The sequence below is a fragment of the Erinaceus europaeus genome, chromosome 1 (assembly GCF_950295315.1).
Source record: "Erinaceus europaeus chromosome 1, mEriEur2.1, whole genome shotgun sequence".
Classification (NCBI taxonomy): domain Eukaryota; kingdom Metazoa; phylum Chordata; class Mammalia; order Eulipotyphla; family Erinaceidae; genus Erinaceus; species Erinaceus europaeus.
The window spans coordinates 153,826,075-154,114,432 of record NC_080162.1 but is presented as its reverse complement, the minus strand read 5'-3'; the positions used below and the strand labels follow the sequence as shown (position 1 = coordinate 154,114,432).

Genomic DNA, 288,358 nt, shown 5'->3' with positions numbered 1-288,358 from the left:
ATATAAATCACTATTTAATTAATATGAGGGGGCAAAATTGATTGTATGTCTAACAAAGGGACTTTTCAAAGCTAACCCAATTACCAAATAATGTGATGATAACAGTAACTATCCATTTGTCGGGCTAGTTTCACGGGCAGTAGAGAGAGACGACTCATGGCTGAATGGTTTGCAGTTCAGTCTTTATTCATGTGGAATGCAGTGCAATCTAAGCTATCTCTAATCACAGTCTTGTCCTTATATATCCTGAGGCAGAAGAGTCTGTTCCGAAGAGGATGTACATACAATGGGGGTGGGGAGAAGGAAAAAGCGTGCAAAACAGTGAGGATTAAACCAATGCCCTGGAGACAAGGCGGTGCTTAGTTAACAGTGGTTATGTAAATAGAATACAGTGTTAAGCAGGGGGGATTAAACCAATGAAACAGAAGGGGTCTTAGAAGCAGAATTTAGAAGCATACCAACAATCCATTGTCTTCTCGACCCCTAAGACAGCAGGAACCTCACATTTCCACTATAGAGCCTAAACTTGCCCCAGTCCTGGGACCCTAGGGTAGGGCCCACTTTCCCGTATGCTTCTCCCAATTCTTATCAAGTAATATTGCATCTGCTGATTGCAACCTAACCAACACAATGAGTGCCACCCCAGCATGCTTCACTTCAGAGTGTTTCCAGAGACTTCAGGTGTGGAATGACAACCCTTCAGCTTCATCACTTGGGTGAGACCTTTCCTTTCATAATAGTCTCTAATTCTGTCCCAGGTGGTTCACTTCCTAACAAAGTCCCAAAACCTAGATATAGACCAGGTTCCAGGAGATAGAGCATATGTTCACAGGTATCTATAAACTAGGGCAAATATATACCTGAAAGCAGTAGTACACTAGAGTTTGCAGTGAGAACCCCCCTACACTTCATCTCCACTATTCCAACCTTTGGGTCCATGATTCTTCAACAATTTGTTTGGCTTTGTATGTTAACTCTCTTTTCAGTCACCAGGTTCCAGATGCCATCAACATGCTTGCCAGGCTTCCGTGGACTGAAGACCCCACCAATGCGTCCTGGAACTCTGCTTCCTACTCACCCTACTAGGGAAAGAGAGAGGCAGGCTGGGAGTATGGACTGACCAGTCAACGCCCATGTTCAGCGGGGAAGCAATTACAGAAGCCAGACCTTCGACCTTCTGCAACCCACAATGACCCTGGGTCCATGCTCCCAGAGGGATAGAGAATGGGAAAACTATTGGGGAGGGGATGGGATATGGAGATTGGGTGGCGGAAATTGTGTGGAGTTGTACTCCCCCATCCTATGATTTTGTTAATGTCTCCTTTCTTAAAAATAAATTAATTTAAAAAAAAAAAGAAAAAAAAAGTTGAATATGTGGAGCTGGGTGGTGGTGCACATGGTTAAGCAGACATTATAATGTGCAAACACCCAGGTTCAAGCGCCTGGTCTCCACCTGCAGGGATACAGCTTCATGAGTGGTGAAGTGTTGTTTTCTCCGGGCTGGCTTCACGGGCAGGTAACAGAAGACCAGGGACTCATGGTTGAGCTGTAGGCAGTATCTCTTTATTCACACAGGACACAGCACAATCTATACCAAGCTAAGCTAAAACTAAACTAAAGTACCCTAAAACTCACAATACTGTCTTTATATATACTTGCCAAGTAGAGTGGAAACAGGATGTGACATAGAGAGGGTGGAGAGAAAAGTGACTGGTGAAAATCAGAGTGTGACAAGGAGAGGGGGTGGGGCAAAAACATATCATGAACCAGTGGGGATTGAACCAATGCCCTGCAGTGTTTATGTAAATAGAATACAGTGGTTATGTAAATAGAATACAGTGGTTATGTAAATAGAATACAGTGTTAAGCAGGGGGTATTAAACCAATGAAACAGAAGGGGTCTCATGCATACCAACGGTGAAGCAGGACTGCAGGTATCTCTCTGTCTCTCTCCCTCTCTATCTCCCCTTTCCACTCAATTTCTGGCTGTCTCTATCCCATAAATAAATAATAATAAAAAATTTTTTTTTAATGTTGAATATGCATTTTTTCAGATGATATTAAAGAAAAGTAATTGAAGAGCAGCTCAGGAACCTCTCACAAAGTTAGTAATATGGAATATTTTGAAGTAAATTTTGAATTATTATCCAAGAAAGTCAACACACTTAATTCATGATGCAAATATTCATAAATGTTACATTGTTGGGAAAGATATTTCTTACTTAAGTGGTTGATTAGTTTCCTTACCAAGAAAATACTGTTCAATTTTATTTTTAAAATATATATTTTATTTTGATAATAAAGATATACAGAGAGATAGAAACCAGAGTACTACTTGGCTCTGGCTCATTGTCGTGCTGGGCATTGAACCTGGGACCTCAGACAGAACGTCAGTCATGAAACTCCTTTGCAAACCCATTTCTCTGCCTTTCTTGCCCTAATATTTTTTTGCCCTTCATGCTGACATTCAAATGTAGATGGAGAATGTTTCACTTGCAGTTTTCAGTATACCAGTTTATAATATAATCTAGCTGTATGGAATGAAGTTAACTGATGTATTTAGTTAATAGAGCAAATGAAGCCAACACCAAACATATGCAAGTCTCTTTGTTTCTATATAGACCACTTAACTTTGCATACTTTCATGCCTATAGTATGTGAATTTAATCAACTATGTACAACTAGTTATAAAAGAATGCATCAAAAGTTACCAAGAAATTAGGTGAAGGAGGTGATAGCAGCAGCATGAAAGAAATATTTGAAGCAGCTGTCTTCCTTTGTAACAGGTTAGCTTTATCATTCTCAATCTAAGGTAGCAGACACTAGCCAACAGCATATTGATGGGCTATGTATTATCCATGATAGTGCCAGATATACAATATCAAATTATACCTATAATCCAGATATACACACCTACTGATAGCAACTTCTAGCAAAAAAGGAAATATCCAACTTATTTGCATGTGATATTGTACAAAGCTTTAAAACACCAGTTATCTTCCAGTAATTAAATGGAAGGCACACACACACAAACAGTTTGCACAGCAGAGCATCACAAACACAATCTATCATTTTATTTGCCTCCAGGGTTATTGCTTGGGGTTTGCACTACAAATCCACTGCTCCCAGAGGCCATTTTCCATTTTTTTGTTGTTGGATAGGGCAGAAATTGACAAAGAAGGGGAAGACAGAGAGGGGGAGGGGAAGACAGAGAGTGGGAGAGAAAGACACCTACAGACCTGCTTCACTGCTTGTGAAGTGTCCCCCTGGCAGGCGGTGAGCTGGAGGCTTGACTGCTAACATGCAGGAGGGCTAGGAGTATTGTCTGGCAAGATGGTATTAGAGTGCAGAATGCTGCATAAGAGCAAAAGGAAGCTCCTAAATATGGGAAAAGTATATAGATACCATTAACTGTAAACCCCATTGATTTGACTTCCCATGTCTATTCCTATTTAGTACAGGAGCCTGTGTAACCTCTGCATCCCTCTTAGTCTGAGCTTGAATTTCATGGTCATGGCTAAAAACATTTTAGGACTAAGAACATGGTTGCACTCATTTTAGACCCGTTTTTTTCAAGTGGCAGAGTGTGTTGACCCAGCCTCCCTCTGGAGAGTGGGGCAATTTCTACCACTGTTGTTCTACACTGAGGGCAACGTCCTGTAGAGATCCACAAAAGGTTTTATGATGTTGTTCCTGATGGAGATGACTAGTGATGGTGGAGAGAGGGATCTGTTAGAAGTCTAGGCCCATCATATCTATATAGGAATCCCAGGGTTCCCTGATTGGGACCCCAGATGGTGGGTTGGCCTAGTAGTGACCAAAAAGACCATTATTAAAGTGTGTTGGTTTGTACTCCTTATGTTATCTGACATAGTTGGACTTAAGAAATTTCTAGTGGTCTGAAAGGCGGCACAGTGGATGAAAGCATTGGATTCTCAAGTGTGAGGTCCTGAGTTCAACCCCTGGCAGCACATGTACCATAGTGATGTCTGGTTCTTTCTCTTTCCTGTCTTTCTCATGAAAGAAATAAATAAATTCTTAAAAAAAAAAAAAGAGAGAAACTTCTGATGTTCTCTTTTCTTCTAGGTCTTGCACCAAGTCTCACAAGTTTTAATGAGAACTTCAGTATGACCCCAGAGGGCTTGTTATATTCTAGGAAGAGTCATTTATTCATTTTATTGTCCTAATTCAAGCTTCTTATCTTTAAAGTGATTGTATTTATGAGAAAATATTTAAAAAGATAAAGAAATATACTTTTAGCATACTGACTAGATGTGAGAGTAATGGTCATAAGTCTTTCTTTTAAAAAATCTTTTATTATTTATTTTAATAAGAGATACAGAGGGAGGAAGATGGAGAAGGGGGGTGGATCAAGACCAGAGTACTGCTCTGCTCTGCTTTGGCTTATGGTGGTGCTGGGGATTGAACCTGGGGTTACAGAATCTCAGACGTGAACATCTTATTTTTTTAATTTTAATTTTTTGAAGTTCTTTTTTATTATCTTTATTGATTTCTTGGATAGAGACAGCCAGAAATTGAGAGGGAAGGGGATGATAGAAAGAGAGAGAGAGGAAGAGGCACCTGCAGCCCTGCTTCACTACTCGCAAAGCTTTCCCCCTGTAGGTGGGGACTGGGGACTTGAACCCAGGTCCTTGCACATGTAACATGTGTGCTCAACAAGGTGCACCACCACCCAGCCCCATCGTCTTTTTGCATAACCATTATACTGTCTCCCCAGCCCTGGTTCTAATTCTTATTACTTTGAAGGAATTAAGATAAAATTTTCAGAACTTCCCAATGAGTCAGAATATTCAATGGCTCTCTTAAAGGGTGATACAGCCGGTAATAATATTCTTAATAGGCTAGGGATAGGATAGGCATGTCTAGGAGTATGGATCGACCAGGCAACTGCCCATGTATCAGTCAGAAGCAGTTGCAGAAGTGCGAAACTTTCCTAGAGCCCTTTCCTTTGGAGCAATATCCGATATATATCCTGCTCAAAGGCCCAGGTTAATGTGCATGTGATACCATAAGACTTTGCTAAAGAAGCTAAAAACAGCCTCATCTAGGGAGAAGGCTCAGAATGGGGAGAGGTAAGTAGCAAACTGATGAAGAATAATTAGGATTAAAAACTGTGAACCTAAATGCCAGTTAATTTCATATAAGTTAAGCATGATAATGTGTGTATTCCACCCGGTGAGACTCGACCCCCTTTTTTTATTTATTTTATTTTTAAAATATTTATTTTTTATTCCATTTTGCTGCCCTTGTTTTATTGTTGTAATTATTATTGTTGTTGTTATTCATGTTGTTGGATAGGACAGAGAGAAATGGAGAGAGGAGGGAAAGACAGAGAGGAGGAGAGAAAGGTAGACATCTGCAGACCTGCTTCACTGCTTGTGAATCGACTCCCCTGTAGGTGGGGAGCCGGGGGCTTGAACTGGGATCCTTATGCTGGTCCTTGTGCTTTGCGCCATGTTGTGCTACCGCCTGACTCCCCTAGAACCTTTAATGATTGATTGATTGATAAGAGAGATAGGAGAAGGAAAGAAAACCAGACTAGTGGTGGAGGAAGAATACAGGAAGAGTCAAAGTGGAACCAAGGAGGAGAGCTGCAGATCACATATAGGCTAGAATGGGCTAGAGAAAGGACAGACACATATCAGATCCTAAGCTGAGCTGTGTGAATTACAATTACCCCTTCTGTACGCCCCCCCCCCCCCACTACCACCTCCCTCACTCCAGAGGGTTAAGGGAACAAATAACAAAGGGGCGGGGCGGGCTCTTCTCAAGATTCCAAGATCAGTAGGGAGTCATCGGAAGGTTTTTTTTTTTCTTTTCTATTTCTCTCCTCAAGAGGGCTGGAACTCTCTCTTATTGGTCAGCTTCCTTGACCAATCTTTCTCTTCTGCCTCTTCTGGGGTGGTGAGAGTATACCACCCTAACTTTCTTATTTTTATTCCCCTCTAGCTCTTTATTTTATGTTCTTTTTAAAATTGTTTTATTTTTTTTGGGGGGGAATTGGATACCCAGTTTGGAATAATTTAAAGCACAGATTGGTCTTTAGGTATTTTTCCCCCTTCTTTTTTTCTGTTTTGTTTGTTTTGATTTTTTTTTTTGTCAGTTTGTTTTGTCATTTCATTTTTTGTGTGTTTTGATTTTTTTTTGATAGTTTGTTTTGTCACTGCTGTTAGTTTATTTCCCCTTCTTTTTACTTTGACCAAAATTAGCTTTTGTTGGTGGTATATAGCATTTACTGGTGATTGGTTGTACTTTCTATTGTGGTAGTAGTGGTTTATTTATTTGTTTGCTTTTTGTTTGTTTAGTTTTTTCTTCTTTTCTCTTTCTTTCTCTCTGATTTGAAAAATCTTAGCTTTTGCTCCTGTATTTGCTGTATTCACTTGTACTTATTTGTGATCTATCTTGTGAAAGAAGTCTGATGTAGAAAGATTTCCCTTTCATTACCTCTCTTCTTTTATTTTCTCTCCCCATAATTTCTTAAATTTATACTTGATAGGTGATTTTCTATAAATTATTTTTTTAATATTTTTCTTTATTTATTATTGGACAGAGACAGAGAGAAACTGAGAGGGGTGGGGGTGATAGAGAGGGAGAGAGACAGAGAGACACCTACTGCCTTGCCTTACCATTCATGAAGCTTTCCCTCTGCAGGTGGGGACCAGGGGATTGAACTTGGGTCCTTGCATGCTGTAATGTGTGCACTTAACCAGGTGTGCCACTGCCTGGCCCCTTGATAGTTGATTTTTGTATTGTTCTTGCTTTGTATTTTTTTTTTTTTTTGCTATTGTTGTGTTTTTGCTTTTGTTTTGTTTTTGATGGGGAGAGTTTTTGTAGCTAACAGGTTTTGGTTGAACTGCATTAATCATCTATTTTGTTGTTGTATTTGCTGAGGTTTGTGACCTCAGTTGTAAGAGGCTTTTAGTTTAGTGGGGCTTTTCCTCACTCAACACAACAACTGAACATAAATAGCCAAAGCACAAAAATACAAAGCACACCAATAAAAGAAATATGGTCAAATGGAAAGCAACTAAATCAGCTACAGCAATGAAACAGGATAGAAACCCAGAAGAATTCCAAGTAAATCAGAAGCAACTATAAAGAAGGAAAATATCCAAATAGTAATTGACCTATTAATTGTGGTGACACACTATGCCTGTGACCATACACAGAAGCCCCAACACAGTGCTGACGTCAGCCTTGGCGACAGTATGCAATGGTCTGCGCAGGTGCATGGGGGACTGTAGGTGGATCTAGACTGTGTTGGTGTGCAAAGCATTATGGGTAGGCTGGATAGACTTAAAAGGACAGCCAGCCAGAACTCTTGTGCTCTTTGGCTCTTCTTCTCCTGGTCAGATGCATCTTGGCAGAGGTGCTCCAAGCATCCATCTGCCATGTCTACTTCTCCTGAAAACTGAACATGTGTGACTTTGCTAGCGGGTAAACTTTTAGACCCCTCTATAGCCATGAGCAACCTTTTAGAGCTTATAATTATTTATCTTATGGGACTAAACTTTTGATAACCATATTCAGACTTTATAGACCTAGCATATGCTTAACCCTTGATGATAAGTGCTTATTTGCCTTTTACCTATTTCAACCTAATAAACCGTGTATTGTATAAACCAGTTTCCAGCTCCCCACTGTGAATCCTTTTAAGTGCCTAAGTAGCAGCCACCAGCACCTAACTCCTTTATGTTTTAAGTTAAATTTACAACAATTAATCACAGAAATGAGGACAACTATTGAGGAAAAGGCTATCAAAAATAGGGAAACAACAGATGAGATCCTCAAGGAAAATACTAGTTACCTCAAGGTAATTAGAGAACTGAAAGCTGAAATAGCTCAGCTAAAAGGAAAACTAACAGAACAAGCTAAAAAAAGTAGCTGAAATGAAGAAGGAAGCTGAGGGAAGAGAAAGCAGATTAACAGAAGCAAAAAACAGAATTAGCCAGACAGAGGGTGAGTTAAAGAAAACTAAGAAAGAGGTAAAAGAGCTAAAAAAGAGATTGAAAGACACTGAAAACAACAACAAATACATATGGATGATCTGAAAAGAAGTAACATTTGCATCATTGGCCTACCAAAGGAAGAGAGTAGGGGGAAGAAAACATCCTAGAGGAAATAATAGAGGAAAACATCCCAGCCGTAAGCAACAAAAAGGACATTAAGATTCAAGATGCCCAGAGTCCCAAACAGAATCAACCTAGTCCTGAAGATACCAAGACACATCATAAGTAGAATGAAAATAAGCAAAAATAAAGAAATGATCCTAAAGGCTGCAAGAGAAAAACCAAAAGTCACATACAGGGGAAAACCCATAAGACTATCAGCAGACTTCTCCACTCAAACTCTATAAGCCAGAAGAGAATGACTAGATATCTATGGAGCTCTCAATGAAAAAAGGTTTCAACCAAGGATAGTATAGCCTTCTGGACTTTCATTCAGACTAAATAGATGGATAAAAACCTTCTCAGACAGGCAACAGTTGAATGAGGCAACTATCACCAAGTCTGCCTTGGAAGAGATTCTAAAAGACCTCCTATAAACAAGAACATCATCAAAATACTTGACATATATCATAGAAAATAAAAAATTGTTGAAAATGGCACTGCAATACCTTAAGTTCATAATATCAATAAAAGTCAATAGCTTGAATTCACATATTAGAAGACACAGAGTGGGGAGAATGGATCAGAAAACACAATCCAACCATGTGCTGCTTGCAAGAATCCCACCTGACTCAACAAGACAAATGGAGACTTAAAGTGAAAGGATGGAAAACTATCATACAGAGTAATAGACCCCCCCCACAAAAACCAGGGTGGTCCGGGAGGTGGCACAGTGGCTAAGGCACCAGACTCTCAAGTATGAGGTCCCAAGTTCAATCCCTGGCAGTACATGTACAAGAGTGATGTCTGGTTCTTTCTCTCCTCCTATGTTTCTCATGAATAAATAAATAAATTCTTTTTTTAAAAAAAAATCAGGAACAGCCATTCTGATTTCTGATGCAATAGACTTAAAATTAAATAAAGTAATAAAAGATAGATAAGGTATAATGATCAGAAGATCAATCAACCAAAAAATTTAACAATTATTAACATCTATGCACCCAATGAGGGTCTATCTAAATACATCAAACATTTACTAAAAGAACTACAAAAATATATTAGTAGTAATACAGCAGGGGCAAGAGACTTCAACATCCCACTCTCACACTTAGATCAAATAAGCAGAGAATCAACAAAGAAACAAGAGAATTAATCGAAGAGATGGATAGACTAGACCTTCTGGACATTTTCAGAGTTCTTCACCCCAAGAAATATGAACACACATTCTTTTTGAATCCACACAGTACATCTTCAAGGACAGACCACATGTTAGGTCGTTATCAACAAATTCAAGAGCATTGAAATCATCCCAAGCATCTTCTCAGACCACAATGGAGTAAAGCTGACACTCAACAACAAACAGAAAATTAGTAAAAATGTCATTGAATTTGGAAAATCAACAACATACTGCTTAATAAATGCTGGGTCAAAGAGGAACTCAAGCAAGAAATTCAAATGTTCCTAGAAACAAATGAAAATGAATACATGAGCCACCAAAATATTTGGAAGACAGCTAAAGCAGTACTGAGAGGGAAACTCACAGCCATACAATCACACATTAGAGAACAAGAGCGGAAATAAACAACATCGAAAATAAGAAAGTCATACAAAAGATCAATGAAGTGAAATTTTGGTTTTTTGAAAAATTAAACAAAGTTGACAAACCCCTAACCAGACTCACTAAAATAAAATAATGTAAAGTAAAATAATATAGGGAGGAGACTCAAACAAACAGAATTGTAAATGATAGATGAGATATCAAAACGGACACCAAAGAAATTTAAAAAAAGTCATGTGAAGCTTCTATGAACAACTACATGCCACCAACCTAGAGAATCTGGAAGAAATGGAAGAATTCCTAGAAATATATATATATATATATATATTTTTTTTTTTTCTTCCAAAACTGAACCAGAAAGAACTACAGAACCTAAATGGACCAATCACAGACAAAGACATCAAAACAGTTATTAAGAATCTTCCCAACAACAAAAGCACTGGACCAGATGGCTTTACAAACGAATTCTACAAAACCTTCAGGAAACAGGTAATACCTATACTTCTTTTTAAAATTTTAAAAAATATTTATTCATTTTCCCTTTGTTTTTGCCCTTGTTGTTTTATTGTTGTAGCTATTATTGTAGTTGTTATTGATGTCTTCGTTGTTGGCTAGGACAGAGAGAAATGGAGAGAGGAGGGGGAGATAGAGAGGGGGAGAGAAAGACACCTGCAGACCTGCTTCACCACTTGTGAAGCAACTCCCCTGTAGGTGGGAAGCCAGGGGCTTGAACTGGGATGCTTACGCAGGTCCTTGTGCTTTGTGCCACCTGCGCTACCACCTGACTCCCATACCTATACTTTTAAAGCTCTTCCAAAAGGTCAAAGAAACAGGAACACTCCCTTTCACCTTCTTTTTTTTTTAAAGATTTTATTTATTTATGAGAAAGATAGGGGAGAGAGAGAAAGAACCAGACATCACTCTGGTACATGTGCTGCCAGGGATTGAACTCAGGACCTCATGCTTGAGAGTCTAGTGCCTTAGCCACTGCGCCACCTCCTGGACCACTTATTTTAATTTTTTATTTAAGAAAGGATTAATGAACAAAAACATAAGGTAGGAGGGGTACAACACCACACAATTCCCACCACCCAATCTCCATAGCCCACCCCCTCCCATGATAGCTTTCCTATCCTCTAGCCCTCTGGGAGCATGGACCCAGGGTCGTTGAGGGTTGCAGAAGGTAGAAGGTCTGGCTTCTGTAATTGCTTCCCCGCTGAAAATGGGCGTTGACTGGTTGGTCCATACTCCCAGTCTGCCTCTCTCTTTGCCTAGTAAGGTGTGTCTCTGGGGAAGCGGAGCTCCAGGACACATTGGTGGGGTCTTCTATCCAGGGAAGCTTGGCCAGCATCCTGGTGGCATCTGGAACCTGGTGATTGAAAAGAGAATTAACATACGAAGCCAAACAATATGTTGAGCAATCATGGATCCCAAGCTTGGAATAGTGGAGAGGAATGTTAGGGAGGTACTCACTGCAAACTCTAGTGTACTTCTGCTTTCAGGTATATATTTTGCAGTAGTTTATGGATACGTGTGCACATAAGCTCTCTCTCACAGAAACTGGTGTATATCTAGGTTATGGGACTTTGTTAGAAAGTGAACTACCTGAGATGAAATTAGAGTGTACTATTAAAGGAAAGGTCTCACCCGAGTAATGAAGCTGAAGGGTTGTCATTCCACACGTGAAGTCTCTGGACATAGTCTGAGGTGAAGCATGTTGAGGTGGCAATCGTTGCGTTGGTTAGGTTGTGATCGGCAGATGCAATATTATTTGGTTTGGATTGGGAGATGCATACGGGAAAGTGGGCCCTATCCAAGGGTTCCAGGACCGGGGGAAGTAGGGGCTCTATAGTGGAGATGTGAGGTTCCTGCTGTTTTAGGGTTCAAAAAGACAATCGATAGTTAATGTTATCATCACATTATTTGGTAATTGGGTTAACTTTGAAAAGTCCTTTTGTTATGGTTTGCTGTACAGTATCCAGTATCTTGTATATAGCTGTGCTATTGGATGCATCTAATCTACTTGGTCTAGGCTTTTGAGAGAGTCCACGTATCAAATACACAGCCTATATATTAAAAGGATTCAGTTTGTGTTTTGAGAAACATTGAGACATACAATTGATTTTCCCCCTCTCATATTAATTAACTACTGATTTATATGTCTACATTTTGCTAGGAGTGTACATAAACACCATTCCCTCCACCAAAGGACTGTGACCCATCCCTCCCACCCACTCCCTCCCCCCACTGGCCCAGGAAGCTACATGTCTGTCCCTCACCACTGGGTTTTTACTTTGGTGCCCTACTTACAATTTGATCAGGTCCTGCTTTTAGTTTCCCTTTCAGATCTTCTTAATCAACTTCTGTTGATGAGTGGGATCATCCCATACTCATCTTTATCTTTCTGACTTACTTCACTTAACATAATTCCTTCTAGCTCTGTCCAAGATGGGTCAGAGAAGGTGGGTTCATTGTTCTTGATAGCTGCATAGTATTCCATTGTGTATATATACCACAGCTTTCTCAGCCACTCATCTGTTGTTGGGCATCTGGGTTCCTTCCAGGTTTTAGCTATTATGAATTGTGCTGCTATGAACATAGGAGTACACACCTCTTTTTGGTTGGGTGTTATGGAGTCCTTGGGGTATAACCCCAGGAGAGGAATTATTGGGTCATATGGAAGGTCCATGTCTAGCCTTCTTAGAGTTTTCCAGACTGCTCTCCACAGAGGCTGTACCAATTTACATTCCCACCAGCAATGTAAAAGGGTTCCTCTGTCCCCACATCCTCTCCAGCATTTGTTGCTGCTGTCCTTTTTGATGTATGCCATTCTTACAGGAGTGAGGTGGTATCTTAGTGTTGTCTTAGTTTGCATTTCTCTGACAATCAGTGACCTAGAGCAGTTTTTCATATGTTTGTTAGCCTTTTGGATCTCCTCTGAGGTGAATGTTTTGTTCATATCCTCTGCCCATTTTTGGATGGGGTCATTTGCTTTTTTGGTGCTAAGTTTGCTGAGCTCTTTATATATTTTGGTGATTAGTTTCTTGTCTGATGTCTGGCATGTGAAGATCTTCTCCCATTCTGTGAGGGGTCTCTCTGTTTGTTTAATAGTTTCTTTGGATGTGCAGAAGCTTTTCAATTTGATGTAGTCCCATTGGTTTGTTTCTGCTTTAGTCTTCCTTGCAATTGGGTTTGATTTATCAAAGATGTCCTTGAGGTATAGGTGGGAAAGTGTTTTACCAATGTTTTCCTCTAAGTATTTGATTGTTTCTGGTCTGACATCTAGGTCTTTGATCCATTTGGAGTTGATTTTTGTTTCTGGTGAGATAAAGTGGTTCAATTTCATTCTTCTGCATGTTTCAACCCAGTTTTCCCAGCACCATTTATTGAAGAGAGCCTCCTTTTTCCATTTAATCCTTTGGGCCCCCTTATCAAAGATTAGATGCCCATAGGTATTGGGATTTACTTCTGGGCTTTCAATTCTGTTCCACTGGTCTGTGTGCCTATTTTTGTTCCAGTACCATGCTGTTTTGATGATGATGGCCTTATAATATAGTTTAAGGTCTGGGAGTGTGATGACTCCATTTCTGTTTCTTTTCCTCAAGATGGTTTTGGCAATTCTAGGTGTTTTCAGGTTCCAGATAAATGATTGTAGTGTTTGTTCTATTCTCTTAAAGAAGCTTGGTAGAACTTTGATGGGTATTGCATTAAATTTGTATATGGCTCTGGGGAGAATATTCATTTTGATGATATTTATTCTTCCAATCCATGAGCATGGGATATTTTTCCATTTCTTGGTATCAGTTTCTATTTCCTTGAGTAGCGACTCATAGTTTTCAGCATACAAGTCTTTCACTTCTTTGGTCAACTTTATTCCTAGGTATTTGATTGATTTTGCTGAAACAGTAAATGGAAGTGATTTCTGGATGTCTTTTTCTTCAGATTTAGTGTTTCCATAAAGAAATGCCACTGATATTTGTACATTGATTTTGTAGCCTTCCCTTTCACCTTCTATGAAGCCAAAATCACCCTAATACCAAAAGCAGATAGGGACACAACAAAAAAGGAAAACAACAGATCAATATCTCTGATGAACATAGATGCTAAAATATTGAGCAAGACCCTAGCCAACCAGATATAGAAGTATATTAAAAAGATAGTTCATCATGACCAAATAGGATTTATTCCAGGAATCCAAGGTTGGCTTAATATATAATATCATCAGTCAATATCATCCACCAAATCAATAAAAGCAAAACCAAAACAACATGATTATCTTAATAGATGCAGAGAATGCCTTTGATAAAATACAATACCCATTCATGCTTAAAACACTACAAAAGTGGGAATAGATGAGAAATTCCTCAATATAGTGGAGTCCATATATAGCAAACCTACAGTCAATATCCTGCTCAATGGACAGAAGCTGAAAGCATTCCCCCTCAGATCGGAGACTAGACAGGGCTGTCCATTATCACCATTACTCTTCAACATAGTATTGGAAGTTCTCACTATAGCAATCAGGCAAGAGAAAGAAATCAAAGGAATACTGACTGGAAAGGAAGAAGTCAAACTCTATTTGGAGATGATATAATAGTATACCTAGAAAAACCTAAAGAATCCAGCAGAAATCTACTTGAAATCATTAGGCAATATAGCAAGGTGTCAGGCTACAAAATCAGTGTACAAAAATCAGTGGCATTTCTTTATGCAAATACTAAGTCCAAAGAAGAGGATATCCAGAAATCACTCCCATTCACTGTTGCAGCAAAATAAATAAAATATATAGGAATAAATCTGACCAAAGTAGTGAAAGACTTGTATACTGAAAACTATGAGTTGCTATTCAAAGAAAAAAGAAATGATACAAAGAAATGGAAAGATATCCCATGCTCATGGATCAGAAGAATTAATATCATCAAAATGAATATTCTCTCCAGAGCCATATACAAATTTAATGTGATATCCATCAAAGTCCCACCAAGTTTCTTTAAGAGAATAGAATAAAAATTACAGTCATTTATCTGAAACCAGCAAACACCTAGAATCACTAAAACAATCTTGAAGAAAAGAAACAGAAATGGAGGCATCACACTCCCAGACCTTAAACTATATTATAAGGCCAACATCATCAAAACAGCCTGGTACTAGAACAAAAACAGGTACACATACCAGTGGAACAGAACTGAAAGCCCAGAACTAAACCCCCACACCTATGGAGATCAAATATTTAATAAGGTGGCCCAAAGCATTAAATGGAGGAAGGAGTCTCTCTTCAATAAATGGTGCTTGGAAAACTGGGTTGTAACATGCAGAAGAATGAAATTGAACCACATTATCTCACCAAAAACAAAAGTCAACTCCAAATGGATCAAGGACCTGGATGTTACTTAGAGGAAAACAGTGGTGGAAGACTTTCCCACTTAAACCTCAAGGACATCGTTGACAGTACAAACCCAATTGCAAGGAAGATTAAAACAAAAACAAATCAATGGGACTAAATCAAATCAAAAAGCTTCACAGCAAAAAAAAAAAAAAAAAAAAAAAAAAAAGAAAGAAAAAAATCACTCAAACAAAGAGACCCCTCATGGAATGGGAGAAGATCTTCACATGCCATACACCATACAAAAGACTAATAACCAAAATATATAAACAGCTCACCAATCTTAGCAACAGAAAAGCAAATGGCCACATTCAAAACTGGTCAGAGGATTTGAACTGTATATTCACTACAGAAGAGATTCAAAAGGCTAACAAACAAACATATGAAAAATTGATCCAGGTCACGGATCGTCAGATAAACGCAAATTAAGACAACATTGAGATACCAATCACCCCTGTGAGAATGTCATACATCAAAGATGATAGCAGCAACAAATGCTGGAAAGGTTGTGGGGACAAAGGAACCCTCCTGCACTGCTCATAGGAATGTAAATTGGTCCAACCTCTGTTGAGAGCAGTCTGAAGAACACTCACAAGGTTAGAAATAGAACTCCCAGATGACCCAGTAATTACTCTCCCAGGGATATTTCCTAAGGACTCCATAACACCCAACCAAAAAGATATGTGCACACCTATGTTCATAGTGCAATTCACATTAGCTAAAACATGTAAGCAAACGAGGTGACCAACAACAGATGAATAGCTGAGAAAGCTGTGGTATATTTACGCAATGAAATACTACACAGCTATTAAGAATAATGAACCCAACTTCTCTGACCCATCTTGGATGGAGCTAGAAGGAATTATGTTAAGTGAGATAAGCCTGAAAGACAAAGATGAGTATTGGATGACCCCACTTGTAAACAAGCTGAGAAAAGAGCAGAAAGGGAATCTCAAAGCAGAATCTGAGTTTGGAATATGGCACCAAAGTAAAAATCTCTGGGGAGAGGGTGAGGGTAGATGTTCAACTTCACCGTGTGGAGGGGGGGGGTAGGGGAAGGGATACAGACCTTTGGTGGTGGGAATGATGTTAATATACACTCCTATTAACTCATAGTTCTCACAAATCACTACTTAATTAATATGAGAGGGGAAAATGGATTGAATGTATCACAATTTTTGATGCATAGATCATAGCTCTAAGTATATATACCTTCAATTTAAGTACTTAACACTTCAAATTGGTAATCGGATTGAATTTTAACAGTGGGCTTAAATTTTTAATACATATCTAATAGTGACTTGTGCTTGAAATATTAAATCACCTATAAGCTTAGACTAGGTAGAACAGAAGCAACTGTTGGTGTCACTTTATAAGATACAGCGATATGTAAATAACATTAAAGGACATAAATTATGGTGGGGTCTTGGATGATACAGCAAATCCTAACAAAGGATTTTCACAGTTAACCCAATTGCCAAACAATTCAGTGACATCAATAAATACTTATTGGCATTTTAAGCCCTAAGACAGTAGGAACCTTCCCCATTCTCTTCAAAACCCATTATCTCTCCCAGTCTTGGAACCTCTGGAGTGGGGCTCACTTTCCTGCATGCTTCTCTCAATTCATACCAATTGATACTGCATCTGCTGATCCCAACCTATTCAATGCAACCAGTACCACCTCGACATGTTTCACTTTGGATTGTGTCCAGAGACGTCAGGCATGGATTGTCAACCCTTCAGCTTAATTACTCTGGTTAGACCTTTCCAAGCTCATAGGACTCCTTAATTCCATTTCAGGTGGTACACTTCCTAACAAAGTCTCAAAACCTAGATATAAACCAGGTCCCATGAGATAGAGCAGATGTACATATGTATCCATAAATTAGGGGAAAATAATACACCTTAATGCAATAGCACACAATAGTTTGCAGTGACTCAATAAATGCAGCAAGCAAGTAGAAAGATCTAAAAAAGAACCTGAAAAATACCTAATCAAATAATTTCTACTTAGACATCCTCCTCACCTACTTCCTATTTCACTTCCCTCAGTCACTCCAAAGCTAATCTTGTCAGACAAAGTAAGGACTACAAAAGCTGGATTAGGTCAAGAGAGTAGCATACCTTAATGATGACTCTTTGGTCATCTCTACCAGGCAACCCCATCATCTGGAGCCCTAGTCATGGAGTAATGGGCCTACTCCTCTAACAGATCCCTCTTGCCACTGTCACTGGTCACCCTTATCAGGAACAACATAATGGACCCCTTTGTGGGCCCCTATAGTGCCCCGACCAGCAGGGCGGTGAACAGGGGCTAGGAACCTAAAAGACCTGGAATGACAGGGACACGAGACATGAAAGAACGACAGCAAGACAAGTTTCTGATCAAGCTGCAAAATTTTATTGTGTTCACAGGCATTATAAGGCTTTGGGGAAGGGGGAGCATAGGGGGAAGGGGGAGGCAGAGATGCTGGAGGGTCCCTTGCAACTATTTCTGTTAAACTATAACTATATGGTATGTCACTATAACTATATGGTATGTCACTTAGTTTCTGGCAAACATCCTTCCTACGGGAATTAGAAACTTATCTCAAGGGCTTCTGTTGTTTCAAGGATTAGCTTCTCTCAAGCAGAGAAATGGCTCCTGGCACTATAGGACCCTGCCCTCAGTGTGGATCAAAAATGATAGGGACTGTTCCATTCTCTGATCGGAGGTTGGACAACATACTCTACCACTAGAGGAAGATAGGTCCTGATATTTGTACAACCTGAAATATTCCTAGCAGTGACCACAGTATGCGAGCTCAGACCTACAGGTGCTGAGGTTATATAGGCTCCTGTGCTGAATATGGGCTCCAATTCAAACTAATGGGACTTACAGTTAACAATATTTATGCACTTTTTCCCTGTATTTGAGAGCTACCGTCCTCCCTGATCCAGCTTTCTAGTCCTTTTTACAACTATGACACCATCTCCCCAGACAATACCTTGGGTCCACCTGCATGTTAGCTGTCAGACTCGGGCAAAAACTAGGGGCCCCTTGGAATATACCTAAAATAGACCTACTAGCTTTTTCCAAAATGGAGACCCCCCAAATTTTCATCTGCAATATTCTTGCCTTTAAGTTCATGATTAGTCAGCAATTTGTTCTGCTTCATATCTTAACTCTTTTTGAGCCACCAGGTTCCAGATGCTACCATGATGCCAACCTGACTTCCTTGGGCAGAGGACTGTACTATGTGTCCTGCAGCTCCACTTCCCCAGAGCCCTACACTGCTAGGGAAAGAGAGAGACAGGCTGGGAGTATGGATCAACCTGTCAATGCCCATGTTCAGCAGGGAAGCAATTACAGAAGCCAGACCTTCCACCTTCTGTACCCCATAATGATCCTGGGTCCATGCTTCCAGAAGGATAAAGAATAGGGAAGCTTTCAAGGGGGTAGGGGAATGGGAGGAGATAGGGAGTTCTGGTGGTAGGAACTGTGTGGAATTATACCCCTCTTATCCTATGGTCTTGTCAATATTTCTATTTTATAAATAAAAAAATTAAAAAGATAAAATTTAATTACCTTGATTAAAATAGCTTAAGAAATTCAGCTGGGAAAAATGCCACATTGTTTTTGATCGAATTTTAATATTTAATATGATTAGAGTATGCCAACGTGTCACTTAACAAGAAGTTCCTTTTTGTAACTGTATTTGAGATTTTTTGAAACCAAGCGGTTCACATATAGTAACCCTATTGTGCAGCTCATGCCATACTGTTTGCTTAAATAAAAATCATTCTTTTGGAAAGAAAAAAAGAAAAAAGAAAGAAAACCAGATGTGTGTGGGTAAATAGCATAATGGTTATGCAAAAAGACTGTCATGCCTGAGGCTCTGAAGTCCCAGGTTCAATACCTCCTCACCACCACCACCACCATAAGCCAGAGCTGATCAGTGCTCTGGTTTAAAAAAAAGAGAGAGAGAACCAGACATCACTCTGGTACATGCACTGCTAGGGGTCAAGACTGAGACTTCATGCTTGAGAGTCCAATGCTTTATCCATGGTGTCACTACCTACAGTGCTAACCCTCACTTCTAAACCTAAGTAAACTTCCCTAACTATCCTGAGCAGGGTGCCACTCCTAGTCTCTGGGCTCCATGACATGACCTGAGTCACTTGGGGGATAGATGGTGAACAGGTGAACAGGTCTGCAGGTGTCTATCTTTTTCTCCCCCTCACTGTCTTCCCCTCCTCTCTCCATTTCTCTCTGTCCTATTCAACAACAACAATAATAACTACAACAATAAAACAACAAGGGCAACAAATGGGAATAAATAAATAACCACTTCCTTTAAAAAAAGAAAAGAAAAGAATCAAGGACAAATGGATATAATAACATCTCATGGCCCTTTGTGTGATTTCTCTGGGCTATGATAAAAGGATATGATAACATTTCAATGGCCCTTATCACGATTACATTGTCTTTACTTTGAATTTCTTGAACGTGCACCTACCCTGGGTCCACAAGAATTTTGTGTCCATGGGGCATCTTGAATATCATCTGCAGAGGGTCAGAGGAACAGTATGGAAATCTCTCATCTGCTTGTTGCATTGTTCTTCCTTTACACAACACAAGTTTGAAGATAAGATTGTCAAGAACTTCAAGCAGTGTCCTTCTGAGAGCCAGGTCATGTATAGCTAAACAGGTTCTGCCCACTTAACCAGATAGACTCTCATCATCCCAAATTATCCACACCTGGTTTCAAAACTCCATTCCAAAGAGTTTGCTAATGACTGCATTTAGAGCACTCTCTTTTAATAGGCTGGGGAGATACTGTAGTGGTCTTATGTACAAGACTAAGGCTCTGAGATTCCAGGTTTAACCCCCAGCACCACTGTAAGCCAGAGCTGAGCAGTGCTTTGATATCTCTACCTTGCCAGCTCATATATCTTTCTTGCTGTGTCTGTTTCATCAAAAATAAATAAAATATTTACAAAAATCAGACAGTTACTATCAGTTCTTAGACTATAATGGTTCTTTGCATAACCATTATGCTATCTACCCTCCAGACCATAATGGCTCTTACATGTAGTCTCAGACTTAGTGCTCATTACTTAGACCCATAGTGCCACTGCAGATGAATAAATATGTAGAGAATTATGAACAGAGGGACTAGGTGTGGCATACCTGTTTAAGCATGCACATGACAGTATGCAGGGATCCAAGTTCAAATCCCTGGTCCTCACCTGCAGGAGGAAAGCTTTGTGAGTGGTGAAGCAGAACTGCAAGTGTCTCTCTCCCTGTCTCTCTCCCCCTTCCCTCTCAATTTTTCTCTGTCTCTATATAATAATAAGTAAACATAAAACAATTAAAAAAGAAAAAAGAGAATTATGAGCAGAGCTCAAAGAATAATGGCTATGCGAAAAGACTTTCATGCCTGAGGTTCTAAAGTTCAGGTTCAATCCCCAGAACTGCCATAAACAAGAACTGAATAAGTGCTGTGGTTAAAAATAATAGTATAAAATATTTGTGAAGAAACAGTGCCACCTACTGGTCAAGATGCTGGTAAAAAACAAAACAAAACATTTTTATACTGTCATTTTATCGTGTTTAAGCCAATCATGAACATAGTGTCATGTCCATCACCCATTAGCATTTTGTTTTGTTGTTCCATTATAAACAAGTGGACACGCTATTTTTTTAATTGGGAGGTTTAATGGTTCACATGTATAAGATTTCTCAGTTTTCTCTATAGTAACCTAAGCCTCGGTCCTCCTCTACCATAACAGTCCAGGACCTGAAGACCCTCCTCCAAGTCTTTTACTTTGGTGCAATACACCAAACCCAGTCTAATTTCTGCTTTATGTCTTCTCTCCTGTTCTTATTTCTCAACTTCTGCCTATGAGTGAGATCATCCATATTCATCCTTCTCTTCCTGGCTTAACTCACTAAGCATGATTCCTTAAGCTCCGTTCAAGATGAGGTGAAGAAGGTGAATTCACCATTTTATAATAGCTGAGTAGTATTCCACTGTGAAAGTGGCCAAGATATTTAAGTTTAATTTTTTTTTTCATTCAGAAGATCAAATTTTGTACAGTGGAGTTGATAAACATGGATTTGTATACTCTTAAAGATTATGTTTGGAAAGCTATACATCATTAAACATGGCCCTCTGATATTTCTTACAGTTAAAAATTAAAAAGCATGTGCCATCAACTATACTGTAAACCACTAATTCTCCCCTCCCCAAGATGACAAAATACATTTTAAAAAAGAAGAAAATGATCTATGGTAACTAAGAAATACAAGAGAGCCTGTTTACTAGAAAACAGTTTGCAAATTAAGTTAAAATAATGAGATGAAGGGAATCCTGACAGACACATAATGCTCATTTACATTTTGATTGCAGCTTAATAATTTGCTGATTGTATTGTAATCACAGCACTATTGCATTTTAATCACATGTCCACATTTAGGTAACCAGATTAATACCTTTGAATCACAATTTCATTTTTGCTAATACATAAGCAGTTCCTTTTCTGTCCCTTCTCCAATAAAGATCATAATCTGTAAACACAGTTTTGTATCTGGAAGACTCCCTAGCCACATTTTGCTTTTTGACTACTGAAGATATTGTCTTTCACACAAATGTGGAGGAATGACTAATGTTTCATAGAATAATGTGTAGTAAATTCAAAGCAAATCATATCTAGCATAAAGTTGGCATTTCCCATGTGTGACTAAAAGCTACAGTTAGGGAAGCAGAGAAATGTCTGTCTTGCTTTTCCCAAACTGTGTGCTAGTCTTTCCTGGAGTAGAGGCCAACTGGTTCTAGTGGGACAGTTGTTGAAATGAGTAGTTGCAGAATAAGACAGTTTTTAAGGGCTATAAACACTTACATTTTAAATGTGCCCCTTCCCATTAACTGAGTATTTACTTGATTAAGTGTAGAAAATAGAAGCAAGCAAACCTGACATAGAGCATTGATTAGATACTTCGTGTGTCATTTATGACACAAAAGTAACATTTCTCTGTGTGTGTGACAGAAAATTTGGATAATACAGACTTGGTTAAATAAAAACAATTTCAGTCTATTAAATTCTATTTAAGACCCTTTCTACAAAGGGTAATGTCTTGTGGTTCATCTGTGTTTTGTATTTTTCTTCTGAGGAAGGTTTTTTTTTTTTTAGCATTTTATTTATTTTATTTCAGTGAGAGAGAAGGACAGAGAGGGAAAGATACACAAAGAGAGAAAGCAATGAGAACACTGCTCAGCTCTGGCTTATGTAGTGATAGTAGGGATTGAACTGGGGAACTGGAAACCTCAGGCATCAAAGTTTTTTGAATAATCATTATGCTATCTCCCCAACTCTGGGACAGATGGTCATGGGATATTGGAAACAATTTCTTGACTTCCCAGAGCCCCAGGCAAAGGGTGCAGAAGGTCTTTCCAGTGAGGAGGGCCCCAGGGCAGACAAAGAGGGCTCTGAAATGGGGTGGTGGCTAGTGCATGTGTACAGGGCTTACTAGAGGGAGTCAGCAGAAATGGATGTTTCAGATTTCAGGGAACTTCTACAACAGAAAAATATTATTGATATATTTATATCTGTGTGGAAAGTTTCACTAACCCATTTTACTTGAATTTTGTCACTAGTCTTCATAGCTGTAGGGAATATTATGTCATTGTCATCACTCAAAAACTAAGACTTAAGTGGTGAATGATGCAAGTATGCAGTTACTCAATTGCAGAGATGTTTTCTTTTGGGGGGCCTATCTCAGGTCTGGATCCCTCGGAGTGACTGTTCTGTTGGCCACCAGAGACAGGCGCCTGCGAGAGTCAGACCGGAGGCAGCAGGAATGAGTACGCTGAGATCTCTCTCTAGAAAGCCGCAGCGAGGACAGAATCAGAGATCACTCAGGACACCATTGCAGGAATAGTGCATTTATTGTGCGGCAGAGCAGAGTTTTTAAAGGGTGGTAGGGGGAAGCAGCTTATTCATACCTTATATAGTCAAGACAGCAGGGGATAGAGAAATGGTGAGGGTCTTTCCAGTAGCTGTTGGGTGAGTGGTTTAGTCAGTTTGGGGAATGAGGAAGTGAAACCGCCAGCTTGCACAGAGGGGGGAGGTGGGTCTTCGTGTAGGTGAGAGAGACTGACAGGGTGATTGAAACCTGTTAGGTTCCCTTACTCGACCCCCGGGTGGGGGAGACTGACAGGCAACTGTATACTTCCAGGCACTCGCGTGTGATCCCCACGAGTGGTCTACACCATGCTCAACCTCAGCCTCAAAATTCCCCACACTTAATATTGTAGCAGGCTTTGTTCTCAAAATCCCCAAGTCAAAAATTATTTTACCTACTACATCTGTCATGGACAGTAAGGATATAGAAACTGTACCAGTTAGCTGAAGAAACTTATATAACACCTATTAACTAACATTGTAGAATGGTAGACAAAAAAACCTATTTTGTTTTAGATTTTATTTATTTGAGATAGGAGGAGTGAGAAAAGAGAACCAGAACATTACTTTGCTACATTTGCTGCCAGGGAATGATCTCCAAACCTTATGCTTAAGAGTCCTGTACTTTACCCACTGTCCTCTAGACACTTATTTTTACAAAGGCAATTGATATCAGAGAGCAGCTACTTCTTGGGCTATAGAAACAAAGGAAAGCGGTAAAATTACTAGAGCCTACAAATGGAAGAATTTGTGCTGGTGTCTCTAAACTCACAGAAATTTGAGGGTGCTAGATTCAGACCTCAAAGAAAAGAAACTAAAGGGTGGGGGTAGATAGCATAATGGTTATTCAGAGACTCTCATGCCTGTGGCTTCAAAGTCCCAGGGTCAATCCCCTGCACCACAATAAGCCAGAGCTGTACAATGCACTGGTGTTTCTCTCTGTGTCTTTCTCTTTGCATCTCTCTCAAAAATAAAATACTTAAAAAAAAAAAAGAAAAAGAAACTAAATAGATCTGATGTCTCTGAAGGGGCGTGATGAGTCTGAGTTTATGAATCTGGTGCTGTTGGAACAAACTGCCACTGCCAGAATGAAGGAAGATCGGTTGGGTGACACAGAGGAAACAGGAGCCAAAGGAAGCAGGAAGTCATGTGTAATTAAGATCAAATAGCCACAAGAGTATCCCCCTGCCATACACACCACTGCCTTTTGATTCAGTGGCATGATGATTCTGAAAGAATCAAGTGTAGTTAGTACTTCTAAGTAGGTGAAGTCATTATTAAACTCTGTTGAAGAAATTCTGCTGTAAGCCAAAATTTACAGACTAGCAGAATTTCAGGAATGGGTGATGATAATTTGATTCCTGAACCAGTATGTATTTTATGAGAGAAACATCATTTATTAGTCACCTCTATATAGCATCAACTGTATCATATAAGGTAGAGACCATCTTTGCATGTTTGTTTTCTCCAAACTGGTACCATAAAGAAATTTTCAGTGAATTTCTTTGTTCTTCATTTTTCATTTGTGATTAACAGTGGGTTACAAGATTGTAAGATTACAGGGTATAATTCTATACTGCACCACCACCAAGCTTTTGTTATCACACTTCCCACTTCCCAAAGATAACCACCATAGTTCTCACAAATTCTTAGGAACAGTTTGCTCCTTTTTTTTTTTTTTTTGCAAGTTCATGTGTATGAGTTCTCTAGATTCTATACATAAATGAAACTAATATTTGTCTTTCATCGTTTACTTATTTTGCTAAGCATAATCACCATCTATTTTGTCCCAAAGGACACAATGTTGTCTTTTTTGATTGCAGAGTAGTAGTATTCCATGGAGTATATATTCCTTCCCTTCCTCCTCCTCCTCCATCTTCTTTTTCTCCTTCTCCTTTTCTTCTTTTCCTGCCCCTCCCCTCCTCCTCTACTACTCCCTGTTGCTCACCCTCTCCCTTCACCTGTCTTTCTCCCCTTCCTTCCCCCCTTCCTCTTCCTGTTTGTTTATTTATTTATTTTTCCTTTGTTCCAGAGTACTGCTCAGCTCTGGTGTATGGTGGTGCAGGGATTGAACCTGGAGTTTCAGGCATGAGTGTTTGTTTGTATAACCATTATGCTATCTCCCCTGGCCTCCCATACATTCTTTAGCCAGCCACAGGTATTTCAGATGCTTTCCGCACTTTAGCTATTGTGAATTATGTAGCTATCAACAATGTGGTGCATGTTTCTTCAAATTAGTGTTTGCATGTTTCTGGACATGCCAGGAAATTTGGAAATTTTGGAAATGCCAGGTCATAAGATAATTCCTTTATTATTTAGGGATTCTCCATATAGTCTTCCAAAGGGGCTGTTGGGCCAACGGTTGGCATTCCAACCAGCAGTATAGTAGAGTCCCTCCCTGCCACCCCCCAATTTGACAACATTCATCATTTCCTGCTTTGTTGATGTAAGCCATTCTCACTAGTGTGAGGTAGATCTTAGTGTAGTTTTAATTTGCATTTCTCTAATGATAAGTGAAGTGAAACATTTCTTCCTAAGTCTGTGGGGCATGTGTTTTTTTTTTTTTTTTTTTGCCTCCAGGATTATCACTGGGGCTTGATTGCTGCACTACGAATCCACTACTCCTGGCGGCCATTTTCTTCCATTTTGTTGTTGCTGTTACTGTTATTGCTGTTGTTGTTGGCTAGGACAGAAAGAAATCAAGAGAGGAGGGGAAGACAGAGAGGGGGAGGGAAAGATAGACACCTGTAGACCAGCTTCACCACTTGTGAAGCCATCTCCCTGTAGGTGGGGAGCTAGGGGCTCGAACCGGTTCTCAAGAGGGGATTCTTATACCAGTCCTTGTGCTTTGTGCCACATGTGCTTAACCCAGTGTGCTACCACCTAGCACCCCCATGTGTATCTTTTCTTTTGAAAACTTATTTAGTTTTTTCTGAACCACTTTTTAAATTAGGTTACTTAAAAAAAATTTTATTGAGCTGTACCAGCACTTTATAAATGTTTGATATCAGTAGCTTGTGAGATGTGTGACCTGCAAATATATTCTCCCATTTGCTGGGTTGCCTGGTTATCCTTGTGCAGTTTGCTTTCAATGTATACAAACATTTTAGTTTGATGTAGTTCATTTATTTACTCTTGTTTTCATTTCCCATTCCTATGGGTTGAGTCCCTAAATATATCTTTGGTGTGAAGGTGCTTAAATGATTTTGTCACTGATGTTTTCTTCTAGAAATTTAGAGTTTATGGTCTGATATCCAGTTCTTTGATTAGTTTTGATTTGATTTTGGTGTATGGTGTCTAAGTGTCTAGTTTCATTTTTCTACATATGGCTGTCCAATTTTCCCAGTACTGCTATTGGAAGTATTTTTTTTATCCCATTGGATGGTTATGGCTCTTTTGTCATATTATCAGATGAGTTTATTATGTAATAACTATTTATGTAATAGTTATTTAATACTAATCTACTTTATAAGTTATTAAGGTATCATTAAATGCCTAAGATGTAGTGAAAAAGATGGTGATATATGCAGGAAGGTTGCAGTCACATTTGTTTTTATCATTTGAGGTTAGATTGACATTTTTTCTCTTTTCATTTTACTAGGGAAATAATGGTGTACAGGACAGTTTTTGTCCCCTGCACTTGGATTTGGTCATTCACAGTCTTCCCCAACCAGCTGTGATCTTGTAATCTGAAGAGAAACTGCAACTGTCAAGATGCACAGGAAGTTGTTAACATGAATATTTTCTGAATGCAAGTAAAAACCTGTGAGTGCCTGTCACTTGGGTCTTTGGAAGGGAGGTATGAATAATGTTTCTTCTGGAAAGGGCATTAAGGCAACCAAGAAATGTAACTTTGTTTTATTTTTTAAATGTATTAATTTGACCTTTGGGAGCAGTGGATTAGCTATAAAGACACTGAGCCCCAGCTATAACCCTTGTGGCAATTAAAAAAAAGAAGGGACAGGGGAAGCAGTGGCATACTTGGTAGAGTGTACATGCTACTATGCTTAACCATCTGAGTTGACTTTTCCAGATAGAAAAAGAAAAGAATATTCATTACATATTTGCAAGTGAATGAATGTTGTTTCTTCTACATCATTCCTGATTATATTCATTTGTTTGACAAAATATTTATTGAGACATGCCATAGTTCCTGATGTCATATCAGGACTAGGGGTCAAGTGGCATATGATACTGTATCCATTTGTATTCTATGGAGTGAAACACCTTGTTCACACCAGTGTTCTAGGCTCGTATCTGTAATAAGACAGAACAGAATGGGAATGGAGAGTGAGTATTTACAAATATGTACTAAAATGACTGAGAGTCATTTTATGTTTTATGAATCTTATAATAACAAAATACTCTTGTGTACTTTGGTTGTATTTAAAAACTATTTTCCAGGGGAGAGTACAGACCCAAAAAGGATGACAGAGGATCTAGTGGGGGTTATATTTTTATGTGGAAAACTGAGAAATGTTATGCATGTACAAACTATTATATTTACTATTGAATATTAATCCCCCAATAAAGAAATTAAAAAAAAACTTTTTTCCAGACAAGATCAGAAGAGAAAACACAAGTAGAACTTGAACTGGAATTGGTGTATTGCACCAAAATAAAAGACTCTGGGGTGGGTGGGGGGGAAGAGTGTAGGTCCAAAAAGGATGACAGAGGATCTAGTGGGGGTTGTATTGCTATGTGGAAAACTGAGAAATGTTATGCATGTACAAACTATTGTATTTATTGTTGAATGTAAAACATTAATCCCCTAAGAAAGAAATTTAAAAAAAAACCAAAATTATTTTCCAAGCTGCCAAGACAGTTCAGCTGTGTTGGAAGGTACCTGCTTTGCCATTAGATCAACCCAGGATCAAAGCACATGACACTGGGGGAAGCTTCAGTACTGTTACGTCTCTCCCCCTAGCCTGCAGTCTCTTCTTATTTGAAGATATTGGTACAGGTGCTTGCTGGGGAGACAACATAATGTTTAAGCAAATGAAATTCATGCCTGAGGCTCTGATGCCCTAGGTTTAATCCTGAGCTCCACCATAAAACAGAGGTGAATAGAGCTCTGAGGGAAAAAAGAAAGATGGAAAAAAGAAGGGAAGACGAAAGAAAATGTTGACCCATATTGGTCAAGCCCCAATGATAAGAAAGCAAAATTAAAAAACTATATTCCTATCAATTTATTTTTACTAGTTTGTACAAAAGTATTTATCTAGAAAGATGTGTGTGTATGTGTTAGAGGGGGAACTAGACACTCCTCTTGAGTTAACAATGTTCTGCTTTATATGAATGCAAAAAACCATAATATTTTTCGGGAGTCAGGTGGTAGTGCAGTGGGTTAAATGCAGGTGGTACAAAGCGCAAGGACCAGTGTAAGGATCCCGGTTCGAACCCCCAGCTCCCTACTTGCAGGAGACCCACTTCACAAGTGGCTATCTTTCTCTCCCCCTCTGTCTTCCCCTTTTCTCTCCATTTCTCTCTATCCTATCCAACACAATGACATCAATAACAACAACAATAAAACAACAAGGGCAACAAAAGGGAATAAATAAATTAATAAATATTAAAAAATTAAAAAATATAATATTTTCATACATCGCTGTGTCAAGAGTAGAGCAACTGAACTTCACCAACATTCAGTTTAGATGGACACTGTGTCTTTCTGAGAGCTGGGTGTCTGGCCACTTTTCAGGTACAATTGCAAGGTCTCATGGGAGATGAACGTGTGTCAGATCTCTAGGTGGCAGGAACATTATCAGCTCTTCATTCTCTTTCACCATACTACTCAGCTTCATAGTTGAGTTGAATCTAGGTGAGTATATTTTCAGATGATATGATCAAGTCATAACAACTAGAACTGCACAGTGAATGAGAAACTAACATGATTCCTGTAAATAAGTTAAGAATTGAAGTTAAAACCAGTAAAAACAAACATTTAAAATAAAAAAATGATGGAGTTGTCATGTCATACTTAAAATGAGCTTTTTTTTAAATATATATACTAGCGCAATGTTTCCTTTTCATTTTTTGAAATATTTTATTATATTTTAAAGAGACACACACACACACACACACACACACAGAACTAGAATGTTCAGAGCACTGCTCAACTCTACTTTGTGGTGGTGCAAGAGATTGAACCTGGGACCTCAGAGCCTTTGGCATGAAAGTATTTTACATAACCATTATGCTATGTTCCCTTCCCTAAAAGAAACTTCTTATCAGTGAAGTTACAAGGTAAAACAACAGAAATCACATCAGATAATAAATCCCACAAATTGAGACTATTAATAAGAAGCATTTGAGAAACACATTTCTGAATGCAATAATGAGCTTTACTTTACTATCTTGAAAGACATGTTAATAATTGCATAAAGGTACCTCAGAGAGTGGACTATTTACAAAGCAGGTATCTAGGTCTAGAAATCTTTTTTGTTTTATTTTTTATTAGTGATTAAATATTGATCTACAAAACTGCATGTCAACAAGGGTATAATTCCACACCATCCCTACCAGAGTTTTGAATCCCCAGTCCCTCCATTGTAGTCCACTGCAGTTCTCCCAAGATTGCAGACATGGGTTAACCATCATCTCTACAGCTGTCTACATTTGTACATAATTGCCCCCCTTTTCTTGCAGTTCCAGTTCTCTCTTCCCCTCCAAGTCACAAATATCCCTTCTCCCTCTCTGATGGAGCTGGAGTTCAGAGCCCTCTTATCCTCTTCCTCCTATCACTTCTCCCCCACAGGGAGTATGGATCAAGATTGTTGGGGGGGGGGGGCAGAGGGTAGGAGTTCTGGCTTCTGTAATTGCTTCTGGTTTAGAATTTTTTAAAAGATTTTATTTATTTATTAATGAGAAAGATAGGAAGAGAGAAAGAACCAGATATCACTGGCACACTTGCTGCTGGGGAATCGAACTTAGGACCTCATGCTTGGGAGTCCAAAGCTTTATCACTGTGCCATCTCCCGGACCACACTGGTTTAGAAATCTTTACAGCTCCACAATCATGCTAATAATAAAATAAATACCATTATACACACCCAGTGCTAAATACTGGTTGTGTCATAAAAGAAATCACAGGAAGATAGGAGCAGAATAAAAGGTTTTCGTTGGCTATATTTTCAACTAATTTTGAGAGGCATGATTGGACAGTACAGCATATAAAGCAAGTTTCCAAAAGAGTAATTAGGAGTCTAGGGAGATAACACAATGACTATGCAAAAAGACTTTCATGCCTGAGGCACCGAAGGTCACAAGTTCACCACTATAGGTCAGAGTTGGCAGTGCTCTGGTGAAGAAAAAAATGAGGAAGAGAGGAAGAGGAAATCTAGTTTTATGCCTCCTAGAGTTAAAATGATGTAACAGTCTATATTTGTTTAAGTGTTTTCCAGGAAAAATTGTGCGTATGTGTGAGTGGGAAGAACAGGCATGTGCAACTGCAGAATATACAGTGACCATAGATACATAACAGAAAATGGAAGAATTATGAGGGCATATTCTTAGTACAGTGATGAGAAAAAGGAGTTCATTGACACATGAATGTTAGCGAGCATAAATCAAACCACCATCCACTGTAAGGAAGCAAAGATGTTTATTGACGAATTGCAATCCGGGCCGAGATGGTGACTGGTGTTAGTCTACCAAGCTCGGCCCTGAACAGGGCTCAAACCATACAATTTATAGGAATTCAGACTACACTCAAGGGGGGGGGACATCACCTTATCAACCTACATCCAATAACAGGCTATAGCAAACACAAGATCCAATCATTTCAAACTTAGCAAAAGCATGATCCATTCAAAGCAAAGCGCGGGCTAGTTTCAAATATAGTAAGATCACACAACCAATAGAATTCAACCAGGCAGGGTCGCCACATCCTCCTGCCATCTGCTACGACCACCCATCCGGTGGGCAGCATACCACAAAGTCTGTTCAAAGGTCCTGATAAGGCTTATCCCCATGTAGGGTCCTTCGAACAATGGGTGGCCTTCACTGATAAGATCCTGATAAGGCTTGTCTCCATGCAGGGTCCTTTGAACTATGGGTGGCCTTCACTGATTAGATCCTGTTTATTCAAGGGGGAAGGGGCAAGGAATTTCCTACTTCACTCAGCAAGACAGCTCAACTCTAAAGAGAGAGATAGGAATTTAACACTAAAACCTAAAAAAGGAACTTAACCATAAAAAAATATTAATAAATCATTGGTACTGAAGGGAAGTAACAGCATATTGTTGTCTGTCACAATGAAGGCCTTTGCTGTACAGTCTCCACAGACCTGTTCTGCTCAGCTTGTGGTCTAGGCCTTTATCAGTACTAAGGTATTGGTAAGATTCTTTCTTTGTCAAGTTAAATCCAAAAGAATGTAGGAGCTAGAAAAATAACTCACTTAGATAGTGTGCAGTTTTGCCACATGGGTGACCCACATTGGAACTGTACCCCCATCACATTGGAGGAAGTTTAGTGCTGTGGTATCTCTCTCTGTCTCCCTTCTCTTACTCCCCCCCACCTCAGAGCACTGCTCAGCTCTAGTTTATGGTGGTACAGGGGATTGAAACTGGAATTTTTTTGCTTCCTTAATTCTAGTGAGTCATCTCAGTTTTGATAAGAAGGATAGAGTTGGACAAAATTTGGATATTTGATTACAGTTGTGAGGACATCAAAACACCAGAGAAAGAAATGGCTTTCTTCAATGTTAGGCTTTCTAGAGAACCATGTGATTTTTCCTAAAGAGTCTTTTTGTGATTTGCCAGTTTGATAATAAGGCTTCTCCTGTTCTTCCTATTTTTTCCTCTTATTATTCTGAGAGCTTGGATTAGTTTGTAAGAACATCCATAGCTTGTGTTTGTTAAAAACGAAGTGTTCACTAGGTAAAGAAAGAAACAGGTTAGGGGTATGGATTGACCTACCAGTGCCCTTGTCCAGCAGAGAAGCAATTACAGAAGCCAAAACTCCCACCTTCTGCACCTCAGAAAGAATTTTGATTCATACTCCCAGAGGAGGAGAAATGTTAAGGAAAAGTGACTAGAGGGCTCGGAACTCCAATTCCATCAGGACCCAGAGAGAGAAGAGGAAATAAGAAAAGACATTTGGAAATAGTAATAGGTGTAGCTGGAAGAGAAGGAAGCACTATAGAAAAAACAGTATAGTTATAGTTATCGTTATAGAAATAATAATCGGGAGTCGGGCTGTAGCGCAGTGGGTTAAGCGCAGGCGGCACAAAGCGCAAGGACCGGAGTAAGGATCCAGGTTCAAGCCCCGGCTCCCCACCTGCAGGAGAGTTGCTTCACAAGCGGTGAAGCAGGTCTGCAGGTGTCTGTCTTTCTCTCCCCCTCTTTGTCTTCCCCTCCTCTCTCCATTTCTCTCTGTCCTATCCAACAACAACAACAATAATAATAACTACAACAATAAAACAACAAGGGCAACAAAAGGAAATAAATAAATAAATAATAAATTTAAAAAAAATTAAAAAAAAGAAATAATAATCAACCCATATCTGTGACGTTGGGAGAATAATCACTGTAGTTTCCAATGGAGGGATCAGGAACACAGAACTGTGGTGGTGGGAACAGTGTAGAACTGTACCCTGGTTATTTTATTTTATTTTATTTATTCCCTTTTGTTGCCCTTGTTTTATTGTTGTAGTTATTATTGTTGTTGTCGTCGTTGTTGGATAGGACAGAGAGAAACGGAGAGAGGAGGAGAAGACAGAGAGGGGGAGAGAAAGATAGACACCTGCAGACCTGCTTCACCGCCTGTGAAGCGACTCCCCTGCAGGTGGGGAGCCGGGGTTCGAACCAGGATCCTTATGCCGGTCCTTGTGCTTTGCGCCACCTGCGCTTAACCCGCTGCGCTACAGCCTGACTCCCACCCTGTTGTTTTTTAACTTTGTAAATCACTAACGAAAATAAAACAAAATAAAATACCAAGTGTTATAATATGACTTCTTTCTAGGGAATAATCTTTCTTCCTGCAAAGAAGTTCTTAAAAAAAAAAAGTGCCATTCATTTTATTTTATTTTATCACCAGAGCCTTTTTCAGTCTGGGAATCTGGTGGTGTGGGATATAGAATCTGGAACTTCAGAGCCCAAGACAGGAAAGTCTTTTGCATAACAATTAAACCCTCTCTCTGGCTTGTGTGGTAGGGAGCTAGGAGGTGGGAAGTGGAGGATGGGGGTGGGGAAGAATTAAATTTGGGACTTTGGAACTTTAGGCATGAAACTCTTTTGCATAACTATTGTACTGTCTCCCCCAACTGCTGGTGTAGTTTTAAAATATGATATTTGTGATTTTGTTTTCAAAAGTATGCAATATGATACTTAATAAAATAAGGGCAAAAAAAAAGTCAGTAGTGAAGTTCTGTCTAGAAGTCTTTCCTACCCCATCCAAAAAGGGGGAGAGGACATGGACAGAATATTCACCACAGAAGAGATCCAAAAGGCCAAGAAGCACATGAAAAAAATGCTCCGAGTCTTTGATTGTAAGAGAAATGCAAATAAAGACAACAATGAGATACCACTTCACTCCTGTGAGAATGTCATACATCAGAAAAGGTAACAGCAGCAAATGCTGGAGAGGGTGTGGGGTCAAAGGAACCCTCCTGCACTGCTGGTGGGAATGTCAGTTGGTCCAACCTCTGTGGAGAACAGTCTGGAGAACTCTCAGAAGGCTAGAAATGGATCTACCCTATGATCCTGCAATTCCTCTCCTGGGGATATATCCTAAGGAACCCAACACATCCATCCAAAAAGATCTGTGTACACATATGTTCTTAGCAGCACAATTTGTAATAGCCAAAACCTAGAAGCAACCCAGGTGTCCAACAACAGATGAGTGGCTGAGCAAGTTGTGGTCTATATACACAATAGAATAATACTCAGCTGTAAAAAATGGTGACTTCACCGTTTTCAGCTGATCTTGGATGGACCTTGAAAAATTCATGTTAAGTGAAATAAGTCAGAAACAGAAGGATGACTATGGGATGATCTCACTCTCAAGCAGAAGTTGAAAAACAAAATCAGAAGAGAAAACACAAGTAGGACCCGAATTGGAATTGGCATATTGCACCAAAGTAAAAGATTCTGGGGTGGGTGGGGGGGAGAATACAGGTCCAAAAAGAATGACAGAGGGCCTAGTGGGGGTTGTATCGTTATATGGAAAACTGGGAAATGTTATGCATGTACAAACTATTGTATTTACTGTCAAATGTAAAACATTAACTCCCCAAAAAGAAATAAAAGAAAAAGAAGTCTCTCCTGAGTTCTAGTACTTAATAGCCAATGGCAGAAGGTCACACAATAGTGGGGGAACATCAACACACCTGTGACTGAGTACTCTGGGTGTACTGCTCATGGAAGCCAGGGAAACAGCTATCTCGAGTGTCATAGAAAGGGAGAGTTAGAAAGAAACCCTTATAGGACTTTGTTCTGTGTTTGGTGATTTGAAAGTAGGGTTCAAACAAGTGTGTGTGGGGAGTTTGTTAAGGACTGATATAGTTAGAAAGCTGGGATAATTTATTCAAAGATGGAATATTTTAGCACATATTTTTAAGACTAAAGAAGCTGCAGTCACTGTCCTAGCCAGCAGAGGGGGATGTTTGGCCATTTTGCATTTTGAAAGTGTTGATGCAGTTCAGACAGTGTTCAGAGAGGAAGATGGAATGGTCTTGTAGTAGGATATTAAACAGACTAATGTAAAGACCCCCTTCTGGATGAGTGTAAGATGATTTCACACACAGGTAGAACTTGAGAAACAACAACAGTAAGGGAAAACATAAGATGAAACTTGTACTGGATGTGGTATATTGCACCAAAGCAAAGGACTCTGGGGAGGGAGAGAACACCATGAGATGGAGGGTCATTAGGGCCATGGTGAAAAGGATGTCAAGAACTGTACTGTAACCCAGTAGCCAACGAAGTGAAGACGATTAATTTGTTTAGAAGATATAACAAGAGAAAGAAAGAGAGGAAGAAAGAGAAAGGAAGAAAGATCCTTTTCTGTCTACTTGTCTAAAATTTGTATTTCTCTATACTGACAATTCCCTTTTACTATCTAATATTCAACAAAAATGAAAACATATTTAACTACAGTAAAATGTAATAAAAACATAGTGAAAAATATAAAGAAAAAACTATTACACACTCATTTAACAGAAGCCAACATACTTCATTAAGATAAAAAAAAAAAGCCCTCTTACATTTTCTTAAAGATTAATGGATGTAGAGTTGTGATTTTGTTGATAGAAAGTGGGAAGAGAAAAACTATTTGATGTAAAATGGAGAGTGTCAATCTAATTCAAACACTGTTCATTGTATCTCAATATTTCTATTGTATTTCCACCACATATATGTGATTTTCATTTTCAGGTACAAAGCCAATCTCTCTCTCTCTCCCTCTTTCATCACTGCTGTGACCTTTTCAGATTGGAAGACAAGAGAAAAAGACACCACAGCACTGAAGCCTCCTCCATTGTGGTGGGGTCCAGACTTGAACCTGGGTTGTGTATATGACAAACAAAGCAAGAGGACAATCCAAGTGAGCTAACTTGCCAGCCCCCAATCATTCTGATCTGCTATGTGTCAGCATTAGAGTTATCCAGTATATGAAAAATATCATGAGGAGGGGGTGGGGGGCTAGGTGGTGGGGCATCTGCTAGAGTACAGGCACTACCATTAGCAAGGACCTGGGTTCAAGTTCCTTATTCCCCAGGGGGGAAGCTTCACAAGCAGTGAAGCAGTACTACAGGTGTCTCCCTTTTTCTTTCCCTCTCCTCTCTCAATTTCTCTGTCTTCGAAAATACTAACAATGATAATGGTAATAATAATATGTGTTGTGCATCAAACTTTGTGTGCTCTGTGGGCCTTGGATCTGTGGACCTCACCCCTGACTTCTACCCCCAGCTTGTGCCCTTGGCGTGCTGCCTACTGACTGCCTTCTCCATCTGCTGACCATTTCCCTCAAAGGAAAAAAAATGGCTACCAGGAATATTAGATTTATTGTGCAGGTACTAAGTCCCAGAAAGAATCCTGGTGGCAATAAAAAGATAGAAAATTAAAGGAAAATGTCATAAAACAGTATAGAAAGTAGAAACCTTATCTTGCAACATTAGTACTAAAAGAGCAGATACCTAAACATACTTATAAGGTACATCTTTTTCATATCTGTCACCCTCTCTTTTCTTATGCTTTCTCTCTTCTCAGTCATCTTTATCTACCATCAAGCAACCCTTAATTCTAAGCAATGAAAACTCTCCTTTCCCCTGTTAAGTCTAACCTCTGAGTTTGTAAGATTTTAGGTTGCCTGATATCTTTACTGAATTTAATGTGGTTCTGAAAAAATACCATTTAAAAATATTTATTTGAGACAGAGAAAACCTGAGTAAGAAGAAATTAAGTAAGTAGAAAGGGAGAATGAGAGACACCTTCGACACTGCTTCACTATTTGTGAAGTTTTGTCCCTGTAAGTGGGGACTGGGGGCTTGAACCTAGGTCCTTTTGCGTGATATTTGGAGCTCTACCAGGTATGCCACCACCTGGTCCCATGAAAAATACCACTTTTTATCCCAGGATAAAATTCTCAAAGCTAGGTGACTTACACGTTTCTTCCAAGAATTCCTTGTTAAGAAGGGCTTGTATATGAAGCTGTGAAACCAAGAAATAGGAGAGACAAAGAAGGAATCAGTACTACCAATAGGCTATTGAAAACTTCAATTTTGGGAATCAGGCGGTGGCACAGCAGGTTAAGTGCAAGTGGTGCAAAACGCAAGAATTGGCGTAAGGATTCCAGTTCGAACCCCCAGCTCCCCACCAGCAGGGGAGTCGCTTCACAGGCGGTGAAGCAGGTCTGCGGGTGTCTATCTTTCTCTCCTCCTCTCTGTCTTCCCCTTTTCTCTCCATTTCTCTCTGTCCTATCCAACAACAGAGACATCAATAATAATTACTACAACAATAAAAACAACAAGGGCAACAAAAGGGAATAACTATAAAAAATTGAAAAAAGAAAACTTCAATTTTTAAAATTTATTTTTTATTTAAGAAAGGATAAATTAACAAAACCATAGGATAGGAGGGGTACAACTCCACACAATTCCCACCACCCAATCTCCATATCCCATCTCCTCCCCTGATAGCTTTCCCACTCTCTATCCCTCTGGGAGCATGGACCCAGGGTCATTGTGGGTTGCAGAAGGTGGAAGGTCTGGCTTCTGTAATTGCTTCCCCGCTGAACATGGATGTTGACTGGTTGATCCATACTTCCAGCCTGCCTCTCTCTTTCCCTAGTAGGGTGGGTCTCTAGGGAAGCAGAGCTTCAGGACACTTTGGTAGGTTCTTCAGTCCAGGGAAGCCTGGCCGGCATCCTGATGGCATCTGGAACCTGGTGGCTGAAAAGAGAGTTAACATACAAAGCCAAACAAATTGTTGAGCAATCATGGACCCAAAGCTTGGAATAGTGGAGAGGAAGTGTTAGGGGGGATACTCACTGCAAACTTTAGTGTACTTCTGCTTTCAGGTATATATTTTGCACTAGTTTATGGATACGTGTGGACATATGCTCTCTCTCACAGAACCTGGTCTATATCTAGGTTTTGGGACTTTGTTAGAAAGTGAACCACCTGGGATGGAATTAGAGAATACTATGAAAGGAAAGGTCTCACCCGAGTAATGAAGCTGAAGGGTTGTCATTCCACACGTGAAGTCTCTGGACACAGTCTGAGTTGAAGCATGTTGAGGTGGCAGTCGTTGTGTTGATTAGGTTGCGATCGGCAGATGCAATATTATTTGATATGGATTGGGAGAGGCATGCGGGAAAGTGGGCCCTATCCTAAGGTTCCAGGACTGGGGGAAATATAGGCTCTATAGTGGAGATGTGAGGCTCCTGCTGTCTTAGGGCTCAAAAAGACAATGGATAGTTATTGTTATCATCACATTATTTGGTAGTTGGGTTAACTTGGAAAAGTCCTTTTGTTAGGGTTTGCTGTATAGTACCCAGTATCTTGTATATAGCTGTGCCACTGGTTGCTTCTGATTTACTTGGTCTAGGCTTTTGAGAGAGTCCGCATATCAAATACACAGCCTATATATTAAAGAGACTCAGTCTGTATTTTAAAAACTTTGAGACATACAATTAATTTTCCCCCGTCATATTAATTAAATAGTGATTTATATGACTATACTTTACTAGGAGTGTACATAAACACCATTCCCACCACCAAAAAAGACTGTCCCATCCCACCCACCCACCCCCACCCTCACCCCCCACCCCCAACCTCCACCGGCCCAGGAAGCTGCATGTCTACCCCTCACCACAGGGTTTTTACTTTGGTGCCCTAAGAAAACTTCAATTTTAAGCATAATGTATGTAATTAAACCAAGTTTATCATAAATTAATTGATTAAGACAGGAGTTAATCTTCTACAGCATATTCCTGGTTACAAAAAGCACCAAACTCCTCATAATAGCGCAAAATTGCTTCTCATAATAAACAATCATTGAGGAACCAGATGGCGGCATACTTGGCTGATTATACACATTATATAGTGTGCAAGGACCAGGCTCAAGCTCCTAGTCTCCCCCTGCAGGAGGGGAAACTTCAAGATCAATGAAGTAGTGCTTCAAGTGTCCTTATCTCTCTCCCCGTCTATTCTCCTTTCTCTCTCAGTTTCTCTATCTAAAATAATTAAAAATTAAAAATTAGGTAAACATTGGTGTTAATTAATTTTATACACATATTCAGTTCAGATTCATGATGACTAGAGCCTGTTCTGATTGCTCAGGGTACAAGAAAGACCAATTCCTGAAATAAAAAAAAGGCAATAAAAAAGAAAATACCACTTTTTAATATATATGTTTTCCTTTTCTTTTTACTACTTATATTATCATTACTATTACTACTAATTTTACCAGAGTGCTGCTCAGCTTTGGCTTATGGAGATGTTGGGATTTGAACCTGGGACCTTTAATGCCTCAGGCATGAAACTCCTTTTGCATAGCCATTATGCTATCTCTTCCACCCTCTGTATGTATTCTCAGAAAGCTATAATTTTCCATATGAAAACTGGAATTATAAAAATCAAAATGTATACTTTAAGATTATTTAAATTATTTTGAAATATTAAACTATTTAAAGTAATTAATATCAACAATTACATTTAAAAGAGAAAGAAGCCAAAATGTAAACCAGGAGGTATAGAGTGAATAAAACACTGAACTGTCAAACGTGAGGTCTCATGTTGATTCCCAACACTGAATATATCAGAGTGATGTTCTTGTTCTCTCTCTTCCTAACCCATGCGTAAATAAATCTTAAGAAAAAAAAAAAGAAGAGAAACCAAAGTTGTAAAACTAGGCTACTTCTTGTTGATTACAATTATTATGCTTTTGACTGTGTTGTGAACAGATATCTGTACTTATTGAGTCACATCACTATTAAGAATATATTCACTGTCATTCTGAGTTAAAATAAAATTTAATATTTATTTTTATATGTCTTTCTATCTATCTCTAATCTCACAGGTCTATATATTCTATATATTCATTCATCCCACATTAGGAAAATGGAACATCAGTTTATTGTTCTTGTCAGATAACCACATTCAGTCCCAGTCATCTATATTTTGAAAACACTGAGAAAGCAAAGTTAAGATGAACACCTGTAGGGCCAGGTGGTGGTTCACCTGGAGGACACACACGAGGAGGAGGAGGAGAAGGAGGAGGAGGAGGAGGAGGAGGAGGAGGAGGAGGAGGACATTACCATGTGTGAGGACATTACCATGTGTGAGGACCAGGGGTTCAAGCCATAGGTCTCTACCCCCAGAATGGAAGCTTTATGACAGGTAGAGCTGTGCAGTAGGTAAGTATCTTTCCTTTGCTCTCTCTTTTTCTCTGTTCCTCATCCTTTATCAAAAAAACATGATCTCTAGGAACAGTGGGGTCATGCAGACACCAAACCCTACCAATAAACCTGGTGGCAAAAAAGAAAAAGAATGAACACTTGTTTATTCTTGATGTGATGCAGTGTTTCCGATGGTCCATGAATGAACAACTTTACGACCTTTACCTTTACCGGCTTCTTTGATGGAAAACTGGGGGTGTTCTGCTTGTTTCCTGCTGCTCTAATGGGTGGCTTTCCACCTTGGTGTCTCAGACTTGTTCCCTTCTGTTGTTCTTCCCTATTCCTGCTTATCTTCAGTCAATTCTCCACATGGCCAGAAGTATCACCTTTGTAAAGTACAGCTCTGATTATGTTTCTGCTTTAAAAAATCAGGCTAGCAGGCAAGGTGCACAAAACTTAACTTTGGTAGCTTTTGTAACTTTCACAACAGGTTTTGCCTGAGCATTTTAGCATCATCTTTGAGTTCCCATTTTGGAGGAGTACCCCACCATGCAGGTTTCCGTCACTGCAAGAAAACTGCATTTGAAGTCATGCGCTTTTTGCTAAGATTTGCTTTTCTACACAAAACTACACAAAAATCTCCTTCCTTCCTTTTTTTTTTTTTTTTTTTTTTGCCTCCAGGGTTACTGTTGGAGCTTGGTGCTGGCACTATGAATCCACTGTTCCTGGAGGCTATTTTTTTCCCTTTTGTTGCCCTTGTTTATCACTGTTGCGGTTATTATCATTGTTGTTACTGATGCCATTGTTATTGGATAGGACAGAGAGAAATGGAGAGAGGAGTGACCCCCGCCAAGGTGGGGAACTGGGGGCTCGAACCAGGATCCTTACGCCGGTCCTTACACTTGGCACCATGTGCACTTAACCCACTGCACTACTGCCTAACTCCCTCTTTCCTTCCTTTCTTTGCCTGACACAGTGCTAAATATTCTTCTTAGTCCATTTTACTTGTCATCATCTTTCCAGGTAGAACGCACCACACATTTCAGAGCCAGTGGTGGTGCACCTGGCTAAGCACACATTATAATGCACAAAGACTCAGGTTCAAGCCCCCAGCCCCCACCTGCAGGGGGAAAGCTTTGCAAGTAGTGATGTAGTGTTGCAGGTGTCTCTCAGTCTCTCTCCCTCTCTGTCATCCCCACCCCTCTTGATTGCTGGCTATCTCTAGCCAATAAATAAAGATAAAATAAAATAATGTAATATAAAATAAAATTCTACTATTTTAAGACCAAAAGTCCTAATTCATTTAGTCATATCTCGCTTGGCCACACAGGCTATCTGTTATCTTCACCATTCCTCCAGGGAATGCATGTTATTTGAATACAGCATCAGATTCCATTAGTACTTGTGTGCGCTACTGTCACTAATCACTAACATTCCTGAATCCCTTTGCCCCCCTCATAAATTGGAACTAAGCCACTTCCCCTCCTTAGTAGCTTTACACTATTGTCCGGGAGGTGGCACAGTGGATAAAGCACTAGATTCTCAACCATGAGGTCCTGAATTCAATCTCCAGCAGCATATGTACTAGAGTGACATCTGGTTCTTTCTCTCTCTATCTTTCTCATAAATAAATAAATTCTTTAAAAACAAAAATAATGCACCACACACTCTTTTGTTGTTTCATAACTGTCATTACAGCCTCTCACACATTTGTCACACACATGCACTATGAACATCCCTAGTTTCCCTGAGAAACTGCCTTATCTTAGTACAACATCACAGGCTTTGGAGCACAAGATCTGAATTCCAACATTTGAAAATTGCCATTTTCAGCTCAGTTGGCTCTAGCTACAAATTTTTCTTCTCTGCACTGGGCGTAATAATGTATCCCTTGGGTGCTATTGTTATATAAGAGGCAATCAGTATGTGTCTTGTTTGTTTCTCCATTCATACTGGCCAGATCTCTATAAGAATCTATCCATCTTTGTTTCTTTAGTATCTTTGTGTCTTTAGTTTTGTGTACCTCAGTATCTTGCCCTTGCACAGAGGCTAACATATTCAACTCTCAAATATTTATTGAACTTATGCTAGAATTGGTAAGCTGAGCTTAAATGTAAAAGTTTTATTCCTGGAACCGTTGATAGAACACAGTGATACTCTGGTTTAAAAGAAAGAATCTGGGAGTCAGGTGGTGATGCACCCAGTTAAGCGCACATAGTAGCAAGCACAAGGATTCGTGCAAAGACACTGGACTGAGCCTCTGCTTCCTATCTGCAGTGGGGACCCACTTCACGAGTAGTGAAGCGGGTCTGCATGTATCTATCTTTCCCTCTCTCTATCTCCCCTCCTCTCAATTTCTCTCTGTCCTATCAAATAAAAAAGGGGAGAAAATGGAAAATTGGAAAAAATGACTGCCAAGAGCAGTGGATTTGTAATGCTAGTACTGAGCCCCAACAATAATCCTGGAGGAAAAAAAAGAGAATCCATGAAAAATATATCTATACTATTCACAATGTTCTCCTAATATAAATATATAAACTCTAGCAGGGTATATGCCAAAAATAGCAGTTAGAAAATCTCTTCATCATTTTGGAACAATATATTTTCAATTTGACTTCTGATTAGAATAGCAAAACAGAAACCCCAGTTCTACTTCCTTGATTTACTTATACAACAAAAAATTCAAGATGAAACAAACTAGCATCTATTCTTTAAACTCAAAATTTATACCTCAAACAGTTGACTAAATACAAAATCAAACCTAATTTAGGCCATTAACTACGAGCTCTTAGTGTCCTATAACCTCTGATAACTATATTATTTTCAAGAAAACAACAATTATAAAAGAGTTATTCCTGCTGACTTGGACATTCCAATTTTACCCGACTTGGAATTCATTAAAGCTCATTTTCCTAATTGCTAGGAATAAGGTGCATTGGGAAATTATACTTTGCTTTCAGTATCACCAAGAATATATCGTGTCTATGAACCAGGAAAAGTGAACATATGTCATTTTACCTATCCTCTCTCTATTCCTTTGCAAGTCATACAGTCCACATTTTGCATAGCTTCCCCCACCCCCCCAAACACTGACTAGTTTTCCTAGGATTATAAATCCAGATGCCTTTCCCTCTCCTGTGCAATCATTGGTGACCTGCTATGCCACTGAGTTGCGTTTTACTCATCCCAAACACTCTTCATAGATGTCCAGATCTATGGTTCAAATAGGCTGGTCTAAATTCTGTTTTCTCTTCCTTCCATTATGGGAACTACCTCTATACCTTGCAATGAATTCCTTTGGATTATCCATGCAGAGTAAGTTCTTCTTGCTTATAACTAAGAAATCCTAGTTAATGCAGATAGGAAAAAATGCTGTAACCATAGTCTTACTTTAGACAATGTCAAGGAGTCATACTTAATCTTCTGTATAATAATGAATGACTGAAAACAACAGATGGATCCTACTGACTAGAAACTGCCTGCCTGCCCTCCTGAATCTTGTATTCCATTGTGTATATATACAACAGCTTTCTCAGCATTATGGAGAGTTCTCCAGTTTGGAGAACTCTCACAAGGCTAGACATGGACCTTCCATATGACCCAGTAATTACTCTCCTGGGGATATACCCCAAGGATTCCATAACGCCCAACCAAAAAGATATGTGTACACCTATGTTAATAGCAGCACAATTCATAATAGCTAAAACCTGGAAGCAACCCAGGTGCCCAACAACAGATGTGTGGCTGAGAAAGCTGTGGTATATATACACAATGGAATACTATGCAGCTATTAAGAACAATGAACCCACCTTCTCTGAACCGTCTTGGACGGAGCTAGAAGGAATTATGTTAAGTGAGCTAAGTCAGAAAGATAAAGATGAGTATGGGATGATCCCACTCAACAACAGAAGTTAAGAAAGAATAACAGAAAGGGAAACTAAAAGCAGGATTTGACTAAATCTGGAGTAGGGCACCAAAGTAAAAACCCTGTGGTGAGGGTGGACATTTGGCTTCCCGGGGAGGTGGGGGGTGGGGTGGGGTGGGGTGGGTGGATGGGAGGGACACAGTCTTTTGGTGGTGGGAATGGTGTTTATGTACACTCCTATTAATTTGTAGTCATATAAATCACTATTTAATTAATATGAGGGGGAAAATTATATGTTTCATACTTTTTGAAGCACAGACTGAATCTTTTTAATACATAGGCTCAGTCTTTGATATGTTGACTCTCTCAAAAGGCTAGATCAGGGAGAACAAAAGCAACCAGTGACACAGCCATATAAAAGATGCTGGGTATTATACAGCAAATCCTAACAAAGGAACTTTTCAAAGTTAACCCAATTACCAAATAATGTAATGTTAACAATAACTATCTATTGTCTTCTTGAACCTTAAGACAGTAGGAAACTCACATTTCCACTTATAGAACCTATATTTCCCCCCGTCCTGGAACCTTAGGGTGGGGTGCACTTTCCTGCATGCTTCTTTCAATTCATACCAAATAATTTTGCATCCGCCGATCCCAACCTAATCAACGCAATGAGTACCACCTCAGCATGCTTCACTTCAGACTGTGTCCAGAGACTCCAGGTATGGAATGACAGCCCTTCAACTTCATTACTCGGGTGAGACCTTTCCTTTCATAGCATTCTCTAATTCCATTCCAGGCAGTTCACTTCCTAACAAAGTCCCAAAACCTAGATATAGACCAGGTCCCCTGAGATAGAGCATATGCTCACACGTATCCACAAACTAGGGCAAAATATATACCTGAAAGCAAAAATACACAATAGTCTGCAGTGAGTACCCCACAACACTTCATCTGCACTATTCCAGCCTTTAGGTCCATAATTGTTCAACAATTTGTTTGGCTTTGTAACTTAACTCTCTTTTCAGCCACCAGGTTCCAGATGCCAGCATGCAGCAGACTTCCCTCAAAAGATGACCCCACCAATGCGTCCTGGAGCTCTGCTTCCCCAGAGACCCACCCTACTAGGGAAAGAGTGAGGCAGACTGGGAGTATAGATCAACTAGTCAATGCCCATGTTCAGTGGGGAAGCAATTACAGAAGCCAGACCTTCCACCTTCTGCAACCCACAATGACCCCGGGTCCATACTCCCAGAGGGATAAAGAATGGGAAAGCTATCAGGGGAGGGGATGGGATATGGAGATCTGGTGGTGGGAATTGTGTGGAGTTGTACCCCTCCTATCTTATGGTTTTGTTAATGTTTCCTCTTTTAAATAAATAAATAAATAGAATTAAAAAAAGAAAAGGATGGGAAACAAAAAGTATGTTCAAATCAAGAAACTGTAAAGTATTAATTACTCCTCATTTATCACCTTAGCAAATATTTTTTTATGAAATAATTTGTCCTAACAAAAATTTTATCATGAGGATATCACCATGTTCATATTGTATGTTTCAGAGAATTTCCAGGTACCTCCTATAATATGTAATTGGTGTATCTTAATGTCGCTCATGTCCTAGCAGGTATGTCCTTGTCTTACTTGGCTTTTCAATAATTTCTAGCACTTCTGTTACTTCATTTGAATGATGAGACTAGATGAGAAGGGGTTTTTGAAGAAAAGTATAATAGGATCATATAGAAAAACTGGAACTCCTGGGGAGACAGCATAATGGTTATGCAAAAGGTTTTCATGCCTGAGGCTTCAAAGTAACTGGGTTCAAGACCCAGCAACACCACCATAAACCAGAACTGAGCAGTGCTCTGAAACTCCCCATGCACTCCAACAAACAAACAAACAAACAAACACAAAAAACCATAGACTTTTAGGTGATAGCATTGTTTAGGAATTTTATTTGCCTTTTCACCTTTAGTGTTCAAATGTAATAAGATAGCAATGTATGTGGAAATCATATTTGACTGTTTACCAGAGCATCTATATCCTAGTCTAGTTTTTGTCCTTTATCACCTTTGGGCCTTTCAAAAATTTATTTACCTCCCTTCCCCTTTCCCTCTCATGCCAAAGAAACCAAATTTGTTCTATGCTATAAGAATCAAAAGAAATTTCCAATTTTTCCTGCAATGCTATCAAAATATGAATAATATATTAATTAAACTTACTATCAGATATTTACTATATATATATATATAATGTCTCCCATTTTAACATTTTAAGCATCTCATTACTATCTTCAGCTAAAAAAGTTTTCTTGTCTTTTTTTCGAGAACATTCTGTATTGATGTCAAGAAAATATTATTTGTATCATAGTGCCTAACCTAGAGCCTAGAGATTGACTGGACTTCAAATATTTATTGAATGAATAATATAACATGTAAACAGAGATTAAGTATAGGCAACAACAGAGAATGCATCAAAAATACATATGAAACATTAAATCACTATCAACTCTATAAACTCTAGCAAGACATGAGATACAGCTAAAACAGTGAGAAAATATATAGATCAGTGTTATTTAGACAAAGCTACTCTATCAACTCAGGCCTGAAGCAGTAATTGTCTCTGGTTAGAATCAATATGCCCAGCTCCAAAACAAACAGACTGAGCTAGAAGCCTTTGGGCTAGGGACCAGGAATCTGTGTTTTACTAGGGTATTCTCCACGGTTTTCTGATGTCTGCTGAAGTAGAGAAACATTGGCTCAGATCTTCACATTCCAACCACACTTAGTCCTTTTTTTTTTAAAGAAGGTTTATTTAAATTTTGCTTTGTTGAGATTTAATTGACGTAAACATTGTGTATGTTTAAGGTGTTCAGTGTAGTAGTTTGGTAAGTGAGCAAGCACTAGAACATCCCTCTTACTTTCTTTCATTTAAATATTTCTTTCTTTATTATTTCATCTACTAGGACAGGAGAAATTGAGAGGGGCAAAGGGGAGAGAAAGATAGAGACAGACACCTGCAGCACTATTCTACTACTTGTGAAGCTTCCCTTCTGCAGGTGTGGACCAGAGGCTTGAACCTGGGTCCCTGCACAGGGTTCTGTGTGCACTCAACTGGGCGCACCACCTGTCCTTCCATTTTATTTTCTCTAAACGCACTTCTATAGCCTCTTAGTCCCCTTTGCCCTTTACATTGTCACATACTGCTAAGGAATGTTAAAATAGGGGCTTGTCTCATGGACTTCTAGGATGAAATACTTATAATAATGTTCTCTCTCAAAGTTCAAAAAACAGACCACTGCCACCATACCCTAGTGGTTCCTTAAGCCACTGATGCCAGTCAGATGACTGCATGATAGGACCCCCTTCTCTTCTGTTTTCCTTTTCTATTTATTTGCTCAAATAGTCCCACATAAACTCAAGGTCCAGCCATAGAGTGAGATGTTACTTCGTTATCTTTATTTATGTATTGGATAGAAATTGAGAGGAAGGGGGAGGTAGAGAGGGAGAGAGACAGAGAGACACCTGTAGCTCTGCTTCACCACTTGTGAAGCTTTCCCCCTGCAGGTGGGGACCAGGAGCTTGAACCTGGGTCCTTGTACATTGTAACATGTACACTCAACCAGGTGCACTACCACCTGGAGTGAGATATTACTTTGAAATGTGAGTCTGCCACCTTCTCAGATTACTAGCACAGATCACTAGCACCTGAATAAGTCTGTTTTTTCCTTATACCATTTGTGCCATTCGTTCCCTTTGAACCATGAACACCCCAAAGCTTGGATTTAGTCACACTTTGATATATGACTACATAATGATTACTATAATATGGTTATAAGATAACATTTCCATCAACTCAATTATAATGATTCTTTGTTTTCAGTTTTTGTGGTACCAGTTTTTTCTATTTGTCAAATATAGTTTTTCATTCTAGTCACAATAGCTATGACACTAATAGAAACAGCATACTAATAATCATATAATAATCATCATCATAACTATTTTTGCCTCCTCTTCTGAATATTTGTCAGGAGCTTGAGTGTCTTAAGACAATATAACTTGTTAGCTCAAAGCCCTACAGAAACTTGCAATAATCAGTCTTACTGTCACACTTCTGCTTTAGTCACCTTGACATTCTTCTTGCTCCTTCAATATTCTAAACATGTCCTATCCCCAGGCTTTAGTACTTGTCAATACCTTTTAATTGCCCCCAATTTTTGCCTGAATTCTTTTTTCTTTAGACTTTGGCAGAATATCTCCTTACCAATAAGGCCTTTTGCTTTTGATAGAGACAAGACAAAGGGGGAAGTGGCAAGAGAGATAAAGAGATAGAGAGAAGCAGAGAGGGAGAGAGAGACCACAGCAGTAAAGCTTCCTTCTACGTGATGTCTAGGCTTAAACCTGGGTCATGCACATGGCAAAACAACATATTATTCAACTGAGCTATTTTTCAGTTGCAAAGTTCTTTTATTTGACTCAAGCATTATCAGTGGCCATGTACTTACACAACTTCACAGCTTCTGGAGGCCATTTCTCTCTCTCTCTTCCTTCCTTTCTCTTTTTATGATAAAGGAGAAAAAGACACCTGCAACACTGCTACATTGTGTGTGAAGTCAAGAGACTTCTGAAAGACATTGTCCCAGTAGGGACTAGGGACTTGAACCCAGGCCCCCGAGCATAGTAATACCTTAATACTTGTTCCTCTATGCTCCCTACCTCATTGGAAGTCCTGTAACTAAAGGATCTCAGTTTCTTGGCAGATGTCATTTCCCAGAAACTGCTATATGGAGGAGTTTGATACAATTTTGTTAAATGGAAGGATAAAGCAAGGGTCTGCATATCAGGCTTCACAGAAAGAGTTGGCTGTTAGGGAGTCGGGTGGTAGCACAGCGAATTAAGCGCACGTGGCGCAAAGCGCAAGGACTGGCGTGAGGATCCCGGTTCAAGCCCGTGGCTCCCACCTGCAGGAGAGTCGCTTCACAGGTGGTGAAGCAGGTCTGCAGGTGTCTATCTTTCTCTCCTCCTCTCTGTCTTCCCCTCCTCTCTTCACTTCTCTCTGTCCTATCTAACAATGACGACATCAACAACAATAACAACTACAACAACAATAAAAAAACAAGGGTAACAAAAAGGGGAAAATAAATATAAAAAATAAATAAAAAGAAAGAGTTGGCTGTCAAATGCTTGATGAAATTTTGTAGGTTATATTTGTTTTGTAAGTGGGGCACTCAAGCTCTGTAGCTGAGACCTTCCCATTCATGTCCTGAGAAGTAAAGATGTGTGATTTCCAACAATAGATGGGCGACTAAGTTGTGGTATATATACACAATGGAATACCACTCAGCTATTAAAAATAGTGAATTCACCTTCTTCACCTCATCTTGGATGGAGCTTGAAGGAATCATATTAAGTGAGATAATCCAGAAACAAAAGGATGAATGTGGGATGATCTCACTTATTGACAGAAGTTGAAAAATAAGATCAGAAGGGAAAACACAAAGCTGAAAAATAAGATCAGAAGGGAAAACACAAAGCAGAACTTGGACTGGAGTTGGTGTATTGCACCAAAGTAAAAGAGTCTGGAGTGGGGTTTGGGGGGATTCAAGTCCTGGAACATGATGGCAGAGGAGAGCTTGCTGGGGGTTGAATTGTTATGTGGAAAACTGGGAAATGTTATACATGTACAAACTTGTATTTTATTGTCCACTGTAAACCATTGATCCCTCAACAAAGAAATAATAATAATAATAATAATAAATATGTGTGATGCTACTACCTCAGGCACAGCTACACTGAATGCCCCTGGTAGTGGTCACTCACCCACACTGCTTATGTGGTGGGACACTCAGTGACAGTAGTTCTGACATAAGGGCTACGGGTACTAAATTCCACTGAGCATGATGATGAGGCAAGAGTTTCCAGAGAAGCAGGGTCAATACAAAATCTATAAAGAGATTTTGATGATAAAGATATTGATTCATATAACTGTGTAGCTTGGGACTCTAGAATGTGCTAATGTTTCAGACTGAAGGTTAGAAACTGCTGTAAAATCAGGATGAGTCAATGTTCCAGTTTGAGGAACATCAGGCATGAGGGTCTCTCCTACTTTTTTCTTCTAGTCTGGTTTTCGACAGATTCCATAAGACCTACTCATATTAGGTAGGATAGTATGTTTCTATAGTTTACCAATTTAATTGTTAAGTTCTTGCCAAAATATCCTCACAGATATATCCAGAATGATGATGAACTATGTGAGCACTCCAGAGATAAGCCAGGTTCATACATAAAATTAGTTTTCATACCATGACTTATGTGATCTCTAGGTCTTATTTTACTAGAGTTGTTTTATTTTTATTTATTTAAAATTATTTATTTATTTATTTTCGATTGAAACAGTAAGAGTGGGAGAGAGAGAAAGACATGCCTGTAGCACTATTCCACTACTTGTGAAGTTTCTTGCCTGCAAGTGGAGACTGGGGTCTTGAACCTGGGTCCTTGCACACAATAATGTGTGCACTTTACCAGGTGCCCCACTGACAAACTCTACTGGACTAGTTTTCATTCCATTTTTCAAAGATATACTCTCAAAGTTTTCTATTCTTTTTTGGTAGATGAAGGTTCAGACAGCTTATTCAACTAAAACACAGTCCAAAAAAGAGTATGATCTCTGTCCCATGTAAATGCCGGCTATGTTTTACAAGAATTCATGTTTTGTGTTTGAAATGTTTTGAATGAAGAGAATGTGAATATAAGTTGAATGCTGTAACAATGAGTTTTAAATCTGGGCTCAAGCTAGAGATTAATCATTTCTTGGAAAAAAATCAAGGCCTTTCAGGGACACTAAGCTATCTTTCACTCAAGCAGATTAACAGGAATTGTGTCACTAAAGTCATACATACCCTAGTGAAAAACTGTCTATATACATCTAACAGCTTAGGGCCAACTGAAATTCTTAGTCAAGGAAATGACAGTGCTATTCATATGTAGACAAGCAGAAAATTTTTATTTGCTATGACTATCAGCTTTTAGTTGCTACAATTTCTCCTATCTGTATAGTCAAAATATTGAGTATTCAACCTTGACTGAGTACAAGCCCCTGCCTGGGCATTTCATTCATATATATTATATATATTGTATATATTTATTTTGCCAGAGCACTGCTTACTTCTGGCTTATAGTAAAGTTGGGGATTGAACCTGGGACCTCAGAGCCTCAGGCATGAGATTGCCTTTACATAGCCATTATGCTATCTACCTCACTACGCTTTCTTTGAGAACAGCCCAATGCAAAATGTTATTTTAAAAATCCAGGAAAAATAATTACAGAAGCAATGAGAATTAAGCAGAATTGTGCAATAAATATGTCAGCATGAATCACACTAAATCATAGTATTTTCACTAGAACTGAAGACATAGATTTGCCTTTTTTTCATTTAGAAATTAAATAAAAAGTTTAAAGTAGAAGGACAAGGCTTTTGGGTATGGACAATGCTCAGCTATAGTGAAGGTGTTTGAGCTCTTTGGCTTCTTCTACTCCAAAATAAAATAAACACCTGAGAAAGGCGTCAATCTATAAAATTAAAGCAATGAAGGATATTTTTAGTTTATCAGGAGAATGAGAGATGAATGCTGGAAACATATGTGTACACCACAAAGAGCAGATGAAGGTAAAGGACTGGACCTTGCTAAGCAGAGAAGAGGACATAAAACCGTAAGTGTCTGCAGAGAACAGGAAGAACCTGTGGACAGCTGGAAGTGCTTGAGGCCTGTGGATGAGCTTAAGTCAGCTCTCCTGACATTCTGGGAAGGTCAAAGGAGAACTTTCAGTAGAGAAGGAAGGCAGACACTTTGAACTATAGGAACATCTAAATGTTTTAATAACTGGACATCAGATTTCCACCTTCCTCTGCTAGTCTCTACACATAGTCTTTCTAGTAAGGACATTAGAGGATTAGATTAGTCTGTGGTGAAATGAACAACACTGGACCCGAGTTTACCAGACTCAGACAGATAATCTCTAGCAAAACACTTGGAGGTGAGGAAATTGAAAGACCCTCAGTTCCACAGCTGATGCCTCTTCAAAATTTAGAGATCCTGTTCAGAGAGAAGAAGTTCTATTAATTTTTTTTCATTTTATTGGGAGCTAATTGTTTATGGTAAAATTGTTGACACATAGATACAACCTCTCATCTAAAATGATAGGTGTATCAGACTTCTGTGATGTCTCTGCACTTTTCCCTAGTCTCAGTCAGTCTTTTAGGTTCTAGTGAGCAATGTGTATGCGCCCTCACTGAGGTGACAAATCATCTGTGGTCAAGTTGCTGTCTCTGCCCACCATGTTTAGCACAGTCCAGGACTAGGAAGTTGATATTAATATAAACACAATGTGAAGAAAATAAACAATGCTTAAAGCAGTTTCTAGTTATCTAAGGCGATTGCTTTCTTGTCTTTGAGCATTCACACTTTGTATTAGTGTCAAAGACTTCATCTAGAATGAGATCTCTTAAACTCTAGACTTTAGTCAGTCAGGGTCATTAGGTCCTGGAGACACTGCATTTTTCAAGTTGAAATGGTTGTGAATGGCTCATTGTGCTTGTTTCTGGGTGAGCAAACAGCATTCATTCACTTAATCTGATTATCAGAGTGAGTTAACAGAATTCAATTTAGAACTGCTAGAACATTTCAGAACTGCTAGGGCAGATCTGAATAACAAATGTGTAGTGCAGATTTTCTGGTGTTTCAAACTTTCTAATTAGTTTATTTCTGGTAAATTGATGATTTGTGTATACTTTTATATATACATGCACTTATATGTGCTCATTGGTAATGTGCAAGCATTACAGACTACATTTTATTTTCCACACATAAATTAAGAGTCAGTTATGTATATCTCCAGGATAAATTACTGGGAATCTATCTTGGAAAAGTTATCCTTTAGCAGTATTATCTTAAAGTTTTACAAGAAACTCTATCAGCAATCTCCTGGGATTCATTCCTTATAAAAAGACCTATCTCAGGTGGGTGAATAACCTCATGACAGAACCACACAACTGGAACCTTTCTCCTCCATTGAGTCATTACCCTTCATAAGCCCCAAACCCCATCACAGTCTCAGAGTAAGATGATTCTGAGACTTGAGACAAAAAATGCAACACAGGTTTTGGTGTTAATTTATTCCAGTATCATTGCTGTAAACATTTACTTTATAATTATATTATTATTAAATACTTGGTCTAGAAAATGTTCCCAAAGATAAAATTATTTTATTATCCTCAAGAAGTTATAACCAATATTGTTCCAAAAGTAAAAATGAGTCACTACTGCTAAAAGGTGTTTTGACACTGAGAGGTTTTATATAGAGGTAGCCAATAGGCCTGAATTTCAATATATTTGGAATAAAAATTTAAATAAATCTAATATATAACTTAGCACCAACTTTTTAACATGTTTAATGCTGTTGCTGAATTGAGACAGACTTAAGTAAAAAATTTTTTTTACTAAAAATTAAGGAGAACAAATGAATATAGTAAAACCATATACCAACTACTTCAGATGATTTTGGCATTATTAATAATATTCACAATATGAAAACAACCAAAATGTTCTAGCAAAGTGTAGAGTTTTAAATTTCAACATGCAGCTAGAGTTAGTAATAAAACCATTAGTCTAAAATTGAGCTCAGAATTTCACAGGCGGTGAAGCAGGTCTGCAGGTGTCTCTCTTTTTCTCCCCCTCTGTCTTCCTCTCCTTTCTCCATTTCTCTCTGTCCTATCCAACAACAACAATGATAACTACAACAATAGAAAACAACAAGGGCAACAAAAAGGGAAAAACAAATATAAGTAAATATTTTAAAAAATTGTAGCATGTAAATAACTCACAGCTATCTCTAGTGTAGATGTTCTATTTTCTGAATACAAACAACAGTTTTTAAATGTAATTTACAATGTACATTTAGAGTACGAATTCTTCAATTTGTAAATGTAATCCTATTATGCTTTTGATTTCTGATAGCATTCACCTCTACTAAAACCATGTTTGGAAGATTAAGATAATTTCCATAAAGCCACACTGTAGAATGAGTTTTGTGCTTACTTTGGTATTTATCTTGTTTACAATGTCACCATGATTAATTTTTATTACTACTTCTAGAAATGAATTCCTCAATCTGAGCCTATGAGGTAGTAAGTGAAAACACTATCTGGAAATCATTCAATTTGAAGCAACTAAAGATAGTTTCAGATAATGACTTTCAATGTAAATATTTAGACTACAAGTTATGGAGTTCGTTCTTACAATTTAAATTGATCTGACAAATTTCATCCTAGTACAGAATGGAGTTGAAGCTTGCCCTGTGTTCTTTTATTATGTAAAATCTTTTCACTTTTAAGCTGTCCAGCACTCAGGGCAGTCAGATGTTTCAGAAATTGCAAATCTTACTGGGGCACAGATCTTGCACACAGGCAAGGATCCTCAGCTGAGTCAGGCACAGCCCCTACCCAAGGCAAGCTCAGAGAAATCACTTGGGACCTGAGAGAAGAGGTGAGTTCCCTTTGTGGGTTGGGCCACCTGAATCCCTTGAAACTTTTCTACCTGGATCTTTGGTGGATTCACAATTGTGTGGGAAGCCTGTGTTCTTGTCACCATCTTTTCCTAACTTATCTCTGGATCTTTAACACACACACTTCCATTGATGGTAGATGTACTGATCATGCTTTATTTACCTACTATTTACTATTTATTATAAAAGAGAATGAGAGATCAGGGAGCATTATAATTAAAAAAAAACCTGGGGCCAGCTTTGTCTGGGGTTTAACAAACAGAAGGTTTATTACATGGCAGGCAAAAAAGGTGGGTTAAAAATGTGACACCTTTGGGCACCACACATAGTAATTAAAAAGTAAAAAAAAAATAGTGCAGCTTTGTCTGGGGTTTAAACAAATGGGAGGTTTATTTTATCACAGGTTAGGTAGGTACAGCAAAATAGGCAAAGGGAAAAAGATCAGCTAGTCATGATGGCTGGGAGCCATGAGTCCATATTACTAGCACTTGGCTACCTATAATGTTCTGGGGAACGCAACATGAGGGGTCCCAAGGAAAAGGAGGGCAGGCTGAGAGCAGGTGAAGAGCAGCAGGAGCAAAATAGCAGGAACAGAGAACCCAATTTCTGCCAGCCACTCACTTAAATTGCTTCCTATCCACTCACACTCCCTTGTGGGTTTGTCTGTCTGTAGTATGCTTGTCAGGCTGAAGTCAGCCATATGTTAATGAAGTTCATGTCCCATCAAGGGAGGGTTGAAGAGTAAGAGGGCCAGACCACTGCTCAACTCTGGCATAAACTGATAACTGGGATTGAACCTGACGACTGTCAGGCTCCAGGCATGCAAGTTGGTGCTCTGACAGGCTGAATATCTCTCCAACTCTTCATTATTTCTAACTCAATTAAAACCCAAGACTTGTATCCATTAACCATGTGTCCTCCTCACCCTTTGAGCTTTCTCCCCTCCCCTCCCAACCCAGCTCTGCTTTTCCAAAAAGCTTCTCCAGATGGTTGAATGATCAATATCATTTGGAGATTAGATTTCTATCATTTTCCTTCTGCTTCATTTCCATGCATTTGGTATAGCATAGTCTCATTACTTCCCATCCCCAAAGTTACCTGGCTGTCTTTTAGGTACATTTTATGATCAGTGTCTCATTGCTTTTTATCCTTATAACTTGTGAAAACAAAAGTGAAAATTTATTCCACGTTGTTATAGCTGTCATCTGTAGTCCTCACCCTTTCTTTACTGTTTATGCCCTCTTTATGAATTGCTATGCTTTGTTCCTTACTCGTTATCTTAAGCCCATATTTCTTTTTTATCATTTTATTTTTTATTTAATTATTTCGAATAGAGACAGAATTTGAGAGGAGAGAGGGAGATAAAAAGGGAGAGACAGAGAAACTTGCAGCACTGCTTCACCTCTCGTGAAGCTTCCTCCCGCAGGTGGAAACCAGGTTCTTGAACTCAGGTCCTTGCCCATTGTAGCATGTATACTTAACCAGGTAAGCCACCACTTGCCCCGCCCCCTTTTTAACATTTTATTGGAGGGTTAGCAGTTTAAAGTTTTGACACATGAGTAAGATTTCTTATCTCGCCATAATAGGTATCTGCAAAACACTTATGTAAAATTCCACCATTATACACCAGAAAACCCTCTCCACCTCCTTTCCCAGGGTCCTTTGCATTGGTGCAATATCCCATAACCAGTCTTATTCCATGGTTAATGTGTAGTGATCTATCCTCATAGTCTCTTGTCTGTATTAATCCACAGTAGTCTACAACCTGCCTGCCACTTCTCAGCCACCTCCCCAGGTTCTATATTTTCTAGGATGCTGGTACTGTGAATGAACTTTCTTTTTTCTTTTTTGCCACCAGGTTTATTGCTGGGACTTGGTGCCAGCATTACCAATCCACCCCGCACAGTGGCCATACCCCCATTTCCCCCCCCCTATTTTACTTGATAGGACAGAGAGAAATTGAAGAGTAGAGAAGAAATTGGAGAAATTGGAGTAGAGAAGGAGAAAGAGAGACACCTGCAGATTTGCTTAACCACTAATGAAGTATCCCTCCCCTCTGCAGGTGGAGTGTGGGGGCTCGAATCTGGTCTTTGTGCATAGTAATATATGAGCTTAACCAGGTGCACCACCATCTGACCCCTGTAAATGAACTTTCTAAAACTTATACACAATGATGCTGTTCTGCTTAAACTTCTTCAGTGACTTCTGACAGTTATATTCTCAAATCCTGTGCATGACATCTGAAACACAGAAAGGGACTCCTATATGTACGTAAGCACACACTCCAGTCACATTCCGCTCCAGAGCAGCCCTCTGGGTAGCCCTGGGGTGTGTGTCTTGCTGCAAAATCACATTCTTTACTCATATGGATGCTTCTGCTTGGTCCCCTGGCATGTCGCTGGGAGACCTTACATGAAACCTTTACTTTGTTCCTCTAGTATACCTAGTGTAATTAAAAAATAAAAAAGATAGGGGAGCCAGCCATTGGCACACCGGGATAAGTGCACAAGGACCTGTGCAAGGATCTTGGTTCAAGCCCTGGCTCCCCACCTGCAGGGGAGTCGCTTCGCAAGCAGTGAAGCATGTCTGCAGGTGTCTATCTTTCTCTCCCTCTCTCTGTCTTCTCCCCTCTCAATTTCTCTCTGTCTTACAACAAAAATCGAAGAAAAATAAAATGGCTGAAGGAGCAGTGGATTCATAACACAGGCACCAAGCCCCAGCAGTAACCCTGGAGGCAGAGAAAAAAAAAAGACTTTGGGGTGGGGGGAGGCGAGACTTGTCACGGGTATTACATCGCTGTACAGAACGGTATATACGTACAGCAAGACAGGCAAAGTAGAGAACAGTCTTTTAAGCTAAGTTTACCAGAGCTTGGTTACACTTGTTCAGGTCCAGTGAGAAGCAGTATGGCGGGTCCTGGGGAGTGAAGCAGCCGCTGAAAGCACGCAGGAAAAGAGGCCATAAGAGAAGGCACACATACAACCCCCCAACCAAAACAAACAAACAAACAAACAAACAAAAAACAACTTCCGCCAGAGCATGCTTAAATAAATTGGATGCACCCTCAAACCCCTGTGGGTTTGCGTAAGTTGACGTCAGCTGTATGTTAATTATGTTCATTGGCTGTATGCTAATTACATCCCAAAATCCGTGCTTTGTCACAGCCAGTGTACTTTCTTATATTAACATGACAGCAGAATCCGTTTCACTTTTGTCATTTTTCTTCTAGAATCAAGCAAGAAACTGTGGGCCAGGACTATATCCTTTTACACTGTATTTACTTTGGCTTATTTAACACATTCTGAAGAGATTTAGTGGGTAAGCAATACATTAATGAAAATCTGAGGTTAAAATACATCTCCCACTACTCTTCCCACCAGTTACATATAATTATCAACCACTACTTAAATAGCTGATTATTAAGATGTCAAATATTTCCCAAAAGATTTGAATCATAACAGATCCCCATCATATCATTGTAGTGAGACCTAATCTGCAGGAGGTACACAACACAAGAGCACAGGAGTGTTAGTGTTTTTAATGTTATCTTGCCTACTATAGAAGAAGAAAATGGAAAAGAAAAAAAAAAAGAAAAAACAAGAAAAAATAAACAAACAAACAAGCAAAACCATTACCTATTGCTGGTTGTTACAGCTTACCTACAGCGAAAAAAGAATAGCCATTACCTGAGACTGTATTTTGTTTCTGACTTTACAAACCTTTAAATGTCAAATGGCGCTTTTATATCTATCATGATTCCCCCCAGTCCGCCTTTTCTACTGAGCACATTTCCCCTTATTCCCCCCCCAAATATGGATTGTTTGAAGGTCCTGGTCAGGATTATCTTGGCCTTTGGATTCCAAGAGGGTCATATTTAGAGCTTGGCAGGAGCCAAATTCTGGCTCCAGCACACCCCTCCCTGACCAGCATTCTGTTTGGCAAAGCCTGCCAGGTGCCTGATTGCTCAGAGAAATGGGATGGACTCACTCAGTGTGACAGTCAGGAGAGATTTCACAGATCACAAGTGTTTGGAGAGACAAGTCAAAACCGAGCCATGGAAACGTGACTGCCATCTTCCCACTAAATGGGGGTGGTCTGCCAAGCAAGAACCCAAGGTCACAGGCAGCACTGCTCCTTTGGACTAAGGCCTGATGAGAAGAAATAATGGCAGAGGGATTGCTAGTGTAGACATGTTTTTTGAAAAAGAAAAAAAAAAATTCCCAAACCCTATTCTTTACCTGGTCAGCCTTGAGCAAGCGCAGGGAAATATGGAGTTTAACATGACTTGGTGGATAATAAGCCTTTAAGTAATGACATTTTTTACAGTCCGTCCTCAAAGGAGTACAATGCCAACTTTGTGGCGAGGCAGATGGTGGGGAAAAAGGTGGATGTGAATCTGATCATTTAGCAGGCAAATTAATTTATGTGACAATAACCAGCCTCCAAATTGGGTTTATTGACTCATTACATTTTCTCCCTATGAAATTTAGTAAAATGCCAAACTCCGCATTTTAAAGGAGCTGAAGGTTATTTTCTCATCTCAAAAGGGGGCATTTTCAGAATTCATTAGGGTCTATATGAACCATATTCTCCTGGATTCAAGTTAGTGATTTTTCTATAGTTTATGGATAATATATTTGCAATAAAAGTATGCTCCCTAGGTTATCCTTAGTTAACCTTAAAAATAAATATTTTATAACTAGGTCATTTTTAGCAGTCCAATTCAAAAGAAAAGTTAAATAGACTAGTAAAACCTCAAATAATTTTAAGAAGTACAAAGCAGAAAGAATAAAAGGAAAGGAGGAAGGGAGGAAATTCTAAGATTTGTCTATTTTATGAGAGAGAATGGGGGATAGAGTACTGATTTCCTTTAGTGTACACTGTGTCAGGGTCCTCATACATACAAGTGCAGTGCTCTAACTGCTTAGCCACCTCCCCAGCCATGAGGAAAAAAAAAATGATATTTTGCTGCTCTTTGAGTTAGACAAGTATCCTTACTGTGAAAGCAAGTCTTACTTGATCTACTAAGGTAAAATTGATAAAAAGAAAATATTTTTGTTATAGAAAATAATGAAGAAAGACCCTGCTTCTTCAAATATCCACTAGAATGTGCAACTTCTCTTCTACTTCAGGTCTAGAAATGACTACTGAACTCCAGAAACTGCTAGAGCATACGTTAATAATATATATTTTTAATTTATTTTTTATTTATTTAAAAAAGGAGACATTAACAAAACCATAGGATAGGAGGGGTACAACTCCACACAATTCCCATCACCAGATCTCCATATCCCATCCCCTCCCCTGATAACTTTCCTATTCTTTATCCCTCTGGGAGTATGCACCCAAGGTCATTGTGGGATGCAGAAGGTCGAAGGTCTGGCTTCTGTAATAGCTTCCCCACTGAATATGGGCGTTGATAGGTTGATCCATACTCCCAGTCTGCCTATCTCTTTCCCTAGTGGGGTGGGGCTCTGGGAAAGTGGAGCTCCAGGACACATTGGTGGGGTTGTCTGTCCAGGGAACTCTGGTTGGCATCATGCTAGCATCTGGACCCTGGTGGCTGAAAAGAGGTTAACTAATATTTTATTCATAGGAGATTTTATAGCAAATGCTTATAACCCATGCCTTAGAATTGCTGACAAGTCCATGCAGTGTCAGTCCTGTCCAGTGGTCTTTTTCAGCCAACCAGTTGGGATGTGCTGCCTGTTTCTGTGACTAGCAGAGTTACACCTTGAGGAGGTAAAATCTTTGCCATACCAGGGCCATGATTCCTGACTCTTTCTGTGTTTTTCTTCTCCTTCTCCTCCTCCTCCTCCTTATTATTATTATTGTGATGTTGAGGGTAGAACCCAAGGCTTCATATACACAAAGCATACATTCTGCTACTGAACTATTTTCCCAACCTCAGTCTTCACCTTTTAAAAGTCCTATCCTTTTAAAGCTTTGTCACTCTGGTTACTACTTATCTTCATAAGCTGAGACAACTTGTCAGATTGCCTGTCATTTTTTTTCCTCTGCAATATAAAAATCTCTCTCATAGTGACCATTGTTATAAACTTTATTTTGTAACCCAAATTATCACACATTTATTGACTTTGAATTGTGTTGGTAGAAACAGCCAATGAGAGGGACCAGGTGGTGGTGCACCTGATTAAACACACACATTATAGTGCACAAGGTCCTGGGTTCAAACCCCTGGTCCCCACTTGCAGGTGGGAAGCTTCATGAGTGGTGAAGTAGGGCTACAGGTATCTCTCTATCTTGCTCTCTATCTCCCCTTCCCTCTGGATTTCCAGTTGTTCTATCCAACAAATAAATATAATTTAAAAATAAAAAGAAAGAGGCAGCCAATGAGAACTTATTTGAGTACTTATGCACCAGTAGGTTGGTATTATATTGTTTTTCCTTGGCTTTAGTAGTCACAGATTAACTCATGTGTCTTAGATTGATGCTACATCTCTATAGAAACTCTACCTCAGTCTTCTCACAGCTGTATTGTATTACAAAGTGTACAGCTACTTCATTATCAAAAGTATTTTTATTTTATTTTTTTATTATTATTTTAATTTATTTTTTTAATTTAAAAAAGGATTAATTAAAAAAACCATAGGATAGGAGGGGTACAACTCCACACAATTCCCACCACCCAATCTCCATATCCCATCCCCTCCCCTGATAGCTTTCCCATTCTCTATCCCTCTGGGAGCATGGACCCAGGGTCATTGTGGGTTGTAGAAGGTGGAAGGTCTGGCTTCTGTAATTGCTTCTCCGTTGAACACGGGTGTTGACTGGTCGGTCCATACTCCCAGTCTGCCTCTCTCTTTCCCTAGTAGGGTGGGTCTCTGGGGAAGCGGAGCTCCAGGACACATTAGTGGGGTCTTCAGTCCAGGGAAGCCTGGCCGGCATCCTGATGACATCTAGAACCTGGTGACTGAAAAGAGAGTTAACATACAAAGCCAAACAAATTGTTGAGCAATCATGGACCCAAAGCTTGGAATAGTGGAGAGGAAGTGTTAGGGGGATACTCACTGCAAACTCTAGTGCACTTCTGCTTTCAGGTATATATTTTGCACTAGCTTATGGATACGTGTGAACATATGCTCTCTCTCACAGAAACTGGTTGTATATCTAGGTTTTGGGACTTTGTTAGAAAGTGAACCACCTGAGATGGAATTAGAGTATACTATGAAAGGAAAGGTCTCACCTGAGTAATGAAGCTGAAGGGTTGTCATTCCACACGTGAAGTCTCTGGACACAGTCTAAAGTGAAGCATGTTGAGGTGGAAATCGTTGCATTGATTAGAGTATTTTTATTTTTTAAAAGATTTATTGCAACTGGCAAAATAGCAGACTTGAATAGAGCATTACTTTGTCACATATAATCCAGATTTGAACCTTGCCCTGATTGATTTGGTGGAGGCTTTGGTGTTGTGGTGTCATTTTCTCTCTCCCTCTGTCTCTTTCTATCTGCAAAACTCAGACTGAAGCAATGAAACACCAGAGATATGCATATGTATGTAGATATATATGAATCTATATATTGAAAGATGATTCATTTTTGAGAGACTGTGAGAAAGAACAAATGAGAGACCAGAGATTAGCAATGTTCTGACATAATCAATGCTGGGAACAATGTTTTTTTTTAGTAAAAAATTACTTTATTAGTTTTAATGTGAAAGACTTGTAGAGGAAAGAGAGAGAGAGACCAGAACACTCCTCTGGTTTGTGGTGATGCTGGGGATTAAATCTGGGACTTCAAGCTTCAGGTAAGAATTTTTTTTGCTTAGCCATTATACTGTCTCCCCAACCCAGGACAGTGCTTCTTATTTGGCTTTTCAGGCCTTTCCCCTCCTCACCTTAGGTGGGTGAATGGGAGCACATCTTCCTTGTGGGCAAAAAGTAACTACTCCGCTTTCCTATGTTTTCCCCAGAGGGAAAGTCTGGCAGAATATGCAGAAAGTAAGGATTAGAAATTCTCAGTTGATTAAGAAAGCAGTTTCTCAGATAAATTAATTCTATAAAATACTTTTTCAACTGGTCTTCTCAGTATACCGCCTGACACTCTCTCCGTTGTCATTTCATCTTAGTCCCAGATGTGGGGATGTATGCCTGATAACCACCCTGTTCCAGTTATTCTGCCTATCCTTGAACTTGACCTGTAAGTTATTCTTGCTACAACTTAAAATTTATAGCATCCTGTGCTCAAAGGCCTTCAGTAGCCCATTTTGGAGAGAACTTGGAATCTTCAGTGATACTCATGGTTCCTGATGGCCAAGTTCCAGTTGGAGCAAAGGGACATATATTCCCATCAGTATCAACCACTCACCCTCTGTGAAGTCACATTATTGATCTGTCCAAGTCTCGGTTTCCTCATCTGTAAAAGGAAGGATCTTGACCAAGTAACCCACATGATTATTTCCCATTGTATGATGCTCAGTCCTTTTCAGTATTCATCAAAGAACAGAGAACTTTTGTTCTTCCAGCCAGCTCTCAGATCAGCAGTATATTTCATCCTAACTTCAACACCGTTTAAGATCTTTTGAAGGATTTTGTTTCAGTTTTAAACATATGAGTATTGATGTTTATTGAAATCCAAAAGCCTGATGGGACCTGGCTCACTTTCGATGCCTGGCACTGCTCGCAGCTCGTGACATGAAGCACTTTTGCCAGCAAGGCCTGTTTTAATCAAAAGCTTTCATCTGAAATGCAATTCACAATTTCTGAGTGGTAAAGAATAATTCCCCACACGATGAATGTTCAAAGCTGTGATGCTGAGTTCTTTAAATACTCCCGACAGGAGCAAAAGTTCTTTTATGGAACAAACTTGTAACAAGCAGTGTTGCCAAACCATTATCCTGAGAATCCATGAGTGAATTATATGATATGCTTGTTTTCAAATAGCCTAGAGTTGAGTAGTACATAAACTGTGTCTATTAGAGTGTGGTGAATACCACTATGAGAAGTATTTCAGACTCTAGGAACTCACAAGGAGATAAGAACGTTAATGGCTGTGATGAGGAGGGTGACATTCATGAAGAAAGTGAAATTTGTATTTCTTAGTTATTTTCATTTAACTCTTAATTTTTTAGAAGGCTTTTGGTGTGCCTGGGGAGTTATTATAGTTGTTTATGCAACAGACTGTCTTGCTTGAGGCACTGGGTTGCCATGTCCAATTCCTGGCAACATGATAAAATAGAGTTGAGCAGTGATCTGCTTTTTAAGAAATGGAGCAAGTTTATGGAGAAAGAACTTAGAATTGGACATTTAGGGTTGAGCAGGTAGCTCAGCCACCTGATTGAATACAGAAATTGCATGCTTGAGGTTCTAGAGTCTGAAGACTCAGTCCTTAACATCACCTTCCACCGGAACTGAGTAGTGCTTTGGTCTCTTCTACCTCTCTCATAAATAGACACATAGACAAAGTTAAGGGGATTAGCAGTGGCACACCTGGTAGAGCACACAAGTTACCAGGTAAAACTAGCTTAGTTCAAGCCCTTGGTCATAACCTATAAGAGGGAAACTTCATGAGCAGTGGAAGAGTGCTGTAGATATCTCTCCTCTCAGTCTCTCTCACCCTTTATCAAAAACAGAATAGAAGAAAAAAATGGCCACAAGACTGATGGAGTTGTATAAATACTGATCCCTGACTATAACTCTGGTTGTTGGTATGCATGAGACCCCTTCTGTTTCATTTGGTTTAAATCCCCCCTGCTTAACACTATTCTATTTACATAACCACTTCATTCTATTTACATAACCTCTGTTAACAAGCACCACCACCCCTCCAGGGCATTGGTGGTTCAGTGATAGGATTCTCGCCCCCTCCTTGTCACACTCTGATTTTCACCAGCCACTTTTCTCTCCACCCTCTCTATGTCACATCCTGTTTCCACCCTACTTGGCAAGTATATATAAAGACAGCATTGTGAGTTTTAGGGTACCTTGAGTTTAGCTTAGCTCGGTTTAGATTGTGCTGCATCCTGCATGAATAAAGAGATACTGCCTACAGCTCAACCATGAGTCCCTGGTCGTCTGTTACCCGCCCGTGAAGCCAGCCCGGTGAAAACAACATAGCCCGGTGTAAACAACATCTGGTGGCTAAAACAAACAAACAAACAAACAGCCAGAATTATACTTTGGTATAGTTTTTCATTTTTCCTCACTCTCCAACCAGGCCTAAGTGTTAGCTGAGTTTCAATGACAAATCTGATGAAATGATAGATAGATGACATGGCCCCCTGGAGTACAGTTCCAGGAACTTTAGAGTGGGAAAGATGGAGTTGGGAGCAGAGTTCTAAGCAGACATGAGAAAACTGAAATCATCATTATTGCCAAGCCACAGGAAATCTATACATATCCCATAATTCCCTTTTGTTACTATGGTTGAGGTGTGAGTGGTGATAATCCTGTACTTTTCAAACCTTTTTTCCAGGTTTTGTAACCACTGGAGAAGTAGACACACATGGCCTAACTTATCTTTTCTGATGAGCCTAAAGTGAAAAATAGATGTGAGTTCAGGCTGATATTTTCATATGCTCTCCTTTCTAGCTCCTCTCCACTTAGCTGAACTGCCTCCACTTCTCTGCAGATTGGAAGGTTGACTGAAAGGCAGCAACCTGCAGGAGAACAAAGGATAAGTGACACAAAACAGGCAGAGATACCTCTTAGACCTTTGGGGTTAGTGAAGTCAGGGGAGAGACTAGAGGCTAGGTATGTTTTTCTAGTAGAAGTACCCCATGGAAATACCCAAGGCATGAAGAACATTCCTGTAGTGGTCTTATGGTTTTGTAGATGGAGGAAATTGGCTGTTTAAATCTTCATTCAGCCTTGCTCTAGTGTTGTTGTCTTAGATGAATGCCCTGACATTCAGGTTTAGACAAGTCATTCTAGACATGTGTCAGTTATGCCAGCACAGTTGTTCATGGCACCCTCCTTGCCTAAGGACAGTGCTACTCAGAGTCTGAATTCCTGTTCTATAGCTCTGGTCCTGTCCAGCTATGCAACTGAGAATAGATTTCCAGAGATTGCACAGAGTAAATACTAAAAATTAAGCCATAACTTTTAGTATTTAAAAAATTTTTTATTTATTTCCTTTTGTTGCCATTGTTTTATTGTTGTAGTTATTACTGTTGTTGTTGTTATTGGATAGGACAGAGAGAAATGGAGAGAGGAGGGGAAGACAGAGAGGGGGAGAGAAAGATAGACACCTGCAGACCTGCTTCACCACCTGTGAAGTGACTCCGCTGCAGGTGGAAAGCCGGGGGCTCGAACCAGGATCCTTACACCAGTCCTTGAGCTTTGCACCACGTGTGCTTAACCCGCTGCACTACTGCCTGACTCCCAACTTTTAGTATTTTAAAACCAACTAAAAGAGGGAGTGGATGGTAGCATGGTGGGCTGAGTGCACACATTACCACATTCAAGGACTGAGGTTCAAGTCCCTGGTCCTTCTACCTATGAAAGAAAGCTTCATAAGTGGTGAAGCAGTGCTACATCTCTCTCTCTCTCTCTCTCCTTTTCCTTCCTTCCCTCTCAATTTCTTTTTGTCCTATAAAGATAAAAGAAAGGTAAAAAAGGGAAACATATGGCCTCTTGGAGTGAGAGATTTGTCCTGCAGGTACTGAATCCCAGTGATAACTATGGTGGCAATAATATAAGATAAAATAATAAATTAAATAAATTGAAATAAAATAATAAACTAAAGGGAATGAGTGTTTGTTCACCCAGTAGAATTTGTCTTGCATGAAAACCAGTGTTCAAGTGTTTGGTCTCCAGCAGCCATGGGCAAATTTCAGGAGTAGTGGAGCAATCCTGCAGATGTCTCTCCTTTTTTTCCCCCCTCCCTATTTCTCTCTGCCTTTTACCTCTATAAAGTAGAGAAGAAAGGAAAAGGGGAAAAAAAGGCAACTTGGAATAGTAGAGCCATGCAGGTACCAAGTCCCAATGATAATCCTGATGGCAAAACAACCAACAAACAAAACAAAAATATTCCCGTTTCACAGCACTAGCAAAAGTAAAATGCTCTGTGTTTGACCACTGTAAATTCCTATATTTTGACAAACTCCCAAGGAGAAAGTGGAAACCAAAAGTGATTTTCCTCATCTTTATGCCTTCAATTTAAATCAGAGAGTTTTTACTTTAACTCCTGGTGGCTTCCTTATACTGCCTTTGCTACTTATACTGTCTTTATGACTTTTGTAGAAGGCTAAGCAATTCAAACTAGTGCGAAAGTTTCATAGCTTTACTTTTTAAAGAATTCAGAGAATAGGATAATGTCATAGTTTCAGTGCCACTTCCATACAATGCATACAAATATGTGTACATATTTGGGTGAACTTCAGGTCTAGAACTGATCACTGAGCTCTAGAAACTGCTGGAGCATGAGTTAACCAATACATCTTTTAACCACAGGAGGCTTTATGGTAATAAATCTCCAAGCTACAGAGATTGGAAATGTTATAATGGTGCCCAGGTTATATCGCATTTTTTTTAATAGCACTTGTATATTGATGAAACTTTAAATGTTGGGACTCTAGTTTTCCTGTGTATGAGATGGATTTGTATATGCATCACAAGAAGAATTCAATTTACATTTGAGTCCTTCTGGAGAAAGCAGTGTCAAGGCAAAGGGCGGGTGCCTGACACCTCTTGGCATCACTGAAGCAGGACTCAGCTTGCTGGTGGAGATGGCTGTGCTGGCTGTCAGAGCCCCATGTGTCTGTGGTCTTGAAGTGCTGTTAGTCTACTGTGCGGGGTCATGGGACTGCTTGCTGCTAGCAGTGATACTACTAACAGACACCACAGTTACTTCCGACATGCCAGAACCCAAAATTGGCAGCCTTGAGAAATTAGAGTGAATGTTTTTTTTTTCAGTGCATAGCTGTTTTCTTTTTTGTACATATTTACTAGATTCTTTGATTCAGCTGTAGCAGTGGCTAGTATTTTTTTGTTGTTACCAGGGCTTCAGAGCTTTGGGCTAACTTTCAGACTGAGAGAAACACAGAGAGACAGAGAGACATCACAACACCAAATCTCTTGGTGCCTTGAGACTTGATTCACATCTGGGTTGAGAGCATGACAAGGCAGTTATTCCCCTCAGGTGTGCTATTTTGCTGTAGTTTTAATAGTTAATGTTAATTAGAATTGAAAGCATGAATAGAAATTAGTGTTTTGCTGACACCTACCACAGGGAGATAAGAATTTGAGTCCATGTGTCAATACAGTTGTGTTGTAATACATTAAGCTGCCCTCATAAAAATTTATAAAAAGAAAGAAAATTGTCCCTCTGAATTAAAATTAAAGTTCTTGCACTCAGGGAGATAGCATAGTGGTTAGGGTGCAGAACATGTATTTGTAAGGTCCTGAGTTCAATCTCTGACACTACATATGCAGGAGTGACACTTTTATTCTGTCTCTCCAGTGAATAAATAAATATGTTTTTGAAAGAAAAATATTTACTACATGGTCCAGGAGGTGGCGCAGTGGATAAAGTGTTGGCCTCTCAAGCTATGAGGTCCTGAGTTCAATCTCCAGCAGCACATGTACCAGACTAATGTCTGGTTCTTTCTCTCTCATCCTATCACTCGCATTAATAAATAAATAAAATATTTTTAAAAATAATGCAGTAAGTGGGTATTATAAAAGATATTTACTAGTGATAGGTAGAATATAAGAGGGGGCACTACCATGTCATTCAGGCATATGTGTTGCCTGCAGTGAAACTCAAGACCTTATGCTTATGATCTGGGAGGTTGATAGACCATTGGACTCTCAGGATGAGGTTTCAAGTTCAATCCCTAGAAGCATATGTAACAGAGTGATGTCTGGTTCTTTCTCTCCTCTTTTCACATTAATAAATAAATAAATAACATTTTTAGAAGACCTCATGCTAATAAATCAGGCACTTTAATGGTCACTAAGTGAATATTTTTTTAAAAAAATTTATTGGGGAATTAATGTTTTACATTCAACAGTAAATACAATAGCTTGTACATGCATAACATATCCCAGTTTTCCATATAACAATACAACCCCCACTAGGCCCTCTGTCATCCTTTTTGGGCCTGTATTCTCCCCCCGACCCCAACCACCCCTTTTACTCTGGTGCAATATGTTGTTAAAGTTCAGAGGCGCCAGCAGGCCGGGCTAGCTTCGTGGCGGTAGACAGAGACAGAGACTCAGGGACACACGGCTGGGCTGAGAAGCTGCAGTTTAATCTTTATTCACAAATGGGCAAATCACCACACCACGTGCATTCCCTAGCATTCTCTCCCCGCGGCTGCTGCTGGGACTCTGGACGTCCTTAGCATACCGGGTGGGGAGAAAGAGGGGTGCGAAACTAGCAAGGGCCAAACCAATTCTCCTGGCAGGGGGAGAGCGAGACCAAACCATTGTGAAGCATACAACATTTCCCCCTTTTCTTTTTAACTAAATGACCATAGTATCAGGGGTGTGGGGTGAACAGAAACCTATATCATACAGGAATTTTCAAAAAAGAAACTGGCATAAACATGAAGAAACATGTAAGCAAGTAACAAGAACCAGTGTGCTGCCAAGGGAAGGCCTGAGGGGGCCATTTTTTGCCTCTGTGGGCAAAACTTTATCAGCTTAAAAAAAACATTTCCTGCCCCTGGGGGCTTTACTTGGATGGGCATTTTCTAGCATGGGGGGAGGGTGAGGCCTAGAGTCCCAAGGCATGGCTGCAGTCAGTGTTTGAGAAACCCAGCAGCATAAGGGGAAGCTGCTAGTTTTGTGCAAAGTGTCCGAGGTGTACCAGTGAGTCCGATAGAAGTCAAAAGCAGATGTCTACGAAAGAATTGCCAGGGGGTGAATTGTACATCTGTCTCAATGGGGAATGTCAGCCATCGGAATTCTGCTTTTTTGTAGAGAACTTGACAGCTGCAATTCACTTACTTATGAAACAAAACTTGTAGAAGGTTAGAAGTTTACCACAATTGATAACTCTATCTTAATTGGAAGTCCCTTCCAACATGATTCCAAGGCTATTTAAAGTTCAAACAATAAAATGTGAAAAGGCAAACATGAACCATAGAAAGAAAAAAACCTCAGGCATGAGAATTATTAGCATAACCATAGCGCAATCTAACGTTTCTAATTGAGAAGGAATTTGAGAGTTTTACATATCAACAACGTCTTTTTAACCTTTTGTTACACCCATTCAAGATGGAGACACACCCTAGGTGTGAGCAGGTTTTTTTTTTTTGACCAACTTAGTTAAAATATATTGATTTTTAACTAATTTTTACCTCAGACTTTAAATGTAAGTTAATTTTATCTTTATGAGAATTACGTTGAAAACCTTTTTCATTTAACTTTGTCTGGTAAGAATATAGCCTTAAAGTTACATTCTTAACCTTAAAGTTAATGTTACTAAACTTTAAACACACATGTAAACATGGTCTTTAATTCACAAGGAGAGAAACTTTTGTTATGAAGACATGTCATTTCAAACACGAATTCAGATCTGTATTGTCTTAGCCGTTCGGGGAGTGCGTTGTCCAGCAGTGGCCTCTTGGGCAGCTTCACTTCTAGGAATTGCAGGTTGCGATCTCTGGACGAATCTCTGCGTATTCTAGCTTGTCTGCCTTCAGACCCAAGCTGGAGATCTTGGCCAGGGGGCCCAGTTTCGGTAGGGAGCCCGCGGTCTCCGGCGGGTCTGGGATCTGTCCAGACTTCATAGCATGAGGGCGGGCGGGCCAGCCGTGCAGAAGGCGTGGGCTGAGGTGCCCTGGGGTGGCGGCCAGGATAGGCTGCCGCGGCCCTGCCCCATGGCCCTGCCATGTCTGCTGCCCTGTTCCTAGTGACCGAGCAGCATGGAGGGAGCCCACGCCCAATGCCCCACGCCACACGGTGGAAAGCCGGCTCATGTGGGCTGACGTTAGGCTCCTGCAGGCTGGCGTTGGGCAGAAACCACAGAGTGGTCTAGAGATAAATGTTCCAGAAACAGCGAAACAGTCTCATGAAGAAAGGGCAGAGGCCTTTGGAGATCTCTTCACAGGCAGAAGAGAAGGCCATAGTACATAGGTAGCCAAATTGTCTTCACTTATCTGAGAGATGCTCAGGTCAGGTACACGTGGGCACCATTTGTTGTTAAGTTCGGAGGCTCCAACAGGCCTGGCTAGCGTAGTGACGGTAGACAGAGACAGAGACTCGGGACACACGGCTGGGCTTAGAAGCTGCAGTTTAATCTTTATTAACGAACTGGCAAATCACCACACCACGTGCATTCCCTAGCATTCTCTCCCCGCGGCTGCTGCTGGGACTCTGGACGTCCTTAGCATACCGGGTGGGGAGAAAGAGGGGCGCGAAACTAGCAAGGGCCAAACCAATTCTCCTGGCGGGAGGAGAGCGAGACCAAACCATTGTGAAGCATACAACAGCAATACGCCAATTCCAGTTCAGGTTCTACTTGTGTTTTCTCTTCTGATCTTGTTTTTCAACTTCTGCCTGAGAGTGAGATCATCCCATATTCATCCTTCTGTTTCTGATTTATTTCACTTAACATGAATTTTTCAAGGCCCATCCAAGATCAGCTGAAAACGATGAAGTCACCATTTTTAATAGCTGAGTAGTATTCCATTGTGTATATATACCACAGCTTGTTCTTTTACTTCCCTGTAGGCTATGGGAGCCTGAGGGCTTTTAAACTATAAGTAGGCTTTTTAACTTAATCTTTCACTCCTGACCAAGAGATAAAGCAGGGTGGGGCAGAGATAATCCAGTGGTTATGCAAAGAGACTCTCACAGCCCCACTACTAGGCCACTGAGGTATAGATCTCCTGAGTTTCCTGGTGTGTTCTCTGTCCCCTGGTGTCAGCACAGGGCTTACCCCCTGCTGCTCCAGCCTTTGAGGGCAGTAGCAATGGAGACTCACAGTTGCATTTGCTGAGTCTTAGGGGAGTCCTCTCCTCCCTTCAGCCGTCTTTTTGTTGGTGAAACAGACTGGAGGTGGTGCCTCAACTGGTAAACTTTGGGACTGTTATCAGCCACTTAATCTCTCCCTAAACTCCTTTCTGCTCATAAGCCACATGTATTTGCACTCACCGGTGATTGGGTGGGTTCCTGTAGGCATTCTAGCCCTGCCTTGTGGTCCCAAATGATCTGGGGAGGGAAGACAGGAGGGCTTGATGAGAGGGGATTTTGGGGTCCTGGTGTGTGAGTGTGTGAGAGTGGAGGCGTTCCTATTTTGGGGGTGAGAATGTTTTGTAGATTTGCATTTTCTATATTTAATGATTTACAGATCATAAGATCTCATGGCCATATATAGTGCCAAGGATTGATCTTGGGACCCTACCCAGGTATCTCCCTGACCTGGTTTCCATTTATGTAGCACTAAATTAATATTGTCTACTGAATAAGATTGCCAGGGAAGTGAAAGGACATATTTGGTGTAGTACACTTAGAATAGTATTGGGTCCAGTGTCAAAAATGGTGACTATATACACAATAGAATACTACTCAGCTGTAAAAAATGGTGACTTCACCGTTTTCAGCTGATCTTGGATGGACTTTGAAAAAATCATGTTGAGTGAAATAAGTTAGAAACAGAAGGATGAATATGGGATGATCTCACTCTCAGGCAGAAGTTGAAAAACAAGATCAGAAAAGAAAACACAAGTAGAACCTGAAATGGAATTGGCGTATCGCACCAAAGTAAAAGACTCTGGGGTGGGTGAGTGGGGAGAATACAGACCCAAGAAGGATTCAGAGGACCTATGGGGGTTGTATTGTTATATGGGAAACTGGGGAATGTTATGCATGTACAAACTATTGTACTTACTGTTGAATGTAAAACATTAATTCCCCAATTAAAAAAAATGGTGTCTATCAGGGGGTTGGTTGATAGTGCAGCAGGTTAAGCGCACATGGTGTGAAGCACAAGGACCATCTCAAGGATCCCAGTTCGAGCCTCTGGTTCCCCACCTGCAGGGGGGTTGCTTCACAGGTGGTGAAGCAGGTCTGCAGGTATCTATCTTTCTCTCCCCCTCTCTATTTTCCCCTTCTTCCCCTCCTCTCTCAATTTCTCTCTGTCCTAACAGCAATGACATCAATAACAACAACAACAATAATAATAACCACTACAACGATTAAAAAAAAAAAAAGGGCAACAAAATGGCCGGAAAAAGTCTCCAGGGGTAGTGGATTTGTGGTGCAGGCAACGAGCCCCAGCAATAACCCTGGAGGCAAAATAAATAAATAAATAGATAATGGCTATTATTTTTTATTGTGCACACTAGTTCAAAGAGCCATCCACTTTGTGTCTCTTCCATGTATATGACCCTGCTGTCTAATTTTTATGTTCTCTCTGTCCTCACATCAAAGTAACCTACTCTTCACATTTCACCTCTATTTATCTAGTAATTCTTTCTCTGGAACCCATAACACTGGTATCATTGATTGAGTGCCATACAGGTTCTTTCAATAAATTACCTCATTTAATTCTCATGACAATTCCTGCAAAGTACATGACATTAACCTCATTCTGCAGATGAACAACCAGAGCTTGCAAACATTAAGTAGCTTGCTCAAGTTCATAGAATAATGAGGCTAGTTAGAGATTAAAAATGCTGTCTCCAAAGCCCACATTCATCCTGCATGATTTAAGTCAGTATTATCAGTTGTAAATAGTTATTAGAATAAATAATGACATAGGTTCCTTATGTATTTTGGAGTCTATGTTAACTTAGATTTTATATTCTCTTTATTTTTCTTTTACTCATGTTAAATGTAGTAAACTCTTTAGACTCTTTTCATTTCTTTTAAATAGTGTGAGTGAATTATTTCTTCCTTTTTCCTGAGACTTGCAAGTCCTTGCTTTGGAGTTAGTCAGGGGCTATGTATTAGACACAGTATAGGCAGAGAAGTTCAGTCAACCCATGGACAATACCTTAAAATATGATACTAGCAATCTACTTCTGCTTTGTCTGAATATTTTATAGCAATGCAATAATATCTTATGTGACTCTTGTGATTTTCTTTTAGTGTTTTCAAAACTCATCCATTTGCAGCATATGTCAGCATATTATTGCTTTTTATGATTATTATTTTGTTTATGTATCCCATAATTTTTAATATTTATTTATTCACTTTTGTTGCCCTTGTTGTTTTATTATTGTAGTTATTATTGTTGTTGTTATTGTTGTTGGATAGGACAGAGAGAAATGGAGAGAGGAGGGAAGGATAGAGAGGGGGAGAGAAAGACACCTGCAGACCTGCTTCACTGCCTGTGAAGCAACTCCCCTGCAGGTGGGGAGACAGGGGCTCCAACTGGGATCCTTCCACTGGTCCTTGCACTTTGTGCCATGTGCCACCGCCCAACTCCCATCCCATAATTAAAAAAAATTTTCATTATCTTTATTTATTTATTGGATAGAGATAGCCAGAAATCGATAGGGAAGCAGGGACAGAGAGGAAGAGAGATAGAGAGACACCTACAGCACTGCTTCACCGCTTGTGTAGGTTTCCCCAGCAGGTGGGGACCCATGACTCGAACCTGGGTCCTTGAGCACAGTAACATGTGTGCTCAACCAGGTGTGCCACCACCTGGGCCCCATCCCATAATTTTTTTAAAGCATTCCGATTTTTTAAAAATATTTTATTTTATTTATTTATTCCCTTTTGTTGCCCTTGTTTTATTGTTGTAGTTATTATTGTTATTGCCATTGTTGGATAGGACAGAGAGAAATGGAGAGATGAGGGGAAGACAAAGAGGAGGAGAGAAAGAGAGACACCTGCAGACCTGCTTCACCGCCTGTGAAGTGACTCCACTGCAGGTGGGGAGCTGGGGTTCGAACCGGGATCCTTATGCCGGTCCTTGTGCTTTGCGCCACCTGCGCTTAACCCGCTGCGCTACAGCCCGACTCCCCATCCCATAATTTTTTATCCACTCTTCTGTCAATGAATATTTGGGTTGGTTCCACATTTTGGGTATTGTGAATAGTACTGTTATCAAGTTCTTTTTATACATATTTACTTGAGTATCTAATTTTAATTCTTCAGGTCTATATATAGGAGTAAACTTGGACAGAGAATCTGCTTTCAATCACTTGGAAATTTATATTAGAATAGAATTGCTGGTATGTTTAATTTTTTTGAGGAACTACCAAATTATTTTCTGCAGCTGTTGAGTCATTCTCACCAGAAATGTACAACATTCCAATTTGTTAGTATACATACCCACTACACTGCTTTACATTTTAGGATTTGTAGCCATCATAGTGAGTTTTCAGTGATTCTTATTCTTATTATGGTTTTGAGCAGCCTTTCTATGCTAAATATGTGGAGCCTCTATGCTGGAACTTATTGTACATTTTTATTTTATATCTTCTTTAGGGAAATGTTTACTTAGACCCTTTGCTCATATCTTAATATGCCACATGCCTTTTCATTGTTTGGTTTCAGGACTTATTTCTATGTTTAGATACTATCAAATATATGATTTACATTTTTTTCACATATAGGTTGTCTTCCACCTTCTGGAATAGTGCTATTTGATGTACCTTTTTTTTTTTCCAATTTGATGGCCAATCTATTTTTTCTTTCACTGCTCATGCTTCTTGTGCCTAAGAATACATTGCCAATTCAAATTTATTAATATTTATTTCTTTTTCACTATAAGTTTTATAGCTTTGGGTCTTTGACCCCTTTGAATTGTGTTTTGTATATAATATGAAAGAAAGTTCTAAATTCATTATTTTCTCTGTGTGTATCTGGTTGTCTTAGCGTCATTTGCGAACTTTTTTCCCCAATTGAGTGGTCTTGGAACCCTTGTAGAAAACTAATGCTCATAGCCACATAGGTTTGTTTCTGAGCTCTTAATTTTATTCCTTTGATATTTATGTTTAGCAATACATCAATTTACCCTACCTTCTTCCTAATGATTTATAATATATTTTGAAGTGCATACATCAACTTTGTTCTTCTATTTCAGGATCATTTTGCTATTCCATAATGCTGTTGGCATTATGCTATTCCACTGCAGAATACTGTGCCCCAGTATGGTTCCCTAGCCCCCATGTCCACTTGGTCGATTCCAAATTATATTCCTCCATGAGGATAATTTCTGGAACCATCCGTTCCACCCCGGTTCCATGGCTGCCAGTTCTTAGCAACATTGCCCCGCCAGATATTCGTCGGGATGCGGCATTATCTAAGTTCATTTCCCACGTCTATGCTCTACCGGACCTGCCAATATACGCGGATATCTTCGCCCACCCTGTCCAACGCTTGACGTCTCGTCACCCAATCTGGTCCCCTACGCCTACACTGAACTTCTCTGTTCCAGACTCTTGGAAACAGAGTTGGCAGTCAGCTGAGGTAAAGAACAAACACCTCATCACAGACCCCTGCAAGCGTCAACCCGGCTTTGACCTAGCACGTCATGATTGGGCCCTCCACAATCGCTATTGAACAGGCCATGACCGGTGTGCCGCTATGTTCCATCGTTGGAGCGCCAGAGATGACCTGAACTGCCCCTGCGGCTACAGACAGACTATGACTATGACCCACATAGTCAACGACTGCCACCTCTCCAGATTCAAAGGAGGTCTCGAAACTTTACATCAGGCTCAACCTGACGCTGTTGACTGGCTACGGAAGAAGGGCAAACGCTAGAAGAAGAAGAAGGATCATTTTGGCTTTCCTGGATTCCTTGAGTTTAAATAGCAATTTAGGATTTCCTGTCACTGTTTGCCTAGTGAAGGGTTTTTCATTTAGCTTTTCAAAAAATTGAGTCTTGGTTTTATTAATGTTTCACATCATCTTTTTGGTTCCTATATCATTTATTTCTGGTCTAATCTTTATCATTTCACTGCTTCTGCTGACCTTCAGGTATTTTTGTTACTTTTTTAAAAGTTTCTTTAGATGTTAGATTATTATCTTTCAACTTGTCCATGTGAGAGAAGAGTATATATTCATTTCTTTTGGTGTGGAATTGTTTTTTTAACTATCCATTAAGTCCATATCACTTATTTCCTCATTTAATCCAACATTTGTTTGTTGATTTTTTTTGTCCAGTTGACCTGCCTTTTGCCATAAATGGTGTGTTAAGATCCTTTATTATTACTGTTCTGGTGTCAGTGATACATTAAAAAAGTATTTACAGAAAGACTAGAAAAGTTTACCTGGATTAAACACAAATTATCTTCCTTGAGGTCAGTTATTGTTTGATTAGCATATTAGGGTGCATCCATATTGGGTGCATGCGTATTGATTATATTTATTTATTTTTGTTTGACTGATCCTTTGACCACTATACACTATCCACATCTGTCCCTTATTTTTTTTTCAGTCATTTATTTTTATTTATAGTTTATGTCCCATGCAAATCAGTTCCATAACATGAGAAGTTACTATGAATCAAAGCATAAATACACAAACACAATATACAATATACAATATACAATATACAATCCAAAATAGATGTACAGCATTCAGCTATGCTGACAAAGAGGTATGTTCATTCACACACAAAGTAGCTTGAATGTTGTTGGTTATGGTTGGTCCTAAGTAGGTCTCTAACAGTGGAAGAAAAAAGTGACTGGTTATCAGACTACTGTGGTCATGAATGTACTGGAACATTGAAACATCAAAGACTTCAAGGAGTGTCTGTCTTTAAAAAAAGAATTCTGTGCATTGAGGCACCTGTGAATAGGTTTATTTTCCAGAATCAAGCCCACTGTGGATTTAGGACCAAGTTCTAACTATCTAAAAAGATACTGGCTGATAACAGAAAGTGTTCCAAATGTGACTATCCTGATACATTAAAAAAGTATTTACAGAAAGACTAGAAAAGTTTACCTGGATTTAACACAAATTATCTTCCAGTCTTCACTTCTCAAATATTTGATTTATACTTTTGGCTCCTTTGCATATATGCTTTATTAATTTCAAGATGTCAATTTTACCATCAGAGCAGATAATTTCAAATTATATATTTTTTAAAGGATTTGACATAAACATCAACAAGAAGCATTTTGAAATTAGTTGAGGTCAATGTACTTATACTCTTTGGAATCAATTTAACTTAATGAAAATCAGGTGCTCTTGTAGAACAGGAATATATGATTGAGTTTATAAGCAAGTTTTACTCATTAAACTTGAATTTGGGGTAGATTCCTCATTACCCTGGCACTTATCAATTCCTACATTAAAAAAGTCAAGTGAAACATCAAATCCAAAGTTGGAGAGGAAAAGAGTTCAGTTCTTGAGATAACAATAATAGCTTTAGAATGTAAAATCTTGAGTATATCGACATTAAATTAGTGCTATGGAAATAATACATTGTGGATGGACCTGGAGTAACACCTGGAGTTCCTTCTAACATACACATAAACAGAATCATAGAAGCATCTTATATGACCTAACTGCCTATGGCCTCATCGATTTAATGAACCAAACGAAAACTGAATCTCTGTTCTACATCCCATCTCTATTAAGATAAAATCTATTCTTATTTCCAAGGTAGAGATTGAGAAGTCCCTATTTTTGAAGCCACATTTAAGGAAATCATCTCTTCACTCATTGGGGATGTTGTCTTTCTTCATCCTGTGCAAGAAAACTCCAGCAAATTCAATACGGCATACATCACCTCATCAGACCGCTTCTCATCTCTTCAAGCCAATCAAATTCGAGATCCAACATTTTTGGTGTCAGTGAGACAATGTGATGAAGTAGCCGATTCACGGAAGACCTGTTTTTTAACTTGCCACACTGGATGAAATCTTGGCGTCGTTTGGATTGAGTTTAGAAGATGGGGAAGTATAGACGTTTCTTGACCTGAGTCTCTTTAACAGTAGTGATGAAGGAGGGGGAACAAGACCATGAAGTGTGGCTGTTGACTGCAGTGCATCATCACTCGCGCTGGTGGCAATAGTTGGGCTTGGGGCCATCGAGGTGCTATGAGAGGAGTTACTTGAACTTGAAATGTGTAAGCAGCTGTATTATCTGCGTAAATCTGCGTGGGGAGGAGCATCGCCAGAAGCAGCAGCCCCAGTCCCAGTCCCAGCCTGGCCACCTGGCCCATGTCCTCTCCATCCTGCACAGCGTGTCTCACAGGGTGCTGGGTGCATGGAGGAGCGCTGGCTTCAGGCGGGCACAGTGGGCCGTCTCATTACTTTTTTTTGACACTATTTGATTATACTTCTTCCATCATCCATTTTCCTCCCATTTATGCTTTATCATTGTTTCAAGTTAAAGTTTATGTTTCTACTTATGTTGTTTTACTATTAATGTTTATGTTTCTATTTTATGTTGTTTTACTATTAATCACCTTGATCCTTGTTTTGTTCCTTTGTTTCTTCTTCTCATTCTCCTTTATCCAGATCTTTTTCTTAAATTTTATTTATTTATTTTCCCTTTTGTTGCCCTTGTTTTTTTATTGTTGTTGTAGTTATTGATGTCGTAGTTGTTGGATAGGGCAGAGAGAAATGAAGAGAGGAGGGGAAGAAAGAGAGGGGGAGAGAAAGATAGACACCTGCAGACCTGCTTCACCACCTGTGAAGTGACTCCCCTGCCGGTGGGGAGCCGGGGGCTCGAACAGGGATCCTTAGCCAGTCCTTGTGCTTTGCTCCACATGAGCTTAACCCACTGCTCTACCACCCAATTCCCTATCCAAATCTTTTTACAACAATTTTTGTAAGACAGATCTAGTAGTTGCAAGCTCTGTTTGTACTTTTTTTTTTAATGTCAGAGAAGCTTTTTCTTATTCCATTATATAGTGATTTAATAATAGTTTTATAGGATTATAGAGGGATATTTCCATACTGTATCCAACACCATAGTTCTGTTCCCCTCACAGTCCCAAGGATAACCACTATAATCCTCACAAAATTTTAGAGACAGCTTGGTTACTTATTCTGTTTTTGTTTGTTTTACAAGTTTACATATTTCAATTCTTTATATCCCACATATGAATGATTATGTTTAGTGAAGCAAGTAAATAGATAAAAGAAAACTACTGGATAATTTCAATCTCCATTATATTTAAATGATAATTTTGCAGGGTATATTATTTGTGGTCGGAAATTATTGCCTTTTAGCACTTTGAATAAGCCATTCCATTCTCTTATAGTCTGTAGGATTTATTTTTATAAATCTGATGAGAGTCTGTTAGTGCTGCTTACACATTTCACTTTCTTCCTTTCTCGAGCAGTCAGCCAGATTTTTTTGTATTTGTCTCTGGTGTTTGATAAATATGATGGTATGTCTTGGATTCTGGAATTTAGATTTTTTTTCTCTACTTCCTGAGCATTTATATTTTGTCTATCCCCCAGATTTGAAAAACTTCTGCTTTGGGCCCAAGAATTTCAGTGTGCTGCATGTAAGCTTGAGTCTCTATTCCATGGGTGACTGAAAAAAGAAGCCTCATGACTCACAGCACCTTTATGCCATATAGCACTACCTTTTGAGCCAGAATGTTTCCATTCTACTTTCCCCAGGAAGATAGCTCTCCAGATGGATACTGAGGACACACAGAGTCTTATGCTCTTAGGTATACAAACCTGTAGTGGAGTTTCCATCCCCATATAAGAAGACAATAGACAGAGATATATGCTATGGTTCAAATGCCCTTGACTCTTGATGTTCTCACTGAATTTTATTCGGTTTTCTTGAAAAATGTCCTGCCATATGATATTTAGCTTTAGAACTATTCCTTTTTTACTTTTAAAATATTTTTGTATTGCCATCATGGTTATCACTGGGGCTCAGTGCCTGCACACAAATCCAGTGCTTCTGGTGGGCATTTTTGTTATTTTATTTTCATAGAACACAGAGAGAGATTGAGAGGGGCAGGTGGAGATAGAGAGGGAGAGAGACACCTGCAGCATTGCTTCACTGCTTCCTCTTTTCAGATGGTGACTGGAGGCTGGACCCCTGGTCCTTGTGCATGGTAATGTGTGCACACTCAACATGGCATGCTGCCTTCTGGCTGTAGCTTTAGCATTGTTTCAAAGACTTTTAAAAAATATTTATTTATTCCCTTTTTGTTGCCCTTGTTTTATTGTTGTAGTTATTATTGTTGTTGTTATTGATGTCGTTGTTGGCTAGGACAGAGAGAAAAGGAGAGAGGAGGGGAAGACAGAGGGGGAGAGAAAGATAGACACCTGCAGACCTGCTTTACCACCTGTGAAGTGACTCCCCTGCAGGTGGGGAGCGGGGGGCTGGAACCAGAATCCTTACGTTGGTCTCTGTGCTTTGTGCCACGTGCACTTAACCCACTGCAATACCACAAGACTCCCTGCTTCAAAGACTTTAAGTGGTTGTCTTTTAAAAAATTTAATGTAATTTTATTAGTGATTTAATAGTGGTTTATAAGATTGTAAGATTACAGGGGTATCCTTCCACATTGCACTCACTACCCTTTAAAGTTCTATAACATCTTTTCAGCTTATGGTGAGTCCTTGAAGTAATGAGAGGTCCTATCACTTTCAGCCAGTTTTCTAAGATAATGAATCAAATTTCATTATCTCATTTTTATGCAAATTTGATTATAATATCAAAACCCTGTAAGATCTGTTCGTTCACCCACTCATCCTATATGCATACTGTTTCTGTGGATTGAAAAGAAAGAGTTAAGCTACTCAAAGATGTTTAATACCTTTTTCAGTTTGTTCCTTCACATTTTGTTTTTTATGATAATAAGTAGCATGAAGGTGTTTTCCTTTTTGTTGGAGGATTATGCCTAGTTGTAACGCCTTTCAAGCTTTGTTAATGTTTGCTTTACTTAGTTTCAGAATGCTTAATGCCTTCCAAATTTATTTTGCTCTCATTTCATAATTTTATCTTGCTTTCTTGCTTGAGAGGAGTCTATCTAATGGAAGAATGATGGTATACATTTGTTTTTCTGTCTGCCTGCTTCTTAGGACCTACTCTAAGAGGTTTTGATTCTAACTTAAACTAACTTAAGAGTCTGACCATTATACATGTGTGTTTCTGACATAAGTGTCATATGCTGTCTTCTACAGTGAAATATATTGTCAAGAAATGTGTGACCTTATGAAAACACACTTATGACCAGCACCAGCAACAAATCCATAGCTTCGTGACTTAATTTTTATAATGGAAGTTAACAGTTCAAAGGTGACATTGATGCTAAGTAGCATAATTTTGTCTTCTGTTTCTGCACTCTAGTTTTGGGGATTTCTACTTGGCATATTGAAAGATCATTCTGAGAGGTTCAATTCATGATGAAACCTAATCACGCCTCTTTACTAAACCCATTTGATATTTATAAGTGCCTAAAGGGCAAAAGCTGCATAAATTTATCACCACCTTCAGAAAGAATCTAAGAGGATCTGCTTAATATTAATGTAAGTTACTATTACTTTTGAGTTTTTGTCAAGTGTGCCAACATAATATAGGAAATGAATGCCCTATGTATTTGGAAATTAATTTAATTTATAAAACCTTGCTAAATCTGCTGTTTAGAGATTTAAACTTGAGGACAGACTCTGCAAACAACAGAACATTTGCAATAGAATGCAAATGTGCATCAGATTGAGGCTCCAAGCTTCCATGCTTCTAAGATCATATGATCCTGGGGAAGATATTATATAATATTTAGAAGGACAAAATGCTTTAGAAATTTGAGGTTGTAACAGGGGAATTTATAAGTTTCTGTACGAAAAAGAGGTGTTTTTTTTTCCAATTTCTGACTTCTTTCATTTCACTAGGGTATGAAAATCAGATTTCTTTGTTCTCCATTTTTTTCCAGGCTAGACTCTGGAGAACTTACTGTATATATGTATATATGCATATATATTTTTCCTACACTGGAATTCATCTATTCTGATATGAATTATAGATATCCCCCAGTGTTTAAAATAACATTTTTTCTTTAGCATTATATCATATAAACATACCATCATGCTTAATGGAATGTTTTTTATTAAAATTACAAAAGAGATGCAAATTTTTATTAGACTGAAAAAAGATAACATAGCAGTTAAAATACAAACAATGCCTGAATTTAAAACTCTGAATTGGAGCTATTCTATCTCTGCTAATTATCTTTTGGAATATGCAGATAGTAAATTGCACTGGGACAGCAGAACTTCAGTTTACTCTGAAGCCCTGCCATCTATTGGCTAATTCATGCAATAAGAATCGATTTTAACATTAATTAAAAAACAACCACCACACACAAAAAAATCTTTCTACTCATGCATAGGAAATTGGTGCATTCTTTGTAGAATTATGCAAACACAGTTCCTAGGATGAATTGATGAATACAAATTTTAGTGCTTGTAATTAAATACAATTATTTTTATTAGCACGATTTTATTTTCATGGAAGTTGTAGACAAAACTCTAGAAAACTTGAATAGATGCTTGATAAATATCACAATATTAAACTGAAATAACAACAAGAAAGCAATATCAGTAGTGATATGCTTATTGTTATTCACATTTCACAGAAAAAAGAAGTTGATTGCAGGGAAATTAAATAACATCCAAAATCACACATGGTGTGACTAACAAAGACATGATTTCAGTCCATGCTTGTCTGACTCCAGAGTTCATGCTCATGAAAAGCAACTGCTTAGAGGGCCTATCATCTCATTTTTAGCAAGAACAGTCACTTTATGATAGAAGAAATTCTGAAATGTAGACTTTGGAAGTCTGTACATTTTTTTAAAGTTTAATAATGATCAACAAGACCATAGGACAAGAGGGAATGCAATTTCATAATTCTTACCACCAGAGTTCTGCATCCCATCCCCTCCATTGGAAACTTTCCTGTTCTTTATTCCTCTGGGAGCACGGACCCAGGATCATTATGGGGTGCAGAAGGTGGAAGGTCTGGCTTCTGTAATTTCTTCCCTGCTGGATGTGGGCAGTGGCGGGTCAATCCATACTCCCAGCCTGTTTCGATCTTTCCCCTGGTGGGGCAGGGTTCTGGAGAGGTGGGGTTCCAGGCTACACTGGTGAGGTCATCTGTCCAAGGAAGTCAGGTTGGTGCCATGGTAGCATCTACAATTTGGTGGCTGAAAAAGCACTAAGATATAAAGCAGATCAATTAAAAAATTTATTATCTTTATTTATTTATTTATTAGATAAAGACAGTCAGAAATCTAGAGGAAAGGGGAGACAGAGAGGGAGAGAGATAGACACCTGCAGCACTGCTACACCACTTGTGAAGCTTTCCGCCTGCAGGTGGGGACCAGGGGCTCAAACCTGTGTCCTTGTGCCAATGCAATGTAACAGTTATGCTCAACTGGGTGTACCACCACATTGCCCCAACAAGTTTTATTTTTAGGAACCTAAAGGTAAAAATATAGCAGATGAGATTTGGGGCCTCACTTTAGAAAAGTTAGTAGGTCTATTCCAGAGGGCTCATGACTTTACTAAATTTTGCCTGATCCTGACAAGTGGGCTAAAGGCATTGTCTGCAGAGATGGTGTATTCTATGTTTTGATAACTAACATCTTTTTTTTTTCTTCAGGGTTATCACTGGGGCTCTGTGCCTACACTACAAATCCTCTGCTCCTGGAGACTACTTTAAACATTTTATTGGATAGGACAGAGAGAAATTGAAAGGAGGAGGGAGAGATAGGGAGAAAGACAGAGAGACACCTGCAGACCTGCTTCATCATTTGTGAGGTGACCCCTCTTCAGGTGGGGAGCCAGGGACTCGAAAAGAGAGATAGAGAGACAGACATGCTCATGGTACTGATCCACCATCAGTGAAACTTACTCCTTGAAGTGGGGGCCAAAGACTTGAATCCAGGTCCTTGCACATAATAATGTGTGCAGTCAACCTGGTGCACTACCCCCAAGACCTTCATTATTAGATTTTTTTTTTTTTTTTGCCAGAGCACTTCTCAGCTCTGGCTTATGGTGGTGCAAGGGATTGAACCTGGGGGCTCTGGAGCCTCAGGTACCTTTTTGCGTAACCATTATGCTAACTTCCCCCACCCTCATTATAAGATTTTTAAATAATGGTTCCTATTTTCCTTTTTTTTTTAAATGTATGGCAGGGGGTGAGAAAAAGGTTAGAACAGGGGGCCAGGCAGTGGTGTACCAGGGTTATGCGCATATAGTGTGAAGCTTAGAGACAGGTACAAGGATCCTGGCTCAAGCCCCAGCTCCCTACCTTCAGGGGGGTCGATTCACAAGTGATGAGGCAGGTCTGCAGGTGTCTATCTTTTTCTCCCCCTCTTTGTCTTCCTCTCCTCTTTCAATTTCTCTCTGTTTTCATTCAACAACAACAGCAACAATAGCAAAAATGGAAAAAATGTCCACCAGGAACAGTGGATTCGTAGTGCACAGCGATAACCATGGAGGCAAAAAGAGAAAAAGGTTAGAACACTATCTGGGCATTGACAGTGGCCACATGCAAGTTTTGCACCCTGCTGCTCAGTCACCTCTCCGCCACAACATGTCACTACTATTATTATTTCGCTTAATCCCCATTACTGACAATATTATTCTCATCCTAGCTGGGAAAATTGAACTTGACCACAGAGCTAATGTAGTAGAACTGGACTCTAACTCAGATCCTGTTACTACTACCCAATAGTCTGTCTACCAACTAAATTGACTTTCGTTTTCAAGGAGAAAAAGTACTAGTAAGTGGAAAATGGGTGGGGCCTTAGACAGTGCTGGTTGAATGTAGAGGTCCCAGATAGAAGCCCAGAAGTACAGTCAAGAGGAAGAGTAGGTTAACTTAATTTTTTAAACTTTTTTTCTCTTTTGTTGCCCTTGTTGTTTTATCATTGTTGTGATTATTATGGTTGTTGATGTCATTGTTGTTGGATAGGACAGAGAGAAATGGAGAGAGTAGGGGAAGACGGACAGGGGGAGAGAAAGATAGACACCTGCTTCACTGCTGGTGAAGTGACCCCCCTGCAGGTGGGGAGCAGGGGGCTCCAACCAGAATCCTTATGCCGGTTTTTGCACTTAACCCACTGCGCTACCGCCTGACCCCCAATTTTTTTTATTGCATGTAGGGGTAAAATAAAAGGGAGGGAGAAGTAAAAGGGGGCAGGATTTGATGTCATCATTTGATTTTTAGTCTAAGTAGTTGAGTGGGGGATGATTCCAAGTACTGAGGTAGGAAAGTCTGGAAGGACAATATCCTCAGATATGTGTATGTCAAAATCACAAGTGGGATTTATTTGCTTGAAATGCCTGTTAGTCAAATTTAGATATCAAGCATGCAATTGAACTTGATGTTGAAGCTTATGGTTACGTCAGGACTAGAAGAATTAATTTGGGTACCATCAGCAAATGGTAGTAGTTAATGCCTTTGAGTTCTGAATAAAACCTAGCAGTTGTTTGAGAACTATAATTATGTAAATATGGTTCAGTGACAATATAGGGTAGGGAAGAAAACATATGGAAATAAAGAGATCACAAATACAAATATAAGAAGTAGTTAATTTGTTTGTGGATTTATTCATGCTTCTCACAGTTGAGGTAATCAGGGAGAAAACAATGTTAGGATTTTTATGTTTAATCAAGAGATGCATCATGATCTCTGATTTTAAAATTACTATTTTAATATTTTATAATTTACTATCAGGGCATAATCTCATGAGTGCTATGAATTTCCTAAAATAAAATTTCAGATTACAGAAAAAATTCATCTATCAATGCTTGAGTCAGAAATTATTTTATTTTAATGTTGTATAGCTAAAATTAATAAGTAGATTAGTATATATTTGGGGAAAACCCTAAAAGCCTTAAGGAGCCAAAACATATAAAATTCTTTGGGTAAGTATATAATTTTTATTAGTAAAGAAAACTCTAAATTTATTTGTGAAAATGTATAAAAGTAGAAGGAAAATATTCTAAAGGCTCTGCCATCATGAAACTGAAAGGTTTTTATTTTTTTAATATTGTAAAAATTAGCAGCTTGGTAATAGCATAAAAGGATGAAACATTTTTTTAATGATACAAAGTGGACTCAAACCACCACTATCACTGCCAGGAAAATATCTACAAACAGATTGTCCTCCTATTATTAGATTGGTGTTAATAATTATCCAGGCGCCAAATGGCAGTTTGGAGAATTGCTGAAAGAAGACTTTCAGACCACTTCTTCCATTTGAGACATTTTGGGACTAAGACATGTGTAGAATTGAATTAAATGGAAAAGAAATCATATTCTCTTCTCTGTTATAATTTTTCCCTTTTTTCCACAGGGTTATTACTCTGGCTCCATGGCCACATGACTGCTGCTCCAGTGACCTGCTCCCCTTTCCTTCCTTCCTTCCTTCCTTCCTTCCTTCCTTCCTTCCTTCCTTCCTTCCTTCCTTCCTTCCTTCCTTCCCTCCTTCCTTCCTTCCTTTCTTTCCTTCTTTCCTTCTTTCTCTTTTTCTTCCTCTCTCACTCTTTCTTTCTCTCTCTCTCTCTCTCTCTCCTTACTTCCTGCTCTCTCTCTGTGTTTTCTCTAGATAGGTGTTGAGAGATGCAGATAAGGAGAAGAGACATCATAGCACTGCTCCTCTACTCGTGAAGTTTCTTCCCTTAGACTCTCCCATGTGGTGGTCTGGGACTTGAACCTGGGTTCTTATGCACTGTCATGTATGTGCTATAGTAAAAGATCCATCTGCCTAATAAAGACAGAATATTTTCCCTTCATTTTCTTCAGATAGATACCTAAGAATGAGATTTCTAGATCATCCTGTAATTTCACACTTAGGTCTTTGAGGAAACTTGATTTTTTTTTCTAGTGGCTACATCAATTAACCTTTCCGCCATTCTTTTTACTCTACACCCTTGTAAACACTTATCACTAGTCTTTCTGATGTGGGCCAGTCTTATGGATATAAGAAGATATGTTATTGTGGTTATGATTTACAGTTTCCTATTAAGAAACTATGAGCACTTTTTCATGTACCTGTTGATACCTTTGAAGATATGTCTATTCAGTTCTTCTGCCCAATTTTTGGATTAATTTTTTAATTGTTGATTGGATAAGTTATTTCTATACTTTGAATAGTAACTCCTTGTTAAATGTATTAATTGTATCTTCTCCCACTCAGTAGGATGTGCTTTTGTTTTGCTATTTTCATTTAACTTTTTTTTATCAGTGGTTTAATTTTGATTTACAAAATTATAAGATAATAGGGTTTACATAATGTTTCCACTACCAGAATTCTGTATCCTCATTCCCTCCATTGGAAACTGCAGTTGTTCTCCCAAGGTCACAGATATGGATTGACTTTATAACTATCTATCTCTATCTCTGTCTACATATTTTTTGCCCATTTTTTTCCACATTCCTGCTTCAGTTTATTTTTAATTCATACCTACACTTATTACTATTTCTGAGTATCTTTCCTTTTTTTACTTTTCTCTTATAAGATAAACCTGCCTGGCTTCCTCTAGTATTTTCTAGATTTGATTCCCTTTCAATGATGGTACAAAAACATGATTCCTGGTTATAAACACTTTGGGTCTCAGTGGAATCAAGATTCAGAGCCCTCAGGGCCAGTGGGGGTACACCTGGTTGAGCACACATGTACAGTGTGCAATGACCTGGGTTTGAACCCCCAGTTCCCACCCACAGGGGGAAGCTTCATGAGTGGTGAAGCAGTGCTGCAGGTGTCTCTATGTCTCTCTCCCTATTACCCTCTTTCCTATCAATTTCTGGCTGTCTCTATCCAATAAATAAATAAAGATAATTTTTAAAAAATTAAAAAAATGAAGAGGTTCAGAGCCCTCTGATGTTTTTTCCTATCCTTTACCCCTCTGGGAATATGGGTCAAAGTTTTTTTGGGGGGTGCAGAAGATGGGGGTTCTGCCTTATATAATTGTGTCTCTGCTGCACATAATGTTGACAGATCTATCTATACCCCCAGCCTGTTTCTATCTTTCCCTAGTCAGGTAGGTCTCTGGAGAGGTGAGGTTCCAGGGCACCTTGGTGAGGTCATACACCCAGCGAGTTCAGGATGGAATCATAATAGCATCTGTAACTTGATGGCTGAAAGGAAATAAGTTATAAAGCAAGACACAATGTTTAATAAAAAGGAACTAAAAAGTAGGAATAGAGAAGATGAGAATAGGGACCTTAGGGTGGAAGAAAGCTAGGAAGTCTATTTTAGGTATGTTCCTAAGGGTCCATGACATTAAAGTAGTAATCTTTACTTGAGCTTGATAGTTAACTTGGAGGTGGACTAGAAATGTTTTCCAAGAAGATAGTGTCAGAGCTAAGAATATAACTAGAATCTGGATTAGGGCAGAGAGTAGCTCCCAAACTTGAAGAAAATATATAAATATAATGAACTATTTACCATATTTATCTGACCCAGGACCCACATATACTCATATTTAGCATAATCTTTGAGTTACTCTCAGTCTGAGCTCAAAGTCCCTTGTCACAACTGGGAACATTTTAGGCTACACTCCTTTTAGGACTAGCCTTTCTTGAGTGGCAGGGTAGGATGACTGAGCCTCCTTTCGGAGAGTGGGGCAGTCATCACCATTGCTAGTTTATAGTGAGGGTAAGGTCCTGGAAAAGCCTACAAAAGGGTTTATGATGACATTCCTGAAGGAAGTGATCAGTTATGGTAGAGAGAGGGATCTACTAGAGGTTGAGGCCTGTCATTATCTATGAGGGAATCCCACGGTTCCCTGACTAGGACCCCAGGTGATAAGGTGGCCTGATAGTAGCCAAAAAGGCCTTCATTAAGTGAGCCAGTATCTTGCCATATACCAGATTTTTTAGTCCTTTCTTTATCTGACTGTGTTTTGCTATTTCTTTTTATTGTACATTTATTTATTGTTGGTGGTGGTAGTATTATTTATTGTTGGTGTTGGTAGTATTATTTGTTTATATTTACTTTTGTTTCCCTTGTCTTTGGGGTTTAGTCCCCAAAGACTTCATTTTGAGCTTTCTTGTGTGTGTGTGTGTGTGTGTGTGTGTGTGTGTGTGTGTGTGTGTGTGTGTGTTTGTATGGGATTAGAGAGTGTTCCAGTTTGATTTGTTTGCATGTGACTGTCCACTTTGCCAACACCATTTGGTAAATACTGGTATTTATTATGAGCCTCCTCCACCCAACCCTTACACATCCTACTTTTCACTACTCTTCTCTCTATGTAAATTATTAGACTTAGACTTAATGAATTACAAATTCAGGGGTCCCTGTTAATAGACAAATTAAGAACATGTAATCATTTTCCTTTGTAGCACAGCCCAGGTGAGGACACATGGTTCCTGCTATCTAGGTTGCATTCTCATTTATCACCTTGCAGGCAGCACTGAGACTGCACACATGACACAGCTGCCAGGGTCTGTCCAACAAGAATGAATCTATTATTATAAATCATACTTAATATTATATCAGTTAACTACTGTGAATTTTTGAATGAAATGATTATTTTTTGAATTTGTAACAAACTTGTAAATGTTGTAATGTTATATGGTTTACATAATAGTTCATAAAGTGGCTCTCATTACAGGTGAAATTTATGCATTTATATATATATATACATATATGCACACATGTATATATGTATACTTACATTTGTATTTTCCTTCTGGTTTAAGCAGAAGTCCTGCAGGAGTTACCTCCTGAGCAAGGTGCACAGTGAAGTGATGTCTACTTGGTAACCCCTGGGAGAAGTGGCACATGTCACAGTATGGCTGGATGCTACACTTTGATCACTTATTTGGATTTCCTCCTGCTGATGGGAATAAACTGTAATTTTTAAAATTTAATATTGATTTATAAAATTAAGAGATAACAGGGGTATAATTTCACATTGTCCCAACCACCAGAGTTCTGTGTCCCCATTCTCTTCATTGGAAAATACAGTAATTCTTCCAAGGCCACAGGGATAAGTTGACTATTACTTCTATAACTGTCTATACTTATATGTTTCTGTCAATTTTTTCTATGGTTCTGCCTTTTCTTCCTCTTTAAATTTTTTTATTAGTGATTTAGTATTGATTTACAAAATTATAAGACAGTGGGAGTATAATTCCACACTGTTCCTACCACCAGAGTTCTGTGTCCCCATTTCCTTCATTGGAAACTACATTAGTTCTCCCAAGATCACAGACTCCACCATTCCAGATTATAATTTTTTTATAGAGAGAGATAGAGAAACACAGGTAGGAGGAATAAGGAGAGAGAAAGAGAAAGAGAGAAGGGGGAGACCCCAGCCGCACTGCTCCATCATTCATGATGCTTCTCCTCTGCAGGTGGTGACTGACTGGGGGCCTACACACAGGTCCTCCTGCATCTTAGCTAAATTGCCTGCTCTATCAGGTGAGTCATCACTTGGTTCCTATTATAATTTTTTCAAAAAAACACTTTGGGGTTTATTAAAGGATACTGTTAGATAAAATCGGTTCAGTTCTACAAAGTAGAGGTGGGTACCAATTCATTATAAATCTACTCACCAGGGGTTTGGACCAAATTAAAACTGAATAAATTGGACCAGTTTTCAAATGTAAAATGTTTTGTAGGCTTTAGTGGAAAACAATTATATGAGTAAAAGAGACAGAATAAAAAGAAAATTAAAATGAATTTTTGAAAGGTGGTGAAACTAGGTCACTGGTTTTGTGGCCTGTGAAATACATGTCACCTTTTCTTATTTTATTGTGTTTCTTTCCATAAATCTTGTAAACTAACACTTGCTAAAGAGTAGAGCACTTATGTCCATGTGACATAACACTTCCTCTGATCATGTGCCCTAACTAAATCAGGTATTCAAGGATTCAAATAGAGAAACTGTTTAAAATCATGTGGGAACAGTCAGAAAAACGATATGCACTAAGATAGGAAATGAGTTTTGAAATTAAGAGCATCGTGGGAAATGTGCATAATTCAGTCATAGGAAACGGCTAAAAAAGGCTATTGAAAAGTTGATTTACTCATTGCCTTGTGCCAGATCCAAATGTAATTGCAGTAGAGAAATTAGCATTAGATTATTGCGTAGCAGTTTTGAAAAACTGTGTCTTGGCCAATTTGTTTTTCTAGATCTCTGTAACATTAGCTAACATGTGTCACACTATAATATTTTTCAGGTTCTGTCTACTTAGTGCCAAAAGAAAAAAGTTTTTTTTTCTGCTTCTTCTTAAGCATTCACAGAGATATAGCTGTTTTTAGCTCTATAGCAAACATTTCATCTAAATATTTTACAGTTTGGGGTAGTCTGAATCACACAGTTTTACACATTCTGGGAAGAAAAAAAAAAAACCCAGTGGTTTGCTTGTGAAAGAGGCTTTTCTAAGCTGGAGTATAGAAGGTGAAAGTCTCTGTTTGGGCTTCTGTGATTTCTTGGGGCCTTTCCCATCCCTCAGTTAAGATATCAGACTGGGTAATGGGTGAGAAGGGATTTGCCTTTGGCTAGTGTCCCAGCTAGTGTGTTCCTTCTCCTTTGGTTGCTGCATTAACAAGTTCTTTGAGAACAGTTTCCAGTGAAGATGGTATCAACAGTGATACAGGCCCTGGAAGAAATAACAGGGATATTGATTGGGAGGTGGAGGTCAAGCAAGGTTAAGTGCACGACAGAAGTCCACAGAAAGCTTGATAGTGGGGGAACTCCAGCTCAGCCCCACAGTGGAGCTTTGTGGGGTGGGGCATTACAGATTCTATGAGGTGCAGGTCAGGGTGAAGGAGCTGGAATGTTTACATATTACAGAGCAACACAACAACAGTCCAGAGATGAGGGGAGTATGCATCCCTGGAGGCTTTTAAAGTTCTAAGCTTCCACCCCCTCCCCTGCACCAGAGAAAGGAGCATCCACTTGTCAAAGAATCCTGGAACATCTATCTCTGGTAGGTAGGGCAGAGCTGGGGAGGACACTCTGTACCCCTTCCTGGAATCTCAGCAGCATGTGCCCCTTTTGCTCACACCGAGACTCCTTGCAGCATCTCTGAGATATCCCTTTAGGTTTCTTTAGGGTGGGGAGATAGCATAATCATTATGTAAAAAGACTAATGCCTGAGGCACCAACATTCCAAATTCAAATCCATTGTTCCACCACAAACCAAAGTTTATTTAAAATATATAATAATTTTAAAACCAAGACTGATTTTATTTATTACATATGAGAGAGTTTTATGTGAGACAGAGAGGAGAAAGAAGCTACAGCTCCCCTCTTACAGGTAGCTTTGGGGATTGAACTGGGAACCTTAGGTATACAGGTCTGATGTTTTGCCATGAGCTATTTCCCTGACCGCAGATTTCCCTTTTCTGTAATTGGAGAAAAGACATGAAAAAGTCCAACCTTGATGACTGAAAATAGGAAGAACTGGGTAGAGTGTGACTGACAAATGCTATTGTACACAAGGCAAAAAGCATTTGCCATATTCCAAATCTAAATAGGCTTTACTATTTTCCCCTCTTCCCACTGATTTTTCTATTTTGTTTATTTCTCTAAAAACAAAATAAATCATGTCCACCACTCTTTCTCAAGTATTTAGAGTAATTATTGGAAACTGCTGTCAAATAAATTCCACCATTTGAGGTACGTTGCTCTGAGCTGACCCTAAATCTACGAGCTACAGCTGATGCTCCTTTTGAAATTGCCTCAGTGATAGAGAACTCAAGATACTTAGCTCAACAGCCATTTTCTTAATAAGTAACGGAAATCTTAAGTCATCCAAAGTCCTTACATGTATGAGTTAACCAAAATAGTACACTTACCTCTAGAATCAGGTCAGCCTTTGTGACAAATGAAAGTAAGCATAAATCGTTTATGAGTTAGCTTGTTAAAGGAACCTGAGTAACCTCAGTGACTCCTCTGCTGTTCTTTAAAAAAACTTTATTAATGATTTAATAATGATCAACAAAATAACAAGATTGTGGGATAAGAGGGGTACAATCCTATATAATTTCTCCACCAGAGTTCCCTGTTGCATCCCTCCATTGGAAGATTCCCTATTCTTTATCCCTCTGGGAGTATGGACGAAGGATCTTTATGGAGAGCAGAAGGTGGGAGGTCTGGCTTCTGTAATTGCTTCTCTGCTGGACATGGGCGTTGATAGGTTGATCTGTACCCTTACCCTGTTTCTATCTTTCCCTAGTGGGGTAGGGCTCTGGGAGGTGAAGTTTCAAGTGAGGTGATCTGTCCAGGGAAGTTAGGTTGGCATCGTAGTAGCATCTGCAACTTGGTGGCTGAAAAGCATTAAGATATAAAACAGAACTTTTTTTTTTTTTTTAATAATCAGGAACCTAAAGGTAAGAATATAGCAGGTGAAATTTGAGGTTTTCATGTTGGAAGAGGCTAGGAGGTTCATTTTAGGTATATTCCAAGGGGCCCAGTGACTTTATTAATTTTTCCTGAGCCCAACAGATAACATGTGGGTGGGCTAAAAGTTTTGTCTGAGAAGATGGTGTCAGAGTTGGGAATAGGACTAGAAAGCTGACTCAGGGCAGAGAGTAACTCCCAAATATGGGAAGAGTATATAAATAGCATTAACTGTAAACACACTCTTATTCTTGTCTTAGTTTAGCATACAGGTGAAATGGTTGGAGCTCTAGTAACCATCTCAGTTCGTATGATGACCTTGATGACATAACCTAAGTGGTAGAATGATGCATGGAAAAATAGATGAAAGCAGAGCCATATTCAAAATGCCTATTATCCAAATTCTTGGACACACAGAGAAAAAAGCTTCCTATTGTCTGGAAGCTGGAAGCTTTTCTCACTGGGTCATTACTCTTATGTATAGATGAATAAAATTTGATACAAGTAAGTGTTTTTTACTTTATTTATTTATTTATTTATTTATTGTTATTGCCACCAAGGTTATTGCTGAGGCTTGGTACCAGCACTATGAATCCACTACACTTGATAGACTTTTTTTCCTCTCTTTTTTTTCTTTTATTTGATAGAATGCAGGAAAATTGAGAGGAGAGGAAGAGATAGAGATGGAGAGAGAAAGATAGATACCTGCAGACTTGCTTCATTGCTCATGAAGCTTCCCTCCTATAGGTGGGGTTCTTAATGATGGTAACATATGTGCTCAACTGGGTGAGACACTACCCATTTTGTTAAATTAGAAAATAATAGCATACTTAGAACATGCTGCAATGACAGTGATTTCTTGACTCTGGCAGGAAGTTCTGGATATTTGGATTGAACACAATCCCAAAAGTAATGGTGATAATTCCCATTCCATATTAATTTCATTGCTTCAAAGGTATTAAATTGGAAAATCCCTGACATTAGTGCTACTGGCTTAGAGACAGAGTGCTTGCTTTGTATGCATGAGGCTCTGAGTTTAGTCTCCAATGCCATAGAGAACAACAAAAGCTAGAAATGGACGTACACTATGATCCTGCAATTCCTCTCCTGGGAATATATCCTAAGGAATCAAGCACACCTGTCCGAAGAGATCTGTGTGTACCTATGTTCATAGCAGCACAATTTATAATAGCCAAAACCTGGAAGCAACCCAGATATTCAACAAGATATCAGTGACTGAGTAAGTTATGGTACATACACACAATGGAGCATTACTCAGCTATTAAAAATGGCGAATTCACCCTTTTCTCTTCATCTTGTATGGCATTTGAAGGAATCATGTTAAGTGAGATAAGCCAGAATGAAAAGGATAAATACAGGATGATCTCATTCATGAACAGAAGCTGAGAAATAAGAACTGAAAAGGGAAACAAAACAGAATTTGATGTGAGTTTGATGTATTGCACCAAAGGTAAAGACTTTTGGGGTGGGTGGAGGAGGGGGTCTTTCAGGTCCTGGTACATGATGGTGAAGGAAGTACCTAGCCTAGAGGTGAGTGTTTTGCAAAAAAACTGAACAATTATATATATATATATATATATATATATATATATATATATATCTCAACAACTGTATTTACTGTAAACCATTAATTTCCCCAATAAAAATATTTTTAAAATACTACATACGGGGGCTGAGCAGTAGTGCAGCAGGTTAAGTGCACGTGGCACAAAGCACAAAGACCGGCATATGGATCCTGGTTCAAGCCCTTGGCTCCCCACCTGCAAGGGAGTCGCTTTGCAAGCGATGAAGCAGGTCTGTAAGTGTCAATCTTTCTCTCCTCCTCTGTCTCCCCTTCCTCTCTCGATTTCTTTCAGTCCTATACAGCAACAACAATAACAACAATAACAACCACAACAAGGGCAACGAAATGGGAAAAATAGCCTCCAGGAGCCGTGGATTCATAGTGCTGGCACTGAGCCCCAGAGATAACCCTGGAGGAAAAAAAAAAAAAATATATATATATATATATCACACGTAAATACTAAGAGATTAAATGTTAATCTGAATCATTAGATATGCATGAATTTTTTTATTCATCCTTTATTGTGTATGTCTCTGAAAGTATTTTTGAATGTATTTGATTTTAGTGAATTTTATAGATTCAATTAACGATCATTTTTTTTATTTAAAATTTTTTTTTATTATCTTTATTTATTGGATAGAGACAGCCAGAAATCAAGAGGGGGTGATAGAGAGGGAGAGAGACATAGAGACACCTGCCGCCCTGCTTCACCTCTCATGAAGCTTTCCCCCCTGCAGGTGGGGACCGGGGGCTCAAACCTGGGTCCTTGCACATTGTAATACGTGCGCTCAACCAGATGCGCCACCACCCGGCCCCATCAATAAAAGATCATTACTTTTTTTCCACTGAGTGATTAAAAAGTATGTGAGAAAGTACTAGTTTTAGGTGGTTAAATTACTTGAGCTCTGGTTTGCTTGTTCAGGACATACAGCTATCTTTCAAATGTATATTTTGGTGGGGCTTAGTGGTTGTGCACCTGGTTGAGTGCACATAGTACTTAACACAAGGATCCATTCAAGAAACTGGGTTCAAGCATCCTCACCTGTAGGGGGGATACCTCACAAGTGGTGAAGGTGTCTGTCTCTGTCTACCTCTCTATCTCCCCCTTCTCTCTGTCCTGTCCAATAAAAATGTAAAAAAAAAAAAAAGACCTCCAGGAGCAGTGCAGTGCATTTGTAGTGCTGGTACCAAGCCCCAACAACGACCCTTGGAAGCAACAAAACAAACAAACAAACAAAAAACCCTGTATGTTTTGGGGCACTGGGTGGTGGCACATCCAGTTGAACACACACATTACTATGTTCAAGGAGCCAGGTTCAAGCCTTTGGTCCTCACCTACAGGAAGCAAACTTCACAAATGGTGAAGCAGTGCTGCAGGTGTCTCTTTCTCTATTCTTCTTCTCCTTCTTCTCCTTCTTCTCCTTCTCCTTCTCCTTCTCCTTCTTCTCCTTCTCCTTCTCCTCCTCCTCCTTCTTCTTCTTCTCCTCCTCTTCCTTCTTCCTCCTCCTCTTCCTCTTCCTCCTCCTCCTCTTCCTCCTCTTCTTCCTCCTCTTCCTCCTCTTCCTCCTTCTCCTCTTCCTCCTCCTCTTCCTCTTCTTCCTTCTCTTCCTCTTCTTCCTCCTCCTCCTCCTCCTCCACTTCTTCCTCCTATTCCTCCTCTTCCTCCTTCTCCTCTTCCTCCTCCTCTTCCTCTTCTTCCTTCTCTTCCTCCTCCTCTTCATCCTCCTCCTCTTCCTCCTCCTCCTCCTCTTCCTCCTCCTTTTCCTTCTTCTTTTTATACCCCTTCCTCTTAATATCTTTCTGTTTCTATCAAAAAGAAAGGAAAAGAAGAAAGTGACAACCACAAATCGTGGATTCATTATGAAAGCACAGAGCCAGAGATAGCCCTGGAAGCTAAATAAATAAATAAATAAATAAATAAATAAATTTGGTTTTAAACATAAGTTCAATATGTTTAAGGTACTATCTTTAAGAGCCGAAATTGACAATATTGTATGAAATCTTAGAGTTGGTCATAGTCATATTGTCAAGGTAATAAAGAAATATCTTACTTAATTTCTTATTTTAAATTACTGTTTGCCTTTTCCTTTCGTTAGAGAGAACAATTCAGGTTGAAAAAAACAACACTCATTTCCTAGTTATTCAGAAAAAATGTTAAGAAATGTATATTCAATGGCTAAAGATCATTTTTTCAATCTCCACTATTTCTTTCTACACAGTGCTAAGACCAAGAGGCATATTGCAATGCCAGCTGCTCACTGTAAATGAAATAATTTGTGGATTGGCATTCAGGTTGAATCAGTTTATTTCAGTACCAATACCCTTCCTTTTTCACACTTAGCAGGTGCCCCATTAGTACTGCTACCAAGTGCAAAGAATGGCTCTAAAATGTCATTAATTCGCAAAACTATCTTGCAGGTTTTGAATAACATAACAAGTTCTCTCATTAACAGTGTGGCAGTTTATCAGGGTGCTGATAACTCTGAGGACCTGATCTATAATGGCAGAGTTCAAATCTTTGCTTTATCTCTTACGAGCTTTGCTATCTTAGCTGTAGAAATTACTGTGTGCCTCATTTTCCCCTTATGCCATCAGGGGAGAATGTGTTAGTATCTGTCTCATGGGAGTGTAATTTTTAGTTAGCCTCTTTCCAGATACAGGCAATAAAATAAGTGTTCGGTTGAGGGGTCCAGGCTCATGCTGTATGGTCATTAGTACTTAATAGGATTGCTTCTGCCACAGATTTAGAACATATGGTTTCCCTATGTTTGCAGACTCTGGCTACCTAGTCCATATATTTTTCCTGGGGCAATCCCTGGTAGGTCTGTGGCCTCAGGATTCCTTAACTTCACAGTAAAATCTCTGAAAATCCACCTCAGAGAACAGACACTGTCTTTAAAAAAATTAAATTTTATTAGTGATTAAATATTGATTCACAAAATTACATGTCAACAGGGGTATAATTCCACACCGTTCCCACCAGTGTTCTGAATCCCCGATCCCTCCATTGCAGTCCACCGTGGTTCTCCCAAGGCTGCAGACATGGGTTAACTGTCATATCTACAGCTGTCTGTCTACATTTGTACATAATTGCCCACTTTTTGTTCCTGGTCCAGCCCTCTCTTCCCCTCCAAGCCACTCATGGCACCATTAATACATCCAAATGTCCCTCTTCTTTTCCTCCTCTCTCTCTCTGGGTGCTGATGGAGTTGGAGTTCGGAGCCTTCTTATCCTCTTCCTCCTATCACTTCACCCCCACTGGGAGTATGGACCAAAGATTTTTATGGGATGCAGAAAATAGAAGGTCTGGCTTTTGTAATTAGTTCTCTGTTGGACATGAGTGTTGACAGATTGATCCACATTCCAGCCTGTTTCTATCTTTCCCTAGTGGGCTAGAATTCTAGAGGCTCCAGGACACGCTGGTGAGGTCAGCTGCCCAGACAAGTCAGGATGGAATCATGGCAGTATTTGCAACTTGGTGGTGAACAGACACTCTCTACCCAGTACTACTGACCATATAAGTCAGGGGTGAGGGATGCCCAGCTTGCCTGTCTTATACAGCCCTCAGAATAATTTGATATGGTTCTGCTGAGGCAGCTGCAGACGGGACTAGAAACTCAATAAAAATAGGAGCTGTCTTTCATGATAACACTAAGTGCTAATTAAAAAATATGTTATTTACATATATAACACACATATATATATATAAATAACATATTTATATAGAGGAAGAGAGAAATTGAGAAGGAAGTGGGAGTTGGAGAAGGAAAGAACCAACTGAAGCACTGCTTCATTGTTTGTGAAGCTTCCTTCCTACAGTTGGGACCCAGGGACTTTAACCTGGGTCCTAGTGTAAGTGCTAATTTTTAAGGTATGCACTCTACCACTGAATCATCTCCCCCACTCTGGCTCTCCAACAGTTAATATGTCCTCTAAGCTACAAGTTCAATACTATATTCAAATATGTGGTAAAAATCATCCCTTGAGTGACCTTTGTTTTTTATTTTTGTTTGTTTTTGATACTGCAGGAACTTGGCATATGTGCAATTCCACAACTCTTGGTGTGCTCCTTTTTCATTCCATTTAATTTCACACAGAGAGACATGAGAGAGAGAGAGAGAGAGAGAGAAAGAGAGAGAGAGAGAGAGAGAGAAAGAGAGACAGAGACAACAACATCATGAGGCCATGGTACAGGTGATCCCATGTGGTGCTGAGGATCCAAAGCTAGGTCCTCATGCATGGTGAAATATGCACTCTACTAGATTAACTATCTCCTGGCCCCTGTGACTTCTTTCTCTTTTAAAAAGAAAAAATTTTGGGGACCAGGCAGTAGCGCAGTGGGTTAAGCGCATATGGTGCAAAGCGCAAGGGCCGGCATAAGTATCCTGGTTCTAACCCCTGGCTTCTCACCTGCAGGGGGGTCGCTTCACAAGCAGTGAAGCAGGTCTGCAGGTGTCTATCTTTCCTTCCTCCTCTCTGTCTTCCCCTCCTCTCTTGATTTCTCTATGTCCTGTCTAATAACTACAACAAGGACAACAAAGTGGGAAAAATGGCCTCCAGCAGTGGGATTCGAAGTGCAGGCACCAAGCCCCAGTGATAACCCTGGAGGCAAAAACAAACAAACAAACAAACAAAAAACCCAAACAAACAAAAAACAAAAAAAACAACTTTATGAGTTGCAGAGTAACTAGAACACCACTCTATTCTAGCATATGTGGTACCAAGATTTGCATCTAGGGCCTCAGTCATAGGAGTCCTGAGCTCTAACACTGAGCCACCTTTCTGGCTGCAGACTGTGATCCTTTTATTCTACTTTTTTTTTTTTTTGCCTTCAGGGTTATTGCTAGGGCTTGGTGCCCCCACTATGAATCCACTGCTCCCAGAGGCCATTTTTCCCATTTTGTGCCCTTGTTGTAGTTTTTATCGTTATTGTTGTTATAGCTGTTGTTGTTGTTGGATAGGAGAGAGAGAAATGGAGAGAGGAGGAGAAGACAGAGAGGGGGAGAGAATGATAGACACCTGCAGACCTGCTTCATCACTTTGTGAAGCAACCCCCCTGCGGGTGGGGAGCTGGGGACTCAACAGAGATCCTTACACTGGCCCTTGTGCTTTGTGCCATGTGCACTTAGCCCACTGTGCTACCGCCCAGGCCCCAACTGTGATGTTTTGAGGTGTAATTTTCTTACTGAAAAGATGAAAATATCTATTTTCATGGGCTTGTTTAGAAGTTATTTAGTTCTGTCTGATGTTGTTCTCATAGCACAGTGAGAAATAATCTGTTACTAACACGAAATGTTTGTGACCTTGACAGAAGAGGAGTAGGCAATAGTGTAGTAGTCATGTGTTTTGGTCTGGGGGTTCAGGATTGGAAGGGCCCTTGAACATAAGCTTGCAACCAGAATTAGAAGAGACACACACAGTAAGACCAGGGTGGGCAATTAAGGCTCTAAGGGTAAACAATCATTTCAGGTTGCCATCCTGAGAAGAGGATGAGATGTAATCGAGAGTAGACAGTACATTGAGCAGTTCTTGTTTTGATAGATATATTGCTGGGGAGTTCCTCAAACAAGTAATGAAGATATTTTCAATTTTTTGGCCTAGGCAAGAATTTCCTAGAATAGCAAAGTTTATGTTAATGGAGACGACCCACTAGTTGAGGAAGACAGCCAGTTGTGGCCTTGGCACACAGCCAGCCCTGTGGGTGTGGATGTTAAGTCCTTAAGTCTTTGAAAAAAAGGCACAAGGGCTGAGGAGATAGGCTTGTGGGTAGAACAGACTTTTATACCTTAAGGGGCTTGGTGGTGGCGCACCTGGTTGAATGCACATGTTACAGACTTTCAGCCTGAGAGAACAAAAGTCCCAAGTGCAATCTCTGGTGCTACCATAAGCGAGCTGAGCAGTGCATTCACAGCAGCAAAACCAACAAAACTAAATAACTCAATACAAAGAAAGTGAGAAAGAGGGAGAGGGAGAGGGAGGAAGAGAGAGAGGAAAGAAAAAGCAAAAAGCAGATATCTGAAAATATAGCACACTAGTGTTAGGAACTTATCTGTGACATTCAGCTATGCCATTCTTGTGGATATTTACACATTTCCAAATGACTTAAAATATGATCTTGGGAAAATATTGTCCTATTTCTAAAGAGTCTCCCTTCTTCCTTCCTCCTTTTCTTCCTTTCCTACAAACTTCTTTTATTTCTTCCTCCCTCCTTCTTTCTTTCTTTCCATTTTCTTCCTTCCTTGTCTTTTCCTTTACTTTTCCCCTTCTTCTCAGACAAAGGCATCCTACATGTGCAATTTTCACTGCTTTGGGCCTCGCCCCCCCAATGCAGATAGAGAAAGAGATACCGTAACACTATGACTTTCCCTGACTTGACATTCCTGTGTGGTTCCAGGGTTTGAACCTTGGCTGTACATGTAGAAAGACACCCTCCCTTCCTATGAGTTACCTCATAGAGCCCAAAGAATCACCTTTACTTCCAAGTGTCTAGCATATACATTCAAGTGTGGGCTTTTCACTTCAAACTGAAGAAGAGCATCAGTCATAGAAGGCAAATGACTATGTTTTTATATGATAACATATATTTTAGTGGAAAAAAATCTAAAACAACAGCTATTTAACACTTTACATTCTCTTTATGTTTTTCAGTATTTAATGGCTGGGAAAGGTCAGTGCAAAGTGGTTTTTTTTTGCCATTCCACATGCAAAGCAGCTAATGACAGAACATGAAAATTACATTGTCTTGTCCTAGAAAAACAAAAACAAAGCAAAAACAAAACAAAACAGGAATTATTTACATTTTTCTTATTTTGGGGTTGTTATTACAACTCGTATTAAGATTTTTTTTCAGTACCAGTTCATCATGCAAATTATTAAGGTGTCACATTTTGATGTCGTGCATTTACAAGAAAAATACAGCATAATAGCATGGCTTAAATGTGAAAATGGGCCTTCTTTGAACAACTTTATCCAGAGTGGTGATTAAACTGACTGCCTCCTTCCTGCAGTCTGTGACTTGAGGCTGGTTAAGACAACGCTGAGCAAGTGAGGGGTCAGCAGGGCAGCGGCCTGCAAAGGGGATACCAGCTCCTCTCTGGGTCAGAACTGTGTTGAATCTGGATTTATCTCTGGTGGCATCAGACACCCTTTATTCTTTCTAAGCCTTGGGATTCTCAGCATAGTGCTGATCATGATAGTGTCATTCCAGTGTGGTCAGAAAAGCCTTTCAGAGCATGTTCTGAGGCTCCAGAGCACCCGGAATGCTGTATAGGCATTAGCATTGTGGGAAAGCTTAGAGACATTGACTGTCTGGCTCCAGCCTCTATCTTTATCTTTCTCTTATTCTCCCATTCTATCTCTCTCTGTCAATCCCTCAGTCTCTCCCCCCTCCCCCGCCTTTTCTCTCTCTTACTCTTTCTCTCCATAGAGACCAAAGAACCAAATCTTCCTTCAGTGTGTTGGAGGCTGGGTTCAAACCTGGGTTGCACACAAGACAAAGCAGCCCACTATCCAGTGAGCTGTTTTGCCAGAGCTGTATCTTCATCTCACATAATTTTGCTGTTGTTATTGTTGTCAAAGCTTCACCATTCCAAGTCGACATTTCCAAATAGAAAAAGTGAGGGGGTGAGCAAGAGACACCACAGGACTGAAGCTTCCCCCCACCCTGTGCTTTAGTACTCCCCTGTGGACTAGGGACCAGGGGCTCGAACCTGGGTTCCTATCATAACACAGCAGGCTTCCTCCCAGGTCTGCTTACATAATTCCTGTTTAATTTACTCTAGGCAAGACAGCCTCTGTCAGATAACTAGACGGATCCTCATGGTGCAGATCTTAGAAATAATAGCAAGAGTGGCCTAAGAGGTGGTGCAGTGGATTAAGTGTTGGATTTTAAAGCATGAGGTCTCAAGTTCAATTCCCAGCATAACATGTGCTAAAGTGATATTCTGGTTCTTTCTCTTCTTCTGTTTGTCTTATGAATAAATAAATAAATACAATTTTTAAAGAAATAATGAAAAGATCATGCCAGAGGCTCTAAAGTCCCAGATTCAACCCCCTGCACCGCCATCAGTCAGAGCTGAATACTGCTCTACTTAAAAAAAGAGAAAGAAAGAGAGAAAGAAAGAAAGAAAGAAAGAAAGAAAGAAAGAAAGAAAGAAAGAAGAAAGAAAGAAGTCCTGGGTTCTGAGGTCAAATCACGGTTGCACTTGTGAACATTTTGACCTTTGACCCTATTTAAATATTTTGACCTTTGACCCTATTTAAATGAGAATAAGAGACTGACTATTCGTGTGTGATTCAGTACACCATAGGGACCAACATGCTTTGAATCTCCGGTTGTACTTTCCTGGAACCCCACAAAATTGATTAAGAGACCTTCTAGCCGTTATGGCTGGGGATGGAAGGAGGAGGCATGATTAGACTTAAATTGGGGGAAGTTCATGTGAGTTTTGTAATGAATGCACAATCCACCCTGCCTTCATTTATTTATTTATTTATTTATTTATTTATTTATTTATTTTCCTTTTTGTTGCCCTTGTTTTTTTTTAATTGTTGTTGTAGTTATTATTGTTGTTGTTATTGATGTCGTTGTTGTTAGATAGGACAAAGAGAAATGGAGAGAGGAGGGGAAGACAGAGAAGGGGAGAAGAAGACACCTGCAGACCTGCTTCACCACTTGTGAAGCGACTCCCCTGCAGGTGGGGAGCTGGGTGCTCGAACAGGGATCCCTATGCTGGTTATTGCACTTTGTGCCACGTGTGCTTAACCTGCTGCACTACCGCCCGAGTCCCTCCTGCCTCCTAATTCTGTTCTTTCCAAATAAACATATCTGCTTTAAAATGACTAGTCACTTTTTTTTTGACAACTCACTTTCTCAAGTGTTATGGTATTGGAGAAGTTATTATTCTGACCTCTAGTTTCCTTTTCGGTATGACGGCATTTAATTAGGTATGATGGTATTTACTTCATAAATCTATTTGAGGACTTCATGAAATTAAGAAATATGGGAGTTGGGCAGTAGTGCAGCAGGTTAAGCACACGAGGCGCAAAGCACAAGGACCAGCTTACCATCTTGGTTCTAGCCCCCGATTCCCCAGGGAGTTGCTTCACAGGTGGTGAAGCAGGTCTGCAGGTGTCTTTCTCTTCCCCTCTCTGTCTTCCCCTACTGTCTCCGTTTCTCTCTAACCTATCCAACAATGATGACATCAACAACAATAATTACTACAACAATAAAACAACAAGGGCAACAAAAGGGAATAAATAAATATTTAAAAAATTTAAAAAGATATTAAGAAATATAAGTCATCTTTGGCTTTTGTCTGCCAGTGAAAATGATTGATAACTCAATAGTCTGCTTTCTGTGTAATTATATGCTGCGTAATGAAAGGAATGAGAACTCCCAGATGACAGTAAAATGAACATAATGTATAGAAGTGAAATAAAAATCACTGGTTTTGAGGCCTGACAATGGCTCACTAGATAAGAGCATACACATTCATGCCTCAGGATCCAGGTTCAAGCCCTTCAGCTCCACCTGCAAGGGAGAAATTTTATGAGTGCTACAGTTCTGCCTTTCTCTCTATTTCTAGCCTTTTGTCTCTCACTCTCTATCAAAAATAAAGAAAAACAAAACAAAACAAAAAATGGCCATTGGGAGCCATGGAGTTGTTATGCAGACATTGAGCCTTGGTGATAATACTGGCGACAAAAAAAAATTGAAAAAAGATAAAAGAGATAATCAATTTTATAAAAAAACAGTGAGATATCTATATAACATAACAAACTCATTTTAGAAACTTCTTTGGTGAGACAAATAAAAAATAGTCTCGTTCCATCCTCCATCCAGGGAGGCTGGACAACATACTTTATGCTACACCTGAGGAAGATGGGTCCTGATATTGGGGCAGCTTGGAATGTTCCTACTCATGACCGGAGAATGTGAGCTCAGATCTACAGGGAAGCAGTGGTCACATAAACTCCTAAGCTGAATATGGGCCCCAGATCACATCAAATTGATGGGGTTTACAGTCAACAATATTTATACTCCTTTCCTATATTTGGGAGCTACTCTTTTCCCTGATCCAGCTTTTTGGTCCTTTTTTCTAGCCATGACATCATCTCTCCAGACAATAACTTGGATCCACCTGCATATCAGACTTCGGGCTCAATGGAAAAAAAAAAAACTAGTACAGCCACAGGCCCTTTGGGAATATAACTAAAATATGTACACTAGCTATCTACAAAATGGAGAAAATGGACACCCCCCCACCCCTGCCAATTCTTCATCTGCATGTGTTGCTGAGGAGTTATTCTGATGCAGTCTCCGCCCCCAGGTTTTTCTACACCCCTCAAAATCCTAGAGTGCCCCCTTCAACCAATCCTGGCCCTACACGTCACCTCTGGTTGTCGCCCAATAAAAAGCCCCCTGACCCCCCCCCCCCTCTGGGCTCTCAGCTCTCCCTCTCTGAGGTCTCGCTCCCTGCTCTCCCCCCGTGGTCAGATAGTGGGGACGGCCATTGCCGGCTGGCTCCACGTGGTCTGAACCAAACCCCCCCACATCCTATAATAAAGATTTGTGTACCCCTTTGCTCTGGACGTCCGCTCTCTTCTCCGCGGTGCAGCCCGACACCAGACCACCACAACAACATGCATGCAGTATTCCAGCCTTTAGGTTCGTGATTGGTCAACAATTTGTTTGGCTATATATGCTAACTCTCTTTTCAGCTACCAGGTTCCAGATGCTACCATGATGCCAAACAGACTTCCCTGGACAGACAGCACCACCAATGTGTCCTGGAGCTCTGATTCTCCAGAACCCCACCTCACTAGGGAAAGAGAGAGGCAGGCTGGGAGTATGGATCTACCTGTCAATGCCCATGTTCAGCAGGAAGCAATTACAAAAGCCAGACCTTTCACCTTCTGCATCCCACAATGACCTTGGGTCCATACTCCCAGAGGGTTAAAGAATAGGGAAGCTATCAAGGGAGGGGATGGGATAGAGTTCTGGTGGTGGGAATTGTGTGGAGTTGTACCCCTCTTATCCTATGGTTTTGTTAGTGTTTCCTTTTGATAAATAAAATAAAAACAACAAGGGCAACAAAAGGGAAATAAAAAAATAAAAATAAATCATTCTCTTTCTTCTTAAAAAAGAAATAATAGAAAGAGGCCTGGACTTACTTTTTACTCGAACACAATCATAGTTGCACTTGTTAATGACAATGGTTCAAATGGCAGCATTTTATTTCTGTGTCTAATGGCCTTAGGATCTTTTATGGATGTAGTGATATCATTACTTTTGAAATTATTGGAAAAAATCACAGTTAAAGTTTATTTACAGTTTTCACTCTGTTTTATAGCACTGAGCCAAATGATGTTGTCTTGGATATATGAACTATTGTTTGTTTGAATGGAAACAACTTGAACCAGAAGAAAATATCTCTAAAAAAGACATCCCTCATTTTAATTCTTCAATTGGCAATCCAAAGTCAGCCTGTAGGAACTAGAAATATTTAGCATGACTTTTGCAATATGATATTACAGTCAGAATATGCCAGAATTATTATTATTATTATTTTTAATTTCTTTATTGGGGAATTAATGTTTTACATTTGACAGTAAATAGCCACAATTATTATTTTATTTGATATTACTATTATTATTTTTCCAGAGCACTGCTCAGCTCTGGCTTATGGGGATGCTGGGGACTGAACCTGGGACCTTTGATGCCTCAGGCAGGAAAGCTCTTTTGCACAACCATTATGCTGTCTCCCGAAGCTACTATTATTGATTATAACATATATTACAAGGCTCCTGGGTGCTCTCCCCTGCTGAGTTCCTACTGGAATTGCTTTACATGGGATAGCAGCAGTTGTCTCTATGTAGTAGCTTGAGAAAGATCACAGTAAAGTTCATTATCAATTTTTTTATTTCCTACCATACACCAACTGTACAGCACTGAACACAACTTTGTTGCTTTGATGTAAGAAATATTAATTCTTGGGAGAAACCGTATACAAACAAACTACTTCAAATTAAAAAAAAATGCATACATCATCGCCTTTGTATTGCTTACAAAAGACCCAATTTACAGTATCAATCATTAACAGAGTTTAAAGGGAAAAAATCAGTGCACATTACAAAACACATCAAGTACAAAGGAGGTAAATAAATACAACCATACTTCACAAAACATCCTGCTCAAACTAGGCAAACACAAATAAATTAACCCAAAGGCATAGTAAATTATAGCAATAAATACATAGGTTGGTTTCTTTTAAATTAAGTAAAATATATAACAAACTTGTTAAAATACTTAGCAAATTAAACATATGTCTTTGTCATAAGTGAACTCATTTGTATGCATCTATCAAGTACTGTATAGCAAAAGGTTTTGCAAGTACATAACTTCAATAGAAAATTTCTGTTTGGTGTCCCATTTATAATACACAGCACATATGGTAGTTCTTTACTTTGAGACTGTTTTTTTTTTTTTTAATAAACACCATTCCTATCTAAGAGCAGACACCTCATTTTCACTAAAACTAAGGTTCAAGAGTTCAAATGAACCCCAAAACCAAAGGTAAGCCCCACCTAATACATAACAATGACCACAGTGTCATGGGAGTGAAATTACTGTCAATATTACTTTTTAAAAATTTGTGCAGGCAACAGTAATAACAGTGGAATATACCAAGCCTCTGAGTGCCATCACACTCAATCTACATATCCATGAAGCTAATAAAAAATAAACACTTTTGCTCATAGCACAGAAAAATGAAGCCCACACTAAGTTCAAGTGTCCATTTACACGGAGGCACATTGCACACAAGGGGTGTGTGCACACCAAAAAGGCAGTTTAGCTGGTTGTCTATACCTTTTTCTTTTTTAAGAAAAATAAATATAAAAAAACTTCTGAAACAATGCTCAACTACTTTACAATCCCTGAAATAGCCATTGCCTTTCCTATAGTAACTACGGAACTCTGATCCATCCAGAAATTTAAGACTGTGGGCTCAATTTTATATATGTGTGAGTGAGCACACGTGAGTGTTATGTGTGTGTGCATGTGTGTGTTGCATTCATTGTGGAACTTGCCATTCAGCAAAAAGAGTTTTTTAATCAACTGAAAGTTGTATTCAGGGTAATGTCTGTGATGGGAGTATATATATTTTTCTCATTCCTTCCAGTCAACCCAGTTAAGATAAATGCTATTTCAGGGGATATAGTTATCTACAAAATTTCCCATTTGGATGTGTTTGTATTTGCTAAGTACAAATCTACATCAATATTGTCACTTGTATATTATACCAACATATGGCAGGAAAGCCTGGCTGGTCACATCTAATCTTATTTCTCTTCTTGGGATAAGAGTTGCCAGCTCTCTGATAGGAGTTAAACAGACTAATCTGCATAAATAAAAAGGCTATGCTTTTTTTTTAGAAAAACATTTCAAATAAATAATTCATATTAACTAAAACCATACAGCCAAGTCCAATACTTTGCTAATTGCTCTATTTAATTATTGCTAACAAATTCGGAACAGGCTGTTTTCCAGTATACTGTGCTTCTGTGAGTGTTCACTGCCCACTAGGGTGCGCCATTTACCTTCTGATTCCATTTCACAGCTCACCTGACAGCAAGCCCATCTTTTATAAATAGAAAGTCTTTTATAAATAGAAAGGTCAGTAAAGAGGGGAGGGTGGGTGGCAATAAGTGCGCAGTAAAAACCACAATGGACCACAGTATAGTCTCAGAACAAGCCAATTCCTTCACACTTTGTTTTTTCTCATTTAAACTCAGTGAGTTCTGTGATTTGAGAATAACATTTCTATTTAAATTCTATTGGAAAATAAATTAATAAACACTTTAAAAATATGGCAGACTTCAAAATGCAATTAAAAGATTAAAAATTCTTTGATTAGAAATAAATAAAATATAAAAACATCACATTTATTTTACATATACTTTACAAAAAAGGGGAAGAAACCAAGAGTGCAATGAAAAAATGAAAGGAAAAGTATGAAAATAAATAAGATCTAATATTTGACTGCAATACTTTTAATTTGAAAGAGTCTCTCTAGTTATTTTTTTTCCTTTTTATGTCAGCCGAGGGGGAAAATTAGTGCAACGTTGCAATTGTAAATGCAGTATGGCAACCTACATGACTCTGCAGCACAGGAGTGCCTTACAGATCCACAGATCCACCTGCATGGGTGCTGTTGGTGATTCCTGCTGCTGGCAGGGCTGGGGTCCTCCTACACATGGATACCCTTCACTGCCTGCTTGATACTTTCCAGCAGAGCTTTGCATTCCGGGGAATAGTCCCGTTCCAGATTGCTGTACATGTCTGTGAGTGTATTTACATAGGCTTCAAAATTCTGCTCGCTGATGGGCCCCTAATTGAAGACAAAACACAAGGAACCAATCACAGTGAGCCAGGAAGTAAATTAAGTAAACTCAAGATTGCCCAGTGACTCCAGATTGGGAGAGTTTGATGAGCTAGAAAGAGTCTTGACTGTGAAGTTCATTTCCTCACGATTTACACAGTTCTAAGGATGAATGTGAGTGGTTGTACAGCATTTTGTGGTGAATCTGGAGGTATGGGAGATGTCTGACTGCTGAGGTGAAGTAGATTTAACTTCTTCACATTTTCAACACAAAACAGGTTTTATGTTTGCAGGAGGTGAATGTTGGTGAGGCTGGGAAGGAAAATATTGTTTGTATCAGATAATTCCTTTAATAGCACTCAAGTGGAATTTAAGATTCGACCAAGTAGTAACTCACTAACAATCTGTCTGGCAGAAAACTCCTGCTTTACGCTCAGACAACAGACTTGTCTGTGTTTTCTTTCTTGAAACTGTATTGCAATATATTTTGCTTTCTTTACAGGTAGTAGATCAGATTCACAAAGTCAGGCTCTGTTCATCCCTTAGCAGTGTGTGTGTGTGTGTGTGTGTGTGTGTGTGTGTGTGTGTGTTCCTTTACTCTGGGAGGTTGGGTAAATTGAGGGATTTATTGCTTTCAGTAAAATCACCTATACTTTATTAAGTTATGTATCAGATTCATTAACAAGATACTAAATTATAATTTGATATTTTTTAATCATTCTCTTAGTTACAATTTTAGAAAGCCTGTTCTAAACATGTATATGCTGAGGAAATTTATTCAACAATGCAGCCCCTCTTCTAAACATTTTTGTTTTTATATAACTATAAAGGAAATTAATTTGCTATGAATATTAAGTAGTCTGCATAATGCTAAACATGTTTAGATTTTGGAAATAAGTATACCTGGCTTATTATATTTAGGAGAGAGAAACAAAGAGAGAGAGAGGTAGAGAGAACCAAGCTGAATAAATGTTTTTACAGACTGAGTTGGGTGGATGATGCAATTTGTCTTGGAGTTTGAAACCATCTAAGATTTTTATTTGGAAGAAAATTTCTTGCAAGGGAAATTGGTTCTCCAACTTTCACACAGCATTATACAAGCTTCAAATAACCACCCCCCCTTTTTTCCCCTACTTTTTCAGGAGTCTGAGCCATACACAAGCATGATTTCATTGCCTTTCTCTCTCTCTCTCTCTCTCTCTCTCTCTCTCTCTCATTCTGCCTCCAGGGTTATTGCTGGGGCTCAGTGCCTGCACTATGAACCCAATGCTCCTGGAGGCTATTTTTTTCCCTTTTGTTGCCCTTATTTTATTTTTGTTGTTCTTGTTGTTGTTAATATTGTTGTTGTTACTGCTGTCATTGTTGTTGAATAGGATGGAAAGAAATGGAGAGAGGAGGGGAAGACAGAGAGGGAGAGAGAAAGACAGACACCTGCAGACCTGCTTCACTGCTTGTGAAGCGACCCCCCCTTCAGGTGGGGAGCCGGGGGCTCAAACTGAGATCCTATGCCTGTCCTTGCACTTTGTGCCATGTGCACTTAACCCACTGCACTACCGCCCAGCCCCCTTGCTTTACTTTTTCATCCAGATAGAGACAGAGATTTAAAGAGATACAGCACCAGAGTTTCCTCCAGTTCCATAGCACTTCCAATGCAGTACTGGGACTCTAATCTGCACTGCGTAAGTATAAGGCACTGACCCTACCTAGTAAGCGATTTCTTTAACTGAAAACTTTATCTTTAAATGACTCCTACAACATCAGAGGCCTTTGATCTTAATATAATCTAAATGAACATCTATCAAGTTCTCAGTGAGGGAGCCTTGCAAGTCAGATATAATGTAGTATAGATAGATACTCTGTGGCTTGCTGGGTCTTCTTGGGGCTGTTCCTGCTGACTGATGGCCCTGTTGATGATTGTAAACTGATATTGTTGATATTACAAACTCTGGCAAGAGCAAAGCCATCTTCGGACCTTGGACTTACCATCTGTGGAAGCTGGATGTCAGCAAGGCTTGAAATGAGAGCTTGACTCAGACCTGCCAACTCCTTCAGCAGGCTCTCATTGTTCTGTTCTATCAGCTTGTTCTCTTCCTCTATTGTCTTCAAGTTGCTCTCCATGGATGTGATCTAAAATGGAAAAAAAAAAAAACACAAAAAAACTGGGAATATGAGTAGAATTTGAAAGAAATACAACAAGGTTTCTCTCTGAAGGGAGGGACATCTGCTGAATCAAAATGCCATGGAATGAATGTGCTATACATTCTCTTCACAAAGCTATAACCCCATGATACTGCTCAAAGTTTCTGAATCACAATCCCATATTGATATCGTTAGCCCAGACTTCTCATGAACTGCAGATGCCACATCACGACATGGTCCCATATTGGTATCTCAGGAATATGCCATCGTTGTTTCACCCCAACCTGCTCCATATACACATAAGCAACTTGGATGTGGTGTGGGTCTCTGGGGTGTCCCTAGTGACTGACTTTCTCTTATACTTCAGATCCACTGGTTATTTATTTGTTTATGTATCTGTCATCTCCAGGACTTTACCACTCCAGACAGATTTTTTTTCTCCAGATAGAGATAGAGAAGAAGAGAGAGAAAGGAGACTGGTCTCAAAGTTGGGTTGAGCACAAGACAAAGCAGCACACTATCCAAGTGAGCTATTTTGCCGATGTGATCCTTTAGTTCCTCCTTTAAAATACCCAGACAAGAGGAACTAGGTGGTGGTGCACCTGGTAGCACACACACATTACGATGTACAAGGACCTGGGTTCAAGTCCCCTGCTCCCCACCTGTAGAGGGAAAGCTTCCGAAGCAATGAATCAGTGCTGCAGCTCTTTTTCTCTCCCTCTCTCCCTCCTTTCCTCCCTCTTCCCTCTCAATTTTTCTGCTTCTATCAAAAATAAAAGAGAGAGAGAGAGAGAGAGAGAGAGAGAATGAAGAAAAAGTAGCTGCTGGGAGTGGTTGATTTGTCTGCTGGTATCAAGCTCCAGTGATAACCTTGGTGGCAATTAAAAAAAAAAAAGCCTAAGCACAACTTTCCCCATCTGGGTCATGGTTGCTGGCTAGGATCAGTCCCCAGAATGACTGTGTCTGCCTCTTCCTGGGTACCCTTGTGCCTGGCTTTCCCCCATGTTCTGCTGAAGTCCTGACTGCCTTCATTCTTATGGAAATGAAAAGTTCTGTTCAGATTTTTCTGTACTTTTCAAAAATTTTTTTAAGCCACCAGCCACTGTGATAAGGATTTCCAAGAGCCACAGACATGGTAAAACAAGTGAACAAACCCCTAACATTTCAGAAGAGGAGGACTGACAAAGAATCACTTCACCTTATGCTTTTGTCATATATTTTTTTTCCATTTGACTTACTGCAATAGAGCTATTTACAGATTTCTGAGTTGGGGTAGGGATGGGTACAAGAGATAGCTCCTCCTATCTGGTAGAGCACCCTGGTCACCACATGAAAGGACAGTGCAAGGGGAGGCTTCATGAGTGGTGGACGAGTACTATCGTGTCTCTCTTTCCTGCTCTGCCTCTTTCCCTCTCTATCTTTCACCATCTATCTGGGAGAAAAAAATAGTAGGATTACTAAACTCAAAACCTCAGTGAAACCCTGGTAAAAAATAAGTAACTAAAGTGAATAAAAAGTAAAAAAAAATCTAATTGGAATTTTTCACTTCCAGTTTGGATATATACATTCAAAGAACAGGATGGGTTTACACAGGAAAACAGAAAATTGATAAATTTCATGGAAATTTCAGTAAGGAATTATTTCAGAAAAGTACTGCAAAAGTAACCCATGTTATCAGGTGTTTTATGAAACATAAATTTAAAATGTTACTTTGCTATACTTGACTTTTGACTACAACTGAGTACTGCTCTCTTCTCAAGACAGTCGTCCTAAAGCACCACATGTTCTGCTGGACCCTGCATTTACACAATGATCTTCCTTATTTACTAATAAAACTCTTGATGTAAACAAAGACAAAAGCAGGATTGGCTTTGCTGGTAGCTATCAAAGGAATGAATACTGAAGTAAACCCACCTACTCAAGCTTTTACCATACTGTGCAGTCAAATACTCCCAGTCTACATGGTAAGAAATCCATATATTTTTCATCACAAGGTTTAAAAATTCAAGGTTTGTCTCTACAAATGGACATGGTTAACTTTAATAATAACTGATTCTTTTTTCTTTCTTTTTTACCTGTGTCTGAAGCTTCATCATATCTGCTTCAATTTTAAGGTTGGATTCATTCAGTTCCTTTATTTCTTCATCCAGATGCCTAATTTCTTCATCACTCTCTAACCCTATAAAGAATCAGAGTATCTTAGTTCAAGAGGAAATTATGGGATTGTGATAGCTATGAACTATTTAAGCTTAATTTTTGGCCGATAGGAAAAAAATAAGCAGACATATGTATAAATATAGAGAGATAGTTATAGAAATAATAGTCAAACCATATCTGCAACCTTGGTAGAACTACTGTAACTTCAAGTGGAGGGAATGGGGATGCAGAACTCTGGTGGTGAGGATAGTGTAGAATTATACCCTTATTATCTTATAATTTTGTAAATTAATATTAAGTCACTAATAAAATCAAAACGAAAAACAAACAGAAAAAACCAAAAGTGACGGTCTGTCAGAAATAATATGGATGTCTTTTGGTGGCTGGGAGGTGGCTCCTTCTGTCAAGCCCATACATCACCATATACAAGGACACAGGATCAAGGCCCAGGCCACCACATGGAAGGCCCTGCAAGGCACAGGCAGTGGAGCAGTGCCATTATATATGTCTGTCTGCCTGTCTCTCTGCCTATCTATCTATCTATCTATCTATCTATCTATCTATCTATCTATCTATCTATCATATTTTATCTTTCTCCCTCTATGTAAAGGAAGGACAAAGGAAAAAATAACTGCCTAGAGTGATGGAGTTGTGCAGGCGCCAAACTCTTGTGATAATCCTGTTGGGAAAACAAAGCATTTTAACTAAAAACAATGTCAATGACTAGGTAATATAGTCTTGAGAGAAAAGAATAAGTCCTAAAAGCCTACATGCAGCATAAAGAAACAGATGGTTGAGTTTTAGGTACTTACTGCTTTCTCGTAAGGAACTACCTAAATAAAAGAGGGTCATATATGGACCAAATGAGACAGTATACCATAGGCTACATCTACTGCTGCCACCTGAAAGTGAGTAAAAAAAGAAAGTACAGGGGGCCTGGAGGTAGTGCTGTGGGTTGAGCACACATGGCGCAAAGCGCAAGGACTGGCATAAGGATCCTGGTTCGAGTCCCCAGCTTCCCAACTGCGGTGGGGGAGGGGGCGGTTTGCCTCACAAGCAGTGTAGCATGGCTGCAGGTGACCATCTTTCTCTCCCCCCTCTGTCTTCTCCTCCTCTCTCGATTTCTCTCTGTCCTATCCAATAACAACAGCAGCAACAACAAGGGCAGCAAAATGGAAAAAATGGCCTCCAGGAGCAGTGGATTCATAGTGCAGGCTCTGAGCCCCAGCAGTAACCCTGGAGGCAAATAAATAAATAAAGCCAACAACTGCGATCTAAGTGTTTTATTAACTAGATAAATTTGAATGAGTCAAGAGTGTGTAACTTGGCTACTGACAAAATAAAAAATTTCCCAGAACCACTCTAATGGTCTCATGGAGACAGTGATGTAGGGTTTATTCTACCACTGGTCACCATTTCTCAAAAAATTCTATAGTATTTGGAGTATCATACCTTACTGGCTAGTACACTGGGAAAGGACTTTCTCTAAAACAACCGGACTGAAATATGGCAAATATTGCAATGTTTTTTTTAACCGCTATAGGATGCACTGATTCTCAATTAAATGGATAATTTGAGACCTAACAGCAATTGAGAATTTTTATTCTGATTTGAGCAAATTAAAAATACCTACTCCTCTTTTTTTGGCATACTACTTATTTCTTCCATCTCTTTAGAATAAAATCCTACTTCAGGAAATGCTATTTCCTACATAACATCTGGTGAGGCAGACAATAAGCAAGGAAGCACTTGCAAAATATGAAGAGCTATGAAGGAGACAAGCAGTATGCCATGAAGGCCCTCACTTAAGAAGCCTCATTCAATCTAAGGCTTTATTGAAAAGAAAAAGGTGGCTAATAAAAGAGGTGAGCATTCTTGGAGCAGGACACAGACCACACAAGACCCAGGTAGAAAGGAAATGGTAAATCTCTTCTGGGACTATAAGAAGGCAGAGTGAGAAGGTAGTCAGTCAAAGGAGCAGATGGTGGGGTCCTCACAGGAGCTGGATTTACCTCAAATGCAATGGGAGCCAGTAAAGGATTTTAAACAGAAAGTTGATGCAATATGGCTAACTTCAAAATAACAACCCAAGATTTTGAACTGAGAATGATTTGAAGGGTAGATAATAGTTGAATCCAGAAGACTAGTTAGAAGATACTGTCAGGGTTCTGGTTGGATTTGTTGTCTAAATCTCAATATCAGAATTAGCAAAGTGAGTTCAGGATAAACCTTTAAGTCAAATTTGTAATACCTGTGATAGATTGGAGGAAGGGTATGAGAAAAGGGAGGAATCAATAATGACTACTTGCTGTGAGCCGTAGAGTAACTGTAATGACATTTATGGATATAGCTTGGGGAGTAGCAGCTTAGTGTAGAAAAATCAAGGGTTCAATTTTGGAAGTTAAGTTATGAATACTTGTGAGAAGACTAAGTGAGAAACTAGTTTCATGACACTGAGATCTGATGCTCACGTAAAGACATTCAAACACTTCCCTGGGCAGATGACCTCACCAATGTGTCCTGGAGCCTCACATCCCCAGAGTCCTATCCCATTACGGAAAGATAGAAACAGGATGGGGGCTACGGATTAACCTGCCAACACCCGCCCATCTTAGCAGAGAAGCAATTACAGAAGCCAAACCTTCCACCTTCTGTGCCCCATAATAATCTGTAGTAATCATACCCCCAGAGGGATAAAGAACAGAGAATCTTCCAATGGAGGGCATGGGATATGGAACTCTGGTGGTGGGAATTGTACCCTTCTTATTCTACAATCCTGTCAATGATTAAATCACTAACAAGAGTAGTGAAAAGACACTTTGTTTACTGGGCAATGTGGGGATGGGGAGAAAATGAGAAAGAGGGAAAGGGAGAGAGAGGTATTGGTCATTCTGTCATATGCATTGCCAGAAATCAAGCTAGGGTCTTTATAGACCTTCAAATCCTGTGTTTTTACCACTAGGCAACTTCCACTCAATCATGATTGGGCTATTTTGAAAATGATGAATAATGCTCAGGAGACAGCAAAATAATATGCAAATGACTTTTAAGCCTGTGCCTCTGAGCTCTCAGGTTTAATCCCCAACTTAAGAAGGAAAAAAAATCACTGGAGAGTGACTTATAATAAAAGGTACCTGGAACCTGATGGAGAAGGGTTGATCATAAGATGGAACCTTAAGAAATCAGTATTATCATAGGATATAGTTTATAATAGATACTCCATAAATTCTCATAAAGTTAAGAAGGAAATTATAGTTGGACATGTAATTGGAGCAACTAGTTTGATTTTCTAAAGAATTCTATGAGGTAGAGACACCTACTGACTAATCATGTAGATGGGTGAGTTGAGTCAAGAAGTGAAGTAGTAGTAAGCTGTTGATCTGGGAGTCAAATGTAAGTTGTCTGCTTTCAGTAGATATCTTCTGGAGTGTAAGAAAATATTTTTCAAACTGGCTCTCTCTTAATAAGTATAATGCTACCTTTACTAACAAATGTTTAATTTGTTTTGAAAGTATCAGTGTGTACACTGATGTTCCTTACATATATACTTACAATAGAATGTTAGTGTAGTCTTGCTGACCAAAGAAAGAAACTATGCAAACTTTCCACTACGTTTCACTGAATGATTCACTGACCCTGTTCCTCTATAGAACCTGTTTAAAAGCAAGAGCATATGCATGCTTTTCATTGATAATTCTCATTTACATTTTGTACTAATCTATGCCTAATTTGTGTAACTAGAAATGACATAACTTTAGAATAATATTTCCTTTACACTGTACTAGAACTTGTTTAAGTGGCGTGTATAGCCACATAAAACAAGTGCACTTAATTTATAAAAGACTTTGGGTAGTTTCTGCTTTTATACTATACATATGAAACAATTCGATTATATATTTTCAGGCTAATTCAAGTCTGTCTCTTGGGTGAACTTTTATTTTTGCATTTTATGCACAGACCAAAATTTTATTTCATTTTGATTTAGGGTCAAATAAATTGATGTAAGTTTGACTACTTTTGTACCATATGGATAGCAAGGCTTAATATGTAGGAAATAATGATGTATCAAGATATTTGGAATACATGTTTGCTACATGGGAAGAACTTGAAGGGTCAGTGAGAAACAAAAATATGTAACTTTATCATTCATCATCATTTTTAGTTGTCTCCACAAAGAACATTCATGTACTGATGATCTATTTTATTATCAAGGACTAGGATGATCCATAAAATTAGTGTGGTCACTTAATTACAGTAAATTTTAAAAACTAGAGGTAAATTCTTCTCTAATTAATGTCAATGTTTTGGCAGAGACCTTTCATGCTTTCGTTGATTTGTAATATTCTCCTAATAGGTTTCTTAATTCAAATAATTAGGTGAATGATTTAGTATCTAGTTTAACTTAACACAACAAACTAACATTTTAAAAATAGTATGCACTCAAACCTGGATATAGACCAGGTCCCCTGAGATAGAGCATATGTTCACATGTGTCCATAAACCAGGGAAAAATATATACCTGAAAACAGAAGTACACAGAAGTCTGCAGAGAGTACCCCCCCAACACTTCATCCGCACTATTCCAGCCTTTAGGTCCATGATTGTTGAACAATTTGTTTGGCTTTGTATATTAACTCTCTTTTCAGCCACCAGGTTCCAGAGGCCAGCATGATGCTGACCAGACTTCCCTGGACTGACGACCCCACCAATGTGTCCCGGAGCTCTGCTTCCCCAGAGCCCCAACCTACTAGGGAAAGAGAGAGGCAGACTGGGAGTATGGATCGACCAGTCAACATCCATGTTCAGCGGGGAAGCAATTATAGAAGCCAGACCTTCCACCTTCTGCAACCCACAATGACCCTGGGTCCATACTCCCAGAGGGATAGAGAATGGGAAAGCTATCAGGGGAGGGGATGGGATGTGGGGACTGGGTGGTGGGAATTCTGTGGAATTTTACCCCTCCTATCCTATGGTTTTGTTAATGTCTCCTTTCTTAAATAAATAAATAATTAATAAAAAGATTTATTTTATTTATTTCATAAGAGAGACTCACATAAAGAGAGAATCACAGCATCACTTTTTTGTTACATATGATGCCAGGAATCAAATTTTGGATTCCATGTTTTAAGTACAGAATTCTACCACTGTACCACCTTTGGGTCTACCATATGCTCTTTTTTTAAATTGCTATCTGCTTTTATATATATATATATATATGACTGAGAGTATTGGTTACACCTGTAGGAAACAGTCAGTTTACATCCAAGGAGCAACTGTTGTGGTAGAGGATTGTAGGGATGTGTCACTTTTGGTCCTTTTTAAGCCAGAGCTGACCACTAAGCCAAACTCAGGTAAAGTTATTTTTAATTTTTTTTAATTACCACCAAGTTTATTGCTGGGGCCAAGTGCCTACCTGATTAATCCACTGCTCCTGACAGTTTGTCTTTTATAGGACAGAGAGAAATTGAAAGGAAAGTAGGAAATAGAGAGCAAGAGAAGAGAGACACCTGTAGCACTGCTTCACTGCTTGTGAAGCTTCCCCTTGCAGGTAGGTCAGGGGGCTTGAACCTGAGTCCATGCACATTATAACTTTTCAGTCAACTGAGTATGGCACTTCCCTGCCCTCAGCTGAGTTTTCCTTCATGCACAATTTGTTGCAAGTTCTCATGCTTCATTTGGGCAGCAAATCCTACTTCACTAGTTTCCTAGTTTATAAAATTGTATAATTTGCTACCGTCCTGACCCATCTAAAATGGCGACACTTCAGACACATGTCAGTGTGTAACCCTTCCTCAGTCCTACTGTACATACTAGGTTCTTACAGAACCCACAGAAGGGAAATTATTCAGTCTCACTGCTCCCTTCTTGTTTTCTTATAACTGAAATAATTTATAAGTAGATTTCTCATTTATAAAAGAAGATATGGGGGCCTGGGCATTGGCGTACACTTTTAAATGCACACATAGAACCATAACTCAGGTTCGAGCCTCAGCTTCTCACCTGCAGGGGGGATGCTTCATGAACAGTGAAACTGGTCTGCAGGTGTTTACCCTTCTCTACTTCCCCCTACCCTCTCAATTTCTTTCTGTCCTATCAAATAAAAAATATAAAGAAAAAAGTGGCTGCCAGGAGCACTGAATTCTTAGTGTGGGCACTGAGCCCCATCATAACCCTGGTGGCAATAAACTGAATCTTTTTAATATATAGGCTATGTATTTGATATGCAGACTCTCTCAAATGCCTAGACCAAGTAGATTAGAAGCATCCAATAGCACAGCTATATACAAGATACTGGATACTGTACAGCAAACCATAACAAAGGGACTTTTCAAAGTTAACCCAATTAACAAATAATGTGATGATAATATTAACTATCAATTGTCTTTTTGAACCCTAAGACAGCAGGAGCCTCACATCTCCACTATAGAGCCCCTACCTCCCCCAGTCCTAGAACCCTTGGATAGGGCCCACTTTCCCGTATGCATCTCCCAATCCAAACCAAATAATATTGCATCCGCCGATCACAACCTAACCAACGCAACGATTGCCACCTCAACATGCTTCACCTCAGACTGTATCCAGAGACTTCACGTGTGGAATGACAACCCTTCAGCTTCATTACTCGGGTGAGACCTTTCCTTTTATAGTACACTCTAATTTCATCTCAGGTAGTTCACTTTCTAACAAAGTCCCATAACCTAGATATACACCAGTTTCTGTGAGAGAGAGCTTATGTGCACACGTATCCATAAACTACTGCAAAATATATACCTGAAAGCAGAAGTACACTAGAGTTTGCAGTGAGTACCTCCCTAACACTTCCTCTCCACTATTCCAAGCTTGGGATCCATGATTGCTCAACAAATTGTTTGGCTTCATATGTTAACTCTCTTTTCAATCACCAGGTTCCAGATGCCACCAGGATGCTGGCCAGGCTTCCCTGGATTGAAGACCCCACCAATGTGTCCTGGAGCTCAGCTTCCCCAGAGACACACCTTACTAGGGAAAGAGAGAGACAGACTGGGAGTATGGACCGACCAGTCAACGCCCATGTTCAGCGGGGAAGCAATTACAGAAGCCAGACCTTCTACCTTCTGCAACCCTCAACGACCCTGGGCCCATGCTCCCAGAGGGCTAGAGAATGGGAAAGCTATCATGGGAGGGGGTGGGTTATGGGGATTGGGTGGTGGGAATTGTGTGGAGTTGTACCCCTCCTACCTTATGTTTTTGTTCATTAATCCTTTCTTAAATAAAAAATTTAAAAAAAAAGATATAACTCAGGATGGATTTGCACATATGCAATATAAAGAATTAAGACACGTGGATTTGTGGGAAAAATTAGTCAAATTGTCACTTAGATTTTGTGAAAACTATTGATGATTAGTTACCCTTGGGAGCCTGGGGCTGGAGAAAGAGTATGTAACTATGGTGGTAGGTACAGTGTAGAATCTGTAATCTTGTGATCTTGTAAACCATTATTAAATCACCAGTAGAAATAAATCCAACCAAGAAGTAGCTTTGGACTCCCCCAACTTTTAATCATTGTTTGACATGAATTGATTTATTCAGATACTTTGATTTCTTCTTGAAAATCCTGCCTTTTCTGCAAATGTCCCTTAGCATAATTTCAGTGAAACTGGTAGATTTAGTATTTATTCATTCATTTGTGTGCTTTTGCTAAAGATCTGGATTGGGAAAAGAATAACCATTGAAGACCTGCCACTTTCATTCCATCCATCCCCAGCCTTCTGTAATAAAATCTCAGGGAGGGACCATGGCTCCAAGGAAGGTATCTCCTGTATATAAAAGCTTCTGCCTGTAGTAGAGACCTCAGGAGGGAAGAGTTAGGACACTGCATATCTTTTTATAAAAAAAGAAAATAACACAGGGGCTCGGTGGTAGCGCAGTGGGTTAAGAGCACATGGCGCAAAAAGCAAGGACCAGTATAAGGAACCCAGTTTGAGTCCCTGGCTCTCCACCTGCAGAGATTGTGGGTGGCTTCACAAGCAGTGAAGCAGGTCTGCAGGTGTCTATCTTTCTCTCCCTTCTCTGTCTTCCCCTCCTCTCTTGATTTCTCTCTTTCCTATCCAAAACAATAGTAACAACAACGATAAACAACAAGGGCAACAAAAGGGAAAAAAGAGCCTCCAGGAGCAGTGGATTCATAGTGCAGGTACCGAGCGCTAGCCCTGGAGACAAAAAAAAAAAAAAGAAAGAAAGAAAATAACACACAAATTATAAAACGATGAAGCAATGCTATTATTTATTGTTTTAAAATAAAGTAATAATAGTGAAAAGCTCTAGCTCATTTCTAGGTATGTGCCAAAGATGTATCAAATTTCAAAAGCAATGCCATTACTTTCCCAGTGTTTCTAAGATGTTTTAGAAAGATCTTTAATGGAAAGCAACCTTCACCTAACATTATGCTGATGAGAATTCTTTAAAGGAAGTACTCAAGGATCAAAGAAAAATTTGGAGGAACCAGATACAGAAGAGCCCAGAAGATGAATATTAACTTAGATGAAGGACTAAAACTGAGAAGATGTGGAAATTGGTGCTGTGCTATTGAGGGAAACACCAGTGTTGCAGTGTTTCTCATGCCCAACTTCTGAGTGAGAAAATGTGGCTTGGGAGCTGTTCCAGCTCTAAAGAAAGAAAAGGCACAGAGGCATAGGTGATAAATTTTAATCATGTAGATTCATCTTAAATATTATTTTTAAGTATAGAACAAAATTTGAATATTCAAATATAAATGGTCAGAAATTGCTATTTCTTTTTTTTTTGAAATTGTCATTTCTTGATACTTCAAAGAAAAAGGGAACCAGTAACACATACTCATAAATATGCATAGACACAAATGAATGAACCCATAAAAATTAACTGAAGGGGCCAAGCAGTGGCACACCTGGTTGAATGTACATGTTACAGTGCATAAGGACTCAGGTTCAAGCCCCTGATCCCCACCTACGGGGGAAAGCTACATGAGTGGTGAAGTAGTGATGCAGGTGTCTTTCTTTTTTTTTAAATATTTATTTATTTATTCCCTTTTGTTGCCCTTGTTGTTTTATTGTTGTAGTTATTATTGATGTCATTATTGTTGGGTAGGACAGAGAAAGGTGGAGAGAGGAGGGGAAGGCAAAGAGGGGGAGAGAAAGATAGACACCTGCAGATCTGCTTCACCGCTTGTGAAGTAACGCCCCTGCAGGTGGGGAGCAGGGGGTTCAAACTGGGATCCTTATGCCAGTCTTTGGGCTTTGCACCACCTGTGCTTAACTCGCTGTGCTACCGCCCTACTCCTGCAGGTGTTTTTCTATCTCTCTCTCTCTATCCCCCTACCTTCTTGATTTCTGGCTGTCTCTATCCAAGATAAAGAAATCAAAATTGAAGATGAGGGAGAGGGTGAAGAGAACCTTGGTGTACTATTGCATAATGATAGAAAAAGACCTAGGTTGTGGGTGAGAGTGTTCTGTAGAGACTTCACTGGGAGAGGAGAAATTGTACCCATGTGTCAATAGCTATGCTGTAAACCATTAATCTCCAAATAAAATTGACTAAAAAAAATCCCTGAAAACTAAAGGACAAAAGTTTAGCCTGTGTATCACTTGTTTACATAGAAATAGAGAGGCAGGAGGAGGGTGTGGGGGAGAGAGATACCACAGCATTGAAGCTTCCTTCAGTGTAGTAGAGGCCAGGCTTGAACCTGGGTCAAACATATGGCAAAGTAACACACTATCCAAGTGAACTGTTTCACTGTTGCCAGCCCCAGTTAGTGTACCTTAACTCATCCATTTACATTGCTTGAATTTCTCTCCTGGAGACTGTTCCGTATTAGAAAGTGGGTTAAAGCTGAGAAATTGTTGCTTAGATAAAATTACAGTTCCAGTTTATGTCTGAAAATAATCTTCCTATATACCGTTATACTTTCATATGGATTGCCAGCTGCCTTACACACCTCTTTGTTGAGTGATAGTCTATGTTTTGGTGAGGAGGGAGACTTACAGTCATGTGTCATGTGTCTTGCTTACCTCCAGTTGCTTTGAGCTTGATAGTCATTAGCTCCTCTGAAACCTTTCCCTTCTTGATGGCTTGTGCATTTAGAGGACATCCAGATAAGCTGTGAGAGTAGAAAACATACTGATGTGTAAAATGAATGTTATTCCTTATAAAATTAAAACCGCATTCACTTCTTATTATTGGCTTTTTGTCTGCCTGCTAACTACATTTCATAACCTGTGGTTATGAAAGTTACAGCTATGTATCTATGACCAAAAAGGTCCTCAAATAATGTAATATACATATATTTTCTTAAATCAAAACACCAACAGCATTGCTGACATTGTCATTTAACCAATTTTGCTAAAAAATGGTACTATTCTACATGCATACCAGCAATTTTTTTGTAAGTGTGAAATTGCACATAGGTATTATGAATCAGAAATGTTGCCAGTTAGTAAAAGTTCTCTGCATAATATAGCAGAATCTAGTTCCTTCTATCTTGACAGCACTATAGTCCGAACTTCAGAGGATGACTCAGTTTGTAGATGCTCTAAAATAAGACCTTTACCCCAAATCATGGAAAATACATCTTGGGGATTCAAAATGGCTTTGATTTTTGACTTGAGCAGGGTCTCTTTCCTCTATATAATTTACTTCATTTAAATTGATACCAAATTGATAATGACAATGTTGAACAAAATGTGGTTTTCCACAGTATAACATCACATCATTTTCTTTTCTTTCCTTCTTTCCTTTCTTTCTCTTTCTTTCTTTCTTCCTTTCTTTCTCTCTCTCTCTCTCTTTTGTAATTCTGTTAACTATTTTGAGACAAATTTTAAATTAAACTAAAATTATAAGTTTAAAATATTTTTCACAAAAAAAAACAGAGTGTAATTCATTATGGAACAATCATTTCCAACCCAAAGATTAGGACTTTTTTTTTAATTAGAGAGAGAATATTTTGGAAGCAATGCACTTAATAAATGTTTACTGAATTAATGTATTCTTTTATCAGAGTACCACTCAGTTATAGCATATGGTAATGGCAGGGATCAAAACTGGAATCTCTCTGAATAACTGTATTTATTAAGAATTCTAAATTATTTTGTAGGATGACTATATAAACAAAGATAAAACATATTATAAATGGATAGGCCTATATGGTTTGGAAAATTTTGATAAATGATGAGGTCTTTTAATTTTTTTTCTAGACAGAAAGAGAGAGAGAGACACTAAACAGAGAAAGACCAGAAAGAGAGAGAGAGAGAGACCAGACAAAGACAAGAGAGAGACACAGGACAGAGAAGTCCAGACAATGAGGTCTTTTGAATAGGAAAAGAAATAACAGTGGAGCCTGAACGGAACTCAACCTGACTTTTCAATTTTGAAAGTTTCTTATTATTTACTAGAAAAAAGTTTGCTTATTAATCTCAGAAAGTTTTAACCAGTCTGCATGACTTTTAAACATATATATATATATATATATATATATATATATATATATATATATATATTTTAGGGAGATAACTATGTCAGAACTGAACTTTTATGGGTGAATTCCAAGCTCCCATCTTAGATACTGCATGCATATGCCAGAGCTGAGGGGTCCCCTGGCCTCTTTTTCCCTCCTCCTCTCTTATTTACTCTCACAGAAAAAGTAAATCAGTATATCTTTAAAAAATAAGCATATATAAATGGTTTTGTACAAGTCACTTACTGTTAATTCTATGGTACATTTCAACTTGACAAAATACTCTCATTCCAAGTCTGGGGGGGTACATTAGATATTTTTCAAAATTGGTAAAATTTAATAATGTAATATGTATTCATAACAAATGATAATTAAATTTTCTAAATTATAACAGTACCTTATAAAATGCTTTTTTTCTTGTGGTGAAGACCTATTGCTTGAAGGTGATTAGGAGAATAAAGAATGTAGATTGTGTCCTGAGTTAGGAGACACAATTATATCTCCCTGGTTATGCAAAGGTAGAAACTAGTTATGGAGTCATTCTCTATATTGCAAAGGGGGAAAAAGTGCCTCACATGGCTTTGAGTGAATCTGCAATTCACTTAAGGCATATCAAGGAAATTTAAATTCCTATCTCTATCTGTCTTGTAAAAATAAAGTAGCAGGTCACATAATCTTTATTAGAGTGGACATCACTGTAACTACTAGTTAGAATCAATAAAATTGTAAAGTGACACCCAGTACAAATTAATTTCTCCCATCCAGTACTAACCAGGCCCGACCCTGCTTAGCTTCCGATATCAGATGAGATTGGGTGTGTGTGTTCAGGGTGGTATGGCCATAGACCAAATTAATTTCTACTAGTAATAAAGCATATAATTTTAGAACCACAAATATCTATGTGCTGGTTCAATATACATGAATCAATCAACATGATCCATCACATCAATAAAAGCAAAACCAAAAACTACATAATTATCTCAACAGATGCAGAGAAAGCCTTTAACAAAATCCAACACCCTTTCATGATCAAAACACTACAAAAAATGGGAAAAGATGGAAAATTCCTTAGCCTAGTGAAGTCCATATACAGCAAGCCTACAGCCAACCTCATACTCATTGGTGAGAAACTGGAAGCATTTCACTTCAGATCAGGTACTATACAGGGCTGCCCACTTTCATCATTACTATTCAGTATAGTGTTGAAAGTTCTTGCCATATAAATAAGGCAAGAACCAGGAATTAAAGGGATACAGATAGGAACAGAACAGGTCAAAGTGTCACTATTTGTAGATGATATGATAGCATACATAAAAAACCTCAATAATTCAGCAGGAAGCTCTTGGGAATTATCAGACAATGTAGTAAGGTGTCAGGCTACAGAATTAACATACCAATGTTCCTTTGTGCAAACACTAAGTCAAAAGGAGAAGAAATCCAGAACTCAGTCCCATTTACTATCGCAACAACAATAAAAATAAAATATCTATGTACAAACCTAACAAAAGAAGTGAAAGACTTTTATACTGAAAACTACGAGTCACTATTCAAGGAAATAGAACAAGATACAAAGAAGTTGAAAGATATTCCATGTTCATGAATTGGAAGAATTAACATCATTATAATGAAAGTTTTACCCAGAGCCATATACAAATTTAATGCAATCCTCATCAAGATTCCAAACCTCCCCACCCACCCAACCCCTTTTTAAAAAGAGAATAGATAAAAATCTACAAAAGTTTATCTGGAACCAAGATTTGACAAAACAATCTTAGAAAAAAGAACAGAACTGGAAGCATCACATTCCCAGACCTCAAACTATATTATAGGGCCCTTGTAGTCAAAACTGCTTGGTACTGGAACATGAATAGACACACTGACCAATGGAATGCAATTGAGAGCTCAGACATAAGCCCCCACATCTATGATCATCTAATTTTTGACAAGGGGGCCCAAACTATTAAATGGAGAAAGGCGAGTGTCTTTAACAAATAGTGTTGGAAAAATTGAGTTGAAATGTGCAGAAGAATCAAACTGAATCATTACATTTCACCAGACACAAAAGTAAATTACAAATGAATTAAGGACTTGGGTGTTAGACCAGAAACTATCTGATACTTAGAGGAAAATATTGGTGGAACACTTTTCCAACTCAAGTTTATAGGCAGCTTTAGTGACACAAATCTAATTGCAAGGAAGACAAAACAAAACAAAAAAAACCCCATAGAATGACATTAAATTAAAAAGCTTGGGGACCGGGCAGTATCACTGTGGGTTAAGCATAGAAAGCATCAAATGCAAGGACTGGCATAGGGCTTTGGTTCGAGCCCCTGGCTCCCCACATGCAGGGGGGTTACTTACAGGTGGTAAAGCAGGTCTGCAAGTGTCTTTCTTTTCCCCTCTGTCTTCCTCTCCTCTCTTGATTTCTCTCTGTCTTATCCAACAACAACAGTAATAACAAAATAACAAGGGCAACAAAATGGAAAAAAAATGTCCTCCAGGAACATTATAATGGAGGCACTGAGTTCCAGAGATAACCCTGGAGGCAAAAAAAAAAAAAAAAAAAAAAACACAACAACTTCCGTACAGCAAAAGAAACCACTACTCAAACAAACAGACCCCTTACAGAATGAGAGAAGATCTTTACATGCCATACATCAGTTAAAAGGCTAATAACTAAAATATACAAAGAGCTCACCAACCTCAGCAACAAAAACCAAATGATCTCATCTACAAAATGGAGAGAGGATATGAACAGAACATTCACCAAAGAAGATATCCAAAATGCCAACAGACAAATGAAAAAATTCTCTAATTCATCGATTGTCAGAGAAATGAATATATAGGCAACAATGAAATACCACCTAACCCCTGTGATATGCCATACATCAAAAAGGATAATGATAACAAATGCTGGAGAGGCTGTGGGAGCAAAAGAACCCTCCTGCACTGCTGGTGAGAATGTAAATTGATCCAACCCCTGTGCAGAGCAGTCTAGAGAACCCTCACAATGCTAGAAATAGACCTACAGTATGACTCAGCAATTCCTCTCCTGGGGATAGATATATCTTAAGGAATCAAACACACCCATCCAAAGAGATCTGTGTATCCCTATGCTGATAGCTGCACAATTTGTAATATCCAAAACCTGGAAGCAACCTAGGTGTCCAACAGATGAAGGATTAAGTAAGTTATGGTATATATATACTATGGAACACTACTCAGCTATTATAAAAGGTGAATTCACCTTGTTCCCCTCATCTTAGATGGCATTTGAAGGAATCATGTTAAGTGAGATCAGCCAGAAAGAGAAGGATGAATATGGGATGATCTCAATCTTTTTCTTTTCTTTTCTTTTCTTTTCTTTTCTTTTCTTTTCTTTTCTTTTCTTTTCTTTTCTTTTCTTTTCTTTTCTTTTCTTTCCTTTCCTTTCCTTTTCTTTTCTTTTCTTTTCTTTTCTTAATTTAAAAAGGAAACATTGACTAAAGCATAGGATAAGAGGGGTACAACTCCATACAGTTCCCACCACCAGAACTCCATATCCCATCCCCTCCCCTGATAGCTTTCCTGTTCTTTATCCCTCTGGGAGTATGGACCCAAGGACATTGTGGGATGCAGATGGTGGAAGGTCTGGTTTCTGTAATTGCTTCCCCAATGAACATGGGTGTTGACAGGTCTATTCATACTCCCAGCCTGCCTCTCTCTTTCCCTAGTGGGGTGGGGCTCTGGGGAAGCAGAGCTCCAGGACATATTGGTGGGGTTGTCTGTCCAGGGAAGTCTGGTCCGCATCCTGCTAGTATGTGGAAACTGGTGGCTGAAAAGAAAGTTAACATACAAAGCCAAATAAACTGTTGAACAATCATGGACCTAAAGGCTAGAATAGTGTAGATGAAGAATTGGGGGTTCCTCCATTTGTAGATAGCTAGTAGACATATTTTAGTTATATTCCAAAGATCTGATCTCATTCTTAGACAGAAGCTGAGAAATAACAGAAAGGGGAAGGGTAGGGAAGATAGTATAATGGTTATGCAAACAGACTCTCATGCCTGAAAGTCCAAAGGCCTAGCTAGGTTCAGTCCTCTGTGCCAACATAAGCCAGAGCTGAGCAGTGCTCTGGTGTTTCTGTATCTCTCTGCATCTCTCTCAAAAATAAAATAAAATATTTTAAAAATACAGAAAGAGAAAATACAGTGTAGTACTTGGACTGGGTTTGGCATACTGTACCCAAGTAAAGGACTCTGGGGGGAAGGGGACTTTCAGGTTCACCATATAGGAGTTGGGGTGAGGAACAGACCTTAGTTCGTGGGGGCAGTGTGAAAACTGTATTTGTATTAACTTATAGTCTTATAAATTACTATTAATTCAATAGACCAGGGTAAAATACATTGAATATTTCAATTTCTATAACTGCTTACATTTTAATCTTAGTAAATTTCTTTAGCCTAAGGGTTTAATGTATTGAGTTTGTAAACTGATTGAATTTAGACCTTGAGCTTAAGTTCAGAATTAGTAGGTGTGACTTTGAAAGGAAGTTAAGGCAGGATCATTAAAAATTGAAAAATACATATAAATATATAGTAGATAGTTATAGAAATAGTCAACTCATATCTGTGACCTTGTAAGAACTAACACATTTTCCAGTGAAGGTAATGAGGACACAGAACTCTGGTGGTGGGCAAGGTATGAAATTATATCCTTGTTATCTTACAATTTTGTAAGTCAATATTAAATCACTAATAAAAATGAAATAAAGGTAAATCTTAAAATAGGAAAATTATAAAACACACCTTAGAAGACTGAGGGAATCAGATGTGTTAGTGCTTGTCACAGGCAAGGTTTCATTAAACACGAACAGTGCAGATGGTATAGTTCTCAATAGAGTTCTTCCTGACCTCATTGGTTTGTGTCTTTTGTCAAGGGATGAGGTTATAACACTTCTGTAACTCAACAGTTTTGCAAAGGTTTAAAGGAATAAAACATGCAAATTATTTGCAGCAGGGAGGCAGTGGCTACATGTTAGCCTTTGCCAATGATCAGAAAAAAATACTGATCAACTTCAGGAGTTTTAAATTCAAAATACATCACATGGAATTTTGTATTTAGGGCTTCAGGAGATAGCATAGTGGTTATGCAAAAGACTTTCAGGACTAAAGCTCCCAAGTCCCAGATTCAATCCCTGGCACTATCATCAACTATAGCTGAGCAGTGATCTGGTAATTGAAAAATAAAGTAGAAAACTTTAGTTATTGTCATTGAACAGAAAGAGAACTTATCAAACTCTGGAGTTTTCGGGTCAAAATACACAATATGCAAAACTTGATTGTTGGTTAGAACATGCTATTCCAGGGTAAGTCATTCTTATTTTAATGAATTATTACATCTATGTGAGCATATTAATATAATGTTTACAAAAGGAAAAGAAACAGTTCATGGAAAACACCTGTTATATACTAGACAATAAACTAGACATTTTGTTTTATTATTTCATTAAATCCCACATAAAGTATACCACCTTTAAGAGATTACCCCAAATTCAATCCAGTTCCTTGTACCTTAAGTAGCAAGAGACATCTTTAGTGAAGAACTATGAAGTCTGAATTATTTATTTATCTTAATTCTTAATTGCTTTTCTGCCACTAAAACAATAATATTTCCACATTAATATCACATCCTTCATTTTGGAATTCAAATTTCTTTTCTTTATTATGCAGTACATAATATGTACACAAACACACACAATGTCTATTTGCTATTTCAAGAGCACTATTAAGGTGAATACCATTTACTTTGAAACATGGTGCCTTTGAAGCTCCCTGGGCTCTCCCACATTGGCCATTTCCGGAACCTCCAGAGCTAATCATCAGCTTGCATTGTAGGTAGATCATTACCTAGTATTTCAAGATGTAGTTCTTGCTACCTGATTTTTATTTGAGCAAAAGTTCTACCACACCTAATTTCCAGCAATATCGCCACAATTTCCGTTTGGAAATTCAGCTGGGCTGTGTCTTTTTACTCTGGACAGCCCCCATACCCTGGCACAGGTGTATGCTCTAGCATTTGACTTTTAGTGGCTTGTGGTTGTTCTGTGCTTGAGTTAGGGAATTAATGCTGCTGAACACAGTGTCAGATAATTCTCTGGGCTCTGACATGTGAGAGGCTCTGGGATGCAAGCCTCTGGGCTTAGTGGCTGGGAGCAGGGTGCATTCATTTATTCATTTTCACCTTGGCTCTTTTTTTTAAAATGTATTTTTGATTTAATACTGAATTTCAAAATTGTAAGATAATAGAGATTTAAATCCACATCATTCCCACAACCAGAGTTCTGTGTCCTTATCCCCTCCACTGGAAACTGCAGTAATTCTCCCAAGGTCATAAATAAGGGCTGATTCTATAATTATCTATCTATCTGTCTGTCTGTCTATCATCTATTTTTTTTCTTAAAACTTTTTACCTAGATATAGACCAGGTTCTGTGAGAGAGAGCATATGTTCACACATATCCATAAACTTCTGCAAAATATATACCTGAAAGCAAAAGTACACTAGAGTTTGCAGTGAGTACCCCCCTAACACTTCCTCTCTACTATTCCAACCTTTGGGCCCATGATTGCTCAACAATTTGTTTGGCTTTGTATGTTAACTCTTTTTTCAGCCAACAGGTTCCAGATGCCATCAGGATGCTGGCCAGGCTTCCCTGGACTGAAGACCCCACCAATGTGTCCTGGAGCTCTGCTTCCCCAGAGACCCACCCTACTAGGGAAAGAGAGAGGCAGACTGGGAGTATGGATCGACCAGTCAATGTCCATGTTCAGCGGGGAAGCAGTTACAGAAGCCAGACCTCCCACCTTCTGCAACCCGCAACAACACTGGGTCCATGCTCCCAGAAGGATAGATAATGGGAAAGTTATCAGGGGAGGGATTGGGATATGGAGATTGGGTGGTGGGAATTGTGTGGAGTTGTACCCCTTCTACCCTATGGATTTGTTAATTTATCCTTTCTTAAATAAAAAATAAATTAAAATAAAGAAGAATATGTTATCCAACCCCCCTTTGGAGGATGGAACATTGTTGATCCACATTGAGAGCAAGGTCCTATGGGGGCCCCAAAAGGGGTCCATTATGTTGTTCCTGATGAAGATGACCAGTGATAATGGAGAAAAGGATCTATTCAAGGTCTAGGCTCATCGTGTTTGTGTGGGAATCCCAGGACTCCCCGACTAGGGCCCCAGGTGATGGGGTGGCCTGATAGTGACTAAAGATTCATCATTAAAGTATGCCAGTCTCTTGCCCTTATTCAGCTTTTGTAGTCCTTACTTTGATAAGGTTAGCTTTGGAGTGACTGAGGTAAGTGTAATAGGAAGTAGGTGAGGAGGGTATCTAGGTCTAAGTAGAAACTGTGTCATTAGGTACTTTAAGGTGTCTTTTTAGGTCTTTTTACTTGCTTGTTTAATTTATTGACTCACTGCAAACTATTGTGCACTTTTGCTTTAAGATATATATTTTGCCCTAAATTATGGATACATGCATACATATGCCATATTTTATGGGATCTGGTCTATAGCTAGGTTTTGAGGCTTTGTTAGGAAGTGAATGGAATTAAGGAGTCCTATGAGAAAGGAAAGGTACAGATGCTACCATGATGCCAACCGGACTTCCCTGGACAGATAACCCCACCAATGTGTCCTAGAGCTCCACTTCCTCATAGCTCTGCCCCACTAGGGTAAGAGAGACAGGCTGGGAGTATCGATCGGCTTGTCAATGCCCATGTTCAGCAGGGAAGCAATTACAGAAGCCAGACCTTTCACCTTCTGCACCACATGGTAACCTGGGTCTATACCCCCACAGGGCTAAAGAACAGGAAAACTATCAGGGGTGGGAATGGGATATGGAGCTCTGGTGGTGATAATTGTACCCCTCTTATCCTATGGTTTTGCAGTGTTTCCATTTTATAAATAAATAACATTAAAAAATTTAAAAAAATTTAAAAATCACTGTTACCAACAAAGGGCTTGACTGAAATACATGACACTCAGTGATAAAGGAATCAACTCATTTTGCGACTATAAAGAGTTTTTCTAAGTCTTTCTCATCCTGCAAAACACTTCAAAGTCACTATCAATTTCTTTCTGGCTTTGGAGGATGAATTGAATCTTCCCAGCAGCAAGATCACTCTGGCTTAACCTGAAATGGAGCCAGTTCATGGGAGGGAGAGAGTGAGAGAAATATGTAAAACAAAAGTTTACAGTTGGGGTCCAGGTGGTGGAGCACCCAGTAGAGCAAACACATTATCATGTGTAATCACCCCAACGGAAGCCCCCAGCTTCCACATACAGGGGGCAAGCGTTGTAGAAGGTGAAGCAATGCTGTAAATGTCTCTCTTTCTCTCTCCCCATAATCTCCCCTTCCGTCTCAAATTTCCTCCATACCTATCTGAAAACAAAAAACAAAGAGAAAAAAAAAGAAAAAATGTACAATTTACAGGACAGACTAAAGTAGTTATCGCCAATTCAAATGGAAGTGAACCATTAAAAGACTGATCCATTGAAAAATACCAGCTCAGGCAATGATTTAAAAGACATTGTAAGAAACAGTATCTAGGGCACTTAGGGCACTTGAAAACTGCATCATGAGTTTTTATAAATAGGGAAAAATACCACTTTTCATTAATCAACTTAGTCAAATATCTACCTGCCAAAACTCAATTGTCATTCATCTAAAGTACTTTGATTGGATTTTTCTTAAAAGTATGCATTTGTTACCAGAGCACTATTCAGCTCTGGCTTATAGTGGCATCAGGGATATAACCTGGGCCCTCTTGAGTCTGAGGTATAAAGTCTGTCACATCAACCACTGTGCTATCTCTCTAGCTGCCTCTCCGCGCAAAGCAACCAAAGGGACACAACCCCAGCAATACAAGAAAAGTACAGAAGAGAAATGTTACCTTCTGTGAGTGACAAAAACATTATTTACATGGCCCAGTCCATTGCAGCCTGGCAAGGGACAGTGTGGAAGCTCTTGCTTATTCAGTTTCCAGGAGATGGGGCTTCCATTGAGAGGATTTTCCTTTTGTCTTTTGGCAGCTAAAGGACAGCCAGAAGCTGTGCGGTGGGATGTGTATTTGCCTGAGATGTGACCTTGGCCATCACATCCTACCACAGGACACCTAGAGAGACACAGTAGATTCATTATCAGTGTGGAGATATGGGAATATGGTAATGAAATATGAAATATGGTAGCTGAGTTTATAGGAAGGCAGTGGTGGTGATTTTAGAATAGTGCAGCCTAGAATGTTCCTAGCTATGACTATGGAATGAAAACTCAGAACTACAAGGATGCAGATGTTACACAGGCTCTTGTGCCAAAGACATGGGCCCCAGATCAGATCAATGGGGTCTACAGTTAATGGTATTTATACTTTTCCCATATTTGGGAACTTGCCTCTGCCCACATCCAGCTTTCTAGTCCTATTTCCAACGGTGACACCATCTTCCCAGACAATAATACCTTTAGCCCACCTGCATGTTAGCTGCCGGGCTCAGGCAAAAATTAGTAAAGTCATGAGCCCCTTGGAATATACCTAAAATAGACTTCCTAGATTTTTCCAAAATGGAGACCCCAAATCTCATCTGCTATCTTCTTACCTTTAGGTTCCAGATTATAAAACAATTTGTTTTGCTTTACATTTTAATGCTTTACAGCCATCAAGTTGCAGTTACTACATGATGCCAACCTGACTTCCCTGGGCAGACGACCTCACCAATATGTCCTGGAATCTCCCCCTCTCCAGAGCTCTGCCCCATTAGGGAAAGATAGAAATAGGCTGGGAGTATGGATTGACCTGCCAATGCCCATGTTCAATGGAGAAGCAATTTTCCACCTTATAATGATCCTGGGTCCATACTCCTAGAGAGATAAAGAATATAGGGAAACTTCCCATGGAGGGGATGGGATATAGAACTCTGTTGGTGGGAAGTGGACGGAATTGTACCCCTCTTATCTTATAATCTGGCCAATCATTATTAAATCAATAAAAAATTTCAAAAAAACCCACCGAATTTTAAAAGATGTCACCACAGTTAGCAAAACAGCACTAAAGGGGAAGCAGTTTTAGCCCACTAGGTCTGAGCTAAGTAATTGTCATGCACTGTATCATGAAAACTTCACACCACACCTATCAGGCGAACAGTACTACCCCACTTTACAGATAACGAAAATGAAGCTTAGAGAGATTTGGTAATTTGTCACTTGCTTTACTAGAAATGGCATTTAACTTAAGAGCCCACTTCAGAAGCTCTATGTCATACTGTCTCCAAATAAACACTAAGAGTTCAGAATGTTAACTATCATGCCGTACTTAGCAGAGCACACTGTGCATCGAATGGGAAAGCTGTTTTTTTAAATGTTTAGAAAATATAGTTAGAGAAATTATAGGGTGAGAAATTTACATTCTTATATCTGCATATTTATTCCTAAACTTGGTAGCATATTTCTCAGAAGAGAGAACTGAGCAAAATTAAACTTTCAAGGGGATAGGTGCTGTCATGTTTGCCACTTGACAGTACTTCTACAGTGATATTTTTACTAAAAGCAGTTAGGAAAGGTATGGGCTTTCTCCTTTCTTCATTTATATTATCAAAGAACTATGGAGGCCTAGCTGAGAAAATTGTCTTGAACCATTCAACATTCTGACTGTTGCTTCAAGGATCCTTATGTTTAGCAGAAAGTATCTCCAGTAAAAGCCAGTCTACACTCAAGTGCATCCCAACCAAGTCCCACCTAACTGGCCAGTGAACTAGAGGTAGCCCTGATGTGACTGTGTGAAATCCCACTTACTTGAGTTCAGGGTCTTCTTTTTCTTCCTTTGTGGGAGTCATTTTCATACCACCTTTCCTGGCTCGAGGGCAGCCAGACAAGCTAAAATCAGAACCCAACAAAGAACAAAACAAAAACCACATGATCTCATGGACTATGAATGTTGACTTCCATTTCTAAGAAATGACATAAATCTTACCTTCTGTGGGAAGCATAGTTTCCAGTCACATGCCCAGAACCGTCACAACCTGGGGTGGGACACCTAAAAAACACAGGAACAGAGTTTGGGCTTTACAGTTCTGTGATGAAGTAACAAGGATGATGACATATTCAAATAGAACTACACAAGATGAGTTGCTTTTTGTGAGATTTTTATAGTCTATCTACAGTTATCTTGTGGTTAAGAATGATTATTAATGACTTATTTGTTATTTAATGAGAGAGAGAAATAGTAGATAATATGGCATATATGGTTGTCCAGAGTCAAACTCAGGATCTTATACATGCAAGTCCTACACTCTAATTCTGAACTGACTTTGTGGCCAATAAGAATTTATTATAAAAGAAACTGTTAAGATATGTAACTACAGTGCAATACTTATTAGACAATATCTTAGTTGTTAAGCTTATTTTGGTATGGAAGTGAAATTTAGCCCATCATTTAAAGGATTTCTATCTACCTCATGTAGAGTTCTTATCTTTCTCTTTAGAAAAAACAAATTTCTAGGTTGCTTCTGTGCAAAATTTATTTTCTTTAAGATTCTCCATTACTAAGGTAATCTAACCAAGAGCATAACGAAGTGTCTTTTTCTTCTTTGTATGAAAATAAACAAAGGTACTACTTACTATGTGACTGTATAAAACAGTGAACTCTGTCTCCTAATCAACAACATGTTTCAATATGTTATCAACATTTTTTCCCTAGAAACAGCGTATACATAAACCACTTAAGGGAACTTATAATTAGGATATTACAACATAGAGATTTAAAACCATTGAATACGACTGAATAAGCTAGTATTGAATAAGATTAAGTATGCTTGGCATTTCTGCCTTTTCAGTCTGTTAACTGTCAGTCTTAGTAGTCTTAAGTTTCAGTCTAGAGAAATAATAGTCAATAGACTAATTTCCAGTCTACATAGGCAATTTGAAACTATGAGACTGATAGCAGTTGTATATTTCATAGTTCTTTTTTGTTTCATGTACCAAAATTTAGAATTCTCATTTCTGCTTAGTATTATCACCTCTTTCATGAGTTTATTTTTTAATAATTTCAGATAAAATTTTTTTAAAAGTTTGAAAACAGAAATATTAATGTAATGTTTTCAATTTTATATGTGATTTGAACACCATATGTTGAGTCTACTATTTGTATAAATGTTTAATTACTAGACTTAATAACAATCATTTTCACTTAAGTATTATTATTCAAAAGCTATTTATTTTATTTTATGTATATCTTTAGTAAAAGGTGAAAGATTAATGCGATCTGAAGAGAAATCGGAGTATATATGTCTATGTATTTTAAATCGTGTTCTATTATATTATTAAAGGTATATATTGTAACATTATGATTTTTCTTTAGTAAAATAATATATGAAGATAAACACATGAAAAATATGGACTAAAAGGAGCTAAGAGTAGAAAAAATAATGCCAGTAAGTAAATGTTAGTAAATAAGTAACTCTGAGATTCTGAAAACTAGGGAGATATGCGTCAACATTGTATCTAGTACCAAAAAGTGAAATGATTCAAAATGCTCAGAAAAGTAAAGTAACATGAAGCTCTCTTAAAATTAGATGATGAAAATGCTTGGTTATATCTTTATTATACCTCTTTAAATGTTGACTTATTGCCCACAGCTGGTTGTGCCTCATCCCATAGGGTGAATTATCAGCATCAGTCACTCTGTTTTAAAATTTTCATAAAATCTAAACTCTCAAAAGTAAGTAAATAAAGTGATTAAATTACAGTGATTCTTTTTCTTTCTTTCATTCTTTTTTTTTTTTTTTTTAGTTTTTTGAGATTTTTGGTGAAAGAGCTTTTGGTTATAATATAATTAGGAATATTAACACTAGGTGTTAGTGACCACACTGGACTTGTATGAGGAGAATCCCACCACTGTGAATGAAGGACAAGGAGGTCATGCCTCCAACACTTACTTAAGCTCCTGAGAGTTAGCAGCCATGAGGGACTTAAGAGTCTTATCTGCTAAAGGACAGCCAGAAACACTAGAGAGGAAAAAGAAGAAACAAAAACACAAAACACTGACACAAATCTGACTCAAATGGCATCCCAGAGTCTATGAACAAATATGGTAAATTTCTTGGTGATTGGGGGTGGGGGAAAGTATAACTGGGACTTAGATGTCCTAATCACCCTGGACTTCTGGGCATCTCAATTATTTCTCATTTACTTGGGCTTGCTACTTATCAAATGATGGGCTTTGACAATGAGGTGCTGCACCTCTAGAATCCAGTGAACCTACAGTCCACTTCAATTGCATCAACTGGTAAGTGGTAACTTAAGGCTGAAACTGGTGCTCAAAGAAAAAATAATCACATTAGTGAAAATGCTTTGTGGAAAAGCTAACAGAGCCTTTTTGATCTATTTGATCTCTCTGAATATTGACTTGTTGTCCATGATTAAGTGATGTTGCATCCCAAAGGGTGAATCATTACCAACAGTCACTCTTTTATCATTGTTTCACCTAAGTCCTGAAGGTAGCCAGAATCAAGGCTCTGGGTAGACTATAACTTGTGTTCTATGGTAAGATCACATAATAACTGAGATCCCGTTTTTAACTCACAAAGCAGCGATTAGTTTTGACAAAGAGAGTAAATCAAAAACATATCTAAATCACTGGACACTTCCTGACCCAGAGTCTGATAATTATTTACACTAGAACAAGATGATGAAAGTCTGTGCGTGAGACTGGTACCTGCGATGGGATGCGTAGTTCCCTGTGACATGGCCGCTTCCATCACATCCAGGTGTTGGACAGCTGGGTTAATAAAAATGGCTTGTTAGAATCAAGTAAATAATATGGATTCTGTTTTATTAGTTACTGGATAGCTTCTCTCTCTTTTTCACACTTATTATTTTTATAAGAACAAGTGAGGGCAGGGGAGCCGGTATAGGCTAGGGCACTATGCTCAGCTCTGGTATATGGGATGCTGAGCCTCCCTGGATCCCTGTGCCTTCAAGTCTTGTGTTTTACTGCTGAAAAATCTCCCCAGCTGGATAGCATTTTTTCAAGGTAAGTTAACACAGTACAGAGCAGGCAGAAGCTAGTGAACTAAATATACATGTTACATAAGAACTGCTAGACTTGTTCAAAGAAAGCTGGCATAATCATAAGCAATTCATTTTCAATTTCATATCCAGTTCTTTGATATCAATGATGCTGGAAAGTGACAATAAAATGTTCTAGTAATCCTGTGAGTCAACCATCAATGAGGTTTTAAGTCTTTGAAATTATAAATGGTATAAAATCAATGTTATACTGACAGCAACTCTTGGGAATACTGGCACCAATTATATAACAGATTTCAGGAAGGAATTTTTATGCATTTTTAAGAGAAAGCCAGCATAATCCCTTCATAAATATTTTAGAAACCTTCTGAAAAAAGAAGAAAAACCTTTGAAAATACTACATGCAACTAAAATATAAACTGACATTTTAATAAACAAGTGAGATGGGGAAGTTACTGACAGCATAGAAATAGGTAAGAAACTTAGTTACAATTGGTTCATCTGAAGTCAATAAAGACAATGACTTAAAACCAATAAAGACAAGTACCAATTAGTCATCAAACTAAGCAGTAGGATCTTGATGCCATCTGTCAAAGACTAGACGCCATGCATTTTATCTCAGAAGTTGGTAATATTCTACGCATCTTATATGTATTAAAAAATAAAGTCAATGAAATAATTCACTCGGATAGCACTCTGCTTCATCATGTGCATGACCTACATTCAAGCTGGCCACACTAAAGGGAACTTTAGTACCCTGGTCTCTTTTACTTGCCCTCTGCCTCTCTGTCTCTATCTAAACTAAAAAGATAAAATATCATAACAGACCGTTAAGCAGGTGGTGCAAAGCTCAAGGACCAGCATAAGGATCCCAGTTCGAGCCCCGGGTTCCCCACCTGCAGGGGAGTCACTTCACAAGGGGTGAAGCAGGTCTGCAGGTGTCTCTCTTTCTCTCCCCCTCTGTCTTCCCCTCCTCTCTCCATTTCTCTCTGTCTTATCCAACAATGACAACAACAGTAATAACTACAACAATAAAACAAAAAGGGCAACAAAAGGGAATAAATAAATTTAAAAAAGAACTATAAACATAACAAATGAGTATGAGAAAGCATGATTACAATTTGAACTGATTTATCCTATAAGTGCTATTTACTCACTAAATGATGCAAGTGGAATATTCAGAGCATGGAAGATGTGTTGAAATTTTCTGGGACTTCCCACATTAGAAAAAGATCTCCATCTTGTGTGCACAAAGAGTAATGCAATTATTTAATTTCTATTAACTACTCCTATTAATACTGTAGACAGAAACAAAGAACTGTCGATGACTGTAAGAGTCCAGTCAACTATAAATTATTTAGTATATAAAATATTACATTATGAATTTGATTTGAAGGTATTTTTTTAAGTTTGGTGATATAAAGAGGCAAAGAAATGAAGAAAGGTTTGATGATGGCATTGTATTTGGAAAAGCTTCAGTTTTAGAGTCTGATAGTTGGGTTATACTACAAATCTTCAGTGAAAAAATCTTACACCATAACATGCGTCAGTGTCAGTTGGACCATATAGTATGGATGTTTTGCAAATGAAAGTATTCAAATTAGAGATAGCACAGTTAGAAGATAGTTAGTTGATTAGAGAAAGGATAAGTTGAAGGTGTCTCTCAGTCTCTCTCCCTCTCTATTACCACCTCCCCTCTTGATTTCTGGCTGTCTCTAGCCAATAAATAAAGATAAAATAAAATAAAATACGCAACCTAATCAACGCAATGATTGCCACCTCAACATGCTTCAGCTCAGACTGTGTCCAGAGACTTCACGTGTGGAATGACAACCCTTCAGCTTCATTACTCAGGTGAGACCTTTCCTTTCATAGTATTCTCTAATTACATCCCAGGTGGTTCACTTTCTAACAAAGTCCCAAAACCTACATATAGACTAGGTTCTGTGAGAAAGAGCATATTTTCACACGTATCCATAAACTAGTGCAAAATATATACCTGAAAGCAGAAGTACACTAGAGTATGCAGTGAGTACCCCCCAACACTTCCTCTCCACTATTCCAACCTTTGGGTCCATGATTGCTCAACAATTTGTTTGGCTTTGTATGTTAACTCTCTTTTCAGCCACCAGGTTCCAGATGCCATCAGGATGCCAGCCAGGCTTCCCTGGACTGAAGACACCACCAATGTGTCCTGGAGCTCTGCTTCCCCAGAGACCCACCCTACTAGGGAAGGAGAAAGACAGACTGGGAGTATGGATTGACCAGTCAACGTCCATGTTCAGCAGGGAAGCAATTACAGAAGCCAGACCTTCCACCCTCTGCAACCCACAATGACCCTGGGTCCATGCTCCCAGAGGGATAGAGAATGGGAAAGCTATCAGGGGAGGGGATGGGATATGGAGATTGGGTAGTGGGAATTGTGTGGAGTTGTACCCCTCCTACCCTATGGTTTTGTTAATTTATCCTTTCTTAAATAAAAAATAAATTAAAAAAGTTCTCTCAGTAAGTGGCACTCAAACATATGCACATTTATGCTGTAATAGATTAGCAAATTTATGCTAATCGATGGCATAAAAATTCTATTCCAAATCAAACAGTTTTTGATAAGCAATTAAGGTATATTCTAACAGATAAGTGTCTGTTAGCAATATAGAACAACACACAATTAGGATAGGGTAAAACTGTAAAGTTGTTAGACTTTTACAACATATATGTATGAAAAGTGTTACATTAGAAGCACTAGCCTGTCTGTCTAATGAGGTGAGAAGGAGGAAGTCACTAGAGTGTTAATTTTTGAAGAATTCATAGTTATTCCAATAATTATTCAAAATCATTTTGGAAACCTCCCTTTTCACCTTTGTGCCAAAGAGAAGGGCCCACTACAAAATAATCACTTGGCTTCTCTGTCCAAAATGGTAATGCAGCACAGCATAATTATCAATATTTTACACTACATTTAATGTGAAATGGCTCTGACAATTTCCAAAAATCTACCTTCAAAGGATAAAGTTCTGCCATTTTTGAAAACATTCAAAATAAAGACAGACAGAAGTACAATCCACTAAACATGAACAATCTGGAGTAACAGCTCCAGGAGGGAAGAAGTCAAGGAAAGACCAAAGTCACCAGCACAGGAAAAATAGTTTTTAGCATGACTGAAATTCTATTGTGTCTGGTGCCATCTATTATGTTGTTCCAGTCACCAAGCTCCAGCTAGTCTCACTCAAACTTATGTAAAGGGAAATGCCATTAGCAAGAAGAAGGGCAGGTAGAGACGAATGCCCTGCAAAAATCTTTGGGAAGAGTATTGTGAGTAAGGGGGAGCACAATTCAGCTCTGAGGCTGCAAAGAAAAGTATGAAGACAGTGGGTGTTGGAGAGACAGCAGCAGGGTCTAAGAGATGGGGAAAGGTCACTGTGCATGTGCATTGCTAGCAGGGATGCCAATGATTCTCACTCCCAGAGCTGGAAGGAAAGTGAAGACAGAAGTGAGAAGAGATAATAAGTGAATTGTGAAGGAAAACAAACCAGATGCCAAAGGGGCAGAAAATAGACAGAGAAGGAGGGAGTGACCAACTCTCAAATTCTATAACTCATCTGATGGGGTTAAGAGGACCAAGAACCAACATCCGGATGGGAATACCTCAGAGAATATAAAAATTGCTTTCAGGAGTTCTGGAGGTAGAGTCATGGTGGAATATTTGCCATCAAACCACATATTTCTAGAACAGATATATATTACAGCATACTTAGGCTGGCCTGCAAGACACATCATTCTTTGAAGGCATATGAATATATGGACAGTAGTTGGTAGAAAGGAAACTAACATATCCTATCAGCAGTGTGGTACTTGCCAGCTTTGATTATTGCTTATATAAAAGCAGAATGGCACAGCTAAGGGATAGAGGAGAAGTTGTAGGCTTTTACATCATGGCCTGAGGGAACTTCTTGTGGAAGTCAAAGTACAGGCCTATGTACAGGGACTAACCTCTGTGGAATAAAAGGAAGCCATTTAAAATTGGTAACTGAGCCCAGTCGATCATAAATAAACAATCTCATATTACATCGGAGGAAACTAGAACAGGAGCAACAAATTGACCCAAATATTAGCAGCATGATTTAAATGGAAAAAAAGTACAGAGATAAACGAAACAAAATAAAAATATCATTTAAAAGATCAGTGACCTTTTGTTAAGTATTTTTGCTTCTGGTCGTACCCATTACAAACTGAGACAAATTGAGGCCGACACAAGAAATAGAGGAAGTTGAAGTGTTTATTCACACAAACACATAGAATAGCCATTATTCCACTCCATCAGCTGGGGCCCTATTCTGGGAGTCCTGAGATTCCCAAACAGACATGATGGGCCTAGACCTCAAATAAATCCCTCTCTCCATTATTATCGGTCATTCCTATTAGGAACAACACAATAGATCCCTTTGTGGGCCCCCATAGGACCTTGCCCTCAACTTAGATCAACAATGGCAGAGAATGTTCTATCCTCTGAAGGGAAGCTGGACAATATACTCTATGCAACACCTGAGAAAGATAGATGGGTCCTGATAATGGAGCAGCCTGGAATGTTCCTACTTATGATCACAGAATGTGAGCTCAGATCTACAGGGATGCAGTCGTCACATAGTCTCCTAAGCTGAATATGGGCCCCAGACCACATCAAATCGATAGGATTTACAGTCAACAATATTTATACACCTTTCCCATATTTGGGAGCTACTCTCTTCCCTGATCCAGCTTTCTGGCCATGAAATCACCTTTCCAGACAATAATTAGGATCCACCTGCATATCAGATTTCAGTCTCAGGCAAAATAAACAAACAAACAAACAAAAACAAACAAACAAAATAACACTAGTATAACCACAGGCCCTTTGGAATATAACTAAAATATGGCTACTAGCTATCTACAAAATGGAGCTCCCACTCCAACTCTTCATCTGCACTATTCCAGCCTTTAGGTCCATGATGGTCAAGAATTTGTTTGACTTTGTATGTTACCTCTATTTTCAACCACCAGGTTCCAGATGCTAGCATGATGCCAACCAGACTTCCCTGGACAGACAACCCCACTAATGTGACCTGGAGCTCCGCTTCCCCAGAGCAAGTCTTCCCCACTAGGGAAAGAGAAAGACAGGCTGGGAGTGTGGATAGGCCTGCCAATGCCCATGTTCAGCGGGGAAGCAATTACAGAACCCAGACCTTCCATCTTCTGCATCCCACAATGACCTTGGGTCCATACTCCCAAAGGGTTAAAGAATAGGAAAGCTATCAGGGGAAGGGATGGGATACAGAGTTGTGGTGGTGAGAAATGTATGAAGCTGTACCCCTCTTATCCTATGGTTTAGTCAATGTTTCATTTTTATAAATAAAAAATTAAATAAGAAGAGAATAGCCACTATTACAAACTTATACATGTACAGACACAGAACACCAGGACCTCAGGAGATCTGAGGGGTTCCACCCCAAACCAAAGTGCCAACAGTGGCCCCATCGTTTGGGAAAGAGACCCAGATACTGGGAGCTCATCTCCTTTTAAAGGGAATGGGAGTGGGGGACTTCAAGGGGGTTATACGAGTATATTCCTAGAATAAACATTCCGAAACTACTATGCAGTGCCAGGAAGCAAGCAGGCAGATTAGTGATAACCATCATGGCACAAAGGTTACAAGACAGGGTTTCGGTAATATTCTTAGTTAATCAGAAATTCTCTGATGTCCTTAGGTAGGGAAAGAGGAAAATTCCTTCATTATCTAGTCCTCTAAAGGTTTGCTCTTAATCGCTAGAATCACCTAGCTTTCTATATGGGGGATTTCTAATTGAATCAACTTGGGGGACTTATTCCTTCACACTTTAATCACTTCGTCTACTCAATTAACTACACAAAAGAGAGTAAGAGATACCTTCTAATTTATCCTGACAGCAACAGTATTAATGTCACCCCCTGATAATCTTTAGAAGAAATATTGTATATAATTGGCCAAGAGATATACTGGCAAAAGCATATATATCAACTAAAGGACAATTATTGTCCCCTATAACAACCTCTATTATAATCTTCAAACAACTGAAATGCAGTGAAACTAATGTTAACCTGATCCCACTTGTTCCTGAAGTGAGCATAGCCTAGAATATTCCTAGTTGTGACTGCAAGCTCAGATATCATGACAGGGACTCATAGGTGACACAAGACTAGAGAAACACATATGGGCCATAGCTCAGATAGATGGGCTAAACAGTCAGTGGTATTTATTTATTTTCCTCATATTTGGGAGCTACTCTGCCCTAATCCAGATTTCTAGTTCTATTTTAAACTTTAACATCTTCCCAGACAATATTTTTAGTCCACCTGCATGTTGATTATCAGGCTCAGGCAAAAAATGACTAAAGCCTTGGGCCCCTTGGAACATACATAGGATAGACTTCCTAGCTTGTTCCCACATAAAGACCCTTAATTTCATCTGCTTTATTCTTACCTTTGGGTTCCTATTTATTAACCAAATTTTCCTGCTTTATGTCTCACCACCTTTCAGCCGCCAAGTTGCAGACACTACTATGATGCTATCCTGACTTCCCTGGGCAGACAACCTCACTCATCAATGTATCCCAAAGTCTTACCTCTCCAGAATTGTATTTGATTAGGGAAAAATAGAAACAGGCTGTGGGTATGGATCAACTTGTCAATGCCTATGTCCAGCAGAGAAACAATTACAGATGCCAGACTTTCCACCTTCTGTACCCCAAAAAGAATTTTGGTTCATACTCCCAGAAAGGGATCAAGGATAGAGAAGACTATCAAGGGAGGGGATTAGATACAGAGTTCTGGGGGTGGGAATTGTGTGGAACTGTACCCCTCTTATCCTATAATCTTGCTAATATTTCCATTTTGTAAATAAAAAATAAAAGAATAGAGAAGCTTCCAATGGAGGGGATGGGACATGAAATTCTAGTGGTATGAAATTGTACCCCTGTTATCTTACAATTTGTTAATCATTATTAAATCACTAATTACAGTTAAAAATATTGATGAAATCAATAATTGCTTATTCAAAAGATCAATATAAACTCTTCACTAGATTCACTAGGAAAAGAAGAGATTGAGACGGGGTCAGGTAGTGGCACAGCTGGTAAAGGGAAGCTTCACATGCAGTGAAGAATTACTGCAGGTTTCTCTCTCACCCTCTAGCTTCCCCGTCCCTCTCAGTTTCTCTGCCTATGTGGAGTTATAGATTTGTGGAGTTATAGATTTGTAATTCAGCCATCGCGCTCCAAGAACAAACCTGATGGTAATAAAAAGAGAGAAATATGTGATAAAAATAATTGAATCAGAAATAAGACATTATATTAGATACTGCAGAGATATGAAGGATCAAAAGTAAGTGTTATGAGGATCTATATGCAGACAAATTGTACAGTGGAGAGTAATTAGATACATTCCTAGAATCACACAACCTCCCAACAGTGAATCAGGAGGAAATAGGACAATCATCACATTAGAAACTGAATCAGTAATCAACTTTTCTTAACAACATAAGTGGTGGTCAAGATGGCTTCACCAATAAATTTTACAAAATGTTCAAGGAAGAACTAATACCCTTGTTGCTCAAATTCTTTCCAAAAGTGGGGACAAACACTCCCAAACATATTCCTCATGGCCATTATCACTCTGCTCCTCAAATCAGGAAAAAAACATTAAGAAGAAAGAAAGAAAGAAAGAGAGAGAGAGAGAGAGAGAGAGAGAGAAAGAAAGAAAGAAAGAAAAAGAAGGAGGAGGAGGAGAGGGAGGGAGGGAGGAAGGAAGGAAGGAAGGAAGGAAGGAAGGATGGGAGAGTTAGAGACTGATATACCTGATGAACACCTAAGCAAGAAGTGAAAGGTATGAGGGGCGGGGCGGGGGGTAGGGAGGAAGAGAAACAGCTGCAGCACTACTTCGATTGTGAAGATTTCCTCCTACAGGTGGGGACTGAGAGCTTGAACCCAGATCCTTGTACATGTGCACTCAGCCAGGTGCATCACCACCCACCCCATGTCTAACAGCATACTTAGTGGTGAAAATCTGAAAGCATTTTTTCCTAGATGTGAAACAAAATAGGATTTTTACTTTTATCACTACTCTTCAACATTGTTGAAGTCCTAGCCTGAGCAATCATGCAGGAAAAAGAAATAGTGTATCCAAATTGAAGAAAAATTAAACCATCCATATTTGCTGATGGCATGATAATACACATAGTATACCCTAAAGATTCGACCAAAAAACCTACTAGAAACAATAAATTCAGCAAAGTGACAGGATACAAAATATGTAAGAGGGGGCCAGGCAGTGGTGCACTGGGTTAAGTGCACATAGTACAAAGCGCAAGGATCCTGGTTGGAGCCCTTAGCTCCCCACCTGCAGTGGGGTCACTTCACCAGCAGTGAAGCAGGTCTGTAGGTGTCTATCTTTCTCTCTCCTTTTCTATTTTCTCCTCCATTCTCAATTTCTCTCTGTACTACTAAAATTTTTTTAAATGGCCACAGGAGCAGTGGATTTGTAATGCCAGCACTGAGCGCCAGCGATAACCCTGGAGGATATATATACAAGAAACCTGCATTTATATACACAATCAGTGTATTTCAGAAAAGGGAAACCTTATAGCAATCCCAGAAACACCTTGGAGTAAATTTAACAAAAGATATGAAAGCCTTTTCCATTGAAAACGATAGGACATTGTTAAAATAAATTAAGGGGACCAGGAGAGAGGTCATCTCATACCCTGTATGAGGGCCTGGGTTCAAGCTTCAACCACCATACAGAAACATCATGCACAGCATTAGGGGAAACTTAATGAACAATAGGGACACGCTGGGGGCCAGGTGGTGGTGCACCAATTTGAAAACACACCTTATAATAAAGCTCAAGGACTTGTGTTAAAGACCCCAATCCCCACCTGCAGGTGTAAGACTTCACAAGTGATGAAGCAAGGCTGCAGGTGTCTCTCTTTCTCCCTCTCTATCTCCCCCTATCCTCTAGATTTCTGGCTGTCTCTATTAAATACATAAAGAAAAAGTTTTTTAAAAGAGAGAGAACCAAGCTGTGGTATCTTTTCTTTGTTATTTCTCCCTCTCCCCAAGTTCTCTATCTTTTTTTGGTATCTCATACTTGAGGATTTTATTTTATTTTTATTTATAAAATAAAAAATAGAAAATATTGGCAAAACCATAGGATAATAGGGGTAAAATTCCACACATTTCCCACCACTAGAATTCCATATCCCATCTCTATCCACTTTATCTTTCTGGGAGTATTTGTTATTATTTATATATTTAAAAAAGATTTTGTTTATTTATTAATGAGAAATATAGGGGGAGAGAGAGAAGGAACCAGTCATCACTCTGGTACATGTGCTGCTGGGGATTGAACTTGGGACCTCATGCTTGAGAATCCAATGCTTTGTCCATTGCACCACCTCCCGGGCCACATTTTTCTTTTTATCTTAATGTTTTTTCAGACACCAAGTTGCAGATGCTACTCTGATGTCAATCTAACTTTCCCAGGAAGACGACCTCACCAATGTGCCCTATAACCCCACCTCTCCAGAGTTCTCTATCTTAAATGGAATGGAAAATAACAAGAAGTCTGTGGATGGAATCATGCAGGCACAGAGCATTGATGCCAATCAACCAACCAAACAACCAACCAAGCAACCAACCAACCAACAATTGGAAGGATGTCCTGTGTTTATCAATTGACAGAATAAATATTTCTAAAATAGCTATCTTACTTAAAGAAATTTATAGATTCAATGAAATCCTTATCACAACCCCAATTCCTTAAGGAAATGGAACTGTTCTAAAATTTGTATGAAACCACCAAAACCAAACCAAAACAAAACAAAACAAAAACAGCAAACAAAATTCTAAAAGGAGAACAATCAAAGTGTCATGTTCCCTAACTTCAAACTATACTACAAAGCAATAATCATTAATCATTTTAAAAGTTTGGCTTTGGCGTGGACAGAATATTCACCACAGAAGAGATCCAAAAGGCCAAGAAACACATGAAAAAGTGCTCCAAGTCTGATTGTCAGAGAAATGCAAATAAAGACAACAATGCGATACCACTTCTCTCCTGTGAGAATGTCATACATCAGAAAAGGGAACAGCAGCAAATGCTGGAGAGGGTGTGGGGTCAAAGGAACCCTCCTACACTGCTGGTGGGAATGTCAATTGGTCCAACCTCTGTGGAGAACAGTCTGGACAACTCTCAGAAGGCTAGAAATGGACCCACCCTATGATCCTGCAATTCCTCTCCTGGGGATATATCCTAAGGAACCCAACATATCCATCCAAAAAGATCTGTGTACACATATGTTCTTGGCAGCACAATTTGTAATAGCCAAAACCTGGAAGCAACCCAGGTGTCCAACAACAGATGAGTGGCTGAGCAAGTTGTGGTCTATATATACTTCTTCTAGCGTTTGCCCTTCTTCCATAGCCAGTCAACAGCGTCAGGTTGAAAGCTGTCAGGAGCTGCTTGTTGCTGGCTTTGAAAGTGACTGGGATCCATGTGGATTCAGTCGGCTAGGAAGGATCGTCAGTTTCCCCAATGAATGGGTACTCACGGGATGCACCACGAGAAGGTCGATCCAATGTATACAATGGAATACTACTCAGCTGTAAAAAATGGTGACTTCACCGTTTTCAGCCGATCTTGGGTGGACTTTGAAAAAATCATGTTGAGTGAAATAAGTCAGAAACAGAAGGATGAATATTGGATGACCTCACTCTCAGGCAGAAGTTGAAAAACAAGATCAGAAAAAGAAAACACAAGTAGAACCTGAAATGGAATTGACGTATAACACCAAAGTAAAAGACTCTGGGGTGGGTGGGTGGGGAGAATACAGACCCAAGAAGGATTCAGAGGACCTATGGGGGTTGTATTGTTATATGGGAAACTGGGGAATGTTATGCATGTACAAACTATTGTATTTACTGTTGAACGTAAAACATTAATTCCCCAATTAAAAAAAAAGGAAAAAAAAGTTTGGCTTTGGAACAAAAACAGAGACTATGACCAATGGGATAGCATAGAGAGCCCAGAAATAAAACCACACATATTTAGCTATCTAATCTAAGACACTACCATGAAGAAAAGAAAGCTTCTTGAATAAATCGAGTTGGGAAAACTAAATAGCCACATATAGGAAAATTGACCATCATTATGTAATGCACACAAAAATTAACTCAGATGGATTAAAGATCTAGACATCAAACCTAAAACTACAGAAATCATGGTGATATACTTTAGGACCTAGACCAACTCATTAGCCAGGAAAACTAAAGCAATAATACAAACACAAAAAACAAGATAAAATTAGAAAGTTTTTTATACATCAAAAGAAACTACCACCAAAAAAGGCAACCTAGGAAAATAGGAGGCAGTTTGTGTATTATATTTCAGACAAGGGATTGATATCTAAAATATCTAAATAAATTATATATCTCAACAACAACAAAAATAAGCACCCTAATAAAAAGTGGACAAGAGATCTGAACAGCTACTTCTTCAAAGAAGTTATCGAAATGGGCAAGAATCACATAAAAATGCTTCATACAGGACCAGCATAAGGATCCTGGTTTGAGCCCCCGGCTCCCCACCTGCAGGGGAGTCGCTTCACAGGTGGTGAAGCAGGTCTGCAGGTGTCTGTCTTTCTCTCCTCCTCTCTGTCTTCCCCTCCTCTCTCCATTTCTCTCTGCCTTATCTAACAATGACGATATCAAAAACAACAACAATAACAACTACAGCAACAATAAAACACAAGGGCAACGAAAGAGAAAATAAATAAATTTAAAAAGATGCTTCATATCACTTATTATTAGATAAGTGATAATTAGAAGCATAATGAATTACCACCTCATGCTAGTGAGAAAGGCCTACATAAAAAGAGTGGAAACAAGTGCTGGTGAGGGTGTGGAGAAAATGGAGCTTTGGTATGCTATTGGTAGGAATGCAAATTGGTGCAACCCCCTACAGAAAATAATACAAAAAACTTTTGAAAACATAAGCAAAAGTCACAAAAACACTCATCTGAAATGATATAAGCATTCCTATGTCCATAGCTCTACTATTCCACATAGCCAAATATGAATGAGTATATATATTCAACAGAATGCTACACAGCCATTAAAGTAGATGTCATTGTGTCACTTGTGAGAAAATGCAAGAAACAGGTAGTGATTATGATAAATAAAGTAAGTAGAAGACAACCGGTAGAAGATTTCACTCATAAAAATATACAGATAATTAAAGCAAATGAATTTGTAAAAATAACACACATAAAGAATTGACTCTTAAGACTTTGAAAGCTATGGTCATTTCTTTTCTTTTTTTTTTTTTTTGCTGTTGCAGTCATTATTGTTGTTGTTACTGATGTCATCGTTGTTGGATAGGACAGAGAGAAATAGAGAAAGGAGGGGAAGACAGAGAGGGGGAGAGAAAGTCAGACATCTGCAGGACTGCTTCACCGACTGTGAAGTGATGCCCCTGCAGGTGGGGAGCTGGGGGCTCGAACCGGGATCCTTACTCTGGTCCTTGTGCTTTGTGCCACGTGCGCTTAACCCACTGCGCTACCACCAGGGCCCCCAGATATGGTATTTATGGAAAGGAATGGGGCAGGGGTCGTTGAGGGATAGGTAGAGAGTCATTTTTGATATGAGTTTTTGTGTGAATGTGGTGAATTGTATATACATACCTATATACATAGGTGTGGAAATAAACTAACATAATCTCACAAACTAATAATTTTTAAAGCATGGTTTGGTGAAATAGTGAGAGTGAAAGTTTGATTGGCAAGATTTAGGAGAATAGCAATGACAACCTAAGTGAGAAGTTTAGCTGCAAAAAGAAAGACAGACAGGAAGTTCAGTTCAAGATAAGAAAAGAGAAGCTAGTGCCCAATTGTATCGGTGATCTTTGGCTAAAAACACTCATTTAGGGGTTCAGGTGGTGGTGCATCTGGTTAAGTGCATATACTATAGTGTGTTAGGATCTGAGTTCAAGCCCCTGGTACCCACCTGCAGGGGGAAAGCTTCACATGTGATGAAGTAGTAGTCAAAATTAGAAGAAACTCATTCACTGGCATCTTTCAATATACTTGGGCATAAATATGATTTTTATTTAATTAAATACATTTCAATATGAAGAAGTATCCCCTGCATTTTATTTTCTTAATTATGTACTCAAGTAAAATACAACCAAGTCAGTAGCATGTTCCCTGTTAAGAATATCACTGTAACAAGTCACACAATTTCTGCCTGAAATATGTTTTTCTCTTCCCTATCTTTCTCCCTACCCTGACATTGCTTTTTCCCAGTAGTGTCAAAGGTAACTTTTGTGCTTTATAGTTGAGTCACCTCTCAGCCCTCCTGCAGGATAACAAGAAGCTAAGGTGGGAAGGAGCCCAGGACCATGTTCTTCTGTCTAAGTAATGTCCAAGATGAAGTCCATAAGAAGTTGTAATAAGAAGTTGTATTACACTCTGAGTTCAAACAACCCATTGTCAGAGACCATCAGGGTTCAAAAAAAAAAAAAAAAAGTGTGAACTCTGACCAAGTTTATAGTCTTAGCTAATGCAACTGTAGGAGTTTAATGTTAACTCCTTCACAATATACCCAAGACACACTAAATGTTCTCACCTTATGGTTGGTTTTCTGTTATATCATTTAGCTGATTATGGAGTTTTATCATTTATTTATTTATGTTTAGCCCCCATCTCAGTTGTATCCCTTATTTCATCTCCTTTGGGTCTAGCTGGCCTCATACCTATTCATGGTAGACTTTCCTTTCCCCCCTCATATCCTAGCATAGGGTATGTTCTCAAATTCAACATAAATATTAAGTACTTTGTGCCTTTTCTTCTAGACTCCCCTTCTCTATGTCATCTTCCCAAAACTTACCTTCATGATTTGCCAACTGAATGGATTTCAACATTTATATGATCTTTCTGATCTAAAAACTCCCCCATAACCCTGTTCCGAATAATTCTACAGTAAGTGCTTCCTAAAATACTACAGCTTATCTTGTTTTTCTTCTCAAATAACCCCATGACATCTTATACATGCAAACCCTGAAGCCAAGCACTTTCACAAGTCACTATTTCATTCATCTATATAACCCCTGTAGGACAACTCACTTAAGGTTCAACTCAGGGCCTTCTGTTCCACAAAACCTTGTCCCTGCTCCCATGATTCTGGTCTCCATCTCTGAAGTCTATTATAATTTTAACTATTACATACTGCCCTCAGGTGTCTGGTCTTAAAACTCTTCTGAGTTACAAAACCCTTTAGAATATGATGCAAACCAAGAACTCCTTTCTCCAAATAAAAATTCCACTTTAATTAAGTTTAATTAGGCTTGTAGACTCTCTGAAGCCCTGACTTGTATCACTGGGGTCAGTGAGTTTTAGATGAATAAATTCTGGTTAAGACATAATCATTTTTCACTAATTTATATTCCTTTCTAAAAGTAAATTAGACTTGTTTTTTTCATGAGATCATGTCATGATCCTCTAGCTCTGACCATAGGTACAGTTACATATAAAGCATTTAACTTATGATTAAAAGTGCCCAAGAAGAGTCCAAAGTTCTAAATTATATAACACAAGCCTTCCAATTCCAGAATCTTAAACATTATATATGGTACTGCACATGACTTACGTAATTAGTTCTTTTTTGAGATCTCTTCCATGGAGTTTAGGTCTAGGGCTTGGTATGGAGGCCTCTCTAGGAAATCTTTTTTCCTCTAAATTTTCTAGAGAGATCACTGGGTCTTTCTGGAATGAAACAGAGAAACACAGAAGTCAAAAGGAAACAATGAAAGGATAACTGTAATTTATTAGGAATAAAATTCAGGTTTCATCTCAGGGACTTAGCTGAGATTAATTATAGGATTTTTATACAAAATAATAATTATGATGATGATGATACTAATAATAATATATTTCCTGATTGTCATGGATTGTTGTTATCTCCAGTGAAAAACTAGCTATTTAATTGATGGAAAACCTCTTTAGTTATATTTTGGTAAATAACTGAGACAGTTTGGATCTATACAGTCAAGTTAAGAACTTAATATCTTTGGGGTTTGTCATATAATGAAAATTTCCCAGAGAACACAGAAATATGAACACTATAGTTACTGGTTTAAAAAAATACGCTGAAAAAACAAATCACATGAAACTTAAAATAGAAAAGGTAGGGGCTGGGTTGTGGTGCACCTGGTTGTGTGCACATGTTACAGTGCACAAAGAACTGGGTTTAAGCCCCTGGTCCCTACCTGCAGGGGGAAAGCTTCACAAGTGGTAAAGCAGTGCTGCAGGTGTCTCTTTCTATCTCCCCCTTCCTCTGAATTTCTGGTTGTCTCTGTCAAATAAATGAAGATACTAAAAAAATTAAAAAATTAAAAAGGTAGAAGTTTAGTTTAGGGGGCAAGCACTTGTGGGCCCAGTTGAATACACATAATACTATGTACAAGGGCCCAGGTTCAAGTCTGCATCCCCACATGTTGGGGAGGTGGGGCAGGCTTCAGATGCAGTGAAGTCTCTCTTTTCTATTCTATCTCTCCTCTGCAGGTGACTCTCTCTTCATCTTTCCTCCCCTTTTCAGTTTATCTCTGTCTCTATCCAATAAAATAACAATACAAGGATATTTAAAATGTTTAGATTAACAGTATGCCATTTTTAACATGCAAATAATGAAAATACGAATTAGTTGTTTAAATATATAATAACTGAGTCCACAACATTTTTGCAGCTAGATTTTTCTGTTTTTATTTTCACATAACTTTCATTTTTATTTTCATGTAACTTACTTCTTTTACAAAGTTGGTATCTTGTAATGCTACTAGTCATTGAGTAGAATTTCTTGTTGTACATTTCTAACTTTCTTGGTCTTCATTTAATAATGATCTTATTCCATAAGAAGGACTCATTATATTCCCTCTTCCCTCTCAATCTCTCTCTATCAACACATAAATTTAAAAAGACTCATTAATCATCTCAAAGCATATACTTGCTACATGTTCATTATCTTAAAAAAACAAATTATAATTTTCCATAGCAACATTACTAGTTCACTTTCATCACTATGCTTACACCTTATAAATGTAATTCTTTCTGGACTTAATTGTAAAATCAAATCCACTACTGCATAAAAATGGGTTTCAATTCTCAAAAGTACTGATTTTCATAAGGTAAGAAAAAGATTTTGAATCACTTACAGTAAATCTCACTTAATAAAAAAAACTATAATAGCAATATGGGAGTCGGGCTGTAGTGCAGTGGGCTAAGCGCAGGTGGTGCAAAGCACAAGGACCGGCATAAGGATCCCAGTTCGAACTCCGGCTCCCCACCTGCAGGGGAGTCGCTTCACAGGCGGTGAAGCAGGTCTGCAGGTGTCTATCTTTCTCTCTTCCTCTCTGTCTTCCCCTCCTCTCTCCATTTCTCTCTGTCCTGTCCAACAACAACAACAACAATAACTACAACAATAAAACAACAAGGGCAACAAAAAGGGAAAAAAAATAAATATAATAGCAATATGTAATTTTTATAGTATTGTGTCTACATTCAAAGCCAATGGCCAAAAATGTTGCAGAATTTTTTCAATCAAAAAAAATCTGAAAATTGATTTTAGTCATATAGGCAAATGTAATTTTCTTTAACTACTTTCATAGTAATTCAACCATTTTACAAAAAGCCACATCATGAGAAACATATGATAAACTATTTCATGTGACATCTTCAGAGAAAATGAATAAAACCCCTTTGATGGGAGTTGGGCGGTAGCGCAACGGGTTAAGCACATGTGGCACAAAGCACAAGGTCCAGTATAAGGATCCCAGTTCGAGCCTCTGGCTCCCCACCTGCTGGGGGTTCGCTTCACAGGCGGTGAAGCAGGTTTGCAGGTGTCCATCTTTCTCTCCCTCTCTCTGTCTTCCCCTCCTCTCTCCATTTCTCTCTGTCCTATCCAACAACATCAATGACAACAATAATAATTACAACAATGATAAAACAAGGGCAACAAAAGGGAAAAAATGGCCTCCAGGTACAGTGGATTCATAGTACAGGCACCAAGCCCCAGCAATAATCCTGGAGGCAAAATAAATAAGTAAATAAATAAATAAAACCACTTTGATAACATTTCTTAATATTAGTTAATATTATTTTTTAATTTTTTACCGGAATACTGCTCAGCTCTGGTTAATAGTAGTGCAGGGGATTGAACCTGCGACCTTCGAGTCTCCGGCATGAAAGTCTCTTTACATAACCATTATGCTGTCTACCCCAAGCCCAATATTAGTTATTAATAGTAATCATTTCATCTTATTGTAAATAAAATCAATCTTTTGACCTGCAGGTTCCACATCTGTGGAATTAACCCACTGTAGATCAACAATTCAGATGATACAATTAGGCCTATAATGATTTCAGACTATTTTTTCTTGTTATTATTCACTAGACATAGTACAGTAACTATTTATATAACATATGCACTGTACTAGGTATTAAAAGTAATCTAGAGATTATTTATTCTATGGCCAGGCCACTCTGAACACTCCTAATCTTGTCTGATCTTGGAAGCTAAATAGGGTTGGGCCTGGTCAGTACTTGGATGGAAGATGATTTAAAGAATGAAGGAGTATTGCATAAATGCAAATGATACACCAATTTATATAAGGGGCTTGAGCATCTGTAGGTCTTAGTTGGGGGGAGGGGGTTTTCTAAATCACCAGCAGATACCTGTGACAGCTATAGTAGCAGATAAATATATATCATTTAAAAATAAAGAGGTCAAATGCCCGTCTGTACATTAAATCTTGCTTGGATAGTGTGTTTCTTTTTTTTTAAAATTTATTTATTTATTCCCTTTTGTTGCCCTTGTTGCTTTATTGTTGTAATAATTATTGTTGTCTGTCTTCATTGTTGGATAGGACAGAGAGAAATGGAGATAGGAGGGGAAGACAGAGAGGGGGAGAGAAAGACAGACACCTGCAGACCTGCTTCACCGCCTGTGAAGGGACTCCCCTGCAGGTGGGGAGCCAGGGGCTTGAACCAGGATCCTTACACAGGTCCTTGCGCTTTGCACCACATGCGCTTAAGCCACTGCGCCACCGCCTGACCCCCAGTGTGTTGCTTTTTCATGTGCACAACACAGGCTTGATGCTGGCTCCCACTGCACTGACGGAAGCTTTGGCCTCTCTCTTTTCCTCTTCCTCTTTCTTTCCCTCTTCCTTCTCTTTCTCTCTCTCTATCTCTAACTGAAAAAAAGGGGGGGGAGGGTAAGGACTGTGGGCAAGGAGAGAAAGGGATGGGATAGAGAGACTTTGGGGTCCTGGGACATGATGATGGAAGAGGACCTAGGTTGGGGCAGACACCTATGATGATGATATGAGATGCTGTACCTATGTGATAACTATATTGTAAGCCATCAACCTGACAACAAAGTGAAAAAAATTGAAACTGAAATTTTCTATTAAAAATCCACAGAAAAATAAACAAATATTCTTTTAAAAAGTAAAAATAAAGAGAAATGTGTGATTGATAATAGTTGCCTACCAAGATACAAAGAAGCAGTATATATAAACCTTGTTTCCATGAAATTTTATAGAAAATGTAAAAATGATGCTAATTCTTTTCAAGTTTTACAATAAATGCCTAAAATGAAGTGATTTCTAATTATAAGACTTGGAACCTAGTAGTAATGCCACCCACTCCATTTATAGCTACCTCATTCTGACTTAAGTCATAAATGCCACTATAGAAATTTCAATCTCAAATAAAAAAATTATTTATTTTAATTCTTTTGTATTATCTTTATTTATTGGATAGAGGCAGCCAGAAATCAAGAAGGATGGGGGAGATATAGAGGGAGAGAGACTTGTGAAGCTTTCTGTCGCTTGCTGTGGTGGCTGTGGCTGGACGCAGAAAAAGGAGGTTTGGAGCAGAAAGGGAACACAATCCTTTATTTGCGCAGGGGTCTCAAGGTTGGGGTGGGAACGCAGCAGCTGGGGCCACGTGGAGCTAGCCAAAATGGCCGACTCCTGCTACATGCAGCACCCTTCCGTCTCCAAGGTGAAAAGCGGGCAAGAGAGCGAGGGGCGGAAGAAGGGCTTTTATGGGAATAGCTCTCGTGAGAATGAGAAGGGGGAGGAGTAACCATAGCACTCCAGGGTAGGATAATAACTTTCATGGGAATGGGAAGGGGGAGGAGTAACCAAAGCACTCCAACTATTCCAGGGAATTGACAATACCCTGAAGGCACAACATGGCAGAACAGGCCTCTGAGAATGTTTCAACTCTCATGGGAGCTAGCAATAGCCTGAGGGGACAACATGGCAGATGTGACTGCATCTGCACAATTTCCCAGCAGCTTTCCTCCTGCAGGTGGGAACCAGGGACTTGAACCTGGATCCTTGTGCACTCTAATATGAGCCCTTAACCAAGTGTGCTACCACCCAGGCCTCGATCTCAATTTTTTGATAATGCAAAATCTGATAGTATATGCATGTGGAACAGCCTCTATTTTTCTATTGGAATGTTGGTTGACTTATTATCATTATTTTAAAAAATGGCATAAAGTAAAAAGAGCCGTGTTATTATTTATTTTGTGATAAAGGTAAGAGAAAAACATCTCAGTCTGAAGAGATAAGGTGAGCAGAGTTCCTGAAATACAATTTCCTTAAGTTAGACTGGAGTCTCAGAACCACATGAGACAGCTATGGCAGTGGAGGAAGCTTCAGTGTTGTGATATCTCTCCCTCTCTGTCTCTCTAAGAGTAGGAAAAGTGGTTCAAAGTGGTAAAATAATGAATGCAGAACATCTCACTTTCACCTAAATAAAAGTGTAAAGGCCAAGGAATGTCTAAGAAAGCACTTAAATTTAGAGATTAAGATCAGGTGTTTGATGAATTTATACAATATGGAAGGCACAGGAATACAGAATTTTGAAAGAGATGATTGATTATGAAAAATTATTACTTGATTAACACACAAAAAATATTTGTAGAGTATAAGAAATTCAGTTGAATATAGTATCTCATAAAGCTCTAGTAATTAAGGTAATTTTGTTGGATATGCCTTATTATTATTATTTATTATTTTTTAAAATATTTATTTATTTATTTATTTTTGTTGCCCTTGTTGTAGTTATTATTGCTGTTGTTACTGATATCATTGTTAGGACAGACAGAAATCGAGAGAGGAGGGGAAGACAGAGAGGGGGAAGAGAAAGATAGACACCTGCAGACCTGCTTCACTGCTTGTGAAGTAACTCTCTTGCAGGTGGGTTGGATATGCCTTTTTAAGTAAAAAATCTATAAATTTTTATTATATTATTGCATTAAAACATGATAGTCTCTATCTCTTTTCTTGATTTGCTATACTATTAAAACAGTGGTGAAATCTACAGCACCACAGTAAGCCAGAGCTGAGCAATGCTTTGGCAAAAAAAAAAAAAAAAAAAATATATATATATATATATATATATATATATAATAAAATATTTAAAAATGAGAAAATGAAATACTAATGAACACCACTAAAAGAATTCTTAAATATGTTACAAAAGTATTTTATACTAGATGAATTTCTGAATGGTACCCAGTATAAAATAAAGCACTAATTTTTGTAGCAAAAATTTTAAAGTATCATTTAAAATATAGTAATTTTATCTTAGTTGTGTGAGAGAAGAAATATATATACACACGTGTGTATGTGTGTTTAGAGAAAAGATGTGCTCAGTGAAATTTCTTTAATGTACAGATGGACATTTATATTGATTCCAGTAAAGACCGGAACATAATGGTAGCATGAATAACAGATAATAGCATCTGGCACTTTTAACATTTTAAGCCCTGAAATCTTTGGAGAACTGACAGTTGAATAAAACTGACAGCCCTGGTTATTTCTCAGTACTTTCCTTTTGAGATATTTTGAGTTTTTTCCAGATTCAGGATTTTTTTTTTTTTAGGGGGCATCTGGATAGGCTATTTCACTGAGAGAGACAGACAATATTTTCTGAAAATTACCACCAAAATTAAGCAACTGTTGTGCATATGAACTAGATAATAATAATAATGAATTAGAAATAATCACTCCCTTTCTGGGTGTGTGTGTGTGTGTGTGTGTGTGTGTGTGTGTGTGTGTGTGTTGTGAGGGGTAAAGAGTGGGGAGCTAAAGGAGTTGAACATTGGAAGGGAAGGAGTGGGAGAGCAGAAACTGGTCTTCAGACACCGTATGTTGCCTGGGCCATGTGAAGTATCCCATAACCCCCACAAATGCTCATTAGGAATGGGAATCATGGATCAGTCAGTCCCTGTAACTGGCTTGTGTGGTCATATCCTGTACATCTGGGTCAGAGAAAGTTAGGTTCTGCTGTCCTGAGATGGCCCCTAGACCACTATTACTTTCACCATATCATACTCTGCATCATTTCCTCATAAGTCTTTGTTTCTTTAACATCTAATCATTTTTTTTCTCAAAATTCCTTAGTCACCTCCAGTTTTTGGTGCATTTTTGTCTTTCCCCATTTTCTTTCACCTTTTTCTTTACTTTAAGAAATTCCAGGTCTGTCACTTAATTGATATATGACCAAGGGTCTATAACTTCAATCTCTGGACTCTCAACCCCCCCCCCACAAATATTATTGTTAATAATTCTCCTTTTCAGGGTTGAGTGGATCATGAGCCACTGTGTATCTTTGTTCTTATTGGACATGATAATTTTGCTATGAGGATGTTAAGTAGCACATTTCTTATTTCCAAGATTCAGAACAGGGTATGGAAATACGCTATTAGTAGATTACTTAGCAAGGATGAAAGCACAAAGAACACAGGTTGAGAAACTAGCCTCAGGAATTACAGTGATTCAGAGGTCTTTTATGTATGTACAAAATAACTATCAATTGTCTAAGCAATGAACCACCCATTTTCAGATAATGACCTTTAAAAATAAAAAACTTTGACTCTAAGAACACACTTGGCTTACCCAACTCCTACTTTGTGATTCTTTGTAAGATTTAATTTCCACACAGTTTTTAAATTGTAGATTTCAAAACATTTATGTTGCAAGTAATAGAAAAGTTTGTACTGTCAGACCTGTAAGGAGGTACATCATTCTAAAAAGAATAGAGGTCTAAACAAATCCATTTTTCTCATGAATTTTCAGGTAAATAAAACACTGTTACAGGCATATAATCAGTTGATAATAACATTCTCCAGTTGAGTTCATAAAGCTGCCAAGGTGAATCCAGATGCTTTTAGAATTATGAAAAAATGATTCGAAAGTAAAGACGGGGCACTTGGTGTTACACTTGGTTGAATTCACATGCTACAGTATCCAAGAACCCAGGTTGAAGTCCCCAGTCCCCACCAGCAGGGGGGAAATTTTTATGAACAGTGAAACAGTAGTGCAGTTGTCTCTTTGTCTCTCCCTCTCTATCTTCCACTTATCTCTCAATATCTGGCTGTTTCTATTCAGTAAGTAAATAAATATAATTAAATAAGAATAAAAAAGAAAGTAAGGGCAAAATATTCATTAGATCTCACTTTCTGGTTGACTGAAAAGAAGTATTGCCAAGGTGGCAATACTTCTAGTTATTTACTAGATTCCCCTAATATGGGAGAGTCTCTTTGAATACAAAGCATGAAATGTTGGCCTTGCTTCTGAGGACACTCCACTTTAAATATCAAACAATAAAAGAGACCCTAAATGGTACTAAGAACTACTTGACCCAATTTTGCTTCACTGAAAATGAGGGTTGGTCCCATATATCTGACACTGTGTAAGGAAGAGAAATAATATTTCTGGTAAATGTGGACAATGGCCCATTTACAGAATAATTATAAGACTGAAAAAAATAACATAAAATCCAAGCCTCACCTTGTATATGGCAGTGAGATTATTCCAAAATAGATTGGATTCTATCCTACCAAGATTGCCCAAGCATGAACAACACAGATTACTTTGTAAAACGCTGTTGCTTGACTGTTTCTGAACCCCAATGTGCGATTAGGATTAGGTTTCCCTTTAGTGGTGCAGGGTGAGATACTATGACATGATCCCCACTGGTAAGTGACTGGCTGGAGATAAAACAATGTTGTGCATCCATCATTCAGTGTCTGACCATTTTAAACGTTACTCTCAAGAGCGGGTTTGACTAATTAATCCCAAACTCCTTAGGGTTGTGTTTCTCCACATCTACAAAAGCCTAACTTGCACCTTCTGGTATACACCAGTTATGCAGAACAACCAGTTAATAAGAATGCCCACAATTCTGGACTATAAAAAACAGTAGTTAGATGTAACTTCTGTACAAAACTAAAATGGGTGGTCTGGGAGGTGGTGCAGTGGATAAAGCACTGGACTCTTTTAATCATGAGTTCCCAAATTCAATCCCCGGCAACATATGCATCAGAGTGATGTCTGGTTCTTTATCTCTCCTCCTTTTTTTCACATGAATAAATAAATAAAATATTAAATACAAGCAAACAAAAAGCTAAAATGGTAGTGGTGGGGTAGGTACTGAACTGGAGAGAAGAGATACATATTTGCCAATCTGTGATCATCAAAGAGGTAATTCTGCTTCTTACACATTTTTGAGATGAGTTTATATTTACTAAAGTCAAACATATATTATTCTAAGAAGTGATTCTATTAAAAGAATACTATAAATTATCAGTGAAGGTCTTCCCTAGATATTTTGGAGGAATATTAAAAAGCTAAGCAGAATAAAACGATGAGCTGAATCTAATCAAATTCCCTTCATCTTTCTCTCTGATGGTATGAGAAGTGGTAACACAGATTGCCTTGAGATCTTGTGGGTTTCCCAGGGGTCTGTTCTTGACTCCTCCTCATAGAGTTGGTCATTCTTTACTTTTCACACTGTGTATCTTCCTCTGCTTAATACTGTATTTGCTTATCTATATGTTCTGCCAGAGTTAGAATATACACTTAGTGAGAACAAGACATATTTGATTCTGAGTTCTCAAGGGTGAATTTACTATATGGAAATAGAAATACTACTGGAATGTGCAGAATGAAGAAAGAAGGAAAAATAGAGGACAGGAAGGAAGGAAGGGAGGAAGGGAGGAAGGAAAGGAGGGAGGGTGGAAGAAAGAGAGTAAGGAAGAAAAAAATGCGAAGAGAGGAGAAGGAAGGAGAATAAAAACCCTCTAACCTTTCAATTACTATTGTTTATGTCAACTTGTTCTCTTATGTGTGAAAAACTCATGCTAAAATCCTATTGCTCTTCTCTGTAAAATTTCTGAAATTCAAAAAGTTGAAAAAGTTGATGTACACTTTCAGAGAGAAAGGTTATTTCTTTAAGCATATCAGCTAAGAATTCTTTTCAGTGATTTATCTGGCAACAGCTAAACTTAATGTCTTACTATAATAACTAGAGTGACTTTTAATAACCTGATAAGTAACTATTAAATGACTAACAGTTTTTATTTGGGTAGTATTTGCATGTAAGCAATGGAAGGCTCTGGTCATGCATTTGTTTGAATGACACTAAGTCATGGTTAATCCAACCAAATTAGGTGGTTCAAACTATGAAGATGAGGACTAAAGACAAACTCCTGTATAGTCACAATATCTAGCTTCCAATGGTGAGACCATCCCCAAAGCATCCAAACAAGCAAATATATCTTCTTGACTTTAAATATCCAGTACATCAGAAAATGACTCCATACATGGCTATGGTAACATTGTTCTTTTATGAAACCAAAAAGGAACTTGACATGCATTTTACTTATCCTAGATTTAATTTAATTTTCGACCCTTTGGTTAAAAAAAATATTAGTTAAGTTGGCATTTCAGTCTCTAGTATACAGACTGTAATTTCCAAAGGGACAGATAATGTACTCTTTTATGCATTGCACCAAATGTGGCCATAATGGGGATAAAATTCACTATAATAACATAGTTCAGTTAAGTGACATAAAAAATGAGATGCATTTATGAATTTCCTCTGAAATTTAACATCACCACTTTATCACAGTCTAAAATCAGAGATAGGATTGTGCAGTCTCTAAAAAGGGATTTAAAGAAATGACTTAGGAGGAAAAATAAAACCTATGAATACTACTCCATCATGATCTGAGCTATTGATTGACATATTGAAACAATACCTCTTTCTCCTCCTCTGTCTTCCCATGGGTTTTGCTATAGTTGATAGGAGTATCCCAGCCCTCTTGATCACAGAGAGCCTGATAGAATGCTGCATTGACCAAAATGCTGCTTGTTTTGAATGGGGAGGAGGATGGAGTTGGAATAGAAGTGTTAGAGGAAGTTAGGGGTGCAGCTTTGTCCAGGATTCGATTTTTTTTCATGCTTAAGTCCAATGTGCCATTTTCATCCACTTCTATCTCGGCTCCCTGGTATACAACAGGAAACAGAAAAACATTTAAGCAGTTTGCAGTGATAGCCTAGTCATGTGGGGCTTTTAAAGGATCATTTTAAATGCAAGCTTTTATGCAAGTATATCTGATTTTAAACCTTGCTTTCTGATTTACATTGGTTAATGTTCAATTCTTAGCCAGAGCAGTCGCATTAGTGGCTCTGTTTCTGGATTTAAGCAAAGCAAGCTTAATATAAATAAGATGTTCCAAATACTAAATGCTTTAGCTAAACCTGTTTATATATATATATATATATATATATATATATATATATATATATATATACATTTTTAATTTTAGCTTTAAATCTAGTTTGCAGAACTATCATCCTCAATTCATTATTAAAAGCATTAAGTTTCACTTGAGTTTATAACAAAAAAAAAAAAAGCTAGGACACTACTTCCCAGCTCCACCCCCCCTATCACAATATTAATCTAACATGAGAATCATTTAAAAAAAATAACCATCTGGAAAATATTTATTTATTTATTTATTTATTTATTTAAATAGTAGATTGAGATGCATGTGACACGTTACCCTGGGATGGCAGGAACAGGTGTTTACACCACCATAGTTCAGTTTGGGAACCTTTAGGTATCTGCTGTCCACACCACTGTTGGGGGTTTATACTCAACAGCTCAAACTTCAGAATAAAGGCAATGATTTTCCAGATACTTGTCATGAAATTTAAAACTAACTCTACCTGGAAATATATTACCTTGGTGTACCTTAGGCAAGGTTTGTTTAAGGTTGAAGTTCGAACTGCCCTTGAATTCAGATTGTCCACAGATCTTCTATAAACATTGTGCTATGGGGTGGCTTCTATGGTACCACTAGTGGTGCATATTGACAGGGAAAATACCTCAGATAGTGTGGAAAGAACACATTTATCATTTTCCCCAGTTGTGGCAAATAAACACCCTTCTTTTATTTTCACCATCACTATTAACTTCTGGACCATTTCTTTACCCTTTCCCCCCCTCTGCTGGCAAAGCAGAGGTCTTCTTAGACTATGTTAGCTAGATCCTTGGCCCTTGTACCAGCAGACTCTTCACATTGGATTTATTTTTCACTCCCCATTGAGTGAGGCTCCCGTAGCTGTACTTGAAGACTCACTGTGCCTGATTTAGAAAATAAAAATACGCTTTCTGTTTGTTTTACCTGCAAAGCTCTGATTTGGAATCTCTCAGCCTATGAGCTAGATACATTATATTTGGGCAAGGTAAGTACACTTCTAATATGTTTATACTAAGATGCTTTGGCTATATCTTTCTGTCCTTTTTTTGTAAATAGTTTAATCTCCTGTGATAGTTTTAAGCTCTGAATTTGACAGTACAGCTTAACTGGGATAATAACTTAGTAACCACAACATCTTATGCCATCTGTATAATATCAAATACATTTTTAAACCAGCATTAATAAACCTTAGTTACAAAAATCCAAGATATTAACCATATCAGTGCCATCTCTTGCCAAGATACAACAATATGTTCTGCCATGAAACACTTCTAAACAATTTCTGGCTTCCTGATACATAACTATAGCAATGAAACAGAGCTCTAGTAATCAAGTTTAATGACCAATGTAAACTAAAATGCTAAATATTGCAGTTGCTGATATTTTTCATTAAAAAAAAAAACAACTTGGGTTAAGACTGCACAACCAACATTCACATAAAATTCCAGACCTCTGTGACAGATGGCTTAGGAAAAAGAAGCCATGTGACTGGGCTGCAGAGTTTTATAGTGCAAAACCCATAAATAGTGCAGATTCAATCTCCCTGGAAAAAAAAAAAAGTCAACTACTCCAAGACGATCCAATGCATCTTTTAGTTTATAAAGGCAAATAAAAAATCTAAATAGCAAGTTAAAAAGGTTCTTGGAATTGTTTATATGTCTTGAGCAGTATATGCTTATTGAAAATAAAACTGCTCCCAATGTTTAAAAGAGGTCTTTTTCTGAATCCTATGACCTAGCCGGCTGCTTCTAGCACCTGACTTGACTGGGAGAGTGAATGTTTCAGTAGCAGGGTACAGATGGGCTTTAAGTGAGCGCACAGATGCAGTCAACAATTACACACAGTACCCGAGAAGAGTCCCTTTCTGCCCATAGATGGACAGATCACATGTTTACTGCATGGATTTTTATTCCAAGCAGTATCAATGGATAGCACTTCTCACTGTGCTTGAAACTCTAAATGGCAGGAGGAAAAAACAAGGGGTGGTAGAATTATCTAAACTACCCCCACCCTCCCAGACCCACCTCTCAGATGTGTAACATTCTGGCTTCTCAAAGTGTTATTTTAGATTCTTGTTTTACTTGTTTCAAAAAATATATTAATGGGGTGGGGGGGTAACCATTTACAGTACAGTTGACACATGGGTATAATTTCTCATCTCCCCATGATGTGTTATAAGCCTGTAAAACATTCTAACTCCCAGTTTGGGTCCCTTTCCACCATCACATCATATATGAGGGCCCCATAGGCCTTCTCCTTCTCCAGAGTCTTCTCTTTGTTCTAATCCACCGTACCCACTCATTCCAAGTTGCCCTTTGATCCTTCTTTCTTAACTTCTACCATAGATGCTGTTTTAATAATTTAAAATTATATTTCAAGTCATTTTGAGAGTTCACACAGGTCTATTACTATTTATGTACTTCTCAACTTTAAAGCAATATCAAATCATATATTTCAGTCACTTTTGAGTTATTATTTATAATTAACACAACTTATTTATTCATTAAATGATTGAAAAAACATTCCAACTCTCAAGCCACTATAAATTGGAGGAATAAAAATTAGAGAAAAAAACTACTGCTTCTGCCTTCAAGAAGCTTATTTTAGGTACATGTGAGACTTTGAGTAAAAGAAAATTTGATAAGCTATAAATAATTATTAAACTGAAGTTTGAAGTAGTCATTGTATTCTTCATAAGACTATAAAAGACAAGTGACTCTTATTATGGCCCAAGAGATTAGTGAAATCTTACTACATCATTTAATGGTTCATTATGTGACTGGTAAGTTGATAATCATAAGAACTATATCACAGGGCAGGAGAGGTAGCATAATCATTATGCAAAAAGACACTCATGCCTGAGGCTCCAAAATTCCAGGTCTAATCCGCACCACTATAAACCAGAGCTGAACAGTGCGCTGGTCTTTCTTATCTCTGTCTCCGTCACTCTCTTTCTCTTTAGGTCTCTCTCTCTCTCATTATAATAGAACATATAAAAGACATTAATTAAAAACAGTGTATCACAACATAGAAAAGATATCACTGAAATCTCTTAGCAAACAAACTCCAAGCAGGAGAGAACCTGCTAATTCTACTCTATTTTCCATCAGGGAAATAGAGATTTGTTTCCTGAAGAGCAACAAAAGGGAAAACACAAAAGTCATCATACCTGTATTTAATGGCTAGGGTTTAGTCATCATCCATCAATATTTTCTATGTAACTGGCAGTATTATATGTTCCAATAATGAAAAAATTATACTACTTTCAAACATGGTGTTGAAGTAAAATCATAATGCAATTTCACCTTAAATATCTTGAATCATGGGAGTTATTAATTTTAAAATATCAGCACAGTAAGGCAGCATTATTTCCCCTTATCTGGCAGGTCTTCAACTCATGTAGTTTGCCACATCTTTTCCTTTCTGATCTGGCTAACAGGAAGTATAGAATTAAATGCCTCTAGTCTAAGAGTTTGTTATAAGTGATGCCTGCCTTTCATCTCTTAACTCATGGAATATGTTTTCTCTATTGAAAGCTAAGAAAGCTTTTAACAGTAAATGAAGAGAAAGAAACTATCTTATTCTTAATAAAAACATAATTGCATATTAACACTGAAAGCATAAAATTAATAAATGTATTCAATGTAGATAGAACAACAGAATTCAGGGGAGAAATCAAAAGATTTAAATAAAAGATATAAAATTAAACTAGTAACCATTTCACAAAAATCTTCATCTTATAATCATGGTTAGTGAAAAAAATTTGAGTAGGCCCCGAAGTCTACCTAACATGGTCTAGTCATGATGAGTTCTTGAGGAGGATAAATGACAAGCAGGCCCTGTGGTGGCACACCTGGGAGAATACATGATACCTAGATGAGGACTCAGGTTCAAGCACCCTGTCCTCACTGGCAGGGGCAAGTTTCAGTAATAGTGGAGCAGTGCTGTGGGTATTTCTTTTTCTCTCTGCTTCTCTCTCTCTCTCTCTAGCCCTCTACCAAAAAAGAAAGAAAAATGCATGCAGGAACAGTAGGGCTGTTCAAATATCAAGCCCCGGTGATAACCCTGGTGGCAAAAAAAAGAAAAAAAATTCAGAAAATATGAATGCAAATTTCACCACCAGTTATGGTTATAATGCTGATGCTTTAATATCTCTGTGCTATTGTTTCATTAAAAATTTATCTATTTTGGATAGAGGCAGAGAGAAATTAAGAGGTAATGGGTAGATAAAAGAGAGAAAGAGAGACATCTGCTGCACTTGCTTCACTGCTAGTGAAACTTCTCCCTTGCAGGTGGGGACGAGGGTTTTGAACCTGCTTCCTTGTGTATTATATAACATATGTGCTTTATCAGATGAGCCAATGCACAGCTCCCTGTCCCAGTGCATCTTCATCTGCAAAATGGGATGGCAACATTTGCTTTACAGAACTTCCAGGAAGATGATGAAATTTTTTTTTTAATATTTATTTTATTTTATTTATTCCCTTTTGTTGCCCTTGTTGTTTTATTGTTGTAGTTATTATTGTTGTTGTCATTGTTGGATAGGACAGAGAGAAATGGAGAGAGGGAGGGGAAGACAGAGAGGAGGAGAGAAAGACAGACACCTAAAGACCTGCTTCACCGCCTGTGAAGCGACTCCCCTGCAGGTGGGGAGCCGGGGTTCGAACCGGGATCCTTATGCTGGTCCTTGTGCTTTGCGCCACCTGCGCTTAGCCCGCTGCGCTACAGCCCGATTCCCAAGATGATGAAAATTTAAAGTATACAGATTTGTTTTATTTTCTTAATATGAGAGAGATACAGTGCACTGCTCAGTTCTGGCTTATGGTGGTTTTGGGATTGAACCTAGGACTTCAGAGCCTCTAGCATGGAAGTCTTTTTATACACCATTATGCCATCTTTCCCACCTGGGTGATGAAGAATTAACGTGGGAAAAGTATCTAACACAAAATAGAAAACGAACAAATATTCATAATTATTTGACTGTGTTTTTTAATACCAAAAGAGACATGTTCCTATGATACTGTACCTAAAGGCAGAGTCAGCTACTGCATATCTAGTTTCTTTATGCGTAAGTCAGTAGGTTCCTATATCCCCTGACCCAAGTTGCTTGGAACATTTCACTCACAATAGATTGTCCAGTGTTGCCTCACTGCTCAAGTTCTTGAAAAGAGCTGCCTTTGGATCCCCATCATCCCAAGAGCCACCAGGATACATCTGGTATCAGGCAGTAAGAAGAGGAGATATGATGTCATGTTGTTTTTAGGCCTTGTTCTAGCACAAAACAGACTTTGAACTTTAAACATTTCATGCAAGTGTCAATTTTTTGTTTTCTTTTAAGGCACTCTGTGCATATGCCACTTTGTCTAAACAGGTGGGGAGAAACCCAAAACAAACAACAGAATGCTTGGCAAGCAACAGTGAACAGGATAAAGATAGACTGTGAAGCCTGTTCCTACCTCTCTGCTGATGAGTGGGGAGGGAGGAGGGGAGATGGCGAGGATCTGTGACACCTGCTGGCACAGGCTCTCACAGGTCAGAGGAAAACACACCATTGACTCCATGCAGGGATTAGCCCAGTTCTACTGAGAAATGTGCTCCTCTTAGTAACAACAGTTACCATACAATAGGAATGTGGGGTGTTTAAAGCTGTGGTCCTTATATGTGTTTTAAATTTATGGTAAATTCCAAATCAAGATGAAGATCACTGTGCAATTTTTTGAACCAACGGTTGTATTAGACTCAATAAAATAAAGGGATCATATTTCCAGACTTTAACCATATAATAGCCATAAACTACTGGAATTACTAATTTATTTTTCTTCTGACTTAATTCTTCAAGGAGATACTGAAGACGCATGCAATGATTTTGAGTGAGATAAATGTGTAATATACACACCAGGTTATTTGTTTACTTTGTCATCATCAGACCTGTTGCTCCAAGTCGATTTTATTTTTTCTAGATAATATGAAACAGAGGCAGGGCCAGGTGGTGATCTGATGGTTGAGTGCACATGCTACAGTGTGCAAGGACCTGGGTTCAAGTCCCTAGTCCCAATCTGCAAGGGGAAAATTTCATAAGCAGAGCAGCAGTACTGCAAATCTCTCTCACTATCTCTCCCCTTCTTTTCTCCCCTTCTTCTCAATTCATCTCTGTCTTTAACCAATAAATAATTTAGATAGATAGACAGATAGATAGATAGATAGATAGATAGATAGATAGATAGATAGATAGATAGACAGACAACATAGCACTGGAAGTTTCCTTCAGTGTAATTGGAGCTGGGCTTAAACAAGGGTTGCGTACATAGCAAAGCAGACACACTATTCAGTGAGATATCTTGCAGACCTCAACCTCAAAGAAGAGATTTTCCAAATCATAAATTCATATCTCCCACTAATCTTCAATTGTGATCTTGTCCATGGTATGGGAAAAAGCTGTGTTAGCCCTGACAACTGGACATGTAAGTGAGTTCAAGTTCAGTGTCTTTTAACTTGACTTTTAATTTTAGTTTATGTATAAAATGGAAATATTGACAAGATCATAGGATAAGAGATGTGCAATTCCACACAGTTCCCACCACCAGAACTCCATATCCCATCTCCTCCCTTGGAAGCTTTCCTATTCTTCATCCCTGTGGGAGCATGGTCCCAGGGTCATTATGGAGTGCAGAAAGTGGAAGGTCTGGCTTCTGTAATTGCTTCTCCACTGAACATGGGCATTAGCAGGTTGGAACTTGATTTTTAAAAGATAGTGCCCAGATAACAGCATGATCTAGACTTTGTCTTCTTAAGTTTTTTTTTTATTGGTGGATTAATAGTTTATAGTCAATAGTATAATACAGTAGTTGAGGGATTAATAGTTTATAGTCAATAGTATAATATAGTAGTTATTACATATATAATATTTCCTTGTTTTCCACATAACACTCTAGCTCTCCACCTAGGTTGTCCTCCACAATCATGTTCCAGGACCTGAACACTCCCCCTACCACCTCAGAGTCCTTTACTTTGGTGCAATACACTACCGAAGTTCTTTAAGCATCATATATAAAATGTAATGGAGAGAGGCAAAGAAAAATAAGAAATTAGTCTTCACCCAAGTTTTTAAAAAAACTTTTATAAATGTTTATTTATTCCCTTTTGTTGCCCTTGTTGGTTTTTTATTGTTGTAGTTATTATTATTGTTGTTGTTGTTGTTGGATAGGACAGTGAGAAATGGAGAGAGGAGGGGAAGACAGAGAGGGGGAGAGAAAGATAGACACCTGCAGACCTGCTTCACCGCTTGTGAAGTGACTCCCTTGCAGGTGGGGAGCTAGGGCTCAACCGGGATCCTTATGCCGGTCCTTGTGCTTTGCGCCACCTGCGCTTAACCTGGTGCACTACAGCCCGACTCCCATTCACCCAAGTTTTGATCAAATACCTTGCAAAGCTATCTATATCTCCTTGGGACATTAGAAGTATCATTTCTAGGGGCTGGTTGATGGAACATCAGGTTGAGAGTACACAGTATAGTGCACAAGGACCTGGTTACAAGTCCCCAGTCCCCATCTGCAGCAAGGAAGCTTCTCTGCCACCCTTTTCCTCTCTTTAAATTGTTATTATTATTTCCTTGACAGGAGAGAAATTGACAGGATAGGTAGGCAGAGAGAAAGAGAAACATCTGCAGCTCTGCCTCACTGCTCATGAAGCTTTTCCCCTGCAGGTGGGGACCAGGACCTTGAACATGAGTTTTCTCTCTGTTTCTATCCAAAATAAATAAGTACATTAAAAAATGAGAAAAAAAAATATCATCTCTTAACACCTAGTCACCCATCTCTACTTGGACCATCACTTATTTTCCTCTGTTTTTGTTTGTTTACAAACTGCTTGAAGATAGAATTTGTTAAGTATTCTTACTAGTCACCTGTAAATTCCAGTCATTAAGGCCTCTAACTTGCTACATTTGGGTCTTATCACCAGAATGCCTTTTTCATCCATCAGAAGTAAGTCTGTGCTCAGCTCTGTAAGTCAAAGATCCTCCTTTCTAAATAAGAAACCCAAGTGAGTGGGGATTATAGCCTAGCCTATAGAGCACAGGACTATATTCTTGAACCAGGGTTCCTACATACTGTTACATGTATGCTCTACAAGGTGTGCCATTACCAAGCCTCCTCTAACTTCTCACTCTGTACCATAGATAAGTAAATCTCTTTCTGTATCATTAATAAATAGTTTTTGAGAAAAGAAGGATATCAAAAATTACCTACAAATTCTTGCTAACCTGGTAGTAAACTGCTATGTAGAAAAAAAAAAACAAGAGTAAAAAGACAGTCAGGCTAATGTTTAATGTTTGTATGTAGAGGAGCACATTTAATGCTATGCTAAGCAAAAGACAAAACCAAGATCATTATTCAAACAAAAATGACCCATGTAGGGTACTATTTTGGTCAAAGGTCATTTTTTTAGAGTTATATATTTTTGCTCTTTTCAATTTTGCTTCACTTTTTGTTTTAGGAATTTGTGTGAGATTTTCTACATTCACAAAAAAGAACCTGACTAGGGAAGAATTCTGAAATTCATTGGAGCTGTGTGGGAATGCATGTGAGTTTGTTCATATGTGTACATGTGCGCACTAGAGGAAGAATGCTGCACACAGTGACATAGGAGGTGCCCTAGTTATCCCATTTGAACAAGTACTATGAGACAATTATCCATGGCATGATGGTTTGTAAAATTGCCAGTATCCCAAACTGCTTTTTAAAGTCCATGGTTACATTTCCTGTCTCTTCCATCCTCCTTATCAAAGCAATGGCTTGGCTTCTGCAGTTATGAGTTGGTTGGCAGTGTGGAAAGGGAGGCAGGCCTTGGAGCCTTGTCCCCCTAGGCATGCATATTCACTTACTGAGCAACCCTGGCATGCAGCAATGATCATAACCAGAGTGTAAGAACAAACGCAGGAAGTTGAGTGTCTGAATTTTTACAATTTGCCGATCAAGCAGTAACTGGCCTGACCAGACATGTGTTTTATAAAGAGAAGAATATATACTGATTGGGGTAAACACACACACACACACACACACACACACACACACACACACACACACACACACACACCTAAAATTTTTGTCATCTTTGTTTGATTTCAGCAATTAACATAACATGAAGAACCTAAATGTTAAAGGCAGAATTCTGAGGGACCAAAAAAATATCTCCATGTGCAGATGGAAAACATTTCATTCTAGGACCATTTACTCATGTAATTTAAGTAACATTAATCATTATAATATTACTATAATATTGGTGTTTTTGTAGAACAGTCTAAACAGAAAAATAACAAAGCCCTAGGAAAGAAGCTATTTCAGTATTTCTCCAATGAACTGCATGCTAGAATTTCCCTTTAGAAAAGAGGAACTTATTCTGCTTTTAAAAATGAATTTAAAAATAACTAAAGTTGGTTTTAAATCAGACATTTGTGAAAATAATTTCCTGACTAGAATTCCTTTTAATTTGGACAGCTTGGCATTTTCTTTATATTTTTCAGAGGATGTGTTTTCTTTGTGTAAGAACCTCATTTGTTTAAAAATTGTTTTTGAGTGGTTTTTGGCCACCACCTCTTCCTGGGGTTTACTTGGCTCAGGTTTGTCCAGAAGCTAATTCTGATTCTTCTGTCAAATGCTCGATGGCACTGAGCTCCCTGCTCTCCTGAAGTCCTGGCACCATACAGGTGAGCAGCTGACCACACCAGGGATGGACTGCACATAATGGGGAAAAGAGAGCTACATACTTAAATCGCTTGAGTTGCAGGGTTAGAGTCTAACCAGGGGGGTCTTCCACTTAATGCAAGGGTTAAAATATCTTTTCCAAATAAGTCTGGCCATCTGATTTCATCTGGCTTCAGCCATGTAGATCTGGAGGTGGTTACTTTTAACCGAGCCCTGCCAAGATTTCAATCACTGAGCTTGCTTGGAGCTAGGTATACTCAGAGCTCTCCTGATCAAGGGGCAAGACCTAGGTGATCTTTAACCTTTGCTTCAGTCAGGGTATCATAAATGTAGAGGTCAGTTAGCCACTGTTAGTAAGGCTATTAGAGAAATGTGATTAATTGCCTTGACCTCAGAAATATGGTGTCTCTTTAAACAAGACAGAATTTGAACACTCTCTTATTGACTGACTGTATCCAGGTTTTATGAGATGTTCTTTGAGAAAACTATAGCAATATGGCTTTATTCTAGGCAATAGTAACATGGATGATCAGAAAATGACATGTGTCAATTTTACAAATGTTTTATAAGTCATTGTTCAATCAAACATTTTCAACATCTTTGATTTACACAGTGAAATGTCTCCTCTATTTAGATTGATTTTAATGGTGATACTCTTCTCCATAAGCCAAATTCATCAACAGAAAAAATAGAATTGAAATCTACCTAGCAACCAGTCTCCATAATTCTCTGTTCCCCAAATCTTAGCATACCCCCACTTTTAAGAGCAGTTATACTTTTCATTCTTGCCTGAAGCTACTAAGCTCATCCTTGTTGATGTTTTCTTGAGTCTTTCCCTAAGACTGGGAGGGAGTGTACTTTAAGGATGGGGAGTGGGGTAATAGTGGATGTGGTTAGGAACATGAAAGGCAGTTTATTCTCATGGTTCAGTCACTGGCCCACCCTCCGGGCTCTTGGACTGGCCTACCTTGGCATGCAGGCTCTGCGGTTTGTTGGAGAGGATGTCTGCGGCTTCCCTGCAGCGGGTGGAAAGGTTCAGGATAGCAGCAGCTGCTGCTATGTGGGTGTCTTCACTACATTGACCGTAGCTATAAGAGCTGGCATGGCAAGGACTCTGTGTGTGGGCGCCTGCACACGGCAGTTGATTAGGAAATTTCCCTGGGTTGGAAAAATGCTTTGCTGTTGAAGAGAGATTTGATTAGCAATGGCATCTACATGGTTTAAGTCATTAGACAGACTTGTTTAAAGATGGAACTTTTTACATTAAAATAAGTAAAGAATAAATTAAGACATGGTATATTATCTACTGGTACATTAAATGCAGGTTATTCAGAGAAGTTCACCGATCAAATAATGTGACTGCTGGCAAAGAATGACTATTTTCTTATGTTATGATTATTGATATTGTTGTTATTATTACTATTGTTTTATTATTAGTAATAGTAGTATACTTTTAATTCTTATGGCAAAAATTTCCTAACTAATGTTATGGGACAGGTGCATCAGAAGTATCTGAGGCAAAAAGAAAAAAATATACTGAAAGCCACACTAGCAAAACTCTTCAGATACCCCAGAGGCTTATGGCTTGTGCATCAACAAACTATTTAAGGACAGTGACTTCAGTGGAGAAAGAATCTGTCCTCTCAATATTTATTTTCTCAATGACAATTCATATTTAAAGCATGGAATTGCATTTTTATTATTTGATATGCACATTTGTTTTTCAATGAAACCAGCAGAAATTGTTCCTTAGCGAACTAGATGAAACTAACATGATGCTGGAGTCTTTAATGAGCTGGCATTTTGCATATCAGGTAGAGTGCAGTACGTAAGGACAGAAAAAAAATGTTCTCAAGGTGAACACAGAGGCAATTTAGTTATCAAGGCTGAGTTTCTGTTTTATATTTCTAGTGTGGGTACCAAGGCATTCATGAGAGATAGAATTAAGCATATTTCTCTTTGCTCTGATTATTTATAAACAAGACTCAAGATATGGAAGAAACACATAAAATTTAATGTGGGACAATAGAAAAACATTTAGGTACATAATTTGTTGTAAATATTGTTTCTTTTACATCTTTGACCATTATTTTTCTTAAAAGAATTTAAAGCATTGGCAAATGTCATTCTTTTAATTATAAATATTAAAATGTCACTGAATATTTTGGAATTTTAAGCCAATATCTATATTAAGTAAGTATATACTATATGATCTTACTAATTAGGCTCACATGAATTAACCATATATGGATACATGTGTTTTTATTTTGTATACACAATAAAAGTGCATAACAGCATTGTATGTGTGTGTGTGTATCCCTGCTTCAAAAGTTTTCTCATTCATATAATAATAGCATTGGTAGTAATGTTAGTCTTGGTAAGAATATCCAAAATATCTTTTGGGCCATATTGTATTTGCTCTTTTTTTCTCTATCTCTTTCTTTATTGCCATCAAGGCTATTGCTGGGGCTGGGCACCTGCACAATGAGTCCACCACTCCTAGTGACATCATCATCATCATCATTTTATAAGACAGAAATAAACTGAAAGGGGAGAGAGGGAGAAAGAAAGACATATACAGAACTGCTTTCTCTCAGCAGGTGCGGACTAGGGACTTGAACCTGGACCACTGCATATAGTAATATGCACACTGTATGGGGTGTGCCACCACCTGGCCTCTATATTGTACTTCTTATGATGAATTTCTTTCAAGTCTGCTCATGTACTGCTAGGTTACCTAAGGCATTCTTGTCCTTTCAAAGAAGTGACAATGTCACAGAATGAAGCAAATAGCCTGTGACCTGAAAGACTCAGTTTAGGTAAGTATGTGTAAGATCAGAGGGATTCCAGGAATTCTTAGGAAGCAGTAGAAATGTCAGGATCTGTGGAGGACTCAAAGTGAAGAATGATGTTTGCTTCTTCCCTTATAGTTACGTCATTATACATTTAAATCATTCTTTGATTTATTTTCATTATCACTTTCTCACCTTTTCATTAGAACAGTCAAAAAATAAAAAAGAATAAATAGTCAAGGATTCTAAACAACTTGTAGAAATGTGTTATATCATCTCTGAGTTATAATCTTCTGCATGGATGTGTTAGCATTTGGGTGTTAACACATCTTAAATGTTTCTACAATAATACTTAAAATTATGGACAAACATCTCCCTAATCACATGTATTTTCTTTCTTTCTTTTTTTAGAGACATATCTTTTTAAAAAAATTTATTTCTTTATTATTGTATAGAGACAGAGAGAAATTGAGAAAGGAAGGGGAGATAGGAAGAGAGACAGAGAGACACCTGTAGTCCTGCTTCAACACTTGTGAAGTCTTCCCCCTGCAAGGTGGGGACCAGGGGCTTGAACCTTGGTCCTTGCACACTGTAATGTGAGCGCTTAACCAGGTGCACCACCACTTGGCCCCCAGCAAAATGTATTTTCTAGTAAAATCATTATTCTTAAATTATGCAGTTTTCTTACATGTTTCACTTTTTCTCTCAGCTTCTACATATACATATAATCATATTTAAGTAGTATTTTGACATTTTTACTGATTAAATTTATATTATTTGAATGTTAATAAAATTACTGTGCTACAATAACTATTATGTTTTCAACGTATTTACCTCAATTCCAGTGAAATAAATATTTCTTTAGATTAAAGGAAATTTTAGATTATGTTTAAAATTATATCCATCTAGAACTGGGTGGTGGCACACACATAATAGAGCACACACATTACCATGTACAGACCCAGGTTCAGGTTCCAATCCACACCTACAGTGGGGAAGCTTTATGAACAAAGGACCAGTGCTGTAGCTATCTCTCCTTCTTTCTGTCTCTTTCTGTGGGCCTTCCACTCTCTGTCAAAGAGAAAGAAAGAAAGAAAAAGAGAGAGAGAGGCGAGAGAGAAGTGAGAAGTGAGAAAGTAAGAAAGAGAGAAAGACAGAGAGAAAGAAAGGAAGAAAGGTAGATAGATGTGGCAAGAAGGAAGGAAGAGAAAGAAAGGCTGACAGAAAGGGAGGAAGAGTGGAGTGCAGGCAGTGTGGAGTGGAGTAGTAGTCTTGGATGCTAAACACTGAATTATTATATCCATTGAATTAGATTGAATAATTACTCCATATCAATAATGTAATTAATAATTTTAGTGTAACTTCAGTATAAAATCAATAACACTGATCAACTCATGATTCTTTTGTATCTTCTGTCCTCCTAACAGCAAGAAGCAGCATATTCTGTTACTTAAATACATGCCAGACCCTCCCAACACATGTCCCCAGATGCATTTTTTTAAAAAAGGAATATTAGAGTTTGAAGCTTACATTCAGAAAGTGGTGGGTTTTTTTCTCCTTGCCCTGTTTGCACAAGGGGGCGTTTACCAAAAACCTGGGCATCAAAACTGGCATAGTCAAATGGCACTTTTCCAAATTTCTCTTGTTCTTTTGACACCATGGCTCGGGGAGAGGAGATGGTTTGAGATCGGAAGTTGAATTCAATTTGTTTCACCAAGCCTGTCCTGAAAAGAGAGGGTAAGAATTTCTTTTTAAATGATGAGACTATTGGTAAGCCTATTAATTATCAAAATTTACATTAGAGTGGTGATTTCTCTCCTATAAATACCCACAGTGGCACCACACTGTGGAGAAGGATTATGTAGTGCACCAAGCAGGAGAGATGGGAAGACATTCTGGGCTCTGGATGACTATATACTGTGTATCTCATGGTAAACAAGGATGTGTGATGCTCTCACTCATCTCATGCAAAAGCCACAAGGGCCAAGTACTTGATCTCTGATAGCACTCTGGACTCCTCAGAGAGCAGTGACATATAACCATCATTAGGGTATGAGCATTCTTTTCATTAAAACTGTTAATCAGACCAGTAGTGAAAAGTCATGATTAGTAGATAGTGAGAAAATGACATGCTATCTCACCCAGAAGAAGTCATACTGAGATCTCTTCTCAAATCCGTCAGTATCTGATGCCTAACTGAGGATGGTGGGTGGAGAGTAGGGTATATATGGCACCAGAAGCTTGCTTCTTTAAATGTGAACTTCCTTGTAGGCTTTTAACCACTCTTTCCTACCTGTAATCTGAATCTTTTTGCTGATTTAGATGATATTTCAAGGCTGGGGAGATAGACTAGTGGCAATGTATAGGACTCGCAAGACTGAGGCTCCAGGTTTTGTTCCTATAGCTGCATATTCTAGAGTTAAGAGTGCTCTGGTAGTCTGGTGTTCTCTTGTTAACAAATAATAACAACAATAATAATACTATGCATATGAATTAATGACAATTTCAATAATATTCTAAAATTTTAATCTATTAAATTGATACCATTTCAGTGTAAAAAGAACTTACTATATTATAGTATTGATTTTTTGATAGAATTATCCTACATAAAATTAAATGTGAATTAAACATTCCTTTAAAATTACCATATTTAGGGGGCCCAGAGATGACAGACCTAGTTGAGTGCTCACATTACCAAGTAATGTTCAAGCCCAGGTTCAAGCCCCCACTTCCCAGATGCAAGGGGGAAGTTTCATAAGTGGTGAAGCAGGTCTGCAGGTGTTTATCTTTCTCTCTCCCTTTATACCTACCCCTCCTCTCTCAATTTACTTCTGTCCTATCAAATAAAATATGAAGAAAAAAATAAAATTACTGTACTTGTAATAAACAAAGGCATCATATTTTATAACATTATTTTCAGCAAAGATAATCATAAGTGTAATTGAGCTATAATTTAACAATGAAAGAACATAAACCAATATGCCTTTCAGAATTTAGCAATCTCAAGATAGTTTTATCCTTTTTTTTCTATCCAAACATATCTGACATCAGAACATCAAAGTCATGATGACATATTTTATATTACTTTTAAAAAAACTTTTAAATGCTACTTAAAAGATACTTTGGTGACTAGTAGAACTTACTTCTGTGTATAGAACTTGATATTATCCCTAAATGTGCTCAGACATTTTAGCCTAAAACAATGTCTCTTAGGAAGAGAGCAAAATCAACCTCATGTATTTGATAAATAACTTAGAGAGAATCTAGAGTGTACTAACATTAACCAAGGATCTTGTAAGAAGAGTTTTAGTGGTTAAGATTCAGTAATTCATGATCTCCATTTGACATAAGATGTTCAGTCTTATGGTCTGAATGCCAGATATGACTCTTTAAATTATACAGATGCAAATATTAAGTCAAGATACACTTGAAAACATCCTTAATAATTTTTCTTATTCTGTGTTTCACTGACAACAATAAAGTTCTAGTCATCTACTTTAATTCTGAATTCCCTTTTCCTATATATATGAAACCTGTATTAATACATGTAAAATTTCACCTTGTCATTATACAGAGTTTATTGTTTAGGAATAAGTTAGGTCTTCAAACATCTCAAGATTATGAAGCAACTGTGAGTCACTAGGATCATCAGTAGGAAGTATTTTATTAGCGTTATCAACTTGTGGAATGAATTTCTGCTTTAAGGAAACTACATACACATGTGAAACAGAAGGATGACTATTTAACATCACATAATTTGAGTGGGCTTGATGATTTGTGATGCCATTTTCTCCAGGCAGAAAGGTTATGAGAGTCATAAGGGAAAACTTAGCTGACTAGTGGGATGGGCCACATTTAATGACAGTATTGAAGAGTATATGTTATCACACACTTAATGTTTAATTCCTTCACATTGTGTTACCTCTGTAGAGAGGTTAATTTCAAATCAAACTTGTAGAGTGTCCAGAAGTCCACGTAAGTGATAATATCATTACAGTGAATGATTATTGGCAGTTGAGAATGAAGGTTTGAACACAGTAGAATGACATATAAAGGGTTTCAGGTACTATAGTGTAGACCATGACATAAAGAATCAGGAAATCTTAGGCTCATACCTGTGAACCTGTCCTGGACACTGCCCAGTTTTGGGAGAATCAAGTTGATTTTTGTCCTGGGACATGGCCAATTTTTCAGCTGCAGCAATTGGACAACCAGAAAGACTGTTAAAAAAATGTAGGAGGATGTGAGTTAAAATGATAATGTGACTTGCTTTGGCATGTACCTCCCAGCATGTTTGGCACACACTAAATGTTAAGTCATATTAATAGTTCATTTAGCACCATTGTTATACTAAGAGATCCCAAAAGGTTTTGCAAACAGTAGCGTTAACATTTGTCCTCCAACCCTATCTCAGAAGTGAAAGGAAACAAGCTCAGTTCAAAAATAAAAATATTATGTAAGAGAAAATAATAAAATTGTTCTAATGTTCCTAATGCTTTAGAGAAAAAGATCTAGCTCTAATAAAAACTATTATGACTAACTATAGAGGTCAGCAGGATAACTATAATTTCTCTTAGAATATATATTTTTAATTTATTTATTTATTCCCTTTTGTTGCCCTTGTTTTTTATTGTTGTAGTTATTGTCATTGTTATTGATGTCATTGTTGTTTTTTCACTGGCAGAGTTTCACCACTCTAAGTCACTTTTTTCAAACACAGAGACAGAGGGAGATAGGGAAAGAAGCACAGTACCAAAGCTTCTCCCCAGTGTAGTGGGAACCAGGCTTGAACCTGGGTCAAATGCATGACAAAGTAGGCCTATTATCTGGCTAAGCTATCTTCTGGACCCCTTTTTACACATCTTTAGTTTACATTATTGGATTGGTTCCAAAATAACTCCCAATCATTCTTTTTTATTGTCTAGACAGCCATGAGAATAAAAGATAAATATGTATGATAAAATAAACATATGGCCCTAGCCTTCAAATACAACATTTTATGTCATAATTGACTATTAAGTGGAAATGTCTAGGAATAAACAATAAAGGTAAATTTCTCATGTTTTAATCTGAACTCATTGAGACTACTGCTTATAACAAATTTCTAATGGTCCAGAGCTTTTTCTTTAGATTGAACATTATTAGTCCATTACTGTCACAGTGGAGAGTCTCTCCTATCCTCCAATGAAGTGCAGTGATTAAGAGTTCATGACAATTACCTCCGGTGTGTGTTGCGGTTGCTGTTCACGTGTCCCCTTCCAGTGCATCCCGGAGTGGGACATTTAAGTACATTTTCATGCATGGCAAGAACTAAGCACAAAAGAATACAATGAAGAAAAAATCATCATAAGTACACAACACACCAACAACATAATTTCTCAACTTTGCATTCATGATTTTACTTACCCAATCAACCATGATCCCTCCCCACAGACATTTGCATTGAAATAAATAAGCACTTAAAGAGTCCCCAAAATTCAACTCACTGTGCTTATTCCTCATTGCATTTATTTATATTCTGTGTTATGGTTGAGAATTTTATTTTATTTTATTGACAGGTTAATGGATGATTGCAGTACAGTTATTGACACATGGTATATAATTTCTCATCTCCCCATTATGGGTGTTTGCAATAAACTCTCACCCCAAACTTAGGGCCTTTCTCACCATCATGCATTGTTTAATTTAAAGTGGAAAGCTCATTCTTCCCATTTACATTTATGTGTTCCTTCTTAGTGAAATGGATGGGAAACATTGCATGTCAAATAATAAGGACTTGCCTTTCATAACGATGACTCCTTGGTCACTACCAGGTCACCCCATCACCTGGAGCCTAAGTCAGAGAGTCCTAGGATTCCCACACAGACATGATGGGCCTAACAGATACTCTAACAGATCCCTAACCTCTAACAGATCCCTCTCTCCACTGTCACTGGTCATCTCCATCAGGAACAACATAATGGACACCTTTGTGGGCCCCTAAAGGACCTTTCCCTCAATGTGGACCAACAATGTTAGGGGCTGTTCTATTCTATGAAGGGAGGTTAGGCAACATATTCTACCATTTGAGGAAGATGAGTCCTGAAATTAGTGCTGCCTGGAATGTTCCTAGCCATAACCACAGAATGTGAGCTCAGACCTACAGGGATGCAGAGGTTACATAGGCTCCTGTGCTAAATATGGGACACAGATCAAATCAATGGGGTTAACAATATTTATATACTTGTCTCATAATTGGGAGCTACACTCTTCCCTGATCCATCTTTCTAGTCCTTTTTCCAACTATGACAGCATCTGCCCAGACAATACCTTAGGTCCACCTGCATGTTAGCTGTCAGGCTCAGGCAAAAACTAATAAATTGATGGGCCCATGGAATAAACCTAAAATAGACCTGCTAGCTTTTTCCAAAATGGAGGACCCCCCAATCTTAATCTGCAATATTCTTGCCTTTAGGTTCATGATTATTCAACAATTTGTTCTGTCTTATATCTTAACTCTTTTTCAACTACCAGATTCTAGATGCTACCATGATGCCAACCTGCCTCCCTGGGTAGATGACCTCACCAATGTGTCCTGGAGTCCTGCCACCCCAGAGCCTTGTCCCACTAGGGAAAGAGAGAGATATGCTAGTAACATAGGTCAACCTGCCAATGCCTATGTTCATCAGGAAAGCAATTACAGAAGCCAGACCTCCCATCTTCTGTACCCTGTAATGATCCTGGGTCCATACTCCCAGAGGGATAAAGAATAGGAAAGCTTTCAAGAGAGGAGATGGGATAAGGAGTTCTGGTGGTGGGAACTGTGTGGAATTGTACCCGAATTGTACCCTTCTTATCCTATGGTCTTGTCAATATTTCTATTTTATAAATAAAAAAATTTAAAAAAAAGAACTTGCCTTTCTACCCCTCTCCCTAGTTTGATGTCCTGAATATATCTAAAGTTTATATATATAAATAAGGCATGTATAACAAACTATGATATATAAAGTTTAGAATATGTGCTATATAATAATACATTATGCAAATTTACAGATTAAAAATATATATGAGCATATTTGAAGTTATTAATTTCCTAAGTAAAACTATTTTGATTTTTCTTTTACCTATACTCATTCAGTCACTGGGTTATTGGGAAAAAGATTATGATGTAGTAGACAATCAGCTAATCAATTTGGGGAACTGCCTATCCAGCCAATAGTGCTGAGCAGATTAGGTTCAGTGATTCTGCAAAACTGTGCTTTCTAAGGGGGGTGATATTAAGACATTCCCATCACTGTGGCTTATAAGATTAAGAATAGTTTCAATAAGTGGGCTCAAGAGGGGAGGGCATTAAGACACAGAGAACATTAACACACAGATACCTGGCTCTTCTCTTTCCAGTGGGCTGTGGGTAGAGAAACCAAATAAGGTTTGTTCTATCAAGACCCCTGAGCACTGAGGGATGTTCTGTGGCAATATAATACCATAGACACCCCAAGTTTATAGGATACTGGTGATGCAAAGCCTTTTCCATGTTTTGGTCACAAGTTGAGACCAAGGAGGTATAGAGACTTTAGAAAGTAATATTTCTAGCTGAAAAAGGAGAGCCAGACAGTGATGGTTTTTATTTTTTGTATTCAGATACCTTGACATCTTGGATCAATGGATACTAGAATACTATCTCTACCAAGACAAGAAAAAATTAAATAATTCATGTGATAAGAAAACAACCAATCAGAGTTCACACTTACCTGTCTCCGATCCTCATTATAGTCACCCTGGGCCTGGTTTCAGAGAACCATACCAGGGACAACTTTAATGTCCAGAGTTTATAGAAATGATTCAGACCAGCAATTTCTAAATCTTCTTCTACTGAAAACACAATGTCTTGCTCATAATCTCTCCCCATTCTATAGCCCCTAACTAAGTCTTGCTTCCTCATGTGGTCCTATGTTACATGACATCTCCCTCCCTCTTGAAAACTGTATCAATTTGTCTTTTCTATGGCAATTATCAGTTATCTCCTGACCTTTGAGTTTTATCATTCCCTGAGTTTTCAAGTAACATACTCAATTTTCAACACACAACTAGGTGGAAACCATCTTAGCAGAGAAGATACTATGTATGTCTGTGCCTAATTCCAAATTGGATGAGAGGACAACACCAGGGTATATAGATAAGAACACTCCTATTTCTTCTAGGTGTAAGAAGTACTCACTTTCCAGGGGAACCCGGACTTTGTGGGGGCACCCTGAAAGACTGCGGTGGTGGGGGTAGAGTCCTGTCACATGTCCCGTGCCATCACATCCAGGGATGGGGCATTTGGTTTCTCTCTTTTCAGGCCTTGGTGAATCTACAGAGAAATTAAACCGAGAGATTCATTTTGTTGTTTTTCTTTCTCTTCCCATTCAATAGATTGGCCTTGCATGATGACATTCTCACTTTATTCAGTTTTATCACCATAAACATTCTTCTCACATCGCCTTGAATAAGACCCTCAACTAAGACCTGTGGAGACATAAAAAACATGTTTTCAATTTTCTTGGTTTCCTAAGCAAAGGCTGACACAGGGCCAAGGAGTGTTAAATTACAGAGATGGTTTTAAGTTGTCATGTCACAGATTGTTGTTACAGCCTCATTATGAAAACTATCTCTGAGCCAGTATATGAAAAGGCTCCTGAAAAGGAAAATAAAAAGTGAGAATGAAAAATTTATTTTATTTTAATTTTTTAAAGATTTTTAAAAAAATATTTATTCCCTTTTGTTGCCCTTGCTGTTTTATTGTTGTGGTTATTATTGCTGTTCTTTATTTCATTGTTGTTGGATAGGACAGAGAGAAATGGAGAGAGGAGGGGAAGACAGAGAGGAGGAAAGAAAGATTCACCTCTTGTGAAGTGACTCCCCTGCAGGTGGGGAGCTGGGGACTTGAACCGGGATCCTGATGCCGGTCCTTGTGCTTTGAGCCACCTGTGCGTAACTCACTGTGCTATTGCCCGACTCCCTTTATTTTAATTTTTACCACCAAGGTTATCAGTAGGACTAAATTACTGCACCACTGTTCCCAGTGACCATATATATATATTTTATCTTTTCTTATTCTTTTTTTCTGATACATATAGAGAGAAATAGATGAGGAGGGAGAGGGATAGAAAGAGAGACACCTGAAGCACTGCTTGTAAATCTCCCCCCTTCTGCAGGTGGGGACCAGAGGCTTAGAACCCAAGTGCTTGAACATGGTAAAGTATGTGCTCTACCAGGTGTGCCACTTCCCAGCCCTTGAATTCACTGAAACCCATAATAGCTCCTATGGAAGAAGTCTGAAAAGAAAACCAGATCCAAAATTGTACAACACCGAAGTCACCATATCTGAAATGGATTTCTTGAAACTTGTCCCTATGGGCCCTTGACTGAATGGAGCCCTGGGATTCTAGTTCAAGAGGCCACCGTCAGATATATATGCCTGTCCCGACTAGAGTGAAAACTCAAAGTGAGTCAGGATGTCATTCTATGCCATGCCCAACTAATCTGCTGTGTTGACCAGGATAACAGAACCCTGGTGATTTGCAACCTTGGGTCTACATGCAGTGGAAAAAGAGAAGCTCTTGATATTCATCTGCATATGGAAACTGAAAATGGGAACTAGAGAAAGAAGTAGGGTGGGGGGGTGGTTCTAGTGGGAGACACACAGAAGATGGAAGTACAAAGAGCGGAGACTTCACAGAGTCCTACAGAAGCTGCTAAAAACACAGTATGTCTGTGGGAGGGTCACAGATACAACCAGGAGAAGAAATGGGACGTGTGACTTTTGGTCTTGTTGCTAGATCGAGAGGGTGGATGGCAGGCTCTAGGCTTAAGTATTCTGACACCTTGGTGAGGGTTTGATAATGGATCACTAAAATATATAAAACTGCTAAGCCTGTGGATGGGTGGTGGCTCACCAGGGTAGAGCCCATACATTCCCATGAGTAAGGACCTGGGTTAAAGCCACTGCTTTTCACCTGGGGGAAAAGGGGCTTCATGAATACTAGAGTAATGCTGCTGGTGTCTCTCTCCCTTTCTTTCTCTCTCTATCAGAAAAGCAGAAAGGAAGAGGAAAGAGAGAAAGAAAGATAGAAAGAAGGAAAGATAGTGGTAAAGTTGATAGGATGAGGTTGGAGCTAAAAGAGAAGAAACTTTGTGGATAGGGAGGTGGGACTTGCAAAAGTGAGGCCCCCAGGGCACGGCATAAGCCCAAGAGGAGCAGTACTCTGGTTTCTTTCTTTTTCATAAAATACATAAGTAACCTCTTTCTTAAAAAAAAATGCATTTTAGACCTTTTCACATTCATGAATGAGAAATGTAGGTAAGTGTAACTCTTAATGCCTATTATAGTCGAAATTACTCACCCAGTCCAGTATGGATAGACCTGCCAATGCCCATGTCCAGCAGAGAAGCAATTACAGAAGCCAAACCTTCCATTTTCTGCACTTCATAAAGATTTTTGGTCTAAGGGCCAGGTGGTGGCACACCCAGTTAAGCACACATAGTACAAAGTGCAAGAACCTGCACCAGAACCCAAGTTCAAGTCTCCACTACCCACCTGCAGGGTGGATGCTTTACAAGCTGTGAAGCAGATCTGCAAGTGTCACTCTTTCTCTCTCCTTCTCCCTCTACCCCTCCATCTCTCTCTTCTATCTAATAAAATGGGGAGAAAAAAGAAAAATAAAAGATGGCTACCAGAAATAGTGGACTCATAGTGCCAGCACCAAGCCCCAGCAATAACCCTGGAGCCAAAAAAATTTTTGGTCCATATTTTCAGAGGAAAAGTGTTAGGGGAAGATAACCAGAGGGATCTTAACTCCAATCCCACCAGGACGTTCAGAGAGGGAAAAATAAGAAAGAAGGAGGAGGAGGAGGAGGAGGAGGAGGAAGAGGATGGGACTAGTAGATGTGATTTAGAAAGGGAGAGAAGACAGAAGCATAGAAAAAACATATAAATATAGATAGATAGTTATAGAAATATCAGTCAACCCATATCTGTGATCTTGGGAGAACTACTGTAGTTTCCAATGGAAGGGATAAAGAAACAGAACTCAGTAGTGGGAATTGTGTGGAATTACATACCCCTGTTATCTTATAATTTTGTAGATCAATATTAAATCATAATAAAAAAAAGAAAAAAAATTGCTCCTCATGCAACTCATGCATGGAGATGAGCTTTGTCATATGGACAACCTTGTCCTTCAGGAAGCAACACCCTCCTGCCACTTAAAGGACCCAGAGTCAGAATGGGAATGGCAGCTTCAGAGAAAGGACCAACGTGGCAGGGAGACAAGCTGCAGATTTCTTACAATATGAAGCTTCAGGAATTGTGCTTGCAGTTGATGCTGAAAGTAAAAGTAAATAATCTGTCTGACCCTGCCACAAAGAATTGCTGGTGATGGAATAGAGGGGAAGATCCTACCATGTGAAGGTGTGGAGGGGGCCAGGTGTTTGTTCTCTGAGAGTGGCACTCAGAGTACGACAATGCCCTGGGATGGAGCAGACTTACATCTTCAGGGCAGAATATTGTGAGGGACGAAGGTGCTTCTGTGACACCATGTATCCCAGTTGTTGGATTATACACAGTCCAGGGCAGATGGACACAGCAGGTTATATGTAATGCAATTATTTGGGGGAATGGTTTCAGCAAAAGGGGGTGGAGCCAAGGATCTTCCAAGTATTGCAGACACTGCTAAAGAGCAGAAAGAATACTGTTAAGCTGTGAGTGAGAAATCAACAGCTAAAAAAGCAAAGTGCCTTGAGCAGCAGGTCTGTGGTTTGATGGCAGATAAGATTTAAGTGTCAGGATTGCCAGACCACACTGTTTTCTATTAAAAAAAAAAAGAGGGGGCGGGTAGGGGAGGCATATTAAGAATTTTCATATGCTCTAAGTTTTCCTTCATCTCAAGATGGTACAAACTTCTAAGTGGATTATGGCACACAATGTCTGCAGACTGCTGGACAAAATCCTTTGATTCAAGTGAAATTGGAAGACTGACATCATAGGAGAGTGAAACAGGAAAAAGAGAGAAACAGTGTGTATTCTGATGCCCTTCCTCCCTTGGATGATGTTCAAGTGAGGCCACATTTCTAAGCCACATTGATAGCTTTGGCGTGGAGTGTTTTCCCTCCTTGCCACACTATTTGTCTACAGGAAGCCAGAGAGGGTGTGGGAGATAAGGCAAGGTTGGCACCTGACCAGGTATGGTCCACTGACAGTCCATCATCTACCTTTGTCTACAAGCCTCCTCTGCTGGGCCAGACAAAGATGCTGCTGAAAAAGCTCTGTAGGGCAGAACCTGTTTGCATGATAAGAAAGCAGAGCTAGAGCCAAGAGACTCCCAGGCCTGGCTCTTCTTGCTTTCTTTGTGCAAAGCTGCACCTGGACCTTATACTCTGGTGACCTTATATTTTAGTTAGCCCGAGATTGTTCCCTTTACCCCCTACAACCTCATGTTCACATCCTTCACCCCTTCACTTTAAAGATGCTGTCACAATATAATGAATTATATGGTAATGCCTTCTGAGCGGAAGTCCTGATAAATGCTGAGTAGCAACAGTAGAGTCAAACTTCTTTGCATTAAAATTGGGGAAATAAGGAAGATAGCATAATGGTTATGCAAAAGTATGTCATGCTAGAGGCTCTCAATTCCCAGGTATAACTGCTCTACCCACTAGAACACAAAATTTATCAGGGATCTGGTAGAGAGAGAGAGAGAGAGAGAGAGATAGATCACAGATCACAGCACCACCAAAGACTTCTTCACTGAGGTTCAGGCCTGTCTTGGACCTAAGTGCACACACTGCAAAGCATTGTAGTAACCAAGTGAGCTATTTCACTGATCCTATAACATTTTTAAAGATTACTTACTTATTTGTTAATAAGAGAGAGAACAAGGGCTGAGTGGTGGAGTATGCAAGAAAATGCACATGTTACCATGTGCAGAAATCTTGGTTTAAGCCCCAATCTCCCACCTGCAGGGAGTAAGCTGCATAAGCAGTGAGGTAATGCTGCAGGTGCCTTTCTTTCTCACACTCTTTCTATCTCCCACCTACTTTCAATTCTGTCTCTATAAAAGAAAGAAGTAAGAGAGAGATAGTGAAATGGCCACTAGGAGTGTTGTATTCATGGTGTAGGCACCAAACACTAGCAATAAACCTAGTGGAAAACATAAATAAAATAGGAGAGAGAACTAAAACATCATTCTGGCATAGTTGGTGTTGGGGATGGAAGTGAATCCTGCACTCTATACTTCTGAGTCACCTCTCCTAAACACACACAACACACACACACACACACACACACACACACACACACACACACACACACACACACCATTGCAGAAAGAGAATACTTTGAATTTCACAGGCATTCTCTAGAATAAGACCATAGCTCCCCTGAAAAATGGGCTTCATTTTTTCCTCTTTGATTCACACTAATCTCATGGGGTCACCTTGCACAGTGAATTTCACACCATCCAGGCAGGACTGTGCCCAGTGCAATAGGATCTATTGCTTAGCCCCAATTCCATGCATCTCCAACAGGACCAGTGGTCACCAATACCAATCCCATTTCTTCCTTCATTTTTGAAAACAGAAGGTTTTTAAAAGTTTTACAAACATGACCAAGGTATAACACAATTAATTTTTCCAAACCTTGTATTTCAGTGGCTGGGAACTGTACTTAAGAAACAGAGCAAGTACCCTTCCTACCTTATGCCTTTGTTCACTAATCCTTTCTTAAATAAAAAATTAAAAAAAAAAAAAAAAAGAAAAGAAACAGAGCAAAGGATTATTCTGGATAAAAATCGTAAGGGGCCTGGTGCTGACACATCTGGTAGAATGCACTGGATAAAGCCTTAATGGACTGTGGTTTTTCACTGGTGACCAGAAGACTGAGAAGTAGAGAGGACTGGAAGAAGGGATGTGGGAAAATTTAGAGATCTGGTGCCCCCACAGACACATGGTGGGAGCGGACGAGGTTGGGTGGAGGGTGAGGTCTGGTGGCACCCATTTTGAAGATGTCAAACTGTGACCATAGCCATGTAAATCAGCACTTTCTCAACCAAATGATGAAGGAAAAAAGAAAGAGAGAAAGACATAAAGAGACAGAAAGTCATAAAGAGAAGGAAAGAAAGACAAAAAGATAAAGGAAGAAAGAAGACTAATTTATGACACATCCTTTTGATTTCAGAAATGTTAAATAGGGAGTTGTAGGTTTTATGAATTCAAAGTAAATTTTCTCTTTCCTTTCTGACTTTGTAGTTCATTAAATTATATACATAGCTGAGGCTCTGAGTTTCCAGGTTCAGCCCCTAGCATCATCACAAGCCAGAGTTGATCAGTGCTTTGGTCTCTTTCTCTGTGTAATCTTTCTGTGTCTTTCATTAAAAAACATTGAAAAATATATACATAGTAAACTCAAGTCACATATTAGTGCGACACACAGAACTCAGAGATAATTTGTTACATCTCACCCTAGCCATCCATATTCTGGCCCTGTGCCAGTCTTTGAAGTATATTCACATAGAACTACTATCTTGCTTATCATTTTCTTAATTACTCCTTGCTGTTTTCTAATCTCTGAGCTACAAGGTAACATTTTACAAGCTTGTAGATGAGTACTAAAGTGGAATTACAGTAACAAAATATACTTTTCATTTTTTGGCAAATCTGAGTAATGAGATCAATATCTGCACCATAAGAACACACTACTCTTGTAAGTCACTTTGGGGCTACAGCTTTGATTTTCTCTAAGAAATTCCTTCCCCAATTCTGTGGTTCTCAGACTTTAGGGTGTTTGAGAATCAGCTAAGAAACTAGCAAAAAGTAAAAGAGTAAACTCTGGATGTCTTCTACTTACATAAGGAGTACTTTTTTTTTTTTTGGAAACTTCTGTGGGAATCATAACCAGGTCCCTTTGTGCAAGACAAAGGATGATAAGGAGAGAAAGACTTTCTCTTTATGAGGTAGGGGATCCTATTTCCCTAAAGTTTCAGAAACCATCAAAAGGCCTCTTCCAAATATAGCTACTCTCTAATTCAAGTTTAGATGAGATAACTGTGGGCCCTGATTTAGAAAATTTGTAAAAACACTGACTTTGGAAAGCATCAAAATCTAATAATACCCATCATGAGGATCAGCCAAGGAGCTCATGAAAGATGGTACCTGCTTAGCATGTGATCCAGGTTCAATTCTGGCCCCCACTGTACTGAGGAAACCTTTGATGCCATCTCCACCCCCCTCTTTCTGATTAAGGCAGCCCCTGCAGGAGTGAAACCCCAGCAATGGCAAAATCACTCATGAGACCAGAGGTAGCTCAGTAGCAGAGTGTATGTATGCATTACATATGGGTGGTCCTGAATTCAATCACTGGTAGAATGCTCTGGTTTCAGTATCTCTTTCAATTAAAAAAAATTTAAGGGAGTCGAGTGGTAGCGCAGCGGGTTAAGTGCACGTGGCACGAAGCTCAAGGACCGGCTTAAGGATCCCGGTTCGAGGCCCCGGCTCCCCACCTGCAGGAGAGTAGCTTCCCAAGTGGTGAAGCAGGTCTGCAAGTGTCTATCTTTCTCTTCTCATTTCTGTCTCCTCTCCTCTCTCGATTTCTGTCTATCCAACGACAGCAGCAACAACAATAATAATAATAAACACAACAATGATAAAAATCAAGGGCAACAAAAGGGGGAAAAAATGGCCTCCAGGAGCAGTGGATTCGTGATGTAGGCACCAAGCCCCAACAATAACCCTAGAGGCAAAAAAAAAAAAAATTAAAGAAATCATGTATATTGCATATATATTTTTATGCCACCTAAGAGCAGTTCAGTGAACATCTATTGGCTGTGTTAATCTCTTCCTAGGTTTATACATTTTTTGTGCGTATGTTGGAAGTAAGGCTGCATATCTCCACTGGGCAGACATCTGATATGCCTGAAAGAAGACGTAGCATCACAATAAGGGAGTCCATCATTTGACTCTACAGAACAGAGTCTCTTCTTATTCACCTGCCCATTCTACACCATCCCCATACCTCTACCCCTACAGAAATATTGTTTATAAATGGAAAAGCAGTAAAATTTCTTATTGTGTTGAGAAAAAAAATCTAGTTTTACCATAAACAGGATCATAGCATGCTGCTTGAGCTGCAAGTAGTTTAACATTATTTTGAAGCTCAAACTATGCCAGATGGCCCCAGAAAGAAGGTGGGGGAAAAAAACAATTAAGTTTCAAAAAGGGACTTTTTTTAAAAGCAAAGTCATTGAATATCCAACAGGTGTTAATGCCTTTTGGATATGTCCAAGAAGTACTTTTTCTTCCTTATTTTGCCACCAGGGTTGCCACTGATGCACAATGCTTGCATGACTCCACTACAGTCAGTATCCATTTCATTTTTTAGACAGAAGGAAGGAGAAAGAAAGAGAGAAGGGGGAAGAAAGGAAAGATACAGCAATGCTGAACCACTAGTTATGATGCTTTCCCCTGATGGTGCTTCCACATGGTGGTGGAGGCACGAGTCCAATCCTCGCCATAGTATTGTGTGCACTCCACCAGGTGTATCACCAGCCAGTCCTAAAGTATATTTTTAAAAGTACTATACTGTTTTTAAAACTATTCAGATTCAAAGAGACAATGATATATTTGTTTGTTATTTTTTTATATTTATTTGTTTATTCCCTTTTGGTGCCCTTGTTGTAGTTATTATTGTTATTGATATTGTCATTGTTGGATAGGACAGAGAGAAATGGAGAGAGGAGAGGAAGACAGAGAGGGGGAGAGAAAGATAGACACCTGCAGACCTGCTTCATTGCTTGCGAAGTGACTCCCCTGCAGGTGGGGAGCCTGGGGCTTGAACCGGAATCCTTATGCCAGTCCTTGCGCTTTGCACCATGTGCGCTTAAGCCACTACACTACCGCCTGACTCCAGCCACTACACTACCGCCCGACTCCCGATATATATATTTTTTAATGTGCAAAAGACATTGCAAAACTAACCAAAATTCATCTGAAGACAATCTAGAGAGAAAGAGGGGCAATAGAAATTGTTTAATTTGTAATACAAATTGGTTTTAAGTTGCATTAAGTAGTCACAAAACAACTGGAAGTGGTAATAATATCTTGCTAATTCTCGTCCAACCCTAAAGTAATTTTATCCCGAGAATGAACGGAAAGATATGTCTTACGTTTGTTATTAAAGATTTGTCTTCCTCCCAGGTCAATAACTTTGGTTTGCCTCCTCTCCCCGGCAAGGTGTTCCAGCAGGAACCTGTCCAGTTCTTTGTAGGTGTTATGGAAAACACAGCCTCGCTCAGCCTGCAGAGCAATTGCCTGTTCCAGCAAACTTAAGTTCCCCTTCTTCTTTAGGTCCACAGACTCTTCGTTCATGGCTGTCAGGCACCCCTTGTCATCTTCCTCCATCTCAGGGAATGAAGGTTGGGCTTTGCCATCGGAAGGTTCCATGTGAGTGTTCTGTGAGTCTTTCCTTTCTGTATCAGAGTCACCTATGCTTTCACAACTGATATATTTGTCCCCTTCCATTTTTATTTCAGGGATTTCCAATAGGTCTTTTCTATTGTCTACTAAAATATACTTTGGGACTCTCTGAAGTTTGGTTTCCTCTGAAGAGCTGGAACCACTCTCCCAACTATTCTCAACACTTTCAGAGTTACTGTCATTGTCATCAGAGGAACAGAACTGTAGCTGGGAATCATCGGTTTTGTCTTTGCTGTCATCAGGATTAACCATGAAGCACTCATCTGCTTCTTCACTCTCTGCTTTGAGAGACTGGATGCCACTGTCATTTAAGTTTTCACTGTTGGTTTGCAAAGACACATTTTTTTCAAATTGTCCCAAGTGCATTAATGATTTGACGACAAGCTCTTGGTAACAACCATATCTTTCTTCCTTACGATTGGAGTTTTTCTGTGCAGGTGAATGGAGGTTCTCATCCATAGATTTCATAATGATTTCTTCTGTGCAAAAAGAAAAGCAATATTTTTTAAAAAGGTTTAATTTAGGTAATGTGAAATGTATCAGTGAGTAGATTACTGATTTTATAAAAATAAGGAAGAAATACCTACATCTTCTTTAAAACAGACTGATATTCTGAAAACTGCTTTCAAAGAAATATTAGACACAACATATTAAGAGTTAAATGCTTCTGGGGTACTGAAGTAGATATTTAAAAACAGACTCCTTGGCAGGGGTAGATAGCATAATAGTTATGCAAAGAGGCTTTCATGCCTGAGGCTCTTAAGTCCCAGGTTCAATGCCCTGCACCACCATAAGCTGAGCAGTGCTCTGGTGTAAAATATAAAATAAAATAAAATAAAATAAAATAAAATAAAATAAAATACAGACTCCTAACTGTGAAATAACTACTGCTATATGTACTATATTCCAAAGTCTTGGTCAACCAAAAGGAATTAAAAGTATATGCTATAGATTATAAGGAAAATACTCAGGTTTCTTTCTCTGGTAGCATGGACATATATCTTTGAAGCTTATTTGATTTATGCTCTCTCCTTCCTTAGTTTTTTTTTTCCTAATTTATTTTTTTACTTGTAATTAATATTGGTTTACAAGATCTTAAGATTACATACCATACTCACCACTAAAGTTCTGTGTCCCCACCCTCTACGGTTTCTGAAATATACTTTGTGATTGCATGGAATTTTAGTTAAACTACAAAATGGATATACATAGAGATGATAACTAAGCAAATTCTGAAGCTTTTGAGACTTCCTGATCACTGTCAGAAATGTCACACAAAAATTCCATGCTGAAGGGGCATCCCAGTAAGTGGGAAATCAACCTAGTCAAATAATATCTTATGCAGAAACACATTTTCTGATTTGGTGTTTGTGCTTATTTAGTAAAAAGGAAATGAGACATGGAAGTGGAGATAGAGGGAAGATGTTGAATGTTAACTAGTTGTTCTCAGTAGAGGGCTATTGAGTGTTTGGATAATCAGGGAGCTCTGTGACTATGAACAGTGTCCCACTTCCCATTTTTCTAGAAAGGTCAACTGATTCTCTGCTGTCCAGTACTGTGACATTTATTAGACTCAGACTCTTTTCTTCTCAGTAATGAGGTGCTATATTGCATACATTTATGTGTATGTGTATATATCAACCTACACAAGTCCACATTAGTGCAAACATACCAACGAAAGGTATGATTCTCTGTAGACCCGGCCCAGAACTAGCAAATAGGGTTGTCAGGGAATCATGGCACCCAGCTCATAGCAGGCTGTGAAAGACACCAGATAAACCTGCAGTGGTTTTCTGACATTCAACAAGCAAGCCAAAATAAAGATAAATAAATAAATAAATAAATAAATAAATAAATAAATAAATAAAGGCTGCAAAACCATTTCTGTCTCAGAAAGGTTGGGGGATGGGAAGGGCCCCCACTCCCCAATAAACAAACCCACTGAAAGACTGTTAAAGACACCAAGTGAAGTGCATTCTTTGCTAATAAACATCTTTGGAGGGGAACAAAGCACAGCAATCTTTGCTTGAAGCCTGCAGAAGAGGGTGTCTGTGCAGAAGACAATGTGCCGTTTTTTTTTTTCTGGTCTCATTTAATTTTTTCATAAACATTGTCTCTGACAAGGACACTCAAAAATACATCTCCATCATCTTCTTTTCTGGTAATTATCTCCCTAAATCAACACTGGACTGCCAGGATCAAGTAAATATTGCCATAGTAACTAAAAGCATTTTTGGATGAAGGGAAGAATTTAGTCACAACACTGGCCCCTTTAAATAATGCTGATTATAGGGTGCAGTCTTTTGTTGGGATCTATTCAATATAAACTGAAAAATTTAACATTTTACTTCCTAGAAAAGAGGCTGCATCAACAAGCGCATATTTGACAGGATGGTCTGTCCTCTCCTGAATTCCTATCAGAGGAACTCCAGGTTTAAATAATATATTAAACATAGTCTAAAATGCAAATGAAGTTTTTCTCAATATCACGGCTCGCTATTAAGAGAAAGTGGAAAGGGTTATGATAATTTTAAAGTATTATGAACAACAGAAAACAAATAAAAAGCATTTTCAGTGAATATGCTCAATTCATTGAACTATTCTCTCACTCCACTTAACTACCCACATGTGTACAATAATGATTTATAGACATTATACCTAATTATGCATATTTGGGCTGTGTTAGAGTGCTAACAAAAGCTCTAGAAAGCAACAATTACCTCTGTTGCTTAGCTACATAGTTTAAAATATTCCTATTAAGTGCAGATCACCAGAGAGGCGGGAGCGACAAAACCACACATGTGCAGGACAATGCATTTCAGTGTGTTGCTGCCAACTGCTAGCATTTTGGGTCATTTCCAGTTTACATAATTGTTCGGTTCAACTGTTTGTTATATACTAAAAGAAAATATTTATTAATTATTCCTTGGAAGAAAAAAAAAGGGGGGGAGCCCTCCCGATAGAGGTGCCTACATGTAACAAGCAAATTAGTTTCCAGGGATGTTCTGCAAACTAACTTAGGATGAAGCACCCAGCCCTCTCTGGCTTTCACTGCCTGTATGAGAAAGACATAAGTTAGTTTTGGAACTTGACAGATATGTAACGAGGTACTCTTTCTACCTGGCTTTGTGATGGGATGTTGATGTTATGGTTTTTTTTTGCTTGTTTGTTTGTTTTGTTTTTTGAAGGGGGTAGTTACTGGGGCCTACCTCCTATTTAGGCTGACTTTTTTTCTGAGAGTTGAAAGAGCAGAGAGGGAAGGAAGGAAGTCATGACAGCACCAAAGCTTCCTCCAGTGCAGTACGGGCCTGCCTTGAACTTGAGTTACATGCATAGTAAAGCAGGTATACCATCCAGGTGAGCTATTTTGATGCCCCATCCCCCCATTTTTTTAAACTGAAAGCATGTTTTTATTTTCCTTAGTCATTAGTTCTGTGCCTTACCAGTGGAATAACTAAAACAGCCCAGGCTTTAGAGTTAGATCCAGATCTGACTCTAGGCCTACCATTTTGTGCAGTTTTTTAAAATATTTTTTAAAATGTTACTTATTTATTATTGGATAGAGACAGAGGGAAATTAAGAGGGGGAGGGGGAGATAGAGAGAGGGCGAGAGACAGAGAGACACCTGCAGCTCTACTTCATCACTCATGAAGCTTTTCCCCAGAGGCTTGAACCTAGGTTCTTGCTCACTGTAGTGTGTGCACTTAAGCAGATGTCTGCACCCCACCCCCGCCCTGACTCTTTTCTGTACAAGCAGATAGGCTGTAGGGTTACACTGGCGTGCACACTAAGCTGGAGTCACCTAACAGGAACTCAGGAAATAGTCAATTTTCCCTGGTCTAGGTGGGATTGGGTTGTTAGAAGAGTCATGACGTATTTTTTTCTATGCAAAAGTGAATCATAATTTTTCTGACAACCCAGTATCTTAGAAGACTGTAACAGGTCTGGGTGGTGGCACATAAGGTAGAGAGCATACACTACTATACGCAAGAACCAGAGTTCAAGCCCTGGTCCACATTTTTAAGGGAGAAGCTTCTTAAGCAGTCAAGCAGTGCTGCAGGTCTCTCTTTCTCTCCCCCTTCTCTCTCAATTTCTTTCATTCTCTACCCACCCTTGCCCCCTCCAAAAATGTCACTTGGAGAGATGCATTGATCACATAGGCACTGTGATCTGGTGAGAACCTTGGTGACAAAAAAAAAAAAAAAAGAAGACAGTAATAATGGAGGTGATGTGGGACCTTTAACATGAGTAGTATGAGGCTTCCCCTCTCCCCCCTTTAATCTAGAATAAATAGTGACATTGACCCTTGAGAAAGGCAGGTTTTGAGCATAAGGAAGACTCAGTCCCACTCATTACCAGCCACAAAGGCCATGGTGCTACTCACCAGCTGCCTGGAGGATCTGTACTACACAGAGGGAGAACTTCCAGGAGCTCCAGGTCCAGAGAAGGGACTGTGCTGAGACTTGAAACCACCTGCCTATGTGACCTCAGGATGTCCCACATCTCCAGAGTCCTGGGTCCCCATCCATGATTCAACAGCTGGCTGCTCCAATGCATTTTAGGATAATAAAATATTAACTTCCTGACAAGGCACTCAGTTCTCTCAAATGTGACAACTAGAAGCAAAGAATCTTCTGTCCCACTTTCCAGAGGGGGAACTATTGTTTCAAAGAGATAAAAGTTTGAGATTATATAACCTTCTCGTGGGAAGGCTGGGATACTGACCAATGGAGCTGAGCCTCTCAACACTATCTTCTTCCTTTGGAACTGTTCTCCCAGATCCCAAAACCCAGGGGAAGTCAAATGTCATAATGTTTATAAATACAGCAACCCTTGGGAGAAACTGCTCAGAATACTAATAGCTTATTATTTTCCCATGTTTGGCTAATTTGATGAGTGAATTTATCATAAGACCTTAGAAAATAATTGTCAGCTGACTTTCAATGAGAAAACAATGGCTTGCTAGATTGCAAACAGAAATATGTGGGGAAAATAACACTAATATTAAAGCAAAAGCAAATAGCCCTACCTTAACTTCCTTAAACTAAGTTAAAAATATTCCTGGGTAGGGGCTGGGTGGTTTCACACTTGGTTGAGTACACATGCTACAATGCACAAGGTCTAGGGTTCAATCCCCTAGTCCCTACCTGCAGAAGGAAAGCTATGTGAGTGATGAAGCAGGGCTGCAGGTGCCTCTCTGTCTCTCTCCATCTCTATCTCTCCATTGCTCTTGATTTCTGTCTGTCACTGTCCAATAAATAAATAAAGATAATAAAACATTTTAAAAAGTATTCCTTGGTGTAGAGCTGGCAAGACAGCTCATTTAGATAAAGTTTGCTTTGCTATGGAAAAATAATCAGGTTCAAGCCTGGTCCCCACTACACTGAATAAAGCTTTAGTTTTATGGTTTCTTTCTCTCTGTCTCTCTATTTTGGTCTCCATCTTTCTATCTGAAAAAGTTGATTGGAAGTAGTGAATCCCTAGGAATAACAAAAGCAAGTTAAAAAGTCCCTGAGTCTAGTCTTGGGGTGAGGGGTAGGGACTAGGCAAGCAGTGGGATAGGCCTTATTTCTTACCTTATACAACATTCCTCATTCTGAGAGCAGGAAGATATTTCAAAGTGTAAAAGGAGGACCAGAGAAATATGTCACTGGGTAGAGTGTATGCCTTGTCATGAATCCAGCCCATGTTTGAGTCCTGGCATTGCATGGAAGTGCCACAGTATTGGGGGAAGCTACAGTGGTGCTGTGATGTCTCTTGCTCTGCCTTTATTGGAATAAAAAAGTCAGCTTGGGAGCAATGAAATAATGCATTCAGGAGGTTCAAACTTTGAAATGAATGAATAAATAAACAAATAAATAAATATTAAGAAATAAATCAGTGTGGCAGGGGAGCTAGCTCAACTGGTAGAGCATGAGACTGTACCAGTTTGAGACCCAGAATTGCACATATGCTTCTCTCTCTTTCATTCATTCTTTCTTTCTTTCAATATGAAACTTTATCTAACATGAAATAAGTAATTAGAAAAACTGTGGGGAAGGGCTGGAGATGGGAGGACACACTTTCCTTACAAAATTAAATAATAAAATAAACATTGTTTTGCCTAATATTCTGATGCTCACACTTGCTTATTTGTTTCAAGCCATATCTACTTCAAGGTCTATGGTATTCTTGGGAGATAGAGGCTAGCATATTCTTGTCTTTTATGCCAACTGTTCTGCAGCAAAGCAACTTGAGCAAACCAACCAACCAACCAACCAACCAACCAACCAACCAACCAACCAACAAAAATATCTTCTGAAAATTACAATACATTAGACTCATTTAGCTTAAGTGGATCTCATTACAATTGGAAGCTAGTTCTGCTTCTGTTACTAGCTAAGTTGCTTTTATAGGTAAGGTAGTTTTCAGGGCCCCTTGAATATGTACTTTTGCTAGGACTGGAAACCCTGGAGAAGTTAATTTATTTTTCAAAATTCTCAAAATTGAAGTTACAAATATTATTTGTTGAGACATCACCCATGTCATTTAAAAAAGTTGTTTATTTAATTTTATTTTTGACAGAGAGACAGAGAAAGCACTTATCAAACCAGGGCTCAGTTCTAACAAATATGGTGCCTCAGACATGCAAGTCCTGAGGTCTCAGGCACTTAAGTCAAGTTCTCTACCACTGAGCTAGTTGTCTGCCAAACCTGGGGTAAGATGAAATAAAAGTACCATACCAGTTCCTGGCCCTCCTATTATCCATGAATTGTGGTTATAAACTGATGCATTGTTAATCTCACTCGATGGGGACCCTTTTCCTTGTCTAAATTAGGAAGGCATGAGCTTGTCCACTTCCTGATTATAGTATGCTTGGACACTAAATTAACTCTCTTTTCTTCCAGAGGTTGGAGGACAACTTACCCAGAGAATTGAAGACAACTAAAGATTTTGCTCTTTTGAAAAGGAATATGACCATTGACATGACATTTCTGGAAATGTTACTTCATGCTTTGACATAGTAGAAACTTTGCTCAGTCTGCATTCTGGTAGTAGTCAAAGCATAAGCAGAATTGCTTTATGGAGGATGGTTGCCTGAAAAAATAATTATTTTGCTTTGTTCCTAAATTATCTTCCTTCTAACACTTATTAACTATACTACCTTAAACATTTAATCTCTGTGGTCCCTGGGAACTAAATGATCTTTAAAGTTGTGATCATAACCATGCACACCTACTGCCATTACTGAGTCGATTACATAATATAATTTGTGTCTGTAATATATTAATAATTCAAAAATAATAGCTACTGTTATAATTTTAACATATCCATTATTGTTAGTAGTGTTCCTGGTACTAAACTTAAAAAAAAAGTTCACATTTGTGAACCTGCAAATGGATATTCATCAGTGCTTATGAGTATTTAACTGAGTATATCTTGACAATATGTTTTCCGGGCAGATATTAAATATCTACATAAGTACAGTAGAAAGTGGCATGTACTAGGCAGATCCAATTCTTATCCTCATTTTACCTGCAGTTCTGTGTTGATGGGAAGACATTCATTTTATTAAATGTCTAGCAAGTTAACATCTGCTGAATGAATTACACTTCAAATCTAACCACATTGATTCAAGGGCTTTCCTTACTATTGGTATTAGATTTGATTGCCAGTTTTCATGAATCTACAAAAAAACTGGGACCTGCTCAAGGAAATAAACAAACAAAAATCAAGGATGACCATAATTTATAGATGAACCATGAAAATTTAAGTTATATGTTGCATACACAAAACCCAGAAAAACTATTTTAAACACTGTCAGATACAAAAACTCATTTGTTTTAATGACAGAATCTTAAACTCTTTGAAAACCAAGATTATTAAGGACCTAATGAGTCTGATCTGAACTCTGTGCTGAGTTTAGCATGCTTTTACATATTTTCTAATAATACCTATTGTTATTAATTAATTCTATAGTTATGATTTAAGAACTAATCACATAGGATTTATATATTTCCATATATCCTCCCTCCCACTCTCCCTCTCTTCCTTCCTCTTTTCCTTCTTTCCCCTCCCTCCCTCTCTCTCTTTCTTTCTTTCTTTCTCTCTTTCTTTCTTTCTTTCTTTCTTTCTTTCTTTCTTTCTTTCTTCCTTTCCTTTCACCAGAACATAGCACAGTTCTGGCTATTGGTGGTACCATGGAAAGATACTAGCACCTCTTGGACATAAGACCTATGAGTTAGCACTGTTTAATCTCCCAACCCTCATATATACTTTTAAAATAAGAATATATTTAGTACATTTTTGAATCCCCCCAAAATTACATTCAGCAAGTGTGTCTTATTACTGGATGGGTTCACTCATATGTGGAATCTAGAGATCTGATACATATGAATTTGGAAAAAGAAAAAACAGAAGCAAACAAACTATTTCTAAGACTTGTGAGAACTATGGTGGTTATCTTTGGGAAGTAGAAAGGTCAGGACATAGGACTTCAGTGGTAGGTGTGATGTGGAACGATAAACTATAATCTTTTTATTTTATTTAAAATATTTATTTATTTATTTTGGCTAGAGACAGAGAGAAATTGAGAGGGGAGGGAGAGATTAAGAGACAGAGACAGAGAGACATCTACAGCACTGTTTCACCTCTACTGAAGCTTTTCCCCTGCAGGTGGGGACTGGGGAATTGAACCATGGTCCTCGTGCATTATAATATGTGCACTCAACCAGGTGTGCCATCACCCAGACCCACACCGTAATCTTATAATCTTGTAACCTACTATTAAGCGTAAATAAAAATTAAATTAAAAAAGTGTGTTTTTAATAGAATATATGTATACCTAATTTTATTTTCTAATGAATTGAGTTTTAAGTTTCCATTTTAAATATATCTTGAGGGGGGCAGGCAGTGACCCACCCAGTTAAGTATACACATCAACATGCGCAAGGACCTGGGTTCGAGCCTCCACTCCCCAGAGTTAAGCAGGTGCACCAGTGTCTCTCTTTTCTCCGTCTCTATCTCCCCTCCCCTCTCAATTTCCCTCTGTCCTATCGAATAAAATAGAAAAGAAAAAAAAAAGACTGCTGGAAGCAGTAAACTTATCATGCTGGCACCAAGCCACAATGATAACTCTGGTGGCAAAAAACAAAACAAACAAACAAACAAAAACACAGAAAAGTGTATCTTGATATATTTGCCTTGTCTTTCAATTCAAGTCTTACGCAAAAAATAAACAGTGATATTCCAACTTCTGGAGGCACCGTAACTACTAGAAACACATTCGAACATCTCAAAATCGTGACTATATTTCACTAAGAAAGCTCAAAATATTAAGGTTAGTATCTACTTTCACTGATTTATGGTGTTATTATCAACTGTATTTGTGGAGAGAAACTTGCTTATACAGCAGAACAAACTGATGTTTTAGTTGTTTATATGTGACCTGTACATTATATGTAACATATATTATCTCAATTACTGCAGACGAGGATGACTAAGAGAAATTAAGAACATAGTAGAATAGTGCTTAATTAATTAATTAATCCACTTATTTTTACCAGAACACTGCTCAGTGAACCTGTGACTTCAAAGTCTTAGGCATGAAGCCTTTTTTTTTCATAGTCATTATACTATCTCTCCTGGTAAAGTAGTTTATATACATGCATACAAATATATCTATACATTACAGATGTACATATATATATATATATATATATATATATATATATAAACTAAAGCATTTATCACATGTATACTGGCTCAATCACTATAGCATAGTAATGATTGAGATGAATTAATAAGAGTTTAATAACTAAAATGTTTATCATATATCTACACACACACACATTTTAAATACCTTAAAGTTAATTATAACTATTTATTTGAAGCACTTTTCCAAGACTAACAAATAAAGATGCTCATTAACTTTAAGGCTTAGTATCAAATTTTCATCAAAAAGCACAGGATAATCCTGGAATGCAAATGGATTCAGGACAAGGACACTCTGTTGCTTATCTTTTAGGCTCTTCATCATACTGCCAAGAATCGCCCCCAATAAATGGATGGTTAGTGGAATGAAAGATCTGGTTTTGTTTCCAAGTTAAAACATATTTTCACAACCACCATACTCTAGACTCTTTAAGGCAATGAAGTAGAGACATTCCAGGTCCCTCCCTTGTTACCTGTAGTAGGGTGATTGTTTGCTTCCAATAGGCCATCATCCTCATCTGCTTCGATCCTGTCATCACATTCTTCTTTGCAGTCCACATTTGGACTGTAGTGTCGGGGCTTCATCAGCAAGGATTTTCTTTTATTGACTGGAACCACCAAAGACTGCTCTTCAGCTTTCCTCTTCTTTGCCAAGGAACAATCATATGTGGCGCTGTAGTGGTCAAGATAAATTAAGGACATGGTCAAGTAGTTGACTGTTGTTTGCCATTTGATTTTCATGAAGTGCTTGCTACCCAAAGTCTGTGTAAACTTAGGACTAAAGGATGTGGGTTAGTTACTGGCATTAACAAAAATCAATCCAATCCATGACTCCAGTGAAATTGTGTAAATTTTGTTTTACTCCCTAACAGAAGAGTTAAAAAAAAATCCTTAATCCTAAATAAGCATATGTTAATCTGTGCTTTGCTTGACACTACAATAAATACCCAGGGAGGGATGAAACAAGATTTGCACTGGTTTACTAATCCTAAGAAACAGCTAATGTGAAAAATATACCACCAAATACAAAACATATGTCCAGTATGGATAAATCACAAGGTTTTTCAAATAGTTTTCTATTGAAATTGCTTATCTCTTCCACAGTTGTGGATCCAACTTAAGATGTAATATCTTGGGCTCAGACTTGAAAGAAAGGAGCATAAAGGGAAGGGACAGGCTATGAACATGCAATCCACTCATCTTTCAACACACACACACACACTAAAAAAAGAGATGCTACACAATAATCAGCTTTTGATTCTCACCTACTTGGCAAACAGAGCAAACAACTAAAGAGAGGAAATGAGATTGGGTTTTACAAAAACTGACAACTGTTTAGCCTTACTCATATCCTTGAATGGTTTTCTTTGAAAGACCTCCTCAAGAGAACCTTTTCAATGTAGATTTTCTACATATAGTTCGCTTGGAATTCATGCGATTACTCTGTATACTGATGCTAAGATAAAAATTTTCTTGGCAAGAATCATGTTGACTAGAGAGCTTAGCCAATGAAAGCCACTGAGAGATAGATATACTTGAGGGTTGAGTGCACATGTAATCATGTGCAAGAACTTGGTTAAAGCCCAAGGTTCAAGCCCTACCTGTGGACATGTGGTGAAGCAGGAGAAGGAGAAGGAGAAGAGAAAGAAGAAGAAAAAGGAGGAGGAGGAGGAGGAGAATCAAGAGAAGCAGTAGAGAAATGTAAGCAGTGTGGATAAAAATATTCTTAGGAAAGAATCCTAAATTCAGAATAATAAAATATTATTTACCTCATCATTAAAAATATGACTGAGTATTAAGTAGACAATAACATTAAAATTGTTCTTGTGGAAAGAACAATAGTCAATTAACCTATTCCTTGAAATCAGCTGATTACAGTCAAAAATATATTCTTGAATTTAGAGAGCAAGTTAAAAAAATTTAGAGACCAAAAGTGCTATTCCAAGGAAAATAGATGCTAGAAGAAAAAATTATTCAAGAGTGTCAGAAATCTCTCAAAAATTGTAGAAAATTGAAATTTATCATCAGGAACAAAACTGTGAGCTTCTTAAAGCAAACACAAATAACTTATGTAGTTTTGTAACATTTCTCCAATGAACCCAATTTAAATTTACTGTGTTCAGAGGATGGAGCAAAGGAGGATATAACCAAATGTTTACGAAAACAAAAATGTGTCTGTAGAATACTGTAGAAAGCAAAGACCTATATATGGACATAAGTTGCCAGTTTGCCAAGGAAAACAGTGTGCCTCTTCTAGTAATGACAACAATTAAAGAGAAGCAAAGGCATCCTTCCTTCATCCCTCTCTTCCTCTCTCCCCCCTCTCTCTGAGGGGAAAGAGACAGAAGAAACGTAGAGAAGAGGGATAACATTTCTAGGCATGGAAGGAGAGTTCAAGAAGTTCTATACACCACTTAGAAATTTATTTATTTATTATTCCCTTTTGTTGCCCTTGTTGTTTTATCGTTGTAGTTATTATCGTTGTTGATATTGATGTCGACATTGTTGGATAGGACAGAGAGAAATGGAGGAGCAGAAGACAGAGAAGGGGAGAGAAAGATAGGCACCTGCAGACCTGCTTCACCGCCTGTGAAGTGACTCCCCTACAGGTGGGGAGGTGGGGGCTCGAACCAGGATCCTTATGCTGGTCCTTGCGCTTCATGCCGTGGCGTGTGCTTAACCCGCTGTACTGCCGCCCGACTCCCAGAAATTTCTAAATCAATTGAATTTCCACCAAACACATCCAGAAAGTACACAAGAATAGAGAACAAGTATCTCAAACCAAAAAGACAACAGAAAAATGAGGAATGTGCCTAGAAAATGTCATTTAGCTAGTAAAGCAGCAAAAGAAAGTGGATTCTGAAAACCAATTTAAGCGTAACATTGGCATGGAGAAGAAGATCAAGAAAGCTTATTTAAATAAAGCTTTGTTAGCTCCAGGAAACACTACTCAAGGAGACCTGGGGTGGGGAGATAGTAACAAAGAAACACCTGGTCACTCAAAAAAAAAGTCACTACTTGCTTGCCTGCTTTTTCTTTTATTTTAATTTTTCATTATGGAGGCTTCACTGCTCCAGGCTGACTTTCTCTGAGATAAATATAGAAAAACAGAAACAGAGAGGGAAAGACACTAGAATATAGAAATTCTTCCAGCCTTGAACTTCAGTCATGCATATGGCAAAACAGAAGCACAATCCAGAAAAAAAAAAAAAGGTCTTTTTTTTCTTTCTTGATAGTTATGAATGAGGCTAACCAACCAATACTCATCTGATGCTTGCAAATTCTGCCTAGTTGTATTATAATTCACATCTTCATAGTAAGACAAATAACATTCCTCAAAAATAACCACTAGTTGATACAGTTGGTATTTGAATCCTAGTCTCTCAAGTTCCAGAGCTCATGCATTTTCCTTTGTGTTGCCAAACCAGAAGAATCAACTTGAGTTCATTTTTGCATGGCTTGACAATTGGGTGTAGTAGTACTTGAAAAACCAGCCACCTCTTTCACTGTAAAGAAATTGCATAGCACAGAGCTTTGCCCTGCTATTCACTCGCATGTATAGAGTTCACTTGTAAATTTTGGAGATGATGTTGGTAAACAATGATGGAAAAACATATTGTAGAACGTCATTAAGAACCCTCATCCCTTTCAGATCCCCATGCAAACATATACAAAAAAAAAAAAAGCCCATAGTCTGAGGTAGTAGAATGAGCCTAATGAGATAGACTTAATGGTAATAAAAATAAACTTCAGAGCTGGTAAGTAACTCATCTGGATAGAGTGTCTACTTTGCCACATACACAGCCCAGATTTAAGCATGGCCTCCCATGGCACTGGAGGAAGCATCTGTACTGTAGTTATCTCTCTGTCTCCCTGTCTCTGTCACTCTTTCTATCTGATAACATTTGTCCAGAGTAGGGAAGCCCTGGTAACAATAAAAGAAAGAAAACTTAAAAATAAATAAATAAATTATTTTAATTAAGTAAATTCCAGTACTTGGGTCCAGATAACTGTCAAGTCATATGAGATATGTAAAATTTTATCTAAACTAACAATTTTGTTCACAATTATTATACTTGATAGTAAAAATATATAGATTTTATTATTTTTTTCAAAGCACTACTCATTTCTGGCTCTGGGTGGTATGGGGGATTGAACCTGGGACTCTGGAGCCTCATATATGAATGTCTTTTTGTATAAACACTAAACTATCTCCCTACCTGGGGATAGCAACAGTACAGGTAGTCACTTGACTTAGTACTTATCGATATGGAATTAACAACAAATAATTAAATCTTTTAAGACACCAAGTGTCTTATTCAAAAATGGAAATAATACTTTGCCTGTCTCATGGTGTGTAAAGAGAAGGTAACATCTGTGATAGTAGTGACAGAAACAGGTAGAAACATAGCTGCTCTGACTGCCTGCTGTTCAGTGCTCTTTGGATTCCATCAACATCAAGCTGATGCTTGATGCTTTAGTAGCAACATGAACTCTCTCCCTGGCACACTGCAGATTTCCACATGCTTCTATGTCCATAAATGCATTATACTTTTCTTTGACACATTACTGATATTTCCATAAATTACATTAGATTTATTCATAATATTAGCTTTAAATTTCACATTCTGTTCATTTCTCCAATGCAAAGTAGCCATGGCCCAGGCAGCATTTGCAGCTAAAAATGAAAGGCTTTATAATAAATATTACCCTTTGTGTGTGCATGGAAAATGGTCCCTTTCCCTAGTTTTCCCTGAGGGCACACTATTTTGGCTTTATTGTGACACTTCACTGTGACATTGCAATGAGGGAAAGCCATGCTTTACATGTCACTGAAAGAAATGCCACAAAATGCTAACATATCTTCTCAAGGTTGCCAGAAATAATTTCCACTGGGTTGTGTTTTCCCATCTGCGGAGCTCTGAAATGTTAAGGAAATAAATGAGCTCTATTATCTATATTTTTCTAGTAGATGAGAAAGAAAGAAAAAAAATACACTCAGCCCTGCATTTATTGTTCTATTCAATCAAACTGTTGCTTTAAACATCCAGAGTCCTCCAGGGAACTTTATCAACGCACCAAATACCTTTCAACACTGTATTTCATACCTGTGAAAGGTATTAATAAAAAGGTATTTCATACCTTTTTATTAAACTATCTTTAAAAGATCTGACTTTTACCTAAAATATTTCAGCTACATATTTGAGAGTTGGCCCTATTTAAAAATCAGAATTATAATTTGAAATGGTATTTTCTTTGTTGACAATGTATGGCTGAAGTTTAAAAAATGATTGAGGAAAACAAGCTAGATAATTTTATCAATAAACAATGCTGAAAGTATCTTTAAAGGTAGATATTTATAAGATAGAGAGAGAAAAAGAGAACGAGGGAGAGAGATAAGGAAAATAGAAAGAGAAAGAGATGGAAGAGAGAAAGGGAGGGAGAGAGAAAGGGAGGGAGAGAGAAAGGGAGGGAGAGAGAAAGGGAGGGAGAGAGAAAGGGAGGGAGAGAGAAAGGGAAGGGGGAGGTGTGCACACTACTTAGGTTGGCGGTGCTGAGGAGTGAATCTTTGTCTGGGGTCCTCAGATATATAAGCACTATGCTTGAATAGGCTTAAATATCTCTCTGTGGTCATGGAATTATCTTCAGAAGCCAAATTTACTGACCTCTACAGTTTCATAAAAGAGTAACTAATTCTTAAACAATGTGCTCCCCCAAATCTGTCCAATAAGCACTAGGTTCCAAAATATTGTTCTAAGATATTCTTATAGTAACAGATTCTCAATCCAAGCTACCAGGAAGTATGTAGCAAATTTAAAAATGTAGATTCAACAATATCTGATCATATGCCCCACCCCCTAAAAAAGAAAAATAAGTAGAAGTTATGAATCATATAATCCAAGAGAACTATTTACATCCCCCAGCATATCCTTGAAAACTCATAGTGAGTATTCCAAATGATTTCCTTTTTTATTTCTTTATTGGGGGATTAATGATTTACAGTTGACAGTAAAATACAGTCGTTTGTACATGTGTAACATTTCTGTTTTCCACATAACAATTCATCCTCCACTAGGTCCTCCTCTACCATCACGTTTCAAGACCTGAACCTTTCCCCCAAACCCTACAATCTTTTACTTTGGTGCAATACACCAACTCCAATCCAAGTTCTGATTGTGTTTTCCCTTCTGTTCTTATTTTTCAACTTCTGCCTGTGAGTGAGATCATCCCATACTCATCCTTCTCTTTCTGACTTATCTCACTTAACATGATTCGTTCAAGTTCCATCCAAGATGAGGTAAAGAAGGTGAATTCACCATTTTTAATGAGAAGAATTCTATTGTGCATATAGACCACAACTTACTGCCACTCATCTGTTGTTGGGTACCTGGGTTGCTTCCAGGTTTTGGCTATTACAAACTGTGCTGCTATAAATATAGGTATACACACATATTTTTGGATATATCTTGAGGAACCAAACACACTATCAAAATGATTTATCTTAATTGAGCAGACTATCACAGACTCCTGGAAAGGGAACAAGCAGTATAAATTTGCATTAAGAAGATTGGCAGAAAAAATAAAGATATGAGAATTAAAGTAGAGAGAGTGAAGCCCAATATACTTTCAGAGGTAAGATTGTGTTTGAGAAAACGCCCCCCAAATCTATAAATAACAAATTAAAATATAGAGGTAATGTCATAAGTCTAATATTTAAAAATTATAGCACCTTCTATAAAAATTAATGAAAAATATAAATAAATCTAAAACTATATATAACCTAAACAAATATGAAATATTTAAGAATAAATCCAATAAGAGATGTACAAAACTTATAGAACAGATAACATATTAAGAAAACTAAGGAGAAACCAAATAAATAGAGAAATATAACATGTTCATAGAATAAGAGTACTAAAAATTTTCAAGTTTCCATAAATTTATGCATTAGGTTCAATATAAAACTAACAAAATCCTGGAAAGAGGATTTCAAAAAATTTTAAGTAGCAACTGTAAGTAAAACTATAAGTGATATGAAAAGGAAAATAACCAAGAACAGTAAGGACCACCTTGAAGAACAATAGCAACATTGAAAAATTTATAATCATCAATGTCTTTGTTTTTCATAAATAGCTATTACTTGAGTTAGTTGGTGCAAGCATAAACTAATAGACCAGTGGAACAGAACAGATGTTCCATCTACTGGGTTCAATAAAAGACTCTGTGTTGTTAGGGAAAGAACTGCTTCCACAGTGAGTGCTGCTTGGTCAATTATATCTATCCTTCTGAAAGTCCTAATTTATACTTCATTGTAGATAAAATACATAATTCCAGGAGGATTATGGGGTTAAAACATGGACTATAAAAACAGTAAAGCTTCTAGAAGGAAATATGAGACAATATCTTGAAGACCTGGGAGTGGCAATGATGTCTTAAACCATTTACAAAAAGCAACAATTTAAACAAATATAGTGATAAATTAGAATAAAGATATTTATTTACTAAGATACCAGCCAGGAAGGGAATTTCTATCAATATTCTATTTATTGATAGGTTTACATAAATGTGTTGAAATTGTTACAATTTATGAATCTCCACTCTTATTATTTGCACCCTCTTTGGGATATTTTTTTACTCTTTAAAACTTTTTAAGAATAAAAAGAGAGCAAAAATATAAGCTACATTAAGACAGCAGGAACTGTTGGAGCTCCCCGGCTCTCCACCTGCAGGGGAGTCACTTCATAGGTGGTGAAGCAGGTCTGCAGGTGTCTATCTTTCTCTCTCCCTCTCTGTCTTCCCCTTCCCCTCTCCATTTCTCTCTGTCCTATCTAACAACAACAACATCAATAAAAACAACAATAACTACAGAAACAATAAAAACAACAAGGGCAACAAAGGGGAAAATAAATAAATATTAAAAATTAAAAAAAAAAAAGACAGAGGGAACCTTCTGCTTACTCTATAAGGCCCATATCTCCCCGTCCTGGAAGCTCTAGGGTGGGGCTCACTTTCTTGCATGCTTCTCTCAGTTCATACCAACTGATACTGCATCTGATGATCCCAACCTATTCAATGCAATGAGTACCACCTTGACATGCTTCACTTCAGAATGTGTCCAGAGATGTCAGGGGTGGAATGCCAACCATTCAGCATGATTACTCAGGTGAGACCTTTCCTTTCTCATAGGACTCTTCAATTTCATTTCAGGTGGTTCACTTCTTAACAAAACCTCAAAACCTAGATATAGACCAGGTCCCATGAGATAGGGTATATGTACACATGTATTCATAAATTAGGGCAAAATATATACCTTAGAGCAAAAGTGTAAAATAGTTTGCAGTGAGCCAATAAATGAAGCAAGGAAGTAGAAAGACCTAAAAAGACACCATAAAGTACCTAATGAAATAGTTTCTACTTAGACATAGATACCATCCTCACCTACTTCCTATTACACTTCCCTCAGTCACTCCAAAGCTAACCTTATCAAAGTAAGGACTGCAAAAGTTGACCAAAGACAAGAGATTGGAATACTTTAATGATGACTCTTTAATCACTATCAGGCCACCCCACCAGCTGGGGACCTAGTTGGGGAGTCCTGGGATTCCCACACAGACATGATGAGCCTCGAATAGATCCCTCTCTCCATTGTCACTGGTTATCTCCATCAGGAACAACATAATGGACCCCTTTGGGGGCCCCCATAGGGCCTTGACCTCAATGTGGATCAACAATGGTAGAGAATGTTCTAACCTCCAAAGGAGGGGTTGGATAACATACTCTATGTTCCACCTGAGGAAGATGGGTCCTGAAATTAATGCAACTTGGAATGTTCCTACTGATGACCACAGAATGCAAGTTCAGACCTTCAGGGATGCAGAGGTCACAGAGGCTCCTAAGCTGAACATGGGCTGCAGATCAGATCAAATCAATAGGGTTTACAGTCAACAATATTTATATACTTTTCTCATATTTGGGAGCTACTCTCTTCCCTGATCCAAATTTCTATCCCTTTTTCCAGTCAAGACATCATCCCCCCAGATAATAACATGGGTCCACCTGCATATCAGATGTCAGGCTCAGGCAAAAACTAATAAAGTTATAGGCTCTCTGGAATATACCTGAAATAGACCTACCAGGTATTTCCAAAATGGAGACCCAAAATCTTCATCTGCAACATTCCAGCCTTTAGGTTCATGGTTAGTCAACAATTTGTTCTGCTTTATATCTTAACTCTTTTTTTCAGCTACCAGGTTCCAGATGCTACCATGGTGCCAACCAGACTTCCCTGGGCAGACAACCCCACCAATATGTCCTGGAACTCCACTTCCCCACAGCTCTGCCCCACTAGGGAAAGAGAGAGACAGGCTGGGAGTATGGATCAACCTGTCAACATCCATGTTCAGTGGGGAAACAATTACAGAAGCCAGACCTTCCATCTTCTGCCTCCCATAATGACCCTGGGTCCATACTCCCAGAAGGTTAAAGAACAGCAAAGCTATCATGGGAGGTGATGGGATATGGAGTTATGGTGGTGGGAATGGTACCCCTCTTATCCTATGGTCTTGTCAGAGTTTCCATTTTATAAATAAAAATTCAAAAAAATATACAAGCTACAGAGTGGGATAAATGATTTGTAATTGATATATCAAAAAGAAACTCTTAACTCCCATGCTTATGGCAGCATTATTTCCAAGAGCGAAGAATTAGAAATAATCTAACTGTCCAGTAACCAACAAATAGATAAAGATGTGAAATATATATGCAGAATAGAGTACTATTCTGCTATTTAAAAAAAAATGATGAAATCTTGCCATACATAGAGAGAATTATGTCAACTGAAATAAGTCAAACAGAGATACATGCAGTATATAGAGAAAATCATATCAACAGATGAACAAAATAAAGAACAAAACAAGAAATAAATTTGGGGGTGGTTAGGTGGTGGTTCACTTGGTACAGTGCACATGTTACTATGCATGAGGACCCAGATTGAAGTCTTTAGTTGTCATCTTAGTCCCCATGGGAGAAGCTTCATAAATGCTGGAGCAATGATGCAAGTTTCTCTCTTTTTCTCTTTCCCTCTCACCCACTCTATTTCTATTCCCTATTCTCTTTTTTAAAGTGGTTTTTATTTGAGTGGTGGTTTATTTTGCTGTGCAAAAGCTTTTCAATTTGATGTAGTCCCATTGGTTTATTTTTGTTTCTGTCTTCCTTGCAAATGGAACTGAGTCATTGAAGATGCCTATAAAACTTAGATGGAAAAAAGTTCTCCCAATATTTTCATCTAAGCATTTGATGGTTTCTGGTCTAACCACAAAGTCCTTGATCCATTTAGAGTTAATTTTTATGTGTGGTGAAATATAAGCTTCTGCACAGCAAAAGAAACCACCGCCTAAACAAAAAGATTCCTTACAGAATGGAATATCTTTATAGGTCATGCATCAGACAAAAGGCTAGTAACCAAAGCATGTAAAGAACTCACCAAACTCAGCAACAAAAAAGAAAATGACTCCATCCAGAGGTGGGGAGAGAATATGAACAGAATATTCACCAAAGAAGAGATCCAAAAGGCCAACCAACATATGAATGCTACAAGTCATTGATTGTAAGAGAAATGCAAATAAAGACAACAATGAAAGCAGGATAGATAGCATAATGGTTATGCATAAATACTCATGCCTGAGGCTTCAAAGTCCCAGCTTCAACCCCTTGTACCATCATAAACCAGAGTTAAGCAGTGCTCTGGAAAAAAAACAAACACAACCAACCAATCAATTAATCAAACAAACAAAAACCAATTAGATACCACTTCACTCCTGTCATATATCAGAAAGATTAGTAACCACAAATGCTAGAAAGATTGTGGGGGGTAAGGAAACCCTTCTGCACAACTGGTGGGGATGTAAATTGTTCCAATCCTTGTGAAGAGCAGTCTGGAGAATTCTCAGAAAGCTAGACATATACCTACCTTTAGACCTGGAAATTCCTTTACTGGACATATATCCTATGCAATCAAAGACACTCATCCAAAAAGATTTGTGTACACTTATGTTCATAGCAGCACAATTTATAGTAGCCCAAACTTGGAAGAAACCTAGATATCCAATAGCACATGAGTGGCTGAGAACATTTTTATATATGTTGGAATACTACTCAGTAATTAAAAATGAAAAGTTCACCTTTTTCACCTCATCTTGGATGGAGCTTGCAGGAATCATGTTAAGCAAGATAAAATAGAAAGAGAAGGTCACCCTTCTCTTTCTTTGAATATGAGATGATCTCACTCATGGTCAGAAGTTGAAAAATACGAACAGAAAGGGGAAGCACAAAGCAGAACTTGGACTAGGTTTGGTATATTGTACCAAAATAAAAAACTCTAGGGGGAGGAGTGGTCATTCATGTCCTGGTGCATGATGGTGGAGGAGGACTTGGGCTGTGGGTGAGCATGTTTCACAGAAAGTTGAGATTTTTTGCAGGTGTACCATTGACTGTATTTATTGTAAACCACTAATCACCCCAAATTTTAAAATATTGATTTTTACTAGTGTAGGACCTAATAAAACTGATATTGGTGGTTAACAGTGGGTCATCACAAACTCAGACAAATGATAGTTCTAACTGCTGAAACTAAATATGGGATCTTTGCCCTAACATATTAACACAGATTCACATGTGTGTAACCATTTCCATCAGAGACCAGAACAAGGAGTGGTTAGCTAGAAAAAACAGGCAGTTCTAAGGTCTTGCTGAGAAATGTGCAAATTCAGCTACTTTCGTTATAACAGTCATGAATAATCCTGGATAATCCAGACACCCCACAAAACACATCACTGGTAAATTATTTTGATAACTTCATGCTAATGGGAATAGATCAATACGAAGTATCTAACCCCACTCTCTGAAGGGAGGTTGGATCAACATACTCTGCCACTCGAGGAAGATGAGTCCTGCAATGAGTGCAGCCTAATGTTCCTAGCTATGACCACAGAATGCGGGCTCAGACCTACAGGGATGCAGAGGTTACACAGGCTCCTGTGCTGAATATGGGCCCCAGTTCAAATTGATGGGATTTACAGTTAACAATTTTTATATATTTTTCCCATATTTGGAAGATACTGTCTTCCCTGATCCAGCTTTCTAGTCCTATTTCCAACTCTGACACCATCTCCCCAGATAATACCTTTAGCCCACTTGCATGTTAGCTGCTCAGCCCAAAATTAGTGAAGTCATGGGCCCCTTGGAATATGCCTAAAATAGACCTACTAGCCTTTTCCAAAATGGGGACCCCAAATCTCATCTGCTATAGTCTTACCTTTAGGTTCCAGGTTATTAAACAATTTGTTCTGCTTTATATCTTACTGCTTTTTTAGCCACCAAGTTGCAGACGCTACCATGACACTAACCTGACTTCACTGGACAGACCTCACCAATTTACCCTGGAATCCCACCTCTCCAGAGCCCTGTCCCACTAGGGAAAGATAGATACAGACTGGGGGTATGGATTGACCTGCTAATGCCCATGTTCAGTGGAGAAGCAATTACAGAAGCCAGAACTCCTACCTTCTGCATTCCCAAAACAACCTTCATACTCCCAGCAGGGGAGAAGTGACAGGATAAAGATAAGAGGGCTCTGAACTCCAGCTCCATCAGCACCCAGAGAGAGAGAAGGAAAAGGAGAGGGACATATGGAGATAATAAGGTTGTCAAGTGGCTTGGAGAAGAAGAGAAAATTGGATCAGGAAAAAAAGGGGGGAGTAGCAATTATGTATAAATGTAGGCAGATATTTGTAGAGATAATGGTTGGCCCATATCTACAACCTCAGGGGAACTGTGGTGGAACATAGTGGGGAGACTGAAGATGTGGTGGTGGGAATGGTGTAGATTTAAACCCCTGCTGACATGTAATTTTGTAAAATTATTATTATTACTACTACTAATAATAATAAAAAGAATAGGAAAGCTTCAAGTGGAGGGGATGGGATACAGAACTCTAGTGGTAGGAATTGTGTGGAACTGTACCCCTCTTATCCTATGGTCTTGATTATTATTAAATCAATAAAAAAAGAAGTGTGTAGTACTTTAGATGCTTTTGCAAGATGTGTTCCAGAACATGAAGATAACCTAGCAAAGATAGAAGGGCATACAAATGTCAGGGAAATATTTAAGGAAACAATGGTCTAAGACACTCTGGGTGTCCATGTATAATATGGATAAAATGATTGAATCTAGCACATTTCAAGGAAGGAAGTCCACACAGCAGATAGACTTCTTAAGTGAATAAGTCACATGTGAGGCTTCTAAATGTGATACAATGGAAGAAAATGAATGTCCTTGCTTTAGAAGTAGTTTCACTGAGACTCTTAAGTGCAATCTGAAAATAGCCTACAGACTACTATTAAAAGTGGCTCTGTAAGAATCACAGAAAAGAAATTATCTGGGGCTGAGTGGTAGTGCATCTGGTTGAGTGCACAAATTACAAAGAGCAAGGACCTGGTTTGAGTCCTAGGTTCCCTTCGGCAGGGGGAAAGCTTTGCAAGTGGTGGAACAGTGTTGCAGGTGTCTCTCTATCTCTCTCCCTCTCAACCACCCCACCCTCTTGTTTTCTGGTTTTCTCTAACCAATAAATAAATAAATCTAATAAAAAAATAAATATAAGAAATTTTCCCAAATAGGGAGAGCTGCAGGATAGAACAGAGGTGAACATTTTCTTCTACTTTGTATAGAGAAGTTAATAGTCAAGGTAAGAAATATATGATCCAATAGCAAAAGTGAAAAACTTAAGAAGTCAAGGGTAAGAAGACAATGTTAAACTAGGAGATTAAGGGGTAGTTGAGGTCTGAGGAGGCACACAGGAGTGGACTTAATCAGTTAGCATAAAATGTAAAGATTTGGCTTTGTGTAATAGCAACACCAGAGAACAAAAGCCAGAGAGTAAGCATTAAACCACCATCTAGACATACTGGCATTGTTAGGAAAAGTCAGCCATCTGATTGTTACTCTTCATATAATGACAGGGATTGAGATATAGAATAGCTCAAGCAACATGAACTCCCAGTAACATGGTTCAACTATTCTGTAGGTTAAACTGTAATCCACTAGCAGTTGACTATAGTCAACATATATTCTGGGCTTGAAGGTACTATCCCTACTTTCACAGTCTCAAAAGGCACCATTATTTGAAGGCTACTGGATATATGATCTACTAACCAGGAATCCTTACACACATCAGAGAACCAAGGGTTGCACTGGGAATATGTTCATGGAGGCAATATCATTTAATTCCCAGGTATGATTACTTACCACAAATCACAGAAACTGTTGGTCTAATAGAATGGTGGTGTGATAGTGTGATCTCTTGAACGAATGCTCAAAGTGTTATCTTGGACAGCTCCAGGATGGAATATCTTCTTGGGAGGTAATATATACTCTTAATGATATTTTATAATGCTATGGTCTCAATAGTTTGACTACATGGATCTAATGCATGGGTCAAAGCAGTAGTCCCAGTTGTGGGATATGTTTCTATGACTCTCAGTGACCAATCTGAAGAATCCTGGCATCCTTCAACGCCACCCTAGGAAGCAAATTTAAAGTTCTTATTCTCCAAAGTGAGCGTGTTCCTACCAAGGGACATATCAAAAGTTTTATCAGGACAAAAGAGATCAATTATTGACTTCCAGTATAGTACTTGCATGGATAGGAGTCCAGGATCTAAGTTGATCCTGAAGTAGCACATGCCATATGACCTCTCTCATAAGTAAATAAATAAGCAAATAAATAAATCTTTTAAAAAACCCTCAAGATTCTTATGATATTTTACCAACTCTCGGTAACCTGTATTTCTGGTGCTAAGAGACTTTCCAGCAAGAAAAAGAGCTACTATTCTGGTAGAAGTACTTGAATTTTGTCATCAAGAGGAATCAGATTGATATTACATTCTAAGAATACTTTTGCCACCCAAGTGAACCACTCAGAAGTCTCAGGGAGACAAGAAACAACTGGTCCTGTCACTAAATAAGATACAGCTATATGTAAATAGCATTTAGTGGCATAAAATATGGTGAGGTCTTGCATGATACAGCAAATCCTAACCATGAGATTTTCAAAGTCAACCAAATTCCCAAATAACTTGGTTATAATAATAACTATCTATTGCCTTCTTAATCTCTAAGACAACATGAACCTTCCCTAATTCTCTATAAAACCCATATTTCTCCCAGTCCTGGAACCTCTGGGGCATGGCTTGTTTTTCTGAAAAACCATACCATTTGATACTGCATCTGCTGATCTTAACCAAACCAATGCAACCAGTACCACCTCGACATGTTTCACTTTGGATTGTGTCCAGAGACACCAGGCATGGAATATCAACCCTTCAGTTACATTACTCTACCACTAAGTTGCAGATGCTACCATGATGCCAATCAGACTTCCTTGGGCAGAGAACCTCACTAATGTGTCCTGGAACCCCACCTCTCCAGAGCCCTGCCCCATTAGGGAAAGATAGAGAGAGGCTGGTAGTATGGATCCACCTGCCAACACCTATGTCCAGTGAAGAAGCAGTTACAGATACCAGATCTTCTACCTTCTGCACTCCACAATGATCCTGGGTCCATACTCCCAGAAGGATAAAGAATAGGAAAGCTTCCATTGAAGGGATTGGGATACGAAAATCTGGTGGTGGGAATAGTGTGGAATTTTAGTCCTCTTATCGTATGGTCTCGTTGATCATTATTAAATCAATAAAAGTCTCCTAAAATTTTTTTAAAAGTCTCCTGCTTCTGATTGATCCAAAATTACTAAAAAAATCAATATGTAGAACACCTAGAGATTCAGAAGGTTATGATGACAAGGGGCTCAGATTCCTTAAGCATTAGATTTAATATATTAAGAAGCACATTTGAACTTCTGGGGCATAGTCTGCAGTGAATGTTGGGGTATACCACCAAATACCTCCCCAAAATTAAGGTATTCATTTTCCCCCACCTGGAAAGAGTGCTGGGAGATCAAATATCTTAGCTGAATGCACTTCTTGTAGTTCCTCTCAGTAGGAGAATAATTTAATTTAGAGTGCAATAAACTGATAAGGCAGAAGGAAAAGGACTCACAGTTGGACTCTAAAAATAAATAAATAAAATAGGTAAATAAATAAATTACTTAACTAATTAAAAAAATAAAATAAAATAAGCAGTACACAGTTGAACTATCCAGGTGAATTATTTTGTCAACCCATGAAAAGATTATCTTAAATGACTAATTGCTGGTAAGAATTTATTCAACTGTGCAGTCATTTTTCTATAATGTCACGTTTTATACAATAGTATATTTTCTCTGCATTAAAATTTTATTTTAAGTTGAGAAGTTGGTTAATTTCTGAAATTCCCTTCATAGAAACTCTCTGCAATAGATATTGTAAACTGCACTGATTACTTGGCCACAATTTTATAAAATCAGAACAGGGCTTTATAGAAAAAATGAAGATCAGTGTATTAATTTGAAATATGCCTCATGATTCCCAATAGAAATAAAGGCCACCATAGATAACACATTTACTCTTAAGACACTGAGGACTTCAGAGATGTTGCTCATTCTATGAACACAGAAATGAAATTCATGAGCCATCTCTCTCTGCCATGTCTTCAGAACTTCTGGCCATACTCCTGTTTATATCCAACTATCATGTACCCAATAGTAAACACATAATTTAAGCATCTTCTATTACTCATGTCATAAATTCAAACACTTAAGTTGTTGCTATTTATCAATGGCTGGTTTGCTGTCATGGGACACTCATTCCACTGGCAAGGTTACTTGATAACACCAGGTTTATAAAATGAAAGAACTTTATCCTCTCTAAGACCAGAGCTGATTTTTTTTTCTAACTGGAATTAAGCTTTACAAATGATAAATTAATTCCAAAACATTCACAGAAGTTTTTTCCCCAGAAAGTAGTAAAGCCATGAAAAGCTACATGATATTAATACTACTAAATATTACTGCTACATGGCATTACTATTAATAAATACAATTTGTTCTAAATCACAAATCAATAATTCAATGAGCTATGAAAACCCAAAAACCACCCATTACTCTGATATAACAGGTAAATATATACTTCTTTGGAAAGTCATTTTAGCAATGTCATCAAAACATTGCTTCTAAGCGCAGGTGGCACAAAGCACAAGGACTGGTGTAAGGATCCCGGTTCAAGCCCTGGCTCCCCACCTGCAGGGGAGTCGCTTCACAAGCAGTGAAGCAGGTCTGCAGGTGTCTATCTTTCTCTCCCTCTCTCTGTCTTCCCCCTCCTCTCTCCATTTCTCTCTGTCCTATCCAACAACGACGACAACAATAATAACTACAATAATAAAACAACAAGGGCAACAAAAGGGAATAAATTAGATAAATATTTAAAAAAACCATTGCTTCTGTGATACCACAGTATTTGACATTTATTTTGACTATAAAACTAAACTGTCTTGGGACCAAGTGGAAATGCACCAAGTAGAGTGAATGTGTTACTATACATGAGGACCCAGGTTCAAGCCCCTAGTCCGCACTTGCAGGGGAAAGCTTCAGAAATAGTGGCGTAGTGTTATAGGTCCTGGTCCTAGTTTCTCTCTCTCTCTCTCTCTCTTTTTCTCTCTCTCTCTCTCTGTCTCTCTCTCTCACTCCTCCTCACCCCTCCACTCATCCCTGTTTCCTCTCTTTCTTTGTGTGTGTCTCTCTATTGAAAAAGAAAAGCAAATCACCACTAGGAAATGGTGGAGTCATGCAAGAAGAGTCATACAGGCACCAAGTACCAACAATAACCCCTTGTGGGACAGAAAGAGCTAAAATCTCTAATTTGCAAGTTTCTCTCCTAGCAAATATCTCTAAGAGAGCAAAAAACCATTTCTTAAAAATAAAACAAAAAACTCTTGTTCATTTCTATTACCTCCTGTACATAATATAAAATCTGCCTTACTAACAGACTCTTTTTTATTTTTTAAATAAAAAAAAATCATATTTATTTATTTGTTTATTGGCTAGAGACAACCAGAAATTGAGATAGAAGAGGGTTAGAGAGAGAGAGACACCTGCAACAGGCCTCACCACTTGCAAAGCTTTCCCCCTGCAGGTGGGGACTGAGGGCTTGAACCTGGATCTTCGTATATTGTAAGATTTACCCTCAATCAGGTGCACCACCATCCAAGCCCCTAATAGACTAACTCTTGAAGTTAAAGTTGTTAAAGTCCATGAAGATCTAAGCATATTAAAAAAAAAGACTAGAATAAATAAGAACCTAGAGCATTGTCTTTTGAAGAGCTACTTGTGGATTATATGTGATATGATTTGCCCACAGGTGTTGTGAGCTTCTGTTCCCAGTTCCCCCTCACTTTCATGGATGTTCTTTTCATAAGACAGCCCAAAGAGGTGAGAGGTAAATTAGCAGTAGCATGTAATCTATAAAATGCTAGTTGATCCACACACATAACCAGAATACTATAATCTAATCAGTTTGGAACTATATTCTTTTAGCATGCAGAGCTATTATGTAGTTTTAAAGATGACTCAGTCCTCACTCAACAAACCAAAATTTAAAGGAAAGAACTGTTAAATCACTGAATCAAATACACTAAAAATTGAAAGTCAAACATAAAATATACATTTCCTTCATTTTATATATCAAAGATATATCAAACAAATGATATATTTCAGTTATGTAATTTGGCTATCACCAAACTCCTTTTAATTGCCTACACACTAACTGAACAATTCATTAATGTATAACTACCCCATAGACATTCAATATAGAGTCTGTGAGCTTCTTAAAAATGTATGAATAATATAAATTTCTGAATGATCCTCTGTGTGTCACAGAGATTTCTCAAACAGAATATATGTTAGATATATTAGGAAAAAAATGAATAAAGAGAAGAAAGGAATGGTCACTATGTGGACTTTAGAATCAGTAATATGAAAGAATTTAAATATAAAGGGAAATCTGCTGTTGTTTCCTGGTAAATGTGATTTCTTTAAAGGCATTTATATTTGTTAAGTATCATGCTCTCCTAAATATAAAACCAATGCAGTATATGTGGTTTTATATTAATTTTGTAAAATATAGGATCAAAGTGGGTGTTAAAAAAGTTAAACACAACTGATACTCCTTTAAATAGAAACACAAAAGGATGATCACATAGTGCATAAATATATGCATATTAAACACAATATGCAGAGAGAGAGAGTAAAATAGGCCATAGCACCAAAGGTATTTTCAATACATGTGGTCCAGGCTTAAACCTAGGTTATACAAACAGTAAAGCAGACACTACTCAAGAGAGCAGTTTGCCAGCCCTAGATATTTTATTAGATATTCCACCCACTAAAAATTATGTGTGGTTGAGTAATAGCATCTTAATAATTCAATTTAAATACATTTTTAGAAGTGAATTCACAATGACTCTTTTTTAACTAGTTAATGATCTAAATTTTTTTCCACTTGGAACTTAGCAAGAATAAAATAATGAAAGCTGAAATTCCATGATAATTCAGACAGAAATACCATATTTAAATTTTATCTTAATATAACACCATTTATATCCATACTTATTTGCTGAAAATTAATTAGTTTTAGAAGAAAGTCAAGTCTGCCTCTATTTAACTTCCCTAGCACAATGTTTTATATAGCAATTGTGCAACGAGTTGAAAATTTTTGTTAGCAGAACATACCTGTAAAACTCTGGAAAAAAAGTTACTCCAGAGCTATTGAAAAGGAAAAGAAAAGGAAAGGAAAAAAAAGAGCAAAAGAAAATGACAACATAATTTCATTAGTTCCACTTCTGTGTATTTAAATGAAGAATACAAAGCATTAATTTAAAAATATATCTGTACCTTAATGTTCATTGTGGTACTGTTAACAATCACATGATTTAAAAACTACATAAGAGTTCACAGATTGATGAATGTATATAATATAATAAATAAATAATACAATATAATAATAAAATACTCCTGAGCTATAAAAATTATGAAATCTAGTCACTTGGAACAACATGATCGAACTTGAGAATAACAGAATAACACTAACAGAATAAGTTAGAGAAAGATATCTCCTGTATGATTTCAAGTAAACAAAGTAAAAACAAATGCAGAGTAGAAGGGTTGGCAAGAGGGTGAAATGAGTAACTGTTCATCTGAATGGCTGGATGAAAACTAGACTTCTGGTGGGAGTCATGATGTATATGAAAACTGGAATCTGAGCGTAGTACACCTGAGTCCTATAAATTGTTATAGATCAGTATTATTCCAATAAAATATTTAAAACAAAGTAACAAATTAAATGACAACAGGCATTGTTTAAATATAAGTTTGAGAGGCATCCTTCTTCTTCCTTCTTTTTCAACTCTTCCTTAGCAGAGTCTACAACACCTGCCTTCTTTCCTTCTCCCTAGGAAGGAGACTGCCATGCTGGCTCAGATTTTCCTAGGAGGAAAGGGTTCTAAACATCTAACTTCCAATTTGGAAGGAAAGAAAAATTTAAATCTAAGTACCTTCATGTCACTTCAGACTATGCATGAAAAGCTTCATTCACCCTGTCAGTGAATCAGATTTCTTTTTTAAATTAATTAATTAATTATTATCTTTATTTATTGGATAGAGACAGCCAGAAATCAAGAGGGAGGGGGTGGTAGAGAGGGAGAGAGACAGAGAGACACATGTAGCCCTGCTTCATCACATATAAAGCTTTCCCCCTGCAGGTGGGGACCCGGGGCTTGAACCTGGGTCTTTGCGCATGTAATACATGCGATCAACCAGGTGCACCACCACCTGACCCCCAATGAATCAGATTTCTATATTTCATTTAGTGAATGACTGTTTTAGTCTGTTGAGGACCAATATCCCACATATCTTCTCCTTAATTTTATTTCTTATTTACATTTATTTTTACTTTATGTTTATGTGTAGTGAAGTACCTGAGGATTCCTGTAGATCACAAAATATTTGTTATAACCATTAAGGCACTACTTGAACACTTTTCTACAGTTGAAGGAGGAAAGAAATTATTTCATCATCATGTCTAAGAAGAGAAGAAACAGTTGACTTTGCTATCAATGTTGGAATTCCAAGTGAATAGTGAATTCAGATAATCAGTGAGAACATTTAGTGATCAGAGTGAGAGTTTCAAGATTTAATGTAGGGTGTTGAATAGAATGCAGAAAAATTTCCAGATATTTGAAAAATTCAATTCAAAAATTCCATTCTGGCTAAGTTTTGAAGAAGAATATCAGAAGGAAGTGACAGTAATTGTATAACACACATATAAAAGAAGTTGTTCTAAAGTTACACTTGAACAAAAAAAGGAAGGACAACACTAATTCATGATTATGTGAGTAAACTCAAGGTCATATGAATTAGACACCTGGAGGGAGTGGAGTTTATTGTAGACAACTTATAAAAAATTATCTCTATCACACATCATATCTAGATTTAACACATAAAAAATCCTATTTATGTGATTTAGACTCACCCTTCTTTAAAATTTTTACTTATTTATTGGATAGAGACAGTCAGAAATCAAGAGGGAAGGGGCATAGAAATCAAGAGAAGGAGAGAGACAGAGAGACCCCCTGTAGCACTACTTCACCATTTGCAAAGCTTTCCACCTGCAGGTGGGGACCAGGGGCTTGAACCCAGATCCCTTGTGCATTGCAACATGCATGCTCAACCAGATGTGTCACCACCCGGTCCTGACTCAGCCTTATTAATGACAGTTATTTCACTTATTTCAAAGTGAAAATTCTTAAGGAATATAGGGGCTAGAGTTTCTATTGTGGGCCCATCACCCAAACCAGGACCATAAAGTAAAGCAGAGCCAGTTTAATAAGAATCTCAGTGAAGACCAGAAAACACAAAAATTTAATTAGTAGAGTGATTTTTTTATAGTATAGGTGTCCTTTTATTTTCTTGTATGAATTTTAGAGTAGAATTTTGGAGAATGTAAGGAAAAATGGAAAGAAGGGAAGGTAAGAGAAAGAGAGAATATATGAGAAGCAAAAAAACTAGAAGAACAGAAAAAAGCCAGGGGGTCTGGAAAGTAAGGAGAATAAAGATGAGAGAGGGAGAGAGGGAGGGAAGGACAGGGAGCGGGGGGAGAGAGACTGGGATTGTGTTAGTTTTAGTTTTAGCTTTAAAGGGGTGAGAGGAACTTGTCAGAAGAGGGAAAGGTAAAAGATACAGAACACAGGAGTCTGGTGATAGCACAGTGGGTTAAGCACACATGGCACAAAGTGCATGACAGGCATAAGGATCCCCATGGAGCCCCTGACTCCCCACCTGCAGAGGAGTTGCTTCACAAGAGGTGAAGTAGGTCTGCAAGTGTCTATCTTTTTCTCCCCCTCTCTGTATTCCCCTCCCCTCAACATTTCTCTCTGTCCTATCTAATGAAAACATCAATAGCAACAACAATACTATTTTTTTTAAAAAAAAGGGCAACAAAAGAGAAAATTAAAAAGTGTTAAAAAAAAATACAGAACACCAAAATGTGGTAAATACCCACTGTAAGAAAACGAACTGTGACAGATACACCCACACAAAGACAGAAATTTATTAAATAATGTGAGTGATATGCTAATTTTGAGGCTTCTTTAATTGTTACAATAAAAGACTTATTTAAGAGCATGTGGCTGTTTTATAACTGCTGTCATCAATGCCAACTTTATTTCTTGACATTTACCTAAATGCATATATTTGGCCAACAACTGTAAGAACTGTTTTTGGTTCTTATAGATATACAGATGAGCTTTGCTGTTTAAAAGAATAGTCTGATATTTGGAATGCTTCAATTTATCCTTTTCTACTTTAACAAAACATATCATGAGTCATTTAAAAGAACTTGCTGACATGCTGGTGTTAAGTGATGGATCAAATATTAGAATAGTGGCATGAGTACTAAATTTGTAATGATGACTTACTTTGACCTGTACTTATGTATGTGTAATAACAGCATGTATGTATTTATACATATAAGCACTCATCTGTAAAATGCCTTAGCAGCCAAGTGTTCATATTGAATCAAAAAAAAAAAAAAAGAATCAGAAATAACTTGTTTTTTTAACAGAGCACAGCTCAGCTCTGGTTTATGGTAGTGTGGGGGATTGAACCTGGGACTTGAGAGTCTCAGGCATGAGACTTTGCATAACCATTATGCTATAACTTCTTTTTAAGGGCTGTCCCTGATTTAGAAGCACTCAACTAAAAATAAAGCCTGCCAAGTTCCACATGTCAATTTCTGCAACACAGCACCTTCTGTAGATAGATGAGTTTTCCTTTCCATTCAGCACCACTCCCTGGTCAATTACTAAGGTAGACTGGGTTGGTCATAGCAGGGTTCCACCGTTTCTCAGTCTAGTGACCTGGAGTTTCCTGGGTCACTCATAAATGCCTCTATATTTGTGTCCATAAGTTAAGGTAGAAGTGAACAAGTATTTTTTTTCCAATTCTTACATCTTATCAGATATAGTATACATTCCATCATGAATTCTATCTTGAAAATTTCTACTGGTTAGCTGGTAAGGAAACTCACCTGAGAAGGTACCATGTGTGTTATCCAGATTCAAGTCCTTGGCACTCCATTTAAAAATCACTACAGCACTCAATGCTTTGGTGTCATTTTCTTTTCTCTCTGTATCTCTGTTGGTCTGAAAAAGTCTATGCAGAGAGGTGAACTCCGGGTTGTGGCACATGAGGTTGAACACACGTTACCATGTGTAATGGCCTGGGTTCAAGCCCCTAGTCCTCACCTGCATGGGGGAAGCTTTATGAGCAATGAATCAGAGATGCAAGGGTTTCTCTCTAACTTTCTTCTTCTCCCTCTACTCTCAGTTTCTCTCTGAGAGAAAAAAGAAATGAAGGGAGGAAGGGAGGGAGGAAGACAGAAAGAGGGAGGGAAGGAGGGAAGGAGAGAAGAAGGAAAGAAGGAAGGAAGGAAGGAAGGAAGGAAGGAAGGAAGGAAGGAAGGAAGGAAGGAAGGAAAGAAGGGAGGGAGGGAGGGAAGGAGGGAGGAACAAAGGAAGGAAAGATGGAAGGAAGGAAGGAAGTGAAAGGAAAGAACCAATGGTTTCCAGGAGTGGTAGATTCTGTGCAGCTAGAGCCCCTGGTGGGGAAAAAAAATAAAAGAAAGGAAGAAATTCCAAAACCAAAAAAAAAAATTAATAATAATAATAATTTTCATTCTGAAAGAATCGAACTTCTCTGAGATTGTCAAAGCAAATGGGAGACTAATTCTGAGCTAGAGGTCCCTCATCTACATAACATAAGCAGTAACACTCATTCTACAGTTCCATAGTACTTCAGGCCATGAAAGGCTCAGGACACTCATTTTGCCATTTGATCCACACACAGAGGTGAAGGAATTTCTGGGGGCTATCCTGTCAATCAATATTTCTAATGATCCCTGGTTAATAAGGAGTTAAAACCCTGTTTACCAGCTTGGTGTAAGGTGTAAAGAAATCATCCTGTGCCTGTCTTGAGAAATAAACTGCTATGTATTACAGTTTAACTTACTAAATCATAAAAAAATCAAAGCCTTCTGAATCTGAGTATAGGCTTATTTTCAAAACATGGTTTTCCATTGCTTTTAGAAACATGGGTGATCTTATTAGGGAGGGACAAGTAAGTTCAGCATAACTGAGGGAATTGATCTTCATAAACTCTGAAGGGAAAAATCTGTTCTTATCAATTCTTCTTTCTTGGATACCCACCCATCAAGAGGACAGGCATGGCCACAAACTAGGTGCCTGGAAGAGTTTGCCATTCCATCTAAATTATTTCGTTTTTATAGAGTGCTGAATTTATGTCTGGAGACATTTCTCTCCATAGATACATTCTTATCCTTTCAATTCTCACTAAGAATTAATTCTTCACTCCACCGTGCTCCCTTTTATAAATCTCTCTGATAGGAATTATCACACTGTTTTCATGACCTTTAGCCTATTGCCTTTCAAAAAGTTGCCAGTTCTTGTCTTAATCCAGTGACTCCCACAGTATACAAAACACACTCATGCTATTTTTCCATTCGCTTCTTAAATGCACCAGACACTATTCTAGACGTTGAGGAATAATGTCAATTAAATAAAAGATGGTGAAACTTACATCATTTCTTGTATTACTTTTCTTGAAAGAAGACTGATTAGAAACAAGTTACATAAATAGTAGTATGTGTAAAATGGTGACTGATCTTTTTTTTTTTTTCATCAAAAATGAGAGGGGGTGTGATTGGCAAAATAGCTCACTTGAATAGTGCACTGCTTTGCCATGTGTGTAGTGGTGGCACTGAAGGAAGCCTTCCCATTGTGGTCTCTCACTTGCTCTTTCTCTGCCCTTCTGCCATCTGTTTCTAACAACAACAACAACAAAAGACTAGGGAAAGGAAATAGAGAAAAATGAAGAATGAGGAACGGGGATTTCATCTTTTTAAAGGTTCAAGTCCAAGAGATTTTTGCTGCCAAGGAAGTATTTCAGCAAAGACTTGAAGTACAAGGAGGCATGCAGATTTGTGGAACTGAAAGCTTGGTCCCCAAAAGAATAAGACTATGTAAACTGGCCCTAGAGGAAGGAGGTGACCTGAAATTGACAGATTCCATTAGACTCAGGAACAGTTAATATGCTAAAACTGGATTTGGAAGACAAAAGACCAACACCAGAAACTCATACCCACATCCTGTTAAAGAATTGCTAAAACCTATTACCTATTTTGATTCAGGAGGAAATTCAGAGAAGACCCATCAGGAGCAAGAAAACTTGCATCAAGGATGGGGAAGACCTGGTTGCCTCAGGGCCACATCCTGCCCCTTCATTCACTTGCTGAATGTTTAGCACCAACTTCCCCCTTATATCTAGAAGTGTTGCCTGAAATGAAAAAGCAGAGTGGGTTAGGGGTTGATTTGAGAACGTGACTCCTGCCTCCATTTCATTTAAATAGCAATAGTGATTTTTTTCCCCTTCATGGAAAAGCTAATAGGAGAGTATTGAACCCATATTCAATTTTGGGAGGAGCAATGTAGGCAAAAAGCAGGGCATATACAGGCTGGGGGGAACCCTAGGCTTGTAACGATCAACAGTGAAAGTGAGAGACCAGATTAGGATAAAGATTTTGCCTTTGGAAAAATACAGGGTGTGTGCAGGGGAATAGGTGGCGGTATACTTGGTTAAGTGCACACATTGCACTGTGTAAAGACTGGGTTCAAGCCCCCAGTCTCCACCTGCAGGAAGAAAGTTTCATGGATGGTGAAGCAGTACTACAGACATCTCTCTTTTTCTCTCTCTTTATTTGCCCCTTCTTTTTCAATTTCTCTGTCTTTATACAAATAAATAAATAGAGGAAATCCATTTGAATAGAAGGACTTGGCTTTTTTTAACTTTACAATATCATTCTGGCTCTCCTATGGAACAAACTTAAGAGGGAAGGAAAACTAGAGAAGAGGTATTACAATAATTCTAGTGATCAGTGAAAGGCTGGGGTCCTTGTGATATCAGGGTAGTAGCAGAAGAGGTGAGAACTAGAATTTGGAAAGGTCTTAAAATTCAAGCCATAAGAACTTCTTTCTCCCTCTCTCTTTCTTTCTTTCTCTCTTTCTTCTTTTTTCTTTTTTATAGAGACAGAGAAGGTAAAAAGAGAGAGTAAATGACCACACATTATCCAAGTGAGCTATTTTGCTAGCCTAAGCTGCGGGCATATTAGGTGTGACTGTGTAATTGAACAAAGAAAATGAAAAAGAAGAGCTAAGGAAAGATCCACCCTCCCCATTTCCTGTGTCACTGATTTGACTTACAGATTACTTTTTCACTTTTGAATATAATAAGTGTGGTTTGGGGGGGATGGCATAATGGTTATGCAAAAAGAATCCTGCCTGAGGCTCTGAGGAACTAGGTTCAGTCCCCTCACCACCATAAAACAGAGTAGTGCTCTAGTGTAAAAAGTAAACAAACAAACAAACAAATAAAATGAACACAGTTAAGTTTGAAATAGACATAAGGAGTCCATTTAGGGATGTTGATTACAGAGTTGCAAATGTGTGTTTGAAGTTCAGGAGAGAGGGGAGATGGAAGAGTCAGTGTAGTTGCACTGAAAGCCTGCATGAGAACACTGGGATTGGGGTTTGTCAGTAAAAACTCACCCTGGGGGAGGGGAGGTATGGAAGGCCAAGTGTTTAGATGGGAGTGAGTTCTTAGAAGAAAGCACTGAGTATTCTGGAGATAGGGTCAGAGACATAGGATGAAATAGGGAACCAAAGAATGCCAGGAATCCCAGTTTCTTTCGAATAAGCATGGGCGAGTGAGTATGATAGTCTTTGCTTCAAGGAAAGTAAAATTTAATGCTCCTATGACAGGCTGCAGGTTTTGTGTTGTCTTCCACCTCTAAGGATACAGGTCCCTTTGAAGACTCCAGAGCAATTATTTCTAACACTTTGAGAAGCCTAGAAGTCTAAATTCTCTCTTTTCCCACAGTGTAGCCTAGAAGTACTACGTGTTTCCCACAAAGGTGGAAAGGTGAGAAAGTGCCTCTGGAAACACCCTACAACCATTTTCTTCCATAGGTTTTATTCCCTTAGCCCTGGTTTCAAAATTAGTCCCTAGAGATACCTCCTAGACTCTTTCTTTGATAATGTTCTCCAGGGGTACTCCCCTCACAGATGGGAGGGTGTTCCTGTGAATTCTGGAACCACTAGGATAGTTAAAGTAAGTCCCTGCTCAAATTCTACACTTTATCTGCACTGCTCCATTCTAGCTATCTCAATGTTTGGGTTCTTCTAAATGTTCATACATCCCAAAGCAACTTTGTTTTCTGATCTGCCTCATCAGGGACTCCTGTCTACAGATTCCCTTGATGTTTCCCTTTCTATGAAGAACTCAGAAATGGGCAAGTAACTTTTCTAGTCCAGTTTTGCTTTCTCTTTCCCACTGAAAATGACCAAATGAAACCAAGGAAGAAGTTCACAAAATTGAGAGCACTTCTTTTTTACATTTGATAAAATATATTTGTTGAGATGATATTCAGTAACAGTAGAAAAATTAATTAGAAGTAAATATAGATAGTAGGCTGTTTTGAAGCTAAGGAACTTATATGGGCTTTTGGGGGCAGACAGTGTTGATAATGCTATTCTTGCTAGTGGATAGTCTCACCCCTCCTTTTTTTTTCTTTTTGGTAGGCAGTGACTTACAAAGAAGGGACAGAAAGAGGAAAAGGGGAAGAAGGGGGAGGGAAGGAGGGATGGGGAGGAGGAGAGGATAAAAAGAGGATACCTGCACTACTACTTTAACCCCCAGGAAGCTTCCTCTCCTGAAGGTGGGAACCAGGGGTTTGAGCCTAGGTCCTCAGGCATGGTAATGTGAAGTTCAACTAGGTAAGTCACCACCTGACCCCCAGGGACTTGGCTTTAAAAGACAGAGTAGGGAAAAGTTAAAAATATTTCCAACTGAAGAAGCTGCAAGGAATTTAAAGATACTCATAGAGAATTGAAACATTGAAGAGAAATTAATTCACAATGAATTATTAACTACATTATTCTCAAAAAACTATTGCTAGGCAATAAATATTTTTCAAGCAACATCATCTATTAGAAATACTGTGATGAATAATATTAGATTTTTTAACCTTGAAAAATTTAGTATATTGGGGCTGGGTGGTGGTATACCTGGTTGGATGCACACATTAAAGTACATAAGGGGGAGGAAGATGGCGGACTGAGAAGCTGTTAGCAGCATGTGCTCTGATCACATCTGGAAATGGTAGGATTTTCTGCATTTAGCAGGCCAGTCAATAATTATAGTCACCAAAGAGGTGACTATAATTTAATTTGGGTTAAGAATTAGAGTAAAGGTGGCACGGACTAGTGGGCGGGCTGCTCCAGACTTCCCAGGCGGCGCCGGGCAAGGCGGATGTGCCGGGCATTGTCCTCTGGCCGGGAAGGCGGCTCCTCCGCCAGTTGCAGAGCGCTGCTGGGCGGCCGGCAGAGGACCCGGAGGGAGCAGTATAGCTCGGGGGCTTTCTCTTGGGAGTCTCCAGGGACCACCGCGACCCTGAGGGCAGATCCAAAGACTTCTTAAGTATAGCTCTCATTGGATCAAAGGACTTGGAGCTAGTTTTCATTTTCGATAAATCCTTTAAAAAAGTCTGGAGGGGGGGGGGGTTTCCCGGAAGATGGCGGACTGAGAAGCCGCTAGCCACTGAGCTCCGAACACATCCCCTGGAAACAATAGGATTTTCTGCCTTTAGCAGGCCAGCCAATAAGGTGTCATAGCGGTGACAAGGAGATGACTATAACTTAATTTGGGTTAAGAATTAGAGTAGGGGAAAAAAATTCTTTTTTCTTCCTTTTAATTTTCAAGCATACCTCCTCCCCCCCCCCCCCCCGCCATAAGCAGTCCCTGGGGACCAGCTCCTAGCAGGATACCCCACACCACCAAACAGGGTGCTTTTTTGAATTCACTGATACACATTTGAGAAGTTCCTTGCACTGCTCTTTAATTACAACTCTTTTTCTTATCTTGTCCCTTTTCTCTCTCTTGTCTCTCTCTCTCTTTTTTTTAATCTTGTCATACACTTCTTCCTTCTTCTTTGCCTTTCTGAATTTGTGAATTACTTTGGGGAAGAAATCTGACTCAGAGCGGACTCTCTATGTGTGTATCTCTGTTCTAGTTCCCTTTCCCCTCTTGTTACCCCTAGAATATACAGTGGATAGTAAATTTGCATAACTGTCTATTCTTGCTATCCTCTCTTTTATCTTTCTTCACTGGGATTTGGTAACTATTTTTTCACGGACTGGAGAAATTGTTTGGCTAACTGGTAACAATTAAATTACTTCAATACTTACTTCAGTTGCTACTGTAATTCCGGAGGTTGGTGAGTGCAATTGTCATAAAGGTATTTAGTACAGTGTTACTTGTACTCAAGACACAACAACTGAGGAACAACAGAGCATAAAAAAAAAGAAGAAAGAAACACATAAATAAAAAAATGGGTAAATCAAAAACAAATAAAACTGCTACTCCAATGAATGAAGACAAGAGCCCAGAAGAAACTACAAATCAGCCAGAAGTAACCATAGATAAGAAAAGTATGCAAGCAATAATAAACTTATTAATCACAGAAATGAAAACAAGGAATGGCAGTATTAGGGAAACAACAGTTGAGACCCCCATGGAAAATACTGATTATCTTGAGGCAATTAGAGAACTGAAAGCTGAAATAGCTGTAATGAAGAAAGAAGCTGAGGGAAGGGAAAGCAGACTAACAGAAGCAGAAAACAGAATTAGTCAGACAGAGGATGAGTTAGAGAAAACAAAGAAAGAGGTGAAAGAGCTTAAAAAGAGATTGAGAGACACTGAAAACAACAACAGAGACATATGGGATGATCTCAAAAGAAGTAACATTCGTATAATTGGCCTGCCAGAGGAAGAAAGAGAGGAAGGGGAAGCAAACATTCTAGAGGAAATAATAGAAGACAACTTCCCAGACCTGAATAACAGAAAGGATATCAAGGTTCAAGAGGCCCAGAGAATACCAAACAGAATCAACACAGACCTGAAGACACCAAGACACATCATAGTCACAATGAGAAGAAGTAAGGATGAAGAAAGGATCCTAAAGGCTGCAAGAGAGAAACAAAAAGTCACATACAAGGGAAAACCCATAAGATTATCTGCAGACTTCTCCACTCAAACTCTAAAAGCCAGAAGGGAGTGGCAAGATATCTATCGAGCCCTGAATGAAAAAGGGTTTCAACCAAGGATAATATATCCTGCTAGACTTTCATAAAAACTAGATGGAGGGATCAAAACCTTCTTAGATAAACAACAGATAAAGGAGGCAACCATCACCAAACTGGCCCTGAAAGAGGTACTAAAAGACCTCTTATAAACAAGAACATCACTATAATACTTGCAATATATCAGAGCAAACAAATTTTTTTTAGAACAATGGCACTACAATACATTAAATCCATAATATCAATAAATGTCAATGGCTTAAACTCACCCATCAAAAGGCATAGGGTGGGGGGATGGATCAGAAAACATAACCCAACCATATGCTGCTTGCAAGAATCCCATCTGTCACAACAAGATAAACACAGACTTAAAGTGAAAGGATGGAAAACTATCATACAGGCTAACGGACCACAAAAAAGGGCAGGAACAGCCATTCTCATCTCAGACACGATAGATTTTAAATTAAATAAAGTAATAAAAGATAGGCAAGGACATTACATAATGATTAGAGGATCAATCAGCCAAGAAGATTTAACAATTATTAACATCTATGCACCCAACGAGGGACCATCTAAATACATTAAGCATCTACTGAAAGAATTTCAAAAATACATCAATAGTAATACAATAACAGTGGGAGACTTCAATACCCCACTCTCACACTTAGACAGATCAACAAAGCAGAGAACCAATAAAGATACAAGAGAATTGAATGAAGAGATCGACAGACTAGACCTCTTGGACATTTTCAGACTCCTCCACCCCAAAAAACTGGAATACACCTTCTTTTCAAATCCACATAACACATACTCAAGGATAGACCACATGTTAGGCCACAAAGACAGCATCAATAAATGCAAGAGGATTGAAATCATCCCAAGTATCTTCTCAGACCACAGTGGAGTAAAACTAACATTTAACAACAAACGGAAAATTATTAAAAGACACAGAATTTGGAAACTAAACAACATGCTCCTTAAGAACCACTGGGTCAGAGAGTCTCTCAAGCAGGAAATTCAAATGTTATTGGAAACTAATGAAAATGAAGACACAACCTATCAAAATATTTGGGACATAGATAAAACAGTACTGAGAGGGAAACTTATAGCCATACAATCACATATTAAACACCAAGAAGAAGCTCAAATGAACAACCTTACGGCACACCTCAAGGACTTAGAGGAAGAGGAACAAAGGAACCCTAAAGCAACCAGAAGGACATAAATCACTAAAGTTAGAGCAGAAATAAACAACATCGAAAATAAAGGAACCATACAAAAGATCAATGAAGCCAAATGTTGGTTCTTTGAAAGATTAAACAAAATTGACAAACCCCTAGCCAGACTCACCAAACAAAAAAGAAAGAAGACTCAAATTAATAGAATTGTAAACGATGCAGGAGATATCACAATTGACACCACAGAAATCCAGAGAATCCTGCGAAACTTCTATAAAGAACTATATGCCACCAAGCTAGAGAATCTGGAAGAAATGGAACAATTCCTAGAAACCTATGCACTTCCAAAACTGAACCAAGAAGAACTACAAAATCTAAATGCACCAATCACAGACAAAGAAATTAAAACCGTTATCAAGAATCTCCCCAACAACAAAAGTCCTGGACCAGATGGCTTCACAAACGAATTCTACAAAACTTTCAGGAAACAGTTAATACCCATACTTCTTAAGCTATTCCATAAGATTGAAGAAACAGGAATACTCCCTTCCACCTTTTATGAAGCCAACATCACTCTGATACCAAAAGCTGATAGGGACAGAACAAAAAAGGAAAACTACAGACCAATATCTCTGATGAACATAGATGCCAAAATATTAAACAAGATCTTGGCCAACCGGATACAGCAACACATCAAAAAGATTGTTCCTCATGACCAAGTGGGATTCATCCCAGGAATGCAAGGCTGGTTCAACATCCTAAGTCAATCAATGTCATTCACCACATCAATAAAAGCAAAGCCAAAAACCACATGATTATCTCAATAGATGCAGAGAAAGCCTTTGACAAAATCCAACACCCATTCATGCTCAAAACTCTACAAAAAATGGGAATAGATGGGAAATTCCTCAAGATAGTGGAGTCTATATATAGCAAACCTACAGCCAACATCATACTCAATGGACAGAAGCTGTAAGCATTCCCCCTCAGATCGGGGACTAGACAGGGCTGTCCACTGTCACTGTTACTCTTCAACATAGTATTGGAAGTTCTTGCCATAGCAATCAGGCAAGAGAAAGAAATCAAAGGAATACAGATTGGAAGGGAAGAAGTCAAGCTCTCACTATTTGCAGATGATATGATAGTATACATAGAAAGACCTAAAGAATCCAGTAGATAATTACTGGAAGTTATTAGGCAATATAGCAAGGTATCAGGATACAAAATCAATGTACAAAAATCAGTGGCATTTCTTTATGAAAACACTAAAACTGAAGAAGAAGACATCCAGAAATCACTCCCATTTACTGTTTCCGCAAAATCAATCAAATACCTAGGAATAAAGTTGACCAAAGAAGTGAAAGACTTGTATGCTTAAAACTATGAGTCGCTACTGAAGGAAATAGAAACTGATACCAAGAAATGGAAAGATATCCCATGCTCATGGATTGGAAGAATAAATATCATCAAAATGAATATTCTCCCCAGAGACATATACAAATTTAATGCAATACCCATCAAAGTTATACCAAGCTTCTTTAAGAGAATAGAACAAACACTACAATCATTTATCTGGAACCTGAAAACACCTAGAATTGCCAAAACCATCTTAAGGAAATGAAACAGAAATGGAGGCATCACACTCCCAGACCTTAAACTATATTATAAAGCCATCATCATCAAAACAGCATGGTACTGGAACAAAAATAGGCACACAGACCAGTGGAATAGAATTGAAAGCCCAGAAGTAAATCCCAACACCCAACATCTAATCTTTGATAAGGGGTCCCAAAGGATTAAATGGAAAAAGGAGGCTCTCTTCAATAAATGGTGCTGGGAAAACTGGGTTGAAACATGCATAAGAATGAAATTGAACCACTTTATCTCACCAGAAACAAAAATCAACTCCAAATGGATCAAAGACCAGGATGTCAGACCAGAAACAATCAAATACTTAGAGGAAAACATTGGTAAAACACTTTCCCACATACACCTCAAGGACATCTTTGATGAATCAAACCCAATTGCAAGGAAGACTAAAGCAGAAACAAACCAATGGGACTACATCAAATTGAAAAGCTTCTGCACATCCAAAGAAACTATTAAACAAACAGAGAGACCCCTCACAGAATGGGAGAAGACCTTTACATGCCAGACATCAGACAAGAAACTAATCACCCTTGGATAGGGCCCACTTTCCCAGATGTGTCTCCTAATCCAAACCAAATAATATTGCATCCGCTGATCACAACTTTACCAACGCAACGATTGCCACCTCAACATGCTTCACCTCAGACTGTGTCCAGAGACTTCACATGTGGAATGACAACCCTTCAGCTTCATTACTCGGGTGAGACCTTTCCTTTTATAGTACACTCTAATTTCATCTCAGGTGGTTCACCTTCTAACAAAGTCCCATAACCTGGATATACACCAGTTTCTGTGAGAGAGAGCTTATGTGCACACGTATCCATAAACTACTGCAAAATATATACCTGAAAGCAGTAGTACACTAGAGTTTGCAGTGAGTACCTCCCTAACACTTCCTCTCCACTATTCCAAGCTTGGGATCCATGATTGCTCAACAAATTGTTTGGCTTCGTATGTTAACTCTCTTTTCAATCACCAGGTTCCAGATGCCATCAGGATGCTGGCCAGGCTTCCCTGGATTGAAGACCCCACCAATGTGTCCTGGAGCTCAGCTTCCCCAGAGACACACCTTACTAGGGAAAGAGAGAGACAGACTGGGTGTATGGACTGACCAGTCAACGCTCATGTTCAGCGGGGAAGCAATTACAGAAGCCAGACCTTCTACCTTCTGCAACCCTCAACGACCCTGGGTCCATTGCTCCCAGAGGGCTAGAGAATGGGAAAGCTATCATGGGAGGGGGTGGGCTAAGGAGATTGGGTGGTGGGAATTGTGTGGAGTTGTACCCCTCCTACCTTATGTTTTTGTTCATTAATCCTTTCTTAAATAAAAAATTAAAAAATAAATAAATAAATAAAAATAAAATACATAAGGGTCCAGGCTCAAGCCCTGGATCTGACCTGCAGGGGGGAAATTTCAAGAGCAGTGAAAACAATGCTGTAGGTATCTCTCTTACTCCCTTTCTATTTCTCTTCCTCTCTCAATTCCTCTCCTTCGCTATCCAAAATAAGTACATAAATAAATATGTGAAAATATTAAAAGAAAGAAAACTAGAGTGTATGAAAGATAGAATTACATACAAATAAGTTAAATTTTTAATGTTTTTTTTTCTTATGATATTTCAGCCAAGTCATAAACTTAAAGTCAGGAATTTCTGGGTTTTTTTTTAATGGATTAACAAAATATGATGGATGAGTAAATAATAACATAGCTATGATTCACAGTAATATGTATTTTAAAACAGACCAGGAGAAAAGCAAAAGTCCTTTGGGTACATAACGGAAAGAAGTATTCATCAATCTGGGAGATGCCAGGGTCAGTCCATGGAGGAAATGGCAGTAGTTATTAGTCTTAATGGGTGAGTACAAAGCCTATAATGGGAGACGAAGTAGTGAGTTGTCCCAGGAACAGGTTATACTGGAGTTAAAATGAAAAGAACATTTTCAAAAACTCTAAATGCAAAGTAGGTAGGTCTGGGCATAAAATTTCCTTTGGGAAACAGTATAGTGATGGTATCAGGAGTATGTAATTTGGGGCCCAGATGGTGATGCACCTAGTTGAACACACATGTGCAAGGACCTGGGTTCAAGCCTCTGTTTCCCACCTTCAGTGGGAAAGCTTTGCAGGTGGCAAAGCAGGGCTGCAGGTGTTTCTGTTTCTCTCCCTCTCTACCTCCCCTAATCTCTCAATCTGGATGTCTCTATCCAATACATAAAGATAATAATAATTTTTTTTAAAAAAATGAAATTTGGAAATGGGGGTGCTTGTGGGGAAAAAAGTATTTACTCCTTCAAACAGAAGAAAATAATCCAGGAGAAAGATCACTTAAGGGGGAAAACAAAATCCCAGTATGGCAAAGGTAGCAAAGGAGACATTTAAAGGCAAACATAAACTCTAAAGGTTTGTATGAATGAAGCAAGAGGCTGCATTGTGTTATGTTTTGAGGTAGATGATGGAGTGGGGTAGGTAGGCCAGAAGTGAAAGTGTTACATAGAAAAAGAATTTCATTAGTCAAGAAGACAGCAAGATGTACCATTTGAGCCTCCTAGCTAAAACAGCTAGTCACCAATTAAACTCAGAACCCACACTGCTACTAGTCCTTCCCCTATTTTTTGTACTTGATAAATATAAGAGAAGATTTGCATTGTAGATGAGCAAAGCCACCTATTGCAATAAATATTGAATCCTAAAGCACATGATGCTTTGGTTGTAGGGAGTAGATTTGTCTACACTGTAGTACACACTCAGGTTCACACTTTAAGCAGGAAAAAATATTGCAAAGTGCCAGAAAATTATGTTTGCAAACTGTTGAGGTCAGAGAATGAATAGGGAGAACCTGGGGGAACACAGACACTGCTGCACCACACCAGAACAGATGTTCCCCAGGCATACATGCTTCCTATTATGGAAGGAAATTTTTACAAAGGGAAATAGGAGTGGAAACAGCTGTGGGTGTGGCTTAGAAAGGAAGTGAAAGCAGGACTTGGGAGAACAAAAGAAGCTGTTATGGACATCATTTCTCTCTGCCTCTGTGAAGTTGGGGGCTTCAACATATGAGAAAATCATGGTCCTGATTTTCTCTTTCTCAGCCCACATGTACTCCAACATGCTAGTAGTTTCCATTTTCCTGAGAAAAATGTAAACTTCCTAAAAATAATGCTTTCTTTTTGATTCTTTATCAAATTTATGTGTGTCAAGTCTTTTACCATGTGGATTAAAACAGTCTTGGCCCTTATTCCGCCCCAATACCCAAACCTATAGAGCAATTGCAATGGGTATTTCAATTGATATAGCTTACTTAAAAGATAACAAGCCAGGAAATGCTAGTATAAGCAGATAGTGACCAATGAGAGCAAATAAACTGAGAAGTGTCTGAACAGGCTCAAAGAAACCTTAGCATTATTGATTTTCAAAACAGTTAGCTGATATGTGGACTTTAGATGACTAGAGTCACCTACAGTGACCTGGAGATGGTACAGTGGATAAAGCACTGGATTCTCAAATGTGTTGTCCCAACTTTAAGCCTCAGCATTGCATGTGCCAGAGTGATGCTTTTCCTCTCTATGTCATTAATAAATATTTAAAAAAAAATTTTTTTGCCTCCAGGGTAATTGCTGGAGCTCAGTACATATGAATATGAATCCTGCATATGAATCCACTGCTCCTTGAGGCCATTTTTTCCCTTTTGTTGCCCTTGTTGTTTATGATTGTTGTTGTTACTATTATTGTTGCTATTGCTGCCATTGTAGTTGGATAGGACAGAGAGAAATCGAGAGATGAGGGGAAGACAGAGAGGAGGATAGAAAGATAGACACCTGAAGACCTGCTTCACTACTTGTGAAGCAACTGCCTTGCAGATGGGGAGCCAGGGGCTCGAAGCAGGATCTTTACACTGGTCCTTGCGCTTTGTGCCATGTGAGCTTAACCCACTGCATTACTGCCTGGCCCCCATTAATAAATCTTTAAAAAGAAAGAGAGAGAGAGAGAGAGAGAAACAGAGTCATCTACAGATGCATTCTTACATAAATTCTCTGTTCAATGATCTGAAAACATTATTGAAAGGACACTTGGTTTTTTTTAAACATTTCCAAGAGATGACAAAGATTCATGGAGGATCAATTCCTACACATTTTGTTATATGACCATAAAATTGCTCAGTATATGGCTACTCTTGATCAAACAGAAGTGAAATAATAATTAACAACAACCCAAGGAGACCAAGGTAATTGCAAAGAAACCTAGATACTTGACTTTTCTAGTAATCATTGCCAAAAGAATTTTTCCAAGTAAGTCGTGAAATCTACATTAGGGCTTCTCAAATTTAAGCATATAAGTTGATAGCTTAGCAAATCTTCTTAGAGCTCAGGTTCAGTAGAAATGGGTGGGTGTGTCACTGGTCATCTCCATCAGGAACAACATAATGGACCAATTTGGGGACCCCTAGAGGACCTTTCCCTCAATGTGGATTAACAATGGTAGGGACTGCCCCAGTCTTCAAAGGGAGACTAGGTCAACAATACTCTGCCACTCAAGGAAGACAGGTCCTGAAGTGAGTGCAGCCTGGAATGTTCCTAACTATGACTACTGAATGAGAGTGCAGACCTATAGGGATACAGAGGTTACATGGGTTCCTGAACTGAACATAGGCCCCAGATCAAATCAATGGGGTTTACAGTTAAAGTTACTTATATACTTTTCCCAAATTTGGGAGCTACTCTCTTCCCTGATCAAGTTTTCTAAGTCCTTTTTCCAATTATGACATCATCTCCCCAGACAATACCTTGGGTCTAGCTGCATGTTAGCTGTCAGGCTCATTTCAAAATTAGTAGTCATGGGCCCTTTGGAATATACCTAAAATAGAACTACTAACTTTTTTTCAAAATGGAGACCGCCAAATCTTAGCTGCTATATTCTTGCCTTTAGGTTCCTGATTATTTAACAATTTGTTATGCTTTATATCTTAATCCTTTTCAGCCACAAAGTAGCAGATACTACCATGATGCCAATCTGACTTCACTGGACAGATGACCTGACCAATATACCCTGGAACCCTACCTTTCCAGAGCCCTGTCCCACTAGGAAAAGATAGAAATAGGCTGGGAGTATAGATTGACCTGCCAATGCCCATGTTCAGTGGAGAAGCAATTACAGAAGCCATACCTTTCACCTTCTGCACCCCATAATGATTCTGGGTCCATGCTCCCAGAGAGATAAAGAATAGAAAAGTTTTCAAGGGAGGGGATGGGATAAGGAGTTCTTGAGGTGGGAATTGTGTGGAATTGTATCTATCTTATCCTATGGTGTTGTCAATATTTTTTTTATAAATAAATTTAAAAAAGGAAAGGAAAGTGGAGCCATAAAAAAGGGCAAATGTATACATACATGCATGCATACATACATACATACATATAGGTAGATAGATATAGAAATAGATGATCGATAGATAGACAGATAGAAAGAATGAAATAATAGTCAACCCATACCTGTGACCTTGAAGTACTGCAGTTTCCAATGGAAGGAATGCAGACATAGAACTCTGGTGGTAGGATTGGTATGGAATTCTACCCCTGTTGTCTCATATTTTTGTAAATCAATATTAAATCACTACTACAATAATAAAAAGAACACATAAGACAAATCCCAAGATAAACAAGGATGCCTTCATTTTTTCTAATTAATTTTATCCCAATATGAATAAACTTGGTATGTACAATTAAAATCTTAATATTTTAATGCAAGGCAACTGCATTTGAAGGTCAAAAAAGTATGTTATTTTTGACAGCATTAATACTTTTAAGTGGCAAATCCACTATTTTTTGACTCTTCAGGAAAACTCTATTAATAAATGATATGCCATAATTGTCAATGATATAAAAGCTATCAGAACTGGTATATTACACCAAAGTAAAAGACTCTGGGGCTGGGGGGGGGAGCGGGTGTTCAGGTCCTGGAAAATGATGGTGGAGGAAGATCTATTGGGGGAGAGTTAGAGTCTATTGTGGAAAACTGAGAAATATTACATATGTACCAACTATTGTATTTTACTGTTGACTGTAAACCATTAATCCCTCGAATAAAGGGGAAAAAATGGGGTGGGTTTCATAATTTGCTCTTTGTTTTTGTTTGTTTATTGCTTTGTAAAGTAGAGGTCTTCCCCATACATGATGATTTCATTGTTTCCAGGATGGATTTTCATTCTGAAAGGCACATGTACAAGACAGATAAGTGGAGAGAGGGAGGGAGGGAGGGGGGAGGGAGGGAGGGAGAGAGAGAGAGAGAGATAGAGAGAGATAACAGATTTCTTCCAGTACTGTGTCACTTCCATGTGGTACCAGAGCTGGGTTCAAGCCTGGGCTTGACTGGAGTATGGTTCCTGCACAATTCCACTACTCTCTGGTGGATTGATTTTTCTTTCTTTCTTTCTTTCTTTCTTTCTTTCTTTCTTTCTTTCTTTCTTTCTTTCTTCTTTCTTCCTTCCTTCCTTCTTCCTTCCTTCCTTTCCTTTCCTTTCCTTTCTATTCTTCCTTCCTTTCTTTCTCTCTTTTCCTTCCTTCCTCCCTCCCTTCCTTCCTTTTTTCTTTCTTTCTTTCTTTCTTTCTCTCTCTTTCTTTCAGATAATAGGTGAAAGACAAAAAGGAGGAGACTGAGAGAGAAGGAAGAGACACCATAGTACTATTTCACTACTGAAGTTTCTCTCTAGTATAGTACAACCACGTGTTGATGGGGTCTTAAATCCTCATCTTGGTCCTGGTCCATAACCAAGTGTGCATTATATCAGGTAAGCCATCTTGTGGTCCAGAAGAAAATTATTTTTTTCTAGCCCATCTTGGATGGAGCTTGAAGGAATCATGTTAAGTGAAATAAGTCAGAAACAGAAGGATGAATATGGGAGGATCTCACTCATAGGCAGAAGTTGAAAAACAAGGTCAGAAGAGAAAACACTAAGCACAACTTGGACTGGAATTGGTGTATTGCACCAAAGTAACAGACTCTGGGGTGAGGAGTGGGGGTTCAGGTTCTGGAAAATGATGGCAGAGGACCTAGTGGGGTTGTATTGTTATGTGGAAAACTGGGAAATGTTATGCATGTACAAAATACTGTATTTACTGTTGACTATAAACCACTAATCCCCCAATAAACAAATTAAAAAAAGAAAGTATTTGTTTCTAATAAACAACCTGGGAATTGTATACCAAGGTGATACTAAGTAGCTAGTGTACAGAAAGTAATTTCTTCCTCTGAATGCATCTAGTACTTTGCTTTGCTTATATCACCAACACTAGTGCTATTATAGAATTCTTCAAACAGTATTGATGTAATAGTTTCTTTTTATTTCATTTTAATTTAATTTTTTTTTTGCCTCCCAGGTTATAGCTGGGGTTTAGTGCCTGCACTACAAATCCCTGCTCCTGGTGACTTTTTTTTTTTTAATTGTATAGGGAAGTGAGAAATTGAGAGAGCAGGGGGAGATAGAGAGGTAGAGAGAAAGATGGACACTTACAGACCTGCTTCACCACCTGTGAAGTCCTCCCTGCAGGTGGGGAGCCTGGATCGAACCTGGATCATTGCATGGGTCCTTACACTTAATAAAATGTGCACTTAACAGGGTGCCACAGCCCAGCCCCGATGCCATAGTTTTTACTGTAATACCAAATGCTATACTGTGACAGAATAGCACAGAATTAACAAATACTGAATGAAATATTCATTCTTCTGTCAAGAGAGATAAATCCTACTGAATAAAAAAGACTTATAAGAAAACAAAAGATTTCTAAATGCATAAAAAAATATCTCTGTGGGTGACCTCTGTGAATATAAAAAGCACAGTTCAAGCAAATATTCATCTGCAATCTACAGTGGTGATATTTCATCACAATTCCTTTTAAATATATATCTTTATTTTTAGATTTATTTATTTATTTATTCCCTTTTGTTGCCCTTGTTGTTGTTGTTGTTGTTTTTTACCTGCTTCACCGCCTGTGAAGGGACTCCCCTGCAGGTGGGGAGCCGGGGCTCAAACCGGGATCCTTATGCCGGTCCTTGTGCTTTGTGCCACCTGCGCTTAACCCGCTGCGCTACAGCCAGACTCCCAACCCTTGTTGTTTTATTGTTGTTATTGATGTCGTTATTGTTGGATAGGACAGAGAGAAATGGAAAGAGGAGGGGAAGACAGAGAGGGGGAAAGAAAGACAGACACCTGCAGACCTGGTTCACCACTTGTGAAGTAACTCCCTTGCAGGTGGGGAGCTGGGGGCTCAAACCAGGATCCTTACATCAGTCCTTGCACTTTGCACCACCTGTGTTTAAGCCGCTGCACTACCGCCAGACTCCCTCTTCCCCTTCTTCTCCTTCTCCTCCTCCTCCTCCTCCTCCTCCTCCTCCTCCTCCTCCCCCCCCTCCTCCTCCTCTTCCTACTTTTTTAGAGATATTAGTACCTTAGATTTTAGATTCCTGGTTGATTTACACAGACCAACAATACTGTTGTGAAAAGCTTTAAACACAGAAGGAAGGGTAAATACCATAGAACAAAACACATTTTCTTACTGTTTTTCCCTTAGAAACAAATACCAATCTAAGTGAACTTGTTGATATTTACTTAAAAATCTCTCAATATTTTTTTCTGAGATACAGACATTGTGATTTATAATATGTGAATTGTTGCCAAAAAAAAAAGATATAGCTCAATAAAATGGAATGGAAAATCCAGAAACAAATTTAGAAAGATGAGATTGATCTGTTTAATGACAAAGACAGATATATACTATGTGAGAAAGGCAGTCTCTCCAATAAATGGTGTAAGGAAAACTGAACATCCATACCTAAAATAATGAAACTGAACTATGTCTTACACCATAAATGATATTAACTCAAAATGGCCTCAAGACTCAAATTAAGACCTGAATGGCAACGACTTTTTAAATCTGATACCGAAAGCAAAACTGCACCAAGAGAACAAACAAACAAATGGCATTATATCAAACTAAAAAAGCTCTCTTACAGCAAAGAAAGCCACCATTGAAATGAAAAGGCAACCTATCAAATGGGATAAAATATTTGTAAAGTAGCCAGACAAGATAGCTTGCTTGGGTATTGTGCTTGCTTTTTTATACGTACAACCCATGTTTGAGCTGGGCCTCCACTATACTGGAGGACATTTCACTGTTTGTGTGTGGTCTCTTTCCCTCTCTTTGTCTCTATCAGAAAATATCAACCCAGAGCAGTGAAGCCTCAGCAATGATAATGTATACATTGACATGTTTAAATTGCACATATATTTGAATTGCAGCTAATATTAAAATGACACGAAGAACCAAAAACCCACGAGTAAAAACAAATCCAATTTAAAAATTGATAGGAATAGACAATTTTCTAAAGAAAACATAGTTAACACCAACAAATACATGAAGAGATTTTCAATATTGGTAATCATTAGGAATATGGAAATCAAGACCTCCCACCTGAAAGAGTAGTTACTACCGCAAAGACAAGAAACATGCTGACCAGGATGCTGAGAAAAGGAAAGCTTCATGTTCTATTGGTGGGAATGTAAATGGGTTTAGTCACCGTGGAAAAGAGTATTGGCATCCCTCAAAAAGTTAAACATAGATCAAATGATACAGTAATTCAGTTCCTGTAATATATACCTGAAGAAAGTGAGAGCACTGACTTGAGAATATATCTACATCACATGTTCATTGCAGCATTATTTATAATAGTCAGAACATGGGAACAATCTAAGTGTTTATTGATGGGTGAATTAATAAATTGTGGTCTGTATATACAATGGAATATTATTCAAGTACCAAAAAGAGTAAGATCTTGTCATTTATAAAACATGAATGGACCCCAAGGACACTGGGCTCATTGAAATAAGTCAAGTGATATATGATCTAATTTGCCTGGGGAAGCAAAAAGAAATAGAACAGCAACAACACACATAAAAATAACACACATGTAGATACAGAGAATAGATTGGTTGTTTTCAGGGGAGGGCTGGGCGTAGGGCTAGGAGAAATGAGCAAAAGTGATAAAATGTAGATTTCCAGTTATAAAATAAATGGTGACTGCAGAGAAAAACTATAATTTCTAATTAAAATACTTGAATATTGCTAAGAATAAGAGTGAATCTTAAAAGCTCACAGAAAAAAATTAGTAAACCGTGTAAGTTGGTAGATGTTAACTAGCCTTATCATAAATGATTCCTAATGTGGGCAAATGCTAAATCATTTATGTTATACAACAGAAACTAATATATAATCACATGTTGCTTGACAATATTTTGGAGGAGGCCGGTGGTGGTACACCCAGTTAAGTGCCCATAGTTCTAAGTGAAAAGACTCATCCAAGTATCCTAGTTCAAGCCCCTGGCTCCCCACCTACAGGGGGATGCTTCACAAGTGGAGGTGTATTTCTCTCTCGCTCACTCTATCTTCCCCTCCCCTCTCAATTTCTCTCTGTCCTATCCAATTAAATGGAAAAAAATGGCCTCCAAAAGCAGTGGATTTGTAGTGCTGGCACCTAGCCCCAGCAGTAACCCTAACCCTGGAGGAAAATAAATAAATACAAACTAACAATATTTTGGATAATATGTACTACATACACAGTGGTGGCTCCAGAAGCTCCAAAACACATAGCCTACATGTCAAGTAGACTAGAGCTATAGGTTTGTGTTATTATACTCTGTGATATCCACGAAACAATAACATTGTCTAAAGGTGAATTTCTCTGATCATATCGCTATCATTAAGAGGCATCTGACTGAAATGTTGTATGCCAATTGTAGCTTAAAACATTTAAGATAAAGCAAAAACAAATATAAGTAAGCTATGGACTAGCAAGTAATCACAAATATGTATACAAGGTCTATGATAACTATTGTTTGGTGTGCAACATTAAGAAAGGAAAAACAAATAGAAAAGACAAATATTTTCATTATCCCCAGATACTTTTACTTAGACTCAAGATCACTTAATCACATCATGATAAAACATGTAGGAGGGAAAGAGAGAGTGACATGTTTCTAACTGGCAGTGCAGTGAATACAGAATATGCTGCGAGTGACTTTGTATTCTAATACATTTGACTGGGTTGACTAGTATATTACTAAACTTTACAGTAATATTTCAATGTGGATTATAAAATGGAAGGCTGAGGTGTCAAGGTGAGTTCAACAATCATAACAGATATTTTCTCCCACGCATCCTTCCTCAGGATGCACACTCTACCTATCCAGTCAAAAAGGGGTGCGTTTGTTGCAATTCATGACCCTCAGTGACAGTGCAGTATTCCATCTTATATCCACATGTTGGGGAAAAAATTAATTCAGACTTTATGGGAAGACTCTGTACCTTCTGCTCACTTTGCTGTGGAAAAATTGTTACCAACAAATGGAGTGTCTTGTGGTGGGTTGAGATGGAGCATAGGAATTCAGCTAGTAGAGTGCAGGGCTTACATTCTTGAAACTGTGTTTGACTCTGGTTTTGCATGTACTGTAGTGCTGCTATAGCATCTCTCTCTCTCTCTCTCTCTCTCTCTCTCTCTCTCTCTATATATATATATATATATATATATATATATATATATATCTTTTGGAAAACTGTGTCACATGAAAAAGATAAAATAAATCTCTAAAAATAAAAAAATAAAGTCTGTTACTATGGAGGTGGCTCAGCAGGTAGTACATAGGGCTTGGTTTCTACTTACCTATATTTCATGAAAATAAGTTAGTGCATCTTAATAATATAAAGTGGATGTTTTTCATAGGAATGCTGGGGTTTGCAGTAATGGAGGGCAAGAACTGGCAGTATTGAGTGTGGGGATGAGTAGGGTACACATCAGAACACAGACGGGTTTTGGTTCTGTCTTGTGGTTCTGCTTTTGATTCAGTTACTTGTTAGTCAAAGACTGTGCTTAGAGCACTTACCTTCCCTGAACTTTGCTTGTGAATCAAATGCAGATACTGTCATTTATCCTAACTACCCTACAGGCTTGTAATCTGGATGCAAGTAGACACTGTGGTACACCTTTAATGACTCACTCAATGGGCAGTTATTGAAGGTCTATTTGATAGTAAGTTAATATTAAATGCTGTAAAAGACTACCTAAATAAGTGACTAGACAACAGGAATATAGTTAGTTTAAATTTCTTGTTATACAACAAAACTTTCATTTATTTTTATTCTTGAGGACAACCTCTTTAATAGACTTGAATACATTTGCTTACCCTGCTGATTTTAGTACTGAAAGCAAAAATGAACTTTCTGGAATGATCAGATTATCACATGTCTCTAGGTTTCATGGTCATCACCTGTCTCATCTATTACAAGGACATGTAGGTAAGTTGGAGAAAGACTATCTTGCAGACACCTACCATGGGGAGATGACAGACTGTCCTATGTGTCAACAGCTGTACTGCAAATCATTAAACACCCAATAAATAAATAAAAAAAACGGAAGATGGAAGAACAAGATCCAATAGACAGTGAGGTCCCAGACATCCCTTTATCAGCACCTTCTTTTGGTTATCAGTTCCTCTCCACTGCCTGCCCTTACCCCCAACAAAATGGCATATAAGAAAATGGGCTTTCTTTAAAGTAACAGTTTCTTAGATACTCACTTATAGCTGTGGCCATAACTTTGCAATCATGTACTTCTGACATGAATATACTGGATTGTCAAAAAAAGTCATGATGCATTTTTACATAGAAAAATATGGTATGACTTTTCTGAGAGCCCAACAGTTGATCTATTATTGCACATTCAAAAAGTGAAGTAATGCTTGCATTTGGAAATTCTACCTCTAAGGAAAGAAGGGTAATTTTCAGTAGTTTTATCCAATCATGTCAATGTGATTTCATTTCTCTAATAGGAATGACAGATTTTTCACACATTTACTATTAGAAATAATTTTATATTTATTCCTCATCCTTCTTTTATTTGTCACCTTCAGAAAACTTTGTGCAAGAGCTGGGGAGACAGCATAATGGAGATGCAAAAGACTTTTTCATCTGAGACTATGAGGTCCCAGGTTCAATTCCCAGCACCACCATAATCTAGAGCTGAGAAGTGCTCTGTATTTAAATATATATAAGTGGAACTCAGGCAGTAGTACAGCAGGTTAAGTGCATGTGTCACAAAGCGCAAGGACTAGCGTAAGGATCCCGGTTTGAGCCTCCGGCTCCCCACCTGCAGGGGAGTCGCTTCACAAGCAGTGAAGCATGTCTGCAGGTGTCTATCTTTCTCTCCCCCTCTCTGATTCCCCTCCTCTCTCCATTTCTCTCTGTCCTATCCAACAACAATAATAACTACAACAATAAAAAACAACAAGGGCAACAAAAGGGAATAAATAAATATTTTAAAATATATATGTATATATACTAATATACATATATATATATATATATATATATATATATATATATTTCCTAGAAAACTATGATTACTAGGGCTAGAAAAATAGTTCACTTGGATAGTTTGCTGGTTTGCCCTGTACACAACTCAGATTAAGCCCAACCTTCACTGCATTGGAGGAAACTTTAGTGCTATGGTCTCTTTTACTCTTTCTACCTTTCTGTATCTCTTTTCACTAAAACAAACAGACAAACAATATAATTTTTAAAAGAAATTTTACTCTCAAAAATTGAAAAGAAAACCACTAAGTAACTTCTTCAACTGTTATAAAACTGTAGTGAATGAAATAAGAGAATAAAAGGAGAACCACTATCACGCTAAGTCACAAAGCTTTTTTTTTGCATCAACCATTACTATCAAATCTATAGCTTATTCATTACAGAGCTCATCAAAATATTTAGTGCTTTAAAACTTAAAAAGAAAATGCCAGCTAAAGTTTGTTTTTAATACTTAAGCCAACAGATCTGGAAGAAGCAATGAGACTATGAGAGATCAATAGAATTTTACTCTGATACTCTTAAGGGACTTGAATTCATTTTCCTAAGTAGCCACATAGAAAGAGGCAAGAATATATTTTCCTAATGAGAAGAAAGGAGCAGGACTGGTGTAAAACATTTTTCTAGTGCATGAAACAATTACCAATATTAGTGAATGCAATAGCATAAAAATCAGAGTAAGGATAACCGTAATAAAAGAAAAGAACACAGATAATGCAATGGTCATGATTTAGAAAGATGTAAGAGAGGTTTCACAATATTACCTGTAACCTGAATTGTGTTGGAGGGAAGACTGGAAATGCTAATAAGAAACATGATTAAAGGTGGGCCAGTGGTTATAAATTGCTTTTTTAATGGTGATGATAGTAGGTGACACTGAGTATAATAAGAAGATGAGAATGTCAGTATCAATTTTTATTAGTGTCAGGAACTATATACAGTATATTTAAATTAGCTTCATTTGTATTAGTATTTTTGTATGCAGTAGCTTTAGAAGCAATAACATGACCAAAGCATTTTAAAGAAAAAACCTAAACAAAGTAACCAGTGCTCTCCACAGCTTTTACACTGGGGAAAATATGTCACATATTCTATAATGAAATGCTTAGAACTCAGGTGCCTAGCAAATTCTGAACTCCATTATCACAACCAAACTGTAAAATAATCTGAAGAAGCTATTGTGATAAATGGATAAGGTTGTACAAAGATGAAACAGGTACAGATGACAAACCTCCTACATTAAGTCAGAACCTTTTATTTCAAATTATTTTATGTGCTTATTTTATTTTATATATCAGAGAGAAATTGGGAGAGGAAGGGGAAATAGAGGGGAAGAGAGACAGAGAGACCCAGGTATCACTGCTTTACCATTTATGAAGCTTCCCCCCTTCAGGTGCAGATCAGAAATTTGAGCTCAGGTCATTGCTCATGGTAATGTTTACGTATGCTCGACCAGGTGTGCCACTGCCTGGATCTTTTTTCAATTTTATGTAGGACAATAATTACAGTCTACAGCTGAGTTGACTTACATAATTTAAGAAACAGTCTGGGGTGTGTTCAGCCAAAGCATAATCATTATGTTGAGTATAACTAATTATAAAAATAAACAATAAACAGTAATTTTTATTAATGGGTTCTTGTTAAAGGAAAATAGGTGATTTTTCTCAGCATTTCTCATCAGCTTTTCAAGTTGGTCTAGTGACAGATTAGGTAAAACAAAATATCTGACAAAAATATTTTTAAAGAATTGCAAGAATGTGAAATACTATTATTATAATCAAAATATATTCTTTGAGTTTCAGAAAATTAAGCTATTGAAAAATTGCAATGTTTGAAGTGCTGGGTTTTGAAAATACAGGGGTCAGAGAGATAACTCAATAGGCAAGGGACTTTCCTTGCCATGTTCACAACCCACACTTAAGCCCAGAACCAAATGGGAGGCACTGTGGCACTGGGGGAAGTTCTGTGCTATGGTGTCCCTCCCTCTCTATATCTAACTGAACAAGTAGCAAAGGAGCAGTGAAATCACATATGCACAAGGCCCCCATCTCATCAGAAATGAGAGATAAAAATCTAGCTGCTAACAACATAAAGACTATTTCTTCTTTTTTAAATTTTAAACAGGCAATGTTAATAGCGTATGAGAGAAAGAATAATATGGTGACCAAAAAAAGCTGACCTTTGAGTCAGAAGTTGAATTACTTACTAGTTCTGTAATCTTGAGCTATTGATATTTCCATGAACTATTTTCACTTGAGATATTTAATAATCATAATTCCTGTCTTGGCAGGTCATTGCAAAGATTAAATGAGCTACCAGGCGGTGGTACACCTGGTTAAGTACACACATTACAGTGCACAAGGAACTAGGTTCAAACCCCTGGTTCCCACCTGCAGGGGGGAAGCTTCATAAGTGGTGAAGCAATGCTGCAGGCATTTTTCTGTATCTCTCCCTTTCTATCTCCCCCTCTAAATTTCTTTCTGTCTCTATCTAATAATAAATAAAAATATTTTAAATTCTTTTTAGAAAAATTAAATGTGACATTAGTGTGACACAGAATGTTTTTAAAAGTACCAAATACACAATAAAATCTCATGAAATTAAAATGTAGTCTTAATACTGTTAACAAAGTACCTAAGTAGTAGTCATCTCTATTTCTTTTGCCTGTGATTTTTTTTTCATTTTCTCTAAGAAATCTGTATCTTTCCTTAGACCTTAGGCCAAACTATATTTAAAAATTTCTTCAAAATGGTCTTTGCTTTTTCACATTATTTATTAAGATACACTCAAAGGCATTTTTTCCCTCATCCCGATGGTTTGATCCTCTCAGAAGACTGTCTGAAAACAGAGTTGCCATTTAGCTCAGGCTCCCAGTCCCCACCTACAAGGGGTGGGGGTGGGGGCGGGCTTCATAAGTGGTGAAGCAGTGTTGCAGGTATCTCTCCCCCCATACTCTCTTTCCATCTCCTCTTAACTTCTCTCTGCCTCTATCAAATATAAATAAATAAAATATTTAATACTTTTAAAATAAAAGAAAACCAGAAAAATCTTCTCTGGTTTGACAAATATTACATGCCCCCCCCCCCTTTTTGTAGAGCCTGGGTTTCTTACATGTATGTGTGATTTCATCACTCTCGGGCAGCTTAATCATTCAGGGGGTGGGGGAAGAGACAGAAAAAAAGAAAGATACATAGAATAGCAGCAGAGCTCCTGCAACCTCCAATGTCATGGTGCATACCTATGACGGCTGGGCTCAAACATGAACTGCATACAAGTAAAGGCATGTGTCCTCCCTGGTGAGCTCTTTCTAACACATCACATACACTTTGAGTCCACGATCAATTTAAACTTTTCTTGATAATTCTAGAGGGGACATAAAGTCTACAAAGAACAAGAATTTTAAATGAGAGCAGATTTACAAAATAAAAGCAAGAATGTGTGTTATGCTCTACTCTTGTGAATGAAGTTTCAAATGTAAAGTTCTCAGTGATGTGAAAATGACAATGGATACAGGGCCATGCTTCCCTACAAGCAAACTTCCACAAAGAAAAGCATCAGCATGAAAATGTGTACTCACCTCTGATATATGATAGTCCTTGCTTCCAGCAGTTTCCTGGAAAGGTATTTATGTACTTTCCTCATGTTTGAGACCCACTCTCTGCCCTAATCCAGCTTTCTAGCCCTATTCTAAACTCGGACACCATCTTCCCAGACAATATTGTTACTTCATCTGCATGTTAGCTATCAGGATTGGGCAAAATTTAATAAAGTCATGGACCCCTTGGAACATACCTAAAATAGACTTGCTAGCTTCTTCCCACATGAAGTCCCCAAATTTCATCTACTCTATTCCTACCTTTGGGTTCCTGTTTACTAAACAATTTGTCTTACTTTATATCTCGCTGCCTTTAAAGCTGCAGACACTACCATGATGCCATCCTGACTTCCCTGGGACAATGACCTCACCAGTGTTTCCTGAAATCTCACCTCTCCAGGGCCCTACCCCACTAGGAAAAGATAGAAACAGGCTGGGGGTATGGATAGACCTGCCAACACCTGTGTCCAATGGAGAAGCAATCACAGAAGCCAGACCTTCTACGTTCTGCAGCCCAAAAAGAATTTCGGTCTGTATTCCCAGAGGGATAAAGAATAGGGAAGTTCCCATGGAAGAAATGGGATATGGAACTCTGTTTATGGAAACTCTATGGAATTATACCCCTGTTATCTTACAATCTTGTTATTATTAAATCACTAATAAAAATTTTTTAAAAAGGTAAACTAAGAAAATTTATCATGAATTTCATAGCGCTATTAAAATATATTCCAGTTTTCAGACATTTCTCCCAGGAATATCTATGTTCTGCTATTGTTTCAGGAAGATGGATTAGATAGTGGCTTTAGGGCTTTGTGGAGTTTACAATAGCAGACTTAGAAACAATGAACTCATCTTATTCCTAAAACTGTTTTCCTAGAAAATATCACAAGTACAGAAAGAGCAAATAAGTGTGTGTAGTTTTCTTTTCTTTTTTTAATATTTATTTATTTATTTTCCCTTTTTGTTGCCCTTGCTGTTTTATTGTTGTACTTAGTATTGTTGTTATTGATGTCTTCGGTGTTGGATAGGACAGAGAGAAATGGAGAGAGATGGGTAAGACAGAGAGGTGGAGAGAAAGATAGACACCTGCAGACCTGCTTCACCGCCTGTGAAGCGACTCCCCTGCAGGTGGGAAGCCAGGGGGCTTGAACCGGAATCCTAAAGCCGGTCCTTGTGCTTTGTGCCACGTGCGCTTAACTGCTGTGCTACTGCCCGACTCCTGTAATTTTCTTTTTTAAGTATTTATTTAAAAAAATAATAAACCTTGGGGCCAGGTGGTGGCACACCTGGTTGAGCACACACATTAAAATGTTCAAGGACCTGGGTTCAAGCTGCTGGGCCACACCTGCATGGGGAAAGCTTCACAAGTGGTGAAGCAGGGCTGCAGGTGTCTCGCTGTCTCTCACCCTCTCTATCTCCCCCTTCCCTCTCAATTTCTGGCTGTCTTTATCCAATAAATAAATAATGAAAATAATTTAAAAATAAAAATAAATAAACCTCTGCAAATTCTCTGAGAGAAAAAAATGAATTGAAAAACATTCCACAAACTCTATTAAGTTGTACTCATACTACTGAGGTGGAATGCAAAAAATCACCCAAAACCTTTTTTTTTTTCTTGTCTTCAACTGTCTACTACATTAAAACACATATCATGATGGAATTATGTCACTTAAGGTAAAAAGTGATGAGTATAAAACAGGTTATTTTAGAATTCCCCCCCCATGGACTTCTGGAGGAGGGGCTACAAAGCAGCAGCAGCTGTGTTTCTCTCCTTTCCTCTCCTGTTCAACTAAGTATATCAAAGGAGACCACCTGGACCACAACAAGACAGGACTAGAACGACTTCAGAAACTCACCAAATCACCAGTGAGTGCAAACACATGTGGCTCATGGATAAGCAGGATCCTAAGCAGAGACTGAGCGGTTGGTAACAGTCAGGCAGTTTACCAGTTGAGATACCACCTCCAGTCTGTTTCACCAACAAAAAAGACTGCTGAAGAGAGGAGGGGACTCCTATAAGACTCACCAAATGCAACTTTGAGTCTCCACTGCTACTGCCCTTAGAAGTTACAGCAGCAGGGAGGAGGCCCTGGGCTGACACCAGGGGACAAAGAACTAACCAGGAAACTCAGGAGAAGATTTACAACTCAGTGGCCTAGTGGTGGGGCTGTGAGAGTCTCTTTGCATAACCATTTAGGGAGGTTGTGGGGATGTGGTGGAGCCTGGCAGAGCTTGACCTGAGAGGTGAGTCCCCCCTGGTAAGTCTCTTTCTGTACAGAGGGGTTGACCAAGAGGGGAGACATATGAACCTCAAAAGGTTCATTTTAAGTCTTCCCTGCCTCACAAAAACATCCTGCATCTTCCTGCCTCTGGGATCCCAGCATTCCTTAAAACATTAAGCCTGTTCCACTCTACATTCCCTGATACTATGGCGTGTCCTATTATTATTTACATATCAATCTTCTGTCTTATCGTACAAATGACTAAAGGTCTCCTTCCTAATTCCCCCTTGGTTATTGCTAATCCTACCAATTGAACCCCTAGCAACAGTTGCTGGGATGGTCCATACCATTCCCGGCCCCCTTTGCCTTTCTCCACCCCTTTCTTAACCATGGTATTGTCGAGCCACTTCCGTTTCTGTCTTGTCTCTTCTGTGTCCCGAGCTGGGGGAGGGCGGATGTGCAGACCAAGAGGATGACACCGCCATTGCAGTTTGCACCATGTGGCTTAACCAGGTGTGCTACTGCCTGACTCTGGAGCATTCGAATAAATAAAGATTTGAATTGTACTGCCACCACGAGCTTAGTTCCTGGGTCATCTCTCTCTCTCTGGAGATGCTAGCCCCACATAACCACTGGATTATCTCTGCCCCACCCTGCTTTATCTCTTGGTCAGGAGTCAGTGATAAAGATAAGAAGCCTACTTATAGTTTAAAAGCCCTCAGGATCCTATAGCCTACAGGAAAGAAAAATAACAAAAGAGGCTTTTAAGACACTGAGCTCCAACTCAGGGGTTAAAATACTACTGAAACAACTGTCAATTTCTATAACTGCGAACCCTTTAATTACCTTACTTAGACACAAGTCAATCCAGGCAAGTGTGATCAGTAATTTGAAAAGTACTGAGAAAGGGAACTCATAACATACTATATAAAATAGTTAAATCAACAAGAAGAAATATTGGAGAAATGAAACAGGACAAGAGTCCAGCTAAAATCCCCCAAAGGTTGAAGCACAAAATAATGAAGTCAACATCCAAACACTAGTTAAGGAAATAATCACAGGCGTGAGTAAAGAGTTTGAAAGAACTGTCATCAGAAATGCAGAAACAACAAATGAGACTCTGGAAGAAAACACTAATTATCTCAAGGTTATTAGAGAGCTGAAAGCTGAAATAGCTGAGTTAAGAAGACAACTAGCTGAATAAGCTAAAACAGTATCAGAACAGGATAACAAAATAGATGAACTCCAGAAAACAGTAGAGGGGAGATAGAACAGAATAAATGAGGCTGAAGACAGAATTAGTAAGATCTTTGACAAATTAGAGACAACTAAAAAGAAGTAAGAGATCTCCAAAAGAGATTAATGAAAGAGGTAATGAAAACAACAATAGAGACCTATGGGATTACTTCAAAAGAAATAACATACGCATTATTGGCTTACCAGAGGAAGAAAGAGAGGCAGGGGAAGAAAGCATTCTTCAGGACATAATAGCTGAGAACTTCTCTAGTCTAGACAACATAAAAGACATAAAGGTTCAAGAAGTCCAGAGGGTCCCAAATAGAATTAACCCAGACTTAAAGGCACCAAGACACATCCTATTTAGAATGGAAAGGAATAAAGATAAAGAAAGGATCCTGAAGGCCATAAGAGAAACACGAAGAGTCACCTATAGAGGAAAACACATTAAGATTAGAAGCAGACTTCTCCACACAAACACTACAGGCCAGAAGAGGATGGCAAGTTATCTATCGAGTGCTCAATGCGAAAGGCTTTCAACCAGGACTATTGTATCCTGCTAGACTGTCATTCAGACTAGATAGAGACATAAAAACCTTCTTTGAAAAGCAACAGTTGAAAGAATCAACTATCACCAAGCCTGACCTGAAAGAAGTTCTGAAAGTTCTCCTATAAACAGTTAAACCACCATAAATATGCCATCTATCAGAACACTCTAAAAATCTACAAGAATGACAGTACAATATCTTCAATCTTTGATATCAATAAATCTTGCCAAACTCAACAACAAGAAAACAACCCTATCAAAAAATGGGGGGAGGACATGGACAGAATATTCACCACAGAAGAGATCCAAATGGCTGAGAAACACATGAAAAAATGCTCCAAGTCTTTGACTGTCAGAGAAATACAAAGTCAACAATGAGATACCACTTCACTCCTGTGAGAATGTCATACATCAGCAAATGATGGAGAGGTTGTTGGGTCAAAGGAACCCTCCTGCACTGCTGGTGGGAATGTCATTTAGTCCAGCCTCTGTGGAGATCAGTCTGGAGAACTCTCAGAAGGCTAGAAATGGATCTACCCTATGATCCTGCAATTCCTCTCCTGGGGATAAATCCTAAGGAACCCAACACACCCATTACAAAAGATCTGTGCACCCATATGTTCTTAGCAGCACAATTTGTAATAGCCAAAACCTGGAAGCAACCCTGGTTGAGTGGCTGAGCAAGTTGTAGTATATATACACAGTGGAATACTACTCATTTATTAAAAATGATGACTTCATTGTCTTCAGTTGATCTTGGCTGGACCTTGAAAAATTCATGTTAAGTGAAACAAGTCAGAAATAGAAGGATGAATATGGGATGATATCACTCTCAGGCAGAAGTTGAAATACAGGATCAGAAGAGAAAACACAAGTAGAACCTGAACTGGAATTGGAGTACTGCACCAAAGTAAAAGACTCTGGGGTTGGTGGGGGGGTTGAGAATATAGGTCCAAGAAGAGTGACAGAAGACCTAGTGGGGTTGTATTGTTATATGGAATACTAAGAAATGTTATGCATGTACAAACTATTGTATTTACTGTTGAATGTAAAATATTAATTCCCCAATAAAGAAATTTAAAAAAACTTAGGTTATTTGTGTATCAGGATTACAGATAACAGCTCAATTTTTCATTTATCATTGGTATAAGAGTAAATCAGATATAAGGTGTGTAACAAAGATTATACAAACTCCAAGGGGAGAAACAGGGAATGTCTCATTACAGCAAAATGTTATGTTTCACTATCAAAGTTATTTTACACCTATTATTAGTACTACTAATATTCTTATTCTTAACTTTTTTGATGTATAGATAGCAGCTTCTGAAATAACCTTTCAAAGCCAGGGAAATAATTCATCAGACTCACATGCTTGAGACTCCAGAAGTCCAGGTTTCAATAACATGCCATAGTTGAGCAGTGTCCTTAGAAGGCCACACCTTCCCTCACATGACAAGAAATCAATACATCTTTGAGAAATAAAATAAGTCCTTTCCAGTCTGAGTTCTGAAAAGTCCAGTGCATTGTAATATACTCAATCAATATTATAAAAAGTGATATGGAGTAAAACTTACGTGAGTTCCTGGATAAGAGAATCCATTGGCACTGGTGATAAAAAAAAAAAAAAGGAACAAGAAAGGAAAAATAGGCTTATAATTTGAAAACTATATGACTATATGAAGCTTTTTGCCTACTTAGAGATAATTACCAATAAATGGTTAGTGCAAGTCATATTTAATTTCTTGCTTGGTCTGTACAGGTCAATGCTGGTCTTAGTTCTTTGGAGACTATTGGATAGGTGACTAGAGATGATGGGCTTAGTGCCACACTTCACCATGGGACCCTATAGTCATGGACTGAAATTTAAAAAATACCTAGCTTTAGAGATACACTTGAAAAATACCTAGCTTTAGAGATACACTTGAAAGATTTATAGAAAAGTTTCAGTACAATCCTATTTATATTTTATTGACATTAAACAAGTATTTAAAGAGAGTTAGCATTTTAACTAAATGACTGTATCTCAAGATGTTACTCCACAAATTTTATTTGCATCTAGAGAGGAAGAAAAACTTCAGCCATGTTAATATCAATACTCTTTTTAAAAAGGAAAAAGAAAAAAAAGGGAGAAAAGCTTTGTTTTTTTTTTTTACAACTGAACTGATGGAAACTAAAGTAGCTCTGTTTATAAATACCTGCCTATGCAAGGATAAGCAGCACACTGAGAAAGACAACAGGTGGTTTTTACAGATTACTCATGCTTCACGAATAACAGTTGTTTCATTTCTCCAAGAAAAATGAAAAATCTTGGCTCTATTTAAGTATATATATGTGCCAAAAAAATTCAAAGTCCAAAAAGAATTGCAAATGAAAACAGGCACATTTAGATTTATGAAAGAGTAGTGTGTTTTAGAAGTCAAAACAAGAGATTCAAATAATCCAAATACAGTCCTTTTACATAATGGTGTTTGTGCCTGACCTGGGCATATCCTAAATAATGATGCAAATTGTCTTTTTTAAACTTACATTTTTATGCAGAAAAGTTTTCTGCATAAAAATTTAATGGTTAGAAATACTGGGGAGCCAGCATAATGTATATGAAAAAGACTTTCTTGCCTAAGGTTCTATGGCTCCAGATTCACTTCCCAGCACCACCATATGCCAGAGCTGAGCAGTGTTCCAGTCTTTCTCTATTTTCCTCTAAATCAGTCTCTCTCTGTTTCTCATTAAAATAAAATAAATATTAAAAAAGAAATAAATACTGTATTCCATTGCCTGCTGAATGGTGGTGCACCCAGTTGAGAGTATATGTCATAATGCTCAAAGACCTGGGTTCAATCCCCTAGTCCCCACCTATAGGGAGGTGAGGGTAAGCTTCACTATCTCCTCCTCTATTCTCCCTTCCCTCTTGCTTTCTCTTTGTCTCTCTCCAATAAATAAATAAATATAAAAATTATCCTAAAAAAGAAATACTGTATTTCATATAGTAAGGCACATGCTGTGATGGCTTTGAAAGTAATTTAAACTGAAATTTGACGATTGTACAGTGTACAACTTCTGTTTGGGTCAAGTCTTATGCCTTGTACAACACTAGTCTATGTTTTGGTTATTACAACAAAAGATAATCATTGGTACATTTTAACTGGAAAAAAAAAGCATCCTGAGACTTGTTAAAAATTGGGGATGGGGGGAGTGGAGTCTTGACCTGGCTCAAACAGGAATTATTTACTTTGACTATTTAAGTAAATTCAGCTGATGAAAGCATTCCATATGGTTAGTTACTTGCTTCCAAACAACTGCGCCACTGCTGCTTGACCAGCTTCCTCAGCAAGGCAAGGCTGACTGAGGATAGTAAGGTAAGAAACAGCTACCCAGAGTGTTTTCAGAGGCTATGGTGAACCTGCAGTTTTCCATTTAGAATTAAGGGTCACAAAAATACAGCTAATTATAATAAAAGTTATTTTCCTTAAGGGGCATTATTGCCAGTCAATCCTGTTTTCCAGATGTTTAGATCATCAAGGGCCTGTTTATATTTCAATATTACATTACCATCTGTTGGTTACGAAAAGAGAGGGATAACCGGCAAGTTAAACCTTCCAAACATTACTTTGCAAAGCTGCCGGGAGATTCCCAGAAGGGACAGTCCAAAAGTAAACATCATCATTTTACTTGAACTAAGTTTAGATTGCAAACCACTAAACCAGATAACATAAAAAAATCAAAACCTGTTCTGGCAATAAACTAACAACACAGTCTTTCCCCTTGGCCATAAAAGGTGACTTCAATAATTTGAAAATCTCTGTGAAGCAGTCTTGGCTTGCTAGTCATTATGTTACTTTGCATGATGTTCAAATCTACTCTCCAGTGCATTTTGTGAGACCATCATTTGAATTTTTCTGAGTTTACTGTATGTTCTTGTTCATAACAGATTATCTTCCAATGTCAAGATGTAGTGTCCTACTTTGGTTTTAAAAGAAGCCCTAAGGAAGTTGTAATCATTTTGACTACACATTAGAGACCAAGCACTGGAACTTCCATATTTCATGGTGTGGTAGACACAGTGTTGAGGAACCTGCACTCACCCTTGGTTCCTTTTGAGCGAGTCCGCAGTGTTTTATCTTCAGCCTCTGCATCCATCTGTAACATGAACACAATGTTCTGAGGTCATACTTTTGACATTGGCCCAAATGTGAAAACACCCTTAGAAGTTCTGAAGGTCGTTATGAAATAAAAGAGGAAAAACTTTCATGCTCTCAAACAGCATTCTAACTTTACAGGGAGAGAACCACTCACTACTGTCCTTGAACTCCATGAGTTTTGAACTGCTTCTAAAGATGCCGACACTGGAGAAAATAAAGATTAAAGGGCAGATGTCTTTGTCCACGGATATTTGCTAGGGATTCAAACATGCCTTACATTACAAAGATAAAAAAAGGATTGTCTGATTAACAGTAGTTATGCAGGAGGCAAAACCTCAGATGCCATGCCAAAAAGATTTCAGAATGATTTATTAAAACCAGATTCCTTTACAGATCTAAGCACTTTCTGATACATACCTTTTTCTAAGTTCAAAAAAAAATTGTCCATGTAAAAAAGCAACATAAAGTAAAACCCCTAATATATCTCTAATACTTCCCTTTTCAGAACATCATCGGAGATGCTGGTAACCAGTAATACCACATAGTAACTCCTTAAATTCCATAATAAATACTTAAATCATTCAAATCTACATGGGAAGCAAAATTTGCATGGATGTGTGTCTATATCACATTCCCTAGACCATCATGACTAAATATTTCCAATGTAAGCACATGAATTATCAAAGGGATGCAAAGACTTAATTTAAAAGTCTGTTGTTTTTGTCCACATGGAGATAAATTCTAACCTGACAACACCCATTCATTTCATTAGAATTTTCTAATCATCTCAGAGTACAATTCACTTCTGCACAATATCAGAAGGAATTCTTAAATATAAAGAAGTTTTTTTGCTCACTGAAAAATCTGAGGCAGGCAGAAGGTGCTCTCCATGGCTCTCATCCTTAAATTCTGACACTGGCGCGGATATGGTGTGACTGCAATGGTAATGGGAGACGCATCTCTGCTCTCTGAGGCTGAGTTGTGATTGAAGGCACTGACCTGCCATAGACTTATAATAGGGGAGCAGGTGTGGCAATGATGGACTTTAATTTCCTTTAATAAACCTTTTATGTGCCACACTTTTACTGCCATTCGACGCTCTCCAAGGTCCTGCACATAATAGGTTCATTACTTTTGATTACTATAGTCTATTGAGACAAACAACTCCAGAACACACTATATATTATGTTCAGTTAAACCAATATAGACTATTTATCCATTGTGCATTTTTTTCACCTGCAACACTACAGACAAAATTAATGACAGCTCTTGTAAGCTAAAACTATTAAAACTACCAGTATGCTTTTGTCATCATTTCATAGTAAACACCACACCAATCACTGAACTGTTGTTGTTGTTGTTTTTAAATTAGCAAACAAAAAAAAAGTGTTCACTGCTTTTGCTGAACAGCAGTTGGTCTGCTTTAGTCTACACAAAGTGGTTCATAGTTATGAATATTTAAAACTACATAGTAAGAGAAAAAAATGATTAAAACAGAGGTGATTCTCCCTGCATAGATTTCCCTTTTTAAAAAATCACATGAATTTATAACAGACCTGAAACTGTTTGGGATTAAAATGATTTGGTTTACTCAGGATGGTAAGCACTGCACTGAGAAATCCTCCTCCTTTGTGAGAATCTCTGTTGCATTTAAAGTGGTTCAACTCATGCAAACTCCCCTCTACATGCAAACTGAATCCCCCCAAAACTAGAGGGAGGGTTAAAGATATGAAAACCACCAACTGTTTCTGAGGAAGCAACTCTAGTTGGAGAGCAGCAACTCAACACAAGATAATGTCATATACTGCTGTGTAGGTGCTATTATCTCTCCCCAACCACTTGGAAAAATTCAACCAAAAGGAAAGTACAGGTGGAACTTGATGAGTTTCTTTAGCAAAACAGAAATGAAACTACTTAAATGGAGCCTTCTTTATAATAGTTTACAACCAATTCTATTTTGCAATTCAGCTGTCCAAGGACCTGGTCAGTCTGTCATCTCATGCAGCCGCCTCCCATTAAAGTAAGTTATTAGAAGGAATCCATAAATATTCATGGACCTCCTCTAGATTGTGTCTGGAATGTTGGCCTTCTAATTGTGTTTTGTGGAGTTACTGCCCTCTTGTTGGTGTAATGCATGTGTTCTATAGGAACATTCACAAAACTGCTAACTCATTCACAAAACTCATTTTCAGATTTAACTTGTGGGTCAATGTAGTGAATGAGATCAGAGTCAAAACATCCACTCTATTTATTTTTTTTAAAAAACTTTTTATTTGTTTGTTATTAGATAGAGACAGAGAGAAATTGAGAGAAGGGGAGACAGAGGGAGAAAAAGAGACAGAAAGACACTTGCAGCTCTGCCTCACCAATCTTGAAGCTTTCCCCCTGCAGGTGGGGATCAAGAATTTGAACCTTTGTTCACTGTGATGTGTGTGCTTAACCAAGTGTGTTATCCCTTGACACCTTTATTTCACTTCTTTTTCACACACAAAGAGCAATGAAAATTACTGCTTTCAGTATTTAGTCTTGTCTTATTGCTCACTGTAGAAAAAGAATATCAGAAAAGAAAAAAAAAGAAAAAGAATATCAGAACCTTAAAGTTTATGTGCTTTTTTTCTCTTTGGGGATGGGAGATTTTTAATATTCATGAGATGATTCACTCTCTCCTTAGGTCACAACCTGAAAAATCAGTCTTAGTTCTCCAAAAACTTGTATTAGGAGACAGAAGGGTCAAGTATTCTTAATATGAATAATTTTTATGAACTTTAATAAGTTGCCAGTGGGTTGATTTAATTTTTATGAAATCAAACCTTGCATTCAGTGGCTAACTTATTTAGGTTATGGTTCATTAATAGTAGAAGGAGATTTCTAGATCAGTATGCATCTTCAGAACTTGGAACATTAGTAGGGAGAGATTATCATCATTTCAGAATTTTCCAGAGTTCTAAAAAAAAACAAAAATAGTGACAAAATTCAAGGCATTGACCTACACAGCATATCATGAAATTTTGAAAACTACACTTGTTGGGAACTTGAACATTGCAAGCGAAGACCTCATCATTTTTACTATGTCAGTCTCAAATGCTATTGATAAGCTTGTAAAAATACAAGAATCACTTTTTTCTCAAAACAGGGGTGTGACTATTTTTGAAAGCTCTCTTTCTCCAGGGTTTTCAGAGCCTTCATTTACTTTATTTCCTTGTTTATGAATGGGAACAAGAGAAGTTATTTGCTGAGATTCTTATTATGAATACTTTGACTTTGAAATTCTGCTTTTCAATAGAAATAAGAATATCAATGGTAGTCTTTGCCATTATTATTGTTCCTTATATGAAACTACTTTAACAAAAGTTTATTTAACTTGTAAAAGTGGACGTATTACTTATCATATTCACAGAGATAAAATGGTTTTAACATAGTACATATTATGGCCACAAAGAAAAGTTTTAAAAAGCCACTTCTCCTCAGATTTTTTGGGGAGGAGAGTTAAAACAAGGAGAAATGGCAAGAGGGAAAGCAAATTGTAAATTAAAGAAAATAAAGAAGCAAAATTCTAAGGAAGAAAACTTGCAGAAAAATTAAATAAATAACAATGGAAAGAAGAAAAACTACCATCAAGATAATGTAGCTATTTGAACAGACAAATAGCTCACTTGGATAATGCAGTGCTTTTCCATGTTCATAGCCCTGGGTTGAGCCTGGTCCCCACCATACTGGATGAAGCTTTAGTGTTTCTTTTAGTGGTTTCTTTTCCTCCTCTATCTTGTTCTTTTCTATCTAAAAATCTGCCTAGAACAGGGAACTCTCAGAGACAACAATAAGAGAGACAGAGAGAAATAGAGAAAGAGAAAGGAGAATTTAAAAATAAAATAATTTAAAAATAAAAACAGATGAGCTTTTAATATTTATTTATTCATTTATTTATTTTACCAAAGAACTGCTCAGCTCTGGCTTATGTAGGTGTATGGAACTGAACCTAGGACTTGAGACTTCTGCCACAAGAGTCTCTTGGCATAACCATTATGCTATCTCCCCTACCCAAATACTAAATTTTTAATGTAATTATTTAATTGATTTTGGGAAGCTTTCAATTAATACATCTTCATACATACATACATACATACATACATACCTGGGTCCACGTATAGTATATGGAGCAATTTTTGAGTGAGTTATACTTGAGCATCTTTCTGGTACCTACATAGGAGGGAATCAGCTTCTAGCTACCCACAGTGCTCTAACACAGAGAACAGGCACCTTTGGGCTGAATAAGGAGGCCTGGAATTATTAGGGGTAGGAGGGGAAGATCCAAGAAACAAGGCATAAAATTCATAAACTCAGTTTTGCTTTCATTCACATAAGCAAATTACTGGTGTGCTAGGAGAGTAAGTTTTTTTTACAATACTGTTTCAACCTAATAGTTATCAAATTATTATGTACAAGTAAACATTTAAGCACATTTTAAGAATAAAATCAAATCTCTTGGTAACACTGAAGTTTTTTTCAGCAGAGTTCTAGATACTGGCTTCATCTTCATCAATATGTATATATGAAGATGTATTTGTAGATATATTTGTAAATAGTCATGAGTTGGGTTTCTTAATATGAATTTAAAAAGTCTTGGAGACCCCATCTGTAGGGGGAGGGAAGCTTCACAAGTAGTGAATCAGGTCTTCAGGTGTCTCTCTCCCTTTCTATTTTTCCCCTCTCCTGTCAATTTTTCTCTGTCCTATCAAATAAAATAGAAAGAAAAAAACCTTGGTAATCATAATATTTTGAGGACACATGCTCAAAATCCATATGCCATTAGTCTTAACACTGTAAAGTGAGGTATATTCTCACAGAGATAGTTATTTTATCTACTTATTTATTTATTTTGCAGTCCTGGGTCTCATGTATGCATGATTTAACCACTCAGTCACTTTTTCATTTAGAGATAGGTAGACAGATAAGAGATACAAGAGCATCAGAGGTTCTCTCAGTGAAATACCAACTCTCATGTCTTGTCTGAGCTTTAATGTGGGTCACATACATGGCAAAGCAATAACCTTAGTAGCTACTTTATTTTTTCTTCCTTTCTTCTTATTTTATATTATTATTATTTGCCATCATGGCTATCTACAGTGTGTGATACATGCAAGAATTCATTGTTCCCAGTGGCCTTTTTCTTTTCCTCTTTTCTTCTCTGTTAGTCTGTTAGTAGTGAGAAACAGAGAGGGAGGCAGAGGGGGGGCTTAAGAATGGGAGATAGCTGCAGACTCTCATGAGGCTTCCTCCCCTGCAAGTGGAGATGGGGGTCTGTTGTTTATTTTCAGAGGCTCCAGCTGGCCGGGCTAGCTTCACGGGCAGGTAACAGAGACGACCAGAGACACACGGCTGGGCAGGGAAGCTGTATTTCTTTATTCAGGAACAATGATTCATAAACTAACCCAAACTAATCACCAAACAGAACTCTCCTGCCTCCTTCCCCCGCAGCGGCGCCAAGAACTCTCGAACTCTGTCCCTCTGGAACTCTCTCGGGGTTCCTTCCTGGGGCGGGGACAAGTGGCCCGCCAAACTAGCAGGACTAAACCACAATCAACTAGAGATGGGGGGGAAGGGGACCAAACCACTATGAAGAATACCAACATATTCCCCCTTTTCTTTTTAACTAAATGACTACAGTATCAGGGGTGTGGGGAGAACAGAAACCTATATCGTACAGGCATTTTCAAAAAAGAAACTGGCACAAACATGGAGAAACATGTAAGCAAGTAACAAGAACCAGTGTGTTGCCAAGGGAGGGCCTGAGGGGGCCATTTTTTTGCCTCTGTGGGCAAAAGTTTATCAGCTTAAAAAAAACATTTCTTGCCTCTGGGGGGCGTACTTGCCTTGACAGGCTTCCCTGACCAGCCGTGTGTCTCTGGTCGTCTCTGTTACCCGCCCGTGAAGCTAGCCCTGCCAGCTGGAGCCTCCGAAAATAAACAACAGGGGTCCTCAACTTGGTAGTATGTGTGCTCTACTGGGTGAGCCACCACCTAACCTCATAGACATCTACTTTTAACTGGAGAAGTTCTTCACATCCATTCAATTTTCAATAATTTTTTCTTTTAACAAGATCTTATGGTGATCCTCCCCTGTGATTTTTTAAATTGGCAGTATGGATTTCAATGTTGTGTTCCATTACACTTCCTAAAGGTCAATTCAGTTCCGGGTACTCATAACTAGTGAGAGCAACTTCTATGCCTGCTCAGAAGAGATTCAAGAGTCCTCTCCATAAGATTTACTCAGTGGATGCTTTCTTTTTTTAAATTGTTATTTATTGATGGGGCAAATACTTTACGTTGCAATCATTGACATATGTGTACAATTACATTATGTATCAGCCCCCCCCCCCAAATTTTCTTCCTATTCTCCTTCCCCCTCAAATGCTTTATTTATAAAAATCAAATATGTGGGCTGTGTCTGCAAAACCCCACTGCCTCCTTGGCTGCTGGAGACAAGGGTGGGGCGGACCACTGGAGGTCCAGGGAGGTCCAGCGATAGGGATGGGCATGCAGAGACACAAACCTCTGGAAGTGCTTCAGAGAGACAACTCAATTTTATTGGGGTGAGAACAGGTTTATATATGGTTAGAAAAGGAAGAAAAGGGGCAAAAAAAAAGGGGGGAGAGGACCAATAGAGGAAGATCAGTCCAAATAAGAAATATTGGGGAAAGGTCCGTTGCTGGTATGCAGAACAAGGTGGCTAGTAAAGGAATTTATGGTCAGGCTGGTCCTAGTGAGTGGGACTACTCTTATCTGGCTGGGGGGCCTCTTTGATTGCGGGGCAGTGATCCATTCGGCTTCCCTTAAGCCGAGGGGTGAAGCACCTGCCAACCTCTTTGCAGAGAGAACCTAGGGTTCAACCCTCTCAAGACCTGGGGACACCTAGGGACCACTCTCCCACACAAATGGGGAAAAAAAAAAGACAAAGTAGAACTCAGAAAGTTGGAAAAGATTAAACCCAGAAAATGAATGAAGATGATGACATTACATTGGAATAAAATTTGGCTAGAATGACGAACACAGAACTTTACACTGAGTGCACTTCTTCTTTGTTAAAATGATTCAGGAATCACTGTGTTTTAAACATAGCTTTGGATTAGCCCAAAACAGCAGTAAAGTGTGTTTCTCTTTTATACAAGGGAAAGATGGAGAAAATGAGTTGTGGTATTCTTAAAAGAATAGTTGACATAATAAAAGCAACACTAAAAATGGTCAGGCATATTTTTACCTCTCTTCTTAACCTCTTTTTGATTTTTCTGATTTCTTCATATATTTCTTAACTACACAGGAAGAACAATTCATAAAATAAAGTTAAAAATCTGAGCTAGTAAAAACAGAAATTTTTCATCAGCCATGATCACATATTAACAAGTTTCTGAACCTTTTTTTGAATTTTTTCTCCTAAATAAAATGGGAATTCTCTAAACCCTTTATTTAGAACATACTGTCACTAATTTCAGTTCTATCCCTGTATGTCTCCATCATTGTACCATTCTTCATTCTATATAGAAAGTTGAACAAGTGAGTGATACAACCTACCCTTAAAGTTTGATACTTATCCTTGTCTGCCCTAGGTCTCCCATCCTAACAAACATCATCCCTAATAAAAGGCAGATTTGATCAGCCATAAGACTAAGTAGAGGTCTCTGGACTGAGCTTTTCCTGAGGTCCAACTGGCTGCACACTCCCCACAGATGACATGATATTCAAAGGGAATTTTCTAGGGTCATTTTAAAATGGACCACAGTAAAGGAATTTTTTTTAAATGCTGAAGTCATTTATTCATTGACTTGATTTTTTATAAATCCCTTAAATATAGTAGGAGAAAGGTTGGGAAGAATCAGAATCAGAGGATGGGCTAACTTGCCTGCAGTTCTCTCATGCAGGGCCTCTTCTGTGAGCCGGTCCCTGCTAGAAGCCTCAGCAGATGCCAAAGACACAGCCCAACCTATTCTACTCTACTCTACTCAGAGCATGACTGCTGGCAGTTCTCATAGCAGATGAAGAAAGCCATTTTCCAAGAGTAGCCAGGAGGGTATTCTTTTCTTCTCTTTTTTCTTTTCTCTTCCTTTTTTTTTTTTTTTTAATTAAAGAAATGTTGACTGAAGACAAGCTTGGGTAGTTTTACAAGGCGGATGATTTATTTTGATTCTCACTTCTCATTTCCAAGTTGTCACTGCTGTTGTAGACTTCATCCTGTAACTTTGCACAACTGGCAATGCTGAATATAAACCAAAGCCATATGTTTGTGCCCTATTGCCAAACGACTCCAGCAAATAGTTCTATTATTCCCTTAGGTAGTCAACATGTGCCAAGGATTTCTATTAGTCGCCATACCACAGTCTCTGAGTCACAGCTTTGTGACATAAGGGGGCAGTCACCAGCTTTATGTTTTAGGAGACTTTTTTTTTTGTATTTCAAAAAAATATGTCATGTTTTTAAGATAACCCAGAATAGATGGCATTGTAAGCATGCCTTACATTCTTGGTAGTATTTGAATTTACGTTTGTTGTAAAACATGTCAATGTTAGAAAACAAGTTCCTCCATATTGGTAAAGATTGTTAAAAATATATTTTCCACATACAACTCAATGTCTTATTTTTCAATGTTTGTAGAGTTTACTCAAGAAAGACACTACATAATTTTTAAATAACCTCACTTGTTTAAGATAATCCTTAAGTAAAATAAGTACTAATGCAAGTACATTAATAAATTTAAAAAATTTAAAAAGTGCTGAAACTTTCTTTAAAGAAAGCATCAGAAAATAAAATATGCCAGTCAATAGGCAAAAGGATTTGTAGGCTCAGAGAACTTTCCTGTTCAATATTTTTCAAGTGACCATGCTTTTGACAAAAATCACAATGCTAAAATCATCAGTAATGATACCTCACTGTCAAAGCAAATCCACAGAGACCAAGCATTGCTGAAGAGAAGAATATTTATATAGATATTTGACTGGATTTTCTTTCAGTTATTTCTACTTTTTTAAATGAAAATTATCATCTTACCTCTTTCTTTAGCTAACTATTATGCCAACTGTTCACCCTGTTCCAACAGTGATTAAATGTTTTGTACACTTTAGAGAGAAATCCTGAAATTCATCCTATTAAGATAAAAAAGAAAAGAAACATATATGGTAGGACAAATACATAGAAGAGCAATATTAAACAATATTAAAACTAAACAACAAACAATGCAATGACATTTTTAACTATTGACTTGGTCAGATCACACTATATGGAGAAGCAGAATGAAAAAGCTTATACTACATAACAATGGGAAAATTACATTTCAAACCCAAACCAAAATCCATTGTTGTGATTACTGATATATATATATATATATATGCATATATACACATATGTGTAGCTGTACATATCTTCAGTTTAGTAGGGAAAGTGTATAAGAGGAACTTCCAATTATTACATTTGCTTTTCTCTATTAACCACCAAAAGAAAAAAGTTCAGACAAGATTTGGGATGTGCTATACTCATGGACTTACAAGAAGCAAATTCCAAGTCTATCTTTTGCTATTTAGGGCTTTCTTTAATGAGTCTGCCATAAAGTGCTACTAATGCTTTTAAAACCACTGCTTTAAACTTCTTTTCTTAGAAACAATTTGCCCTTGTCTTACTTTGTGTTCAGATATAAAGCACAGGTCTACATTATCTCTTATTTGGTCTCAGGAATGGGAAGCCATTTGGCCCTTGAGAGAAAACTCTGAATTTCAGTGTAGTAAACTCACCACACTTGAGAGGAACTATTTATGCAAATATCACATATAACAACATATGTTTAAAATGTTTATTCCTGATAGTTCTGGCATTTCAAAACACAAGACACTAACCTTCCTTGCTGAAGCTCTTTATTGTTCTGTTTTTTTACCCTTTGTAGTAGATTGGTATGCTTGGAGTTTGAACCATAGACTTCTGTATTACTTGTGAGCTTTGACCAGACATTAAGTGGATGTTTTTCCAACTCAAGTCAGTAACTATAGTTCCTGGAAAAATGGATGAAATTCAAGTTATAGAGTTTACTTACTGCACAGGATGTAAGAATGGCAAAGTAAGATAGAAACTTGGGAATTCTTAAGTTTTGCTTGATTGCTACTAAGGAAAGAAAATAAATAAATTAAAACCTTTCTCCTCAAATGTGCTTGGCTTATTCTACTTTCTCCCTCAGTTCAGAAAGAGTTCTGAAGCTTTCCACCTGCCTACTCCCCTTTGTTAGCCATACTCAAACCTAAAACAAAAGATCCTAGAAAACAGTCACACTGGTGAGCAAAGCTCTTTCTAAATCCTGAAAGTAATGGCTTTTTGTCTAATACCCTATCGTGTTATGTATTTATTAGCAATACATTTTCCATTTATTTTCTCAAAGATTGCCAATAAAGAACTGAATCACATAAGGGAGTAGCTGTAAACCCTCTGAGTTCCCTAATGTCAAACTCATTAGCATCCGAATAAGCACACAGCAGCACATCATCTGCACAATTGCAATTTTTTACTACTTTTAATAGCGTTTCTCAAAGGGCTCATTTTCAACTTTCTTCAGTGGTTAGTTGGTTCTCAGGGGAAAAGTAGCTTCCTGACGCTCGCAGCTTCCACTCAACAACCCGGCCGTTTGCTGTCAGATGCATCAGCCCTCTGCCCTAACCCCATCTGTTGTCTCTTCTCTCCCTGGGGAAGAGAGTTAAGGCAGCACAGCTGAGATCAACTTGGAGAAGTGCACAGAGGGCACCGACAAATATATAAGTTTAGAAATATGATTTGACACCAAAGGACTCTAGAAGTCCAAGCACTCTAGCTTACAAATGGGAACTATAATATGACCCCTCTAGCAGCTCTCTATTCCATGCTCTAACACTAGTGACTCCACCCATCAGCATTTTGGAAACACACCCTTGGCTGATAGTGAAAGGAACCTTTCACATTTCCTGCATGTACTCTATTATTTTATCAAGGCCATACCTTTAAAACTCCATCTTACTTAAATAAAAACTTCAGTAGTGATTTAGCAATCATTTTACAAATTTGTAAGATTTCAGGTGTATTTAGTTTCACACACAGAGATATAAGTCACTGCACTTACATCTTACTACGACCAAAGCCCCAAACCCTATTTTATTAATTGCCATACTTTATTCTCTTTTCTGTTCTTGAGCCAATAGGGCTTACAGAATTAACTTACATGGTCACAGAAAGTACATATTGTGGACTAAAATTTAGAGTATATCTTGTTTTGGTTCAACAAAGGAACTAAGCTAAGAAAAAAAAATTGTTGGATGGGAGGCCAATTAGTCTAAGACTTGGAATCCTGACCAAGTTTCCACAACTTGCAACAAAATTCTGTTCTCTGGGCACTACTGTACAGTTCATTTTTAAAAATGAAACAGCAATCTTAATAGATAAACTGTATAACCACCAAGGTGTTAGTAAACTAATGGTCTAAACAATCTTTAAGTGCGCTCTCTAATTAAGACAGTTTTATTTGTTAAATGGAGTCATCACCAAGTATTCCATTTGTCTGTTTCATTATATATGCCAAATAATTAGGGACTCTCAATTCTTTACAGCTGCTTCATGGGTGAGTACTTGCTTCTGAAAAAGGACAGTTAGTTCGCTTTACACAACAATATAATGAATCTGCTGTGTTAGAAAATGGGGAGAAGGGTGAATGTCTAGTGTGATACGACACACAAATCAATTATATTATTTAATCAGAGAACCATGTATTTACTTATAGTTCAAAAAGACACAAAATTATTTTTCTTTCAGGGCCTGGCAGTGGAGCACCTGACTGAACACACGTTACAGTTTGCAAGGACCTGGGTTCAAGTCCTTGATGCCCACCTGCAAGGGGTGATGAAGCAGTGCTGTAGATGTCCTTTCATTTTTCCTTCCCTCTCAATTTCTCTCTGTCCTATCATAAATAAATAAATAAATAAATAAATAAATAAATACATTTAAAAAATTCCTCTAAACTCAGTGTGAAAACCTTGGTTACAAAGGCAAATAAATTTAAAATAATGTAAATGTAGCACCACAAAAACTGTGTCCTTTAATTGATATGAGTTTACCAGACCACATTTTCTCTTTGGGTTTTACCTAGCAATATAGCCAGACTTTTTTTTTTTTAATAGCAGCATTAGGATAGAAAAACAGGCCCTTCGCAGAAATTGGGAATGCAAAGACAAATGCCAAAGACAAGTAAAATAAAACCAGGAGAATAACAGCATATTTATGTTAATTTAGCAAAAAGTATAGCAATCCCTTGAGGTTCTATCTCTATAACTTCTAACTGTAACAACTTCAATCTTTTAATCACTCTTCTAGTTTTAATAACTCTGTTGATTGTTAGTTCAAATGATATAAAAGGGATGTTATATTTTTAGTTTGACTTCTTGAATGATAAAGAACGGAGATCTGGTGGTGGGAATTGTGTGGAGTTGTACCCCTCTTATTCTATGATTTTGTCAATGCTTCCTTTCTTTTTCATTTCTGCCTAGAATGACTATTTATTTTATAGGTTTTGAGCTCAAGAAAGGGGGGAGCAGGGAAAACAGTAAGAAATAAAAGGGCTAGAGAGTAACCTCAAATCTAAGAGAGAGAGAGAGAGAGAGAGAGAGAGAGAATTGGAAATATTTAAGATATGTTATAATGTAGTAAAGGGGAAAAAAGGAATGCTAACAAACACAGTTGAAGGCCATTTAAAATTTTCTGTAATGAATTTGAAGTTACAAGTAAAGAACTATTTTATTTTTTATCACTTGGGCTGTCTAGGATATGGTTTTTACCTAGTACCACACATACTCTTATAAGCCACATGTGGATAATCCTGTATTTAAAGTTGAAGTAGTAATATATGCTTCATGATGATGCAGAGGGACAAAATTATGTATTTAATACCTTAAGCAGTGAATGACACATAGTAGATGCTCAATAAAAATACTGCCATATACTCTGTATTCTGGGAATGATCATCTTATTATATAATAGAAAAAATGTCAATAGTTACATTACTTAGGGACATTTACTGCTTCTTAAAACTCTAGAAGTAGGACAGGGGCTGATAAAATAGCTCATTTTGAGACTGTGCTGTTTTTACATGTCCATGACCCAGGTTCAATCTTTTTTTTTTAAAATATTTTTTTATATTTATTTATTTTCCTTTTTGTTGCCCTTGTTGTTTTTTATTGTTGTTGTTATTGATGTCATCATTGTTAAGACAGGACAGATAGAAATGGAGAGAGGAGGGGAAGACAGAGAGGGAGAGAAAGATAGACACCTGCAGACCTGCTTTACTGCCTGTGAAGCGACACTCCTGCAGTTGGGGAGCCGGGAGCTTGAACAAGGATTCCTTTTTTTAAAATTTCTTTATTGGGGAACTAATGTTTTACATTCAACAGTAAATACAATAGTTTGTACATGCATAACATTTCTCAGCTTTCCATATAACAATACAACCCTCACTAAGTCCTCTGTCATCCTTCTTGGACCAGTGCTCTCCCCACCGCCACCCACCCCAATGCTTCCTTTTTATAAATAAAATTTTTTTAAAAAGAATAGTCTGGACAGATTTAAGTTTTCATATTTATATACACCGAAACTATCATTTAAGTTAGAATAAATTTCATACAATCTCAATCATATCTTTGCCTGGAAAGACAATCAAATTCTTTGATTTTACATTTGCCATATTGCTCCAATAAATTTTGAATGAAATTTTAAACCCCTTGTTTTGGAGTTCATAATCAACGAGCTATAGAACTGGCCTTTCCGTCATACAAAGAAATTACATATTTAGACATCCAGAAATCACTCCCATTTACTGTTTCAGCAAAATCAATCAAATACCTAGGAATAAAGTTGACCAAAGAAGTGAAAGACTTGTATGCTGAAAACTATGAGTCGCTACTCAAGGAGATAGAAACTGATACCAAGAAATGGAAAGATATCCCATGCTCATGGATTGGAAGAATAAATATCATCAAAATGAACATTCTCCCCAGAGCCATATACAAATTTAATGCAATACCCATCAAAGTTCCACCAAGCTTCTTTAAGAGAATAGAACAAACACTACAATCATTTATCTGGAACCTGAAAACACCTAGAATTGCCAAAACCATCTTGAGGAAAAGAAACAGAAATGGAGGCATCACACTCCCAGACCTTAAACTATATTATAAAGCCATCATCATCAAAACAGCATGGTACTGGAACAAAAATAGGCACACAGACCAGTGGAACAGAATTGAAAGCCCAGAAGTAAATCCCAACACCTATGGGCATCTAATCTTTGATAAGGGGGCCCAAAGGATTAAATGGAAGAAGGAGGCTCTCTTCAATAAATGGTGCTGGGAAAACTGGGTTGAAACATGCAGAAGAATGAAATTGAACCACTTTATCTCACCAGAAACAAAAATCAACTCCAAATGGATCAAAGACCTAGATGTCAGACCAGAAACAATCAAATACTTAGAGGAAAACATTGGTAAAACACTTTCCCATCTACACCTCAAGGATATCTTTGATGAATCAAACCCAATTGCAAGGAAGACCAAAGTAGAAACAAACCAATGGGACTACATCAAATTGAAAAGCTTCAGCACATCCAAAGAAACAATTAAACAAACAGAGAGACCCCTCACAGAATGGGAGAAGATCTTCACATGCCAGACATCAGACAAGAAACTAATCACCAAAATATATAAAGAGCTCAGCAAACTTAGCTGCAAAAAAGCAAATGACCCCATCCAAAAATGGGCAGAGGAAATGAACAAAACACTCACCACAGAGGAGATCCAAAAGGCTAACAAACATATGAAAAACTGCTCTAGGTCACTGATTGTCAGAGAAATGCAAATTAAGACAACACTAAGATACCACCTCACTCCTGTAAGAATGGCATACATCAAAAAGGACAGCAGCAACAAATGCTGGAGAGGATGTGGGGACAGAGGAACCCTTTTACATTGCTGGTGGGAATGTAAATTGGTACAGCCTCTGTGGAGAGCAGTCTGGAAAACCCTCAGAAGGCTAGACATGGACCTTCCATATGACCCAATAATTCCTCTCCTGGGGTTATACCCCAAGGACTCCATAACACCCAACCAAAAAGAGGTGTGTACTCCTATGTTCATAGCAGCACAATTCATAATAGCTAAAACCTGGAAGCAACCCAGGTGCCCAACAACAGATGAATGGCTGAGAAAGCTGTGGTATATATACACAATGGAATACTATGCAGCTATCAAGAACAATGAACCCACCTTCTCTGACCCATCTTGGACAGAGCTAGAAGGAATTATGTTAAGTGAACTGAGTCAGAAAGTTAAAGATGAGTATGGGATGATCCCACTCATCAACAGAAGCTGACTTAGAAGATCTGAAAGGGAAACTAAAAGCAGGACCTGATCAAATTGTAAGTAGGGCACCAAAGAAAAAACCCAGTGGTGAGGGGTAGACATGTAGCTTTCTGGGCCAGTGGGGGGTGGGAATGGGCGGGAGGGATGGGTCACGGTCCTTTGGTGATGGGAATGGTGTTTATGTACACTCCTAGCAAAATGTAGACATATAAATCAGTAGTTAATTAATATGAGAGGGGGAAATCAATTGTATGTCTCAAAGGTTCTCAGGAGACAAACTGAATCTTTTTAATAGATAGGCTACGTATTTGATATGCGGACTCTCTCAAAAGCCTAGACCAAGTAGATTGGAGGCTTCCAATAGCACAGCTATATACAAGATACTGGGTACTGTACAGCAAACCATAACAAAGGGACTTTTCAAAGTTAACCCAATTAACAAATAATGTGATGATAATATTAACTATTGATTGTCTTTTTGAACCCTAAGACAGCAGGAACCTCACATCTTCACTATAGAGCCCCTACTTCCCCCAGTCCTGGCACCCATGGATAGGGCTCACTTTCCCGTATGCTTCTCCCAATCCATACCAAATAATATTGCATCCGCCGATCACAACCTAACCAAAGCAACGATTGCCATCACAACATGCTTCACCTCAGAGTGTATCCAGAGACTTCACGTGTGGAATGACAACCCTTCAGCTTCATTACTCGGGTGAGACCTTTCCTTTTTATAGTACACTCTAATTTCATCTCAGGTAGTTCACTTTCTAACAAAGTCCCATAACCTAGACATACACCAGTTTCTGTGAGAGAGAGCGTATGCGCACACGTATCCATAAACTACTGCAAAATATATACCTGAAAGCAGAAGTACACTAGAGTTTGCAGTGAGTACCTCCCCAACACTTCCTCTCCACTATTCCAATCTTGGGATCCATGTTTGCTCAACAAATTGTTTGGCTTTGTATGTTAACTCTCTTTTCAATCACCAGGTTCCAGATGCCACCAGGATGCTGGCTAGGCTTCCCTGGATTGAAGACCCCACCAATGTGTCCTGGAGCTCAGCTTCCCCAGAGACACACCTTACTAGGGAAAGAGAGAGGCAGACTGGGAGTATGGACCGACCAGTCAACGCCCATGTTCAGCGGGGAAGCAATTACAGAAGCCAGACCCTCTACCTTCTGCAACCCTCAACGACCCTGGGTCCATGCTCCCAGAGGGCTAGAGAATGGGAAGGCTATCATGGGAGAGGGTGGGTTATGGGGATTGGGTGGTGGGAATTGTGTGGAGTTGTACCCCTCCTCCCTTATGCTTTTGTTCACTAATCCTTTCTTAAATTAAAAATTTAAATTAAAAAAAAAAAAGGGCAACAAAAGGGAATAAATAAATAAATATTTTTAAAAAACCTTACCTACACCTACTGCCATTTCATGTCTGTGTTATCAAAGACAACTTTCTTCTGTTTAGCTCCCAGGTTAATATTAGGGGACATGCTCCACTGATTGAAGAAAACAAAAAAGATGCAGTGCTTCATTTAAGTTCTTCTAGGCAAAGAACATTTAGTGGACATGAGCTTTAATGTTACTATTAGCTTATAACTAGATTCCCAACCACAGTAGGACTTTTTATAAAAGGAAAAGGGGAAAAAAGCAGTTAAGCTTTATCAAAATTCTGCAGGAAGAGCAGGTCCTATTGCATAGCAGGTCACTGTTACCACTCATTTTTTTAATTTGAATTTCTTTATTGCAGGATTAATGATTTACAGTTGACAGTAAATAGACTAGTTTGTACATGTGTCATATTTCCCAGTTTTCCACATAACAGTACAACCATAACACAACAGTACAACTAGGTCCTCTGTTATCACTCACTTTTAAGATGGTTTGGATTTCAAATCATTACATTCTTAGTAAGACCAATTATTTGCTACTACTTTGCAGCCTACTTCCTTTTTATGATCCATTCTGAACATTTTGATTATCTTGAGTGATCAGTGAAAGTAAAATATAAACAAAATTTTATGTTATTTAGTATGCTGTGCCATTTTTTCTTCTTTTTTAGTGGAACCTGCATCTTAGCTTCACTGCTTGGTCCAGTTTTTCATTCAGATGGGGTGGGTGGGAAGAGACAGAGAGAGAGAGAGAGAGAGAAAGAGAGAGAGAGAGAGAGATTGAATAGCACTAGAGCTCCCTCTGTTGACATAGCACCTCTCATGTGGTATAGGGATTAGAACCAGAGTAGTGCACATGGCAATACAGGCTCCCTACTTGGCAAACTATTGCTTTCATCCTAGTTTGTCATTTTAAAAGTGGGTAGGAGAAGACTCATCAAAAGATATATGCACTTTTTTTTTCATTGGTGGATTTAATTGATTTTACTGGCTATTTGAAATCTCTATACCAGACCACCATTTTCTCTTTGGATTTTACCTAGTAACATATCCAAACTTTTTTTTCCACCCTTAGGATAGAAAAACACGTCCTTCAGAGGAACTAGGAATGCTAATTCCTATAGAATTAGGTCTATAGGACCTTTCAAGGAATTTCCAGTACAGGGAGTACTATGGCAACTCTGATCGCCTCCAAGAATATGCAATTTTTGCTTTGCAAATTGCTGAAGTCATACAGAGCATCAAAATAACTTCTGGCTTCCACTGTGACAGATATGAAGTAATTGTACTTGTACTAGCAGGCACTGTAGTATTATATTTGTCCTCCCAGTACCTCTAAGCATAAAATGCAGCCTCCTTTCTCCTTAAACTCTGAAGCAATGCCAATAACTTGCACAAGACCCATATTTCTCCCTGCAAGAGCATTTAACTTTCACCTGCTTTAAGTAACAAAATAGCCCTCAAAGATACCTAAAACCTTGCTGCAATTAACATAACTGCATTTAGATTCCATTCATGACTGATAATTCCAACACCTTGTGGGTAAAAAAAAAAGTTGCATGCTGTAAACATTATAAACATATTCAAATAAGCTTAACACAATCTGCCATGCTTATTTCTGCCTAGATCATGGACCAGCGAAATGGTTAATGCAAATGGATTTATAATTTGCTTTGGGGGGCCAGTTTCTTCTCCTTATTTATTAGCCCAGCTGATGGGGCAGATTTGATGAGGCACTTCTGGAATAATTGAGTCATCACACAAAGAAGGCTGCTAGCATTCAGAGTGGTTTTATCAGCAGCAAGCAGGCCTGATTACTGACAATTACACTCTGATCCGGTGATGGAGGAGAAAGAGCCAACGAGTGGGAAATGTCCGTGTTTCTATCCAGGAATAATTTCTACATTCATTTTACATGCTAAGTGTTTCCTATCTCTGCATAATAAACTGTAAACAGGAATAGATGGCACAATGTCCCTTAATATTTCCTGGTAATGAAGACACAAATGTACAGTGAGTGCTGATAAATATAGATGAAACATAAGCTATTCTCCTAGTCTGTATTGTTACCTTTAAAACAAATGCATTTTTGTGGTAAAAGCATAATCATAGCTAATGCAAAAAAATGACAGAAGATTGAAACTGTCCTTGTAACTACATAGAAACTTTGTGAAAGTCCTGTTAATCACAGTGCTTTAGAGACTCATGAGCTGAAGGTGAGATACCAGAAACCACATCATTTTACTTAACAATAGTCAACTCTGCAGAACACCTTGGACTAGACACAGTAAAGAACAATGCCAAAAATGACCTCCATTAACTCAGTCCATCTCAGGGCAAAACTGAGAAAACAATGAAGCTAGCACAAGAGGCATCTTTACCAACATGGCTCTTCCACTGGCCTTCTATCAGACCTCCCAACAACATGCTGACTGGAAATGATAAAATAAGACCAAAGATGGCTTGATCAGTCACGGAGAGCATGGGCTGCTTTCTTTAGCAAGGCATTTTAAATGAGTTGGGTATGGCATGGCTTATTAACAAGTACAGTAAGCAAAAAGCTACATCTCATAGAGATATCTGACTAAATGAGCCTTCTCTCTGATCCAGAACCTAGTGTGAAATACTCAGAGAATGGGGATGTTCAGATGTCTTAATGTGCAGCTTATACATTTCAGTGGAGAAAACTTCAATTTCCTGTAATATCAACATGTTCCTCTTTTTAAAAGTCAGTCAGGTGTGAAGACCCATATAATGAACCTATTTGCTTAATCTTTTCTCTACAGCCCCTTCCTGGCTGTCAAAGAAATGAGAAGAGAAGAAATAAAAGTTATCCTCATTTCTCCTGTGGTAACTATGGAAACTCTGTTTTATTAAACTCACCACTTAACTTCAAGGCTTGTGTTACCACTAAAGGTGCTATTTTGAGTAAATTCATATGAGACAACCTTACAGTGTCAAAATGTTTTTAATAAAGTTCAAAGAGCACTTGTTGATTCAGAAATGAAGCTTTTTATTTTATGAACAGAAATTTTCTCAGCTTAAACTATTTTATTATATAGATTGTTAACAACATAGTTGATCTCCTTTAGATTTTATTTCATTTATTTCAGTAGTTTTTAAAATAAATTTTGACAAGTCTGTTGTTTTAGTTTTTTTACTAAGTGCTCCACCATATTCAATAAATTGAATGAGATAAAACAATAGAACATTTTATCTTCATTATCTGACTAGAAAATATGCAAAGAAGATTCCATTGAAATGTAAAGATAAAAGACATGATCCTCAAAGGTACACTGGCTTTTTGCAGAATGCTCTTTGGATTTAATTCTCACTATCGTGTTTAGTAGAGATTCTAGTAATACAAATATTTTCCCTTTTAAATTTACTAGGTGGTCCAATATATTGAACACTAATCTGTGGACTGCTCCATGTGAGACTTTGAGTATAAAGAGATACTGAATGCACAAGTCTTATCTTCAAAAGTATAAATCAGAAGGCTGAGAATAGAAGCATGAAATAGAAAGTATGATAATAGAGCAGGATGGAAAAGTAACAGAGTAAAGGTTTAGGCCAGACTGGAAAAGCTTCCAGAAAATGATAATTTCTGAAAACTCCATCCCTGGGGAGATTCAGAGAACTTTGTCTGAAAATAAATATATGTCCCCAAAGACCAGTTGAAAAAACACAAATAATTAAGATTATCCTAAGCTTGATTAAATAATGGAGTACAGTCAAATTTTTACATAGTTACATGAGGGTATCCTAGTTTGATTAAATAATGGATTACAGTCAAATTTTTACATAGTTACATGAGGGTGAAAGGAGACTAGATGGGTAAAACTGAAAAGCTGGATAGCAAGAAGAGACCAGGGAAGAGACCTGTTTTGTCATGCTATGAACCAGGTTGTAGCCTGACCCTCTCACACAGGACTCACAGAAGTTTCAGTGCTATGGTATCTTTTTCTTCTTTCATCATTCTTTCTCTTTGTCTCCCTTTCTATCTGAAAATATCTGCCCAAGCAGTAATGCTCTATCAATGACCAAAAAGAAAAAAAGCTATAAATAAAAGTTTAGAACATCAATTATTTTATTTATATTTTTCAAAGGAACTTTTCATTTTTAGAACTGCAAAATCTGAAATGTGATTTCTCATTCATGTTGTGGTTCAAGTGACTGCATCTCACAAAATGTTGTATATACTAGTAGTATTTTGATGATACCTTCATCTTGATTACTACCTTCTGTCTACTATTATACCCAGTCATGTCTATTCCATCTTCCCTATCCCCTGTAAACTCATTAAAATGAGGGTCTGTGACTTGTTGACCTTTCAATGCAATGTAATGTCATTGTCTGAGTATGTACTCAACATATTACTGAATTTAAATGAATTGTAATAATCCAAAAATAGTACTCTTCAGATGTGTGAGATATCATTTAATTAATTTATTTCAATACAAAACACCCCCACCATAGCATTTGGGACTCTATATATTCAGTCTGATTACTATGCTAAGAGGAATTTACATTTTTGTCTTCTTGTATGTTGAAAATAGCAGAGCAAAAGCAATGGAAAACAAGCATGAAGTTCACCAAATTTTATTATCATACTTTCTCAAATATCTATTTTTATCTATCCTATATAAAAATTGGTAGTGTATATAGGCTGTGTATTTGATATGCGGACTCTCTCAAAAGCCTAGACCAAGTAGATTAGAAGCATCCAATAGCACAGCTATATACTAGATACTGGATACTGTACAGGAAACCATAACAAAAGGACTTTTCAAAGTTAACCCAATTACCAAATAATGTGATGATAACATTAACTATCGATTGTCTTTTTGAACCCTAAGACAGCAGGAACCTCACATCTCCACTATAGAGCCCCTACTTCCCCCAGTCCTGGAACCCTTGGATAGGGCCCACTTTCCCATATGCGTCTCCCAATCCATACCAAATAATATTGCATCCGCCGATCACAACCTAACCAAAGCAACGATTGCCACCTCAACATGCTTCACCTCAGACTGTGTCCAGAGACTTCACGTGTGGAATGACAACCCTTCAGCTTCATTACTCGGGTGAGACCTTTCCTTTTATAGTACACTCTAATTTCATCTCAGGTGGTTCACCTTCTAACAAAGTCCCATAACCTAGATATACACCAGTTTCTGTGAGAGAGAGCATATGTTCACACGTATCCATAAACTACTGCAAAATATATACCTGAAAGCAGAAGTACACTAGAGTTTGCAGTGAGTACCTCCCTAACACTTCCTCTCCACTATTCCAAGCTTGGGATCCATGATTGCTCAACAAATTGTTTGGCTTCGTATGTTAACTCTCTTTTCAATCACCAGGTTCCAGATGCCACCAGGATGCTGGCCGGGCCTCCCTGGATTGAAGACCCCACCAATGTGTCCTGGAGCTCAGCTTCCCCAGAGACACACCTTACTAGGGAAAGAGAGAGGCAGACTGGGAGTATGGACCGACCAGTCAACGCCCATGTTCAGCGGGGAAGCAATTACAGAAGCCAGACCTTCTACCTTCTGCAACCCTCAATGACCCTGGGTCCATGCTCCTAGAGGGCTAGAGAATGGGAAAGCTATCATGGGAGGGGGTGGGTTAAGGAGATTGGGTGGTGGGAATTGTGTGGAGTTGTAACCCTCCTACCTTATGGTTTTGTTCGTTAATCCTTTCTTAAATAAAAAATTAAAAAAAAATTGGTAGTGTATGATTTAAATTTGCCCTCTTGTGGGAATATAAACCACATGTGAAAACAGAAATACAAGTATTCTCATTTCTATAGACTTGCCAAGAAAATAATCTAGGAAGGTTTTAGCTCATTTAAATTATTCCCGGTCCCCACTTTTTATATAATTTTTTCACACATTATTTGTCCTAATGCCACGTATATTTTATTTTAAACAAGCATATATCCATGTGCTCCAAACTGATGACTTTTGTATTAGAGATAAAATAGAACTCATCATGAAAAAAAGGCAAAAGTAATCTACATTTCTATAAAAATGTGAAATAATATAGTAATTTCTAAAGAGATACATTTCACTATTATAGAACTATTATCAAGTTATAGACATTTTCTTTAAGTACTTACATGTACTCTTTTCCATAATCTTCATGATGTACCTGTAAGTAGAATGTCAGTTTTATATATAAATAATGAGAATAGAGTGAGTTCATAACTTATACAGTGGTAGGTAACAAGAGGTAGAACTAGGTTCTACACAACAGCCATCTTTTAAAAAAATAAAAAAAGTACTAGGCAGAGTTACTTTGGAAATGTCAAATTTCTCTGTAGTAAGGAATCTCATCTTGTAAATCCATGTATATATCCCATTCCCCTCAACCCTACTCAACTTAGTATAGAATTATCAATAAGTCCAATAATATATGTACTCATCTATATCGAGTTATAGAGACAGTTATGTGAGGATGGCAGGAAGGAGAAGTGTTGCAAAGCAGAAATTAGGATTCACAGAATAAATCTTGCATTTCCTAAAGACTAGTTATCAATCTTGGACTTGAAAATTATTTTTATCTCCATTCAAAGGTAAGAACATTCTTCATAGGATCTATATTTTTTATTTATTGGATAAAGACAGAGATAAATCAAGAAGGAAGGTTGTGTGTGTGTGTGTGTGTGTGTGTGTGTGTGTGTTTGTGTGTGTGTATGGAGAGAGAGACCTGCAACACTGCTTCACTACTTATGAAGCCTCCCCCCCCCTGCAGGTGAGGAATGGGGGCTTGAACCCAGTCCTTTGTGCATAATAACATCTGCACTCTTATCATGTGTGCCAGCATCCAGCCCAGTAATTTATATTGCCAATTATAAAATGTATCTATTGGTTAGTTTACTCCCTGTATTAATTTTATAGTCTTATTATAGGAAATTTCTACATACTTCACGACCTTTTTAAAAAAGTGCCATCTTACAGCTTTGGAAATTTAATGTCTGATATAGTTTCACCAGGCTAAAATCAAAGCAGGTTGCACCCCTTCCCCGAGGGTCCAGGAGAGAATTCACATATTTGCTCATGTGAGCTATTGGCAGACTCCTGTTCCTTGCTTTGACTAAAGTCCCTATTTTCTTGCTAGGAGAAAGTTGAGATCTGCTCTTGGCTCTAGGAGACTACTGTCTTCCTGGGCTAATTCTCTCTTTCTTCTTCAAAGCCAGCAGTGGTGGGTTGAGTTGAATCCTTCTCATGTTCTATATCTCTATCTCACTCATCTTTCTCCTAAGGACAACATGAATAGTTAGGTCTACCTGGATAAGTCAGAATAATTTCCCCATATGAATATTTTTAAGTCATTCACTCTCTATCTGACATTAACTTGTTCATAGGATTCAGGGGTTAGGATGTAGAAACTGTTGGGGGAGACTATAATAACTACCTCATTCCTTAGTTAGATATTTGAACTCAGCACTAAAGTACTCATGTTCCTTACATAAAATATGTGCCATGATATAAATTAAGATGAGTGAATACCTGGATGCTTTAAAATATATTAATATAATCCAAATTACCATGGTGATACCAAATGCAAGAAAATCATAGATCTTTGTCCCTTAAAACCAAGTTCCTTAACTTCTCAAACTTTTAAAGGTCATTGAAAAGTTAAAGCTGACTTCTACTTGGGAAAATTTTTCAACAGTCTTCACTCACCTTTCTTAATATTCATTTGATTTGAACTGGAGAGTTTTCATTTGTTACTGATGAGAAGCATTGTCAGATGCAAGATAGAAAAAAAAGAGAGAGAAAACTTAATTAAATGGTAATTATCTACAGCTTATTAACTATCTAAAACAATCCTTTCAAGTAAATTACATCCTGACTACCAGAATATGGGTTGGGGTACTACCAATCTTCAATAGTCAAACATAATAATCATTTGAAAGGACTACTCCCCCTCCCCACCCACAACAAGAAAAACAGGTGTCTTCTGTTATCACAAAATCCTTTTCAGGTTTGAGCCCTTTTGTGTTTAAGTACATTTGAGAACCTCTTCTAGGTACACACCTGAGAGTGAAAGTGAATTATCAACGATAGTCTTTAAAAAAAAAAAAAGAATCAGTGGTTTAACACTAATTTCTAATCAGATCCTACAGAAAGGAACAGCCCGCACGGCAGCTGTACTTTTCCCAGGGTTAATTACCTTTCACTGCTCTCTGCTAATGAGTCAGCTGTTCCTGTCATCGCACA

The 288,358-nt window shown here is 38.4% G+C and overlaps 1 protein-coding gene across 3 annotated transcripts; it reads right to left on the bottom strand.

The window, feature by feature from the left end:
• Positions 1 to 108,705: 108,705 nt before the first annotated feature.
• ST18 (ST18 C2H2C-type zinc finger transcription factor) lies at positions 108,706 to 272,460 on the bottom strand. Of its 3 annotated transcripts, none has more exons than XM_007516048.3 (21): positions 272,370 to 272,460; positions 263,278 to 263,332; positions 260,770 to 260,800; positions 205,088 to 205,287; positions 194,612 to 195,400; positions 185,632 to 185,766; positions 182,654 to 182,744; positions 181,550 to 181,654; positions 178,965 to 179,158; positions 175,610 to 175,821; positions 164,435 to 164,680; positions 153,965 to 154,080; positions 138,940 to 139,002; positions 138,161 to 138,229; positions 136,198 to 136,260; positions 136,020 to 136,100; positions 134,128 to 134,349; positions 123,746 to 123,834; positions 113,639 to 113,742; positions 111,408 to 111,551; positions 108,706 to 109,433 (listed from the first exon to the last, which is right to left on the bottom strand). In XM_007516048.3, the coding sequence occupies exons 2-21, from the start codon at positions 263,330 to 263,332 to the stop codon at positions 109,293 to 109,295; spliced, it is 3,150 nt and encodes a 1,049-aa protein (XP_007516110.2). In that variant the 5' UTR covers positions 272,370 to 272,460; the 3' UTR covers positions 108,706 to 109,292. The 3 variants fall into 3 exon arrangements, with proteins under 3 accessions (XP_007516110.2, XP_060054446.1, XP_060054454.1); XM_060198463.1 differs by having other exon boundaries at positions 194,612 to 195,397; XM_060198471.1 differs by lacking the exons at positions 260,770 to 260,800; positions 263,278 to 263,332; positions 272,370 to 272,460 and adding exons at positions 200,498 to 200,687; positions 201,828 to 201,998 and having other exon boundaries at positions 205,088 to 205,178.
• Between the last annotated feature and the right edge of the window lie 15,898 nt (positions 272,461 to 288,358).

Excerpts from the sequence above, each read along its gene's own strand:
- ST18 (XM_007516048.3), bottom strand. The coding sequence starts at position 263,332 with ATGGATGCAGAGGCTGAAGATAAAACACTGCGGACTCGCTCAAAAGGA. Across the intron at positions 195,401-205,087 it reads AAACAATCACCCTACTACAG|AAGAAATCATTATGAAATCT; the intron begins GTAACAAGGGAG and ends CTTTTTGCACAG. Across the intron at positions 134,350-136,019 it reads AAAGAAGACCCTGAACTCAA|GTGTCCTGTGGTAGGATGTG; the intron begins GTAAGTGGGATT and ends GTGTCTCTCTAG.